Raw genomic sequence first — 288358 nt, 5'->3', positions numbered from 1 at the left:
GGGAGGTGGGTCTGCCCTCAGCTGTGTCCCACTTAGCTCACCTCCCCAGGTGGAGAAAATGAAGACTATCTCACAGCAGGCCGGTTAAGTGGCTAAAATCAGTCTTTCTGGGATATAGCTAAAACAGAAGCTGGTAGAGAGTCAAAGGGGACAGGGCAGACTCCATGTAGGAAGCCCTGGGATTTGCTGCTTGGTAGGGAGTAAAAAGATTCTAAGGGACAAGAGAGCTGAATGAGCTGCTCTACACAGGGGGGATCTCCCTAGTTCCCAGGCAGAGAGTCTGGGGATTGCAAACCTGCAGGGAGCAGGAGCCAGCTAGAAAGGCTGGAGAGAGAGAGGGAAGTCCAAGCAGGGATAGGACTAAGAGCCCTGCATGAAAGGTTAAGAGCCAGCTAGGAAGTCTGGGTGGGAGTTCTTGGTTCCCTTGGAACTTTGTTAATAAATCCAGACCCCATGGAGGGGTGTTACTTGTCCTACAAAAGCCCATGTTGAAGCTATTGGAGGGCCAAACAGAAGGAAACTGCTGCAGTGGCTAGCGAAAGCCAGAGAAGGTAGGTGGTGCTGTAACAGGTTTCAGTGCTGAGGATGCCAGCAAAGATGGTGATTTTGGTGACTTTTATGATCTAAACCTCTATCTTCTCTTATGTACTTCTGAGACACCTAATATTGTTGTATCTAAGCACCTCATAATCTTTACTGTATTTATCCTCCCGTCACACTTGTATAGTAGGGCAGTGTTGTTATCCCCATTTTACAGATGGGGGACTGAGGCAGAGAGAGACTAAGGGCTTGTCTATATGAATAATTAGTTCATGGCAAGTGGAGGGGTGAATCTACCACGGACTAACTGTCCACATGGACTCTTCTGAGGAACATTAGCCATTTAATTCACTTTGATCTAGACCTCTTTGAAAGGGGAGTAGATTGAACTTATACCGAACACATCACCGGACACCACCAATACCGCACTGAGTAATTGAGACAGCCGACCAGGGAAATAACCCACTTCCTTCCCTGAGGGACCAAGGGATGCACCCCATCCATGTACCTATCCGCTCCACCAATATTGACTTGGACTCCTTATACATTCCATGGGTGGTGAACCCGAGCCCACTTTTTCACTGACACTTTAAAAACCCTTGCACTTCAATCTGGGTCTATGCCAGTTATGCAATATGTATGTATCTTTTCATCCTTGCAAACAATATCTGTAACCCCCCATAACCCAAGCCTGACCTCAGATGTATAGTACCTTCCCTCTCAACCTGTGTATATTTCATTTCAAACATTTACTTTAATAAAATTTTTAAATATGAACTGCTAATGTGCCTCAGCAGAGTCCACACAAACAGTTTGGTCAGCATCAGGCCAGTATGGAGTAGATTAAAACCTCATCTTGCCACAAACTCACTGTTTGTGTAGACGGGCTTTGTGACCTGCCCACGGTAACACAGGAAGTCTGTGTTGCAGCAGAAAGTTGAACTTAGGAGACTTAAGTGCTGGATCAGCACCCTACCATTGGCTGTGTCTGCAATCTCTTCTCCTGGGAACTAAATTGGGACTGACTAACTGCTTTTGAAAGAAAATGAAAATGTGGCATTTTGTGAATTAGTGATACCTACCCCAAATATCTATCATCTTAATCCAACATTGTGTAAAATGCAGTTTGGTGGCTTGCAAGCGGAATTTAATCTTTAATGAGTTTCTTCTCTGTGTTCATGGAGCACAATGGAATGTAATTCTTTATCATTGCTTAAGACAGAATGAAATGTTAAAAAAAAAAGGGGGGGAGGGATCATTTGTGGTCAGGTAATTGAAAAGGAAAAATGAGGAATAATAAGATGCTCATCACATTAAATTCTTCTAGCTATAAAATAATCAAACGAACAAATCCACCAAAAATGGTAAAGGGGGAGAAGCAGTTAGTGAAGAATTAGTTTTACTGCATTCATCTCTGCCCATTTTCTCTCTGACCATCTAGTTGACTTTTTTAACATCTAAAATGCTTGTCATAGTTATAAATAATGTTAATAGCTGTAATAATGTATTATTGCAAGAAGTGTGAAGGTGTAATGAGCTATTGAATTTGGAAATGCACTTTGCTTCGACTAAAATTTCCCTCTGCTTTCCCCTAATGACACAGGCAGAGGCGGAGTAATCCATCCTTCAAGATGAGCATGATGTCTTTCATGGGTCACCTACAGATAAGAGATTTGCTAGAGGCATTTCCAATCCCTGCTTCTGGGATTGACCATGATTCCTGTGCATCACTCTAGTTACATTCTGTCCTGATGGACAGAGAATGGATCTTGCCACTAGAACTGGGCAAATATTACAAAAATGTATTACTGAGTCCTGTTTGTTTATGACCCCCTTATGATTTTGCCTCAGAACTTTCATTCACTTTTTGTGAATATTTGTGCCAGGGGAGATTTTGTTTGTAAGAAAGTTTGCAGGAAGCATGAGTGTGGCTCTCACTTGTGCAAAAATATATTCACAGGCAGATATTCATGCAAATAATTATTTTGAAGGGTATTCACACCAGAAGTGCTCGCTAAACCATTTGGAAAGCTCTGTGTGGATTTGGGAGCAGAAATAATGCCTAGTGACTTAGGCGAGCAGCTATACAGCACAAATTGTGAATGATACATAGAGATGACTCCGTACAAGCCTCATGGTGAATAGTTCATGAATCAGTCCATAGGCTGAAATGTTTGTCATTTTCTAAAGCTTTTGAATAGCAAATGTATTTGTAAAAGTCTAAGGCTGTTTTAGAATAACAGGAAAAAAGGCTAAATTTATTGAATTTCACTGCAATTTTCAGCTCTCCTGAGCACCCAAACTCTGCAGTTCCCACATAACAGCCCGTTGCTGTGCTGTTAAAGGGAATTGGGGACTGTGGGGAAGGATAAGCACATGCCCTTCCAATTTTGAAGTTCCAGTGGAATTTGGGTCAGATTTATAAAGGTATTTAGGCAGCTAAAGGTGCTGATAGGTGCTTTTGAAAATCATACTAGGCACTTCGATGCCGCATTGGATTTGAGTTAGGTGCCTAAATACCTTTACAAATCTGGCCCTGTGTTATGTTTCATAACCAAGCAATAAAGTGTAGTACACGATTTCCTTTTGGGCTCCAAGGACAAAAACCCAAGTTCAGAGCTGCTGTAAGCATGTGCAACTCACTTGAAGTCAGTGGTGGAGTAGCCTCTTATACCAGATCCATATATAGAGCTTGAGTCATTATGGGCTATCTATGCTATGCTTGATAGACTAACATGCAGCTTAATGGTGCAATTATATGTGGAAAGACTTCTTCATGACTGACAAGAAGATACAGAAAAAGTTGTTTGCAACATGGCCATGATTTATATTGTGCATCCAGCTGAAGAAAAGGAAGGCAGATAGAATCTGGTCCTCTCCACGACGATACCTGCTATAAGTTTGTTCTGTTACTAAAATCCTCAGTAGGGCAAAATGGGGTGGGGGGGAGATGGAGGGCGAGAGACTAACACACTTTCACTAATTAGTTTAACAATTAAATTTCCCTTTATTCCTGGCTCTGGGATTCAGGGATCTTGTTGAAATATTTTTTCATGCATTAAACATTACTAAAGCACTGAATATTCTTGAGAATTTTCTCTCCTTCCCTCTGCTTTCTGGATTACAGTATTGCTAAAAGAGGAAGGAAAAATTCAGTGTCTTTCTCTGCCTTTTGCATCTAATGGGTGTAGAATCCTTTCTTTTCTTTAACAGCTAATAGCAATTTGGCTGTTTTGTTGCTGATATGACAAGCAACATACCAGGGATTTGATTGTTGATGTCAAGTTAAGACCTTTTTACCACCCACACTTGACTGACTCCAGTCCAGATCGCCTGACACAATCTATCAGTCTGATGATAAATTGGATGCTAATGAAGAGGGTTGGTGTCAGTGCATAGTTTTCAGTCACTTTTAGCACTTACTAACCTGATGTTTACAGCTAGGTTTAAGAAAAAATGAAAAGAATGAGGAGCTAAAGGAATGTTGCTGAAGTGAAAGAAATACTTCAGAGAGTGAGAGAATGTGTTAAGAAAAAGAAAATTGATCTTATAGCTAAAGATTCTCCAATTCCCATTTCATCTTTATTAAAGCAGCTGGCATGTAGCAGGTTGTGCAGATGGATCAGCAATCTCTCTCTCTCATAAAAATGCTAATCCATCAGCATATATATGGTGTGTGACTGTTTGGGTGTCAGTCTATCAGATTAATTTCTTTGGTTTTGTAAGGGTAATCAGATGATCAACTCTTTCATTCGTATTTGTTCTGCTTTGCTCCCAGACACCAGGCTACAGTGTTCTGAGGCCTAAAGGCACTACCATCCATCCTCAGAACAGCACAGTATGTGTTTGAAATAGAGCCCCCAAGCGTGTGGATCACAGAACGGTCATGCTAGGCAAGTTACATGTTAAAATACAACAACTTGGCACTTAGATATCACTTTTTTCATCCAAGAACCTTGCAGTGCTTCACAAAGCCGGGTGAGTATCTTCAGCCCCCATTTGACATGCAGGGAGAAGTGCAGCACAGAAACAGACTTGCCCAAGGAGGTACAGTGAGTCCATGTCAGAGCTGGGAAAAGAGTCCAGTTTGCATCGTATGTCACTTATATTTCTAAAAGTGCATTTTCTAGCTGACGTGCTTGGTGTTATCAAAGTGGGTGCTGAGGGGCCTCTCTACCTCTCAAAAATGGCTGGTGTACAAATACAAGCATGTAGAGACATCTTTAAAAAGCCTCTGAGGGCAGTTTGGGATGTGTGAAACCTATGACTAAAACTGGAATGTTTCTGAACTTGTCTGAGGTACAACAGGAATACTTCTGATCACTCCTATTAGCTATTAGATTGTTAGAAGAAAGAGCCCTTATAAATTTCAGGATTCATGTTGTGTACATTTATATTTCAAATGTTCTACAAAGTTCATATTTTCTGGCTAAGATATGTAATCCCAACATGCATGGTACCATATGCTACCTGTAACGGCAAAAACACATTGTGTGTAACCTGCTAAACATTAGGCGCTCTGTGCTTTTATGAATTTACTGCCATGACTGGGTCCTGAGGATCCCCCTCACTGGTTTACTGCTATAGGTGGCCTGGGAGCCTTATTTAAAAACCCTGCACGCAGGTGCTATGCAGCACTCATACAGCCTAAGACACCTGAGAGGCACCCCCTTCTACATCTTGCCTGTATTGCATTAAAATCCATCCTGCAGTGTGCAGAACTTTCCTTCCCCTGCTGGCTTTGTCCATTAGAACCTTTGTACTTCGAGGCTTATAATGAGATTTAATAATAATTCAGTGTTAGCAGCCTGAGCCAGCCATTGGGTTTCCACTACATATTCATAGACTCTAATAGATGTTTCAAATGAACTGAACTAAAAAGTCACTAATAGCTTTAGATACACTTACCACTAGTGCTAATGACCATGTAAGTATTTAAAAAAACAAAAAACCCTCCTACACAATAGCCCTGCTGTTAATAAAGTGACAGCGCATATTTAAAAATGCTCAGCATTGCACTACAATGCAATCCAGCTCCTATTTAGTGGGCACAGAAAGAATAGTGCTGTTAAGTGTCTGCAGAACACATGATGAAGATGGATAGGACAGTATCACAGTGAAGATGCTGCTTTTAAGAACCATCTGTGTTTTTATTGATTAGAATGGAATTCAAGTAATGAAAATATTTCTGATAAATGTTGTGCATCAACGTGGGCAATTGCATGAAGTAATTAGATTTTTTAATATCATAACTCATGGGAATAGATAGAAAATCCTACAGTAAGCATCTGCCTCATTTTGATTACACAAATATTTTATTTTCACTTTTAAATTCATATTTGAGGGAAAGCTGCTGAAATGATGTTCTAACTTTGTCAATAAAAGGTAACAAATCTGATGAACTGTCCCTGATTGAGGTGTAATTAGAGGAACTTTTGGAATATATTGACAAACTGAACAGTAAGTCACCAGGACCAGATGGTATTCACCCAAGAGTTCTGAAGGAACTCAAATGTGAAATTGCAGAACTACTAACTGTAGTCTGTAACCCATCATTTTAAATCCGCTTCTGTGCCAAATGACTGGAGGATAGCTAATGTGATACCAATTCTTAGAAAGGGCTCCAAACATGATCATGGAAATTACAGGCAGGTAAGCCTGACTTTAGTACTGGGCAAACTGGTTGAAATGGTAGTAAAGAACAAAATTGTCACACATAGATGAACATAATTTGTTGGGGAAGAGTCAACATTTTTTTTGTAAATGGAAATCATCTCACCAGTCTACTAGAATACTTTGAGAGGTCAGCAAGCATGTGGACCGGGGGATCCAGTGGATATCATGTATTTAGATTTTCAGAAAACCTGTGACAAGGTCCCTCACGAAAAGGCTCTTAAGCAAAGTAAGCTGTCATGGGATAAAAGGGAAGGTCCTCTCATGGATTGGTAACTGGTTAAAAGATAGGAAATAAAGAGTAGGAATAAATGGTCAGTTTTCAGAATGGGAAGAAGTAAAATCATGACTGCTGTCGAGAAAGTAAATAAAGTGTTGTTTACTCCTTTGCATAACATAAGAACTAGGGGTCACCAAATGAAAATACTGAGCAGCAGGTTTAAAACAAACTGGTGTTTTTTTTCACACAGCTCACAATCAACCTGTGGAACTCCTTGCCAGATGATGTTGTGGAGGCCAAGACTATAATAAGATTAAAAAAAGAATGATAAGTTAATGAAAGATAGGCCCATCAATGGTTATTAGCCAGGTTGGACAGGGATAATGTTCCTATCCTCTGTTTGCCACAAGCTGGGTATGGGAGACGGGATGGATCACTGGATGATTACCTGTTCTGTTCATTCCCTCTGGGGCACCTGGCATTGGCCGCTATCATAAGACAGGATACTGTGCTAGATGGACTTTGGTCTGACCCAGTATGGCCATTCTTATGTTCTTATGAGGGAAAGCTGCTGAAATGATTTAACTTTTTACCATTTGCATATTGGGTGTGTGTGGATAGAAGGAAAGGAATAGCTCCTTACCTGAAGTCAATGGAGATATGCCAATTTAAACCAGTTAAAGTTCTCTTCCAAAAAATACATTAACTTGAACTTTTTACATTGCTGCTTATTAGAGCTGGTCAATTTTTTTTCCAACAGAGTGTGAGTGTGAGTGTGAGTGTGAGTGTGAGTGTGTGTGTGTGTGTGTGTGTGTGTGTGTGTGTGTGTGTGTGTGTGTGTGTGTTTTGTCAAAGATTTCAACAGGGCATCACTGAAACATTTTGTTTGGTTTTGACCTTGTAAAAACATTTTTACTTCAGTGTTATAATTTCAACCTTTACCTTAGCATAGCATACCATAGTTGAATATTCTACATAAAAGTTGAAGCGATAGTCAAAATCAGATGTTTTGATCTTTGTCAAAATGAAATATTTTGTTTTGCAAAAATTCTGACATTGACTTTGTGTTCCAATTTGGAACAAAACCAGATTTCCAAATGTTAGAATTTCCCATGGGACAAATTCCGTTTTTCAGCCAGTTATATTACTTAATATGTTTATAATGCTCTGGTCAAGATCTTTACACCACTTCTTGGTTTCCCCTTTGGGAGCATTTCCAGGTTTGTGGGTGGATGTTATAAATCAGAAATTGTTGTAATAAGTGACATAAATCCCAGGAAAGTGCTGTTTTACCTGACATACCAAGATGTTAAAAAAAAAACAAAACCAAAATCCCTATAATGTTCCTCTACTAAGATTATCAATAAATAATATTTTGAACTGTTCTAGCACATCTCACCTAAGGAGCTCAAAGTAACACTGGTCTACAATTTTTGAGAAGTCGTCTGCTTCAGAGATAAAATGTGATATTTATTATGTATTTTGATGTGCTGAATTCAAATATGACAATTAAAACAACTGATTGGCTACTGTTTCTAGGATATTTAAGTTTTTACATTTTATGTCTATGTATATTGTGTAGATAGTAGAGTTTTAATCATAAATTGTAAACCTAAGTCTTTTCATGTGTTTATGGTTGCTTTACATGATGATAATTCACCTATTTATGTAACACTTTAAAAATCAGCAAAAGGGTTATATAAATAAAATTTATTATGAAACAAAAGGCAAAAACTATTATGTACGTAGTTTAGTCCTATTCAGTGTCTACTCGGCGCTTCTTGGCTTGTCTCTTGTATTCATTAAATGGAGCATCTCTTGTCACTGTCCAGCAATAGTCTGCAAGCATTGATGGGCTCCATTTGCCCTGATAGCCTGCCAGGAGATTCCACTGCTATAGTCTGGAGCCCAACAGCTCTGCCTTACTCTTGGGTAGTTCCAAATCCCTGACAAGGTCATTCAGTTCACCTTGTATTATGAGGTGTGGTTCAGAGGAGGAGGATGGGAGAAAATGTGGGTCCTGTGACATTGATGGTTCAGGACCAGACATTTCATCCTCTTCCTCATCTGACTCAAGTGAGAATGATTCTGGTGCATCAGGAACTGGCAGTCCTTCTCCGTGGGGTACTGGGCGTATAGCTGATGGAATGTTTGGATAATGCACAGTCCACTTTTTCTTCTTTAACACACCTTTCCCAACTGGAGGCACTATGCAGAAGTAACAATTGCTGGGATGATCTGTTGGCTCTCTCCAAATCATTGGCACTGCAAAAGGCATAGATTTCCTTTTCCTGTTCAACCACTGGCGAAGATTTGTTGCACAAGTGTTGCAGCATATGTGTGGGGCCCACCTCTTGTCCTGATCTCCAATTTTGCAGCCAAAAGAAAGGTGACAGGCTTTCTTAACCATAGTGGTTATACTGCTCTTTTGTGATGCAAAAGTCACTTCACCACAAACATAGCAGAAGTTATCTGCACTGTTCACATAAGTACAAGGCATCTCTGCTCACTTTGGCTAAACAGAAATGTGTCCCTTTGCAAAATCAAACACTGACAAATTAAGAGAGCATGACACTGTATGATTTCTAGAGCTGATATAGGGCAATTTGTTCAGCAGAGTGATGTAAGCTTCGTTATGTAAGCTTCGTTATGATTGCATCATCCATGACTTCTAGGAATAACATGATGCAATTCATATCATGTATGACACAATACCAGCTTCAGATTGCATCATTCATTGTTTTGCCTCGAAAGCAAGTACTGTCCAAACCCAGTCATAGATTTATTCATAGATCCAGTCAAATATGTATTTTAGTCATTTCTGGTTTAAATTGAGATCCCTTCCCTTTATAACTCACTTATCCTCCGCCATTCCCAAGTCAAGGGTCGTATATACTGACCCAATAGCATATCTTGAAAACTAGAGCCAATTAACAATTTTAAGCATCATTTTCGTTCTCAGTGACCCAGAATTAGTAAAGTTGGACTACATTTATTTCAGAAGCATTTTGGCTGTAGAGCAGTGTGATTTGTATAGTTAATTAAACCTGAGAGCAATCCTATGAAGTTCAGCTGTGACCACTTCAGTAGCCACATTTTATTTTTCTTGATTAGACAAAACTTACCTAAATGACTGTGCAGGAGTCTTTTAGAATCTTTTTGTGAAAGATCAGTCATCTCATGATACTGCTACTTAGTGATCCTGTTGCAGTTATTGGACCAAATGACAATTTTTGAGGAATTGGAATTTATCTTAATGAGAGATCCGCACAATCTGAATATCATCACTGGGAGGTGAGGATGCATCTGCAGAGTAGAGAAAAAATCCTGAGTGTAGTTATGGCCCATTTGAGCTTCATGCTCTGACAGTCTTTCTTGCTATTAAAATTCACTTGTAGTAACTGTTACTAGTTTCTGCCATGCTGTGCTGACGTAGTCCATCACAGAAGACCTTTCCTGGAAGAAGGAGCCAGAGGGAGAAGAGTAATGGGAGCAGGGCATGTATGGTTTGTCGTCTTCCTTTATTCTCAGTAATGGGGGAATTGATGTGAAAACATATCGATGTTAACCCTTATGGTATTTTAATTTTTTTGGGGGTGGGGAACGTTCTGAAAGTGTACTGAAATAGGGACTTGACTACCTCATCTCTAAAATCCCGCAGTTCAGGGTAATACTTTACATAGCTATAGGTAAACAGTTATGTCATAAACAGATAGCTAAGGGTTAATGTTCTTTTACCTGTAAAGGGGTAACACCAGTAACCTGAAACACCTGACCAGAGGACCAATCAGGAAACAAGACTTTTTCAAATCTGGGTGGAGGGAAGTTTTGGGTGTGAGTTCTTTGTTCTTTGTCTTGTCTCTGACCCTCTCGGCTCTGAGAGTGATCTTTCTGTCTCCTGGCTTTCTAATCTTCTGTTTCCAAGTTTTAAGTACAAAGATAGTAAGACAATAAGGTTTATATTGTTTTCTTTTGTATTTACATGTGTGTAGTTGCTGGAATATTTAAATTGTATTCTTTTTTGGATAAGGCTGTTTATTCATTTTTTTTCTTTTAAGCCAATGACCCTGTATTTGTCACCTTAATACAGAGAGACCATTTTTATGTCCTTTTCTTTCTTTTTTTATATAAAGCCTTCTTTTTAAGACTTGTTGGAGTTTTTCTTTAGTGGGGACTCCAGGGAATTGAGTCTGCAGCTCACCAGAGAATTGGTGGGAGGAAGAAGTCAGGGGGAAAATCTCTTTGTGTTAGATTTACTAACCTGACTTTGCATACCCTCTGGGTGAGCGGGGAAGTACTTGTGTTTTCCAGGACTGGAAACAGGGAGGGTGGAGTCCCTTTGTTTAGATTCACGGAGCTTGCTTCTGTATATCTCTCCAGGAACCCAGGGAGGGAACACCTGGAGGGGAGGAAGGGAAATGGTTTATTCCCCTTTATTGTGAGACTCAAGGAATCTGAGTCTGGGGGTCCCCCAGGGAAGGTTTTGGGGAGACCACAGTGTGCCAGGCACTGTATAGATCCCTGGCTGGTGGCAGCTGTACCAGGTCCAAGCTGGTAACTAAGCTTGGAGATTTTCATGCTAACACCCATATTTTGGACGCTAAGGTCCAGATCTGGGAAAAATGTTATGACAAGTTACCTCAAAGGATTGATAAATTACAAATCATTTTGTAGTCTTGCAGCAAGATTAAAATGTATTAGTAAAGATGTAAGGTCATTCTTGTTGCAAAAGTTTTAAATTGCTGCTTTGCACATATGCCCTTGCAGAGTCCAAGAGTTATCTTGCTACTGAGTTACAGCCCAGACTGTATTTTCTGGGTGTGGCTGGAATGTGTCTCTGTAGGGATATTCCATGCAGAAGGTAGTCAAAGAGCAGTTTGGGATTTATCTTCAATTGTATAATTTCAGCACACTTATTAGCTGAATTATTCTACAAGAAAAATTAGACTATTGCCTATGATATGAAGTTCTATTTACAAATTGGATTTATGCACTTGCATCAATGCAGCTTATGTCAATTCAGCTAGTTATGTGCTAGACACCTGTAGAGCTAATTTTTTTACACAGAGCTCTCTCAGAACTTGATTGAATTAAAACAGCAAATACTGTTCTAGCATCAATTTTATTACTTTTCTCCCTACTAAGCATTCAGAACGGAGGCTGCCCACTCACAGGTTTTCACTATATTCTTTAGTCCTCCTTTCCCAAACACACACAATCTCTGTCTGTAACCTAGGCTTTTGTAACCAATACTCAGGCTTCCCATACTTTTACCCTATTGTTGAATCCCAGTATTAGGCCCCAGTGCATTGCTGGTGACTGCTTGCCAGTACTGTGAACATTATCAACTACCACAGAGCTAGGGCCGCTTCAGACCCTATATTGAAAGAGCAGCCTATGCTACTGGTGTGTGTTAGAATGTGTACAGCTGAATGGCAGGGAGCAAGTGATAACTGATGAGTAGTCAAGGATACAGGGCCCACTCCTATGAAGTGCTGTCTCCTGAGGATGATACAGAGCACTTTTGTTTGCCATTTACTCTAATAGGAACTGAGGGTGTTCAACATCTCATAGGCAATTAGGGTAGCTGACCAAAATGTGTACCCTAGGTGACCCAGTGATGATTCACTACATATCTGTCCAGTTCCTTAGGACTGGCTTTCTAATGAGTTTTGTCTTTGTTCACATAAATAATTGCATCATTGTTGGGGAAGGCCTGAATTTCAGTTAGAAATGTGGTGTTCTTGGTAATTCATTATCGTTTGTTGGTTTTTGCGCTCTAGTAATACTGTAGAGAAGGGTTTTATAGATTGATACATAGAAGCAGGGCTGCCTGGAGGGGGAGGCAAGTGGGGCAATTTGCCCCAGACCCCACAGGGGTCCCGCGAGCCTTGGCCTGGCGACAGTCCAGGTCTTCGGCGGTGGGGGGTCCTTCAGTGATGCTGAAGACACGGAGCAACTGAAGGGCCCCCTGCTGCCAAAATGCCACCAAAGACCCAAACTGCCGCTGGGTGAGCACAAGCGCTGCAGCTCCCCCGCTTTGCCCCAGGCCCCCTGAATCCTCTGGGTGGCCCTGCATAAAAGTTTTTTATAAAATGGCAAGGAAAGAGCAAATTACCTGTATAGCATTTTGTCATGCAAATATGTTTCATTAGGATGTAGACTTAATTACTAAACAATTACCAGTAACTTTTATGTCTTTATGAAGAGTTAAATTTTCTGCTTGTATTACTTGGCAAAGCTCTGTTGAAGTCAATGGAGCGTGGAAACATTGCACAGTAGAAACTGGCCCAAAGACACTAGATTTAAAGGAATAGAATGAAGAATAAGAGCGGGAAAATGTAGTGCTGTAATATGAGACCACAGCAACGTGTAATAGAGTTCTTTGTAAGTTTCTGCAATTTTAGAGATGAATTACCAAGCACAAAACCAATTGTATTTGCTCGTTATTGCTTTATTATGATACATTTAGAAAACATTACCTTTTTAAAAAAGGAGCTTGTGTTTACACTAGGTATAATGTGGGACAGATCTTCATCTAGTGTAAATTGTTAAACTTCACTGAAGTCAATGATAATGGAACTCTGACAATTTATGCCAGCTGAGGATCTGCTCCCAAGGTTTTAGGACAAACCCTTTACATTGTGGGCCACGTTGTGCTGAGACTCTTTGAAAATCTCTAAAATTGCACCTGTGAACTTTGCATGTTTTAGTAGTTGTTTAGTTTGACTGGTAGCTACACACTATTTGTAGAAAATAGCTATTTGTGGCAGGCACAAATTTAGATGTCCTTTGAAAAATGTCCTTTAATGTCAGAACACCACCACAAATTGCGCTGTTTTTTTAACAAACTCTGGGTTTCAGTCTAACTTGCTATGATGATCTTGTAGAGTTTTTTAGTACCTTTCTTCCCTAAGGATCCAAAAGATCCTAACAGCTGAACAAATTTCATAAAGATCTTTTCATGCACTATTGAACAGACATGATATGTGGCTGCTCTTGAGAAGCATAAGCAGCTATGCAACATAACATTTGGAACAGGGAGCAAAGCAGGGGGGTTGGGTAGGCAGAAGAGATGGGAACTATTCAAATTAGAATTTAGTCAGGATGCTGGGCACTGCTACCTTTACTACAATTCTCCTGGGATCTTTAATGATCACAAGTGGTCAGGATCTTGGTTTTGTCTCCTCTAAAAACCACACCTCTAGTACCAGTGCCCTTTAGCACCACAGAGATTATTTTCTTTATGACCATTGATCCAAGACCAGTTCTTGGAAATGTTGGCTGGTTTTGAAAGCATGTGTACTGGTCTGTCAACTCGAAGCAGCTTTGCATCAATCAAACATGTAGCCACCTGATTTTTTTTTTTTTAGCATTGACTGCTGGAGCTGGAGATTAATCCTGTACACGGCTTGAAAGCTGGCATTCCATTTGTTTTCACATGACATAAAGGCATTAATTTTCTAGGTTTAGGAATTCTCAAAACAGTGGCTGCTACAGTCATGTCAGATTTGAAAAGCAGATGAGGAAAAGCATGGTGGTGATCAGCATGACCACGTTGTTAAGGTCTAATACGTCTGTCTGACAGATATGAAAGAATTCTTTGTACCATTGGGGAAAGTTGGTGGTTCAATTCTGCAGTAAGCGTTTTCTTTCCCCAGTGCTGATGTTTCATCAAACATCAGACCTTAAAACTGTCACTGGTGGCTCAGTCTAATAGTGTTGTTCTTGACATTGATTTAGGACTGAATATACAATATCCTAGAATTTGGACAAGTCCACATTTCAGTCCCTTTACCGAGAGACGTGATTCATCGCTGACTCAAAGGGAAGAATATCACATGTTCATTAACACTAGAGTTGGGCAAAAATGTTGTGGTGTGTAGTTTTTTGCCCAAAAATGCAGTTTTGGCAAACCTTCATCTCAAAACTGTTTGCTAATTTGTGCTGAATAAATGACAGTGAATAGTCCCTGGGCTAGGGAAAGAGTGAGAATGACTTCACCTTGTACCTAGGGCACTCACATAGGATGTGAGACACCCAAGTTCATGTCCCTTTTCTAATGACTATTTAATTATTTATGCAAACTTGAACCGCTTCAGCAGAAGAGATTGAGAGCAACCCCTATCCTATTCTATTCCATAGCCTAATGGCTATGGCACTGGCCTGCTGTGTGAGACGCTAGTTCAAATCGCCGAGTGGGGAACTGAACCTGTCTCTCACCTGCCAGGTTAGTACCCTAACCCCTGGGCTAAAAGTTACAAGGGAGTTCCTGCCCTTCCCCTGGGTTCTGTGAATCTAGTCCTCCTTAGCTTTTGTTAAAATGCTTGAAATTGAAACAAAAATTCAAGTCTTGGCAAACAAAATGATTCACTTGACCCCACTAAAAAGGTTTTCCAGCTTTTCAATTTGCCAAAAACTTTCAAAAAATTCATTTTAGGTTCAGTCTGAAATAACTTTAATTCCAGTGAACTGAAAAGTCCATTGCTTGTCCAGCTGTAAATAACACCCCTATTTTTATAGCACCTGGGGATTCTTTGAAAGTCTCCCATCCAAGGGCCAACCATGTTTAGCTTGTGAAATTTTACAAGATCACAGCTAAAGACGATTTCTACTTACTGGCAGAAATCTGGTGTGCAGTAACTCATGCATCGAGTGAAACCATTTGTTAAAATATAGGTGTGAGAGAATATATTGCTTTTAAAGTCATCAGCTTTTAAATTCAATCACATTTAATGCATACAGCACTGCATGGAAGAGGAAACTATTCATTGCTGAACACTATGGGCCAAATGCTCAGCTGGTGTAGACTGGGCTGCTTCACATAAATTGCCAGCTGAGGATATGGCCCATAATATAGTTGCACAATAGACCTTCATACTGCTGCTTAAAAAGTCTGACCTCTATTCTTAAAATATGCCCTTTTTGATTCCAAGGCCTGTTCATGAAAATGGTAATTAAAAAAATATCAGGTAGAGACATTTTTTTTTTCTGTCAGCAGTACTGTCTTCCGCCAGATAACTGCACCATTTGTCTTCCCAATCATAGCTAGCACTTCTTCACGGGTGACGACTGCTATTGTCTCGGTGGAGTTGCATCCCTCAGTTTGACAGCGTCTATAGCAGCAGCAGCAGCAGCACTTCTTTTCTGCATTCTATTTTTGGTCCCAAGATGCAAAGTCATTTCACCCAAGTCATCTTCTGTCATAACTAGTTCACTAGAAAGTCATGCTCATAAATGTATTTGCCCCTCCAGAATGCCTCTGTCTTTAAGACTGTCATTCAAAGCCAACCTGGTGGTGGTGGTGTTTTTCAGCGTTTCCTTTAAAAATTTTACACCTGATACTAACCAACAGTGTAGTCACAGCCATAGACTCAGCTGAACTACCATATGAATGATGATGCATTCACACATGCTCATGGTGAACCATTTGCAGATATTTTTCCAAATGAACCTTAGCAGTATCACACTGCTTTTCCCTCTACAAAAAATAATGTAAGTTATGCTGGTGTGTTCTAAATCACTGAAGTAAAATCTATCCCTGTTTTGTTTCACCTTGACCATTGAACTGCTCTGTGCCTCAGTTTTCCCATCTGTAATATAGGGAAAGTCATACTTGCCTCTGTCCCTCATAAGACAGTTGTGAAACTTAATTAACATTTGTAAAGTGGTTGGACTCCCTTGTATGTTGTAGTCATTATCTATTCTTGCCACATTCATGCCTAGATGCCCTGCTCATACCCCATTGTGCTTTGCGCACACACATAAGAAGACGGTCCCTGTCACAAAGAGTTTGCAATCTGAGTATGAGATGGTATAAAACTGTGTTCTTGTTTTTCATATCCTCCTATCCTATCCACTTCTGCATCTGTAAATGTATTCATTTTAGCCAAATAAGTAAAGGAAAATAGTTCTGAAAAATGACCATGTTGCATATACTGTACCTGCTTGGATGATGCCAATAATGAAAACCCCAAGTATTAAAAAAATCATGAATCAGACTGCCAAAAAATCATATTAAAAATTATTTGAAGTTCTATTTGTTAAGCTGATTATTTTAACCTTTAGAGTGCACTTTGGGTCATAATCTCAAACTTTTCTCTGCAACCATGTGGGCTAGAAATGTACTTTAAAAACAAAAGTTGAGATTCTCACATGACTCCTGAAGCAGGGACTTTAAGAAATGCACCAAATGTCATGAAATGTATAGTTAAAATCATGAGTGGGCAGCACATATTAGAAATGCTGACAGACCAATCAATAGCATGGGCAGAGAGAAGCCCATGTGCTCTCCTTCCTTCCTCCCTCCCTCCTTCCCTCTTCTTTGACTCTTCTGGGAAACCTTTGGTTCACTTGTTATATTTAGCCATCTTGTTTTCCTTCCTTCTATATAGACTATCTCCAATCACATTTCTACTTAGTATTAGTCAGTTTTTGTTTTTTTAAATACATAGTATTCTTCCACAACTCCATTAGGAGATGGGGGAGGGGCACCTCTACCTAAGACATTCCTGGCCCTGGCTTGCCTTTCCCTATGGGGTTGGGAGGCCAGTGGGTCCTTGATGGTAGAGGTTCTTGTAGGTTTTGTGTGCGTTTTAAATATATTTTAATTACACGAGTGCCTAGAGGCCATAAGCAATACTGAGGAGACCCATTGTGCTGTACAGGCCTTTAGGGCAAGATTTTCAAAAGTGCTGAGCAGCTCCTCTTGTTCCCAGTGGGAGCTGGTGCATGAAAACCTGGCTACTTCACTTAGGCCCTGGATGGGTTTTAGAAACACTGTGCAGCTGGAGATCAAGGAAAGAGTTCAATTCGGGTCAAGAGGAGTCGGGAAATGAGCCAGCTGAGGCTAACTGTTGACCCCCTTATAAAGAGGCTTAGATTGCAGAGAGCACCCAGTCATAGACAGGAAAGAAGGGAATTCCTCCTGAGAGCCTCAGTGAAAGGCTGAAGGCTACCAAGCCACAGGATATGGAAAGAGGTAAAGCCTGAAGCTGGCAGGGCTAATTTAGCATAGTTTACAGGCAATTTGTTTGGTTTCTCAGCAGGGGGACTGGCTGGAGGATGCCACCCTCTTTCATTCTTTAGTTTGCTGTCTCTGGACTGGGCTGCAGAAAGCCCCAATGTTCTTTATTCCATGAGATTCTTGGAGGGGGAAAGAGTTTTCCAGTTTGACCAGAAGGTCACATTACCATATTTGCTGTGTCAGAGGAACATTGAGGCTGCACCTGACACAGAAGTAAAGAGCACTTACCCATGCGTGTTTACATGGGAGATGTTCTTGAAAATGTGACCACTTAGGTGCCTAAATGGGAGCTGTTGGGTTCTGATCTCTTTTGAAAATCTACCCTACAGTAGAAGGCAGGCTCTGCTCTATTGAGTCTATAGTCTTCCAAACCAGATAGGAGAGAGAGGGGTTTCCTACTTTCTGCTTGTCTTGAGAGAGAACATGAATCCTTGCAGGTGCAAGAAGCAAGGGAGTTCATTGATCAGTTATGAAGTATAGACTCTAACATCATTGTGGTCTAGGGATGTAGAGGTGCTGGCAGGATTTGTTTGTTACCTAACTTTCTGTTAAGTAATCCCCTCCCCTATAGCCCCCCAAAGGGACATTTGTCCCCACCCAGCAAAGTGCTGCTAATACTATTAGATAATAGTCCCAAGGGCAACATAACCAAGAATCTGCTGCCCTTCCTGGGCTCAGCTCTGTTCTTTCTCACTCTCTTGTGGAGCACTGCCTCTCAGGGCTTTTCCCCTTTGGGAGTCTTCCTTTCTTCAAAAGCCAATCATATGAGCCAGCCTTCTTCCTGCAGCCCTTCCCAAACCACCTGGCTGGGAATTACCCTCCTCCAGAGCCTACCAGAACAGCCAACTGCCCTTCTGCAGCTCCCATCCCTCAACTGCATTCTGAGTCATTTGCAGGCACTCCCTAACCCATTCCAAGCTGGGCCTAGTAGTTAAACAGGGACATCTGCTCCTTAGGTGATCTTGATCAGCTGGGGAGGAAGGTAGAGCTGATCTATTGCAGGAGATGCTGAGCCTGACTCCCCTTGATGGCACCACCAGCCTCTGACATGGCATCTGCTAACTCCTAAGTGCTTGACTTTGCAATCTTAATGTTTTAACACACTTTTTTAAATGTAATTATGTATGAAGTTTCTCCTGCTTTAAAACTGGCCATTGCTTTTGAATTCACTCACTGTTGTATCTGCTACAGCCAGTGCTGTACTGAAGAGGCACTCTGCTGACCTCTCACAGGGGATAGGACAAAATGATGACTAGAGGCTGGATCACATGATAAAATGCTCTGAGACTTGACAAGCAAAATCTGTAACTAAATAGCATTTTCATTGACATTTGTCCTAAATTTGCTGATGTACAGCGAGAATTTTTTTCATTTCACTAATATGGTATAGCTGTAGGACGGGGAGATGGAAAAGACCTCATCAAGTCATCCATTCCATCTCCATGCCAATGCGTGGCTCTGTTCCCTTCGGCACATTTTACTAGTGCTTTGTCCTCTGCACATCTGCCCGGTACTTGAACATCTGAAGTTATTTTACTAAAATTACTTGTATACATTGCATAAATGTGTGTGATTTTTGTACATGGCTATGTGATGTTAGTGTTTAGTTCTGTTTCCAGGAGCTATTTTACTCTTCCTCTTCCCTCCTCTTTCCCCAAGTGTCTGGGTCTAGTGCTTAGAAGGATCATTAGAATCCAGGAGACCTTACTCACAGCCTATTCAAGTTCTGCTGCTGTCATATTGTGTGACTGTAGGCATGATATTTACAGAGACTTTGAAAAGTGAATGTAACCACAGAACTGTGAAGGTTCCTTATAATTTCTGAGAGACTGAACTCCTTTGGAAAGATATGTCTTCGTTTTAGATACAGCCCAGCACTGAGGATGCAGTCAGTGACCAGCAACAACCAGACAATAATGATGATGTGCTCAAGTAAAAGGAGGATGTTTCTAATTGTGAGCCTTTCAAACTCCCCCTGAAAACTAAGCTGTTGATGCTCTGATTCAAAGCATCAGCAAGGTGTAATACAAATTCATCCTAGGCTACCTCTTGGTGTACACATTCTCTAGAAATTCTGCTGTTTTGTAGCACCTGTGTAGTCCTTTTCTAAAATGTCTAGAGATGGGCAGCACAACAGGGCCCTGCTTGCAACTTAGGCAGGTAAACATCTATCTTCCCTGGTTTGTGAATCACGGTGCAGCCAATATTCCAACTCCTTCCCAAAATCCCTGCTCCGGCCCCACCTCTTCCTTGCCACCTCCCCTGAGCGTGCCATTTTCCCGCTCCTCCCCCACCTCCTGGAGTGTGCTAATGCTGCCAAACAGCTGTTTGGTGGTGGCTGGGAGGTAGGCAGAGGAGCAGGGATGCTGCATGCTTGGAGGAGGAGGAGGAGGTAGGGCGGGGTGGGAGGTGAACTTGGCTGCCAATGGGTGCAAAGCACCCACTAATTTTTCCCTGTGGGTGCTCTAGCCCCAGAGTACCCATGGAGTCGGTGCCTACGGTTTATGCTGCTTATTTACTACATATGTTTCACATCTGGGGCAATGAAACTAAATTGTCTTTTTGTTCATAGTTGCTCTCTTTTTCTGATTCTCATGCAGAATGTTGCAATATTTGGGTTCCAAATACAGCGAGGAATAGTGAAATTACAAACCAAACCTTGTGTTTCTGGATTTTTTTGTTCAAACTTCATGAAAAATTTTTACTAACAGGTTTCTGCAACCATATTTTTTTTCTTAAGAGGAGACTTAATCCTGGCCATGAGCTATCTGACAGCATTGCTTTTAAATAACACTCATACAAACGTAAAGTCTTGTTCAGCCTAAATACAGCTGGATAGAAAATGGGGGTTTGGAAATCTTGGCAAAAACTTTCATCAGAATTTCTTCCCCCCTTTCCATTAAAATGTTTTGGCAGAAATTTTCCAAACAGCTCTAAATTCAGGATCTCTAATTTCTTTATAAACATTAATTAAACCTCAAAGCAGCCCTGTGGTTTAGAAACCAGGAGGGTCCCTATTACATGTGACTTTTTTTTTCATGTGTCCCAAAAGCTGGTTCTGATTGGTTAACCAAGGACACCCTGGGCCAGATCCTTAGCTGGTGTAAACCAGTTTAGCTCTATTTATTTCAATGAATTGACACCTCTTTACACCAGCTGAGGACCTGGCCCAGTATTTTGTTCAACTGTGCATTAGAATGCAAAAATATTCAACACTGCACAAATTCATCCTTTCCAAGCTGTCAGGTGAACCGTGCCTAGGGTATCCTGGCTGCAGAGCTTTGTGGCTTGATGCTTCTATTCAGTTTGTCTCAGCAGACATGGTCTCTGCATACAAACATAGTGGAGAAGATACTTGAGAGAAGAGTTCACTGATCAGACCATGCTGACAGGAGAATTATTGTAGTTAATGAAAGCACAAGCCTGCTGTGTTTTTCCTTGACCACAACTGATGGATAATTAGCAAATCCTCCTGCTGGTCCATCTGTTGACTGTGTTTCTTGCTACAGTCTTGATAATTTACTTCCAAAACACACCGCTCAAGCATTTTGCACTCCAGCCCTAAAATCAGCAGCAGTGGCAGAGAATATCTCCTCACCTCCCTTTATAAATTCTCTCTTCTGGGGACATGAACAGTGCGTGACAATATGAAATCTTGGTGCATTCCCATGCCCAGGAACAGACACTATTTGTAACAAATTGACAAGATCCCTTTCTGGTCTCTAGCATGCAGTTGCCACAGGTGTTTGGGCTTCTCCAGTCTGAAGAATCTGTTCCCTGAGGCTTCCCGGAATAACGGGTGTTTTTAAATAATATGTTGACTGACTCTTACCTTCCTAAAGCAGAAACTGGGTGAGGTAGGGGTGGGGTCCCTGCTCATTTTCTGAATCACTTGTTTCCCTAATTTTAACCTTTATTCCCTCCCTTTCTCTAGTTTGCTGTAGCTGTGCTCACAGTCACAGCATGCTCCTTAAAGTTGCTCTCCGTATTCCTTACTATACTTGCTTGGATGCTGAGTCACCTCTGTACTTCTGTCCTCAAGACCTTTAGGGTATGTCAGCCTTGCTTTTCTTATGTGGTAGAATGGATAGTTTTCTACACATGAGGCTCTATATGTGTGAGGAGTAGACTTGTCAAGGTACTATCAGAAGTCGTCCAGTTAGCTAAATATGGTGGAGCTGTTTCCTCTTAGAATTAAGATTGTGTTATGTTTGGTGCTTAAAGCAGCCTGACTGCTTTATAGCACAAACACACGGTACCTGTCCCAGGTTTTCAGCACATAATCTCTGAATAGAGCTTGAATTTTCTGGGGAGTTTGGAAAAAAAAATTAGTTTAACAAGTTCCAATCAATTAAAGATTGGGCCAAAAAAACCCTTATTCACCCAGACCTGAGTAAGCTTGGCTGTCCAGAACTATGCAAAATGGACTGTAGGAGGAATGTTTGGTCTGCTTATGGACGTGGGGAATTTGGGAAAGAGGGTGCTGGAAGGCTGGCATCCCTATGTGGTGGAGTTAAGATAGGGGTGTGGTGTGTGTGTTATACAATGGTTATTACAGTGATAAGGTGGGTGTGCATGTGTCTGTCTCTCACCGTCTATTCATCCAGTGAATGTATCATTAGATGCCTTAACTTTTCACTTCCTTAGTTTTGTTAAATATGTTATCTATGTAACCTTAACTCTCACAGCGTAGTTTGTATATTGATAAAGATAAAGCTGTCTGTGTCTATGAAGTACATATAACTTGTTCCTTAATCCAAGAACAGTATCCTTGAGTTGAAATATGTCATGTCCCTTTACCGATCTCTGATACAGGTAAAGGCTTCCAAGTTTAGCTTCACAATATTGAGAATATTGGAGAAAGACCAAAACCCTGGATGCAGGTGGCCTCAAACTAAGAGAGCTCAGATTTGATCTGAATGCTGCAGATGGCCCTTCTTTGTAATGGGCAAACCAAATCCCTGGCATGGAACATGCCCAGACTTTGTGGAAAATTCACATCTGGCTCTCTAGTTTGGGATATACACTCCTCTAGTTTTAGATTGTTTATCTTTAGATTTTAAAAACTTGAATTCCAGGTAACTGCATATAGTTGAAGGTGACTATTTATTTTTTGAACTGACTGTAGAATGGATTAATCACACAGAAATCCATTTATGAACTAGAAAATGGACATAAAAGGAACCCTCTAAAATAACCTCCAGACGAGGGTGACGTTCCCTGCTTTAGGATAGTCAGCAAGCTGAGTTAATGCAAGCCAGTATCTAGACTGATGCTGTGAGGTGAAGAGCTACAAGGCAGGATGTGTGTTTGAATGTGATCCTGATCAAAGAATCCCTCTGCTTTCAACACCTGAGCCCTCTCTCTTTTCTCTATGGTGAGGGACAGTTGATTTCCAGAAAGGGGCATATGGCTAGACTGAGTAACAGACTCCAGTGCAAAGAGGGGTTGTGGAAAGGACAAAGCACAGCTTCTCTGGAAGTCCAGCACATCAAGGGCGTAGTCTGGACTGTGACAGGATTTTCAAGCTGTTGCCAATATCCAGAACAATAGTAATTAGCTATTCACAGGGCCATCCTTAGGCATAGGCAACATAGGCAGCTGCATAGGGCACCTGAAAATTTGGGGCACCACTGGGTCTTAGTGTCCACCCTCTTGTTTTCCTATCCCTGTTCTGACCCTTCCTGCAGGCTCCCACAGATGGCTGCTCTAGCCTGGTGAGTCTTCCTTGGGAGGGAATCTAGTAGTTAAAAGTGAAAAAACCTCCAGCCTACCAGACCTATTAGCACAACATTGAAACTGTTAAAGAGACATTCAAGGGGTAATATAGCCATTTAACAGGCATTTGCCAACCCCAAGGTATACACTGACAGGTTTCAGAGTGGTAGTCCTGTTAGTCTGTATCAGCAAAAACAAGGACAAGTCCTTGTGTCACCTCAAAGACTAACAAATTATTTGGGCATAAGCTTTTGTGGACTAGAACCCATTTCATCAGATGTCCACGAAAGCTTATGCCCAAATACATTTTTATACTGTCAGTTTCTGACTTTACTGACAAAAACAGTTGTGCATTAATGTAATATTTACACAGAACATGTCAGTCTACAGGACCTTAGTTTAAAATTTGCTTTAAAAATATTTCATTAGTGAGCTGGTGAAGATTATAAAATCACATTTCTAAAAAATGCTTGCATAGGATTTTAGATGCACAATCATCTTTAGCCTTAAATGTGTGCATCTTCACACATAGTTTTTTAAATAAATCCTTCAAAAGACCTCCCTTATCTAAAATACACATATTTTAATTACTATAGTTAAAAAAAAAAGTGCTTCCAAGTCTTCCTGTCCTTTCTGTCCGTCCCTTCACCACCTCTCCTCCCATTCCCCACTGAAGAGAGCCCTTAAAGGGACAACAGTCCTTCCCTTCCAGATAGCTGGACAAAGAGTTCCCTTTCTTTACTTCTGACTATCCGACAAACTAGTTTTAAAAGAACCCTCCAGCAAAATCAGTACCATAGTAAGACAAAATCCTTGTTATACCTAAAATCTTTGGAAACATATTTTTTTAAAGCTGGTGAAATTTCATAACCATGTCTCTTGTTATGGAGATCACACAAAGTAAATTACTGTTCCCTTTTTCTAAAAGCAATGAACATTGTTATGAACACACTAAACCTCTCTGATTAATTTAAAAGAATGTCTTTGTTTCAGTGAGTTAAATATGTAGTAATCTGGAATGCTGGCTTAAGATTTGAGTACATTTAAAATATAAATTCAACTTAGAAATACTGATGAAGAAAATGTAAAACAGAGGAGAGCTGCATCATGTATTCCATTATATGTAATGTTGTATTCAGCAGGAGAGCTGACTCACCCTTACTATGAAGTTTTTGCAAATAAATCTCTGACAAACTTCAGGGCATATCAAAAAACCTGTGACTGACATTTTTTAATCCCAAATTTTAGTGCTTTTAATTAGGTACTTTCTTCATGTCCATTCTGCATGAGGGAGAGTGCATGGAAGTCTCTGCGGGGAAGTGTGACTCTCCGCCACCATGAGGCAGGCTGGGCATCTCATTATCCTTTGCTGTCAAGTCCCTCCTCCCCCTCCCCCACCAGGCTGTGAGCTTGGGCTGCCATCCGGCATAGGGGCACCAGTTTAATAATACTGCCTAGGGCCCCATAAATCCTAAGGACGGCCCTGGCTATTCATGACTTCTATATCTAGGGAGTAAAGAGGTGACTGTATTTTCTACACTCAGAAAAAGAAATTAGCTATGCCTCCCATGGGCATCACCATAAAGTTATCTGAATTTGGAAAGCTAATCCTGTAGTTCTAGTCAAGCTGTACAAATGCTTTGAGTGTTTTAATAAATGTAAATTAAATTAATGTTAAATCACCATCATGTGTCTTTGGCTGTGGAAAAATGTGCAGTAAATATAAATAATCAAACGGGAGCCAGGGCCGGCTTTAGGAAGTGCGGGGCCCAATTCGAACATTTTCGGCAGGGCCCTGGCAGGGATGACTTAAAAAAAAAAAAAGTGGAAAAAAAAGCCTTTCATTTTTTTCATATATTATTTACTTTCCATAACTATATAAATAATAAAATTATAAATTAAATACATTGCATCATATATGCTGTTGATTGTTTATTAATGACTGCTGTTTCACATGTGTGGGTCCCAGCTGCTCCCTGCTCATCTCATTGAAGCAGGTGTGCAGGGTTACTGTCCTGGAACTGCAGGGCAGCAGTGGACATGAGGCTGGCTGGAGGCAGGGCAAGGGGTGTGGGGTTGGTTGGAGATAGGGGGTGTGTGGGGCGGGCTGGCTTCAGACAGGGCCGCGGGAGAATGCAGCAGGGGTTGGCAGGGCTGGAGACAGAGGCAGAGAATGGCTGGCTTCAGGCAGGGGGGTGCAGCAGGAGTTGGCTGGAGACAGGGCAGGGTGTGCAGGGCTGGTGTGGGCAGCAGTGTTTGTGGGGCTGGCTGGCTTTGGACAGGGCCACGGGTGTGTGGCAGGGGTTGACTGGAGACAAGGCAGGGGGTTTGACAGGGACTGGCTGTGGGCACAGGGTGCAGAGCTGGCTGCAGGCAGGGGGAGCGGGGCTGGTGTGGGCAAGGCAGAGGGTGCAGCAGAGGCAGCTGGAGCCCCAGCACTTTAAATAGCCCCCAAGCTCCCTGCTATCGCAGGGCTTTGGGGGCTATTTAAAGGGCCCAGAGCTCCCCAGCTTCTACCCTGCCCTGGACCTTTTAAATAGCCGCGGGAGCCCTGGGGAATGCATGGGGGTGGCAGGGCTCTGGCGCCTATTTAAAGGACCGGGGTGGCAGAGGCAGGCAGCCAGAGCCCTGACCCTTTAAATAGCCCCCAGAGCCCCTCACTACCCCAGGGCTCTGGAGGCTATTTAAAGTCCCGGAGCTCCAGCCGGGAGACCATGGCCTCGGGGCTTGCCGTGCTCTGGCTGGAGCTCCAGCCAGGAGAGCGGGGCCTCGGGGCTTGCCGCGCTCCGGCCGGAGCTCCAGCCGGGAGAGCGGGGCTTGCCACGCTTCCGCCTGCGCTTCGCTCAAGGGAGTGGGACCACGGAAGACCCCTGAGCAGATTGCAGCCAGGGACCCTGGGTAAGTTTAAAAAAAAAATGTCTAAGGCGCGGGGCCCGATTCCTGGGAATCGGGCGAATTGGCCTAAAGCCGGCCCTGGACACAGCAACACTAAAGCAATTTATCTGTGGGACCATGTGTGTGAATCCCTCAACTCCTCTTGACATGGGAGCACTGCATTATCAGGCTTCTCTTTCTGCTTCGTCTCATAACAGTACCCTGCATTTTTCTCTGGACATACTGGGCCATGTAAATCTAGCCCAAAACTGCTAATGCTGTGAAAAGAAAATATTGTTCCTTCCTGTAGAGTGTGCATTATTAATAGGGGTTGGGGATTTTTTTAGTGCAGGAAGTTCTGATGAGTTCAGCTTTGCAACAAGGCTTTTAATCTCAGTCCCCCTCCCCAAGTTGTTAGTGCATGTAAGTAGACATACAACTGATGAATATGAATTGACTGTACTTATGCCTCCAAAGCCTGGGGGGACAGAAATGGTGGTGGTATTTAACGATATTTATCTTGATTCCCTAGAGCCTGGTGTCTGGGGGGAGGATGCTTTCTAGATACTGTTGATGATCTATGCTCTATCGAAGGCAGAATACTGTTAGCTTTTTGTCAGGCCTGGTCTTTGCTTTCAGGTCTCTTTACAAAGGTGACGCTTATTTCACACGGACATTTTCACAAACTTTTGAAGGGGGAGGAGAGGACAGAAGATGCATAAAATGATTCTTCTTTTTCTTTAGCGAAATGGCATCCAGATGCCCTAATCGGAATGACACTCATTTGCTTTGTTGAATGAGGTGCAAAATTTAAGACCAAACTTGCTAGAGGGAATTTTTCAAAGAAAGCACAGCATTCTTATCTTCTGCTTTTGTTAGGGGAGGGAATTACTGGGGTGTGTAAATGCTATTGCAGCTCAAGGGCAGCAGTAATTGAGGCAATGGCACTGAAAAACCGCTTCATTGAGGAGATTTATTGTAGGTAGGTTTTGCTCTGAGTTTTAAAGAGAAAAAAATTCTGAAAAGGACAAAGCCTAGAGTGGAGATTGCTTGAGTCACTACTCAGGATTTTTTTTTTTTTTTAGTGCAAAGTGGTAAAAGGCTACACCCTGTGAAGTGTCTATCCACATTACTCCAGGGGAGGAAGCATTGTCTAGAAACTGGAGAACAGAATTGGGAGCTGGTAGTCTTGGTTTGTATTCTTAGCTCTGCTGATGATTTGTGTAACCTTGAATCAAATTGTTTAGAGCTCAGTTTTACAATCAATAGAAACAGGATTGGGCCCTTGACCTGTGTACACTTCTGTTTTACTATCTACAGATTGGGGGTGATGCTCCTTCTTTTCTTCAGGGGGATGTTGTTGAGACCAAATTAACGAATGCTGCCAAAGCACTTTGAAATATTCACATGGAAGGAAGTACAGTAGAGGTTTTGACTGGCCTATATGGCTTCATGGAAACTTTTCAGGAGGCTCAGGATTTGGCAGCTTTACAACCCCTAACTTGACACTGGAAGATAAACCACAAGCTTCACTAACTCTTGATCTGGGTCCTAGACTAGCAAGAGGTTCCTGGCTACTGGAGACACTGGAGAAGAGTGTGGTCAGGAGGAAAAGCTTGTTGCTTTTTTAAATTGTTTGCTATGATATTATACATTACAAGGTGGAATTTCAGCTGGTGTACACTAGTGTCCCTTCTTAAAAATAACCCAGTTGGCATTCCATGTGGATTTCCCAAATTGTGCCAAATCTGCCAAAAGAATAACTGTCTAGTTAACTTCATGCTCCTTTTGAAAGGAGCTGGAAATATTCCTTCGGGATTGTCTAGGTACCTGTGAAAGTTACAAATCTATAGACCTATCATAGAACCTTTCTGAATCATTTCAATGGACGAGAGACAAAATGTAATTATGGGCTCTACTGTCTCTTTACATCTAGCCTCAGAGGCAGCCTAGGAGAGCACGTGCACTTCCCTGTTCCCCCTTTGCTCCTGGTGGGGGAAGTAATCTGCTACAAGTACTGACCAGGAGCAAATTCTCCCACACTGGTTCCGTGGTGCTGGCTGGGGACAGAGTCAAGTTCCTACCTCCTTCCTCTACAGGAGAAATATGAGCCACACAGCCCCTGTTTTCCTCCTCATGCCTGCAGTGGATACTAGGGGAATTGTGTGCAGAGGGTCTGTGGTACAAATATTAATGACTAGATACAAAAGAAGCAAGGAAAATGTATCATGAAATGCACTTTAGTCATGAATTTGGCAAGTACAATTCAATCTTCATTATTCAAATACCCAATTCGGCCACTGGCATGTGGAGTAAGGTAATATTGGGTGTTAAGTAAGGAATCTAGGACCGAGTTAGTGCTTTGTAGCACTGTGGTACAAATTATGGTCTGGTGGATACCTGCTCTTACAATGTGGTGGTGTTGTGTGGGTATGTGCTATGACACTGGTGTTAAATTTGTTACTGAAAAGTGTGAGTGGTAGCCATGTGAATTAGTGTGGGGTGTGCTAAGTAAAAATTTACTCGTTGTTATAAAACTGGGTAGCTACATAGGCCACTTTGTGTTAACAGTGAATAGAACACTGGAGTGGGACTCGGAAGACCTGGGTTCTATCCCTAGTTCTGCTACTAGCCTGCTGGGTGACCTTGGGAAGTAGTCACCTCTCTGCCTTAGTTTCCTTATCTGATGATGGGGAATAATGACCCTGACCTTCTTTGTATATCATTGTGAGATTTACTGATGAAATCGCTGTGTAAACCTAGGAGGAAGAGGAGTTGTTAATACAGAACAATGACCTCAGATTGAGGCCTGCAGGCAGTATTGCAATGGAAATAATTAAAAATATCCCATGTCATCAGGCAGTCAGGAGAGAAAACAATGATGATATCCTCTCAAATGTTAGCTCTGTAGACTTTGCCAGATGTTAGCAATTCTAGATGGGTCTGCCCCTGATTTCAATGGGGCTTCGGCTCAGGCCCTGTGTGACTAATACACAAACACTATTGGCGTGCTGTGCCAGTTTTCGCAGAACACTGTCTATAAAGGCACATGAATGAAATCATCGCCTCATTGGACAGTTCTCACCCGTCAGCTCTTAGGCACACAGCCTGAGAAAAGCTGGAATGGGCAAACCCACATTCACAGACAGCTGCTTTTGTCATAAACTCTTAAAATGCTTCCCAGCTAACTCTCACTCAGAAAACCTACTGCCAGCCAGCTGTCAAATCCAAAATAGACCCAGTTCAAATCCAAACAAACCCCCCTTTTTCCAAACTGCTGTCCTGACTGATGTTTCAGGATTATGAAAATTCTGCTCTCTTCTCTTCCTATTCTTTCACTGTTGCTACAAATATGCATAATTATTCTCCTGTATAGCAACATATGTCTGTGTGTTTCCCCCCTTGTACAGTAGCAGTAATGTGCCCATTTTTCAGGCCAGGCAGCCATTTATTGTTTTGTGTATTACTCATCAGTTGAACAATATTTGATTTGAAAAGCTTCATAGATTTTAAAATATTTTTCATTGAAAATATTTATTTGTATTACCGTAGCCCCTAGAATCCACAGCTGAGATCAGGGTCCCATTGTGCTAGGCCCCATACAAACACACATTAAGAGATGATGGTCCCAGCAGTGTAAAGGTTAGGAGAGGAGAGAGGCAAAGGGTATGTGCACTCTGCAAAGAAAACCCCATGGCACCAAGTCACAGGGGATGTCTACAGAGGGATTAAAAAAACCCTGGCTGGCCTGGATCAGCTGACTTTGGCTCACGGGGCTTGGACTCCAGGGCTGAAAAATTGTTGTGTAGACATTCGGGCTTGGGTTCTGGAAACCTGCAAGGGTGAAAAGTACCAGTGCTTGTTCAGCCTTGGACCGGAGACCATCTACAGTGCTATTTTTATCCCCACAGCCCAAGCCCCATGAGCCCGAGTCAGTTGGCCCAGGCTCTGAGACCTCGGTGCTGGAGGTTTTCCTGTGCAGTGTAGACCTACCCAAAGGGATTTGCTGAAAGTCATGCACTCATAGAACTGGTAGGAAAATTTCTGACTGAACAAGTTTGCCCTGAAAAAATTTAGTTGTTTAGACTAAATTGGAATATTTCACATGAATGCATTGATTTTGACACAACTTTCACAGGAAATGTACTGAAATGAATTGTTTTGACTATCATGTTTTGTTTTGTTTTGACTTGTATTATTATAATGTTTTGACATTATCAAAATGAAACCGTTTGTTTCCAAATCAAAATGTTTTGGGATTTCTGCTCTGAGAATTTTTTTTTTTTTGACTTTTTGTTCCCAATTGGAACATACAGAACTTCTGAAGTGTTGGAATTTCCCATGGGACGGAAATTCTGTTTTCCGACCAGCTCTACACACCAGTTCAGTGGTAGGCCTAGGAATATGAACCCATGTCTTTTGCATCACTGCCCTGTCTACTGGATCACACTGTCTTTAAGATTTAGATTTAAAACAATTCTGTTTTCTTACTAGCTCTGACTTGCTGCTTTGTCAGTTGCTGTATTTTGGGGACCAGACTATGATTATAGGTGTGCAAAAGGGGGCATAATAGTTCAAGGACCCACTGCCTTTCAGTCCTCAGTGCAGTGGATCAGCACAATGGAATCCCTTGTGCTTAGGGAGGGTAAAGATTCTGTATGGCTAGTGCTGCTGATAGAAGTTACTAAGAGGTGAGGCGAGTTGGGGCCAGGTTGCTAGTGCGGAGGAGAGAGGAGCACTTCATCTACCTCAGGGGTGTTGCAGCAGCCCTGTTCCAATAGCACTCTGTAGAGCTCCATGTGGCATGGTACCTGGAGCTCCTACTGTGGTGGTGCATCCTCTCATCTCCTCAAATGCCAGGCTGTGCCTTGGTCACAGTCAAGCCCTGAGTGTTTTATTTGTATAGCACTGTGATACACACAGAAGGTTTGGGATGGTTATTAATAATGGGAACTGCAGTTGAGATTTTTAAAATAACTAGAGGATTTAAACACATGATTCCCATTGAAATTAATGGTGGTAATGTGGCTAAATGCTAGCCAGCTTTGAAAATCTCAACCTATCTGCTACATTGTATATACCATGGCAGAGAAAACTGCATGGAGATTTTTCCAGGTTCCAAAGCTTATAGAATCCACTCCATGTGACTGGCAAAGTAACTTTTGTTCCTTGCAGAGCCAACACAGCTATGGCAGAGTGAACTGCCTCTTACGCTGCATCAGCAACAGCACTAGCAGCTATGATGTGACTGCAAATTCCCTACTGCTGTTGAGGAAAGGGTTGAGGCAAGCTTTATTTTTTTTTTTTTTTTTCAGATCCCAGGTTGTGTTTTTTGTACTGCTGACAACTAGAGAACCATCTCTTAACCTGAACACTGCAGTGGAAGCTAATGAGGCAGCACTGGTGCCATATGTTCAATGACATACTGGTCGCCTTTTGGCTCTTGGTTGGGGACCATCCCAGCTTACTGCTGCAGTTGTGTTCGTTGGAGGCATTCAAGCTTACTCTGTTTGTATGAGTGGGAGCTGCTGGGAGGGTTTTCTCCTTGAGGGCCTCATGCTTTTGGAATTCACTTTTCATCCCAGACTGAAATACTGCTGCAAAGCTCTTGGTTTTGGACAGACGTAGTGGGAGGGCTGAAGTAGTGGGGGCAGGGCTGGGTTTCTTTCTGGGGATCTGGAGTTTTGGAGGTCTCATTTTGTAATTCTTTGCTTGCTGATTGAGTGGTGAGGGAGTTGCTGCTGGGTTGGTGTATTATGAATTATGTACTGGGTGGATGGCAAGGGGCCTAGAGTCTGGAAGAGACCTCTTCTATGATGTTTAAATTGAATAAAATAAATACTGAGCCCCACTATGACACTTTTTTCAGCCTAAATATAACCACACTTTAAAGGATTGTGTGACATGAGGGCAAGTAGAAAATTTCCTCTTTCAGAAAAGGGGAAAGTACTTTTTTGTCTATTTATATTTTTTGTGCAGGTTGGGGCCAGATATGTTCCTTTGGTCAGGAATTGCAGCTTGTCTGTTACCAGCACTATTTCATACTTCATCTTTTCTCCTCTTTTTTCCTTTTGATCTTTCTCTGTTGTTCTTACAACTTGTGCTACATGAGGGGAATAAAATAAATTTGAGACCCGCATTGGCACTAGAAAGGTAGATCTCTCCAGTTAGTAAATTACTTTAGTTGGATATCTTAGAAGCTTGTCCAGGTCCCAGAGTTTAGTGGTTCTGCTGGATAGTAAAACTAAAAAGTTGGTCTGGCATGAATCTGACACCATCTGCATAGCATTTCTGTTGCACTTGGCTTGCCATGATTTGGTGCGTTATAGTGCAAGTCAGTCTCACTAACATTCAGTTGCTAGGCCTTCAGGAGTAAATGGTAGATATTATTGGAAAATTCAATGATTTTTCATTCTGATCTGCAGGACTCTAGTTTTGCAACTTAGAGTTGCTTATAGTCTAAATTTCAGCACATAAGGGCTAAATGTCCCTCCTAACCCCCATGGAAAAAACCCACAGGAGAGGGAAAATATATATGATAACCTAAATATATCACCTGTGCAGAGAAATCGACTAAATTTCTTCTGAAGGCAGAAGAGCTTGCAGCTGCCCAGAGGGGGAAGGAGTTCTGTCCTGGAAATCACACACAGCTTGCTGAGCCGTAGGCACATTGGGACCCAACATCATGGAACACAAGATACCTATGCAGTATCCCTGCCACATCAGATTTCTTTTTTTCTAGCCTTCCGCTCTTATTGGCAGCATGGCTTACTCAAGAGTAGAGCTGGTAAGGAATTCTCCAACAAAACCCTGTTTTATTGGAAAATGCAGATTTGTCAAACTGAAACATTTTGCGAAAATATATCTGGTTTGACGAGCTGCAGGCAGGGTTCCAATGGAAACCTGCCTGGTTTGCTCCTAGCTCAGCTGGTGGGCTGCTGGGGACCCCTGGGAGTCCCAGCTCTGACTGGGGCTCAGCTCTGCAGCAGGGAGTCTGGAAGCCTTGAGAACTCTAGGAGCAGGGAACCCTGGCTCCCAAGGTTCCTGGCTCAGCCGTGGCCCCCACAGCTTATAGGCTTCCAGCGTTACAATTTCTGGAGCTTGTTAGCAGTGCTGTCCTCTCCTCCACATCTCACAATTGGGGTATGGCAGGAATTTGGTGGGGGTGAGGGGAGAGGCATGATCAGATTCAGTAGGGATCTATAGGTCTATTTAGCTAAATCGAACTCAGCAAGCAAACAAACCATACATTTTAACAAGTCTGAGACCTTCACACATATAGATCAGCGTTGCCAACTCTTATGATTTTATCAGAAGTCTTGCAATATTTGGAATTTTTATTGAAGCTCCAATTCCTGAAATCATGTGAGAATCTCAGCTTTCATTTTTTAAAGAAGAAAACCGTCTAGCCCTCATAGTTACAGAGAAAAAGCTTGAAAATGTGACCCAAGTTCATGCCAAAGGCTCGAACTAGAAAGTATTATATATAAATACACACTCACAAATTTTAAGCCAATCTCCTAACTTTTTGGGGACTGATTTATTTTTGAGAATATGAGATTGGCAGTACTGAAATGATGTATCAGACTCTGCCCTGTCTTGACTTGGAAAAACCATCCCATTAGAAAATGTGTTAACTATCCTGTTGTAACTAGTGTCATGTTAAATACAATTTTGTTCTGAGTGCAGATGTGCTAGTTTGTGGTTAAACCCAACTGCAACCAGCTATCTTGCTATTAAGCTCCCTGTTAACCCTGAGTGCTAAATTGAATTTTGCATCGTAGGAGTTTGAAAATGTGTTAATTGACACATTGTCTAATATGATGTAGATGTGGCCCTGGATTAGAGCAGGATGACTGGATAGCTCAGGGAGTTAACAATGGGATGCTCAGCTTTTCATCTTTAAGACTCTGCATCACTTTGACCCAGGTGAGAAGTGAAAAGTCATTGCAATCTGTCATCTGTTTGCTGGCTAATATTAAACAAAATGGTGGTATATGGGTGCCATTTTTTGTTTTTGTCTTACTGATGAAACAAGTCAATGGCTGAGCCAGGGAGACCTCTTAGGTCTCCCAGCTCCCAGTCTTGCACTTTGGTCACAAGATTAAACTTTCCCTTGAATTCTCATCTATATTGTTTATTTCTAGAACTGTTTACAAATCACTCTTAAATCAAGGTTATGTGGACTATAAATTATGATTTTATATTAGCTTCAACATTGTACCATCTTTGATTGATTGATTGGAAGTACCTAGGTGGAGGGGTTTCTTACAACTCCATCTCTATCAATGGGGGTCAGGTCATTGTGCAAGCACTAAGGTACACTCCTGGCTTGAACTGGTTTAATCATATACAGGGTTTAAGAACATAAGAATGGCCCTACTGGGTCAGATAAAAAGGTCCATCTAGCCCAGTATCCTGTCTTCTGGTAGTGGCCAGTGCCCAATGCCTCAGAAGGAATGAACAGAACAGGTAATCATCAAGTGATGCATCCTGTGTTGCTCATTCCCAGCTTCTGGCAAACAGAGGCTACGGACACCATTCCTGCCCATCCTGGCTAATAGCCATTGATGGATCTATCCTCCATGAATTTATCTAGTTCTTTTTTGAACCTTGTTATGGTCCTGGCCTTCACAGCATCCTCTGGCAAGGAGTTCCACAGGTTGACTGTGCGTTGTGTGAAGAAATACTTTTATTTGTTTTAAATATGCTGCCTATTAATTTTAATTTGGTGAGCCCTAGTTCTTGTGTTATGAGAAGCAGTAAACAACACTTCCTTATCTGCTTTCTCTACACCAATCATGATTTTATAGACCTTAATCATATCTCCCCTTAGCCATCTCTTTTCCAATGATTCATTTTATGCCTCGCATAACCCAGTTTGGTTCAATGGCTCTGAGCACCCCCACTATAAAAATGTTGTTGTTCTTTGAGTGCTTGCTCATAGCTATTCCAGTTAGGTGTGTGCGCACTGTGTGCATGGCCGTCGGAAAGCTGTTCCCTAGCAGCATCTGCTGGACTGGCTGTGGAGCCCCCTGGAGTAGCGCCTGCATGGCGCTCAATATATACCCCTGCCAAGCTGGCGCCCCCTCAGTTCTTTCTTACTGCTGTGACAGTCATTGAAACTGTGGTGTCTTGCTCTGTAACCAGCATTTATATTAGACCAGTAAAAACCAGCAGGATCTTATTAAAGGGGACAAGGCAAAGATGCCACATTTATTATGATAACAATTTATGACTAATAACTAATATCTTAATTCTTATACACACACATTATACCTAATACCTATATACACACACACACACACACACACACACACACACACACACACACACACACACACACACACACACACACACACACACACACACACACACACACATCCATCAGACGTTCTGTAGCTGCTGCATAGTTACCAGTCCTGAAGATAGCTTAAGTTCATAACTTGATTTTGAGGCTTGGGTTCGTAGCTTGTGGCAGCTAACTGGCCAGGAAAGCTGGGCACAAGGCTGAGTTGGATCTCTGTTGGGCAGGCACCGATGTTCTTCCATGTTGGCAGCAGAATGTTACCCAGAGTCTCTCATCTCACCCTTCTTTTTTTATAGGCTTTTAGTTTGGATTCAAAGTCTATAGGTCTTGCTGTGTCACACTGCTTCTGGGTTTAGATTGATCACCCATCAATTGCAGGCATGACTTTCAGCCTTGGACCTGGCTTTGATCTTCCTTCTGTTGTTCTGTTGTCCTTTTCTTTTTAGGGTGGATGCTTCTTACTTTGTTTAGGGCTGTTGTCTAGGTCTTCAGCCGTTGGTATTTGAACTTTATTTCATCAGGACAGGCTGGAGCTGGAGGTTGATTCCATCATTGGTACATACCTCATTCACACATCTAAACTAAACTAATAGATTACAGCAGGGTTTGCAAAAATGAAGGTTGGAGGAAGCTTTTACAAAATGGAGTGAGTGTTTTAAAATGGGGTTTGAATTACAATATGGAACAGAAGTTACAGTATAGGCAAGTGTAGTGAATGGTGAACAGAAGTTACATTAATAAAGTGAACAATTGAAAACAATTTCATTTATCAGTTCTACATTGTCCCCCTTTTGACCCTTCAATCCAGGGGCATTGAATGGGTCACACTTTATGTAATTGTTTTAAAGCAGAACCAACATAACAGTTAGGATTACTAATAGGACAATGAGGGGATGAAAAATTACGTTTAGAACTGCTGACCAGGTGGGCTGCTTCTACAACACTTTGCCCCTTGATTTATGACCATTACAGTAGTTGTTGACATTGTAGGGCAAGGTGATCTGTTGCAAACAAACCAAATAATTATAACTAGGTGAATATAACTAAACCTATTACAATTGACTAAACACCAGATATAACTTACACATAAATGAAAACAATTATAGTTATAATAATTGGGAATACAATAAAACCATTACAATCATTGGGTACATTGACAAATAAAATGAGGACCAAGTTTGATGCAGCAATAGCCATCAAACAATAAAAGTTACTGAAGTCAGGACCTTTTTAAGCACACACAGCAAATAAGATTTTGTAGGAGGACCACAGTTGTTATGCAAAGTTAAGCTGATTTGGACTTAAACTAACATTTTGTTGCTAAAATGTTTTTAACAGTTGTTTTCAAGAGGTTTCTGGGGACCTGAAAGATGGGGCCCTACAATTATGGGCCAAGGTTTTACAAGTTATGAGGGCCCAAGAACTACCCTTTAGGGCTTGGAGGAGTAGAACCAGAGTGCATAGAGGAAAGTGTGGAATTAACAATATAAGCAAATGTAACTAACAATACAAATGTATCAATAACAAAAATTAACAACAAAATGATTATTAGATAACCTAACAAAAAATAAACCTGATGCACTGGGGACCAAAGTTTTTTGGACACAAGTGGTGATTGCTAAGTTGGATGAACTTGGGGGAAGTAGAGAAAGGAAAAGACATTTGTTCTGTCTAGTGTAGTATTTTTTTTTTCTGGACCCAATGCTAGCACAGGACACCACTAGAGATAGACACAGAACATGCAACACAGAACACTGAACACAGACTTTGTCGCGACACTATAACCATAGTATTTTATAACTCTTCAGCTGGTACCAGCTCTCCTGATGTTCTGGTTCAGAGCCTGAAAAATAGAAGCTTAGAAACAAATTAGCACAGTGCTCCCACATGGCAGACCCTGCTCAGTCTTTGTCACAGTGTGTTTGGTACTTGGGGCTGCACAAATGCTAATTAGGTGGTTCATTTCTTTGTGACTTTAGATTTTTTTATTTTAAAATCCCCAGCCACTTTGCCATGGCCTGGAGGTTTGAGGCAGAAGCAGGCACTGTTGTTACTGTTGCAATGGGATTTTGGCCCTGGGAGGAGGAATCTACCCAAATATCCCCCTTCCCACTCTCCAGAGAGGTCCCAAAAGTCTGCCTCTTCTGGGGTCTCAAATGTTCCTTTTTTTTTTTTTTCTTTTTACAGGCTGTTAGGTGGAGGTAGCTGTCATTACAAGCCTCCCACAGCAGCCAGATCCCTGCAGCGTCTCTTTTTGTTGCATTTGGGGGTTTACATATGAGGATATATTGAGCCAAGCTATCCTCTAGATCCAAAATGGTGCAGATATCTGCAAGGGCTTGTTCAGTCTAAGGACTGTGCCCATATCTCTGCAGGATTTGTTTAGAAGGCATTATCTCTTTAATAAAAGGTGAGGTAGAAGCTACTTTTGACTCCATTCCTTCCTCTGAGACTGTTTTCCCTTGCCTTTTCTTAAACATTTTTAATTTTGTTCAGCAAGCAGCACTGTCTGGTCCCTGAGACCCTCTTGTTGCCCCTGATTTTTCTTTTTCTTTCTGCTACCTCTTCGGAGGCCAGCAGGTTTTGTTAACAAAATATATATATATTTTTTTTCTACTACCTCTTCGGAGGCCAGCAGATTTTGTTAACAATTTTATGTTTTCTGCTACCTACGCGGAGGCCAGCAGGTTTTGTTAACAATTTTAAGAGCTCTTTATTTTCCTGCTACCCACACGGGGGCCAGCAGGTTTTGGTTAACCAAGAATAGAACCGTGCTCTGTAGAGCTGGTTGTGTGCACACAGATTGGTTTACAATAAGTGAGGCAAAAATACCAATAATCCCTCTTTCGCTATTCTCCACCAAAATGTAACCAGCATTTATATTAGACCAGTAAAAACCAGCAGGTTCTTATTAAAGGGGGCAAGGCAAAGATGCCACATTTATTATGATAACAATTTATGACTAATAACTAATATCTTAATTCTTATATACACAAACACACACACACACACACACACACACACACACATATATATATATATATATAATCCATCAGATGTTCTGCAGCTGCCGCATAGTTACCAGTCCTGAAGATAGCTTAAGTTCATAGCTTGATTTTGAGGCTTGGGTTCGTAGTTTGTGGCAGCTAACTGGCCAGGAAAGCCGGGCACAAGGCTGAGCTGGATCTCTGTTGGGCAGGCACCGATGTTCTTCCATGTTGGCAGCAGAATGTTACCCAAAGTCTCTCATCTCACCCTTCTTTTTTTATAGGCTTTTAGTTTGGATTCAAAGTCTATAGGTCTTGCTGTGTCACACTGCTTCTGGGTTTAGATTGATCACCCATCAATTGCAGGCGTGACTTTCAGCCTTGGACCTGGCTTTGATCTTCCTTCTGTTGTTCTGTTGTCCTTTTCATTTTAGGGTGGATGCTTCTTACTTTGTTTAGGGCTGTTGTCTAGGTCTTCAGCCGTTGGTATTTGAACTTTATTTCATCAGGACAGGCTGGGGCTGGAGGTTGATTCCATCATTCATACATACCTCATTCACACATCTAAACTAAACTAATAAGATTACAGCAGGGTTTGCAAAAAGGTTGCAGGTTGGAGGAAGCTTTTACAAAATGGAGTGAGTGTTTTAAAATGGGGTTTGAATTACAATATGGATCAGAAGTTACAGTATAGGCAAGTGTAGTGAATGGTGAACAGAAGTTACATTAATAAAGTGAACAACTGAAAACAGTTTCATTTATCAGTTCTACAGCTCTGCAAGGTCTCCATGTTTCCCTAGCTCTGTAGGTAGTTGTTAGTTTGGCTTGTAGTTCTTCTTTGGGTGTTAGTTAGTGTTAGTTGGGGTCGGGGGTTATCCTCCACCCTGACTTTTCTTCTTGCGGCTCCATGCCAGAGTCCCCGGGATTCAAGGCCTGCAGGTCCTACTTTAAGCCCATGCCAACTGGCGACCCCCATGACTCTTGCCTAAAGTGTCTAGGGGAGGCTCATCAAGCTGAAAAGTGCAGAACCTGCAAGGGGTTTAGTCCTCGGACTAAAAAGGAGCGGGTCTTTTGCTTGAAGCAGCTCCTTATGGAGGCAGCACTTAGTTCCCAGCCTCCTTCGGTGTGGCAGGACCCGGCACCGAGCTGTTCGTCAGCGGTGTTCCTGGCCCAGGTACCGATCCAAGAAATCTGAAGAGTGGTGACTTGGTCCTTGGTGCGTACCTTTGCCTTGCACTATGCCATCGTCCAGCATGCCAGGGACAACACGGCCTTCGGTAGAGTGGTACTACAGTCAGCACTTCTTCACTCCGAGCCCACTGCTTAGGTAAGGCTTTGGAATCTCCTAATTGGAATCTATATGAGGCCATGTCTACATCTAAAATTTTGCAGCGCTGGTTGTTACAGCTGTATTAGTACAGCTGTATAGGGCCAGCGCTGCAGAGTGGCCACACTTACAGCAACCAGCGCTGCAAGTGGTGTTAGATGTGGCCACACTGCAGCGCTGTTGGGTGGCTTCAAGGGGGGTTCCGGGAACGCGAGAGCAAACTGGGGAAGGAGACCAGCTTCGCCGCGGTTTGCTCTCGCGTTCCCGGAGCCACCCTGCAAACCGCAGGGAAGGAGACCTGCTTGCTCGGGGTTCCGGGAACGAGAGAGCAAACCGGGAAAGGAGACCAGCTTCGCCGCGGTTTGCTCTCGCGTTCCCGGAGCCACCCTGCAAACCGCAGGGAAGGAGACCTGCTTGCTCGGGGTTCCGGGAACGAGAGAGCAAGCCGGGGAAGGAGACCAGCTTCGCCGCGGTTTGCTCTCGCGTTCCCGGAGCCACCCTGCAAACCGCAGGGAAGGAGACCTGCTTGCTCGGGGCTCCGGGAACTGGAGAGCAAACCGGGAAAGGAGACCCGCTTCGCCGCGGTTTGCTCTCGCGTTCCCGGAGTCACCCAGCAAACCGCAGGGAAGGAGACCTGCTTACTCGGGGCTCCGGGAACTAGAGAGCAAACCGGGAAAGGAGACCCGCTTCGCCGCGGTTTGCTCTCGCGTTCCCGGAGCCACCCAGCAAACCGCAGGGAAGGAGACCAGCTTGATTACCAGAGGCTTCCTCCTTCCACGGAGGTCAAGAAAAGCGCTGGTAAGTGTTTACATTGGATTACCAGCGCTGGATCACCAGCGCTGGATCCTCTACACCCGAGACAAAACGGGAGTACGGCCAGCGCTGCAAATAGGGAGTTGCAGCGCTGGTGATGCCCTGCAGATGTGTACACCTTCAAAGTTGCAGCGCTGTAACTCCCTCACCAGCGCTGCAACTTTCTGATGTAGACAAGCCCTGAGTAAGTACTCGAAGAGAAAAATGGTTACTCACCTTTGCAACTGTTGTTCTTCGAGATGTGTTTAAACCCGCTGCTCTTCCCCTCTGTTAGAGTAGCTGGCAAGAAGGAACTGAGGGGGCGCCGGGTTAGCAGGGGTATATATTGAGCGCCATGCAGTTGCCAGTCCAGGGGGCTCCACAACTGACCCAATGGATGCCACTAGGGGTTAAACTTGCCATCCCTTTATCACCCATGCTTCTGCACTACACAGAATTGTGGGTTGCACCATTAGTCTATACTGTCTCAGTGGCATCCACTTGTCACAGGCTACCTCTGAGAGACTGTTCCATTTTCATCCAAACACTCCACAATCTGGACTGTATCTCCTGTTCAAGCTCACTGTCATAGAATCATAGACTTTAAGGTCAGAAGGGGCCATTATGATCGTCTAGTCTGACCTCCTGCACAACGCAGGCGACAGAATCTCACCCACCCACCCACTCCTGTATCAAGGGTCTGAGCCATTGAAGTCCTCAAATCATGGTTTAAAGACTTCAAGATGCAGAGTATCTTCCAGCAAGTGACCCATCCCCCATGCTGCAGAAGAAGGTGAAAAACCTCCAAGGCCTCTGCCAATCTGCCCTGGAGGAAAATTCCTTCCTGACTCCAAATATGGTGATCAGCTAAACCCTGAGCATGTGGGCAAGACTCACCAACCAGACACCCAGGAAAGAATTCTCTGTAGTAACTCAGATCCCACCCCATCTAACATCCCATCACAAGCTATTTGGTATATTTACCACTAATAGTCAAAGACCAATTAATTGCCAAAATTTAGGCTATCCCATCATACCATCCCCTCCATAAACTTATCAAGCTTAGTCTTGAAGCCAGCTATGTCTTTTGCCCCCCCTACTCCCTTGGAAGGCTGTTTCAGAACTTCACTCCTCTAATGGTTAGAAACCTTTGTCTAATTTCAAGTCTAAATTTCCTAATGTCCAGTTTATATCCATTTGTTCTTGTGTCCACATTGGTACTAAGCTTAAATAATTCCTCTCCCTCTGATATATTTATAAAGAGCAATCATATCTCCCCTCAGCCTTCTTTTGGTTAGGCTAAACAAGCCAAGTTCTTGGAGTCTCCTTTCATAAGACAGGTTTTCCATTCCTCAGATCATCCTAGTAGCCCTTCTCTGTACCTGTTCCAGTTAGAATTCATCTTAAACATGGGAGACCAGAACCGCACACAGTATCCCAGATGAGGTCTCACTCATGCCTTGTACAATGGTACTAACACCTCCTTTGCTGCTGACCAACCCCCAGACAGACTTTCAGAATATATTTTTATATATATAGAAGTTTTATATATAACTCTTTACACAACATCGATACATGCATTGCACAATGATATTGAACCGGCTTTCGTTTGAGACCTCATATGACATTCTTTGGTGAACCAGAATATACGTGCCAGACCCCAGAAATTTCTGTAACTGCTACGCACAGGGCAATGCTAGCATAATTTTTTTTCTTTTGGGACGGGGGGAAGAGGTGGTGTGACGAAGTGGGACCGTTTTTTTAATGTTTCCTCTGAATATTGTGTGGGTGCCTCAGTTATGGCTGACCCTCTGTCACTTGGCAACTAATGGCCTGGGCCCTTCTCCCTTGCCCCGCCCCTTGCCTGGGAAAGAGACAAAGCCCAGAGAGGAGGGGCTGGAGGGGGTTTGGCAGTTTTGGAAGCTGGCTGGAAAATGGAGGGGAGCCCTATTGGGGCTCGGGCCTCCCAACGGGGCTGTGGCCTCCCTGGGGCCCAGATGGACCTAACTGAGGGGGTCGTGTTGTCTGTACTGGCAAGACCTGTTTTGGACTGTTCCTGTCATCTAAATAAATCTGTTTTATTGGCTGGCTAAGAGTCACATCTGACTGTGAAGTGGGGGTGCAGGACCCAGTGGCTTCCCCAGGACCCTGCCTGGGCGGATTCACTGTGGGAAGCGCACGGAGGGGCATATGCTGAATGCTCCTAGGAAAGACCCAGGAAGTGAAGCTGTGTGAGCTTCTTCCCCTGAAGACAGTCTGCTCCGAGGGAGAGGAGACTCCCCAAAGTCCTGACTGGCTTTGTGGGGAGCAGTTCCAGAGCATTGCCCGGGGACTCCGTGACAGGTGGTAAAGACCATTATTGAGACAGCAAGGATTTGCAATGCATACTTTATAGAATGAGGATAAATAATGTTGGTAATAATTATTTACCTTCTTGAAACTGGCTACATCTGCTTTTGTGAGCAGCAGCAAATCTGTCATCAAGTGTCTTCAGATCAAGACTCTGACAACTTATTTTTTTTCCCAATAGCCATGCGAGCCAAGTCTCAAAGGGCTTGTCTACATCAGAAAGTTGCAGCGCTGGTGAGGGAGTTACAGCGCTGCAACTTTGAAGGTGTACACATCTGCAGGGCATCACCAGCGCTGCAACTCCCTGTTTGCAGCGCTGGCCGTACTCCCGTTTTGTCTCGGGTGTAGAGGATCCAGCGCTGGTGATCCAGCGCTGGTAATCCAATGTAAACACTTACCAGCGCTTTTCTTGACCTCCGTGGAAGGAGGAAGCCTCTGGTAATCAAGCTGGTCTCCTTCCCCAGCTTGCTCTCGCGTTCCCGGAACCCCGAGCAAGCAGGTCTCCTTCCCTGCGGTTTGCAGGGGGGTTCGGGAACGCGAGAGCAAACCGGGAAAGGAGACCAGCTTCGCCGCGGTTTGCTCTCGCGTTCCCCGAGCAAGCAGGTCTCCTTCCCTGCGGTTTGCAGGGTGGCTCCGGGAACGCGAGAGCAAACCGCGGCGAAGCTGGTCTCCTTCCCCGGCTTGCTCTCTCGTTCCCGGAACCCCCCTTGAAGCCGCCCAACAGCGCTGCAGTGTGGCCACATCTAACACCACTTGCAGCGCTGGTTGCTGTAAGTGTGGCCACTCTGCAGCGCTGGCCCTATACAGCTGTACTAATACAGCTGTAACAACCAGCGCTGCAAAATTTTAGATGTAGACATGGCCTTAGTTTGTCACTTGTCATATAGTTCTTCACTCAGGTAATCTTTCACCTATTAAAGGCATGAGGATGTTCTTTCACACATTGACAGCACTTCTTGGAGGAATACACACACCAATCACACAACTTATACAGTTTGTGGGAGGCAAGTTTGTATTTATCTGTCTCTCAAAAAAATAAATAAAATGGCAGGCAGCTGCAGCAAACTCTGTCTTGGACTTCGGCTCTTCTTCATACCATTCAATTACTTTTGACAAGTGTTTTACCTCAGTCTCCATCAGCATCGATAGTGTTCTGCAAATGGTTTTAATTTTAGAAAGTCATGGAAGTTCTCATACTTTGGGTTAAGGGAATTGACACCAACAAGAAGAGATTTATTTTCAGAAAATCTTTTTCAAAGTTCTCCAGTTATTTGATCAAGCACTAGCAAAAAGCGTGTTTCCTGAAGTCTCCTTTATCTCAAAGGGGCTGTTCTTCAATTGACACTTCAGTCAAAATGTATTCCTTTTTAGGAAACTTTTGTGTACACCACTGTGCGCTCAACAAATTTCAGTTGGCTTTGAATCTCTTTGGAAGCTATGGTAATGACTTTACTCCATATTTTATCAAACGCCTCTTCCAAATCATTCATGTTCAGAAATTCACTGATTAGGGCATACACAGATAAGCATGCCTGAGACAAGCTGCTTGTAAGCAGTCAGATATAACTTTTTAAGCAGTTCAAGAATTTTTGTGACTTATTCACATGCTCAAAGTCTAATACTCCACTAAGATCTCGTCCATCCATTGCCCTATCAACTCTTGACATATCTCAAGATGAAACAACGAGTGTCACAAGAATGGATGAAATTGTCTTTTTCACAAAATTTCAAGCAGAAACTTGGCATGGCCATCAAATATCAGAGCTGCTTCAACTTCAAGACTTTTTTTTTTAAATGACTATGAATTTAGAGTGTATAGCTGATCCAGAGGGAAGTGTACAATTTCTGCAGGATAGTGGGAAAAAATTCAGTGCACATTTCTTTCCTTTTGCATACATCAGTGATAACTTATGTTTGAGCCTGTGACTGAAACAATGAATGTACAATGCTTGAGGTACTTCTTTCAGTAAAGAGCTTGCATGCCATTATGATTTTCCTTCATAACATTGGTGCCATCATAGTTTTGGGCAATACAGTTCTGTATATCAGTAACACACTGTGACAAGGTGTTCTTTACATACTGAAGGGGAGAGTTTTTTGCATCAAGTGACTCGGTGGGATGGAAACCAAGAAATCTTTTTTGTATATAGTGCCATTCAAATATCGCAACACAAATGACACTTGTTCTACCTTGCTAATGTGCTTAGTTTTGTCAACCATTATAGAGAAAACATTAGCCTCTTTCACTTCTTAGCTTGTGCATTCAAGTGCCATTTCTGACTTAATGTGAATGATTTCATTTTGTACTGACAAATGGTTGTATAGTGTATTGCATGGTCCACATTCAGTTTTCTTTTACCATGTTGTTGTATTTGGCTCTTAGAGTCAGGAGTTCCAGGAGTTGCCCTTGTTGTCACTGCTTTCATTCTCATCTTTTTCATCTTTGAGCAATCCCACAAACTGCTGCTAGTTGCAGGACATCTGTCACAACTTCAATATACATGCGGTTCTCTTGCACTAAAGCAAAATATGTATCAGTAATTTGCCCCTGAACTGAAAGACTGTCCCCCTTTGAATATCCTTGAATGACACCCACACTACTTGACACCTCTTGTATGTGTTTTCATGCTGTCAGAATTCTGCATCCTTTGCCATAGCTTTTTCCCCCCAGTTTGCTGAAGCCATTATCAAATAGGCAGATTATTCTACAGCAATGGATGTGGAAAAAATCTGCATCGGAAGCTGTAAACTGCATTCATTATTTCACTGTATTCGACCCATTGATGTAAACCAAACCACTCTTTTTTGAAACTTTTCAGCACTTATTCTTGTGTTTTGTTTGAGGACAAGACCTTAGCTGTGGTGGTTTTGCGCCATCAGATACAATTTGCATAATATCATTTCGTCGCGGTGGAATCTTACTCCCTGGGCTTATTTTATTATACTGTATTGTCCAATCACTTCCTACCATCTCTTCTTCATCTGATGCTGAATGTTCCACTTCTGATTCTTCTATGATACAATCATCTTTGTCATTGTCTAAGGTGCAAAGCTCAGGTGAAGCCCCTCTTGCAGGCCACTGTTTTCAAGTAGTCTAGGCAAGACCTCCCAGGCTACCTTCCCCTTCCTGGCCAAGTTTATGCAACAGGAAAGAGTGTGTGTGTTGGTGCAGGAGAGTGCCGGCTCATAGTCAAAGCCTGCAGGGGAAATTGTCTGGAAAAGGAAAAGAGAGATGCACTATACCCCCCTGCATGTGAACTTGCCCAACCTCATCCCTGGCCAGGAAGTTAGGGGGTTTGGTCTGGCTGACAGCAGTCTACCTCCCAGCTACCTTTGCTGGGAGGGAGGCAGATAAGACTGAGGTGATGCTGTTGCACTGGGGATGTAGTGAAAAGATATGCCGCAAATTCAATCATGATGGAATGTGTCTGCCTTTTGTTTAGCATTCAGGCTGGGAGTCTTGTTAGATCCTGCTTTTCGTTGCTTTTAAATGATCAGTTAGCAGCTGTAAGCAAGGCCATTTTTCCCAGCTGCACTCAGTCAGAGGGCTGAGATCCATTCCTTTGAGTCCATTCATCAGAGTGCAGTTATAAATATACAGGCTAACCCAGGGATTCTCAAACTCTTTGAACTGTTTACCACGCTTCAGTACAGAGGTGGTTCTGTGTACTGGTTGCCTTCGGGTTTTCAGTCCTGCAGGCTACCTTCCCTTTCTTTTATGATAGCGTAACATCACTGTGGCATTGGTGGCAGCAGCAATTGCCTACCTATAAAAGTAATATTTAGGAAAGTGTTCGTTTAATGGATTTGGAGTTGCAATTTAAAAGTTTTATAAATGAGAGAGAAACCAGCAACCATGTGATCAGTCCACTCTGGACTGAAAGCAAGTGCACAGCAGATCACCTCTTGTCCTAAAACCACAGTCTGGGAAATTCTGTGCTACCCAGTTCGTTGCAATACTTAGTGCTTTAGATTCTATTTTCATCTTCCAAAGGCTGTGAATACATTAAATCATATCTTCCAGATTACTTATTCTAGACTTTCTGGGCCTTTAAAGAAGATGAGTCATAACTTGTCCTTTCTTCTATGTCTTTCCACTTCACAGCTTATATTGCTGTAATAATTTGCAAAAAAACATTTCTTGCCCTTTAATGATTATTGATATGTAGAATGCCAGGTCTCTGCAGTGTAATAAGGACATGACGAACAGATAGTTCACCAAAAGAGCAGGCGCTCAGGCCTAGCAGGATAGCAAAAAGAACACCTGCCATCTGTGAAGATAAATTGGATTTCTGAAAATAGTACAGCAGTTGAATTGAGCCTTGTCTAATGTGAATTTATATTTCTGGAAAAGCCACACAATATTACATTTGCTGGCTGTTCAATTGATTTAGCTGAACTTTTGCAAGTGTTATCAGTCTGGGCCTCTTAGAGGAAATTTTTTGTGCAGACTGAACTTTTCATTTATGTTTAGAGACAAGCTGATAAGCATCATCAGACAGTTTTTGTTCTGTTTGTGCAACCAGGGGGATTAAAGCAAATAAGTGGCTAAGAAAGATCATACTTGGCAGAATTTTACTTCCAGGAAGCAGACTTTTAGCTGGTGGATCTAAAAGTATATTTAAATTGCATTTAACAAAAACATGTAAAGAAACAAAACCAGTGTTTGAAGGGCATTCTTCCTAGTTAAGCTACTATATCATGATCTTGGGTAGAAGTGACACAACATGAGATCACAAAGCTGTAACGAGAGGCAAATTGGAAGACGGGAGTTGCATAGTTATAAGTGACGGAAGAATGAGGATAGTGGATGACAGTCATTATGCCTGATGGTAAAGCCTGACACAGAAAGAACCCAGCTTTCCTTTCAGTTTGCAGTCTAAGTTTTGTAGGGCCGGCAGGCTAAAAACAACTCCCCCCTCCCCCCAAATATTTTTTTATTGTAAACCTGAGCTCCGCAAATAGCGGCAATAAACAGCAAACCTTTTATTGCCCTTTTTAGTCACTTTTCAGAGCTGAACCACTCTTCCAAGTCCAACAATAAAACAAGGCAAATTATGAAACTTTCTGAAAGAAGCAGGTCCCTAAGTAATACTTGCCAGGTTGAATCAAAGACCAACTGCTCTTAGATTTATACCCTTACCCATTTGCAGTGGTGGATATCTTGTCCCTTCACCTGTAACAAACTATAGTATAAGCCTCCCAAAGCAATCACCTTCTGTTTAGTTTCAGAGCTTTTGTTTGTTTCATTCCAGGAGACGAGTTGATTTCATTTGCTTCCTGTTTTGTTTTAGATTGTATGTTGGGATTTAATATCCGATATCAAGAAAGCACTGATATAAGATAGAGGCTATAAAAGGAATAAGTGAAGAGCTATTTGGGAGGCATGCTCTTCTCAGCATATACCTTGTATTCATACTATGTACATCAAAAATCCTGAAAAATTCTTTTTCTTTTCTTTTCTTTCCTTTTATTTGTAATGAATGGCCCTTGGCTATCATTGAGCTTTAACATTAGAGAGGTTCATGATGATGTAGCTGGCATTCATATTAAGATAATCTACTCATGTACAACAGATGAAGCAGGAACTCCAGATAAGACTCCTGTGTGTTCTGATTTATTTGGATGCAAAGTTGTTAGTGTTTAATCATGTTACAATGCAAACTGAACTAGGGAAATAAGTCACCACAGGGAGCATGTAATTAGTGCCTACTGCTAATGGAGAACAAAACATTCTTTTTAGGTGAGCTTTTAGAAATGGGTGCTTGTACCTGTTTTGTGTGCACGCATTACCCTTCTGTAGTGATACTTAAGCAATGTATAATTAGCCTAATGCTTTGATTCCTCTTAAAAAATTTTAACTGACTTTTTAAAAAGTTGTGGGATATTGTGGGATGGAATTACAACCTAGTACTGTAACTGAGAGAGTCAGAACATACTCTGTTGCACTGGTCGTTTCCTCATACTTCCCTCTTAGCTTTATTTTATTTATGAATGTTTTGAAACCTCGTCTTAAAATCAACGGTGCTGAATATTCCCTGCAGTATGCTTTTTGGCATATGGGACATAATGTTAAATGTAGAAACCCACTAACCAAACAAAGAATCTGATGCAGACTTAAAAGTGAATAATGTGATGTATATTTTTACTAATATCTAATAAAATAAACTGTCAGGTTTTAAAAGTAAAATAGAATGGATGCCTGCTAACTGAGACTGATCAAAAAGAGGAAGATATTTCACAAGAGTATCCTCGAAAAATGTCTTCTGTGCACGTATTGTTTTGGTAGCTTCAACCACTCTAATGCTAACTTGGGTGCTAATCCTACAGGCTGATCCACACAAGTGGCTCCTTGCCCCCACACTCCCCACCCCCCCAGGGCTCCAGCTCCATGGATCAGCAGGACTGGGGCCTCGTATGTAAATATTGTGCAGGAGGTTTTTCAAAGGTGGGTCCATCAATTTAGGCATCTCATGTGGTTTGGCTTTTCAGAGGTGCTGAGCACCTTCAGGTCCTATTGACCTCAGTACAAATTGCAGATGCTTAGTGCCCAGGACCGGCGCTAGGGTTTTGAGCGCCCTCAGCGGACGGGAATTTCTCCGCCCCGCGCACTGGTCCCACGGCTCCGCTGGAGCTGCCGCAATCGTACCTGCGGGAGGTCCACCAGAGCAGCGCGAGCAGCCGACCATCTGCAGGCACCACTGCGGCAGCTCCACCCGAGCCACGGACCAGCAGACCCTCCGCAGGCACCACTGTGGCAACTCCACGGGAGCTACCTGCCGCCCCCTCCGGTGGCGCCCTGACCCAGGGGACACCCTGGACTGCCGGCTGCCGCCGGCAGCTCAGACTCCCTCTCTGTCCCAGCAGCAGCGGCTGCTCAACCATTTAAAAAAAAATTGGGGGGTGCTTTTTGGTGCCCCCAAATCTCGGCACCCTAGACAACCACCTAGTCCGCCTAAATGGTTGCACCAGCCCTGTTAGTGCCTGAAAATTGGGTCATTTTATTTAGATGCTTACATACATTTTGAGGTGCCTAACTTTAGTGAGGTACCTAACTTAAGTACATATAACCATAACTTCAAATATTTATAGTTAGTGCCTTTTCTCCAGGAAAAAAATGGACTGTCAGGTTGCATTGCACATTGCTCTTGAAGGCAGACACTGTTTTCCTTTGTGTTTTGTACAGTGGCTACACACTGGAGCCTTGTTCTTGAGTGAGGCTTTATTATTATTGATTTGGGGTCTTTAGGGGCTAACTCAATACAAACAGGAATCAGTGCTAACTCAGTCTAGATAGTCTGTATATATATGTACAGTCTGTATATATATATGTATGTATATATGCAGTCTGTATATATATGTAATGAAAAGATTGTCCTTTTCCCAAAGAGATTCCATCTAAGAGCCCAGTCCTGCAGAGATGTATGCATGTGCTTAACATCATACATGTGAAGAGCTTAACTGAAGTCAATGGGACTGTTCATCTGCATAATGTTTAGGCAGAAGCCTACGTTTCTGCAGTGCTGGGAGCTGTGTAAGCTTTTGAGTTCAACCACAATATAAACAAATAACCTGCATTTCCAACCACCACTGAACAATAGCTTCCTTTCTGGGGTAGACTGCAGAACAGTGATAGTGTGGAGAATGAAGCATTGTGGCTGGGGCTAAAGATGAGACAGATGCTCCTGCTTGCACTTGATGCTTGGTTAGATCACACAGATTGTCTTTGCATACAGTGTAAATTAGGAGTAATTTCATGAAAGTCACCAAAGTTACATAGCAGTAAAACTAATGTGAGAGGAGAATCAGGCCTATAGTCTTGCAATCAGACACCTTTGGTGGCCTGCTTTGTAGATGAAATACAAGGCATATTTGTGTTCCAACTACTATCTATTTGTATCTGCTGCCTAGTAACAGGTACAATCAATAATAGTTTATGGTTGCTCCTAAGCATATACAGTACTACTGCTACATACAAGCATCTTCTGAAGCCCTTTCTTTCCCATGACATTCAGAGAACTTCTAGTTTAAAAGCCAGGTCTGTACCTATGGTACAGTTTGAAAGCATGACCTGTTTGCTGTTTGTCTGAAGATTTTTGGTGTTATAATTGAGTTTTCTTTTTTAAATTTTAGAAATTGGCATTTTCAGAAAGTGAGGCTTAACATTTATTGTCTCTCATTAGTGCTATTATGTTAGTGCTGTTGCAGCCTCAAGTATCAAGAAAGCTGCCTTTGAATGACAGATTTTGGTTGACAATTAGTAGGGCCATCAGGAAAGGAGGAAGAGAATATTTGGAGGCTACCTTTCCTTTTACTCATTTCCTTCTCCTGCGTGGAAGCAAGAGACAGGGCTTAACACTTGGTCTGTAGAGAGGCAGGGGAGGGAATGTAGAAAGGGAGAAGCGGTGAGACACATCCTGAAGGAGTCTTCAGGAGATGGGTGAGTATTAACTGTTAGCCATGTAGACTGCTATATGTCACTGCTTCCCCAATAGGAGGTTGGAGGGAATTTATACTGTGCAAAACTCTATCTGCACAAACCTGGAGACTTCATCCTGCTCTGTCCCTGAGAGGGGTGGCTGGCACAGAGTGAATGGGGAAGATGAAGAAGCAACCAGTTGGTGAGCAAAGAGCAAGGTTGGGGAAGACCAGAGAATAAGTGAGGAAAATAGTATGGTAGGAGGAGAGTTTTATGTTTGGTGGAGAGAATGAGTGAATGAGAGGAAGCAGGTGAATGGGGAGGGAGGTAGGGGAACAGAATGCTATTGAGTGAGTGGGATTGAAGGGGGTGAAGAAGAAGAGGCAGTGGAGGAGGGAAAAATTAGGGGTTAGGGAATAAACCAGAGGGATCAGATTGAGAGGAGATCATGCAGCAGGAGGGTGTGAACACAGGTAAAGAAACTGAAGAAAGGGGGAGAGCAGGAAAGCTGGAAAGAAAATAATGAAGGGTGAAACAGAAGAAACGAGAAACTGAAGGGAGACCATGAGACAAGGATAAAAGGTAAAATTTTCAAAATCACCTAAATCCCTTTAGTGATGTAGGGGCATGAGGCCCATTTTCAAAAGTGATTTAGGCACTTGAGTCTGTTTTATTGACAGTCAATGGTGTTTAGGCTCCTAAGTGCCTGTGTTACTTTTGAAAATGGGGCTTGTTTTCAAAAGCTCCTAAGGGCTGGTCTATATTTTTCAGAGCTGCAGTGGCACAGCTGCATCGGTGCACTGCTCTAGCATTTAGTGAAGGCGCTACCTACGCTGAAGGGAGAAGCTTCTCCAGTCAGTATAGGCACTCTCCTCTCAGGGAGGCAAAATTCTGTCTATGCCAGGAGTTAGACTGGTATAACTGCACGGTGCGGGGTGGATTTTCCAGGGCTGAGTGACTTAGGAGTCTTTTATCTCAAGTGCCTTTAAGAAACAGGAGAATGATTTGATCCCAGATTAAGAAGTGGACATAAATATGGTAAAATATTAGAGAAAAATGAGACAAAGGGTTTGTCTTCACTGTGCCACAGTGTGAACTACAGGGATATGAATTGTTGCCCACTAACTGTCCTGTTTGGATGGTGCTGGTGGAAACATGAAGTACCTAATTCATGCTAACATAGTCCTGTTGGAAAGAGACTACTTCAGTGTGCTCAAAGTACCTTTTAGTTCATGCCAGCAGCATCCACACGGGCAGTTAGCATGCAGTACTTTGGTGTGCTCTGCAGTTTACAGCACTGTCACCACCCACTCCCCAAAACAACGTCACTACCCTCTATGGGCCACTCCTTCAACCTGGTTATTCACAAATATAGTAAGCTGAAGGTGTGACAATTTTAGGGGAATACCTATCAATTAATGGGAGTGCAGGACTGAACATCAGAGCATACCTGCTGGGCTAACTGTTTCATGAATATACAGGAGTGTGAAGTTGTTCATTCTTCAAGATAACAGGGTAAGACAGTCACAAAGTCTGGATTTTGAACCCAGGCACCCTGACTCTCATTTCCCTACTTCACAATACCGCTTTTCATAGATAATAGAATGTGGAAAAACAAAGTTTGGTGAATCCTGTACAAGACATCTGGGATTAGTAGGATTGCTGGGGTGAGACACTTTAGCATAGCCTGTACCATCTTAAGCTTGGTCTACATGATGAGTTTATATCGAATTTAGCAGCGTTAAACCGCATTAACGCTGCACCCTTCCACACAACAAAGCCCTGTATATCGATATAAAGGGCTCTTAATACCGGTATCTGTAATCCTCCCCGACTAGGGGAGTAGTGCTGAAATCGGTATTGCCATTTCAAATTATGGTTAGTGTGGCTGCAATTCGATGCTGTTGACCACCGGGCACTATCCCACAGTGCACCATTGTGACCATTCTGGACAGCAATATGAACTTGGATGCACTGTCCAGGTAGACAGGAAAAACCCCATGAACTTTTGAATTTAATTTCCTGTTTGCCCAGCATGGAGCTCTGATCAGCACGGGTGGCAATGCAGTCCCAAATCCAAAAAGAGCTCCAGCATGGACTGTACAGGAGATGCTGAATCTGATCTCTGTATGGGGAGATGAATCTGTTCTATCAGAACTCCGTTCCAATAGACAAAATGCCAAAACATTTGAAAAAATCTCCAGGCTATGATAGACAGAGGCCACAGCAGGGACTCAACACAGTGCTGCATGACAAGCTTAACGGAATGCCAAAGTATCAAATGGATGCTCATGGAGGGAGGGAGGGGGGACTGAGGACTCGAGCTATCCCACAGTCCCCAAAAACAATTTGCATTCTTAGCTGAGATCCCAGTGCCTGAAGGGTCAAAAACTTTGTCCCAGGTGGTTCAGGGTATATGTCGTCAATCTCTCCCCCTGCCCCATGAAAGAAAAGGGGAAAAAATCATTTCTCACCTTTTTTCAATGTCACCGTATGTCTGCTAGATGCTGCTGGTAGACGTGGTGCTGCAGCGCTGAACAGCAGCATCTCCTCCCCTTCCCTTCCTGATGGCAGATGGTGCAATAGGCTTGATAACCATCCTCATCATCCCGTGAGTGCTCCTGGCTGGCCTCGGTGAGGTCGGCCAGGGACGCCTGGGCAAAAATGGGAATGACTCCCGGTCATTCCCTTCTTTAAGCTTTGTCTCCTGGAGATTCAGTCCTGGCTGGAATATCATAGCAGTTGGAGGCTGCATCCCCCTTGTTTTATCTCAATAAAGTCAGTGTTTCTTATTCATGCATTCTATATTACTTCATCACACAAATGGGGGATAACTGCCACGGTAGCCCAGGAGGAGTGTCATAAACAGATAGCTAAGGGTTAATGTCTCTTTCACCTGAAACACCTGACCCAGAGAACCAATCAGGAAACCGGATTTTTTCAACTTTGGGTGGAGGGAATTGTGTGTCTGAGTCTTTTGTTTCTGTCTGCCTGCTGTCTCTGAGCTTTGGAGAAGTAGTTCTATTTTCTAATCTTCTGTTTCTAAGTGTAAGGACAAAGAGATCAGATAGTAAGTTATATGGTTTCTTTTCTTTGGTATTTGCATAAATATAAGTGCTGGAGTGCTTTGATTTGTATTCTTTTTGAATAAGGCTGTTTATTCAATATTCTTTTAAGAAATTGCCCTGTATTGTGTTATCGGAATACAGAGAGACTATTTGTATTTTTTTCTTTCTTTTTATATAAAGCTTTCTTTTAAGACCTGTTGGAGTTTTTCTTTACTTCAGGGAAATTGAGTCTATACTCACCAGGGAATTGGTGGGAGGAAGAAATCGGGGAGATCTGTGTGTTGGATTGCTAGCCTGATTTTGCATTCCCTCTGGGGGGAATAGGAAAGTACTTTTTGTTTCCAGGATTGGGAACAGAGAGGGGGGAGTCTCTGTGTAGTTTCACAGAGCTTGTGTCTGTGTATCTCTTCAGGAGCACCTGGAGGGGGAAAGGGGAAAAGGATTATTTCCCTTTGTTGTGAGACTCAAGGGATTTGGGTCTTGGGGTCCCCAGGGAAGGTTTTTCAGGGGGACCAGAGTGCCCCAAAACACTCTAATTTTTTGGGTGGTGGCAGCAAGTACCAGGTCCAAGCTGGTAACTAAGCTTGGAGGTTTTCATGCTAACCCCCATATTTCGGACGCTAAGGTCCAAATCTGGGAATAAGGTTATGTCATGGTGTAGCAGCGGGTGGGATCTAGACAGAATCCAGAAGCCAGTAGGAATATTATATTTTTCTTTTCTCTGCTAAGGGCTTTTTAGCAGAGAGAAACAGTTTGGTTTTAAAAGGGAACCAGAGAGAATTTTTTTTTTCTGCTGCAGTGTGTGCCTTGCATGTTAAGCAAGAAGTCGTTAAGGGCTATCACCAGTCTTTTGTCATGCAATAGCCCTCCCATTAGGAGGCAAGTACCAGCACTTATATGCATGCAAATAAAGTGGTTTTTCAGGTTTACTTAACATTGAAGATTAGCTAAAGGCACTGTTGCTAGGCAGACTTCAGGAGGCAACAGAGCCTGCAGTTCAAAAGAGAAACACCGGAGGGCACCCCAACACAAGAAAACAGGAACCATGTCTACCAGGACAAAAATGGAGGCCGAAGACCAATTCAAAGAAGCTGAACACAGGCGACAGATGGAGATAAAAGAAAAGGAAGAAAACATGAAACTGGCAGCCTTCCAAAGAGAACAGGCAGCCCAAGAGGCAGCACACAAAAGAAAACTAGAAGAAGAAGAGGTGGCCTACCGAAGGAAACAAGCAGAAGATGAGGCGGCCCACCGCCGAGACATGGAAAAACAACAAAAACAAATGGAAAAAGAAAATGAAGAGAAGGAAAAACAGAGAAAACATGAACTGGAGTTGGCAAAAGCTGGGCTGCATGTGCCAGCCAACCCTAACAACCCGGCGCCAATTATTGCTCCACAGCACAGGAAATTTCCCACCTACAAGGCAGGTGATGACACCGAGGCCTTCTTGGAAAATTTTGAAAGAGCCTGTCTTGGGTACAGCATCCCCGAAGACCAGTACATGGTAGAATTAAGGCCACACCTCAGTGGACCTTTAGCAGAGGTGGCAGCTGAAATGCCTAAGCTGCAAATGAATGACTATAAACTTTTTCAAACCAAGGCCAGATACAGGATGGGGATAACCCCAGATCATGCCCGTCGGCGTTTCAGAACCCAAAAGTGGAAACCAGAGGTGTCATTTCCCAAACACGCCTACTACATTGCAAAAAACTATGAGGCCTGGCTAACAGGAAACAACATTCAAACCTTGGAAGAACTGAACCTCCTCATACAAATGGAGCAGTTCTTGGATGGTGTTCCTGAAGACATCACACGGTACATACAAGATAGAAATCCCAAAGATATCGCTGAGGCAGGGGAGATTGGAGCCAAATGGATGGAACTGGCAGAAAGCAAGAAAGCTACTCTCAAGGGGAACGATTACCACAGGGGGCACACAGACCATAAACCCTACAACCGAGGACAGCCAAAGACCCCACATACCACCCAAGTAAAGCCACAGATACCCTACCCTTCAACCTCACCAGTCTCCAGTAACTCACCTCGGCCCAGTGACCCATCAGATGGAAGATGCTTTAAGTGTAATGAACTGGGACATATCAAGGCCAACTGTCCCAAGAACACCATGCGAGTGCAATTCATTACACCACCATCACCCCAAAGATCCCCAGGCCCAGATGCCTCTCAAATACCCTTGGAGCGAAGGGAAAATTTAAGAGTGGGCGGAAAGAAGGTTACTGCGTGGAGAGACACGGGGGCACAAGTGTCAGCTATCCACCAATCCTTCGTTGACCCCAAATTCATCAACCCAAAGGCCAAAGTTACAATTTACCCCTTCATGTCACAAGCTGTAGACTTGCCTACAGCTCAACTGCCTGTCCAGTACAAAGGCTGGTCAGGAATGTGGACTTTTGCAGTCTATGACAATTATCCTATCCCCATGCTACTGGGGGAAGACTTGGCCAACCAGGTGAGGCGGGCCAAGAGAGTGGGAATGGTTACCCGTAGCCAAACCAGGCAAGCTTCCAGACCCATTCCTGTTCCTGAGCCGTCCACAGAGGCCCCGTCTGTGTTACCAGAGACCCAGACAGAGGTAGTGGACCCGGATTCCATGCCTACCACTGAAACAGCCACAGCATCTCCAGTCCCAGGCCCGGAACTGGAACAGCAACCAGCACCAGCAAGTGCAACCACATCTTCAAACTCAACGCCAGAGGGCGCCAGCGAGCCAAAACTGGCAGAAGCAACAGACAGCCATACCCAAAAGGCTCAGCCAGAGCCTGAAATACCCTCAGGTGCACCAGCGGAGAGCAGTTCACCAGCAACGGAAACAACCCCATCACCTACATCGCTTCCAGAGGGACCAAGCCCAAGTCCACAGTCTGAGGAAGAACTGGTGACCCCAGCCTCAAGGGAACAGTTCCAGGCTGAGCAGGAAGCAGATGACAGCCTTCAGAAAGCGTGGGCGGCGGCACGGAGCACCCCACCGCCTCTCAGCTCTTCTAATCGATCCCGGTTTGTTATAGACCAAGGACTTTTATACAAGGAAATTCTTTCTGGTGGACACCGGGAGGAATGGCAGCCGCAAAAACAGTTGGTGGTTCCAACTAAGTACCGGGGGAAGCTCTTAAGCTTAGCCCATGATCATCCCAGTGGCCATGCTGGGGTGAACCGAACCAAGGACCGGTTGGGGAAGTCCTTCCACTGGGAGGGGATGGGCAAGGATGTTGCCAAGTATGTCCGGTCTTGTGAGGTATGCCAAGAGTGGGTAAGCCTCAAGATCAGGTCAAGGCCCCTCTCCAGCCACTCCCCATAATTGAGGTCCCCTTTCAGCGAGTAGCTGTGGATATTCTGGGCCCTTTTCCAAAAAGACGCCCAGAGGAAAACAGTACGTACTGACTTTAGTGGACTTTGCTACCCGATGGCCAGAAGCAGTAGCTCTAGGCAACACCAGGGCTAACACTGTGTGCCTGGCCCTAACAGACATCTTTGCCAGGGTAGGTTGGCCCTCCGACATCCTTACAGATTCAGGGTCTAATTTCCTGGCAGGGACCATGGAAAAACTGTGGGAAACTCATGGGGTGAATCACTTGGTTGCCACCCCGTACCACCATCAAACCAATGGCCTGGTGGAAAGGTTCAATGGAACTTTGGGGGCCATGATACGAAAATTCATCAACGAATTCTCCAATAATTGGGACCTAGTGTTGCAGCAGTTGCTGTTTGCCTACAGGGCTGTACCACATCCCAGTTTAGGGTTTTCACCATTTGAACTTGTGTATGGTCACGAGGTTAAGGGGCCATTACAGTTGGTGAAGCAGCAATGGGAGGGGTTTACGCCTTCTCCAGGAACTAACATTCTGGACTTTGTAAGCAACCTACAAAGCACCCTCCGACACTCTTTAGCCCTTGCTAGAGAGAACCTAAAGGATGCTCAAGAAGAGCAAAAGGCCTGGTATGACAGACATGCCAGAGAACGTTCCTTCAAGGTAGGAGACCAGGTTATGGTCTTGAAGGCGCAACAGGCCCATAAGATGGAAGCATCATGGGAAGGGCCATTCACGGTCCAAGAGCGCCTGGGAGCTGTGAACTACCTCATAGCATTTCCCAATTCCTCACTAAAGCCTAAAGTGTACCATGTTAATTCTCTCAAGCCTTTCTATTCCAGAGACTTACAGGTTTGTCAGTTTACAGTCCAGGGAGATGATGCTGAGTGGCCTGACGGTGTCTACTACGACGGGAAAAAAGACGGTGGCGTGGAAGAGGTGAACCTCTCAACCACCCTGGAACGTCTGCAGCGGCAACAAATCAAGGAGCTGTGCACTAGCTTCGCCCCATTGTTCTCAGCCACCCCAGGACGGACTGAACGGGCATACCACTCCATTGATACAGGTAATGCTCACCCAATCAGAACCCCACCCTACCGGGTGTCTCCTCATGCCCAAGCTGCTATAGAACGGGAGATCCAGAACATGATACAGATGGGTATAATCCGCCCATCTACCAGTGCATGGGCATCTCCAGTGGTTCTGGTACCCAAACCAGATGGGGAAATACGCTTTTGCGTGGACTACCGTAAGCTAAATGCGGTAACTCGTCCGGACAACTATCCAATGCCACGCACTGATGAGCTATTGGAGAAGTTGGGACGTGCCCAGTTCATCTCTACAATAGACTTAACCAAGGGGTACTGGCAAGTACCGCTAGATGAACCTGCCAAGGAGAGGTCAGCATTCGTCACCCATGCGGGGGTGTATGAATTCAATGTCCTTCCTTTCGGCCTTCGAAATGCACCCGCCACCTTCCAGAGGCTGGTAGATGGTCTACTAGCAGGACTGGGAGAATTTGCAGTTGCCTACCTCGATGATGTGGCCATTTTTTCAAACTCCTGGCCCGAACACCTACTACACCTGGAAAAGGTCTTTGAGCGCATCAGGCAGGCAGGACTAACTGTTAAGGCCAAAAAGTGTCAAATAGGCCAAAACAGAATGACTTACCTGGGGCACCAGGTGGGTCGAGGAACCATAAACCCCCTACAGGCCAAGGTGGATGCTATCCAAAAGTGGCCTGTCCCACGGTCCAAGAAGCAGGTCCAATCCTTCTTAGGCTTGGCCGGATACTACAGGCGATTTGTACCACACTACAGCCAAATCGCTGCCCCATTGACCGACCTAACCAAAAAGACCCAGCCAAATGCAGTTAAGTGGACTGATGAGTGTCAAAAGGCCTTTACCCAACTTAAGGCAACACTCATGTCTGACCCTGTACTCAGGGCCCCGGATTTTGACAAGCCATTCCTAGTAACCACAGATGCATCTGAGCGTGGTATAGGAGCAGTGCTCATGCAGGAAGCAACAGATCACAACTTCCATCCTGTCGTGTTTCTCAGCAAGAAACTGTCTGAGAGGGAAAGTCACTGGTCAGTCAGTGAAAAGGAATGCTATGCCATTGTGTACGCCCTGGAAAAGCTACGCCCATATGTTTGGGGACGGCGGTTCCAACTACAAACTGACCATGCTGCACTAAAGTGGCTTCATACTGCCAAGGGGAACAACAAAAAACTTCTTCGTTGGAGTTTAGCTCTCCAAGATTTTGATTTTGAAATTCAACACATCACAGGAGCTTCTAACAAAGTTGCTGATGCACTCTCCCGTGAGAGTTTCCCAGAATCCAGTAGTTAAAAAGTGTTCTTAAAATGTAAAAGTCTGTTAGTTATATACTTAGTAGTATATGTAAAGGTGCATGTGTTGTATTGATCTGTTTATTTTCAAGTTCTAGAAGGAAATTGCCGCCAGTGAGCTTCCCCACTGTCTGCAATTTGGGGGGCGTGTCATAAACAGATAGCTAAGGGTTAATGTCTCTTTCACCTGAAACACCTGACCCAGAGAACCAATCAGGAAACCGGATTTTTTCAACTTTGGGTGGAGGGAATTGTGTGTCTGAGTCTTTTGTTTCTGTCTGCCTGCTGTCTCTGAGCTTTGGAGAAGTAGTTCTATTTTCTAATCTTCTGTTTCTAAGTGTAAGGACAAAGAGATCAGATAGTAAGTTATATGGTTTCTTTTCTTTGGTATTTGCATAAATATAAGTGCTGGAGTGCTTTGATTTGTATTCTTTTTGAATAAGGCTGTTTATTCAATATTCTTTTAAGAAATTGCCCTGTATTGTGTTATCGGAATACAGAGAGACTATTTGTATTTTTTTCTTTCTTTTTATATAAAGCTTTCTTTTAAGACCTGTTGGAGTTTTTCTTTACTTCAGGGAAATTGAGTCTATACTCACCAGGGAATTGGTGGGAGGAAGAAATCGGGGAGATCTGTGTGCTGAAGTGGCTAGCCTGATTTTGCATTCCCTCTGGGGGAATAGGAAAGTACTTTTTGTTTCCAGGATTGGGAACAGAGAGGGGGGAGTCTCTGTGTAGTTTCACAGAGCTTGTGTCTGTGTATCTCTTCAGGAGCACCTGGAGGGGGAAAGGGGAAAAGGATTATTTCCCTTTGTTGTGAGACTCAAGGGATTTGGGTCTTGGGGTCCCCAGGGAAGGTTTTTCAGGGGGACCAGAGTGCCCCAAAACACTCTAATTTTTTGGGTGGTGGCAGCAAGTACCAGGTCCAAGCTGGTAACTAAGCTTGGAGGTTTTCATGCTAACCCCCATATTTCGGACGCTAAGGTCCAAATCTGGGAATAAGGTTATGTCAAGGAGTGTGGGAGGAGGGAAGCAATGGGTGGGGTTGTTGCAGGGGCACCCTAGAATGGCATGCAGCTCATCATTTCCGGGATGTCTGGGGCTTTGACCCAGAATGGCTGTCCTCTGTGATTCTTTAGTAGGCTTGCCCGATATTCTAGGCAGCACTGACTCTACCTTTAGACAAAATGTAAAGAAGGGAATGACCTGGGGAGTCATTCCCATTTTTGTCCATGCGCCCCCAGCTGACCTCACTGAGCCAACCAGGAGCACCCTTGACAGCAGCAGACGGTACAGTAGGACTGGTAACTGTCTCTGCTAACTTGCAAAGGCAAGCGAATGCTGCTGTATAGCACTGCAGTACCGTGTCTGTCAGCAGCATCCAGTAGACATACAGTGAGAAAAGGTTAAACGGGCTCCATGGTTGCTGTGCTATGGCGTCTGCCAGGGCAATCCAGGGAAAAGGGTGTGAAATGATTGTTTGCTGTTGCTTTTATGGAGGGAGGATTGACTGACAACATTTACCCAGAATCACCCGCGACACTGTTTTTGCCCCATCATGCATTATGATCTCAACCAAGAATACAAATGGGTGGGGGAGACTGCGGGAACTATGGGATAGCTACCCACAGTGCAATGCTTCGGAAATCGACGCTAGCCTCAGTACATGGACGCACACTGCCGAATTAATGTGCTTAGTGTGGCCGCATGAACTCGACTTTATACAATGTTTCCAAATACCAGTTTCTGTAAAATCGGAATAATCCTGTAGTGTAGACATACCCTTAGATTAAAGAAGTTTTGTCTCTGAAAGACATGAGACTGTTTAAAATGCTTCATGGGGACAAAATCTATTGTACTGTATAGGAGCTCTGAGAACTGTGTTGGTGGTTTATTAGTCTCTGAAGTTGGGAGCAATATTGTGAGGAAGGTTGAAAGAGTTGAATCTTTAATGCACCGAAGTGCTGGTATAGAGATCTATATGGGCTATTCTTTAGCTTTAATGAAAAGATGTCAAGGATTTGCCAATGTGAAAAGAACAGCTACACACCATGGAGATTGCTTTCTCTGTGTTGTATCCTCCTCTAAAATGTGTTTCTCTGGCCAAATGAACATTTTTTCCCCCCTCCTCCAGATGAGTGTGGCAGAGACTTTTACTGAGCAAAGAAAGCAGAAGGCATAAATGGAATCTGAGATTCATGAACTTAGGGATGATGTGATATTTATTCTGACATTTTTTCTTTAATAATCCACTGTAATCTCATTGTTTACCATTTCTAGCTTTGCTGTCTTGCCCTTCAGGCAGCCACTCTTTTTAATTAACAAGTGTCTCTCTCTCTCTCTCTCTCTGTAACCTTTTAAGGCGCCTGTGTTATCACTTAGGTATATTGTGGTTAATAGCTTGTTTCCAAATGAAGTGCATAAATACACTGATGTATGGGAAATACATTTCCTTCTGAAGCTTTTTAAAATCATTCCCCCTGCAGATGTTTGCTTGGATGGGGTTATAAGTGCACCCTGACTTCACCATTTAGGAACACACAATCAAATTGCCAAGTCTATTTAAGTTTTTAAAGGTCCTGATACTTTATTTTTTTAAGATATGATGGGGGAATTAATTCCATAGCTCCTGTGATATTTGAATTTCTCATCCCCTGTCACACTTCAACCTCTTAAAAATATTTTTTGACCATCCTGAAGATCTTTCTTGGGGATTTTGACATTTAAAATGATACTTTCCACCGTAATCTTCTATATGAATTAATATACACCCCCACCCCCACCCATCCACCATTGTGTGTGTGTGTGTGTGTGTGTGTGTGTGTCAGTTAAGGCTGGCCTATACACAGACCCATACAAGCAAGGAAATGAAAAGTTAGGGCATCCTAATGTGATTGCTTCCATCTTGACCAACACACTGGAAATTGAACTGGACACCTCCAAAACTACAAGCATAAGCTGCTTTAGCTTGAGCTGAAGAGCGAAGACTAGCTGGGGCTGCAACACTTATATCCTCTGTGGATTGACCAGAAAAAGAGACCTGTCACATCCACTCAACAGTGGGTTACATTAACAGTACATACCCTCTACCAGATACACACCGCGCTACTAGAACAACTACTACACATAGTCAAGGCACCAGTGCCTCAATGCTGCTCTGATAAACCAGCCAGCCTTCCAGTGCTCCCTTTCATAAACTCCCAACTATCACTACATAGAAAAGACTTTCCCCCATTATCTCTTCTGGAAAGCTGCTCTCACTCATGTTTGTATTTGCTTCCAAACAGTTGGGGAAAAGCTTCCATGTTATGCCAGATAAGAGAAGTAACTGATATAAAGTCTATTCTCTGCTGGCTAACCACAGTACCTAACTCTAGGTTATGATCAATCATGCCTTTCAATGGGGTTTCTTGTTTTGTTAATTACCAAAATATGCATGGAAAGGCCTCAGTGCTCTCCCTGAGCAAATATTTTTACTTTTTTAAAAGGGGGGAGGGGTGACATTTAGGATTACAAGTTTCTAAATTTAGAATCTTAAAATAAATTTGTGTTTCTTTTGGTTTCATTTCCCTTTCACTTTGCTTAGCTCAATAATACAAACCATATTAAGAAACTACTGTCATTTGATAACATCTAGCTTTGTTTATAAAGTGTCTAATTTTGTGATGTACAGCCTGTCTGCATTTGTTCATAAACAATTAACTTTTTGGGAAAAGTAAGATCTTTTAGCAGAAATGATGATAATCTCCAAGGAAGTGTGTGGGGAACTTGTGGAACAGATCCAAATATACCCAGTAGATTCTGGTCAGGGTTGTTTGTGGGTTTTTTTATTATTTTTTCAGCAGTCATCTTAAGTTTGTGTTTTTAATCCCCAAAATCTGTTTTTCTGTGTATCACCTAGAGTTTATCTGCCAAAAGTGAGCTGCTGCTACTCCGCCCCTTTCTTTATACAGCTTTGTTTTACCTTTTTATAAAGTTTTATTTTAATCTGAGTTTAAGGAAACTAAAATATGCTTCCTTTATGGTAGATCTCTCGCTTCTGGCAGGTCCAAGTGCAGATTCTTAGTTTCTGTTTTGTTTGTGGCTATCAGTCTGCCAACTGAATTTCCCCTTGCATCTTGCCCTCTCATTGGGATGTGATAGTTTTTTCTGCCACATGTAGCAGTTATGAGTGTTAAGGCACAGTTCTGTGCCTTAGGTGTTTTGAGTTCTTCTCCTGACTTTGCCACTGAGTTGCCATGTGAGTTTGGGCAAGTTTGTTCATTTCTCTCCTGTTGAATGACTGAATCCCGTTCTGTTTAGTAAGTAAAATATTATTATAGATGTAATGATTGCAAAGTACTTTGAGATCCTTGGATAGAAAACAGTATGGAAATGGAGAGTTGTTCTTGTTCTCCTTATGTTAATTTTTGATGTGAACAATAAAAAAAATTCAGTTGAAGTAATTGCACCAAGGCTGTGGGATTTGAGCTTCCCCTTTGTGTTACAAGAGGACTTCTAGTTTGCTAGGAACTTCTCCCACCTTTCAGGAATTGATTGGCTTATATAGAATAGTGTGAATTTTGAGGCCATACTTGGCAAGATGATGATAAGGTTTTGGAACTGAACTAATTGTTCTTTTATTTCCATTATCTAATCTAATAGGAAGGGGCTATATTCAGACCTGGTGTAGGCTGGTTCTGAAACCAGTGACATGCTTACATCAGATGTCAGTTTGGTCTGTTACCTCAGTCTCGCATTCCAGGATTTCTGTGGCTGCCTGTATTCTATTTTTTCATCTAAGTTCCTCCAGACTGACAGGTCTTTTCCCCCCTCCTCTCCTGAGACACTTTCTCCTCCTTGCATGTATGGTCTCCATTATGGCCTGCAGTCTGGGTGTGTCATAGGTCTGGATCAAAAATAAGGCTGTCCTTGTTTCTGCATGTTGGGCATTTTCAGATCCTTAGATACAATCCGGAATCTAGCACCCAGTATATTCTCCAACAGCTTTACTGTTCTTATGAGTGTAGCTGCTTCTCTCTGTCTCTCTTGATGGCAGAGCAGGGCTTCCTTGACACATGGTGCTGTGAGTCCTGTTTGGTACCAACCCACCATGCAAAGGGTATGTTGAAGAGCCAGTAGAGTTGTTGTGGGGGGAGGGGGTGTGGCGGGTGGCAGAACCCTAGAGGAAAAGGGAGAAGCACTAAGGTCTATTGGCCTAAAACCAACAGGGAATATTGAACTCTTTGGTTCTACTACAGACTCCTGTGGGCTTGCCAATATGGTGATATAGTGTGTGGCAAGCTGGGATGTAAATGTACAGCGTACTAGCCTGCTGTGCACTAAATGACTATGTGGGCCCTGTTAGCATTCCCTGAAATTCCTGTAGTGCATGGTAGCAGGTCCATAGAGCCATAGAGTAATACATGGCAGATTTAAACCCCAGCTTGCAGCACAATAAATCGCATCTAGAAAAGCCCAGGGTGTGGCCTTCAGCAGTCCATTTATTCAGCCGCCACGTTTCTTGCCCTGTAAGAGAGAGATAGTAATGCTTACCTTATAGCTTTAAAAATGGAGGCCAGGGCTACACTATAAACTCACATTGGTATAACTACATTGCTCAGGGGTGTGAAAAATCTGCTCTGCAGTTATACTGATCTAACCCTCTGTGTAGACAAAGCTATGTCGATGGAAGGGCTTCTCTTGTCCCTTGCAGAGGTGGATTAACTATTACACCGATGGAAGAAGCTTTCCTAATGGCATAGTAGCATCTTCACTGCAGCGCTACAGTGGGGCAGATGTGCTGCTGCAGCATTTTAGGTGTATTGCTGTCAATAGTTTGTTTGTAGAACACTTTGAAGATCTTAAATGCTCTCTAACATTTGTACTGTATTAACGCATAGAGGCTCCCCAGGTCAGAGCCACATTGTGCTAGATTTTGTACAAATATATAGCAAATGACAATCCCTGCCTCAGAGTTTACAGTTTAAGTGCTAAATATTAAAACCCTATTTTAATAAACCTAATTACATCCCTGGTAAAATAATAAATTTCAGGCAGGAAACAAAAATGTCCAAAGCTGTAGCTAGGGGAAGAGACTTACTCTGTAGCTATATCCTACAGAATAGAATAATTTCTAGCTATCTTAATCCTTTCAGAAGGAGGTGGATTTAAAAATGGTGATAAGATGCCCTTTCCAAGTGTCCCACATCTGTGGTTAAACTCAGACTTGCTAAGACAAATCTTCACATCCACAAGACATATGAATTACTTGAATGAAGATGAGCACATTTTGCAATTTTCTGGGCAGCATGTCAGTGTAAAGAACATTCTAAAATGAAAAAATGTCCTAAATTTCAATGATAATTCTTTCAACAAAAAGGTTAACACACATTTATTTATTTTTTTACTATCTCTTTATGGGAAGGACAGCTAGTTGGGAATGAGGGAAATTGTTTTAGAATTTAGCCAAATGAATAGGATATGGAACAACTTAGCCCTGGAGTGTTAGGGGGAAGGGAAGAGGAAAGAAAACACTTGTACAGAGCTGAGTAAATAATTCACTGTATGAACTAAGCGTCTCTCTCTTCACAAACTGTCTGTGGGAAGCTCATGCTTTTCTTAAATATACTGTTCTGAAATTTAATTTACCAGTTGTTCTTGGTTTGTAGAGTGTGTGTCAATTGAGCTGTGGCAGTTAGTTTTAACTGTTGGGCACTTGGTATTATCTCCATTCCCTGACTGGAGTCAGTGTCACTCTTAGAATCAGACTTGGCTGCTGAATACTTCCAGGGGTGCTGGAACAATTTTTAGAGTGAGATCCATCGAACCAAACTGTAAATCCTGTATATAATGGAAACTACTTCAAGTCAGGGGGTGCTGCAGCACCCTGAGTTCCAGCACCTCTGAGTACTTGCCAATACATGACCAAAAATTGCCTTCTACAACTATTTTCGATGTGGGAGCTCTCTTGGGCAGGACTTGTCTTCCTGTTTATGAATACAAAACTGAGACCCTAACTTTTGACTGGGATCCTTAAGTGCTACCACATTAGAAATAAGAAAAATAATTTTAACCTAAATTTTGCTCTTTTCATGACCATCCCTGCCATTAAACTTCTTCAGTAGGCTACTCATGGGAAGCCCACATAAAGGATTGAATGTGCCTATAAAAAATTGCAGAAATGTGCTTTTTTTAAAGGTACAGTACTAGTTTAAAGGTACAGTACTGGAGCATTTCTGTTAAGTTACCTTTGTACCCTTCCATCAGCCTTCCTTTTGGAGCACTGGAATAGGGAATTATTGTATACGTTTTGACATATATTAATTGAAATATTCATATTCCTGGGATACTTTCAGCTTTCTATCCTATGAGCTGTAGTAAAGATTTTGTAGTTTGTGTCCTTGCAGGATTATTTTAGGGAAGCTGAATGGATTCCAGATTCTACAGGGAGCTAGTAATATAAGGTTAATGAGGCACTTGATGCTTGTGGCACAACAGGCATAATACTAAGCATGGGGTGTCTGGATTTTGTTTGCTATAATGGGACATGCATGCTACACTGTTGTACTGCAGAACATGTTAATGGCACCACTGTTGCCACTGCTGTGAAAAAGGTTGGCCTGTTGGTTAAGACACTGAACTGGGATACGTGAGAATAGAGTCCTGGCTGTGCCACAGGTATCCTGTGAGACTTTGGGCAAATCAATTAATCTCTGTACCCTAGTTCTTCATCTGTAGAATGGGGGTAACGATCTTTCCTCAGTCTATTTAGACTGTAAAGTCGTTGGTGGAGGGACTGTTTCTTACTGTGTGTGTGTACAGCACCTAGCACGATAGGGTGATTTTTAGTTAGAGGCGTTTAGGTACTACTGTAATACAAATAATAAATTTATATTTACTACATCTGCCTCTCCTTCTGTAATTCTAGCATATCGTTAGACTTTTGGTACTCAATAAAATTCTGGTTTGACAATCTGATAGCTGACCTTTGCAAGCTGAGTCTGCTCTCTTTGCCTTTGATCTTTATCCTACCACATGTATTCCTGCAAGTACTATAGACTGTCAAAAACAACTTACTTTCATTTTGATTGTTTCCAGCTCCCTTTCACATCTAGTGACTTTTTTGTACTCTGGTTAACTTCCAAAAGAGATCATCCCAAAGGTGGCTGTAACTCAGAGCAATTCAATCTGTCTAGGGAAGGCAGTTTTCAAGTGTCCACTCATGCCACTGCATACTGTAACAGATAAAATGCAAACTAATCATGTCACATAGTGCTTTAATGATTCATTACCTTTGTAGTGTATTTTTGCAATGATTTTGATGAATGCAACACTTGAAATGTAAATGCTGCACTATGTCTTGAGGGAGCTCCAAAGTAGGAAGGAAACTGGCACTTGCAGAGGGCATATCATTTACAGAAAGGATGTAATCACTCAACTTTATAAAGTGCTGGGGGGACATATACAGTATTCTGTCTGTAAAAGAGGCCTGGATAAAATGCATTCAAATAGATGCCTAAAATGATGGCTATTTGAGGAGGACAATGCTCCCTTCACATGGACTCTATCTACTTCTATGGCCCCCATCATAATTGTGTCTGCTTGCCTCAAACATTTGTGAAGTTCCCTCAGAACACCCCTCTGAGGTAGGGAAGTGTTCTTATCCCCATTTTATAGATGGGGAACTGAGGCACAAAAACACCAAGTCACTTGCCCGAGGTCACACAGGAGTCTGTAGTACAAAAATAGATTTCCTGAATCTCATACAGTGTCTTAGCAGCAAAACATCCTTCCTCAAGACTGAAGAGGAATTTTGGAAAAATGGCACAGAAGAGGTTTGCACGATTTTGAGATGAATGCATTATCACAACCTATTTTACAGGAATACCTGTTAAAAATAATAAAATGCTACTGTGCTGTATTTTTACTCTTGCAGTAGTAAATTGTAAAAACAAACAGCAGATGAATATTGACCATTTCCTCCACTTCATTTTCTCTCTATTGTATAAAATCAACTCGCTGTGTTACAGGTTTTGATGAAAAAACAGTTCAACTTAATTTTAGTTGAATCTATTGTATTTTTGATCTTGCTAAATGCTGACAATTATTCCTCACCTCGTGGCTGAAGATGCATTTCTCCATCTCCTGTTACAAGCTGCTAAGATAATTATTGCTGTGGATTGGTGTGGGGGAGAATAGGGGGGAAATGTTCCTTCACTTGACAGATGGCTTATGAAATTCTGAGAGGTCTTAACCATGAAAAACATTTTGTGGTAAGACAGGTTGATGTGACAGATATCTGAACATATGGCTACATTTCATCACTTACAATGAAGCTAGAAGCTGGATTTGCAAGCCAGCACTCTTCAAGAACTTTTGTCCTTATCTTAGAACTCCCACTTGAATGGGGGAACTGTGTCTCAATGCTACTGCAAGGTAGCATTAGAGCATAAGCTCCTTCATACCAGGCTACTCTCTAATGCCTCATCCTGGCTCCTATCTCAGAACTTCTTGATGTGGCCTCTTCCTAATACTTCACAGACAAACTTCAGTCCCACAATCCTGCTGGGGCCAGATGTTCTTGAGCCCGTTAATTTTAGCTGCACTTTTTGAATTGGAAACAATCAATCACTAAGCAAAGGCACTGTAAACTTATTGAATTCTACGGCTGAAAAATGAGATGGTGACATCAAGTCTTACCCACTGGTTATTTATCATCATAATAAGAAAAGATTTGAGCTCCACATAGATTTTTTTTTAAGATAAGCTTCTTTCTGTTATAGCACAAGCTCATAATGAAATTTCAGCTTTAATTTCACAGTATGCCTTTATCTCTTGTTTGTGCATTTCAGTTTAGAGGAAAAAATCTTTCCAATAGGTTTTATTATTTCCAGAGGTTTAATGAAGAATGTTCTTCCCATTAATAATCACCAGAAAGAAAAGCAAGTCTTGTTATTAGCGAGTAATTTTGTCATTGTTGCTCTTGCATCTGATATTACTCTCTCTACTTGTAAGACGCCTTGATGGTTCTAACCAGATAGGTTTTTGTGATATCAGTAATTTTCCATTTTGCTTATTAAAACCAAAGCCCTCATAATTGAGTATTGCTTTGAGAATGAATTAATGTCCCGTTTATTGAGTTCTTGTGTTTTGGTAATAAAGGAGAACTTTTCACAGTGGACACTGAGATACATTAACAATAGTATTTCGTTGGGAGCTTTGCTGTGGGCCTTGACTCTGCAGTTCTGTTGCAGGCATAACTTGATTTGACATCAATGGGGAAGTTCCCTGTATAAAGACAGCAGAACTGAGGCCTAAGTAGGAATACAGCAGTTAGACCTGAAAGGTCAGGACAGAGTTCCCCATTAGAGGATGTACTGGATATTAATATGATGCTCTTAATCTCCACCCATGTACTTCCTCCCTCCTATAATTCATATTTGGAGCAGAGTAAGCCAAGCGTTGGTTTTTAAATTTATCATACAAATTGCAGCACTGTATTTTGATGTATTGAATCTAATTTTTGGAAACTATACTTTTTTGCAAATTTCAGCCATTTTCATTACATTTCCTCTGCTAAACTTCACTTTTTTTTTTCCAGCTCTTGTCATGGATCTTTAGAGCAGGATTCTTCTTTGAAATCTGAGATGTTGGGTTTTAAAATCAGTGACCCAGTAGAATACACAGGTACATTTTGCTGGTGAAAAATTTAGATATTTGCTTGAAACACAAATCCTAGAATTATTCAGGCAGGGAATTTGCCTTTGTTTTATGGTTTGCTTTTTTTTAAAAAAAGGAAAACACAAACCCCAAACCCTTTGCAACTCATCAATTTTTACTATATGTTCAGATGCTTGATATGTATTTGATTTTCATAAATCTCAGTTGCTAACCATTGCTAAAGCTCTCTTTTCCACATCAATTCTAAATATTTGCTATATAACCTACATACGTTTTGTCAGAAAACCAGACATGGCATATGAAATGGAGAAACCTAATTTGTTATACAGGCTCATTGAATTAAAGAGTTAATCACCATGATCTTGATTCAAAGCTACAGATACTGTCACTGACCTCAGGGAGCTTTGGATCCGCTCCCAAAGGCCCCAGTGCTGATTTCAGTGGTGGCAGAATGGCTCATCATAGGTGAAATCCTTACCATGTTCTTGCAGAATGCCTAACACGGGGGAACTGTAATCTTAGATGAGACGTCGACATGCAAATGTACTACAAATAAATAGAAGTAGTAGTAGTAACTGCAGTAAGGAGGTTGGGTTTCATGGCACTCTTGTCATAACTCTAGTCTCAGATTTGGACCTTAGCGTCCAAAATATGGGGGTTAGCATGAAAACCTCCAAGCTTAGCTACCAGCTTGGACCTGGTACTTGCTGCCACCACCCAAAAAATTAGAGTGTTTTGGGGCACTCTGGTCCCCCTGAAAAACCTTCCCTGGGGACCCCAAGACCCAAATCCCTTGAGTCTCACAACAAAGGGAAATAATCCTTTTTCCCTTCCCCCCTCCAGGTGCTCCTGGAGAGATACACAGACACAAGCTATGTGAATCCAAACAGAGTGACTCCCCCTCTCCGTTCCCAGTCCTGGAAACAAAAGCACTTTCCTCTTCACCCAGAGGGAATGCAAAATCAGGCTAGCAAATCCAACACACACAGATCTCCCCCTGATTTCTTCCTCCCACCAATTCCTTGGTGAGTACAGACTCAATTTCCCTGAAATTTCCCAGAAAAGAAAACTCCAACAGGTCTCAAAAAGAAAGCTTTATATAAAAAGGAAGAAAAAATACATACAAATGGTCTCTCTGTATTAAGGTGACAAAATACAGGGTCGATTGCTTAAAAGAATATTGAATAAACAGCCTTATTCAAAAAGAATACAAATCAAAGCACTCCAGCACTTATATTCATGCAAATACCAAAGAAAAGAAACCATATAACTTACTATCTGATCTCTTTGTCCTTACACTTAGAAACAGAAGATTAGAAAGCAGAAACTACTTCTCCAAAGCTCAGAGAAAGCAGGCAGCCAGAAAACAAAGACCTCAGACACAAACTTCCCTCCACCCAAAGTTGAAAAAATCTGGTTTCCTGATTGGTCCTCTGGTCAGGTGCTTCAGGTGAAAGAGACATTAACCCTTAGCTATCTGTTTATGACAACTCTAAAGGTGTCTCTTGGGTTTTGCAGTCCTGGGCACCCAACCAATTTTGGCCACATTTAAGGAGGGCTTTCCTCATTTTTCTCTGCTGTTCTCTGTAGTGTAGCTGCAATATGAAAATTATTTAGATTATTTAAAAAAATTATCCACCCATTTCTGTAATCACATGAAGTCAAAGAGGACCCCCTTGATGTGAATTGAATGGCAAGCAGTGAAGTCAGAGAGTCTGCTCTATTGCAGTGGTTCTCAAACTTTTGTACTGGTGATCTCTTTCACATAGCAAACTCTGAGTGCAACCCCCCTTATAAATTAAAAACACTTTTAAATATATTTAACACCATTATAAATGCTGGAGGCAAAACAGGGTTTGGGGTGGAGGTTAACAGCTCGCGACCTCCCCCATGTAATTACCTCTTGACCCCCTGAGGGGTCCCAACTCCCAGTTTGAGAACCCCTGCTCTATTGTTTAGCTTTGAAATGGGGACATGATGTGGCTTGGCTGACAGCAGATACTTTCTGTGCTAAGTGTCTGATTTTTTTTTTTAATAGTTACCTTGCATTAGTGCTTGGAGGCCTCAACCCGGTCAAGTTCATTATGCTAGGTGCTGTGCAAACACAAAGTCTGCAACACTGCTGAGCCCAAGCAGTCAAACACCAGGGTCCAAAAGATTATGATGTCTTTAAAATTATATATGTTGAGGTTTTCTTTAAGGATTTTTGTTTTCTGGATTTTGAGCCATTAGTGTTTACATTTCCAATCTTTTCTTCAAAATCATGAGGGCTAGAAACTTACTGTATCTTTAAAATGAAAATTGAGATTCTCGTGTATTCTCATTGTTTCAGGAGCTGGGGCTCAAAGAAAAAGCACCAAATAGTGGGAGACTCATGATTTAATCATAAGAGTTGCAATAATGGGTCTCTGATCTACAAATCTGTCTATAGAATCTAGCTCTAGGCCTGCATCAGAGAAGTGTCGGAGTTAAGGGAAAGTTGCTGTGTTTGGCTCATGGGGTTATTCTGACCTAATGTCATGAACCTGGTGCAGCTCATGCATTGGTGTCCCCCATTAAGGTACAGTCCATAATATTGGTCAGACTTGGGCTCTTTGTTGCCAGTGGTTAGAAATGCAGCATGGGTTAGAAACCTGTGCAGTGAGCATTTTATGTTGGTTAGAGAGAAGAGGTGAATAGCGAGGGGAGAGGGTGGGGGAATTGTTGATCCAGCCACATTGGTACCAGCTTTTGTTTGCCTTTTCTGTGCTATCCGTGCAGCCAGTTTTGTTTACATGAACATTTGGAGTGGAGGTTACTCTTATTCCTGCATGAATGCATACATTCATGTGTGATAGACTGTATTCATGCTGTAAGTTTTCATCCACCCAGCCTAAGTATTCTGGTTTTGTGTGTTTTGGGGCGAGGGTGTCTGGAAGCAGGAGGAGAATAGGAGGGTGAGGAATCCAATGACTCTCCAAGAAAGCAAATAAATGCATCAGAGAGATCACTTGGTGTGAGCAGCAGTAAAGAGAGGAGGGGGCGATGCTCAAGTAACACCCAAATGTTTCTTGTCTGGGGATATTTAGAACAAGTTTCAGCCCCACAAGATGGGGACAAAAGTGTCTCCACTGTTAGATATTGAGGCTGGATGTTTGGCTGGACTGCCTTATGGAATATCCATTACGCATGGCACGTGACCATACAGTCCTGTTAACATATTGGTGCCAACAAGCAGGAGGCTGAGGGCTGTAGAAAGGGAAAGGTTCCCAGGCTGGGAGAAATAGGGGACAAGCAAGCACAACTGCAAATGCAGGAGGAAGAGGGCTTGTGGCAGCAGCAAGGTGGCCGTGGACTGATCGTTGAGGATGTTCATGAATTTGACTGGTAGGTGATTAAAGGAAGGGATGTACTTGCCAGGAGCAGGCCACGAATGGGAGAAAGCAGAAACGTGTAGGGGGTGAGCAACTCCTGCAGAGGGGTGGAAAGGTGTTGGCAGTGGGTTTTAGGCAGCATATAGCTAAGTGCCAACAGCAGGTGGAGGAAAATAGACTATCTATAGGAATAGTGAATAAAGGCTCAAACTCAGCCCCAGAAAACCCAAAGTCCCTGGCCAGAGCCCTAGAACACAGGGAATTAAATGAGCCAGCTAAAGCCGTGGTTTACATTTAATATACTCAAGCAACATAATTATACCAACATAAGTTGGTAAAGTCCACACCCCTGAGCGACAGTAACACCAACCTAACCCCCCTGTGTAGACAGTGCTATGGGAAGGCTTCTCTTGTTGACTTAGCTGCTGCCTCTTGTGGATATGAAATACCTATGACGACTAGAGAAACAACCGGAGAAGCTCTCCTGTTGGGAGCCCAGCTGTTTTTAAATCTGAGGGTGTCCACATTGTTCTCCAAAAAAGGAAAGGAGAAGACTTAATTGTTCTTCATAATAGTCATGCTGTGCCTCTTCAGAGGAACTATTTTGTAACCCTTCTGCCAGGCCAAATTGATAGCAGCAGAGCCAGGTTCAAGCATAGGGGTCCCTTCCCTACAACATAATGCAAAACCAGCTTGAGCCCCCACCTGGTGACCTGGGAAAATCTTACACACACCCCTGGGGACCTCGAAGAGGCAATACTTCCCCTCTCACAAGCACAGAGTCTCAGTGTAGTGGAAAAGGTTTAATTACATGAGATAAACAACAAGCATTAAATTGGGAAAACACCTCAACTAGAGTTCATAGACCAACTGGTGAGCAAAGACCCACCCCAGGAAATTGGGCCGTGTCCTTTTCCCTGGGCTCTTGAGTCCAGCAACCCCCAAATTACCCTAAGACTCTGTAGCGAGGGGGCCTCACTCCCCGCTGTGCCTGAGAGGAACAGGCCAGAATAGGTGCAGCAATGGGCGGAGCCACCGCTGTCTGTCCCTGCCCCCTGGAAGTCAAGGAGCAGGACAGGAAGTCCAAGGCCACTGCCACCTCTCCCCGCCCCCCGGAAGTCAAGGGACGGGACAGGAAGTATAAAAGCCCGGCCTCAGCGCTCAGTTGAGAGGAGGCTGCTGGAGAAGGCAGACGCTGGGCCCCGAGCTCCCGCTGGGCCCAGCCTATCCCGTGCTCAGTACCCAGAGGAGTGTTGGCCTGACCTGCCCCGTGCTCGATACCTGGAGGAGTACTGGCCTGACCTACCCCGTGCCCGTTACCCAGAGGAGCTGCCTGAGCTTCCCGACGGCCGGCCTTCGGAGGAGCTGTCGGAACCTCCCGACGCTCAGTACCCAGAGGACTGGACTGGACCTCCCGATGCCCAATCCCCAGAGGAGTGGACCGGACCTCCCGACGCCCGGTATCCTGAGGAACTCATGGTCTGGGACCCACCGGACGACGGTGGCGGACGGCAGGTACCCAGTGAGGGGGAGGTTGGAAGTGGCCCGGGGGCACCCGACTCCAGTCAGGCTGCAGACTCACCTGAGCCGATGTCAGTGTGTTTCGGTCAGGATCCCCCACTGACCGCCAGCGGTGTTGACCGCTACTATGGCCCCGGGCTGGAATGCAGTGGAGTGGGAGGGCCTGCGTTCCCCTGCCACCCCTCCAAGGGTGGCAGACTCCCCCTCCTCCCTGGCCTGAACAGGCCATTCCTGGTGTTTGTTGGCTCAACCCCTCCTGAAGGGCCTGGGCCCTGAGTTGCTTGTTGCCCTGCCCTGGGCCAGGGCCCGGGCTTTCTGCACCTGAATTGCTTGTTTGCTCAGCCCTGCAGCAGAGCGTCTGAGCCCTAAGTGACAGCGGGCGGCCGCACAGCCCCGAAGCAAGGGGCGGGCCCCGGGCCAACAGAGTGTGGTACGCCGGTGTGGCTCCCCCCTGCCTTCAAGGAGGGTTGAGCCCTGGTCCCGCTCCGCTACAGACTCCAAAGTCCAATACCCCAAATGTCCCTAGAGTCCAGCAACTCAAAGATCACCCACAGTCCCAAAAGTCCCACAATCCAAAAGTCTCTGTCCCGAGTCAGTGCAGCCCCAGAGTTCGAGAGTCTATCTGGAGAGGTTCTTCCCCCGGCCACCCAAGCCTGGGTAGAAAGAGGCACCTTACGTGGTCCGGGGCCAACTGCCCTGCCTCTCCATGGGGTTCTGCTTCTGCCTTCTCCACAGACTGCTCTGCTCTACCAGCCACTCCACTCTGCTCCTCCAGCTGTCCCCGCAAACTGCTCGGCTCTGCTCACTCTGTGGGCCTCTCCACCTGTCCCACAGCTGCTTCGCTCTGCCAGCTGCTCTGCTCCATAGTATAGCTTCAGGCTCCCCCACTAGTTAACACAGTGCTCTCAGCTCAGCAATTCCAGCTCTTAGTGATTTCCGCTCACAGTAGGGGAGCCCCAATGCTAGTGCACCATTAGCCCATAGTGAGTTCAGCTCAGTAACCTGATTCTTAAGGGAATCAAAAATCAACTCTGATATTCCACAGTGGAGAGAGGAGTAGGTGGAACTGGTGCTTCTAGCTCACACAAGGAGCCTACACCACCAGGTACAGATACCTGTCCCCAGCTTCTCTCAATTCACTGGCTTTTTGGAACCCATGTCCCTTGTCTAACAAGTGCTATTCAATTGATAGTGAAACCCTTTATCATAAAACAGTTTTGTAGTTCCTCATTTACTTAATCAGGATGACAACACTTTATTCCTCCTGCTCCAATAACAAAGAAATTGGGGATCCCACAGCTGTGAAAGTAACCATTTAGGCTGCTGTGGGATATGCTAGGCGGAGGGGGTGTGCCTGTGCAAACACGATTAGCCTCTGAAATTCTTTTCCACACTGGCCATAATTCACCACAAGATGTCAGGGTAGAGCTCATCCTGACTCTGCTTACAATTTAAAAGATTATCCAATCAGGAAAGAGAAACCACACCATCTGACTCGAGAGACGCTCAATTACACAGCTCACATAGCAAATTCCAAGTGCTGAAGACTCAAAGCAGTGCTTGTTACCAAGGTTATGCAATAGGCAATTTGCAAAAAATGAGACATAGTTAGTTTGCCATAAGGAGTTTGAGGAGCTGTAAAGTTAATTATTAGTGACCACTGTGGCCAATTAATGAGCACCGTTGACAATCTCTGAAAGAAGTCTCTTCTAGTTTTCTCCTACCAAAGAGAGCTATTATAATGTACGCTTGAGGCCTTAAGAGACTAGGTGGACAGAAGCTGATAGGTACCATCTGGAGGATCAAACAAAACCCCCAACCTAGAAAGAAATACAGTTTTGAAGGTGTTTGTGCTATTTTTAGATTTTTACATGAAAAAGACATACTTTGCTTTATAGTTACTGTTCAAAAGAAATCTACAGCAAAGTATACAAAACAAAAGCTAATCAGAAAGAGCTGGATGAGGGGTTGCAGATTCAGTTGGGTAATAAGCAATATTCCTAGAAATTGCTCAGATCAGTTTTATTCCATTGTTCACAAAATCTGGAGTATAGACCTGAGCAATTTTTGGTGGTTCTCAGAGCTGCTGCTTCTCTCAGTGCTCAAACATTGTCACTGCCTGCTTGTGGATAACCCAGTCTGAGCCTCGTCACAGTCCTAGACACAAATGCCTCTGAGGACAGTGTGGCTGTTTTGTGTCTACATGTGTTGGGTGTTTCTTTAAACTGTGGACAAATTTGTGGAGGAATAGCAAACATGAGCATGACAGAATCAAACTGTAATGTGATGAGACTAGAGCAGTGCAGGCTGGAAAACTAAAATTCTATGCTTGGAGAATGAGAGAGAAATAAATTTGTAGTATGGGGGAGGTAACTAAACAGTCACACCTATCATATTAAGGTGAGTTTGTCATCTTAACAGAGCCCTCTTACATTTTTATGTAATCAAGCCACAGGGAAAGTATAGAATCCTCTCTGGGAAGCTGGGAGGACAAGTCCCTGAGAAGATCTATGCTTTGAAAAGTGTGCCACCATATTGCTATCTCTAATACAATGTAGTAATGAATCCTAGTGAGTTTCCAGTATTGCATCTTAGCTTGTTTTGAAAACAGTTTAAAAAAATTGACTCCATCTGTCTAATGGTAAAAGGTTATGGTAAGGGTCTTGAAAAATAGATTTTCCCTCTTAGTTTTATTTTTAAGTTGTTTTTTTTTTGCAGTTTACTGCCAAAACTACCTATAAATACTAACAATAATCATGTGCAATCTCTTCATGTTAAATTCTACCTTTGTTTCATATAGCATAAAACTGTTAAATTATCAAAACACAGAGTTAAAATTTTGGTCCTGAGACTTAAGAATGAGTGTTTTATTTTCTTGGAAGAGGATCTGAAAGCTGAAATTCCTTTATCTCTCTGTCCTGCAGTATTTGTGGCTGAATAAACCAATCAGAATAATCTTTCCTTTCTAGTGGAAATAAAAGGAACTCTCAGTTAAAAGGCCCAGCTTTGATGCTTTTGTTTATGATTTTAGGGATAATGACTTGTTAGAAGCAATTAGGTTTTGCCAGTATAATTAATTCGTAAATCAGTAGCACTGCACTATTTTCAGCAGGACACTTTAAGAAGCATTGTAAGACTTTCACTTGCTCTACATATACAGTATTTATTTAAAATCCCTAATGTTGATCACATCATATTGAATGTAAATATTCCTTGATTTTGCATTATCCTGAAAACACTGGGGTTTGGGAAATATTAAGGCCACAGCACACACACTGACTCTGAATTATCAGTAAAAGTGCTCGATCACTTGGCTTTTAAATTCTTCAGCTTTCATAAATGCAAATGCACTTGTACTACAAAATCTGAGATAAAAGGAATAGGGACTGCTTTGTCTTCCTAACACTTAGCACAGGGGTTGGCAACCTTTCAGAAGTGGTGTGCTGTCTTCATTTATTCACTCTAATTTAAGGTTTCGCGTGCCAGTAATACATTTTAACGTTTTTAGAAGGTCTCTTTCAATGTCTATAATATATACATACAACAATAGTTTAGTTAAAGTAAATAAGGCTTTTAAAATGTTTAAGAAACTTCATTTAAAATGTAATTAAAACGCAGAGCCTCCCGGACTAGTGGCCAGGACCCGGGCAGAGTGAGTGTCACTGAAAATCAGCTCATGTGCCATAGGGTTGCCTACCCCTGATAGCAGAATGGGATCTGGCTGGAGCATCTAGCTGCTACTGCAATACAAATAATAAACTAAGAAGTAAATATCAAATATTAACAAATTAAAATTGATCCTTTTATTTTTGAGATGCTGTATACAGGTATGAAAGCTATAGGAAAGATCAGTGTTATCAGAAGAAACATATGTAATTGCAATAACTCCTCCTATTCTCTTTAAAATATAGCTTTCAGCTTTTACTACAGCATGTTTTCTGGTAGGTCGTATTGCTGCAACATAGCATATAGCTCATTGTGTTAGTATTTATTTTATACTGTGTTCTACCTATTCTAAAGCATTGATATAGCATTGTAAACTTCTGGAGAGAAGGCACATTCCATACCTCCAGGAGTGTACAAGCTACGTTAGACAAGAGACACCAGGCAGGCCAATGGCGTGGGAGGGGTAGGAGAGAAAAAGGGAATAGGAACGGCTTCCATTTGGCAACACGTGGTGTTGAAAGGCATGAAACCCATGAAACTAACAAAGGCAGATCTCCCCATGTTAGAATCCAGTGTTACAGTCAAGTCTTAGTCAAGCATTTGATAAAGTAGTAAGTACACTTTGTTCGGAGCGGTCTTTTTGGGCTGAGGTGTTGGATTTGTTTTGGTGGGGCGGTGTGTGGGGGAGGTTGAGTTTTTTGGGGTGGAGGTTTGTTTTTGAAGCGATGTGTCTGTTTTCTTGCCACAGCTGCATGCCATGGGTCAGTTGCAGATGGTGAACATCCCCATTTTATGACAGCAGTCAGTGTCCACTGACTTTACTAAATATTGTTAAATCTTCCCTTTTTGGGGGGGAGAAGAAGAGGAAATTTAAATAAATCAAGCCTATTAGCTGAAAATAACAATCATTAACAAATTCAGCCAATTAACGAAACTTGCCCAGATACTTATTACTGACTATGTCTATATCTAGGGTGGAGGGATGTTGGACACGGTCCGTAATAAGTATCTCTGACCCTCGATGGCTTTCTGATCACATGGTTTTTCTTATCCTCAAAATGGTTCTGTCTGCAGTCTGCTGAGGTGGATCTGCCTGTGCTTGTTGCTCTTAGTAGCGTGTTTCATTATCAGGGACTGGATGCGTGGGCATGTGTTACCTTTATCTGCACAGGAACACTATCTATAACATTCTGGATGGTCCCCTGGTGGTTTAATTTCAGTGTCTTCCTCTTGTGATGCAGAGCTTATCCACATTCAGTCTGGTTGACTGAATGCTGATGTCCTTAGGCTTGGTTAGAGACTTTGAGTTGGTTCCCATGACCTTTTGTGGCCACTATTAAAAACACAGCACTGACGTGGAATGGTAACTGGAAACCCCAATATTTCTGTTCTCAGGGACAGATTGTCCTTTTATCCTTTCGTTGGCGCAGTTTGGGAGGGTGTGTGGAGAGCAGGCAGGGCACAGGTGGTCTCATTCTGATCCTATACATGCTATGTACAAGATCGAGACCACTCTAGTCACTGCCTTTCCAGGAGCACAGGGACTGCTCCTTCTCTTCATCCCTTGGAGTGCACATCACCCCCAAACTGGTGGGAAGGGCCTAAGTCCTTAGTACCTCCCTCATCCTTGGTGCAATGATGAATTTAAGGTTGTGTATATTTTCAGTGGCCCCTACTAAAGGCTCTGCTTGGTAGATGCCAGCTAATACATAATAACTATAATACTGTAAAAGCAGCAAAGAGTCCTGTGGCACCTTATAGACTAACCAGACGTATTGGAGCATGAGCTTTCCTGGGTGAATACCCACTTTGTGGGATGCATCCGACGAAGAGGGTATTCACCCATGAAAGCTCATGCTCCAATACGTCTGTTAGTGTATAAGATGCCACAGGACTCTCTTTGCTGCTTTTACAGATCCAGATTAACATGGCTACCCCTCTGATACTAGAATACTGTAGTGTGTGTTAGTCTAAGGAGGGTAAATGGTGAGCTTCAAATGGTGCCCACTACCTGAGATCTAGGGCTTTCCTATGAGCAAGTGTGGCTATGTGAGGGCATCTGTGAATTTTGTGAGTAGGTGAATGCCTGCTGAAGACTGGATTAGCTACAGTGTTATGGTGAAATCCTAAGTTTTTATATCTGAGGTGACTCCCGTGTTTTAAGGAGTTTGCATTGTGATGTGAAAATCTTTTCTCCTGTGAGACTGAGAGGATTTTTTCCCCTCAGTTTGGGAATGATGCTCCTAATTCCCTGGGGTAGGCTGAAACCCACCATTTCTGCAGAGCTCACATGGCTCATTCAAGCCCTGAGTGCCTGTTAGAGCAGTGTGGAGAATGGCAGTTTTGTTTTGTAGCAACTTTTCAAGGTTTTGAAATTTTGTTTTCATTCCAGTGCAGATGTTTTTGCAAAATGGAATTGTGTCAAATGTCTGTTTTCAGAACTAAACCTCATCCTTCCTGAGTTGAAACGCTTTTTTGGGTCATGTTCATGTGTCTGTCTCACTCTCATCGTGTGATCTGCTGAGTAGAGCACTGGGCAGGGATGTGGGAAACAAGCCAGGTTCCAATCCCTGCTCTGTCTGATCCAGAGCGATCTGAGATGAAAAACTGCTCTGGATCAGGCAGAGCAGAGACTGGAACATCGGTCGTTTCCCAACTCCCAGGAAGGACAAGTCTCTGCAAAATATTTAGCGTTTTGAGATTTCATCAAAAATGTTCATACTAGTTCTGTCTGCAGTGTACTTGTAGCTCTGTTCATCCCAGGATATTAGAGAGACAAGGTGGATGGTGATATCTTGGACCGACTTCTGTTGGTGAGAGAGACAAGATTTTGAGCCACATGCAGCTTTTCTTCCCCTAGGACCACCAGAAAGCTTTGTTGAAAAACTCAAATCAGCTCTAGTACTGTCTAGCTGGACCACTGGTCTGATCCAGTGTGGCAGTGCCCATGTCTCTGAGGGTGAAAGAGTGGCTTTAGAGCAGCCTTATGTTTGAATTTCCTTTTCGTTTCACTTATTTTCATACAAATTACAGATGAATGGTTTACATCAGATTTGACTACCCATGGGAAAGGAAGATAATTTTTTTTAATCTGCAGACTTGGATGAAAATAAAAACCTTCCAAGCTACTGTATACTGTTGGGAAACATTAAAGCAAATTTTATTACAGGGATTATTTTACATTACACTCACTTATTAAACCCTAAAGACATATTTTTTTTAAAAACTATTGTATATAAAGACAAAAGCAGTGCAACAGCAGTGTGAAATATTTTGGGGTTTCTTTGGTCTTCCTGGCTATCATTTCAGAAAGACCACATGGTTGATTATATGAAGTCAGAATATTTAGCAAACAATAAGACAGGAATAAATCCAAAACTAGATTAGTAAATTATAGGACAGTCGCACATATTGAATTTAAACTTCAGTTGGCATGTGATATCTTCAGTGTATTAACAAAAATGAAAAAAACACTGTAACCCTAGAATTGTAATTGAGAGTCTAAAATTTGACTGTAGACTATTCAAATATGCTATTGTAGTATCTATTTACTAGTGTTCATATTATACTATTTATTAATGAAAAGTATTGGAGATTTGTACAATAGTGTTTGCAAGGCTTATGAAGGAATTACTCCAGGTTAATTGTGTTTTGAGTTACTCTAACTTTCATGTACCAGCTTGGTGGTTCAACAGAATTGAATAACTAGCTTCAAAAGCTGTTTGAAGTGTACTTTAATATGCCACTTACTAACCTCACAATTTTCTTTATGTGGAGACGCCTCAAAAATTACAACCATAATAAAAACTTAATTATTTAGAACAGCCACTCCAATAAGCTTAAGTACACTTTGAGATCAACAGGCCAAACTGTTGGACTCTTGTTTCTTTAGTGCAATCAGTACCAAGTATAAAAGATGAATAACTGTGACACAAGGCCTGCACTTTTTACTAATTTCTTTTGTCCTATTTTATACAATAGTATTTAATTACTAGAATGTCAGACACACCATTTTAATGAAACATAAAATGATAGAGAATTTGTAAAATAAGTTAGAGACAAGGAATAAAGCCTTCAGAGTATGAACAACATAATGCACATTTAAGAAGGGCAGAAGTCCATTTTCAAAGGGATAGAATGGGATTAGTCACTTCCATACTAATGTTATTTTGTGCCCCAGGTTATTACATAGGAAAGGGCAAAAATAAAAGACCTTTCTTTTTTTGAACCAAAGCTGACATGTTGTGGACCTGATCCTTAGAAGTGCTTAGGGTTGCCAACTTTCTAATCACATGAAACTGAAGACCCTGGCCCTGCCCCCTGTTCACTACATTCTCCCTCCCTCAGTGGCTCACTCCCCTCACTTTCACTGGGCTGGGGCAAGGGGTTGGGGTGGGGTGAGGGCTCTAACTGGGGGGTGTGGGCTCTGGGGTAGGGCCAGAAATGAGGAGTTCAGGGTGCAGGATGGGGCTGGGGCAGGGGATTGGGGTGTTGGAAGGGGTGTGGGCTCTGAGGTGGGGCCAGGGATGGGGGTTTAGGGTTTAGGAGGGAGCTCCAGGCTGGGGGCAGAGGGGTTGAGGGTGTGGGCTCTGGGCTGGAGGGTGAGGAGGAAGGGTTGATGCTGTAGGACAGGTGAGGGATCCATTTGTGGGTGTGGGGTAGGGCTGAGGTTGAGGGGCTTAGGATGCAGAAGGGGGTTCAGGTTTGGGAGGGGGCTCAGGGACGGGGCAGAGGGTTGGGGCAGAGGGTTACCTCTGGTATCTCCTGGTCTGCGGTGCAGCGCGGGGGCGGGGTGTGTGTGGCTAAGGCAGGCTTCCTGCCTGTTCTGAGTCTGTGCTCCAGAAGTGGCCAGCACTGCAGATTCAGATCCTAAGTGGAGGCATGGCAGGTGGCTCTGTGCGCTGCTCTTTCCCGCAGGTGCTGCCTCCGCAGCTGCCATTAGCTGCAGTTCCTGGCCACTGGGAGTGTGGAGCTGGTGCTCAGGGTGCAGGTAGTGCATGGAACCCCTGTGGCCCCCTGCCTAGGAGCTGGACCTGCTGGCCACTTCTGGAGTGCAGCACAGAGCCAGGACAGGTAGAGAAAAGCCTGCCTTAGCTCCACAGAACTGTCGACCAGACTTTTAATGGCCCAGTCGGCAGTGCTGACCAGAGCTGCCAGGTTCCCTTTTTGACTGGGTGTTCTGGTCAAAAAACATACCTCTGGTCACCCTAGAAGAGCTGAGTGAATCAGGCTCTTAAGGTAAAAGTAAATGTAGAATTTGGTGTAATTTATTTAGTTTTTGCTGTAATCATTTTACACAAGCTAAACATAGAAAACTGTTAGAGCGCAGCCTTATTTGATGGCTGTATATTACAGATATTGCTTACCTAGTCATTGCTTTTTGAAAACTTCAGAATACAAAAGATGGGGACTGTGTGTGGTGGTGGTGGTGGTGGTGGTGGTGGTGGTGGGATTTACCTGCGTGTTTTTGTTTTTAAATGAAGGCTGAACTAATATTCGTTTTAGTCAAGATCCAATATTCAAGTACAATATATAGGCTATACGCTGTTTTTTACTGACGATAGATGAACTGTTGTTCCTCTGTTACGATACGGATTTATCCACATGTGTAAATTTGTAAGCAATATGAAAACTTCAGCCAGTGAGTATCTACCTAATATCAATCTGTTCTGTACAGAGATTAAAAAAAAAAGCACATCAATTACAATGTATACATATACCAGAAATAAAGCATAAAACTGCTCATTAATAACACAATTCCCAAAGGGAAAAAACCCTTACAAAATACAGTAAGTCACACAAACCAGTATCTAATACAAATTCCTTCATGAACGTAAGCTTTTTACAAAGATCTCTAGGATGGCAATAACCTCACAAAAAGAGTAGGTAGTTTTTTTTGTTTGTTTTTTTTTTAAAAACCACTTAGGAATAGCAGCAAAGAATCCTGTGGCACAGGATTCTTTGCTGCTTTTACAGATCCAGACTAACACGGCTACCCTCTGACACTTAGGAATAGTTTGCTTTTCTTCTTTTGAAGTCATTCAAACAATGTCCTATGTACAGGAAACAATTCTGTTGATTGTAATGTTGCTGAATTGCAGAAAATATTCATTTATTTTAATGGAGAATATTCTCTGTGGGCCTGATTCTCTGTGTTGTAAGTCCACAGTTACTCCATTGATGTTAATGGAGTTACACTGGTGTAAAATGGTGCTCAAGATCAGAATCTAGCCCAGAGAATCCATTTTATGTTATGCGAGGTTAAAATCAATCAGCTGAAGTTTGGAAACAGCTATTGGTATCTAACGCATTGTTTTAGGATTATGAAAGTTGAGACCTGAATGGACAAAACTTGAGACTTGTAAAGGAACACCAATGTGAAAACTACTAATGTAAGAAAAGTGAGTTCTAAGGCTCGCTCACTCCTGAGTCCCTTTGCCAGCTTTTGTGATTTTTATGATCATATTCTTCTGTTCTCTAACTGTCTCACTCTCATTGCTGCATGATAGATCCACACAAATGAAAGGGGAAATTGACTCTACAGGAGAAACAGAGAAACTGACTACATACAACGGCCTGGCCTACATTAAAAAAGTCAGGTCGACCTAGCTAAATCACTCAGGGGGCTGAAAAATCCGCATCCTTGAGCAATGTAGTTAAGCTGACCTAATCCACGAAGTAGACAGTGCCAGGTGGACGGAAGAGAATTCTTCCATCAACTTAGCTACTGCCTCTCAGGAAGGTGGATTAACTATTGCTAATTGGAGATCCCCTCTGTTGATGCAGGTAGCGTCTACTCTGAAGCACTACACACAGCACAGCAGTAGTATTTCAAGTTTAGAGAAGCCCAAAGGGCAGTCAACTCTGTAAAGCAAACAAAGTGGAAAAAATAGTGAAATAATTTTTCTCTAGTCCTTCACTGATAGTAAGCACAAATGCTTCTTGCAGTAATATAGTAGTTCAAATATTATGGAGAAGTTTGATTTCTAAAGTTTGACATTCCAACCTTAATTCAGCCTGTTGTGCTGAGGTAGGCATCACACAGTGAATGATGCACAGCAGAGTGTGCTGGTCTAAACCCTGCATTCTCAGAGGAGCAGCAGGCCTGATCCTTGGAAGTGCTAAGTGCCTCTATTACTATTCCTGTTTGTAACAAATGGTTCCCAAACTTCTGTAGACTTGATCCTGTGGTACCTTAAGTACGTGTGTCAGGTCTATGGACCTGGAATGCTATGATGGGGGGGCAAAGGAATAAGTAGCAAAAAACTTGTGCAAGGAGACTCTGCGTGTTGTAGATACAACCTTGGGTGGTGGTGGTTGGGGGTTGTCTTTGCAAGGGAAGGCATCTAGGGAAAAAAAGTATGCTGCCAACGGAGGCATGGCCAGAATCAGTGTTACTTTTGGCTACCTGATTTTTCTGACCCTTACTAGCAAGTTGGGAATGAGGCTTCCATCTCATAGCTCCACTGTCTGCGTTCCCCCTTCCGTGCAAGCTCAGCTCCTTTGCTCAGTACTTGCTAAGTACTATTTTTGCAAAAACCAATGCTGTATTTGTACCAGTATCTGAAAATGACCTCTAATACCTCTTTGATGTAGCTCTTATTGTCCCAACTTCAACTAAAGTGCTTTGAATGTTGCTGCTACAGTATAATGAAATGCTATTTTTAGAAAACTAAAAGCTCCCTGGTTTAAAGTGAATTGAGAATTTAAAAAATGACGCCCTTTACTTGGAGTGCTACATTTCCCACCATGTGCAATACCACCGTACAACTTTAAAGGCTCAAGTATGGCTCTACAAACTGAATCACGTGCAGGGAAAAGTGGGGCATCTGAATACTGTTCGCAGATGGGATACTGCAGGCATTCCGTGTGGAGCACGAGCAAGTCCAATGCCTGCAAGGGTGCTGAGGGGGAAGCATGCTTACCTGTGGAACTAGCTACACCTTTTCGTTAGGTATAGTATGCCCTTCCCCCAGTGATGTTTTGTATTGACTGGTTGGAGTGCAAGGAGGTGGGGCATGGAGATGTCTGTGTCCTACCCAGGCAGGCCTCCTCTGAGAACTGGACTGCTGCGGGCAAGATTGGCTGGCTTCCACTGCTTCTGCTCTCCAGCACTGATGCCTCTCTGTGCCTTTTCCCTATCTAATGCACTTCTGCAAGCCAGCCATAATTTGGCCTGAAGTGTCCAGTAGTAACGTATCTCTTAGCTGTTCAGTAGAAAAAAGAAAAATGCACTCAGTGCAAAGAAGTTTGAACAGAAGACTTCATGTCACTCAGTAGACATGGAAAGTGTTCCTGCTATTGATGATACTCTCAAATATGTGCGACTAAGTCATAGTCAGATCATTTTAGTGTTGGTCGAAATAATATTAGCTATGCTGAATTAATTAGGCACTAATGTTGGTGTGTTTAGTACTGTGATTCCAGAGGAATTCCTCTGTTTTGGTTGTAGTCACCAGGTACTCTGTATAAAATGAAGTCTTGCTGCATGACTTCATTTCACAGGAATGATTGATATAAAACAGATGTGGCCAAACTGTGGTTCGTGAGCCACATGTGGCTCTTTTACAGTTAAAATGCAGTTCACGGAGCCCTCCCTCCCCTGTTTTCCACCTACCAGACCAGGGTGTGGGGGTGTGTGACACAGGTGGAGCTCAGGGCTTCTGCCCTGCCCTGCGAGGGTGATAGGGCTAGGGGCTTCTGCCCTGTGGAGACGGGGATCTTGGGCTCCAGTCGTGTGGGAGGCATCTGCTGGGGTTCGGGGCTTCAGCCTTGCTCCTGCTGAAGCCCAAGCCCCAGTAGGTGTGCCCAGCTCTTGAACTTCTGAAGATTATTGTATGTGGCTCGGAGGGTCAGTAAATTTGGCCACCCCTGATATAAAATATACTGTATGTCTTCAAATTAAATCCCTACCATAAAATATAGTCAGGCTATTGCAACATGCAGTGACTCGATATCTCATTCCTGTTCTGCCTTGCAAAGCAATTCTCCCATTCCTGACGGGGATAAATTATGAGACCAATCAAGTGCTGAATAACTATCAGCCTGAGAGAATTGGATTATTGCCTTGTAAAACATAGGGGTAATGGTGTTATTGCTGTTGTAATCAGTGAGATATTCTTTTTTTTTTTCCGTTTCCAATCAGGTTCAGGAAGGGGAGAGGTTGTCCTTTTTTAAAATTGTTTTTAAATTTTTGTACACTCCTCTGGAGAGCAAGTACAGTTGAGGCAACTTGTGCTCAGGAATTTGTTTTGCCAGTCTCATTGCTGTGAATAAAATGACTAGAATCAGGGACTGAAATTACTATTACCCTTCACTCTGATTGGATGAGGGGTCCCTTTGTACTCTGAGGTGTGATGTAGAGGGAACAGTGACTGGGAATGTCAGCATCTACCCTATTGTGACATAATGTTCACCAGAGAACTTTGGAATAATTCACATTCATTATTCTAAAACAGATTAGGCTCAAATGGCAATTGATGGATGGAGAGGCAAAGAAAGTTGATCTGCCAAAGGTTTGTCTTGTTGTCCCTTGTCTACCTTGGCTTGGATCTTGCAAGAGCAACTTGCATTTCACTGTACTGAGCTTTCCATCAAATACGATGTTTCCTTTCAAAATAATAATCTTGACCTAGAATTAAAATATTGCTTACAGACAGTTTTCTGAACTCTTTCAACATTGTTTTTGTAAGTTGAGAGGTGATTCTTGTCAGATGTCTTGACCGAACTCCATCTTGTGGTGTCATCTTTATTTGTCTGTCATTCACTTGGATAGTTCGCTCTTGAAAGCTGCTCGCTGCATTCTAAACTAACCTCTCCCATCTTGAGGCACATCATTATAATTTTCTGAAAAAGATAAAAATGTTTGCCCGTAAGTGTCAAGAAGACAGTGTAATGGGAAATAGCATAACTGTAAACCCATATTGTTTCATTGTTTATTTTAAAACAATCCTTTCTACGTAGAGCTGAACAAATAATTGATATTTTTAGTTTGGTGGTTGAACTGAAAAATCTGGGGGTGGGGGAGTTTGTTTTGAACCGAAACTGAAATGAAAAACTGAAGGGGGTGGGGGTGGGAAACAAGTAGAGGTTGATTTCAAAATAACATTTTCAAAGCTATTTGATTAGTTCAGTTTACCCTAGAAATGAACTTTCAGTAAATTTACTATTTGCCCAATTTTTTTTTGCTCAGCTCTTCTAATAAGGACTCTGATCTTGCAAATACTTTAGCACGTGCTTAACTTATTCATTTAAGTAATCCTATTGACGAGTTTGACTAATCAGCTATGTTGGAGTCTAAAACAGATGCTAAAATTCGTGTCTTTCCCAAATTTCTCCTTCTCCACTGTGGATGCCAATTGTCAATACTGATTGTCTTGTTGCCCAAGAACATGGCAAGGGGGCACAGTAGCCTCTGTTGTTGTTGAGCATGACATATTTGTCTTGAAATGCGAAGGAAGAAACATGTGTAAAGTGAATTACTAGCAAGTTGAATTTTAAAAAATCACTTTTTAAATAAAAAAAGGATTTTCTTTACATATTACACTTTCTTAATTTTGTAGTAAGTTTAGACCGTAACACATGTCAATCTATGAAATAATTTTAAATTAAATACCCAAAATAATATTAAGTGGTAAAATTTGGTGGTAAATTTTAAGCAACATCAAATCACAGAACTGGAGGAAGCTATTCACTAAGCATCTGGAGCCAGAGTTTGACAGCTAAAGCAGCTTTTGATAGCAGTATCCTCTTCTGTAGATTCGGAGAGAATTACAGTTTATGAAACCAGTTCGGTTCAAAGACTACTTCATTCAAAATTAAAAAACCAGTTGGGAGTTGCAAAAGCAGGAAAGCTTGTTCTCTTCCTCCAGTGTATGCATAAAAGTTGAGGTGTGAAAGGATGAGATCTAAAATCTTGAAGGCGATAGTGACCATAAATAATTTACTAACTAAGAATAGTAAAGTATTGGTTTAATAAATCAGTTAATTTTAAATGCAAAACAAGTTGTGATAAACTTTTTTTTTATATCCAGAACACTTAAGGTAGCTTTATTGGATTTTAAAAAGTAAAATGCTGCTTTTTACATTTTTAATTGAACTTAAATGTCAATCCAAACACAGCTTGACACAAATCATAAGTAAAAGATTAGCCATCTAGTAAATAGAAAATGCTGAATGATGCATTTCTTACTATAATAAAAATGTAAATTAAGAATCTGAATGAATGTAAGTCAAGCTATATAATTGATTTAAATACATGTGTACAGATGCACTGTTTCCTGCCGGTTAGCAAAAAGAAGCACCAAACCAGTGTAAAGATTATATTTAATTGCAAGTCCGTGTTTTAATAGTTACTAACCAATGAGGATCAACTTTGTTTAGGAAAATAATTAAAGTACAAATGCAAAACATAATTAAAATGGCTTATTTAAATAACTCTTCCTGCTTGCTGATTTTTAAATCATGATGAAAATCAGTGATTGGAGCCACTGGGACTCTATAAGTGCTAAATAAATCTTATTTTTATTGATGTTAATACCTTATGCATAGGGCACTGAATAAGAAATTAGTGTCCAATCCAGATACTCACTCTGCCACTGACTCATTTTGTGGCCTTCAGGAATCACTTCATGTTTCTAAACAGCTATTAGGATAGTTTACATAAGCACTGAGAGGATTATTCAGTCTGACCATAACAAATGCTATAAATATGCTAGGTCAGTGGGTCTCAAACTTTTGTACTGGTGACCGCTTTCACATTGCAAGCCTCTGAGTGCGACCCTCCCACCACCAATAAATTAAACATCCTTTTAAATATCTTTAACACCATTATAAATGCTGGATACAATGCAGGGTTTGGGGTGGAGGTTGACAGCTCGCAACCCCTATGTAATGACCTCGCAACCCCCTGAGGGGTCCCAGCTCCAAGTTTGAGAACCCCTGTGCTAGGTATTATCAAGAATAAAGCCTTTGCAAATGAGTATGAGCCTGATCTGAGAGGTGCTGAGCACTTGAAAGTCAATGTTGTTGATTATTTACTACAGATATAAAGTAAGAGGAACAGTCTGCCCCAAAGAGCTAAATAGATAAAGAATACAAAAGGTAGAGGAGAAAGAGGTGAAGTGACTTGATCCAGGTTACACAATCATCATCAGAGCTCGGAGAAGAGCCTGGGAGGGCCTTATCTATTAGTCCATGCTGCCTAGAGGTTGTGTCATAAACAGATAGTTAAGGGTTAATGTCTCTTTTACATGTAAAGGGTTAACAAACAGGGAACCAAACACCTGACCAGGAGACCAATCAGGAGACAAGATACTTTCAAATCTCGGTGGAGGGAAGCCTTTGTTTGTGTTTTTTGGGTTTGGCTTTGTTCTCTCTGGGTTCTGAGAGTAACCACACGTACCTACAGGCTCTCTAATCTTCTGTTCAAATTTAGTAAGTACAAAGGTAGAAAGGCGGCTTAGTCTTTTTGATTTGTTTTTCTTTATTTGCAAATGTGTATCTGGCTGGTAGAGTTTTAATGTGTATTTGGCTGAAAGTATTTTAAATTGTATTTCTGTTGGAGGAGGCTTTTTCTCCAGTTTCTATAAGTTGACAGACCCTGTAACTTTCCATCTAAAGTACAGAGACACCTTTTTACTTTTTTCTTTCTTTTTATTAAAAGTTTTGCTTTTAAGACCTGTCTGATTTTCCCCCTTGTTGAGGCTCAAGGGAATTGAGTCTGTACTTAACAGGGAAGGAGAAGGGAGGGGAAGGGTGGAATCCCTTTGTTTTAGATTCACGAGCGTGAATCTGTCTATCTCTCCAGGAGACCTAATTTCTCTATGTTCTGATTCAAGGAGTTTGAATCACAATAATCTTCCAGGGTAACCCAGGGAGGGGAAGGCTGAGAAAGGCAACAGTGAGGAAAGGGGTTTACTTTCCTTGTGTTAAGATCCAGGGGGTCTGGGTCTTGGGGGTCCCCAGGGAAGGTTTTGGGGGGACCAGAGTGTATCAGGCACTGGAATTCCTGATTGGTGGCAGCTTATCAGATCTAAGCTGGTAATTAAGCTTAGAGGAATTCATGCTGGGACCCCAACTTTTGGACTCTAAGGTTCAGACTGGGGAAATATATCATGACATGTTGTGAGTGATCAGTTCCTCTCAGGATGTGGCCAGTGTCAAACATTGCTCAGAACAGTGATATGTAGTATAAATACCTAGTCTAGATCAATATGTAGGAAAATAATATAGGTTGCATTTTGGGATAGGCCAAGCTTAAAAATTGTCCAAGGAGCTAAATGCACTTTATGGTAGTTTGCCATAGTGTATGTAGGCTGAGGCACAATATATATTGTTCTAACCATAATAATACTAATTTACTTAACATAAGAATAGCCATACTGGGTCACACCAATGATCAATGTAGCCTAGGATCCTGTCTTCTGACAGTGGCCGGTGCTAGATGCTTTTGAGGGAATGAACAGAACAGGGCAATTATTGAATGGTCCTAGCTTCTGGCAGTCAGATGTTTAGGGACATCCAGAGCAAGTGGTTGCATCCCTGACCATTCCAGCAAATAGTCATTGATGAATCTATCTTCCATGGACTTATCTAATTCTTTTTATGAACCCAACTATACTTTTTGGCCTTCATAACATCTGGCAATGGGTTCCACGGGTTGACTGTGTGAAAAGTACTTCTTTATGGTGGTTTTAAACTTGCTGACAATTAAATTCTTTGAGTGACCCCTGGTTATTGTGGCATTCTCCACACCATTTATGATATTATAGACTTTTATCATATCCTCTCTCCTAAAATGAACAGTCCCAGTTGTCTTAATCTCTCCTCATATAGAAACTGTTCCATACCCCTAATAATTGCCCTTCTCTGTACTTTTTCTAATTCTAACATAGCCTCTTTGAGATGGGGGCAACTGGAACTGTGTGCAGTATCCAAGGTGTGGGTGCACCATGGATTTATATAGTGGCATTGTGATATTGTCTATCTGATTATCTATCCCTTTCCTAATGGTTCCTAATGTTCTTTAGCTTTTTGGACTGCTGCTGCACTTGGAGTGGATGCTTTCAGAGAACTAGCTATGATGACTCCAAGATCTTTCTTGAGTGGTAACAGCTAATTTAGACCCCTTATTTTGTATTGTGATAGACCAGGCCAGTTGGGAGCAGCAGAGTAGTAGAAGGGAAATAAACTGGCCACTGCAGTTTTCTGTTCCCTGAGTGACCAAGCAGGGGCTGCTCCAAGCTAATGAGAACACCTGACTCCAATTAACCTGCTAAGAGTCAGGTAAGGCTTTTAAGCACCTGACTCTAAGGCCCCTCTGATGCTATAAAAGAGCTCACTTCAGTCAGCCCAAAGGGAGCCAGAGGAGAGGAAGTGCATGCGAGGAACTGGGAGCAAGAGGTGTGCAAGAAGCTGAGAGTGAGTAGGCATACTGCTGGAGGACTGAGAAGTACAAGCGTTATCAGATATCATGAGGAAAGTCCGGTGGTGAGGACAAAGAAGGTGTTGAGAGGTGGCCATGGGGAAGTAGCCCAGGGAGTTGTAGCTGTCGCACAACTGTACCAGGAGACACTCTGGACAGCTGCAGTCCACAGGGTCCTGGGCTGGAACCCAGAGTAGAGGGTGGGCCCAGGTTCCCCCTAAACTTCCCAACTCCTGATCAGATACAGGAGGAATTGACCTGGAGTGTGGCTTCCCAGAGGGGAACGTCTCTGGGCTGTTTCCCGATCCACAGGGTGAATCTGTGAGGTGAGTAAATCTGCCAATAAGCGCAGGACCCACCAAGGTAGGGAGGAACTTTGTCACAGTACGTATAGTTGGGATTATGTCTTCTAATGTGCATCACTTCGCATTTATCAACATTGAATTTCATTGCCCCTTTTATTGCCCAGTCACCCAGTTTTCTGAAATCCCTTTGTAACTCATTGCAGTCTGCTTTGGATTTGCCTATCTTGAGTAGTTTTGTGTCCTCTGCAAACTTTTCCACCTCACTGTTTTCCCCTTTTCCTAGATGATTTATGAATATGTTGAACGGCACTGGTCCCCATACAGATCTTTGGGGACCCTGCTTTTTACCTCTCTCCACTGTGAAAACTGACCATTTATTTCTACCTTTTGTTTCCTATCTTTTAACCAGTCACTGATCTATGAAAAGACCTTTCCTCTTATCCCATGACTGCTTATTTTGTTTGAGCCTTCAGTGAGGCACCTTGTCAAAGGTTTTATGAAAGTCCATATACACTATACCCACAGGATCACCCTTCTCTACATGCTTGTTGACATGCAACCTCAAAAATTTGAATAGATCGGTGAAGCATGATTTCCTCTTACAAAATCTGCATTGATTCTTCTCCAACAAATCGTGTTCATCTATGTGTCTTATAATTCTGTTCTTTACTATGGTTTTAACCAATCTGCCTGGTACTGAAGTTAGGTTTACCAGCATGTAATTACCAGGATAGCCTCTAGAGTGTTTTTTTTTTTAATTGGCGTCACCTTAGCTATCCTCCAGTAATTTTGGTACAGAGGCTGACTTAAGTGATAGGTTGCATACCACAGTTAGTAGTGCTGTAATTTCATATTTGAGTTCCATCAGAGCTCTTGGGTGAATGCAATCTGGTCCTACTGATGTATTTCTGTTTAATTTATCAATTTGTTCCCAAATCTCCTCTATTGACACCTCATCTGGGACAGTTCCTCAGATTTGTCAGCTAGAAAGAATGGCACAGATGTGGGAATCTCCCTCCCATCTTCTGCAGTAAAGACTGATGAGGAGCTTAGCTTCTCCACAATAACCTTGTGTTCCTTGAATGCTCCTGTAGCACCTCGATCATCCAATGGCCACAGTTCACACAGTAAATAAGCACCTCAACTTTCACAAAAAGCTAAAAATCAAGCGAATCCCATTTTAAAACAAGACCAAAACCAAGCCAGTCCCTAAGAATCCTAACACATTATGTGACTAGATCCCCCTGGCGTGCCGTCTGGGACTGTGGTGGGCCCACTGTGCACCCCTGACTCTCTTTCTCCCCCACCTCTTGTCCCTTGCCCCAGCTTGCAGGGAGCCAATCAAAAAAAAGAAGCTACAAGCTCCAAAAGCTATAAGCCCAAAACTAGCCAACAAACGACTCACAAGCCAATTAAGCCCAAACCATCAATTTCTGCATTTTTTTCCCATGGGTTTGGCATGTCTGCCAATGGCCTCACTGATTGATTATTTGGCACGCTTCCTGCTTTTCATGTAATTGGAAAAAAAAAAGCTGTTAGTTTTAGTGTCTTTTTGCTGGTTGCTCTTTAAATTGTTTTGGCCTGCCTAATTATACTTTTACAGTTGACCTGCCAGAGTTTTGCTACTTTCTATTTTCCTCAGTTGGCTTTGACTTCCAATTTTTAAAGGATGTCTTTTTGATTCTAACTGCCTTTTACTCTGTTTAGCCATGGTTAGTCATCCTACTGTTTTTGGTTTTTTTTCTTGGTTTTGGGGGCTATACATTTAGTCTGAGCCTCTATTATGGTATTTTAAAATACCAGTAGTTACCCTGCAGCTTGCAGGCATTTCACTCTTGTTACTAAACCTTTTATTTCCATTGAACTAGCTTCCTCATCTTTGTGTAGTTCCCCTTTTTGAAGATAAATGCTACCCTGGTGGAATTCTCTGGTGTATTCCCCCTTACAAGGAGGTTAAATTTAATTGCATTGTGTTCACTATTACTGAGTGGTCAGATATATTCACCCCTTGGACCAGATCCTGTGCACCTCTTAGGACTAAATCAAGAATTGCCTTTTTCCTTATGGGTTCCAGGACTAGCTGCCCCAAGAAGCAGTCATTAATTGTGTCTAGAAATTTCATCTCTGCTTCCCCTCCTGAGGTGACATGTACCCATCAATATGGGGTTAGTTGAAATCCTCCATTATTATTGGGTTTTCTGTTTTTTTTAGCCTTTCTAATCTCCTTGAGCATTTCACAATCACTGTCACCATCCTGGTGAGGTGATAGATAGTAAATTCCTGCTGCTATATTTTTTCCATCAGAAATTGGTAGTTCTTTACCTTCTGGGTATTCACAGGTTTAGGTGCTACATTATACAGCTAACATTTCATTAATGCAGTGTAAAGAAATCTGTTTTTAGACCCAAAATATCTGTGGGAATCAGTGTTTGCTCCTATCTAGTAGACGGCAAACTGTCAAATTAACTTAGAACATAGGGCTTGATTCACCTTTTTGTTACTCCATTTTCATGCCAGTGCTAATGCTATTGAAATTGCAGTGATGATCAGTTAGGATGTTTGTTTGTTTTTGTTTGTTTTGCTGTATCATCTGGACCTTCTGCTCTCATGCATAATGAGCAAGGGTGTCTTAGAATCTTGTGCAAAGTAATCCCGTGTGATATGTGCTTCATCTACCACATGCCCTTTGAAGAGGTAAACTGTGGGTCCAGAACACCCACATGGCTGGGAGAGAATATAAACACAGCCTATGAGGGAGTCTGGGGTTCAGCACTGGTAACAAGGATAGGGAAGTTGGATGGCAAAGTCATAGCTCTTGGGGGTTGGGAATGGGGGTGTGCTAGATAGAGAATCAGTGCTCCAAGGGTGTATCTAAGGATCTCAAGCTAAGGGCAGTGCCTGGACCAATTTCAGACTCCCAAGGCACATAAGATCCAGTAGCTGAATCCACTCACAGGAGTCTGATGAGTGGTCAAGAGGGGGCACTTTCCTAGATCTGTGAAACCTCATAAGAACATAAGAATGACCACACTGGATCATACCAAAGGTCCAGCTAGCCCAGCATCCTGTCTTTTGACAGTGGCTAATGCCAGGTGACCCAGAGGGAATGAACAGAACAGGTAATCATCAAGTGATCCATCCCCTGTCATGCATTCCCAGCTTCTGGCAAAACAGTGATTTCTAAAGCACACTGTCATGTGGGGCACAACTAATGCAGACCAACAGGGTCTCTATGCACCTATAGGTTCCCTATCTCTGTTAAAGCACACGAGGAAACCTTTAGTGTGCACTGGGAGGGTCTACATGTACCAATTAATGTGCAACATATTAATACACTTAGGGTATGCCTACACTACCTGCCAGATTGGTGGGTAGTGATCGATCGATTGGGGATCGATTATCATGTCTAGTGTAGACACGATAAGATCGATCCCCGATCACTCTGCCTTTGACTCTGGAATACCACCGCACGCGTGAGGCGGAAGCGGAGTCAATGGGGGAGCGACAGCGGTCGACTGACAGCCAGGTAAATCAACCTAAGATATGCCGACTTCAGCTACACGAATAGCATAGCTGAAGTTGCGTACCTTAGGTCGACTCCCCCCCTCTCCCCAAGAGTAGGCCTAGCCTTAGAAATCACTCCTCCCACCCCATTGTGCACATTACCTACCATGCAGGCATGCCCTTGGGTGCACAAGTCTCAATTACTTTCAGTAGAACTTCTCCTAACCCACTTTGGAAAATTCTACCCTAGCTGGCCATCTCACTCCATCATGGCCCTTGTAGGACTCTTCAGTTGGTACCCATATGCAGGTTCTGAGGGGTCCAAGTTAGGAAAGCTCTGTATTTTTGGTACTTATATTACTGTAGTGCCTGAGCATCTTACAATCTTTAAAGTATTTATCCTCACAGCATCCTTGTGAGGTACGGCTGTACTATTATGTTAATTTAACATTTTGGGGAAGTAAGGCAAAGACACACTAAGGGTTTGTCTATACAGACATTTAGCTCATGGCAAGCTGGGGTGTGCGCCCACCCCTCAGTAGTAGTCTGCTGCAGATTTAGGGCAAGTCAACGCTACAAAATTAAGTCAACCCAAGTTACGTTGATGTACAGCCACCGTAGTAATTACGTTGCTTTTGTATATCCACACTACTCTCCTTGTACCAGCGGTGTGGGTCCTTACTGCCAGTGCTTGCATCAATACCATGGGTAGGTATCCCACTGTGAAACTTGCCACCATCTAGCAGAAGCTGATTTTTTTGGGAAGGGTTTACAATGCCTCATGGGAGCAAATGAGGCATGCAGGCATAGGCACCAACTCCATGGGTGCTCCAGCCCTGGAGCACCCATGGAAAAAAATTAGCAGGTGCTTAGCACCCACCAGCAGCCGAGCTCCCCTCCACTCCCGCCCGCCGGCGGCCCCACCAATCAACTCCTCCCCCTCCCTCCCAGTGCCTCTTGCACACTGTGTGGAACAGCTGTTTCGTGGCATGCAGGAGGCCCTGGGAGGGAGCGGAGGAGCAGGGATAGGGTAGAAAAAGGTAAATCTGGGAAAGGGTGGGGCCTTGGGGAAGGGTTGGGGTTGGGGCTGGGTGGATGTGGGGGCTTGGTGGAAGGGGTGGAGTTTGGGTGGGGCCTGAATTTGAGCACCCCTGGGAAAAATTAGAAGCTGGCACCTGTGCTTGCAGGGGTGACTGGGAACATGATTTCAGTGCCCCATGATGCAGTTTTCTCCATCTCATAATGTTATCTGCACCCCATAATGTTTCATGCCTCTTTTGAAAAGCCTCAGAAACCCGCACGTCCACTATCTCTGCAAGAAACATGGATCCTGCCCAACTTTGCGTTGTTGTGATGAGTGCTGAAAGCACAATGTGCCTGATCCTGCAGTATTTGCAGATCTGCCAAAGGAGCAGTGGAGAATGGTAGCTTGCTGTGGGATGTAGAAAGAAACTATTCTTTTCAAGGTGGTAGTTGGCATTAACGGAGCAGCTACTGACTGGTGGGATTGATAATTATGCAGATATGGAAAGACAAACTGTAGCTGCAGAATTTTTGGATGTGCAAAACTGCATTCCTGGAAGTGTGTGCTGAGTTCGCCCCAGCCTTCTGGCGCAGCCACATCAAAACGAGAGCTGCTCTGACAGTGGAGAAGCAATTGGCGATCGCTGTGTGGAAGTTTGCAACGCCAGATTGATACCAATCAGTCATGAATCAATTTGGAGCTGGGAAATCTACTGTGGGGGCTGCTGTGATGCAAGTGTGCAGGGCCATTAATTGTGTCCTGCTACAAAGGACTGTGATTCTGGGCAATGTGCAGGACATACTGCATGTGTTTTGGCAATGAGGTTCCTGAACTGCGATGGGGCGATAGCTGGCATGCACACCTCTATTTTGGCACCAGACCATCTTGCCAGACAGTACATTAACAGCAAGGGCTACTTTTCTGTGGTATTGCGAGCCCTAGTGGATCATCAGGATATTTTACTGACATCAATATGGTCTGGTCAGGGAAGGTGCATGGCGCACACATCTTTAAGAACAGAGGCCTGTTCAGAAATCTGTAAGCCGAGATTTTCGTTCCAGACCAGAGGATTACCATTGGGGATGATGAAATACCAATAGTGATTCTGGGAGACCCAGCCTACCCCTTACTCCCATGGCTGATGAAGCCGTACACTGGCCACCTCAATAGCAGGGAGTGCTACAACTGCAGGCTCAGCAGGGGCAGAATGAAAGTTGAATGTGTTTTTTAGGTGTTTGAAAGGCTGCTGGCCTATCTATGCACAGATTAGATCTCAGTGAAAAAAATATTCCAGTGATTATAGCTGCCTGCTGTGCACTTCATAATATGTGACACAAAGGGGGAAAAGTTTCCAGTGGACTGGAGGATGGAGGTGGAACAGTTGCCTTCTGATTCAAGCAGCCAGATACAAGGCTATAAGAAGAACTCAGTGGAGAGCTATGTGGCTCAGGGAGGCTTTGAAAGACTATTTTAATAGTGAGCCACAATAATGTGTGCACTGCCTGGCATTGGTGTGTGCGCTTTTTCTGTGGTTTTTTTTTTTTTGCACCCGAGTATCTTGGGGGGGAGAGGGTCAATATGCACCTCTTGCTATTAGCTATGAATGATGTCTGCCCCAGCCAGCATATAATGTGAACTAATAAAATGATTGTTTTCATAAATAGACTTTTATTCCAAACCACTGCAAACAGACATACAAGTAAGTGAATAAAACTTTATAAATACAGGGAAAAGAACCTTGGAAGAGGAAAGAACAGTCATTTTCCTTTCACAAACACACACTGACTTGTAAGAAACACAGTTGGTGTAAGTGCGGCTGTGATTCTGTCCACCTCTGGGATGGAGTGGTAGGGGTAATACCATGGTCTGGATGCCATGGGAATGTGGGGTGTGTGTAGGCAGGTCCCAAGATGTAGTTCTCTATGGGCTGCAGAGGGAGGTGAGCATGGGTCAGAGCCTGAAGGTCAGCAGGAGTCTCCAGCATGTCTGTTTGCTGCTTGAAAAGGGCTAGCATCTCCTGCTGCTTATGTGTCTCCTTTTCCTGTGCTTTTCTCCTCTCTGCTCTATCCCTGTCCATTCTGCCTGCCCTGTGCTTGGTATCTGAAGCACCAGAGGGTGGGAGGTAAACCCACATGAATACACCTCTGAACTTTGGGGCTTTGCTGACCTAGGACAGCCAACTGTGTAGGGGGTGCAGTGGAGGGAGAGGGGAGCAATGTGTTAAAAGGACATTCATTTGTTGGACCCCCACACACACACACAAAGTGGGAAACTGAGGCCAAGGACACTGCCCAACACACTGTGGAGTTGGCTTGGCTTATGATCACATATGTCTGAATATGGTTGTGATGTTTTTCCCAACTAATGTTTGGTTCCCTTTCCTTTTTAATAAAGTTATCTTCTGTTATACACAGACTCAGTGCTTGAAAGTGGGCAAGTATTGCCTCTTGGAGGCAGCTAGGATGCAGTTAAGTTTTTCCCCATTACAGGGTGGGGGCTCAAGCCAGTTCTGTGTTGTAATGTTAAGAGGAACCCCTAGATATTGAACTCAGCCCTTGTTGCTGCAGACTTCAGCTGACAGAAGGGTTACACCACTGTAAGGCTGAGTCTGACCCTGAGAACCAGTTAAATAATGAGGGCCAGGTCCTCAACTGCTGATAGTTGTTGATTTCACTCAGCTATGCTGATTTACACTGAGGATCTGGCCCTCTGTATAGTTTAAACACTTATGGTTGGCTCCTAATGGGTCTGGTCATGTTTGCTAATTCCTGGGGTTAAAAATAGCTTTTATATTTTATATCTGTATCAACAGCTTCTACTACTTATGAAATCAATTGTTACTTTGTCACAAGCCTGGTGTGGGGCAGTGCAGCCATAGAATAGGATAGGAAACAGATTATGACTTGGCCACAATTTGCCTGTCAGCTATCTCCTGCTTGGAAAGGGGATGGACCCTGTACCAACCCTGTAGCTAGCACAGCTTATTTCCCTGGTTGGCATATTTGGGAGTGCAGGGCAGGTGTGTGCAGGTAGGAACTCTGCAGGTTGGGTAGCTGGCAGAGGGAAGTAAAGTAATCCTCCACATAGGCATGCAGAGAGGTCACTGATTTGGTCCTATGTGGCTCATAATATTTGGCTCCTAATGTACCGAAATAAATTGAGTTTACTTAAAGCTCCCATTCTAATAGCTTGAGTAACACATTGACTTCTTCATTAGGAGGTAATTAGATTATGCTGGTACTTCCTTATGCTGCATAATCGAATCTACTGAGTCTACTGCAAGTGCTCTTTTAAGATGCAGAAGATTCACGGAATCCCAATGAACTGTGTAAAGCATTTGTTGACGGTAGGTAATACCTTTAAAGCTCTGGTCATCTCTGAACATGTGCATATATAACACCCTTTACTATTAATGGAAATTACAGATGCACATGAAGGGAGTGACTGAAATTTGACTGGGAGAATAGGTAGCTTTTTACATTGATTTTTAAATGTGGACAGCTGATCCTGCAGTCCTCTGTGCGCAGAAAACTCCTACTGCTAACAGCATGAGTTGCACAGCATAACTGGTACATTTTTAATATGGTAGACCACATTTTGTCCTGGCGTTAGCTAAAGATAAGTCAATTGTAAAAGAGAAAATAGGTTGCCTCTGTAGTTTTGGAAATGGCTATATCTGCACCAATTAAATACATCCCAGGTTTCTCTGATGGAAAAAAATGAAACCACACAGAATCCAGTTTTCTATATTTACTTAATGAAGGGGCAGGTTTTGCAGCCTTGTCATGCAATTAGTAGCAGTGAGAAGTCAATGGGACTACCAGCATGAATAAGTTACTCATTGTGAACGTGGGTTGCAGAATTGGGTCCTACATTTTTGAAAGGCAAGTAGCTGTAAATCAATTTTAACTGGTATTCATCTGATAGTCTCTCATCTGGTTTGCAGCTGAGAGTGTTTTAGAAAGGAAATGTATCCAAGTTCAAACTTCCCTTTCAGAACTTCTGAGACTTTTGAAGAAATGTGAAGTATGCAAACTTTAACAGAGATGTATTGAACAGGGAAACAGATGAATGAGACTTACGGACATGAAAGATAATGCTGGAGTATTTTGCTGAAAAACTTAAATTCTCTCCATGTTTCTTGGGTCGCTGAGTATATTATCAGTTTTTTAATGACAAGAAATTCTCCTCCTTCCCCCATTAAAGTATATTATCAAGGGAAAAAAGGTTTAAAATATTTCAGTTGAGATTTTTAAATCACATTTTTACATCTGGATTAGAAATTTAATAGGAACTGGGCACCCAAATCTCTTAGATGGCTTTGAAAATCACATCCTTAAAGTCCTGCCCATGCTGCCCAAAGCAAGGAAATTCATTTAGGCTGAAACATTTGTCCTTAACTCATCCAGCTGTGTACGTTGAGAAATCATCATGCATTTTAATGTTAGTGATCATAAAATAACTAACATGGCCATTTAATTCACAGGGGTCACAAGGAAAACTGGCTTGATCAGGTGGGTACATTTGAATGTATAGTTCTGACAGCCTTAATTTAATGTGGTTGGTTTGTCAAACCTTGACAGAATTAGTATGCTGAAATGAATAGAGATAATATGTAATGAAGCCAGACCTCTTACTCAGCTAAAGAAGGTTGTAGTTAATGTTTCATGTCTTCACCAAAAAAAGTCAAGATACAAGGGAATTATCAAAGTCAGAATTGGGCTATTTTAAATTATTCATATTTCTGAAATGTAGTGAGATGACTCTCTGTAGGGTAGTTGAGTGGATCATTGTAATATGTATGGGACCTAGAGCATTTTTTTTTCTTCTGAGTCTTTAGTGTCTAGATCAGACAAGTTGTTCTGGAGCTGAGCCACAGGTGGTCTGGAATTTAAACTGCACAGGGCACCAAAACTACTCACAAACTATCAAAGCGATCAGAATCTACAAGTGCCATAATAAGCAAGGAGGAGATGTTGTTGGAAGAATCAAGGAAAAGTTCTCTTCAGTAACTGAATGCCCTCGCCTGCACCTAGCAATAGAAAGAAGAGATTAAGGTGGTTGGATTGCATAGTTTCTAATGTCAGCTCCAAACAGTCACTGTTACTTGTGCAGTCCCAAAGGGGTACAGCTTTTCTGCCAAAATTGCTGAAGTTTAGTGGCACTAGAAGATGCCTCTCACAAGTATGAATATTGAGAGGCTGTTTCAAAGAACCAGTGTACCTGAGGCAGTGTGGTCCGCTAGGTAGGGCACTAGACTGAGACTTGGACTTGGTTTCCATTCTTGACTGTCACCAAATTTCTGTGTAAACTGAGTCAGGCCAGTTCACCTCTAGTTTCCCTCCCACTGTTTCTTAGCTATTTAGATTAAGCTTATCAGGTCAGGGATTGTAGCCCAGAGTCTCAAAACTATTTAGGTACCTAATGTCCCACTGGTTTCAAAAGATACCAATCTCATTACATGTAATAGAAAATTGCAATAATCTTTTAGCCCATTCTATACTGGGGGGAGGGATAGCTCAGTGGTTTGCGCATTGGTCTGCTGAACCTAGGGTTGAGAGTTCAGTCCTTGAGGGGGCCATCTAGGGATTTGGGGATTGGTCCTGCTTTGAGCAAGCAGTTGGACTAGACGACCTCATGAGGTCCCTTCCAACCCTGAGAGTCTATGAAGACTGGATTTTCTGAATGTCTCTAACTTCAGATCATCCCAAAGCCTATATCACATATTTTGTAAATGTATTTCCACAAAAGGACTTTAAAATATATACAGTATATATATATACAGTCACAGGTGTTCTTCATATTTGCAGAAATATTTTATACTGGACCCAGAGTGTATATCTAAAAACTAAATTAGAAAGCAGCACACTGAAGAGTAGGAAAGACTTTTTTTTTTTTTTTTAAAGAGCATGCTGTCCCAGGTAAAATTCAAATATGGGTGGGAGAAAAGGCCCTTTTTCATACTCTCAGCTTAAATGTAATGGAGCATTCATTGAGATGCTACTTTGCTGTTGACTCAAAGCCAAGTTCCAAAGTTAGCCAGTAAAATCTATCATGTGATGCAATCCTAGGTCAGCAAAGCACCAGAGTTCAGAGGTGTATTCATGTGGGTTCACCTCCCACTCTCTGGTGCTTCAGATACCAAGCACAGGGCAGGCAGAATTGACAAGGATAGAGGAGAAAAGCACAGGAAAAGGAGACACCTAAGCAGGGCCGGCTCTAGCCATTTCGCTGCTCCAAGCACGGCGGCACGCCGTGGGGGGCGCTCTGCCGCTCGCCGGTCCTGCAGCTCAGGTGGACTTCCCGCAGACATCCCTGCGGAGGATCTGCTGGTCCCGTGGCTCTGGTGGACCTTCTGCAGGCATGCCTGCGGATGCTCCACCGGAGCCGCGGGACCAGCGGACCCTCTGCAAACACGCCTGCGGGAGGTCCACCAGAGCCGCCTGCCACCCTCCTGATGACCGGCAGAGCGCCCCCCACGGCATGCCGCCCCAAGCACGTGCTTGGTGTGCTGGGGCTTGGCGGCGGCCCTGCACATAAGCAGCAGGAGATGCTAGCACTTTTCAAGCAGCAAATAGACATGCTGGAGACTCCTGGTAATACATCCTCTCAGCACTTTGTTCTTTGCAGAGTAGAATTTTTTAAAATGTAGATTTAAAAAAAATCTTCTGTTCAGTAACAGCTAATGCTTGATTCTTGAAAGGTATCTGTCTATCTAGTTCCTTCCTTTTCTCAGTTCATCCAGCCTTCATTGGCCAACATGGAATTGGAAGTACTGTAATTCATCTGTTTGTCAATGGAGTGCATAAAAATTCAAGTGAGTTCTGCAAATCCACTGATTGGAATATATAATCTACACATTATGTATTTTATTGATTCTAAGGTATCCTCAAGCATTAATTGACTCAGTCATGGTCTCTCCAAATTATAGGTATTATGAACCAAACACAGCCTTCATTCACTTCTTGAGCTGTGTACTCTGTGCACTGCAGTCAATAGAGTTGCACAGGGAAAACAGACACTCATTTCTCTCTCTCTCTCTCTCTCTCTCTCTCTCTCTCTCTCTCTCTCTCTCTAATTTTGAAACTGTGGGTAAGATCCTCTGTTGGTGTGAAGCTTTGCAGGTCCAGTGAAGTCAATGGAGTGTTATATCAATTTATACTGGCTCAGGATCTGGCCCTTTTGTAAATACAAGCAGATTCTAATTTGGCCCTTGAGTTTACATCTGTCTCTTCACTGCCACCTTTTGAACATTTTCATGAAAATGGAATTGTCAAAATGTCCATTTTTGGATCGCAACCTGCACTTTTTGAGTTAGGGAGGGGGAAAGAGACAGACTTTTGCACTCTGTAGCCTGGTGATTAGGACGCTGGCCTGAAAAGTGGAAGACCCAGGTTCAACTGTGTATGCTGCTGGATTCAGAGTGATCTGGGATGACAAACTTGGCTCTGAATTCAGATCCTAGAGCATTCTGACCCAGGCAGAGCAGGGGTATGAACCTGAGTTTTCTACCATCCAGGCCCAGTGCCCTAACCACCAGGCTCTAGAGTGAGAGTCTCTCTAGAAAGCCCTGGATCCAAAAATCCTTCCCACAAAGTTTTCATCAAAACTAATACATCTCAAGTCTGATGTTTAGGCTCTGGCAACATACCGTAACTATTGGGCTAAAAGTTATGAGGGTGGTCCCCCTCTGCCCTGGCTGCTTTGGGTGAGCTTGCATACGGGGACCTGCTCTGGGACGTGAGCTCTTGGCATGCTTACTGGATCAAGCCTCACAGGCGAGTTGGGCAAAGGAATGCCTCTCTTCCCCCAGTTCATGCATTGTGGTCTGGTGCTTGGGCATCCAGATGCATAGACTCAGGCTGCAGTGTACGTGCACAGAGGCAGAAATATAAGCACTTAGGGAACTTCTGCTGTAGATCTTACGAGAGTTTAGGTGCCTGCAGGTTTCAGCACAGAGTGAAGTTTTTGTGAATCCCAGGACGGCTGGTTGGTACAAAGAACCATTATTTGTGTTTACTCCATTTCTATTTTAGTATTAAGAGGAACATCATGTTACCCCTTTTGCTCAAGAGATTGAGAGAAAATGTGAAGTGCAGTAATTGTTCGGGTAAGTGTGAGATGCACGCTGAGACACTCGTTGTTTGTCCTGACCATTTTTAAAAATAATAATTAACTGTCACTTTTTAGCAGTAAGAAACCTAAAACTAATCCTTTTAAAATAAATAATTGCAGATCTTGTATTGGAGACTGCAAATCAGTTATATTTTTCAACATTGAAATTCATGTAACACTTAATTTTTTAAATCAAGACTACCGCTGATGCAGACTTATCTGACCTGTGCACCCATTTCTATATGATCACATATGTTCTATGTCTACTATAGTTTTGTTTGCATCTGGACTGCATGAAGGATCACGTAGTTTTGTTTTGGTTTTGCCTTAAAATGTAGTTAAGGTCAGAAAGCAACTCTCTGTACATCTTATTTCCCAATAGCTTTTATATCAACTTTGTAGTAGAGATGGATTTTAGAAGTGTGATGCGGGGCAACTACAAGAGATTTGGTGACAGCGTAGGTGCGAGGAGAGAGGAAAGCGAGGCCCTCAAAGTTGTGAGCTTGAGTGGCTAGAGGACAGTGGAGTTATGACTGGTGATAGGGGAAGGAAAAGTGGCAATGGAATAGGCGAGATGGAAGTTTAGTTTTAGCCCTGTATGGTTTCAGGAAGTGGTACCATACCCTGGGGAGATATTGTGAGTAGGAGAGGTGCACTTGGATCCATGGGGAGGGATAGATGAAATAGTCTAGGTGTTGAGGGTTAATGCAATAGGAGAAGGAAAGAAAGAAGAGGGGGAAGAAGGAAAACAAGGTTTTCTGAGGTGATCCCAGTTGAAGTTGCTCTCTTTACAAAGAGTGCTTTTTGACTCCAGCAATGGAGCTGTGTTTATTTTAAAAACTGTTTCAAGGCCACATCTTAGTATTTGTCTATGTGTAAAACTCCCTTTGGCTGGACTAGGATCTATGCATATGAATCGATGCATGGCATGGCCCAGCCCCTAGTGAGAAGCTCTTTTTGAGTCATAATAGAAGTAGACACAAAAGAAAAACAAGTTTTGTTGCAATATTTCACTGATTCAGCAGCATCTGGTTGAGGTGCCTTACTGAATCTGGCTTGGTGTGAATGAGGATTTATGAAGTATGGAGATTTTTGTTTTGAATGATTATAGCTGCCAGCTGGTGGTTGTTCCATGTTTGTTCTTGTTATTAGCAATTAACTTGTGTATCCGTTTTTCACATCAGGAGTATTTATTTGTTGCAACTACACTGGGATGGCTGCCTGTTTCAGGTGTTGGCTTAGTATATGAGATGAGTTACAGAAAGGAAGTAAATTCAGAATGAATAATTCAACACTCTACAAATATTACACACACACACGAGTGTGCGTGCACAGCCATATCCACTATGTTAGGAAGAATCCGTGTGTGTGTGTGTGTGTGTGAGAGAGAGAGAGAGAGAAACCCCATAACCCAGATTTCTGTGCATGCAGAATATTAGAGTTGGGATTTGGCAGGTGGTGCTGAGAGCAGAATTTTCCCCTCTGTTTTCAGATTGATACATTTTATAGTCTGACTATGTATGTAATCACTGCATACTCCCATTGACATCAGTTGCTATTATGCAGCAGCTGCAAAACCAGCAACTCGGTGGGATGAGGTGGCGGGGGGACATATGTTTGTCTTCATGTTAAAAACATATTGTGGGGAACAAAACAATCAAAAAGATTTTATAAGGTTTTGATGTGCAGCTGCTAATCCACATTCTCTCACAGGTCTGCAGACCTGATATGGATGCCATGTGGGCAGGGCCAGAAAAAACTGAAGTGGCTGGGAATCTGCTGGAAACTCTATTCCACAACCCCACAGATCTCTAGCTAAATTAATAGAGATCAATATGATCATCTATTCTGACCTCCTGCATAAGACAAACCGTAGAACTTCACCTAGTGATTTTTGCATCAGCCCCACAGCATCTAGTTGAGCTGTAGCATATCTGTGTGAGAACATCTTGATTTAAAGCTGAACATGCCAGAGAATCCACCATGCCCATAGGTAAATTGTTCCAATGGTTAATTTAATTACCTTGGTAAAAACAACCACCACCTCATTTCTAATCTGAAATTCTATAGTGTCAGCTTCCAACCATTGGGTCTTGTTATACAGTTGTCTGTTACTTTAAACAGGCCTAAAAACATCAAGAAACCTTCATCCCAAGTACACGCTCATACTGTGATGAAGTCATTGCTTAACCTTCTCTTGGATAAACTAAAGAGCTTAGATTTGAGTTCAAGACTCTCAATGTAAAGCAAATTTTCCAAAATTCATAACTTTTGTTGCTGTTTTCTGAACCATTTTCAATTTGACAGCATTCTGTTTGAAGTGTGGATATCAGAACTGGACATAGTAGTATTCCAATAATAGTCTCACTAATGTCATAAACAGTGGTAATAACACCTCCCTACAACTACTTGATATTCTCCTCCTTATGCTTCCCAGAATCACTTTTGCCCTCTTAGCCAACATGTTGCAATGGGTGCTCATGCTGAGTTAAGTAATGTCTCTTTAAATAGTTTGTGAGCCCTCTAGTGCCCTCGCTCTCTTTCATGTTCCAGAACTCTGCCAGAGCACTGTGTATGTACACATATGCAGCTAGCCCTTGCATATCGTATTAGTTAATGAGCATGGTTACAGTATTTGGATCACACTGTACCTCTGTGTCCCTTTGAATTATGTTTGTACATGATTGTTGTGTGCCTTTTGCTATTTATGCAATGATCATAATTACCCCCTGCATGTGTGTTTAGTAGAGTTTGACTGTTGGCTCCACAGCCCAGACCTCTACCACTTGAACTAAATGAATAGCTGTTAGCCAGTAGCAGTAGTAAGCTGTTTTTTTTTTTTTTGTGGACCAGCCACTTGAGGGCATGCAAAACACTGAATAATGGGGGTATGTATGTGTATGTGTTGGTGTGTGTTCCCAATTCCCACTGTTTAAATAGTGATTTTTTTCCATTGCTTATAATTTAGCAAAATCTGAGTGGCCTTTTACAGGGACAGCAAAAGGCAACCTCTGTTATCCTAGGACTATCAGCCTATCTGATAGAAATGAAAGTTTGCCAATGGTTAGTGTGTTACTGGGAAATTGGGAGACCTGCATGCAGTGTCTGCTCCACCACAGAGTTCCTGTGTGACCTTGGACAAGTCACTAAGCTTCTCTGGCCCAGATCCTCAATTGTATTTAGGCCCTAACTCATTGATTTCAGTGGGAATTAAGTGTTCAAATACCTTAGAGGATCTATTCGTCTGCTTCCATGGTCCATCTGTAAAGTGAAAATAAATAGCACTTTCCTACATCAAGAGAGTGTTGTGAGGTGCTCCAACAACAGTAATGTGGGGAGGGGGGGTCGGTATATGAGTACCTAATAGATAGCTTTAAAGTTCCTGCTCCAAACTCTGTTGGTGCTAAAGCTGGAATAAAAAAAGTAAGGACAATAATTTAACATTTGCAAAATCACTTGTTTCTCACTAACCTTGTTCTATAAAATGGCTGACCATTTTTGGTCAAACTTTCCCAAAAAATCCAACCTGAAGCAGTGACCAAACCTTCAAAATTTCAGTCCGATTGGATAAAAATTGCCCAAGTTACATAAAGAAATTTATAATAGAAAGGGGTTGGGAACAGGTGTCACTACTGCTCCAGCTATAACAACACATCATATAGCACTTTTCACCTACAAAAAACTACGGCTTGCATCATGTCTAAGTAAGAGTTTAGTATGATCAATGGACTCTGCCATAAACTGAGCAATACCTTACTCTAGAGTAGTCATCTTGAACCCAGACTAAGAGGTCCCACCACCCTTAGTGTGGTAGCAGAATTTGGCCCTAACTGATTTTATTTCAAACATCACCACAGTTAAGTTGTATTTTCAGCTGAAGACTTGTCAATGATTTTATCTTGGTTCACTTGTTCACAAAAAATAGTACGGTTCATTTAGTCACAACATATTACTGCTGCAGAGCTTGAGAGAGATTATTCAGCAGTCACATTTTCCCATGCAATTTATTTGAAATGATGCCTTGAAAATACCGATAGACAAGCATTGTTCTAGGTGGTTTCAGTCTTGTTGATCAGCGTTTTTGTTGATCTAATTCCAGCAGATGAAGATAAATCTAAGACATTTTCAGCGACACCAAAGGCCTGACAATTTCAAAACAAAATCCCCTCAAGATGGACTTATTTTCAGTTAAAATTGGGCTGAGATGTACTATTACAATTCAAAGTGGAAAAAATGGACCATATTCAACAAGTTACCTTGTGACTTGCAACATCTTTGCTGAGAGATGAAAAGCTGAAGAAACAACGAAAAATAACTCGCATGCTTGGAGTCTGCTCAACATAATTAAAACTGATGCGAGACCAGCTGGGTGAAGTAATATCTTTTATGGGACCGACGGCCAACTTCTGTTGGTGAAAGAGACAAGCTTTCAAGCTTCCACAGAGCTCTTCTTCAGAAGTTGGTCCCATAAAAGAGGATATCTAACCCACCTGGTGTTACGCAATCCTGGGACAAACACCAGCTCTGATGACATTGCATAAAGTTGATATTGCTAAGTCATGCTTAATAGAAGTGATTATTTAATTTGTTTAGTTTTTGATGAATCACAGATGTAATTACTGCTTTAAATTGCCCTACATTATAGTAATGAATTTAAACAGCGATACAGCATGACTGTATTTTGGGCTTGTTTCTGCTCTCTCTTGCAGCACCACTCTATAGAGCAAGGAGTCACTCTGTAATTACTCCAATGCAAGCAAGAATAGAATCTGGCCTAGTAGTGTGCTTGAATGTTCCATTAGTACACATCTCAAATTACTTGTGAACAACCTTGTGTGTCAACCCCTTGAGACCTTTGGTAAAGAAACATGGTTTCCATTTCTGCAGATGGACCAGGGTCCTTTTCAAGAGACTGCCCTAAGGGCTTGATCTTGTAGGGTGCTGAGCATAATAGACCAAAACCTTTAACCACATGAATAGTTGTATTGATTACTTAATTTCACATGCATAAAGGTAAGTGTGTGTTTAAGTTCTTTACTGGATCAAGGCCAAATGCACAGCACTTTGCAAGATCAAGCCCTAAAACATGACTGAAAAGGTGTTCTATTATAATATGACTCTTTTGTTTAAATATTGGTTTTAAATTTATTTTCCCAATTTATGCAATATATCTTTCTACTATGATACACAGTTAATTACAGAAAGCTATATCATCTTGTTGATAACTGTATTGCTCACTGCCTATTATTTTAAATGAACATTAACTTTGTTTTGTAAATATATTTAACTCTTCCCCCACCTCAACCTTAGTTGGCCTCAACTTTTTCTGCAATCCCACTGCAACATTCCATCTGCTTCTTTCAGACAGTAGCCTTGTTGGTGTGTGTTCCCAACTCAGGGCTAATTTCTACTTTTCATTCTCATTTAAAAGATCTCTTGGGTAGGGTGTTCAGACAGAAAGTGTGAAAAACAGGGACAAGGACATGGGGCATAATAGGCACCTGTATAAGACAACACCCTGAATATTGGGACTGTCCCTATAAAATTGGGCTATTTGGTGACCAGGAGCGGCGCCAGGGTTTTTGGCACCCTAGGGGCAGGGCCGGCTCGCCGGTCCCGCGGCTCCGGTGGGCACCTGCCTGCGGACGGTCCGCTGGTCCCGTGGCTCCGGTGGACCTGCCGCAGGTGTCCCTGCAGACGGTCCGCTGGTCCCGCGGCTTCGGTGGATCTGCCGCAGGCATGCCTGCGGATGCTCCACTGGAGCTGCGGGACCAGCGGACCATCTGCAGGCACGCCTGCGGGAGGCCCACCAGAGCAGTCTGCTGCCCTCCCAAATCCTGGTGCCCTAGGCGACCGCCTAGGTCACCTAAATGGAAGCGCCGGCCCTGCTGGTGACCCTAATCTCAGGAGTTGGGTCACACAATAACACACAGGGTTTAAGTTGTTTAATTGGAAATGGAAATCAAAAAGTGCTAGAAGAATTACTGCAGAAGTGGTTGCTGTGTTGGGCGAGCAGTCAGAATTAATTAATCAGCACTGGTGTATCCCCTTGAGTAACTTCTTTCTTCAATGGAGTTACTCAGGGTTTAACACTTAGGTTAGAAAAATGAGAATCTGTCCATAGGGATATAAGATCAATTAGTTTTCTTTAGTGATTTTTGAGCTGTGACAAAGTGGGTCAATGATGGTTTGGTTGGGCTTCAGTTGGGGATAGCTGATTTTTTTTTTTTAACAAACCCATGTTGAGCCCCCCTAACTTATGAGTCTTTCTGTGACTCTGATCTCTCCCTGCAAAGGCAGAAGAGCTAAGAAACTTTTCTGCCAAACTTTTTTTTGGGGAAAAAAAATGTCTTTGACACCAAAACATTTTGCGAATGTGTCAGTTTTGCTGAATAAAAATAAATCCAAGATTAAACATTTTCAAAATGTGACGTACATTGACTTTTTTCAGTGCCAAAGGATTTTTGTTTAGAAATTTCCTTCAATTTTTTAATTTTTAAAAATAAAAATAAAATAAAAATGCATTTTGTTCAACTCAAAACAAAGCACTTTGAATTTTTGATGTGCCAAAATTTTTTAAACAATTCTTCAGTGTTTTGGAATTCTCAGTGAACCAAAGAATCAGTTCTTCACACAGCTCTTTGTCATGCTCGCTTGTCTCTCTTTTTAGAGTGCAACCTCTTTAGGCGAGGGGCTATCACTTAAGTCTGCACTGTTACTGGGTGTGTGCTTCCCAATGCAGGAAGACAGAGCCAGAATGTGGCTGTTCAAACTAGCCCAATAACAGTGTGGTTGTGGTAGTACTGGTGGCAGCTCTCGTTAGTTGCCTGAGTATGTACCCAGGGAGTCCTGCGGGATTGTAATTGTGTAGCTACCCTGAGCTGGTACCTGTGTGCTGTGGCCACAGTGCTATTTATAGCATACTAGCTTGAGCAGAGCTAGCAGATATCTACCCATGCTGAGAAGCACCCTTCTAGCTGCAATATAGGGTGGGGCGTGTGTGTGTGTGTGTGTGTGTGTGTGTGTGTCACAATTGGCCCTTACTTTGGCTGGGTTATCCAAACATTGTCATTGTACTCGATAAGCTGTAAGTAGAACTGGTCAGGAATGAGGGGCTTTTTCCTGTGAAATACTTTCAATTTGTAGAAAAAAATGAAAAACTTTAACTTTAAGTCTTTGCCTGAAAATTTGTTTAGCTGTGAACACAATTTTACATCAAAAACAATTTTGATGGGGAAAAAGTTCAACTATCTCTAGTTCTGACTGCATCTCTTTCTTGTGTGAGTAGGGGTGCGCATGTGCACATTTTTAACAAGTTTATTTACTGCTTGTGAGCAGCTTAGAACTGACAGTCCTGGAGACGGAAGTGCTCCGTCCATAAAATGGGCACCCATTGGCAGCAGCAGTGCAAACATCTTCAGACAACAACATCAATGTCAGGAGGGGTCCCCTTTAGAGGTAAGAAGTAGGTACAGTCTCTGTATTCATTCAGTCCTTGGCTGCTTTTGAGAATGTGAGCAAGGGTGTCCCCTATAGAGGAATGAAGTTCTGGAACAGCCTTCCAAGGGGAGTAGTGGGGGCAAAAGACATATCCGGCTTTAAGACTAAGCTTGGTAAGTTTATGGAGGGGGAGGTACGATGGGATAGCCTAATTTTGGCAATTAATTTAGCAATTGATCATCGGTTATCAACAGGTAAGTATGCCCAGTGGTCTGTGATGGAATGTTAGATGGGTTGGGATCTGAGTTACTATAGAGAATTCTTGCCCACGTGCTCAGGGTTTAACTGATCACCATATTTGGGGTTAGGAAGGAATTTTCCTCCAGGGCAGATTGGCAGAGGCCCTGGAGGTTTTTTGCCTTCCTCTGCAGTATGTGGCACGAGTCACTTGCTGGAGGATTCTCTGCAGCTTGAAGTCTTCAAACCACAATTTGAGGACTTCCATAACAAACCCCTAACCTATGTCTGAAGTGGATGGGTGAGATTCTGTGGCCTGCATAGTGCAGGAGGTCAGACTAGATGATCATAATGGTCCCTTCTGACATTAAAGTCTATGAGTCTGTAACAGTGGACATAGCTAAGGTTGCCCACTGGTTTAGCACTGGCCATCTAATACTGTGCCAACAGTAAGTTTTTGGTCACTGCTAATTTAGGTTTGAGTTGATTCAGCAATTTGAGACTACACAATCCAATGTAAATTCTGGGAGCAATCCAGTGTCTTAGTATTTCTCTTTGATGCTCTCGATGCGCTCCAGCTCAATAGCACTTCAGAGGCAGCTACTCTGATTTCCAGTAGAGTCTGTATTTACAAATGCTAAATTGGGAGTGATTGTCAATGCCTGATTTTAGCTTTTTAAATGCAAAATAAAATTGAAATCAGCCAACCAGGACCTCTTTGAAGTGCTATTGAGATCAATGGCCAAACTGAATGAGGTATTTGGGTCTTTTCTTTGAAGTTCAGTTGTTGCACTCAGCTGTACTTGAAGTGGCTGGGCTTGATTTCAAGTTTTACTGTGACATTTAAGCAGCAAAATTTGGAGTTTCAAACAGCTTCCAATTTTGTTATTCTATGTGAAGTAGAACTTCAAAGAGACGTATGTGCCTCTAAAGAACTATTTAGTGTCTAGGTCCCAGCAAGATGCAAAAGGGTAGGAAAAAGTACTAGCAACCAAACCACACTGGCTGCAGCAAATCTTGATATGTTTCAAAGACAATAAGCAGAAGGTAAATGGCTTTTATCTAATGGAGATAGATAGTGATACATTTGGTGATGAGGTTAGTAATGACACACTCCTCGTTCCTGTGGGGGTAATTAAATATGGATACGACATTACAAAAAAGACCCAACTGCAATCCAGCTGTAGACTCAATTTGGACTTGACTCTGATTTCACATTAATCATAACTCCAGTTAATACAATAGCGACTTCTGATTCATACCAGTAGATCTAAGCTCACACTCAGGCCATAAGACACCTGCTGGGAATGCTATATAAAGTGCAAGTGTGGGTGGTGGTCAAACTTGATTTTCACTATATTTTCCCCCCAGTCTGCATAGGCAGGAACAGACTTTAATTATCCTTTTAAAATATTTTAGTTGCCATTTTTTGACAATACTTCGCAAGCAGATGGCCACATTGATATTTAGTTTAATCACAGAAGGCTTTTAATCCAAAGTAACAAATGGACCTGGCTGTGAGTGAAATGCTGCTGAATGCAGCAGTCCCAGTTTGATGGAGAGGCAAAGAGCGGGGTAAAATGAAATACCATGCAGTTCACAGAACAAACCCCTACAGCTATCTCCCATTAGCCTTATGCTTCACAAGGCACTCTGGTTTTTTTAATACTTTGTACAGGAAAAATATTATCCACAAATACGCTTGCATTATATATATTAAAGGAAAAAAAGTCTGCTGACCATGATGACAAAGAAGTCAAGATTTTAAATAAATAAAACCAATAACACTTCAGAAATACTGGCTTTGCTTTCTCTGACATTAGAAACTCCAGTTGCAAGAAAACAAGCTTATGTTACATTAAGGATGGTGAACATTCAGAGCTGAATTTGCACTGTTTTTTAAGAGACTTGAACTTGTAAAAAGGAATCCCAGGAGGCTGCAGCTTATTAGGTTTAGTGATTAAACATACCAAGTACACAAACCTTTTCCCATGCATTTCTATGCCCATGACAGTTTTACAAGTTTGTTTTTTATAAATTTCATCTTTAATATTTGCAGACTTCTTTAACATTACGAGCCTGATTTTTCACTTACTCTAATTTTATGCCTGTTAATACCAATGAGACAGGTCTGGTCCCTCCCTCTGATCCTTATCTTTCTTGTTTTTGAGATGTACTAGTGAATCTTAACTGTGCTCTGCCCTTGTTGTTGGCCTAGTGGGGTGCAAAGTTCAGGTCTTGTAACCAGTTAGGCACACAATTGTTTTTCTGTGGGCACTGGTCTTCCCCAGCATCAACCCTAATGCCCAAGTCTTCCCTCCCTGCTCTAAGTTTGTATGGGCATAGAATCACAGACTCTCAGGGTTGGAAGAGACCTCAGGAGGTCATTTAGGCCAAATCCCTGCTCAAAGCAGGGCCAATCCCCAAATGGCCCCCTCAAAGTTTGAGCTCACAATCCTGGATTTAGCAGGCCAGTGCTCAAACCACTGAGCTATCAGGGCAGTGCAGTTTCTCAAATAGTGGGCGAACCTGACCCAAGGGGCTCCAATCCCCTGTATGTCAGCTATCTCAAAGGGCTTACTGGGATAGGTCTCCTGGAAGCCATGGGCAGGTTGAATATGCCTATAACTTATTGTGCTAGGCATATTACTTACACCATTCTCTAGGTACACATTGCTGTCCAGATGCTTGCAATAATCTCCTGATCAAACTCATCTCTGCTAGATACCATACACCTGGTCTTAGTGGGAGATTGGATCCCTGCTGGGCAGCAGGAAAAACTCTAGACAGATCTGAATTCTGTCCAACAAAAACAGTCCATAAAGGTCCAGTAGAGTCAGATGAAAGACTCAAAGCAGCTGGCCACCAGTAGACAATGGGTTCTTAGTTCAAGGAACAGAACAGAGTTGTTACAGCCAGACCCACCTAAAAATCCACGAATCTTGTGGACAGCAAGAACGGTGTAAAAATCAAAACATTGCTTTATATGGCCTTTCTTTTTGCTTGTAAATGAAACAGGAGAATAAGTCACAAAATGAACAATTTACATGGAAGAACTTGTACATCAAGGAAGCAGCATCTGCTGTACACACGATAGGATTGGCTGGTTTTGCACCAGTGTGGGAGAACCTCAACATATTGCTTTAATCTCATGTGCTAATAGCAGCTACTGAATAGTTAAAATTCTTTTAATGATGTTAATACAAATGACAGTTTAAAATGCATTTCTTCTCAAATGTAGTATTGTGATTTCAGGCATTAGGGCGGCACCTTGCAGGATTGAACCGATAGACCCCAATCCTGCAATGTTTGTGCACAGTTAGTTAGAAACTCACATTCCTTTCTCCTCCTCCTCCTCCTCCCCCCCTTCCCTTTCTCCTCTCCTCTCTCCCTTTGACCTCAGTGGCACTTTCTGCAGGTAGAGGGGCTCTACCAATGTGCAACAAGTTTCAGGGTCAGGGCTTTGGAGCAGATGATAAGTTATTTCTTTAGGAACCATCTTAGAATAATTTTGTCTTAGTTTTTTTGCAGTGTGCAGTCTCTTGCAAAGATATTAGATTCCTTGTAAGACTAGCAGTTTGCATTCCAAATGCATTATTTTTGCATAATAGATTTTAAGAGACCAGGATGACCACACAGAGAAATGTGTTTGGTTTGCCTTGTCTGACATTTGTACTAGGCGTTGACTTTAATTCTTCAGCTTCTCTCGCATCAAACCCACCAAGCTTAGTTTTCTAATTTATTTTTACATTCAGCTATTCAGGTGGCTTTGGTTTACTTCAGTGTGTGTGTGTGTGTTTAAGTATGTGTAAATAGCGCAGCTAATTTATTACAAAGTAAATCACCTTCTGATCAATTATTTTACATCTTACAATTGCTTAGTTTAATTGCCCTTATTTAATGTGGAGATTCAGTGTATGCACAAGTTCAGGTTTTCTTGTCTCTTTTTATTCTGATTTAGAATAAAATGGCCCAAATTCTGCTCATTTGGGTAGGTTTCATGCATAGGATTACATTAATTTTTCTATGGACCGTCATGCAAACTGCTGATAGAGGTCCTCTCATTCCCTTGTGCCACTTCTCAACTATTTCCCTGCCCTCTCTTCTTCCATTCCTTAGCTTCTACATTAGCCATTCCCTCTGCACCTACCACCCCACACATGGCTGTCACCACTAGCACAAGGGGAGCCAGTGCCCTCATGTGAAACATGTTAGTCATGCACCTCACCCTCTGCATTTAATGCGGCCAGGGCACCTTGCTTACAATAGAGTAGGCCAAAGATGATACTCTGAGGACTACAGCCCGCCAGGACCTAGTGAAGTACCATAAATTTGAGTTCTGACAGGTCCACCTTCCTTACTGGAAGGAGTATAGTGGTGGCAACCAGCAGTCTAAACTGCTGTGAGCAGAAACAGCTGATACATTGTATGGAACCAGACTGAAGCTTAGGTACACCAAAATTTCAGAGGAGACCATTGAAAATTTACATTTTATCAAATCATATCTGTTTGAGCTCATTTTGGGCCAGATTGTATGTGCTCCTTGCTCTACCGGACACCAGCTGCGAGGCACTCAGGAGCCTTTATACAAGCAATCCCTGTGATCTGGTCACTACTGCTTCTTTGATGGAGGCGGGTGCTGGGAATGGAATGAAGGCACAGTGTTAGCCTCAGCCTCGTTCTGCACCATCCCACTGGGTAGAGCCAGCATGCTAATCTGGTCCATCTGGATCAGCTAATGCACAGCACAACCCAGATAGACCGCCAGCGTAGGAGCAAGGCAGTCTCTCTCATGTGCTTCTTGTGGGTTGGTGCACCCCTGCACCATCCCCTGTCCCCCATATAGGGGTGTGGCGTAAGTACCACATTCTGACCTAATCTTCAACAGATTTTTAATAAAGATTCACAGGGATGTGAGTACAGTTTGTCAATACTCATACATTTTTGATTCTGCCATTTAAATTACAGATCTCTCTGCATTACATGTGTGGCCTGTATGTTGCACAGTAGTCACGGTTTACCTGCTGCTGGTTGAAGTCTGATCTGTATATTTTCAAAGAGATTGCTTGCGTGGTAAATCCCTGACTCCCACAAAAAGCAGTAATAAGCAGCATAGGTAAGGTCTTGCTAATGTACATCAGTGCTGATCTGAAGGGATCACCCTGAGGTGTGAGAGTAGTTTAGTCTCAGTCAGTCGTTAACTTCTTTTCTGAGGCTGGTGCCACGTGTGATGGTGTTGGTTTGTGTTGTGGATGTACGTTGACCAGGCCCTGGATTCGGACCACACAGGCCACTGAATGCCCCTCAGATGGTTTCCATACTAAAGAAAAAATCTGTTAGTTGGCCTGTACAATCCACTCACTTTTTGAGTTAGAATAACGGTGCTGCATCAGAGTTACTGTTTCTGAGATTTATGGTTTTCTTTCCTCTCCCTGCACAAAACTGCAACCCAATTACAGAGCAGGCAGCAGAACATGTAATGGATTCCAGACTCCTTTGGTTATAATAATATTATGACTATACATGGCCCTCTTTGTCTCAAGCAAATACCTAAGTGGTCTGCTATGACAAACAGTTTAAACATTTCTGGCCACCTCTACCCTTTATAGAGTGCACCATGGTTTTGAGAAGGAAACTGGACAGACTTGTCCCTTTAAATACCTCTGTTTCTTAGTTGCAGGATATGAAAACCACTAACTGAAAAATTAAGAATAAGATTCACACAGTATTTGAATTGGGGCAGGAAATAAATGGTTCTGTGCAGAGAAAGTTGTAACTTGCACATCATGTGAAAGGATCCCAGTCCACTTTACAGGCTATGATTTTGGGACAATTTCTTAGACTCTAAGGTCTCTGGGACAGCTGCTGTCTCAAGGGAGCAGAGCGACTCTCTGAACTCCTGGAAATGCATAGATTTTAGAGCCAGACAGGGCCCACTAGGATCACTTCGTCTGACCTCCTCCATAACACAAACCATAGAATTTCACCCAGTGTTTGTGGTTTCAAGCCAATAACTGCTGGTCGAACTCTGGCAATCTTCTAGAAAGACCTCCAGTCTTGATTTAAAGCATACTTACTGCATTCTGTATGACCAGCCAGCTCAGTTGACCAGAACAAGTGGGGGAATGGCAATAGAAGGAGCAATCTATCTGCCTCCTTCCCACTGATCCCTGCCCACGGGGTGATGTGTACCTTAGAGAAGTAGGAAAGGAGAGACTAAGGCCATTAGGTAATTGTTTTCTCCTCTCACTTACTCTGGTGTACCCTGGTACCTAGCGAAGCACGGGGCCTGCAATTCTGCCTGGCCCTTATGTAAGCCATGCATGGAGAAGATGGCTCCTTGCATCCTCACATCCCCTCTCTCCTCACAACTGCATAATTACCAACCAGTAGCTGGCACAACCATATTGCAGCCATCTCTGAGATGAGCAGTCATTTAATTGCATCCATAACAATGTAGTCCAAGAGCTGAACAATACCATCCAATGGAAGCTGCAAGGGAAATCGAGGATACATAATAATTAAAGGGTGACATTTCAGAGCAACCACAGGAGACAGTTGTTTGCATCCAATTTTCCTTTCACATCAGTGTAACTCCCCTGGCTTCAATAGGGTTACTCCAGATTTACACCAATTAACAATATGAGAGGAAATTCAGAACCCCAATAACATCAGCCAGAGCGGCATGCCCAGATTTTTAGGCAGGGTTGGGAAATTTACAATAATTGTCGTCTTAGCTAGAGTAGAAAAACATTCCAAGTTCTCTTTTCATATAATGAATATTTCATGAGCCATTTCAACAAACAAAGTATCAACCAAGATAAATGGGCTTCATGGAGTAATTCCTCAGCAAATCAGTAAAGCTAACAGGCTCAATTGTGTAACTCCCTTGGACTTCAGTGGAGTTACGGCAGCAGACAATTTGCCGCAATGTTTCTTAATTTAGAGGTAATTTTTAATGTTTTTCTTATCTCTGTAATTATTCTTTTCAAAGATAAATGCACAATTCTAACCAAAAAAGCATCCCAAAACTGGCAAAAGGAGATGTTCAGGAACAGCTGGATTCTGCATTCCCTTGCCTATCCAAAATGCCTGTTTGGGTGCATGAAGAATGATGGAACAGACTCCAGGTGAGCTACCATAAGTTACCCTTCTTTTATTCACAGAAAAGAAATTGCACACTGATCTAATTATTGATGTAAAATGCAATACACATTGCATGCATGGCCCTTTGTCAGCCTCGTGATTATTCTTGGTGTACATGCATATTGTACACATTTTTGTGTTTCAAGACCCAAAACAGTTTGTATTTTAAAGTAATTGCAACACATTGAGGCTGTTGGGTCATGCACCATCAAAGCTCAGGAGCTGGACATCATATAGAAAGCAAGATAGATTAAACATTTTTGGGGATAATATGAAGTAAGAATTACTATACTCTGGGAAAATTTTCTTTTTACAATTTCAGCAACTCTTTAGTTTATATGTGTTACTTTGTATGGGTGTGTTTCTGTGCACACAAATTGGGCAATGTCACATATCAATAAATCTCTTAACATTTCAATATGCGGTTTTATTATTGAGTTGAAACAGAGCTTAATTATATACAGAAACTATGTTAACCAGTAAGACACTGCCAATTCTTAAAAAAACAAAAACAAAAACCCTCAGTTTGCTAAGTAGAGGGAGACCGATTCATTAACCAGCAAGGAAACTTGGATATGTTTGAGACACTTATGTCTATGTAAAATTAAAAGCTTTATGGCTAGAATCGTAGCATTGCTGAAATACTTCAAGGTCCTGGAATCTGCACTTGGAGCAATGGAAATTTAAATATAAAGTGGGAAATGTGTCAATAATTTGATAAAGGGCTATCTAAAAACATAATGCTATTGAACCTGCACCTTACTTTGTTAATTAATAGCATAATAATTAAATTGGAGAAGACTTAATATTGAAGTCATTCTCCAAATATGGGCTGTATCAGAGATAGGGTGACCAGACACTAAATGTGAAAAATCGGGACACGGTATGGGGGGTAATAGGTGCCTGTATAAGAAAAAGTCCCAAATATTGGGACTATCACTATAAAATTGGGACATCTGGTCACCCTATTCAGAGATGACACTTATACTATACTTGATCTGAGCTACTATTATATTATGCAGTGTCTTTCCTGCTGAAATAGGAGGGAAAAATAAGGATCAACTAAAGGAAGCAACTACTTATTTCTCCCAACTAAAGACATTAGAAGAAAAGGGAATAGCTTTGTGTGAGGTTGGAGGAAAACATAGAAAGACAAGGGGAACCCACTGAATGGGACCCTCCACTGCCTGTCTCCTGCAGTCACAGGAAACTGAGCATGTGGGATATGCTCACCTGATCCTAACGTATGATTCCTGTTTAATGCTTCAGGAAAAGAGGAGGAAAAAAGAAAAGATAAATCATTGAAAGTTATCTATAAAACTTGAACAAGTGAAGACAGGATTTCTTTTTTATTATTAATGTCACAGCAAAACTGCTAACCATGTTACTGAGCCCTATATATTTAAAAAAATGAACAGCTATGCAGTCACGGTATTAAGAGTTTTATATTTACATATTACTATAGTTGGCTAATTACTATGCAACTGAGTAATTACTGTGCACCTGAGGGCCCTAGTCTATATTGGGACTGCCACTGAAGTGAGAATTCAGTGTGCAGGAAGGTTGCCGAATTTGGAATATGACTCCTTATAAATGTAGTAAAAAGATTTGAGACCAAGATATATTTAAATTACAAAGAAAAAAACAACAACCCAAGATAGCTGGCATTGAGTCTCATATTTACTTTATATCCCCAGAGTATTTTCTTTTACTCAGTTGTCATGAAATCAAATATGGGAATTCAGTTGCAGAAAGTTAACATCTACACTGTGATGTTTACTGTTTGCTTCTCTGGGCATATACAAATCACAGCCATTTAAAGTATACACCTTCTCCTATGAAAAACAGACACATCCTGGAGCTTTTGTGGAAATCCTCACTAAGAATGGTTACAGCAACTACAGTATGTAAACTATTGCTTTTAAGTTTCAGCTTTCATAACAAAGAAATTGTAGCACTTGAAACATTCTCTTTTACGTTGTCCTGATTGATTTATTATCATCAAAGATTCCTAAACAACATTGGTTTGAGCTGTTTCTTTCTTTTTCTTTCTTTCTTCAAAAGTGTCACTCACTGTATCCCTTCCGTCCCCAAATTGAGATAGAAGGGGAAAAAGTGGCATATGCTGGAAATGCATGGGTGAAATAATCTGATGAAAATTAACTCTTACATTTATAGAGTTCTTTTCATACTAAAGCACCACAATTTCACAAAAGCAACAGCCCTTTACCCATTTCTGAGTTAGGAGAAACTGAAAAAATACAGAGATCTCATTGTAACTATACATTAATCAAACTTTTCTGAACTGGGTGAACAGCAAAAATGGAAACAATGAAGAGCAGGTAGTTTAATAAGAGGACGAAGAGATGAATTAAAAATGAGCAGAAGCTATGATTGGCTGAACGATACTTCTGTGCACGCTCTGTCGGTAAATGCCCTAAAACTTTCTATAAGATTTAAAGAAGCCCTTTCTGACATCATTGCACATTCTCTCTGCCCTGCCCACCCCAAACAGCACAAAGGCTGCTTCTGGGACAATGTGCAAGAGAGAGTTTGTGTCTTACGAAATACAGCACAATTCTCAAATATCCTAACTTCAGGTAAGGAGAAAATCACAGAAGGAACCCCTCTTCCCCCAGCCACATCTAATTTTAGGGTCTCTGCAATTTTTGCTGAACAACTTCTGCCTCCATTACACTTGCTGAACAATCATAGCTCCTTCCAAAGGAGGCAGTGAAGTCGCATGGCTTGCCCTGGAGGAAGAATGAGACTTCCCCTCCATTCCCCCCCGGGGCAGTGCTGTGCAGATTATTGCAGTCACACACCCGCTTACCATTCATGGAATTTGTCACAGCCTTCCCTCCTCCATTATTTGTCATCTAAAGTAATCCCTTGTGTCCGCATTGCTGCTGGCAACAGCACTGCCTGCAGAGGTGGTTGGCTGTAGAGTAGAGGCTGCTGGCCAGGGCTTCCATGTTTTTTGGAGCTCAGGAGGACTATTTTTTTAATCCCACTCCCATCCTGCCTCACAATACGCAGTCTGTTTTTACCCTGCTCCTGCTATTAATGGATCCTGTGAGATCCCAATTTCTTCATTGCCTCTCGCCGCCAACTTTGCACACCACTGCCCTAGGAGGTCAGACCCACGGAAGGTGTTCTCCCAGAGATTGTTCCAAAGCTGATGTCATAGCACCACTCCTGTGGATCTGTGACAGCTGCATAGTGAAAACAGGAGTAGAACGGTGTTTAAAAGCCCCTTTTTGCCATAAAGTCAACAAATCCAACACTAGATACATAAAGGACATAGATCTGCTGAGTAAGAAGGTGCCATATTTGTCTGGTTTTAGTTTTGGACAAAAGTTGAAATTTCTCTTCTCTACTGTTGCCAAGATACAGTTCCCCCATTATATCTGTGTGCTACAGCACTATTGACCCAACCTTGTAGAAGAGAGGTTAGGTGTGAGGATCTGATGCTATAGAATTTCTCTAGCCACACAATAGCAGCAGTAAGAGGAATGTATTTATCCCTCTTCACCCCATTCAGAAGAATGAATTTCAAAGTGCAAGTGGGACTAACTATAATTATTTATTTCCAGTATCATCTGTAATGCGGTAGGCACTTTCTTAACAAAAGAGAGGGCAGGAGTAATTATTATCTCATGGGAAACAAAGACAGAAGGAGTATATCATATCAATTGTTAGGATACTGAGATTTATTTTAACATGTGAACTGAATTTTAAAGTCTACTAATTAAGCACATAATCCACCCCACTTGCTTTGTTTCTTTTTTAAAAAAATCTCAGGAAAATACATTTAAAAGACTGTTAATCACTTTCATCGTTCTTTGTGATTTTAAGATGTTGCATTAAGTTTCCAACAGCAACTTCATTTCAGCCACTTTTTAATTTTTCTGGGTAATTGTGTAGGTAAATAATGTATTACTCCTTGTCATAAGCTAGATACCATAAAACAATCAACAGCACAGGAACCTTAACTTTAGCATTTCTCAAGTGGGATTTATACCGTGCAACCTGAATATTTAATTACTGGAGCATTTTGCACAGGCTTACACAGGAATCACTTTTCCCAGCACTGAAATAGAATGAGCAGCTGTTTAATTGCACACAACAATTTAGAACAGCAAGCTAAGAACACAATGATATCAAACTGAAACTGCAGGCGAAATATAAAACACTCAGCATAGGTGGAATAAAGTCTCAGATTGGCTGCTCTTAATTTTATTTTTTCTAGTAGTATACAAATGATGATGAAAGTCTGCTTGTTTACAAATATCAGGCTTCTAGTTCCCTGATTTTAAACCAAGCCTGCCTCTGTGAAAAGAGTGTATCTGACTTGCATTTTCAACCGTTCTTTCAAAGAAAGCATCACACATCAGTAATTAAAAACTGTTAAATGCTATGCTAGCCACAGCTCCTTTAGGTTACTGATAAAATTGTTGGAAGACAGAGTAGGCATAAAGGTTTTTGTGGTGGGTTGAAAGGGTCCAACCAATAAAGTTAGACACCAGATTTGGATTTTGGACACTTAAAACTTCAGGGATGTCTGGTGCTGGAGTTTTCATGCAGCCCATTATGAAGATAGAGGCCACTTATCAAATTCAGATGGGAGCTGGTTTGGGGCCACACACAGTTCTAGGATTTCAGAATTGAGAGTTTTATTTGGATCCATCTCTAGTGATAGGAGCAAGAAAAGTGAGTTGGCAGGGATGCATGTGAAACAAGTCATAATGAGATTCAATATTTATAGCCAAGCACAAATAAGCTTTTCTCAAGTAGTAGCATAAAGGCTCTTTAACTGAAAGAGTAAGGCCTTGTCTAAACTACAAAATTAAGTTGACCGATGTTAGATTGACCTAAAGCCACTGCAGTAACTACTGCGTTTTTTCATGTCCACACTATCCTTTCTCCTGTCGGTGGTGTGCGTCCTGACCAGGAACACTTGAACCGACATAAGTGTGGGGCCTGAGCGCCCAGGCTGTCAGTCTGGCATGGGGCTCACAGCTGGAGGCCCTGGGGCTGACAGCCAGAGCTCACAGCTGAACACCTCCCTCCACCCCGTGTGGGAGTCCAGCTGTGAGCCCTGCATGCACCAACAATCAATGTAAGTACTGTAATGCAGTATCTACACAGACACTGTTGCCCTAATTACATTGAGCTATGCACTATACCTCTCATGGAAGTGATATTATTAGGTCGGTGTAGTGGGCATCACTGGGAGCTACACGGTAGCGTGGATGCTTACAGAGTTAGGTCAACATAAGCTGTCTTACATCGACTTAACTCTATACTGTACTGAATGAATCCAGCTCTGACTACAGTTCCAAGTGTGCCTGCTTCCAAACTCCTGGTTAGAAATGAAGGTGAATGTGGATTATTAAAAAACTGTGCTCTAGGATTCCTTTTATTAAGTCAGTCAGGCAAAAGTAGTAATCATAGGACTAGTACTTCATTATTTGTATTGCGGTAGCACTGAAAGGCCTTACTCAGGGGCAAGGCCCCATTAGTTACTGTACAAACACTGTCCCTGTTTGAAAAAATTAGTGCTTATCCTTCTATTTTGAAACATTTGTGAAATACCTTAGTAGTTCATAGTCCCCACTGCCAAAACCTTCCACTGGGCCTTGATATACAACTCCCTGATCCACTAGGGAGAACCAACTTCCTTTTTTGCTGTTTCACCCACTCTACTCAGAGCTCTTAATTGGCCTTCTCGTTCTCCACATCAAGTTAAAATCCCACACGTGCACCATCGAGATCCACCCCCATTCTGCCTCTACAGCACATTCTTCAGTTTCTCCTGTTTGTGCCATATGCTGTGCCTGCTCCTGAGGTCTGTCTCCAACTTGTGCCACTCTGTCCTCTTCACTTAGAACAGCTTTCCTTTGCTATTGTATCAATAGCACTCTTCCCCTCCTCCTGCCCAACACTTGTTTTTAGAGCTGGCTGGAAAAGAAGTCCCTTCCCCTTCCCCACAATTAGCATTTTTGACTTTTCATCCCAATTTGGGACCATGTTTTCAAAAATATGAAGTTGTCCCTAATTGGGATGAAAAATCAAAAATGCCAAATTTATTTATTTGGAAGGGATTTCCAGAAAAATTCTGTTTTGAGAGCAGGGCTGCCCAGAGGATTAAGGGGCTGGGGCAAAACAATTTCAGGGGCCCCTTCCATAAAAAAAAGTTGCAATACTATAGAATACTATAGTCTCCTGGGGGAAATTGCCCCACTTGCCCCCCCCCTCCCCAACAGCCCTGCTTGAGAGAACTGAAATGGCTTTCACCCCTCCACAAACCCACCCCAGGGACTTCTACATGTTTCCCAAGATACACAAAGGACCCCAGGCTCAGCATTTATGGCAACAGCACTACTGAGGGAATATCATAGAGACCATCCTCAGACCACAACCTGCTTCCTCCAGAAACTCTGCAACATTAACAATGTGCCTCAAAATGCTATCCTTTTCACCAAGGATGTCATCTCCCTATACACCAACATCCTTTACCATGAAGGCATTTCACTCTGACACTGACAGCACTCAGATATTCACCTCAAACACATTCTCACCCATAACAACTTTACATTTAACAACAAACACTTTGTCTAAACCACAGGAATTAGAATGGCTGCCCAATATGCCAACCTCCTCATGGGCGACCCCAAGGAATAGTTGCTGGAAAACTATACCACTGCACAAAGCCATGGCCAAAGATACTGACCTGGAGGGTCCTCCCCCAGTTGTTTGCTTTTTATTAGTACATTAATTGCAGGGGATTGAAATCCACTGAGGTATCTGATGACTGAAATATGTGACCATGCTCTAGTGTGCTGTTTGAGCAGCATCGTAGCATCACAATAGTGTATCTTGCCACACTCCCAAGTCATCTTCTGGCTGCCCATTGTTTCACTATGTATGATCACACAGCATCACACATTTCCCTGGCCTGCTGGGAACCACAAGCTGTTTGCACATGGGTGGGGTCAGGTTTCCACTACAGGCTTTGGAAAGCAGTTCTGGACTGTGCCCACTTGCTGTGGAACTATTTCCCTTTAGCCTCATCTACGTTATGCAAAGCACCGCATGTCACAATAAGCCAAAGTGCTTTGGCCACGCTGGCATCCCGAGCATGGCGGCATGTAATGGAGGCTGGGGGAGGCTAAGCCTCCCCAAACCTCGTGCCATGGTGGGGGGAGGGGCAGTGGCAGATTACTACCCGGAAATGACATGACTAAATATGATGTTTCTGTGCCGGGGCCCATTCAGTAAAGTCCTTTATTTTGTCCTGCAGTACAGCCCTGAACACCTGGGTGTCATGGACCTTTCCCACATGTTCTGCATTCATGTTCATGAACTGACTGCTTATGGTCCACTGAGCTTGGAGAACCAGTGAATACTAAACTTCACAGTTTACTTATTCACTGGCCCCTTTCAGTAGGCAAAGTATAGGTACATGCGTTCTGTCAATGGCCCCCACAGAGTTTGCAAAACCCATCCTCTGAAATCTTACTATAATTTCAGGGAGTTGTGCAGGGAGGCAGAGAAAGAAATACTGGTTTGTCATAGGGGTTTCTTTAACTCTCTACTTCTGGGGGAATTTTTGTGTCTCTGCATTGTTACACACATACTTGCTGACAGGTATTTTGAAATAAATTACCAAAATAATTGAAACTAGTGTTTGTTATTTTGACAAATGTTGCAGAATTTTTATTTTTTTGGCCCAGAATTTTTATTTTTTGGTGCAGAATGCCCCCAAGAGTAATATATATTACATATATATATTAATATATATATGTCAAAATGAGACACCAGAAAGTGTTAAGCTTAGCTATGTGACATTTGAAGTTCAATATATGACCAGCGCATATTTTCACATATGTAATGTAAGATAACACAGAAACATACAATGTATATTTAAGTACTAAACAACATATTGAAACGGTAAGGTTGTTGGCATTGTTATGTGTTTCACTTAAAACTGGATATCAGGGCTTGTCAAATGGCACCCAGACACAGAAGCCAAAAACCAGACTGTTCAGGTAAAACCCAGATGAATGGCAACCCTAGGACTCTGGGCTACTGCCCTGACATGTTAGCACTAACAACGCACGCGGAAAGGGACAGTGTGGATGAAGGCGTGGCATATATCTCTGCCCAGCATAGGATAGGTGGATACTCAGTGTGGGTACCGGCAGGTTCTAGCAGTATGCTGACAAGTAACTGTGTCCACTTGCAAGTGTAGTTGTACTCCTAGTTGTCACCTACAACACTCACTCGAACCTATAAGGGAATCACCAAACAAATGCAACCCATTCTTGATGGAGACCACATTTTGAAAAAAATCTTTCCCCAATCCTCATCTTCTGGCCATCAAACAGCCTCCCTACCACACAAAGCTTACCATCAGAAACAAGCTCCCCAAAGACCACCACACACCAGCTCAAAGCATCTGCCAGAACAACAGATGCAAAGCCTGCAGGCATATCTCCATTGTTACGATAATCAATATCCTCACCCCTACAACACACCTTTCAAGATCTATGTTTCCTACATATCCCCATCACATGTGATATACCTCATCCAGTGCATCAAATGCCCCAACAACTACTATGTGGGTGAAATCAAACAATCACAGTACTCACGAATGAACCTACGCAGAAAAATGATAAAAGACAAAAATGCCCTGTCACCTGTGGGTGAACACTTTTTCACAAAGCAATCACTCCATATCTGATCAGTCCTCATCCTCAAAGGAAACTTGCATAATACCTTCAAAAGAAGAGCCTGGGAACTTAATTCATAACTCTGCTAGATACTAAAAATTATGGCTTCCACGGAGACACTGGTTTTATGGCTCTTTACAACAATTTGTAACCTACTTCTCCTCCTTTGTCTTATGATTGTAGTGGTGTTAATTGCCCACTTCATTTCAAGGAGTCTCTTGCAACATGTGTTAACGCCTTATGCTTAACAATCTGTTCCATCTTGTATTCAGCTGTGACTCTCTGGTTGCCTTTTCCAGACCTGACTCTGTAGGTATGTCTACACTATGGGATTATTCCGATTTTACATAAACCAGTTTTGTAAAATAGATGGTATAAAGTTGAGTGCACGCGGCCACACTAAGCACATTAATTCGGCGGTGTGCGTCCATGGTCCGAGGCTAGCATCGATTTCTGGAGTGTTGCACTGTGGGTAGCTATTCCGTAGCTATCCCATAGTTCCCGCAGTCTCCCCTGCCCCTTGGAATTCTGGTTGAGATCCCAGTGCCTGATGGGGCAAAAATCATTGTCGCGGGTGGTTCTGGGTAAATGTCATCAGTCATTCCTTCCTCTGGAAAAGCAACGGCAGACAATCATTTCGTGCCCTTTTTCCCTGGATTGCCCTGGCAGACGCTATAGCATGGCAACCATGGGGCCCGTTCAACTTTTTTTTTACTGTCACCATATGTGTACTGGATGCCGCTGACAGAGGCGGTACTGCAGTGCTACACAGCAGAATTCATTTGCCTTTGCATGACAGCAGAGACGGTTATCAGTTGTTCTGTACCACCTGCTACGCCATTGTAAATTGGCAATGAGATGACTGTTATCTGTCGTTCTGTACTGTCTGCTGCTGTCATGGGTGCCCCTGGCTAAGGTTGGCCAGGGGTGCAAAGACAAAAATGGGAATGACTCCCTGAGTCAATCCTTCCTTTATGGTATCTAAAAATATAGTCAGTCCTGCCTAGAATATGGGGCAAGTGTACTAGAGAACCAGTGTATCAGAGAACCAGAGAGCACAGCTGCTCCATGTCAGATCCTGCAGAAATGATGAGCTGCATGCTATTCTAGGGGGTGTCCCTGCAATAACCCCACCTGTTGCTTCCCTCCTCCCCAAACCTTCCTGGGCTACTGTGGCAGTGTGCCCCCATTTGTGTGATGAAGTAAAAAAGAATGCAGGAATAGGAAACACTGACTTGAGGGAGGCAGCCTCCAGCTGCTATGATAGTCCAGGCATGACATTAAGCGGTGTGGGGGAGAGAAGCCCAGCATCCCGCTGCTATGATAGTCCAGGCAGTACAGAATCTTTTCTTTACACAGGAAAGGGAGGGGGCTGATGGAGCTCAGCCCCCAGTTGTTATGATGAGGATGGTTACCAGCCATTCTGTACCATCTACTGGGAATGACTGGGAATCATTCCTATTTTTACCCAGGCGCCCGTGGCCGGCCTCACCTGAGGCTGGCCAGGGGCACTCACGGGCTCATGACGAGGACGGCTATCAGTCCTACTGCACTGTACAGTCTGCCACCAGGGAGGGGTGGAGAGAGGATGCTACTGTTTACTGCTGCAGCACCGTGTCTACCAGCAGCATGCAGTAGACATAGGGTGACATACAAAACGGTCAAGAAACGATTTTTCCCCTTTTCTATCATGGAGGGGGAGGGAGGTAAATTGACGAGATAGACTCTGAACCACCCTGGACAATGTGTTTGACCCTACAGGCATTGGGAGTTCAGCCAAGAATGCAAATACTTTTCGGAGACTGCGGGGACTGTGGGATAGCTGGAGTCCTTGGTACCCCCTCCCTCTGTCCATGAGCATCCATTTGATTCTTTGGCTTTCCGTTACGCATGTCATGCAGCATTGTGCTGTGGACTCTGTATCATAGCCTGGAGATTTTTTTAAAATGCTTTGTCATTTCGTCTTCTGTAATGGAGCTTTGATAGAACAGATTTGTCTCCCCGTACAGCAGTCAGATCCAGTATCTCCCGTACAGTCCATGCTGGAGCTCTTTTTGGATTTGGGACTGCATTGCCACCTGTGTTGATCAGAGCTCCACGCTGGGCAAACAGGAAATGCAATTCAAAAGTTCGTGGGGCTTTTCCTGTCTACCTGGCCACTGCATCCAAGTTCAGATTGTTGTCCAGAGCAGTCACAGCGAAGCACTGTGGGATACCGCCTGGAGGCCAATACTGTTGATTTGCAGCCACACTAACCTTAATCCGATATGGTAATACCGATTTTAGTGCTACTCCTCTTGTTGGGGAGGAGTACAGAAATCGATTTAAAGAGCCCTTTATATCGATATAAAGGGCCTCGTTGTGTGGACGGGCACAGCGTTAAATCAGTTTAATGCTGCTAAAATCGGTTTAAACGCGTAGTATAGACCAGAGTGAAGCATGAAAGCTTGTCTCTTCCACCAATTTCCCCCACAATTTTTATCTCATCCACCTTGTCTCTCTCATATTCTGAGACCAACACACAATAAAGAACCTTTGAGGCAGGCTGCTGAAGGCTAACTACCCTGGCTCCCAGCCTTAAAAGTTTTGATTTTTTTTGTGATAAGGGCATTTTCCATCAGAAAATTCTTGACCAGTTCTACACATGTCTTTCAGTTAACTGTTCGCACCAACCCTGTTCCAATGCCTGACCATACACTCTGCACAGGAAGCAAAACAAACCCCAAAATGATCATTAATTTTTGCAACCCTTGATTGTTAACTTTTGTAACTCTCCTCCACTGCCACTGTCGGAATGTTGTCTACATTCACAGTGCTATCCCTTTAGATTTTAAATTCTTTGAGTTGGGGCCCTTCCTTATATTTCTGTAGAGCACCATATACAAATAATAGATAAGTTAAAAACCTGAAGTGCTATAGAACCTGTTGGTATTAAAACACATTTTGACATACATGTATAGAATATGGCAGAAATAAATCTGTAGAAACATTTTTCCCCACTGTAACATACAGTTATATTTCTGTGGCTAAGCAGATAAGACATTAAGCTAGTTTTCACATTGTTTCTGTGTCTCAGTGGATAGTATGGATTTCTCACATCTCTAGTTAAAACTGTTTTCCATTTCTTAGTGTTTACATTGAACACTTGGAGTTAATGTGGTGGTGTTGTTTTTTAAACCGAAAACAGATTAATTGCTATACATGGCAAAACCTTTGGTACATTTAGAATTTTATTAGCATGCTAGATTAATAATTAACTCTTCAGTGGACACTGTAGAAGCAAAGATTGTAATCTTGTTTTATATTTAGTTTCTCAGAATTCATTTTTTTATAATATTGATAGATAATATCAATGTTTATTAAGTTTTTTTATTTTTATTGATTTAAATTGTAACAGTATGCAGAAATTATGGGAAGGTCAGACAATGCAGGGTATCAGACAATAATGATTTAATGACAGTAGATATTGAGATTCAAAAAGTTAAAGTTTTATCACTGTTAAAACACAAATTGTCAACATCACATGTCAAAATATACAAAGTAAATAATCTTAAATCAAACTCTAAGTTCTCAAGCAGCATTTTTCTTACTTGGCTGATCTGTATATTTTGATTATCAGTGGAAATATATTTTTGTTGGTTTGTTGTGTGTGTGTGTACAGTGAAATTGACATTTAATGACATTTACCATTAAAAATCTAATCCTTCCAAACCTATTTATATTCACACAGTACTGTATATTTACTTACCTCCATTACCTCCAGCACACGCTTCTCTAGAGACAATCATATTTTTATCATAATTTTCAATGAAGCTTATTCATTTCTTCTGAGGGGTAATTCTATAATGCAGTTCATACTGTAAAATTTATATGGTATGGATCCTCTGCTGATGACTTCAGTGGAGCTATGCCAATATATACCAGCTGAGGATCTGGTGCATAACTGATAATGATGTTCCAAAAAGATAGCTGACTGTTCATACCACAAAAGAATATGGTACAAAAGTATCTTAACTTACCAGGCAGATGAACTCTGAAAAGACGTCAATGGTGGGTTTAAAGCATCTCCTTTTAAAGTATGTACTGCCTGTGACATTTGAGGCTGAGACTGAGACTGAGTCTGTACTTGGCTTGGATTCTGAGCAGGGTTAATCCATCGGCTCTGTGCCTGTGTCATCCACTTTCCCTGGATTCCCCACCTTGCCAGGTAAAATTTGCAAATATCGTAGTTCATTGATGAGTAATATAAAAGGTCCAGTACCAGCAGGATAACAACAAAGAAGCCATAAATCCACACTCCTAACAACGCACTGTAATTGCTGGGGAGGAGGAGGAAAAAAGAAAACAACAAAGGAAATGATTTAACAGATCATTCACTGTCATCACTCTATTTATTGGGGGGGGCATTGTTTGCTGGTTTGTTTGTTTGAAAAATAATCAGGATTTTCATCTAAAAGGAGCAGGTATTTTTGGTAGAGTAGGGTTAAGACAGTAGTTACCCAAAATGCTGCAATTCACTAGTATAAAGTACATCAAAACTCAACATTACAAAGACCAGTGATTTTATAATAGAATTAATTCAACGAGTATAGAGGTGAAAACACATAGTAGGCTTACATGTAAATGTTGACATAGCTATAACATATATATATATTTATATATATATAAAAAGTAAGGATCAGGTAGTTACCACCCTGCCATTGGCTTATAACAAAAGTGTCACAAAAAGCTTAATTGAATAAAGACAGAACAGAATGAGTAAAGATATCAAATAAAGTGAGAGAGAATAGTAGGGAGATAAAAGCAAAGGAGAGTGGAAAACGCTGTTGAGACAGCAAGTTTAGGGGGTTGTTTTTTTAAAAATCTGATTGTTAGGTCTATTGGCATTTGGTATGGAAGACTAGGGATTGGGAAAGAATTAGACTAGAACAAACATGCAGGTTTTGAGGAAGAATTTAAAGTGGGAGAATGGAGGCTGCTAGGTGTATGGGGGAGGAAGGTTGTTCCAGACAAAAGGGCTGATGCAGGACAGAGAGTGGGAAAAGAAAATGAAACAAAAGAGGAAGTAGATAGAGTTGCAGAATCTTGAAAACCACCTAAAGAATTGCAATATGGTCCCCAAGTAATGCTGTAGGAATACATCATTTACAGGAATTCCAAATTATCTAAACCTGCCATTCATCCACCAGCACCCTGTTGAAAGCAGCGAAAGCAATGAATGTATTTAGTTACAGCTGCTGAAAGAAACTTTGACAGAACCACATTCCAACAGAATGTGCCGTTCTGCTAAAATCTAAGTGTTCTGTCAAATTGGGTTGATTTCCCCCAAATGTTGTGATGGAAGAAAAACCAGGAAAAATGCTAACAATGTTGACATGTCCCATTCTGACAGTTTCAGAAGAAACTATTTGGAATTTGTGTTTTGAAATGACTGTTTTGAATGGTTAAATACTTGGTATTAATGACATATAATGCAAAACAAGAAAGTTGAAGTTGAAACAAAATGTTTTGTTTCCAGAATTTTTCCTTCCTTGAGAATTTTGAAATGTTTGGTTTTCAATCTGATTTGGGACGAAACCAAATTTCAAAAAAATCTCAAAAATCCTTCACAGAAATGGTATGCCATCCTTAACGCAGCTCTGTATTCAGTGACTTACTTCATTAAGCTATTCTGTGTTGAAGGGGGCGGAGTCTTTGTAAGCAGTTCAAGGCAGGGTCCGACTTCTTTTTATATATTTGTAAAGACAGGGAGGTGGGAGGGGGGAAATCTATTGCACTATGGGCCTGACCCATCTCCCACTGAAGTCAGTGGGAATCTCTCAAGGGGAATTTTGCCTCTGTTAGGATTCAGGTTCAGGATCTTAAATGAAATAAATATCTAAAGACTAAGTAGTGGTATAATTCAAAGTCCAAAAACATGTGCTTGTGAACCAATGTAGCATGTTATAGCTACCTGAGATTTACTGTGCTCGCCTGCAAACGCAATGCTTGCTTCCTGTGTTTCTGTCAACACTTCCAGCAAAGTTATCACATAAAGAAACTGCATCATCAGTTGTGTACATTTCTCTGTTATTCTAAACACACATACACACTGCTGTCTAGTGTGTCACGCAGATTATGGCTGGACACCACAATTTGCCTTAAAAGGCAATCAAAAAATGAAAGCATTTTGAAGGCAGAGTTTGTTATCCAGGAAATAGGAGACAAAAGATTCAAGAACATGTTCATATAACTTTTAAATTTTGTTTTAAATAAAAATTTCAGGTACAATTCTGAATTCCTATCACATCAAGATTTAAAGGGCCCAATTCACCTCTCATTTATCATGGATTTGCATTAGTGTAAACTTTAGTGACTTCAGTGAAGTAACACTGGAATAAAGCAGGTGCTAAAGAGAGGAGGAACAGGCCCTTTAATGGGTTCTATGAGCATATAGTTTTAACATTACAAATAAACACTAGGTGTTTAAGGCTGGGATTTCCAGTAGTGTTTAGTATTAAATCTTCAGTGGGAATAGAGGTAGACCAGTGCTGAGTGTTTTTGAAAATCCCATCTGATCCTCTAAAAGGCCTATTCCTATGAAGACTTGTGCATGTGCTTAACTTTATGAACTACGAGTAGTCCCTGGTAATTTTTGTAAGTCTTTGCAGGACTGGAGCTTAAAATATAACCCGAGAGGTTTGAGCAAAGATTTTCAATGCTCCTGATTTTTCAGTGGATATACTCTTGTTTACACTGGTAAAACTCCGGAGTCACTCCATTAGAAAATGAAAGGGGAGTCAGGTGTGAAGGATTTAGGATGAGCTCCTGTTCATTGTAATCACTGAATCTCACTGAAGTCACCAGAAGCCACTTCTGGGAACAGAATTTGGCCCACAGTGGGAAGGAAAATGTATTTTTGTTTCCCATAAAGTTAGAAATCGTGTCATTTATATGCTAGCAAGAATTTGGAGGCAGGAACATTACCTTTTCTTCTAGTTGTTTCATATGGACGTTTTTATGGTTGTGTTTTGGCATTTGTTTTGTCCATTAAAAATCGCTTAGTGAAAAATTAGGTCTATTTTGAGCACTTCAATTTAAAGCAACAATTTATTAATCATGCTGTATGTGGGTTCTCCATCTGTTCCTTGTAAATAACAGCTGTTTCTGACAAGTACAAAAATGAAACTGCATTATTTTAATTAAGATATAGTGGGACAACACCATTGTTGAAGAAACCTTGTGCAAATCACAAGCAATTATTAAATTATATGGGTTGTTCACAGGGAGAAACTCCATACGTTGGTATGGTTTATTACACATTATGATGGTGCAAAATATTAACTTTAATACACATAATATTGAAATTAAAGCTTTCACATGCATCAAGAAAAAACAATACTATGAAAAAATGTGCAAGATTATGTACTGTACATAGGTGGGAGACAATGAGGCGTACCAGACAGCCCAGTGAACTGGGAGTCAGAACAGCTCAGTTTCATTCTCAGTTCAGGGGATTGGTTTTTCCTTGGAGGGTTTGTCTACCTGCCCCCGTAGTGCACACTGCAGACATGTGAATTGCAGCATGCACCAAAAGGTTCAGGTTAATACAATCCTATTTGAAACAGAACTACATTAATGCGAAGAAGGTACCTTCTAGTTTGTGCTAGCAGGGTCTGCACCAGGCAGCTAGAGTATAACATTCAGCGTGCACTGCAGCTCCCATCCCTGTAGTGTGCACTGTGAAGCCAAGTAGACAAGCTCTAAGTTTCACATTTCTGGTTTGTTTCACTACTCTCTTGTTCTCCTGTGCTTTCACGTGGATAAATTATCTGGGTTGCAAGGAAATATTTTAATTTCCATTAACATTTACACCAATATTCACATCCAGGTTTACGGTGGATTTCAAATCTCAGTAAGATTCAGGGCTATTTCGATTCAGTCCATTACATAAATTCCCTAGTCAAGCAATTCTGATGAGTGTTATTGTTCAGATTTGAAATCATGTTCTCTACCCTCATTCCCCTGTGTCTTCCTAAGAAGTGCAAAGGTTTTCATTTTGAAGGTTCCTATTCAGGCCCATCACTAATTTTAAAAATACAATACCTAAATCTGGAGCATAAATTATCTGACAGTGTTCTTTTAACTTACTAACTAGAAGCAGGTTAACTCATTGGCCTTTTAGGAAAGCTCAGTGACCCAATACTTTGGCTTTCATTCTAATACAGTATAGGCTTGATTCACAGTCCATTTGAAGTCAGTGAAAAGACCAAGCCTATCGCTACACTAGAGAGATTACAGCTGCACTGATGCAGCTGCGCTGCTGTAAGCTCTCTAGTGTAGCGTCTCTAAGCCAGTGGGAGAGAGCTCTCCGTTGACTTAGCTACCACCACTCATTGAGGGCGGATTAATTATGTCAGCAGGAGAATCTGTCCATGCTGGTGCTTAGGTCGATGTAACTTCTGTCACTCAGAGGAGTGGCTTACTCACACCCCTCAGTGACATAAACTATACTGACATATAGCCTCAGAGAGTATGTCTACATTGCAATTAAACACCCAGGACTGGCCTGTGCCAGTTGACTTGGTCTCGCAGGGCTCGGGCTAAGGGACTGTTAAACTGTGGTATAGATATTCAGGTGGGAGAGTCCCAGAGTGTCTACACTATAGTTAATTAGCCTGAGCCCTGTGAACCTGAGTCAGCTGGCAGGGAGGTGTCTAACTAATTGCTGTGTAGACTTATCATGAGTAACTTCAGTGGACTTTGAATCAGGACCTGTGAGAGCGGGAAATACTTTTCTCACTCATCTCCACCCATTCCAGTTGCAGAAGCCTACTGAGATTTTTACATTGGACGCTAGATACAAAAGGGACAGTCACTTTTGTTGTTCCTCCTTCCAAGATAATTTTGCACTAGATCCCTAGACTCTTCAGTCACCTAGCAAGTAGGACTGGACCAGAGCATTTTTTAAATAATCAGAATCAGTAGCTTCTACTTGGCGTACATAAGCCTATGTGAAAAAATCAGGGAATCTACAATTCTGTCTTTTTAAAAAACACTTGCAAACAGCTTGATGCAGCTGTATAATTTATGCGTAGGCAAACAGCCAGGGAGAGACTTGTTTTCTGGACAGGGCTGATAATTACAGTAGTAATGCATTTCAGATTCTTTCAACCATACACAGATGGCTGATGATGGTTAGATACCTGTATAACTGAGGACGAGTGACTCTTTTGGCATGTGTACTTCTTATGTGTGACCTTTCCTAATTATATTTATCATATATGTTACAGAAAGAAAGGTCCCCAGAGCTACCTTTAGGTTTTCTAGAGAGCCCATCAGCGTGGTATCCAAAGGCTAAATCCATAAAGTGACTTAGGCACCTAACTGCCACTGTAGGCTCCTCAGTCCAACATCCCCTCTTCTGCTGGTGGGAATGATCAAAACTGCCTAAGTTCTAATGGTGTTGACTGCTTGGCACCCCAGCTCACACCTAAGCCCTGGCAGGATTCTCACTCTAGGTGTTCCCCCACCCATCTCACCTATGGGGACAGGCCTGCTCAGAGCCGCGCACAAATGACAGCTGGGGTGACCAGCTCAGGAATTTTGTGTGTGTGCATGCATCCCGGAATATCCAGTAGCCCAGTGATTAGGATCACCTGGACTGTGGGAGAGCTGTTTTCAAATCCCCACTCTGCCTGATTTGGAGAAGTGTCTTGGAAACCAGGTCTCCCTCTCCACACCCCACTTCAGGAGAGTGCTCTAACCCCCAGGGTATTAATCGGCCCAAAGAGAGATTGACACTATAGACTGGAGAGATACCATCAAAAGTGTCAGTCACTTGGGATATGGGAGATCCTAAGCCCCTGCTCCAAATTCAGCAGAGTGGAAATTTAGAAACAGGTCTCCCGTCAGGGCCGCCCAGAGGATTCAGGGGGCCTGGGGCAAAGCGGGGGAGCTGCGGCATATGTACTCACCCGGCGGCAGTCCGGGTCTTTGGCGGCATTTTGGCAGCATGGGGCCCTTCAGTCGCTCCACATCTTTGGCAGCACTGAAGGTCCCCCCCACCGACATGCTGGCTGAAGACCCGGACCGCTGCCGGACTAGGGCTCGAGGGGCCCCCTGTGGGGCCCAGGGTCTGGGGCAAATTGCCTCACATGCCCCTCACTCTGGGTGGCCATGTCTCCCACATCCCAGGTGAGTGCCTCACCACTGGGCTATTGGCTACGAAGGGTAGATGGTCTCTCTCACTCTCTGTCTCTATTGTCTCCTCACCACTCGTTTTTCATGAGAAAGGGCTGACCTGGCTTAGGTGTCTAACTCCAGGAGATGGTTAATTGTTGTGAATCCCAAATGGAGGTAGCTGCCTAACTATCTTTGGGGCCAGGGTGTAAACTCAGTCAATATGTATACAGTCTCTATTAGCTAGAGATCTTGAGGGACATCTAACAGCTTTAAATAAATAAATATAGGATGATCACAGGGGACATTTACTAAAACTTGTTGAACTATGAGTTTTGGTTAATCAGAGCTGTATGAAATTATAGGGTACAGGCATGCCCATAGGTAAAAATCACTCAAACATTTCCACTTTAAAGTGCTAGTTTCAGATGTCCATAGCTTTGTCAATCTCTCATATCTTTCCAAAGAAATTATGCATTCTATATGTTCAGCCCACGAACACAATTTTTTTTAAAGAACAAAGACAGTGGGAATAATCTTTTGGAAACTTCACATATGTGATGTATTTTAGAAAACCACATAACCAAACAAAGTCAATAATTTAATTGTCAAGAGTGTGTCCCTTTTGGCTGCTGCTGACACAGCACCCCAAATGTATCCCTCTTCACTTGAACAGAAACTTTTGGGAAAAAGAATTCAGCTGATCTTTTGAAAACCTCACAGAATCTTGCAATATATTAAAAGAGAAGTAAAACTTTTCATAAACGTCTGGAGCATAATTAAGTACATTTTCAGCACTACAGGGGCAAACTAATTTAGAACCTCTACATTCTCCAATTGAAGTTAACGAGCGCTTTGCTAGACATTTTGCTACTTTAGCCTGTTTTCTCAATTCTGCTGGGTTCAAATACTATCATACAGCTTTGTAACAGTTATAACTCTCATATGAGTATGTGGGTTATAGTCGACTACAAACTAACATCACCTCAAAAGTTCTCTGTATTGAAAGAATCACAGAGCACCGATTGGATGTCCTTAGCAAAAGCCTTAACTTTTTTTTTAAACACATGGAAAAGAGATCCAATGGTGTGAGTGATCTAAACTGTAATGTAACCAGGTTAGAGACCAGCATTCATCTGTCTAACAATTCTCAAGTTGCTCTTCTGCAGACTAATTTAAAACAGATGCAAGCTAGAACATTAGGTGAAACAGTGTGTAACCTGTAGTCATCATGCCCTTCTAGTCCACAGGAACAGAAGACACATTCAGGTCTCATGTAAACACGTGTACAGCTCATTACATCGAGTTTTAATCTAGCATATGTAGTCTACCTTAAGGGTCATGTACATACTGTACATTTTGAAACTAATTCACCATTTAAATGGTTGAGTTAATGAATAATGCAAAATTGCTCTTTCAAGGACCTGAACCAAAGTTCACTGAAGTCAAAAGGATTTTTTCCATTGTCTTCAAGAGGCTTTGGATGAAGCCTCAAGAGAGCAGAGATATTTATTAGGGCCAGATTCTGCCACTTACTCATGTTGGGTAATACCTTACTCCATGAACAGTGCCACATCCAAAACATGTTGGATGAGGTACTATGTCTAGTATTGTATCCTCTCAAGATAATCTACTCCTACCTGAGAAAATTAAGTTCAGGATCATTTATATTGATCACAGGGGTTTCCCCCCAGTCAGTTTGAGAAAGGAATTCTTGTATTACTTTTTAGACTCTGGATGCAAGTTTTAAGGTCACTGCTTTACAGAACTCTCACTCTAGTTTTCCCATTCATTCCAATAGAATATAGAGATAAAAGAACTAGATTCAGACCAAACCCTCTCGAAGCTCTGAAATAGTAGAATACGAAGGCTGGGATTTGTAAAAGAGCCTAAGATGCCCAGCTCCCAGTAAAATTCATACCTCATTCTCTTAGGATCTTTTGAAAATCACAACCTGGGCCTACTTTCCCAACAAAGCCTCCATTGTTTGTTACTTTTACTGCATTTTTCTTATTATCCTCAAGGTACTGTATGCAAAAGCAAGAAAGCAAAACATGACAGGGTGGGGAGGAGGAATTAGATCCATCTTCCCACGTGGTTTTATGGCTGCTATCACTGTAGTATCTGAGCACATCACATACATTAATGTTATTTATCCTCACTAAATCCTATCTGAAGTAGCAAAGTGCTATAATACTCATATTACAAGTGGGGAAACTGAGGCACAGATAAACCAAATGACTTGCCCAAGGAAGTCACAAACAAAGTTTGCTGAATTGAAACCCACTGTCCTGGGTCCAAGTCGAGTCTCTTAACTAGCCCCCCCCCCCCCACCGCCCTGCTGCACATTTCGTAAGTGGAGTCCCAAAACTTTGGACTAAAGCATGCTCCTTTTTAGCTACAGCCCTGTGGCATTATTGTAACTGAACCATTGTCACTGTTTTTAACCAATAATTGGGTTTATCTGCATACAATATAGCTGAATAAAGTTACTAAAATATAATTAGGTATCATTTTCTCTGGTATCTTGTACTCACAATTAATTACATGGGGCCATTTGCAGTAACATCAATCTAAATCGGACCACATATATAACGCTGCTGATGTTAGCATTGAAGCCAACGGGGCTATTTTGTGGTGTAAATGATTACTCAGGATGAAAAAGGCTCGCAGAATCTGGCTGCAAGTAAGAACCCACAAGCTAGGAAGCTTTAAACAATAGGCTCTGAAGGAGATGCTGGATATATACTGTGTGTGCCCTTTGTATGGGTATATGTACATGCACACATTTATATTTTATGATTATGATCTCTGATCTTACAGTGAGACCAGAGGAAATGTATGTATTGAACACCGTACTATACATAGCAAGAATCACTAATCTTAGCTCTCATTAATCCCTTGCAGTAAGCGTACACTCTACTTAACATCTAATCTTACAGACCCTATGTGGGCAATACTTCCATTCCCTTCTGTTTGCAGAAAGGTTGCAGGATCCTACAAACGGTTATGGCTGCTTTATCAGGACACCTCCCAGGGAGCTGATTTAGCCTAATGACAGTAGCCTAGATTATCCCCTTGATTGCGTAAAGTGGTGGGAACGAATTCTGGGCAATTCTGTTATAATGCCTCAAAACTGTCAGAGGAAAGAGAGCTGAGCCAGACTGGCATCATTACCTCTTTCACTGAACCTCTATGCTGCAAAGCCCCTCTGTGCTGCAAAAAAACCCACACAGTCAGAGTTTGTGGCTAGGAGCAGTTAAAAGAGGAACTGCCCAGTCAGAGGCATGAAGCCAGGGAACAGACATGTTACAAGTACTGAACTCTGACAAACCTGTGGAATTTCATATTAAATTCCCAGAAGACAAAGGTCCAAATTCCCTCCTGGGTATAAACTGGCACAGCATCACTGATTTAACTGGAGCTGTACCAATTTACAACAAGCACAGAATTTGGCCCTTAATGTTTTAACATTAGAGCTGGGTGACATTTTTTCAGCAAATAGATTTTTTTTTGTATCAAAAATGCATTTTCCGATACTGCAAAACTATTCATGTATTTGAGCTAATAGTATCAGCTAGGGAAAAAAAAGTCAAAGTCAAAAAATTTTGTTTCAAAACATTTTATTTTGTTTCAAATTCAAATTTGGCCAATTTTTTAAAAAGGGTAAAAACACCTGAAAGAGGCTGAATTGAAATAAAAAACTGAAAAAAAGTTTGTTTAGAGTTGACTGAGGCATTTTGATCAACTTCAAGCAAATCGAAAAACTGAAAAATTTCACTTTGAGTCAACCTGAATGTTTCTTTTTTGATCTTTTGATTTGATTAAAATGTTTGAAAACATTGGTTTTGGTTCAGATCAAACCAGATTTTTTTTCTGTTCCACCCCTGAACTGAAAAAAATCCATTATTATTCTCTAATTAACACTTTGGGACTTTCTGCTCAGCACTGGGGAGAGCATTAATTGGTGACTAGGGAGGAGTATAAAGATATTGCTTGACCATGCAGGGATGTAATCAGGAAAGCCAAAGCACAAATGGAGTTGCAGCTAGTAAGGGATGTGAAGGGTAACAAAAAGGTTTTCTACAGGTATGTTAGCAAGAAGAAGGTGGTCAGGGAAAGTGTGGAACCTTTACTGAAAGGGGGAGGCAACCTAGTGACAGATGATGTGAAAAAAGCTGAAGTACTCAATGCTTTTTTTGCCTTGGTCTTCACAGAGAAGGTCAGCTCCCAGACTGCTGCACTGGGCAGCACAGTATGGGGAGGAGGTGAGCAGACCTTAGTAGTGAAAGAACAGATTAAGGATTATTTAGAAAAGCTGGACATGCACGTGGGCCAGATGCAATGCTGAGAGAGTTGGCTGATGTAATTGCAGAGCCATTCCCCATTATCTTTGAAAACTCCTGGTGATCGAGGGAGGTCCTGGACGATTGGAAAAAGGCAAATAGAGTGCCCGTCTTTTAGAAAGGGAAGAAGGAGAATCCGGGGAACTACAGACCAGTCAGCCTCACCTCAGGCCCCTGAAAAATCATGGAGCAAGTCCTCAAGGAAACCATTTTGAAGTACTTGGAGGAGAGGTAGGTGATCAGAAACAGTTAACATGGATTCACCAAGGTCAAGTCATGCCTGACCAACCTGATTGCCTTCTATGATGAGATAACTGGCTCTGTGGATATGGGGAAAGCAGTGGACATGATATACCTTGACTTTAGCAAAGCTGTTGATACGGTCTCCCACAGTATTCTTGCCAGCAAGTTCAAAAATATGGATTGGATGAATGGACCATAAGGTGGATAGAAAGCTTTCTAGATCATCGGCTAAACAGGTAGTGATCAATGACTCGATGTCTAGTTGGCAGCCAGTATCAAGCAGAGTACCTCAGGGGTTGGTCTTGGGGCTGGTTTTGTTCAACCTCTTCATTAATGATCTGGATGATGGGATGGACTGCACCCTCAGCAAGTTTGCGGATGACACTAAGCTGGGGAGAGAGGTAGATGCATCGGAGGGCAGGGATAGGGTCCAGAGTGACTTAGACAAATTGGAGGATTGGGCCAAAAGAAATCTGATGAGGTTCAACAAGGACAAGTGCAGAGTCATGCATTTAAGATTGAAGAATCCCATGCATGCTACAAGTCGGGGACCAACTGGCTAAGCAGCTGTTTTGCAGAAAAGGACCTGGGGATTACAGTGGATGAGAAGCTGGATATGAGTCAACAGTATGCCCTTGTTGCCAAGAAGGCTAATGGCAAATTGGGCTGCATTAGTAGGAGCACTGCCAGCAGATCAAGGGAAGTGATTATTCACAGCAATGGTGAGGCCACATCTGGAGTACTGCGTCCAGTTTTGGGCCCCTTGCTACAGAAAGGATGTGAACAAATTGGAGAGGGTCCAGTGGCGGGCAACGAAAATGATTAGGGGGCTGGGGCACATGACTTCTGAGGGATCTGAGCTTATTTAGTCTGCAGAAGAGAAAAGTGAGGTGGGGATTTGATAGCAGCCTTCAACTACCTGAAGGGGGGTTCCAAAGATGGAGCTCGGCTTTCTCAGTGGTGGCAGATGACAGAACAAGGAGAAATGGTCTCAAGTTGCAGTGGGGGAGGTTTAGGTTGAATATTAGGGAAAACTTTTTCACTAGTAGGGTGGTGAAGCACTGGAATGGGTTACCTAGGGAGGTGGTGGAATCTTCTTTCTTAGAGGTTTTTAAGGTCAGGCTTGACAAAGCCGTGGCTGGGATGATTTAGCTGAGGTTGGTCCTGCGAGCAGGGGGTTGGACTAGATGACCTCCTGAGGTCTCTTCCAACCCTAATCTTATATGATTCTATGGTAAGAATGTTAGAGAGCCAATGACAGCACAGCTCCTGTGTAAGCCATGTTGCTAGGAGAAGGGTGACCCGGAAATAATATGGGAGTGAGGGGTCTGGCTCTCCATGCTGATACCCAGAGGTCTCTGGGATTTCCCTATAGATCTTGTGATATCTTCATGGTCAGAGCACAGAAACTCCCTTCCCCTTCCATAGGCTTGCAAACTCCTTCCCCCTGAGAGGGTGATGTGCAGAAAACTCCTTGGAATGCCATACAATGACATTTACTGATTTTTCCAGATCAGATTTTCCCTCCTAAAGATTTCTCCATGGGAGAGAATGGTAATAACTTCCTCTGTTTAGCTGGGACAGTATGAGTAGTGCCATGAGTTTAAAAACTGTTTTCTGAGCTCTGATTCTTTTAATAGCAAAGCTGCTGAAATGATATGAAAAGAAGAAGAAATAAGGAGCAAATAAAGATGAAATACAGTGGGTATTGATTTTTTCAAAACTGTACAGTATTTTATCTGAAGCCTTTTCAAATGGGATCTTCTCTTAACTGGGATAATGAATACTCCATAGGGATGTCTCAGTTATGAGACTCTCTCGTATATGCTGTACATCTTAATTTCTGCAGATGGGAATCTTGACCAGGTAAATAAAGGTGGCCAGATACTCACAGCTAGTGCAAATCATAGTTGAGGATCTGATTTAAAAGCAGAATTTTCCAAATGCAGAAACTATTTAAATGATGAAATAAACTGCTGCCACATCTCGCAATTCTTTTCTTACCAGTTTATATTAATGGATATTACAAACTATAAGTCTGTGCCATCAAAAGTTTTAACCAGATATAGACCAATATTCTGCACCTACCATAATGTATTAATCTTTATGGTAACAAAACAAATGTAAATGAACCTGGCTGAGATTATATGAAGCAACATTAGAAGAGTGATATAAGCTTCTGGAATGCCATGAGAAGAGCTCCAATTCATTTGTTTGTATTAGTTTGTTCCACAATTGTTCTATAAAACAAGATGTGCCTTTAGATGCTACTAAGAATGGAGAAGGGGGAAAATAAAGCAAAAAAGATTTCTCCAATGTTATCTTTTAAAGCCACAATCCTCAGCTGTAAATCCATTGCTCTTTATGCCCTCATTCTTCATAGTTACTGAGGACACAATGTTTTATGAAAGCCTTCTTTCAATGATGTGTGAAATTATGTCTACACAAGCAATCCTTTTCATAGCTGGCTTTCATTTAATAGAGGACACTGGTGACAAGGTAGTTTAATTGTAAATTGGGCTCTGTCTATATTAGAGTCCAAAAAAATGTTAACCAGAACAATGTTTAATCTTACTAGCAGAGTCCTAACACAGTTCCCTATGGGTATGTTTACCCTACAGCTGAGAGCAATCCTCTCAGGGCTTGTCTGTATTCAAAACGCTACAGCGGCACAGCTGCACCTATAGCGCTTCAGTGTAGACACTACCTATCCCGATGGGAGAACCATTCTCCTAAAGAGGTGGCAGCTAGGTTAACTGAAGAATTCTTCCATCGACCTAGTGCTGTTTACACTGGGGGTTTGGTTGTTATACTATGTCTCCCAGGGGTGTGGATTTTTCACACCCCTGAGCAATGTAGTTATACCGATGTAAAACCCTGATGTAGACCAGGCCTCAGTCTAGGTAGACAGACAGCAGTGTGGATGTTGTGGCTCAGGCTGTCAAGCCCACCTGACCGCCTTGACTGCTACTATTAGCTTACTAGCTGCTAGTCTGTCTACCTGGGCTGGGAGGGTCACTCTCAGCTCGGTGTAGACATATCCTATGCTACTCTCCCTCCCCCTTCACATGGGCCTGTTCAAAAGCTCATTTAAGTTATAAGAAAGACTCCTACTGAAGTTAATGGGCTTTGGGTCAGGCTGTCTATATAGACTGGAGGGCAAAGCGGCAGGGAAAAGTACTGAAGTTTTACATGGATGGAGGAAGCAGCAATGCGGGATTCTCCTTCCCCTTCTACATAGCGGTCAGTATTCTTTCCACAAAAAATGTACATGGCTGAAGCAGGAGTGGCAGGGATTGGGAGGAAGAGCTGGAGAATTACTGCTATATAGCAAGATGTATCCTTTTTTTCCTGCTAGGATTAATGCCACATAAAAGAGAAAAAGGTGGGAGGGGCAGGAGAAGATTTATTAATGCAGTTTAACTACCCCTCCATGATCTGACCGCATGGGTGAGCATTGAGTTTATTTTTGCCTGGGAGAACTCGTCTGAGTTCCTGACCAGGAAGTCTCAAGACTGTGGCCAGAGTTGCTCATAGATCTCTAGCGTTCACTCCTTTTCCTGACCCTAACCAATCCCTTCACATTCCTGATAGTTCAGTAGGTTTCAAGGAGGGGAAGACTGGCTCAGCTGCAGCACTGTTAAAGTCATGGCCCTGGGACTTGTATCTTTTTAATTCTTCTTCTACTGTGCATGACTTTACACACGTAGGGTACAATTCACCCCGTGCAGATGGGCAGCACAAAACTTATGCACCACTGAGTCCCAGTCCAAACCTGAAAATAGGACTTCAGTGGTACATGGCCCTTTTGCCGGTTCTTGGCACTGGAGTGAATTTCACCCATAAGGAATATGGAAGTAACACGTTCCCTGGCAAAGCTGAATGATTTGTTAATTATTATTGTTAGATATATAAATAGTGGTGCTTATCAAAGGCTCTAGGCTTCTATAAGTAACAAAAACAAAATTAGATTGCCAACAGGGACCCCAAATTACCCTCTCTCCCATATGCTACCAATTTCTCTCTTTAGAGCACTGTTCATAAATAACAGGCTAAAGAACATTTCAGCTAAATTGCTAAATTGCCTAAGTAATCCAAAATAAACTAAACAAATTTGAAGTTGGCCACAAGAATAAACAACTCATGAATGAACCTCACACAATGCTTTTTCTCTAAAGGTGTAACAAACTTGGTAGTAGTGAACAGTTTCTGGTGTACTGTTTTTGTAAAAATATAAGGCTACATTCTGTCATGCATCCAGGGCCTGGTCTGTGGACAGTTTTTATACTGGTATCGTTGTTTTGGTCAGAGATTTGATTTATTTTTTTTTTTAACTGAGACATCTAGTGTGGATGCTCTTATGCCAGTGTCTTATACTGACATAGCTTATTCCTCTTCTCATTTGGGAATAAGCTATACTGAGCTAAAGCATCAATATTTAAGGTATAACTGAGACCACACTAGAGGTATTGTACTGTTTTAATTAGACAGGCATAGTCAGTGGTACAACTTTTGTGTGTAGACAAGACCCTCTCAGTACAGTAGTGTGAGGGGGTTATTAAGGAGACATAACTAGCTCTTTGACTCTGCTGGCCCAGGCACCATTGAGACTTAAAATAGTCTAATTTATGACAGAAGAACATAATCTCAAAAGGACCTACAGCACTGCCCCTGCTCCCATTGAAGTCAATGGCAAAACTCCCATTGACTTCAATGGTGCATGATTAAGACCTAAGAATCATACACTAGCTGAAAACTGGTGCAATGACGCTCCCTACCACTCCTTCTGAAACTGAAACCTTCCCTCCCCTGACATTGCCCCTATGCCAGGATGAGGGGGGCAGTTGTCCCAGGAGCTGGCTCTGCTGGGTTTACCTCAGTTGAGAGCTCCATCCTTCATCAGGAGAATTCAGTCATGGCAAGAATGCTTGAGTAGTGCAAAGGAGCTAGTCTGGACCTGAGAATCTTGCTCCCACAGCATAAGCAGTCCATAATTCAAGATCTACTTACTATCTTGTCGGTTTTTCTGCAAAAGTTCTTATTTTTTATTTTTAACAGTAGGTGACAGAGCTGCTTTTAAAAAGAGAATGTGGAAAAGGATCTCAAGCAGCAGACAAGGTGATAAACAACCAAGTGCATTTTGCTGATCAAGCTCAGTGATTGCAAGTCATTAATATGTAAAACATGCACAAATTCAAAATAGCAATTATCCATGCAAAACATTTGGGATGATCTGAAAAATGTCAACTTGCCTTTCTCTTGCTATCACTTGTTGGGGTTTTCAGATACACATTGGTTTTGTCCAATTTTGGGGGGAGAAACAGCCTATATGCTTATAAAAATTACATACGTGCTCTTAGGAATTTATATAATGGGCATCAAAGCTATAGAAGCAAAGGTAAACATCCCTTTCATGAGAAGTAGACTTGTACAAAAGAGCTTCTAGGAACGAAATGTGTATGTACAATTATTCTAATTGCTTCCATCATTAAATATATCTTACATTATGTGATTAGACTAGGAATAATTTGGTAAAGAGTACTTTATAACTCATTTACTTACTTATGCATATATCCATCTGCATTCCCCGTTAGGTTCATCTGCATAACAGTCTGAAATTCTGTCTCATTGCAGCAGTATTTAAATACCGTGTTGTTATGGTGACAGCAGAAGATGTAAGATTTATTGTCAGAAAGACGTGGACAGTGAAAACCAAAGTGGTAGCGGCCTTTGTAGTCTGTATATGGCTCACAGACACGAAAATGTGCAGACAATGCTGTAAAACAAAGATTGATATTGTCTTTGTGAGTCGTATGTTTTAGTTGCATGTCACATCCATTTTCATTTTTTTGTTAATCTTAAACAATATTTCCCCTGGCTTCTGAGAAACAGTAATCATGTATTTCAGGAGTTTCAACCTCATAATATATGATATGACTACTGACAGCATGAAAAGCATTTTTGTGATATTTTTAATTTTGAGTTACTATGTTTCTGACTTTTTTTTATTTTAATTCATTTATTTTTTAAATAGAAGAGAAGAAATGATGTCCAGAACTACCACAATCTTGGACAGCAGGGAACACTAAAATATTTAAATACATATCTTCAATTATGAAGTTTTAAAACTATGGGATATCAACAAAGATCTAGAAAGGCTAGTTTAAAGATTTTTCTGGGATTATTTTATTATCAGCAAAGAAAAAAACATACATGCAAACTGAAATTAGAGTCCAAAGGCACATGATTTACAGTGGCTGTTATTAATGTGTCAGAAACATCTGCTCTACTGTAAAGGTCATTATTTTGATAGGCATTGATCTGCCAAAAATAATAATTAAAAGATATTACCATGCTAACAGCGCTAAACAATTGTGAATATACAAATATCTAGAATAAGAGCAATAGAAATACAATTACTATTCAGATCTTAATTTTTTTTTTTAAATTAAATCCTCACGTAAAGCATGTATTATGTCTCTTAAACCATTTTCCAGGTTTTTGTTACACTGGTTTTGCTGGCCAATTCTCCTGAAAGAAAGAAATCATCTCTGTATATTTCCCTAGAATGTGGGCTCTAGGCTAATTGTTATGTGGCAGTTAGTATGCCTTGCAGGAGTTTGAGGGCTGTAGCTAACCCCCAGCTCTCACACACTGGCACTACTTTAATTTATTTAGGGTTTATATTATGGTAGTGCCTTGAAGCTACATCTCAGACTACACACACAGTCTCTGCCCTTGAAGACCTTACAGTCTAAATATAGACCACAGACAAAATGTGGGAGAAACAATGTATTTTGATTTTGATTTTACAGAACGGAGACAGACATACTACGGACTGCTGTACACACAAAGTTGCACCAATCAATTAAGGTGTTATTTTAAACTGATTTAGTTAACTGGTGCAATGTAGTGCATGGACACTCATTTTTATGGTTTGTTTGAAAATTGGGATAACGATTCTGACCTTCTTTGTTAAATCGATTTGATATCTTCTGTTGAAAAGCTCTATATAAGAGGTAGGTGGCGGTCTCATTTTTACTTATTATTATTATTATTATTATTGTGTCAGTTTACCAATATAGAGTGTACACACAAAGGTCTGCACCAGTATAACTAAACTGGTGTATATTTTGCTGTAGACAACACCTGAGTAAATTAGGTGCCTATAGAAATTTAAGAGAAATGAGTGCATTTCAATCCTGGCATTACTCTTTTGCTATGATCTACTGCAAGGAAGAATGTGTCATTTTGTGATTAAGGTCACAGCTGTGGAACTCAGAGGTTCTGAGGAGAGCTGGTCGAAAACCAGAATTCCATCCTGAGGAAAATTCTGATATTTGACATCTATTTTTATCCTGAATCAGGGTGAATATTTGAAATATCAAAACTTTTCATGGAATTGAAAGTTCAGGAAAATTTCAATCAAAAAATGTAATTTAGACATTTCTAATCTAAGTGAAATGTTTTGACATTAGCTAACCAAAATGTTTCTTTTGGTTTATTGAACTGAATTGAAACATTTAATTGCAATTTACTTCAACATTAATCTGTGTCCAACTGAGCAGCCATGTTGCTTCATAGGAACTGTAGTTTGAGTGTCTCGTGCTCCCATTCTATACGGAATGGGCTCCCCAGCTGGACTACTTCTCCTGTGATGCATCCCTTTGATTCAGCCAGAGAGACGATTGCAGTACATCATGGGGCAATTTAGGGAGCTGAGGCAAAAATCTGTCAGGGACAGTACTTGGTCCTACTGTGAAGGCAGGGGACTGGACTCAATGACCTTTCAAGATCCCTTCCAGTTCTATGAGATTGGTGTATTCACTATCCATATACATATGTCTGCTCTTTTTTCATTCAGCCTACTGAGATCTTACCCTGAATAATATCTCATGATAATGAGTTCCACAAAATAATTTATATGTAATTGTGTATGTGTAAAAAAAATTGTTCCCATCAATTTTACATTTATCACTTTTCAGTTTTAGTGATCTTCTCCTTGTTCATGTATTATAGGAGAGGTCCCATAGAAGGACCCAATTTACCTTCTCTATACCAATCGTTTTACTGAAATGTTTAAGTTACCTCCTACAGAGGTGAAAGGTATAACATGCTTTTTCTGAAGTGGAGTAACATATGTAAATCTCCACCATATTACTACTAATAATGTGAGGCGGCTATATCCTCCTATCTCTGTGCATGCACATTTCTAGGGCAGAATAGACTGTCAGGCATTGAATGACTGATTTATGCTGGTCTTTCAGGGTTTATTTGCAATATGTTCAGAAAAATAAGCAGCCAATGTAAATAAAATGTCTGAATATGTAGACCAATGTAATGCTGTTTTCATAGATTTTGTTAGCTAGCTCTGGAGAATATTGCTATAAGTTTAGTACCAAGTTGGTGTAAAGTATTTTATTTTATTTGTTTTGAACACTGATGCTTTCGATCAGAGGCAGGCGCTCGTTGTAACAAAATATATACCATTCACTTGCTATCCTGTGATTGTTTAAAGATAGACATGACCCCTTTCAAGCATAAAAGAAAATGATTGTGAAGTGCAAAAAATTTGCCAAGTTTTGTATGTTAGAGGGGTCAGAGCTGGAATCAAGAATCAGAGCAGGGTTGGAGCAAGAGTGAGGCTGGAGCAGGCTAAGGCTTGTGGAGTCTGTTAAAACTATCAGGTAGGGAAGAGTCCCTAGTCATGAAGTGACATTGAGCAAACTGATCTGCTGTTTCTCCTTTGAGAGTTATACCTGCCCTGAGAGGCACCAGACTGGCTCTGGACTTGTGGATTGGCTGGAGCCTAACACAGGAATTATTCTTCATCCTGTGCGGCTTAATCGGGCACTAGTTCAGGGATGACTCATCACCTCCCATTAGGGCACTCATCTAGGATACAGAAAAACCAGGTTCAAGGCCCTGATCTGCCCAGGCTAACCACTAGGCCAAATCAGGCAGAGCAGAGCCTTCAACCTGGGCCCTAGGAGAGTGCTCCAAGCAGTGGGTTACTGGCTATTCTATGGTGGGTCACTCTCTTCCATCCTGGAGCTGAGGAACCTTTTGTTTCACCAAAACCATTGTGTTTCAGCAAAAAAGTTTCAATTTTGATGAACTGGCATTTTCTGACCAAAAAATATATGTTAAAAAATTCCTGACCAGCCCTAGCTGCAATTTTCCTACTTTGCTAGCACCTTTTCTAGCAGAGGTCAAGCCTGCCTGTCCTTACCATAGGGCCTCCTTGTCATTCCTACTTCCACCTATTCAGACACCTTTCTGCCTGCTGGAAGGGAGCTGCATCTCTTTTCCTAGGCCAGCCAATACAGCTGAAGCTGCTCAGTCTAGGTCTATACTATTCTGGTTCTTCTACCAACCCCATCATCTTGTTATCTGAACTTTCCAGTTGTTTCTCTACCCCTACTGCTGCTGCTTCCCTGTCTGCCTGGCTCTCTAAAACAATGTCCCCAAAACTGCTGTCAGTTCATTGTCATCCCAGTCTTTGTTATCTATGCCTTGTGGTTGTGATCAGAAACTATGCCCTTAATTATCAGAGGGGTAGCTGTATTAGTCTAGATCTGTAAAAAGCTACAAAGAATCCTGTGGCATCTTATAGACGAACAGAAGAATTGGAGCATAAGCTTTCGTGGGTGAATACCCACTTCGTCAGATGCATGTGTCAGACATGCGTCTGATGAAGTGGGTATTCACCCATGGAAGCTTATGCTCCAATACTTCTGTTAGTCTATAAGGTGCCAAAGGACTCTTTGTCCCTATGCCCATAATGATTATTAGATATGATCTTCAAATATACTTGTTTTTCTATATTCTACTTATTAATAGATCATGGTGCTTGAAATAAGGCACTATCTTACATAGAAATCTTTCTATTAGGTCTTCATTCCTCTTCAAGTATGAAATTAATATAATTGCAGTAAAAAGCAGCATCCTGTAGTTCTTTCATTCAAATTATGTAAAGCTAGTAGTCTCCCTTTACAGAATCGGAGGCATAGGGGCCATATATTGTATATATATCTGAGTTGATTACATAGATAAACACAAGTTGCCGTGTAATTACTATGCTTATCAACAAAGTTACTATGGACCTTTGTTACTGTGATGCTGCTACAAAATTAACATGTTTCCATTGCTTTAGGCAACTTACCATTTATGTGAAAGGAGGCCAAGAAAACACTCTCAATTGTGTTAATGCTTTGTAAAGGCTGGGGATAGAATTTTAAAAGGCACTTGGCACTGGTTAACACCCTTCCCAATGGTTAAAACTCTCACTGACTTCAGTAGACACAGACTTAGGCCAGCACCGAATGCTTTTGACAATCCTACCTGGGGTACATAAATTAAAGCTGCCATTATCATTTTAAAAAGAACAAGAGTACTTGTGGCACCTTAGAGACTAACAAATTTATTAGTCTCTAAGGTGCCACAAGTATTCTTGTTCTTTTTGCAGATCTAGACTAACACGGCTGCTACTCTCAAACCTGTCATTATCATTTTAAACACCCATCCGCAGCATAGCACCATGCACCCTATGTGCTAATGAGAAATGTCAAAAAATAATAAAGGAACTATGAGAGGATAAGGTACTCATGAATAAACAAATAAAAGAAAATGCTAGAATAGTATCTAGTATTTATCAATGATTTATATAATATGCAGAAATCCTATGTAAACAGGATCAAATCAAAGACATATTTCTTTACAGTCAGCATGTCCCCTCCCTCCAAAGAGACAGTGTCAGGACTGAAAAAGGCTAAACATATTAAATTCAGACCTAACAGGTTTGTTTTAGTTTGAGGCTAGATGTTGGTGTGACACATATAAAATCTATCCTCAAAGCAAAACAAAGCTGAACCATTTTTATGAACAGTCAAGGTATAACATTAACATTGCAAAGTAAAATTCTCAAAAGCCAGTAAATATGAACATTATGGCAGAGGTACAAACTTTACGCTATCCCCTCTGCATATGCATATGAAATAGTCTTTATTAATATGACATGCTGTTTCTGAGATAGATGATAATATATTTTTTCCTACAATGTAAGTCAACATGTGTATTTGGGATAACTTATGATCATGTAATTAAAGGTTATCAGGGTGCCAGAACAATGCGCAGAGTAAAGGTTCTAAATTCAACCCTATTTTGTCCACATTTCCTGCCTTTAGATTATTTATTTGACTCTGCCGCTATCTGTGTATACTTGAGTAAGTCACTCAACCTCTTTGTGCCTCAGTTTCTCCATCTCTAAAATAGGGATAATGCTCATCTAACTACATAAACCACATTAAGAAATGTGAATGAAAATCATTATATAAGAGCTAGTTGTTATTATTCATCCTCAATCAATCCATTCCAAGTTTCAAATGTATTTGCTGTATTCCTCATGACAGAAGTGCAGTTAGAGTATTTTAAAATGGGATGGATGTCGTTTTACTCCCTCATGGAACTAGGAAAAAAATTGATGGAATTCTGCTTAAACTTCCCCAAAGTAAATCACTTTCAGAAAGAATTACAAACATGGAAAATTTCAGAAAACTGGTGAGTTTCTGAAAGTTATGAGCCTGTGAAAAGTACTTCTTCTAATTGGAACTCCTTTGTAAACTTAACTATAGCAGCGGAAGAATATGAACAGGCAGAGTGCGAGGATAATCTGATCCGTACACATAGACACACATCCTCTTTTGTGCAATGTGAAAATACACATGATACAACCTTGCTTTCTAGGTCTGTAGTAGGTGGATCATTTGGCTGAATTGTTTGATTTCTATGATGTGGAATCCCTCATTTTAAGGAGCTGATAGCCTATGCAGAATTAACATAGTAAAGAAAATGATTATTGAAGTTGAGTGTCAAATGTTGAGTCTGCTTATCTAGTCTGTGTCCCATTAGTGTTAGTATTGCTCTTCTTCTTTTAGCTTCCTGTCACCAAATGCACAGCTATGTTTAAGTTGCACAGTGCTTTTGTTTCAACTCTTAGTGTTACTCATGGTACCGTTAGTTTTATAGGCACTTGGGTTTAATGAAGTTTTAACCCATTCATCCCCTTGCCCAGATCACATAAAAAATAAATTTCTGGAAGAAACATTACCTGCCGACAAGAGCAATAAGAACACAACCATCAGCACATTCAAGGACTGTTGACCACAACTTGTCATCGTTTTGTTTTCATTGATCCATTAGAGAATTACCTGTTTAATAAGATGCAATATCATAGTTAGCTGTCAATATCATCTCACCTTTATCTGCTGAAATCTGTACTTGCAACAAGGCTTTGCAACAGAGAAAATGGTTTAGAGCAGTGGTCTCCAACCTTTTTATGCCCAAGAACATTTTTTGAATCTAAGGGCAACCTAGGATCTAACCCCTCCCTTCCCTGAGGTTCCGCCCGTTCCCCAAAGCCCTGCTTCACTCACTCCATACCCCCCTCTCTCCGTCACTTGCTCTCCCCCACCGTCACTCACACTCACTTGGGCTGGGGTAGGGGGTTGGCATTCAGGAGGGGATGTGGGCTCTGGGCTGGGACCGAGGGGTTTTCAGTGTGGGAAGGGGCTCTGGACTGAGCCTGGGGCAGGGAGTTTGGGAGCAGGAGGGGGCTCTGGGCTGGGTACAGGGGTGCTGGCTCTGGAAGGGGGATCAGGGCTTGGGGTGCAGGAGGGGGCTTGGGGTGCTGACTCAGGGAGGGGGCACAGGGTGGGCCTTGGGGTGTGGAAGGGCGTTCAGGGTGCAGGAGGAGGTATGGGGTGCTGGCTCTGGGAGGGGGCTCAGGGATGGGGTGTGGCCTCACACTGAGCAGCACTTACCTCCAGAGGCTCCCAGTCGGTGGCAGGTTCAGCGAGGCCAAGGCAGGCTCCCTGCCGACCCCAGCCCCACATCGCTCCCGAAAGGGTCCAATGCACCCCTGCGGCCCTGGAGGAAGGGGAGCAGGTGTCATGTGGCTCCATTCACTGCCCCTCTCTGCAAGCACCGCCCCCACAGCTCTCCTAGCCAATGGGAGCTGCGGGAGCGGTGCTTGCAGGCAGGAGCAACATGCAGAGGGAGACCCCGGCTCCCCCACCCCCGGGGCCATGGGGCTGCGCTGGATACTTCCAGGAGTAGCATGGGGCTGGGATAGGCAGGGGGTCTGCCTTAGCAGCAGCCATACTACACTGCTGGAGATCGCGATTGACTGGGAGATCCTCAGAATCAAGCAGTCAATCATGACTGACCGGTTGGTGACCATTGGTTTAGAGTAATACAGTGTGAAAACAAAACTGTCTTATTCCCACTACAATTGTTGCATGGAAAAACACATTTCCCATAAGAAATTTTAAAATATGCTATCCTTTTATTTAGCTATGTGTACATTAAACAGTATGAGTTATGTATACCCTTTATATTCTACAGCACTAAGTAGAGGTGAGCCAAAGGGTGTGCTTGGTTGGGCTATTCACACCAAACTTTGTAATGTAAGAGACCATGCCTCAGGCAATGGAATACTGTCAGCAAATTGGACTGTTTCAGTATGTCTGGAAGAACTAGGGGAGTTAAAATGAGTTAAAATAAATAGGGTTGTTGATTAGTCACAGTTAACTCATGCGATTAACTCAAAAATTTAATTGTGATTAATCACACTGTTAAACAATAGAATACAAATTGAAATGTATTAAATATTTTTGGATGTTTTTCTACACTTTCAAATATATTGATTTCGATTACAACATAGAATACAAAGTGTACGGTGCTCACTTTATATTATTTTTTATTACAAATTTTTGTGGGCTAAAAGCTTATGCTCAAATAAAATTGTTAGTCTCTAAGGTGCCACAAATACTCCTGTTCTTTTTGCGGATACAGACTAACGCGGCTGCTACTCTGAAACCTCAGCATTCTTTGACCGTCATTGAGGATTTGCCTCAAAGTGAATTTTGCCATTTATGTCAATGGGTGTAGACCCTATATCTGGTACCTAGAGTGCTGCAGTACACCCTGTCCTGTCTTCTGTGGCAGTATATCTAAAGCTAGTACTACATTAGCTGTGACATCAAAGGGCATGAAGAGAAGAAATTCTTTTATTGCTTATCCACCAATGTTAGTAGTCTGGATAATAAACAAGAGGAACTGGAATTGCTCAGTTGTGAGCATAAATTTTATCTAGCTAATATTACTGGACCATAATGGATGATTGGCATGACTAGAATGTTAAAAATCAATGGGTTAGATCTATTTTGGAAGGATGGAGTGGAGAAACAGAGAGAGGGGAGTGCCATACTATGTAAAAAAAAATTACTACTTATCATTGACAACTCAGAAGCAAATGTTCTTGAATGCGGATAGATACATGTTCTAATAGGTAAAGCACAAGATGGGGAACGAGTTGGTGTCTTCCACAGACCACCAAATCTCTCTCACGCACACTCAGATGCAAAAGGGGACTTCAATTTGAGTGACCTAAGGTGGAGGTCTCATGTTGCCAGTATTAAAAAAACAACTTTGGAATTTCGAACACTTATATATGACAATTTCCTAACACAAAAAGGGTTACATCTAACATTATGGAATTTTATGTTAGACCTCATCTTGACAATAAAGAGGAACTGGTTACAGAACTAAAATTACAGGTAGCTAGACACAAATGATTTATGATTTGATTATGTTTGTTATGTGCAAACAGAATAAAATCCAAATCAATTTTATATATAAGTTAGGAAATTGTCATATATAATTGTTTAAAATTGCTTTCAAAGGTCCAATTTTACTAACTTGAAATCAATTATAAGTCAAATCTGTTGGGAGAAAGAATTTAAACAGAAAAATGCAAACAATAATTGGGTACATATTAAGAACATTTTACTATGTACCCCAAAAGCCACAAATGAGAAAGAAGGCCCGACTGGTTAATAAACCAGCCTGGCTTAGAGAGGAAGTGAAAGCAACTATAAAAATGCAAAAATATTAGAAGAAAGGGGAAGTTGATAGTAACAAATATAACACAGAAATTGTAGAAAATTGACTAAGGAAGTAAAAAGATTTAAGGAGAATTAAGGAAATGGGAGTTTTTAAAGTATATCAGGAACAAAAGGAATCCTAACAAATGGATCTGATCCATTACAAGATGGAAATGGTAGAACTGTCAATAATAATTCAAACAAGGCAGAAGTGTTCAATAAATATTTCTCTTCTGTATTTGGGAAAAAGCCAGATGATGTAGCCAAATCATTCTTATCCACTCCAACAGTAACTAAGGATGATGTTCAACACCAGTTAAAAAAGCTAGACATTTTTAAAATTAGGAAGTCCAGATAACTTGTAGCCAAGAGTTTTAAAAGAGCTAATCAAGAGTTCTGTGGAATATTAACGTTGATTTTCAGTAAGTGTTGGAACACTGGGAAAGTTCCAGAGGACTGGAAAAAGGCTAATGTGCCAAGGGTAAGCAGAACAACCTGGGTAATTATAGGCCTTTCTGATATCGATCCCAGGCAAGATAGCAGAGTGGCTGATTCGGGACTCTATTAACAAAGAAAAAGGAGGGTAATAAAACTAAAGTCAATCAACATGGGTTTATGGAAAATAAACCCTGTCAAACTAACTTGATTTTATCATGAGAGTACAAATTTGGTTGATAAAGGTAATAGTCATAATGTGATATACTTACAGCTCTGTACGGCATTTGACCTGCTAACTCATGATATTTTGATTAAGAAACTAAAATGATACAAAATCAACTTATGGCACACATTAAATGTTTTTCTACACTTTCAAATATATTAATTTCTATTACAACATAGGATACAAAGTGTACGGTGCTCACTTTATATTATTTTTTATTACAAAATTACATCTCCAGATGTAACTAAACAAGGCATTATCATTGAGCAGGTGTGTTTTTAGAGGGGTCCAAAGGGGACCTGTTTTTGTTGCTATTTGATTTAACATTTTTATCAATGACCTGGAAGAAATAAAATCACAACTGATAAATTTTATGGATGACATAAAGATTGAGGGAGTGATAAATAATAAAGAGGACAGGTCACTGCTACAGAGGAATTTGGATTGCTTGGTAAACTGGGCACAAGCAAACAATATGCATTTCAACATGATCAAATGTAAAGTCATAAATCTAGGAAAAAAGAAGGTAGGCCATACTTACAGGATGGGAGACTCTATGCTAGGAAGCAGCAACTCAAAGAGATTTGCAGGTATGGGTGGATAATCAGCTGAACATGAGCTCTAGTGCAATGTGTCCAAAATGGCTAATGCAATCCTTGGATGTATGAACAGGGGAATATCAAGCAGGTATGTGGTACTGGTGTGACTGCTACTGGAATAGTATGTCCATTTCTTGTGCCCACAATTCAAGAAAAATGTTGATAGATTGCAGAGAAGAGAAGAGCCATGACAATGATTAAAAGATTGGGAAACATGGCTGTTGTATTAGTTTAGAACAGTGATCACCAACCTGTAGATTGCGATCGACTGGTTGATCCTAGAGCCCCTGCCTGTCGATCGCAATCTCCAGCAGCTAAAAGTCCATTGGTGCAGTTGGACTAAGTGCGGCCTGCCTGCCCCAGCCCCATGCCACTCCCAGAAGCGGCTGGCACGCCTCCACGGTCCCTTGGGGGGGGGCAGGGGTATCAGCATGCTGCCTCTACCTGCAAGCACCACCCCTGCAGCTTCCACTGGCTGCAGTTCCCGGCCAATGGGAGCTGTGGGGGCAGTGTCTGTAGGCAGGAGCAGCACACAGAGCCACGGGCGTGTGTTGGCTGTTTCCGGGAGTGGCATGGGGCCATGGCAGGCAGGGAGCCTACCTTAGCCCCGCTGTGCTGCTGCCCGCCTGAAGTAAGTGCTGCATAGCAGGAGCCTGCACCACGACCCCTAGCCCTGAGTCCCCTCCCGGACCCAGCACCACTTACCCACTCCTGCACCCCAACACTGAGCCTTAGCCCAGAGCCCCCTCCTGCACCCAAACTCCCTCCCAGAGCTTGCATCCCTCACCCCCTCCTTCACTCTAACCCCCTGCTTGAGGCTCAGCCCAGAGCCCTTCCAACACTCCAAACCCCTCAGCCCAAACCCAGAGCCAACACCCCTTCCCCAACCCACTGCCCCAACCTGGTGGAAGTGAGTGAGGGTGGGGGAGACTGAGCAACAGAGGGAGGGGGGATGGAGTGAGTGGGGCAGGGCTTCGGGGAAGGGGCAGGGTAGATCCTGGGTTGTACTTAAATTCAAGAAGTGATGTCATGTGTAAAAAGGTTGGAGACCTCTGGATTAGATGGAATATATGGGTCTAAGATTTTAATATAATCCAGTCACAGTCTGACATTTAACAGTGTATACTAAACCCCAGACCTTAAGAGAGCTCAGCATGCTTAGTACAATGGCACACGCCTCATTAAACATCCTTTTCACTTTTTATTAAAAATAAAGAAAAGAAAGAAAAACAGATTTGAAATGTATAATATTACATAAGTCTTTTGTTTTAACAACATCCCTTGATCCCTTTCCTTTTAGCTGGAGAGAGTTTTCAGAAAGCTCCCTCCCCCACCCTTTTTTTTGACAGTTTCTTAGACTGCAATATCAAAGACAGCAATAACTGTCCTTTTGGGGAAAAGAGAAGTTAGGCATGATGAACTGGAGCCATTATTGTTAAAGTCTGATCCCATTTCATCTCAGGTGGTGTTTGCGTAGGAGTGGTGGTGTCTCTGGCCTGTTCTGATCAGGACATCCCTCAGGAGCAGGAGGACTAAAGCTTGGGGTCCCAAGAAATGGTGGGGTGGTAGCGATGATGGTGAAGCTAGCTCCAGTAGCCTCCATCCTGTTCTTTTTTCTGCCCCTCCTCTGAAGTCTCTTTCTTTAAGGACCCACAAAAAGCACGAGGGGGTGGGGAATAGCCCATCCCCTCATTATTTTGCCCATCTATTAGGCCTAGTTACCAACACACCTATTTTGGTTCACTGATTTCCGGACCCATATTTTGTGTTCACCAAGCATGATCTTAACACATTCCTTGAGTTATGTCCGTAGCCTTTGTGTTTAGACTAATTCAGTCTTTGTCTCCTTTTTATGCCTTTTCCTATCAACATGTGTTATTATAGTTATTGTGACATTTTATGAACTTTCACATACTTTTTACAGCTGAGCTCACAATTAAAGTAAATTGAAAGGCCTAATTATTAGTCGTCTTATCTTAAGAAAGCTTAAGAAAGAGAAGGTTAAAGGGTGCCTTGATCAAAGGAGCTGCAAAGGAAACAGAAATTTGAGACTAGAGAGCTTTTCAGACTAGCCGAGAAAGGTAGAACAAGACCCAGTGGCTTGAAGTTGAAATTAAACCAATTCAGACTAGAAACATTTTTAACAGTGAGGGTAATTAATCACTGGAATAATTTACCAAATGTTTTAATGGATTCTCCATCACTGAGAATTATTAAATCAAAACTGTACGGTTTTTTCCTAAAAGAGATGCTCTAGTTCAAACAGTAATCAATTCAGGGGAGTCCTATTGCCTTTGTTATACAAGTCAAGCAAGATGATTACAGTAGTCTCTTCTAGGTTTATATTCTATCAATCTATGAATCAATATTGCCAACTCTTGCAATTGTGTCATTGTGACACTCTATACCTCAAAGTAGCACCCTGGAACACCACTTTCACCACTGTTATATAATTATGATATGGTTTGTACAAAGTATACCTTGTGAGGTATCATTTTAAAAGTCTTGATCAGTTGAGAATTAATATCCTGTTGGATTGTATGTGCTATCATTATGTGTGAAGTTATGAAGTATTGCTATATGTGTGTAGCAGGGTGGTTATGCGTTCCTGCCCTGAGGGGTTTAAAAAGCAGCCCTGGAGAGGGCTGCAGCTCTAAAAGCTGGGCTGATTGGGGAACCCAACCTTGCCAGTGATGAGTAGGCTGATACTGCAGCCTGCCTCAGGGCGTGAGGGCTAGACAATGACTGGGAGTAGCCATATACTGAGGCAAGGTGGGGATAGTGGGTGGGAGTTCCCCGGGAAGGGGAGACCCTGAGAGAAAGTGGTTACTGTCAGGGGGCAGCACCTCAGCTAACAGGGCACCGGAGTCCAGAGAGGGACATGGGGGCCAACTGGTAGTGGATCACCGGCCTGCAGAGGGTGCTCCAGGCTGGAAATCGAGCTAATTCCCTGAGAGACCAGCAGGAGGTGTCGCAGGGGAAAGTCCGCACGCTTACAGTGTGTTACTGAAATATGTTGTGAGTTTGGGAAACACCCACAGCTATCCTTTCAGTTGCAACAAAGGAGATCCAGACAGGCGTTGATGGCCCATCAAAAAGAATCCACTCTCCCAGACAGTGCACATGAGCAATGGAGACTGTCTGGCCCCCAGGTCACAGCGGGGATCTTTCTAGCAGCTGGAAGAAAGTATAAAAAGAGAGACAGTTTCATTATCAATTGATCTTGCGCCCCCCTCCCTCCATCTCAATACCTGAAAGATCATTTGGACTACAAAGATTTGGAACGAGGGAGATTGGTCCCAGGCTGGAAAGGTGTTCAGTCTGAGCACTGAGAACTGTAAGCTGCCTATAACATCCAGCGGGGTCAGAGACTATTTGATTCAAATCTTGCTTAGTCTGTTAAAGTTATAATTTAGACTGCAAATTTATTTTTGTTTCTTAGGTAATCAACTTTAATCTCTGCTACTTATAATCACTTAAAATCTATCTTTCTGAAGTTAATACATTTGTTTTATATTTTACCTAAAACAGTGTGGTTTTGGTTGAAGTGCTTGGGGAAATCTCAGCTACAGTTAACAAGGGCACATCTACTACCCTATTGTCAGAATGGTGAACTTATTAATGTGCTTACACGGTCTAAGGGAACTTTGAGCAGTATGAGATGGTGTATTTCTGGTGTCCAAGGCTGGGGATTGGTGCCTCTCTGTATGATTCATATGTGGTTCAAGGAGCAGCTGTGTAATACAGCTGGTGTGGGGCTCCACACGTTGATGGCTGAGTGATCACAGTGCCTGGAGGGGTGTTGCTGCTTGTCACTGGCATAGCTTTGTGAGAGACAACCCAGGCAGGAGAGGTAGGATGCACAGTGGTCCCACAGTTTCAGGTTGTACCTGGAGATCCCCAGCACAATCATAAGTCTTAATTTTTCTCTTAAGCCCCTGCTCCTCAAATCAGAAACCAGAAGACAAGTAAAAAAGAAACCTAAATGTATCACTTTTCAAAAATTTCATAATTTTTAGGCCAAGAGAATGATATTTTTAAGTCTGATTCATGATTTTTGGACACTTGGGGCTGACAGTACTGCATTAGTACTAGATACTGGTGTCTGGATACCACAGTGATAGGTGTGTGAAAAATGCCAAAGATAGATAAACATATGCTAGTAGTATAGACTAGTACTACATACATTGACGGCCAAGCATAGAAAGGAATCAGTTCTTTTTTGCCTAGAAAAATAGGGAACTGCACCTATAATATAACCTCTGATTGCAAAATAAAAGGAACATTCCTGACCTCTTCTTGCTTCTCCCTTTGTGCCTGCTGTTCTCTAGTACTGGGTGAAACAGTCAGATTCAGTTCTATGCAGCTCAGGATGCTCCCTGAGCTATTTGGACAGAGCAGCAGGTAGAATAAGTGAAACGCGAAGAGCTGAAATGTTTCCTAAGCTTTGGCCACAAATGTGAAGTTGGAGATAGGAATGTTATAACTTGCAAGGCGGTAGCTGGAGAATTTTTTTATTATTAATAGTCAGACTAGACAGGAGGATTTAAAATGAGTTTAGAGTATTAAGCTTGGAGGGATGAGGAAAGCATTGTTTTATCAGTGTCAGTAGCATGTGGCAAGTCCAGTGGGTGGGGCACAGGACTGGGTGGGAGCCAAGAGACTGTGGGTTCTCTTCCAAGCCCAGCCAATCAATGACCTTCTGCATGGCCTTGGGCAAGATGTTTCTCCCCTCTGTGGTTCAGTTATGGAAATAATGGTACTCGCTCATCTCTGTAAAGTGGTTGAGAACCTTTGATGAAAAAGTATTATATTATTTTCATTAATGAAAATGCGACCCAGAGAGATTGGAGGGAAAAAAGAGAATTCCAGAGAAGGGTCCTGTGATGATGTTGCTAATGAGCAGAGCAGCTATATAAGTGAGAAATAATGAGAAGACAGCTTTTCATTTTCACTGGCTGAGAGCTCTGGTTGCACTGTAACCTGAACTCATTGGCCTATAGCCTCTCTGGACCCTGGATGCCATAGTGTTTGATATTGTCAGATCACTGTTCAGTATTTTATTGTTTAATTGATGGAATATGTTAGCAGGCTTTAGTCAAATGAGTTGGTACATTTTGGCTCTCACTATGCTATTATGTACACAACTTTGGTTGCCTATGCACCCTGTCTGCCTGCTTATCTAGGAATCTTTCCTTGTGAGTCATTGGAAAGAAAGAGATCGCCAAAAAAAAGAACTGCTTCACGTGACAAGCAGTCGTGATGTAAAAAACACATAAGCATCTCAGAGTACAGGAAGGAAAGATACTGCATCTTTAAATATAGTTAGGTAAATATAAGTTATAATTATATTTTGCACTTTAAAAAAAAACCAAAAACCTAAGAGCAAGACAAACCTGAAGATCGAGTTGAAGAATTTACAAAATAAAACAGTGTCAAACAAGCTCAAGTCATCGCCACGACTGGATATTTTATTCATCTTAAAAGCATATTAGATGATAGTGTATGGATAGCACCTTAACATTGATTTGCACTTTACTGTTGGCTATTATTTGTACTGTTACTATCCAGTGGCCCTATTAGGGACGAGGGTCTTATTGTGCCTGGTCTGCTCATGTGGTAGTGGGAGTAGGAGTAATAATAAATAAAATATAATATAATAAATAACAACAACAATAATAATAATAATAATAATTAATAATAAAGATAGTCCCTGCTCCAAAGAGATTAGTTTTAGGCCTTATTTGCAGAGAGATGCTCTAGTGTTATAATTGATATAAAAGTGCTTAGATTTGCATAGCTTATGCTGGTTCTCCTGACCACTGTAAGTATAGCTACACCTACAGTAGAGTTTTTACAAGCATAAGTGGTGCCAGTAAAAAATATCCCACACCTCTAACTGACATAGCTATGCTGGTAATACTAGTGATATACTAAGGTCTTGGCTACACTACAGAGTTGCAGGGCTGGTGAGGGGGTTACAGCGCTGCAACTTAGGATGTGGCCACACTTGCAAAGCACGGCCAGCGGTGCAACTCCCTGGTTGCAGCGCTGGCTGTACACCCGGTTGAGCCTCGGGTGTAGGGGATCCAGCGCTGGTCAGCAAGTGTGGACACCCACCAGCGCTTTTATTGACCTCCGTGGCATAAGGAGGTATCCCAGCATACCTTAGAAGCCTCTCTGGTAATCATGCACACTCCACTGCCCTGGGCTCAGCTGACCCCTCCTTTAAATGCCCCGGGAATTTTAAAAATCCCCTTCCTGTTTGCTCAGCCAGGTGTGGAGTGCAATCAATCATTCAATCAATCAGCGACCATGCCTCCACGCCCCAAACGAGCCCCAGCATGGAACAATTCAGAGCTGCAGGACCTCATCAGTGTTTGGGGTGAGGAGGCTGTGCAGGCACAGCTGCGCTCCAGAAAGAGAAATTATGATACCTATGGGCAGATATCGCAGTCCTTGCTGACAAGGGGCCATGAACGGGATGCGTTGCAGTGCAGGGTCAAAATTAAAGAGCTGAGGAGTGCTTACTGCAAAGCCCGTGAGGGAAATCGCCGCTCAGGAGCTGCCCCCACAACCTGCCGTTTTTACAAGGAGCTGGATGCCATACTTGGGTGTGACCCCACTGCCAATCCAAGGACCACGATGGAGAGTTCAGAGCAGGGAGAAGTGGGGGAGGGTGTAGAGAAAGCCGACAGTGAGGCTACTGGCGTGGAGGGAGACACCCCGGAGTCCCAGGAGGCATGCAGCCAAGAGCTCTTCTCAAGCCAGGAGGAGGCTAGCCAGTCGCAGCAGCAGGAAGTTGATGGTGAGGAAGAGACTGAGGAGTGTGCTCGGGGTAAGTAGATTTTTATGTTTTGGGAGAGGAGGGTTTGGGTTATGGCTGCCTGCATGCATGCCTAAACGTGGAATAGCCCATTGATTTGCTCTATCACGTCTCTGTAATCTGCCTCGGTAATCTCTTGAAAAGTTTCAGCCAGAGCGTTTGCAATTTGCTTTCTCAAGTTGATCGGGAGAGCCACCGTGGTCCTTGTCCCGGCCAGGCTAACTCGTCCAATCCACTGTGCAGCGAGGGGTGGGGGACCATGGCTGCACACAGGCAAGCTGCATAGGGGCCAGGGCGGAATCCACATTGCTGTAGAAGACCCTCCCTCTCTTCCCAGGTAACACGCAGCAGTGATATATCTGGCAGTAGGAAACCCTGTTGAGAATTTAGGGATACTTGAGTGCAGGGCGCCAGGTTCGCGGTCCCACCCCGCAGCCCCGCAGTGCGCTCCGGTCACCCCCCCCCTTTCCCAGCACGTAGCTATCCCCGCAGTGCGCTCCGGTCTCCCCTCCCCCTTCCCAGCAGGCATCCAGCCCCGTGGTGCACTCGGGTGTTTCCCCCCCCCCAGCACGTAGCTATCCCTGCAGTGCGCTCCGGTCACCCCCCCCCTTTCCCAGCACGTAGCTATCCCCGCGGTGCGCTCCGGTCTCCCCTCCCCCTTCCCAGCAGGCATCCAGCCCCGCGGTGCGCTCGGGTGTTCACCCCCCCCTCCCAGCAGGCATCCAGCCCCGCGGTGCGCTCGGGTGTTCACCCCCCCCCAGCAGGCATGCAGCCCAGCAGTGCGCTCCGGTGTTCCAAGCACGTTGGTAGCCCCGCGGTGCGATCCGGTGTTCCAAGCACGTTGGTAGCCCCGCGGTGCGCTCTGGTGTTCCCCCCACCCCTCCCAGCAGGCAGCCAGCACAGCTGTGCTTTCCCCCCCTCACCAGCAGGACGGCATTAACGCGCCCCCCCCGGCAGCAGCTCGCCACCTTCCTGTTCACTACTGTCCCCTGTGCAGGACACCAGCTACGTCCTGTACCCAGTGCAGATAAACCCCAGTGACCCATCAGTCAATTCCCCCTCCCAAGGGGAACTCGGGGGAAAAACACTCACCTCATTGCTCACCATGACTTAGCTTCCCTGGCCTCTCTGTGTTATGTGAGGTATCTGCGAAGGATGCTACCAAAAGTCTAAAAACTCCTTCACTGTGTGATAATAAACAATGTAGCCTCTGTGTATTACATGGTTCTATCTTTCTTTTTTCTAGTGACCTTGACTAATGCAGCCGGATCACCTGTCTCACGTCGATTGCAGAACTTGAGAAGAAATCCCAGAAAATCAAAAGAAGAATTGATCAAATCAGTTATGAATCACTACAACAGAGAAAGTAGGAAGACACAGGAATGGAGAGAGAAAATGTATGAATGGAGAGAGAAAATGCATGAGTGGAGGCAAACAGAAAGCAGGAGAAAGGAATTGTCTAGCAAAAAAACCTCAGAGCAGATGATAAGCCTCCTGGATCGCCAAACTGAGTCTTTCGAGTCTCTCGTAGCCATGCATGCAGATATGTACCGTGGTAACCCAAAGCCCTCCCAAAGCTCTCTTTCTTGTTCCCCAGTATTTGCACAAAACACCTTTCTCCAGCAGCCAGTTTCTTATTACCCCCATCTGCCCCCAACACCTGTACGATCACCTACCAGCCCTGATAACTATAATTCTTACCCTGTGCACTCCACCCCCATTACCCTGCAGCATAGTAATCCTGAAGTGCAGCAGACATTGAACAGTAATCCAAATAGGACATATTCAAACCTCTGAATGTACAATCCACCACCCTAACCCCCCTTGCCTTTTATGTACTGTATGTTGAATAAAGGATTTTATGTCTTTTTCAATACGTTTTATTATTGCAGGAAGTGGTAAATTTTGTACCCCAAGGTAGAACAAAGCACAGCAAAGGCACCAAACATTACTGTTGGCTCTCAGCATCAAATTGCTCCCTTAAAGCATCCCTAATCCTTGAAGCCCTTTCCTGGGCCTCCCTATTAGCCCTGCTCTCTGGCTGTGCAAATTCATCCTCTAGGCGTCGAACCTCGGAGGTCCATTCCTCACTGAATCTTTCACCCTTCCCTTCACAAATATTATGGAGGGTACAGCACGCGGATATAACAGCGGAGATGCTGCTTTCCCCCAAATCTAGCTTCCCATAAAGACAATGCCAGCGGGCTTTCAAACGGCCAAAAGCACACTCCACAGTCATTCTGCACCGGCTCAGCCTGTAGTTGAACCGGTCCTTGCTCCTGTCAAGCTTCACTGTATACGGTTTCATAAGCCATGGCATTAAGGGGTAAGCGGGGTCTCCAAGGATCACAGTGGGCATTTCGACGTCCCCTACTGTGATCTTGCGGTCTGGGAAAAAAGTTCCGGTCCTCAGCCTCCTGAACAGGGAGCTGTTCTGAAAGATGCGTGCATCGTGCACCTTTCCAGGCCATCCTGAGTAAATGTCAGTGAAAAGCCCACGGTGATCCACAAGCGCTTGCAGAACCACGGAGAAATACCCCTTGCGGTTAACGTACTCTGATGCCAGGTGCGGTGGTGACAGAATAGGAATATGCGTCCCATCTATTGCCCCTCCACAGTTAGGGAAACGCATTTGTGCAAAGCCATCCACAATGTCCTGCACGTTCCCAAGAGTCACAGTTCTTCTTAGCAGGGTGTGATTAATGGCTGTGCAAACTTGCGTCAGCACCATTCCAACAGTGGACTTTCCCACTCCAAACTGGTTCGCCACCGATCGGAAGCTGTCTGGAGTTGCTAGTTTCCAGACTGCAATAGCCACCCGCTTCTCCACTGGCAGGGCAGCTCTCAATCTCGTGTCCCTGCGCCGCAGGGTAGGGGCGAGCTCAGCACACAGTGACATGAAAGTGGCTTTTCTCATCCGAAAGTTCTGCAGCCACTGCTCGTCATCCCAGGCTTGCAGGACGATGTGATCCCACCACTGAGTGCTGGTTTCCCGAGCCCAAAGGCGCCGTTCCACGGTGCTGAGCACGTCTGTTACTGCCACAAGCAATTGAGTGTCTTCAGCATCAGGCGTTTCAATATCATCGTCTGACTCCTCACTGTCACTTTGCAGCTGAAGGAATAGCTCCACTGCCATGCGTGATGTGCTGGCAACATTCATCAGCAAGGTCCTCAGCAGCTCAGGCTTCATTTATAACAAAAATCTCAGAAATCGTGCTGCAGAATCACAATGCCGCCAAACTGCTCGGAATGTGTAGCAAAGCACCACGGGGCGTTGGAACAGGAAGCGGAAAGACCCGCACACTTCCTTCCCCTTCCCACAAGCCACAGCGTCAAAATGGGACGAGGTGCTCTGTGGGATAGCTGCCCACAATGCACCACTCCCAACAGCACTGCAAGTGCTGTAAATGTGGCCACACTGCAGCGCTGGTAGCTGTCAGTGTAGCCACACTGCAGCGCTGGCCCTACACAGCTGTACGAACACAGCTGTAACTACCAGCGCTGCAAAACTGTAAGTGTAGCCATACCCTTACTCTGGTGGCTTAATACTAACATAACTTGCATCGACCAATATTTGTAGTGCAGACATGGCCTTAATCTTATAAATAACTCTCTTGTTTCCTTTTGCTATTTAATAAATCTTCATATAGTTTATTATAGAATCTGCTACAACATTGTCCTTGGTGTGCGATATAAGGTGTAATTGACCTGGAGTGAGTGACAGGTCCTTTGGGACTAGGAGTAACCTGAATATTGCTATGATTCTTGGTCATAAGGGCCATCAGTCACAGAGATACACTCATCTGGGCGGCAAGACAACCTGGAGTTCCAAAGGAACTGGCTGGGATTCCATTTAAGGGTGTTGAGGTGCCTTAGGAGTTTGTACTTGGTGCAGTTGGTTGGTGAAATCTGCATTTAGAACTCATGACCAATTTGGGGTTTGTGCCCTGTTTTTTTAACAATCTGCCCTGAGTTTGGTACTTGCGCTCTTGTGCCACCATTGGGAATGTCACAGTCACATCAATAAGTTACAAGTTGTTGTTGTCAATAATAATGGCTAGAGACAACTGTTAAATTAGACTGCCACAGGAAGGGAGCACTGCAAGCTCATGCCAGGGACAGGAAAGGCAGATTCCCTCAGCATATAGCAGAAGTGGGGAAGCTACATTTCCTCTCAGACCCCCCTTTTGTGCTAGCCCCCATTATTGATCAATGTGTCAGATCTCTAAAGAAGGTAACCTGGCTTTTGAATGGCTAAGCAGCTGCAATATTCTTAAGGAATATAAAAAGCTGATTTTAAGAACATGACCAGCTGGAGTTCTAGAGTCCGCTTCCCTGCAGCCACACCAGCTTATAGGTTTTTAAATTGAAAAGCTAAATTTGGAACACAGTGAACTCTCTCAACATCAACTTCTTATTAAAAATTAAGAGTTACAACTCTGCATGGCCGAGGGAAGTGCTACTGAAAACTTTGTCCACCAGTCTTGAGCTGAAAACCTCAGGGGGAGGGAGGGAGCAAGGTGAGGAGTTAGAGGAGTCAGAGAACAGCAGGTGTGGAGGATGCAGAACAGCAGGACATAAGGGAGGGAGAGCAGCTTAGCTCCAATCTATATGTCTGTGTTTTAGGAAATAAAGGACTATGTAAAACAAAGCTATGCTGCTGATGGCATCACAGGCCTTAGGCTTTGTTCCTGAGCCTTTCAATGAAGTCATTTATAGAGTCACTTCTTTTAACATGCCCTGTGTTACACATGGTAGAATGTAAACAAGAACCATAATCCATCCTAAAATGCAGAATTATGACCAGAAAGCAACTGACTGATGAGTTGCAAATCTAGGAGTCTGAGCGCCCTTGAACTGACAATAGTGTTTTATGCTGGGAAAGAAAATATTATTTCTAAAAACACTGGTGTGCTTTTCTCCAAGCCAATATTTTGTTTCTAGTTATAAATTGACATCCTCCTACACCGAACTCACATTAGTATGCACTGACTGTAAGCACCTTATGGCTTGCAGATGGAAAATGCACTATGAGTCATACATAAAATAAACATGACCCAACCATGTATTTTATTCAGCTCCATTGGTTTATGCTATAGAAGTTTCCTCTCCATGGAGAAGTGCACCAATTTCCATATATTTTATAAAGGACCTTAAATTCTGTGTTTTGATTATCACTTTAGATGACAAATAATAAAGATGGAGGGTGAAATCCTGGCTAAGTTGAAGTCAATGGGAGTTTTGCCATTGTAGTCAATGGGGTCAGGATTTTACACTAAGTGTTCATATCTGTAGTAATAAACCACAACTACTATTCCTTGGCTTGCTATAGGTGATATATCCACTAATACAACCTTTGTTATAATATTTAGCACATATGTAGCACTTGAGATCTTCAAATAATTGTACAAACACAAATTCACAGCGTGTGAAGTAGAGTAGTATTGTACCCCTTATATATATGTGGGGAAACAGAAATATTACTAATAATTTGTATTGCAGTAGGGCCTAGAGGTCCCAAGTGAGATCAGGGCGTCACTGTATATATATATATATATATATATATATATATATGAGAGAGAGAGAGACAGAGAAACGCACAGTCTCTGCCCTGAGCAATTTACAATCTAAATAGACAAGGTAAACAAAGAGTAGCAAAGATTAAGTATTACCCCCATTTTACAGATTGGGAACTGAGGTCCAGAGAGATTAAGACAGTTGTCCATGATTACACAGGAAGTCTGTGACAGACCTGGGAGTTGGACCAAGCTCTGTCAAGCCAAGTCCAGAGTCTTAAGTACAATACTGTCCTTCTGTTTAAAAGAAACATTCTACTCTGAAAAGTGACTATATAAAAATTAACAACCAACCTGCTTCCTGTGTGTATACAGTTATATAGACGTACGTTAGTGCTTAAAATAATATTATTATATATCTGCAGAACCAAAACACGAGAGAGAGCACATCTAGGTAACTTAGGATATGTCTACACTGCGATTAGACACCCATCTGTCCCAGGCCAGCTGACTTGGGCTCATGGGGCTCAGGCCCAGGGACTTGCTGTGTAGACATTCGGGCTTGAGCTCTGGGACCCTATCACCTTGCAGGGTCCTCGAGCACAGGCTCCATCCCGAGCCTGGATGACTACACTGAAGTTAAACAGCCCCTTAGCCTGACTCTGATGAGCCTGAGTAGCTGGCATGGGTCAGCCGCAGGTTTTTAATTGCAGTGTAGACTACCCATAGTGGGGGACAGTACCCTGTCTGCACTATACGTAAAATCTCAAATTAAAGGTGACTATTCATTTATCATAACTAGATTGTATAGTGCTTTCCAAGCAAGTAAAATGTCAAAGAGGGAGATTTAAAAAGGGTGCCTAACGTCATTAAGTTTTGGTGGGAGTTAGGTAACTGATTGCAATTTGGGTCTTTGAAAATATTCACCAAGGTCCTTGCCCCAAAGAGCTTAAATGTAAATGGGGAAAAATAGCCTAGGCTGGTTCTAAATCAATACATCTGTTTCTTGCTTCATTACACAGTTTTGATGAGCGATGCTAGCCACACTTTAACTTTAACACAGAAGCACAGATACTTCCATTTACGAATAGATATTTCTAAAAGGATCCTCATTTGGCTTTAAAAGCAGCAAAGAATCCTGTGGCACCTTATAGACTAACAGACGTTTTGGAGCATGAGCTTTCGTGGGTGAATACCCACGAAAGCTCATGCTCCAAAACGTCTGTTAGTCTATAAGGTGCCACAGGATTCTTTGCTGCTTTTACAGATCCAGACTAACACGGCTACCCTCTGATCATTTGGCTTTGAAGCACAAAGACAACAATGAACAAGGACATCACGCTTGTTGGTGGCCTGCGGTGTGGTGTGAGGCGTGGATTGCCAGGCACAGAGTTGGAGCGCTACCATGGAGGCGGAGGTAGCAGGTGCAGGCACACTGAGGATGACTGGATGCGGTAGCTGCGGCATGTACATGGTCCTAGAGGGAGCACCTGAAAGGAGATTCATCTGCATGAAGTGCCGCCTGATAGAGCTGCTGGAGGAAAAGGTAAGGGGACTGGAGATGCAAGTGGAGACTCTGGCTGAGTTTAGAAGGGGATTCGAGCAGATGATGGAACACAGACATGATGAGGCACAGGGGACAAGCTCAGACGAGCAGATAGAAGCAGGACCAAAGGACTCTGAGGAGGGGCTGCTGGGTGAGGAAAGTGGACGGTGGAAGCATGTGACTAGGAGAACCAGGCAGAGGAAAAGACGGGCCAGCGATGGAGAAATAGAACTCAGGAACAGGTTTGCTGAGTTGGGAAATGAAGATGGAGCACAGCAGGCTGCTGAAGGACAAAGGGCGAGGAAGAAGAGGCGAGCAGCTAGTCCTGCAGAAGGAGGGGAGGAGTCAATGGAGGCGACACCAAGTATGAGCCCTAGGAGGACTGTAAGGGCGAATACAAATCGAAAGGAATTGCGACCACCTGCTGTGGGGGATAGACCGCAGAATCGCACCGTCGCCAGGAAAAGGCAAGTCTACGTGATTGGAGACTCTTTACTGAGAAGAGTAGACAGGCCTGTAACTAGACCTGATCGGGAGAACAGAAGGGTGTGCTGTCTGCCAGGGGCTAAGATACAGGATGTGGACCTGAGGCTGAATACGATCTTAGCGGGAGCGGGAAAGAATCCGTTGATTATCCTTCATGTGGGAACGAATGATACGGCTAGTTACTCGCTGGACTGTATCAAGGAGGACTATGCCAGACTGGGGAAGAGGCTCAAAGACATCGAGGCTCAGGTGATCTTCAGTGGGATTCTGCCGGTTCCTAGAACGGGGCGACGAAGGAGTGACAAGATTATGGCGATCAACAGATGGCTTAGGGAGTGGTGTTATAAGGAGGGCTTTGGGATGTACGGTCACTGGGAAGCGTTTACGGATAGACGACTGTTCGCTCAGGATGGACTCCATCTAAGCAAGGAGGGAAATAGAATTCTAGGATGGAGGCTCGCCGACCTCATCAAGAGAGCTTTAAACTAGGAAGTTGGGGGAGATGGTTGGGAGATGTTCGGGAGATCTCCACGCCGGAATATAACCTGGAGAGGAAAGTAAACAAAGTGAGAGGGGATACCCTTGCGGTCCCAAGATTTGATCCAAGGAGGAACAGTGGAGTAGAAACCAGAGTAACGGGTGATGCTGGTGGTAAAAGGTCTCTGCACGACGGGGGAAAGAATGTCACTGATGCCAAATGCTGAAAATTAAAAGGTCTGTACACTAATGCGAGGAGCCTAGGTAACAAGATGGAGGAACTGGAGTTACTGGTGCAGGAAGTGAAACCGGATATTATAGGGATAACTGAAACCTAGTGGAATAGTACTCATGACTGGAGCACGGGTATTGAAGGCTATGTGCTGTTTAGAAAAGACAGGAAGAAAGGCAAAGGTGGTGAAGTAGCCTTGTACATCAATGATGAAATTAACTGTAGCGAAATAAGAAGCGATGGAATGGATAAGACAGAGTCTGTCTGGGCAAAAATCACACTGGGTAAAAAAGCAACTAGAGCTTCCCCTGAGATAGTGCTTGGCGTGTGCTACAGACCGCCGGGATCTGATTGGGATATGGATAGAGACCTCTTTAATGTCTTTAATGAAGTAAACACAAAGGGGAAATGTGTGATTATGGGGGACTTCAACTTCCCGGATATAGACTGGAGGACGAGTGCTTGCAAGAATAATAGGGGTCAGATTTTTCTGGATGTGATAGCGGATGGATTTCTTCATCAAGTAGTTGAAGTACCAACGAGAGGAGATGCCATTTTAGATTTGGTGTTGGTGAGCAGTGAGGACCTCGTAGAAGAAATGGTGGTAGGGGACAACCTTGGTTCGAGTGATCATGAGCTGATTCAGTTCAAACTAGATGGAAGGATAAACAAATGTAGATCTGGGATTAGGGTTTTTGACTTCTCGAGGGCTAATTTTAAAGAGTTAAGGAAATTAGTTAGGAAAGTGGATTGGACGGAGGAATTAGTGGATTTAAATGCGGAGGAGGCCTGGAATTACTTTAAGTCGCAGCTGCGGAGACTGTCGGAAGCCTGCATCCCGAGAAAGGGGGAAAAAACCATGGGCAGGAGTTGTAGGCCAAACTGGATGAGCAAACAACTCAGAGAGGGGATTAGACAAAAGCAGAAAGCTTACAGGGAGTGGAAGAAAGGCAGGATCAGTAAGGAAAGCTACCTTGGTGAGGTCAGAACATGTAGGGATAAAGTGAGGAAGGCCAAAAGCCGCATTGAACTGGACCTTGCAAAGGGAATCAAAACCAATAGTAAAAGGTTCTACAGCCACATAAATAAGAAGAAAACAAAGAAAGAAGAAGTGGGGCCGCTATACACTGAGGATGGAATGGAGGTTAAGGATAACCTAGGCATGGCCCAACATCTAAACAAGTACTTTGCTTCAGTTTTTAATAAGACTAGTGAGGAACCTTGCGATGATGGAGGGATGATAAACGGGAATGTGGATATGGAAGTGGATATTACCGCAACTGAGGTAGAGGCCGTACTTGAACAGCTCGATGGGACGAAGTCGGAGGGCCCGGACAATCTCCATCCGAGGATATTAAAGGAACTGGCGCGTGAAATTGCGAGCCCGTTAGCGAGAATTTTTAAGCAATCGATAAACTCGGGGGTTGTGCCGTATGACTGGAGGATTGCTAATGTAGTTCCTATTTTTAAGAAAGGGAATAAAAGTGATCCGGGTAATTATAGGCCTGTTAGCTTGACGTCTGTAGTATGCAAGGTCTTGGAAAAATTTTAAGGGAGAAAGTAGTTAAGGACATAGAGGTCAATGGTAATTGGGACGAATTGCAACACGGATTTAGTAAAGGTAGATCGTGTCAAACCAATCTGATCTCCTTCTTTGAGAAGGTGACGGATTACTTAGATAAAGGAAATGCGGTGGATATAATTTACCTAGATTTCAGTAAGGCGTTCGACACGGTTCCGCACGGGGAACTGTTAGTCAGATTGGAAAAGATGGGAATGAATATGAAAGTTGTAAGGTGGATAAGGAACTGGTTAAAGGGGAGACTCCAGAGGGTCGTATTGAAAGGTGAATTGTCAGGCTGGAAGGAGGTCACTAGTGGAATCCCTCAAGGATCGGTTTTGGGACCGATCTTATTTAACCTTTTTATTACTGACCTTGGCACAAAGAGCGGGAATGTGCTAATAAAGTTTGCGGATGACACGAAGCTGGGGAGTATTGCTAACACGGAGAAGGACAGGGATACTATTCAGGAAGATCTGAACCACCTTGTAAACTGGAGTAATAGAAATAGGATGAAATACAATAGTGAAAAGTGCAAGGTTATGCACTTAGGAATTAATAATAAGAATTTTAGATATACGTTGGGGGCGCATCAGTTGGAAGCGACGGAGGAGGAGAAGGACCTTGGGGTACTGGTTGATAGCAGGATGACTACGAGTCGCCAATGTGATACGGCTGTTAAAAAAGCAAATGCGATTTTGGGATGCATCAGGCGGGGTATTTCCTGCAAGGATAAGGAGGTGTTAGTACCGTTATACAAGGCGTTGGTGAGACCACATCTGGAATACTGTGTGCAGTTCTGGTGTCCCATGTTCAAGAAGGATGAATTCAAACTGGAACAGGTTCAGAGACGGGCTACAAGGATGATCCGAGGAATGGAAAAACTGCCTTATGAAAGGAGACTCAAAGAGCTTGGCTTGTTTAGCCTGGCCAAAAGAAGGCTGCGGGGGGATATGCTTGCTCTATATAAATATATCAGGGGGGTTAACGTTAGGGAGGGAGAGGAATTATTTAAGTTTAGTACTAATGTAGGCACGAGGACGAATGGGTATAAACTGGATATTAGGAAGTTTAGACTTGAAATTAGACGAAGGTTTCTAACCATTAGGGGAGTGAAGTTCTGGAACAGCCTTCCGAGGGAAGTAGTGGGGGCAAAAGACTTTTCTGGCTTTAAGACAAAGCTTGATAAGTATATGGAGGGGATGTTATGATAGGATTGTTAATTTGGGCAATTGATCTTGGATTACCACCAGATAGGTCTGCTCAATGGTCTGTGGGGAGATGTTGGATGGAATGGGAACTGAGTTACTGCAGAGAATTCCTTCTTGGGTGCTGGCTGGTGACTCTTGCCCACATGCTCAGGGTTTAGCTGATCGCCATATTTGGGGTCGGGAAGGAATTTTCCTCCAGGGCGGATTGGCAGGGACCCTGGAGGTTTTTCGCCTTCCCCTGCAGCGTGGGGCACGTGTCGCTTGCTGGTGATTTCTCTGCAGCTTGAGGTCTTCAAACCAATTTTGAGGATTTCAATAACTCGGTCCTGGGATAGGGGTTGTTATAAAATTGGATGGGTGGGGTTCTGTGGCCTGCCTTGTGCAGGAGGTCAGACTAGATGATCAGATTGGTCCCTTCTGACCTATGAGTCTATGAGTCTATATGTTAAAGAAATTAAACAAGGCTAACAGTGCTTTAAGTAATGCTTTGATTTTAAAAAATAATGCTTTGTTTTTTTAAACTTTAATTGAGTAAGAATACTTCCTACTCTTTGTTGTTAATACCACACAATATATATTACTTAACTGAGGGCCTCTTACTGAACCTCTTACTCTCAGTGAACAGTTACTCTCAACATGCCCTTAACTATCCAAATCCTTTTATTTTTTAAACAGCTCTAACTTGTTTTATTTTTATGTCAATTTTATGAAGAAAAAACATTAAGCAAAAGAGAAAGCTAAAATTAACTGGTGAAGACAGAGAAAGAACAAACAGTAAAGCTAACAAATGACAATAAATTTGTTTTCACTAATCCTGTCAGTATCACCTCTTGCCCCAAGGGGCCACATCTGTGTGCAGATTATAGGTTTTAAGTACAAGCTTATTTCAAACCTAATATCTCAGTGGATTTTCAAACTCTGTTATCATCTACAGTATCTGCTGTCATGACCTTATATCAAATAAAAATTTAATTCTTTTGGCAGCTATCACAGATGCCCATTCTCTGATGATTCTCTTTTAATTAACCATAAGGTTTCTCATGCCCACTATATAATAGATCAATAGTAGCCCCAGAGTTCCATACTCCAGACACTAAACTGTGTTTTAGTGAAGTAAATTACAAATTGTACTGAATTATGAGTTCAAAGTTGGTTGGACTGTATCTAGTGATGTGTGAGACTTTTTTAATTAAGACTAGATCAAAGAGCATTCATGAAATGTTAGTGCAGGTCAGCAGGGTCCCCACAGACAGTCAGTCCAAACAGGCAGGCTACTGTGGGGTAAATTCACACCCCAGCTTGTTACAAACTAAATGCTCATGTAGACAAGCCCTTAGTCTGCCAAATCTAACCCTTGACCTGCATGTGCCTCTTCAATTTCTCTCCTTTTCCTTTTCATCTCTAAGTTCACTGACTGTGTTGTCTGGTGGTCCTCTCCTCCAATTTCATTCAAGACCTTCTCCAATCCAGTTTCTGCCTCTTGTGTTCCATGAAAGGGTTCTCACCAAAATGACCTCTTCCAGCCACAGCTCAGAACCAGTACTCCATCCTCACTGACCTGTCAACTACCCCTGATACAGCCAACCAAGTTTTTCTTGTTCCTGTTGATGCCTTGTCCTTCCTTGGTTTCTGTGACTCAGTCCTCTCCTGGTTCTCCTCCCTCTCTGATTGTTCCTTACTTGTTTCTTAGGGTGACCAGCTAGCAAGTGTGAAAAATTGGGATGGGGGTGCGGGGTGATAGGTGCCCTATATAAGACAAAGCCCTGAATATCAAGACTGTCCCTATAAAATCGGGACATCTGGCCAACCTAGTTTGCATGCTCTTTTCTGTTTTTCACAGCTGTCATTGGATTTTTCACATGCTTTAATATGTGTTTTTGCAGTTATGATAGTGGCAGAGGTAGTAGAGTGTAGGGTGTAGCACGCTCATATTTATATGTCGCATCATTGTGAAAAAGTATCATCTCATGCTGATGAAACATCACAAGGTAGAGCAGGAAAAGTAAGCTTTGCAGACTTTCAGTGTATTAGCAGTCAAGAGCTTGTAGAACAGCTGAACATTTTTATTATTGAAGCCCTGATCATTCTGATGATCTTTAGGTTATTTTTCATAATGAGATCACTTATGTTTGAGGTCTCTGTCTGGTAAGATTGTATAGTTGCCTGAAAGGATGAGGAAGAGAACTCCAAGTGTAGGCTGAATAGCATTTTCATTATGAATTAGGTATAATGAGAGCAGCACAGTGAGATCTGTTCCTTTTCCATTTTTGTCCTCATAGTTTTCTGCTAGCAATTTAGCTCCAAGGGTCACATCCTTCTCAGCCTGCCTAATGGGGTTTGAGAAGTCAATACATCCTTAGTATTGTAGCTACTATGGATTTAATTTACGCAGTAGCTGAAATACAACCTTTTAACGGGATGTCAAAGAACCTTTGTAACTACAAAAATATGTTGTTGTTTTAAACTCAAAGCAAAACAATGGTTTTAGAGTTGCTTAAGGGGCCAGGTTTACAGCTAGTGTAGATCAACATAGCTCCATGGACATTAATAGAGCAACACCAATTTACATCAGCTGACGATCTGGCCCAAGAAATCCTTATACCACCACAGGTTTAAAGTAATGTGTTCTTGATTAATAATCGTATCCAGTTCTCATTTAAATCAATGAAAAAACTTCCAGTGATTTTAATGAAACTTTGATCAGGCCCTATGCATTTTTATAGGCCAGGTAGATACTCCCTGTATCCCTATATTAATTCTGAATTTTCAGACTCTTCTTTGTACTAGGTCACTGTGACCAAGAGTGTTATACTTGCCTCAGATCCTAAGATATGGAAAAGACCTCTTTGTTTGTTTTGTGGCAGTTTGTTATTCTTGATTATTTACATAAATCTACCATGCCATGATTTTGCTCTAATTTTCAGAAAAAAAATTCTCTTCCAGTCTGAGACCACGGGACAAATCTGATCTTGTTCACACTGTTCATCAGGAGTAATTCTGATCAAGTAAATGAAGTAACACAGATGTAAGACCAGTGTGAATGAGATCAGAATGAGACTCCAAGAATTGAATTTGTCACTAAAAATGGTGAAATTTAAAGAAAGTTTTGAATAATGTGTTCTGATTAATTGGGAACAGAAAGTAACAATGCAACTCCGGACAGGAACTGCCATACATCAGATCCACCTAGTTCAGTGCCCGGAGCAACTGCTTTAGAGGAAGATCCAAGAAATCCTAAAGTGAACATCCATGGAATAAACTTTCTATAGGAGAAATTCCTTCCTAGTCCTGTCAGGTAGAGGATAGCTTATGCTCCAAAGCAGGAAGATTTTTATTCCTTAAAAGCTTTTCAGTTATTGTAACTAGATGTTCTCATTATCCATATAAATGACTGATCCTTTTTTGAATCCTACTAATCTCTAGTCCTCATTGGTAGACTGTGGAACTCACTGCCACAATTTCATCATGCATAATGTAAAAAGTATTTCCTTTTATCAGTTTTAAATTTGCTGCCTTTGATTGAATGTTCCCTTGCTCTTGTATTATGAGAGAAGGCAAACAAAAGTGCCTGATCTACCTTCTTCAGACCATTCATTATTTGTATGCCACTATCGTGTCTCCTCTTATTTGTCTCATCTGTAAACTAACAGTCATGGTCTTTTCAATGTTTTTTCTTATGGAAATTTTCCTGTCTAATCATTTTTGTCACCTGTCTCTGAATCTCTTCTATTTCTGACATGATCTTAACTACAGGCAGCTGCAATGATCAGTTTTGCAAATATTTATTTCAAGGGACTATCTTGTGAAAGATAGTCTATGTGTGAAAGATGACAGCTCAGGGAAACAAACATTTGAAGAGGCAAGAAAATGTTTGGAAAACTGTTTTGATTAGACTGATAAAATAACATTTAAAAAATAGCACTCTCCCTTCAAAGACATAAGGTCACAAAGTCAGAGAAAGTTTAGAAGCATCCCAATGAAAAGACAGAATCCTGTACTAAAAGCCCCTCGATAATTGTAAGGAAATTAACAGGAGTTGTTGTTCTTAATATTATGTATTTTATGAAAAATCTCAGACTGGCAGCTATACCTCTACCCCGATATAACGCTGTCCTCAGGAGCCAAAAAATCTTACCGTGTTATAGGTGAAACCATGTTATAGCGAACTTGCTTTGATCCACCAGAGTGCACAGCCCTGCACCCCCAGAGTACTGCTTTACCGCATTACAGGTCTGTCGCATCTTAGGCAGGGGTTCCATTCCGCGGTTATCGAGTAAAGCGAAAACCGCATATAGTCAAAACCCCAAGTCCTTTAAATCCCGCCCGCAGCTCCAGTGGCGGGACGGAAGGGAGCATTTAAAGGGCTCCTCCGGGCTTCCCGCTGCGGCGGGGAGCCCGGTGGAGACCCTTTAAATGCCCCCCCCGGTCCCGCCGCCGGAGCTGCGGGCGGGATTTAAACGGCTCGAAGCTCCACGGTGGCTGAAGCCTCGGTCCCTTTAGTTCGCCCCGGGGACTACCAGCCACCTCTGCAGCTGAGAACCCCTTGGGTGATTTAAAGGCCCTGGGACTCCCAGCCCCAGCTGGTGCCCCAGGACCTTTAAATCGTGAGGCCACGCCTTTTCTACTTGAGGCCACACCCCCTCCCAGACTCCAGGCTTTTCAGCGTAAAGCTGAAATCGCGCATGTTAAATGCGTATATGTTGCAAGAGACCTGTATATCTGAATTCGTGTTGTATTGGGTCACGTTATATTGGGGCAGAGGTGTATTTGCTCTTCTAGATAATTTTGGCTTTATGCCTTTTTTGCTACTGCTGTCCATACATCAACTGTGTAATGAAAATGCTAAGACAAATAACAAAGGTTAAGTATCAGAGGGGTAGCCGTGTTAGTCTGGATCTGTAAAAGCAGCAAAGAGTCCTGTGGCACCTTATAGACCAACAGACGTATTGGAGCATGAGCTTTCATGGGTGAATACTACGACGTGCATCCGATGAAGTGGGTATTCACCCACGAAAGCTCGTGCTGCAATACTTCTGTTAGTCTATAAGGTGCCACAGGACTCTTTGCAACAAAGGTTAGTTTTGCAATTTCATCCTGTGTGTTAATGCAAATACACTATGAAACGATTATATTTTCTAGAGGTGTTTTTAAATAGTTGTATTTTCAAAGCAAGTGATGCAATTCCTAATACCTCTTCCATTAGAAGGTATTTAATAACAATTGTGAATGGCTTTCTAACTTATGCAACACCACAAATTTCTTACCCATTCCAAAAGGAAAAGCCACATTAAATGCAGATCTGGTTAAGACATAGCTTATTTTAAGCATATCATTCTGAGGAAAACGTTTCTCAATTCAATCAGGGACTACAGCTTGAAATTGCAATACTACACCAAGTTCCACTTAATCCTTCACAGAAAGGTTAGTAATCAGATTCGGCATCTGCACTACCATTGCCTTCCAATCTCATAAACCTTGTCACAAAGGACCTATTCAAATGAAAACTATTATGAAGTGTGCTGAGACAAACTAATAATCTCTTTTTCAAGGAAAGTAAGAGTTAATCAGAACTTGAACTCAAACCTGGTACATGGGAGGGCATTGGGGGTCACATGTCCTGTCAGATTTCTGCCAGGTTGTTTGGGTTTTTTTGCGGGAAGAGGGTTCAAAATACATGCCACTAACTATCAGTTATGCCTCACCTCTGATCGTGTGCAATGTGCTTTTTTTCAGAGGGCATATCTGCTTGATAATTACAAATGCAAAAGATAAAACTTGCAAAAGGTATGAAGGTAAGAATTATTGTTGCACGGTAAAGAACTATCCTACTCAGAACGGGTCACGTGAAAAGCCAGAAGGCATTTCTCATGCAAGCAATGCAAAGATATGGGCTGAAAGAGACTGGCTAGGAGTGAAGAAGGATGTAGCCATTCATATTCATAAACCAAGTGGTGATCAGAAATATACAAAAGAAGAACTGATGCCAAAGTGGCAATCTCTTTTGACTCTTCTTTAACTGGCTGCTAAATATCTGCTCTTCAAAACTAATAGGAGTGCTTAACAAGAGACCTGTGGGAGTGTCAGCTCAATGATCTGCAACAAAACAGTTAATAAGGCAGTTTCTGTGGGCTGGTCTACACCAGAAAATTCCATGAAGCTAGCTACTGCCACACAGGTAGGTGAATTACGTACACCCTGGGGAGAACGCCTCCTGTTAGCATAGTTAGGCTATGTACACACTACAGCTTAGGTCAGTGTAACTTATGTCACTCAAGAGTGTGAAAAAACCATCCCCCAGGAACGACATAAAAGTTTCACAACATAAGCACTGGTGTGGACAGCACTATGTTTTACTTACAACACTCCTGCTAATACATCCCAGAATGATGTTTGCTTTTTTTGCAAAAGCGTCACACTGATGTTGACTCATATTTAGCTTGTGATCCACTATGAACCCCAGATCCCTTTCCGCAGTACTCCTTCCTAGGCAGTCATTTCCCATTTTGTATGTGTGCAACTGATTGTTCCTTCCTAAGTGGAGTACTTTGCATTTGCCCTTATTGAATTTCATACTATTTACTTCATACCATTTCTCCAGTTTATCCAGAACATTTTGAATTTTAATCATATCCTTGAAAGCACTTGCAACCCCTCCCAGCTTGGTGTCATCCACAAACTTTATAAGTGTACTCTCTATGCCATTATCTAGATCATTGATGAAGATATTGAACAGAACCGGACCCAGAACTGATCCCTGCAGGACCCCACTCGTTATGCCCTTCCAGCATGACTGTGAACCACTTATAACTACTCTCTGAGAATGGTTTTCCACCAGTTATGCACCCACCTTATAGTAGTTCCATCTAGGTGGCATTTCCCTAGTTTGTTTAAGAGAAAGTAATGTGAGACAGTATCAAAAGCTTTACTAAAGTCAAGATATATCACATCTACCACTTCCCCCTATCCACAAAGCTATGAGGTTGGTTTGACACGATTTGTTCTTGACAAATCCATGCTGTTACTTATCACCTTATTATCTTCTAGATGTTTGCAAATTGATTGCTTAATTATTTGCTCCATTATCTTTCCACGGACAGAAGTTAAGCTGACTGGTCTATAATTCCCCGGGTTGTCCTTATTTCCCTTTTTTATAGATTGGCACTATATTTGCCCCTTTCCAGTAATTTGGAATCTCTCCCATCTTCCATGACTTTTCAAAGATAATCGCTAATGGTTCAGATATTGCCTTAGTCAGCTCCTTGAGTATTCTAGGATGCATTTCATCAGGCCCTGGTGACTTGAAGACATCTAACTTGTCTAAGTAATTTTTAACTTGTTCTTTTCCTATTTTAGCCTCTGATCCTACTTCATTTTCACTGACATTCACTATGTTAGACACAGGGTCGGCTTTAGGAAGTGAGGGGCCCAATTCGAACAGTTTCGACAGAGCCCTGGCAGGGATGACTAAAAAAAAAAAAAAAAAACCCACACAAATACACACACACGTAAAAAAACACATGGGGCGTGTACTCACTGGGCTTGCTCCGCGTCTTCGGCAGCACTTCAGCGGCGCATCCTTCAGTGCTGTCGAAGTCCCGGAGCAAGCGAAGGACCCGCCGCCAAAGTCTGAGAGCGCCGCCAGGTGAGTAAAAATGCAAAAGGCGCCTCTAGCCAGGGAAGGGATTCTCACTGGGCGCGGGGCCTGATTCAGGGGAATTGGTGGAATAGGCCTAAAGCCAGCCCTGGTTAGACATCCAATCACATAAGAACATAAGAATGGCCGTACCAGGTCAGACCAAAGGTCCATCTAGCCCAGTATCTGTCTACCGACAGTGGCCAATGCCAGGTGCCCCAGAGGGAGTGAACCTAACAGGCAATGATCAAGTGATCACTCTCCTGCCATCCATCTCCATCCTGTGACAGACAGAGGATAGGGACACCATTCCTTACCCATCCTGGCTAATAGCCATTTATGGACTTAATCACCATGAATTTATCCAGTTCTCTTTTAATAATAATAATTGGAGATATACCTGTCTCTAGAACCGGAAGGGATCTTGAAAGGTCATTGAGTCCAGCCCACTGCCTTCACTAGCAGGACCAAGTACTGATTTTTGCCCCAGATCTCTAAGTGGCCTCCTCAGGGATTGAACTCACAACGCTGGGTTTAGCAGGCCAATGCTCAAACCACTGAGCTATCCCTCACCACCAACCTTCTTGGTGAAAACCAAAACAAGGAAGTCATTAAGCACCACTGCCATTTCCACGTTTTCTGTTATTATATTTCCCCCCTCACTGAGTACCAGCCTACCCTGTCCTTGGTCTTCCTCTTGCTTCTAATGTTTTTGTAGAATGTTTTCTTGTTACCTTCTATGCCTCTAGCTAGTTTGATCTTGTTTTGAGCCTTGGCCTTTCCAATTTTGTCCTACATACTTGTGTTATTTGTTTATATTCATCTTTTGTAATTTGACCTAGTTTCCACTTTTTGTAGGATTCTTTTTTGATTTTTAGATCATTGAAGATCTTGAATTTAGTCATATTCAATATGTTAATGTATGAATGGGTATCAGAGTGACTGGCAGAGATGAGCACCACCAGGGGTGGGAGTACTATGAGAAGATAAGCACAATAGAACACCCCCTACAAGATCTGGGACAACAGTTGGTCTGGATTAGGGAGGCAACTTGCCCAGTTTACTGTGAGTTGGAATGAATTCTCAGAACCTCCATTTCAGCATTCTCCACTCAGCCTGCTGAACTACTAGTAGCCAGGAAGTGCCTAGCAGTCTAGTCACTAGGAAGAAGCAGGAAAACAATGACTAGATGAACCAAAGAGAACAGGGGGATGGGGAACTAGACTGGGACATGTATCTGAATTCCCACATAATCCCCATAACATGGAATCTCACCTCCATCCCTTCGACTACATGGGCGGCTGTTCCTGTTTAGGGAGGAAGTGGCCAGTTCAGCAGGAATAGATGTCCAGACCAAAAATGGTGCACAAGTGGAGATTTTGTTTGTTTTTGGTTTTTGCATTGAAAATGCAATGTAAAATTTCTAAAGTCATAGAGTGTTTTTACAAAAAATTACACAATTATGTCAAAAAGCATTTCCATTACATTGTATCTATCAGCCTTTCAACACCAGACCACAGCACCTAATTAGCATGCTGCTTTTATCTACCTTAAGTCACATTTCAGGCTGCCGTTCTAGTCAGAGCATGGAAAACATTCCTAGGCAGGTTCATTGTATCTCACTGAGAAACACTTGATGCACTTTAAAAGAAAATATTTATATTGTTCCTCAGAGCTGTCCCTAGCCATTTGGGTGCCATAATCGGCCCCCTCATGGGGGGGGAGCTGTGTGGGGCCCCTGACCTCCCCCCCAGGGCCTGGGAGGCAGGAGCTGTGGAGTCCCCTTTTGGGGGCCCCACAGGCCCAGAGGATTAGCGGGAGGACAGGAACAGCCCGCTCTGCTTCCCTCGCCCCAGGCCCAGCCGTGTCGCTCACGGGAGGAGGTTTGGGGGAAGGGATCCCCCACTCACTGGCAGCGGCAGGAAGTGGAGCAGCCTGGCCCCAGTCTGCTGGTAAGAGCCGCGGCCGGTTCTTTCCCCAACCCGAGTGACATGGCTGGGGCCAGGGCAAGGGAAGTGGAGTGGGCTGGGGCTGCGTCTCTCCGCTTCCCGCTGCTGGTGAGTGCGGGGGGAGATCCTTTCTCCACACTCACTGGTGGCGGGAAGCGGAGTGCCATGGCTGGGAGCTGACAGAATAGGGCAGGCTGGGGCCGGGTTGCTCTGCTTCCTGCCAGTGCGTGCGGGGTCACTGGAGGAAGAGGTGGAATGGGGGTGGGCGGGGGACGGAGGAGGGGGGAATGGTAAGAGGCAGGGCTGAGGGAGTTGCCCAGGGCTCCACACCCCCCTAGGGATGGCCCTGCCCCTTGCAGGGTGGGGCGGCCGAGGGATAGGGCTGGTCGCTGAGGCTGCCGCATATGCAGCATGCAGCTGCCTAGGGCACCATGAAATTTGGGGCAACTTGGTGCCCAAAATTTCATGGTACCCTACGCAGCTGCATATGCCTAAGGATGGCCCTGTTGTTCCTCATCTTGTATATATGCTACATATTTTTATTATTCAAAGCTGACCTGCAAGCTTGTTTGTGTGCAATGAAGTTTAATTCTTGTAAACAAAGGCTCTGGTATTTTGCACATCAGCCATACGGTTCTATCATAGCAATAAAATATCAGTTCATTCTTCACTCGCCCACACGAACATAAAACCATTCAGACTAAAACGCAGAATAATTCACTCTTTGTAAACTTCCTCACTATACAAAAGATAATTGAATAATTAATGAAGGTTGTGTTTCATGATACCCTTCCTCCCCACCCCCAAGAGCATTAAAAAAAATTGACTTCTGCTACAAACACATTATCTACTCTACTGCTCCACACCTGGTTCCCGCCTCCGTTTGAAAGTGAGAGTTTGAAAGCATGTGCACAGAGCAGTTCTGGATTGTTAAGCCTGCCCCCTTGCAGACAGTGCTAACAGCCTCAGGCGCAGCTGCTTGTTTGTCTAGCTATGCATAGGTTGATGTTAGCTCAGTTGCTTCAACATTCCACTCTTAGGCCTTGGCTACACTGGCACTTTACAGCGCTGCAACTTTCTCGCTCAGGGGTGTGAAAAAACACACCCCTGAGCGCAGCAAATTACAGTGCTGCAAAGCACCAGTGTGAGTGCGGCTCCCAGCACTGTAAGCTAATCCCCATGAGGAGGTGGAGTACGTGCAGTGCTGGGAGAGCTCTCTCCCAGTGCTGGTGCCACGACCACACACACACTTCAAAACACTGCCACGAGAGCGCTCCCGCGGCAGCACTGTATGGCTGCAAGTGTAGCCATACCCTTAATCAAAAATGTCTCCTTTCTTTTCAAGCATTGTTCACAAAATACAATCACAAAATATGATAATCATGACATTAGTGATGAAAGTCATTGTGGGTAAACAGATGTCTTCATTTTGCTTTCAGCAGCAAAGAGTCTTGTGGCACCTTATAGACTAACAGACGTATTGGAGCATGAGCTTTCGTGGGTGAATACTCACTTTGTCGGATGCATGTTTTCAGTTTTCAGAAATCACAGTCCTTTCACCATCCTGCACTGGCTGTCTGTACAGCTAAATCTGCATCCTGCAGATCCAGTAGACTAAGGAAGAGTGAGAGTGGGATTTTCTAAAGGAAATGAGTCAAGAAAGAGCACAAGTCTCATTTAAAGTCAAAATTATGTCTTGCATGTAGGCCCCTTTGAAAAATCTCACTGTTTAAGCCAAGTATGAAAAAAATAGGGGATTTTACAGATGTAGTAATCAAACAACTAAACAGATTTTGCTGAAAGGTGGCATGAAAATGATTTTTTTTAAAGGGGCCGTTTGTTTGTTTGTTTGTTTTATTAAATAGAAGTATCAGGAGTGGCAAGTCGTGGCTTTCCTGGAGGAGTACTGGCGTATTTCATAGCAAGTGTATTTTCAACACTCACTTTCTAGGCCCTTCACAGACAATCCCCATTCCTTCTATCTTTCATTCACCACCAAGTTGTTGGTGCTCATCTCCAACTGACCATGGCGCCTGCCAGCATTGCCCATTCATTAAATTTTCAAGCAAGCACCTTTGTGCTTTCTCCCATGATTCCCCAGCGGCCTGGGAGATAATCCCGTAAATATCTCATGATCCACCTTCAAATTCCTCCTCAGAACTCTCATTTGCAGGGATGCCTACAAAAACTTGACAACAGTTAGGTTACTGGTATGCAGAGTCCACTGTCTATCATGCTGACCAGTATTGTCTCATCATTTCCCTGAACTTCCCCATCTGTCTGTGTCAATTTGTTCTCTCTCATCTGCCAATTAGATTGCAAACTCTTTTTGTGCTGTGTCTGTATGGTGCCTAGTATATGGCATACTGGTCCATAACTAGGGTTCCTTGGGCGCTATGATAATACAACAAATAATAATTGATTGAATGGGGATGGTCTTGAAGCATTAAAAAAACCTTTTTGTCCAAAACATTCATTAGACATTACATTAAGGTGTTAACAAAAAGCAAACAAAAAGACCAAAAAAAAAAAAAAAGAATTTTATAGTCTGACTTAAAATCTCTTCTCCTCTCCTTTGTTCAGCTTTCACTCTCTGGACTGTTGCAATATTGTTGATTCACTAGTTCTTTGTCATCTTGGAATATTTTAAACTAGACAAGACCTGAATTTGTAATGTAAACAAGCAGAAAATAACTTTTTTTTTTAAAGGGGGCACAAGATCAGCTTTAAGTTAAAAAAATGCTTCTAAGCTAAAGCTAAGAGGGGAAAGTATCCTCCCAAAATAATGTGTGTGTCAAAATGATTAGCCACATAAAAAGAGTTTATAATGGAAATTGTATTTTAGGTTTAAATATAGAGTTTAGTCCACTCCTTTTAGTCCCATTGACTTCAGTGGATTTTGAATTTGGCCCTATACTATAAACATATGTAAATACAGCTATGTTTTTATATCTCTAAAGCACCAAATGAACACTTCAGTGATGTGATACTTCAAATGTTACCAAACACTATCTGAAATTAATATTTGTAGGCCAAATTTTCAAACCTGAGAGTCTAAAGATAGGCACTTAAATACATATTTAGGAACTTTAATAATTGTTTTCAATAGCCTAGATGAAAATTATTCTAAATAATTCAGTTTTGTCACAGCTTATATTCTCTGCATATTTCTGATTTGGGGCTGAAGACTGGAAGAGGGGTTAAAGCAGGAAGCATCAGGTTAGTAAAACCATGGAGCGCTCCACAGGAGTAATCTTCCTTTCAATCAAGATTCCTCAGACATATATGAGAGATGTTAGGAATCATTAAAAAGGAGATAGAGAAGACTGAGAATATATTATTGCCCTTATAGAAATCCATGGTACGCCCACATCTTGAATACTGTGTACAGATGTGGTCTCCTCATCTCAAAAAAGATATACTGGCACTAGAAAAGGTTCAGAAAAGGGCAATTAAAATGAGTAGAGGTTTGGAGAGGGTTCCATATGAGGAGAGATTAAAGAGGCTAGGACTTTTCAGCTTGGAAAAGAGGAGACTAAGGGGGGATATGAGAGAAGTATATAAAATCATGAGTGATGTTGAGAAAGTGGATAAGGAAAAGTTATTTACTTATTCTCATAATACAAGAACTAGGGGTCACCAAATGAAATTAATAGGCAGCAGGTTTAAAACAAATAAAAGGAAGTTCTTCATGCAGCGCAGTTAACTTGTGGAACTCCTTACCTGAGGAGGTTGTGAAGGCTAGGACTATAACAGTGTTTAAAAGAGAACTGGATAAATTCATGGTGGTTAAGTCCATAAATGGCTATTAGCCAGGATGGGTAAGGAATGGTGTCCCTACCCTCTGTTCGTCAGGATGGAGATGGATGGCAGGAGAGAGATCACTTGATCATTGCCTGTTAGGTTCACTCCCTCTGGGGCACCTGGCATTGACCACTGTCGGTAGACAGATACTGGGCTAGATGGACCTTTGGTCTGACCCGGTACGACCGTTCTTATGTTCTTATGTACTATGCATCCTTAGCAAAATAAGAGGCATTCAGAACTTTGGGGACTCCTGAACCTTGGCTGACCACAGGGCAATTAGGGCCCAATCAAATTCATGGTCCGTTCTGAACAATTTCACTGTCATAGAATTTTTTAAATGGTAAATTTCATGATTTCAACTATTTAACTCTGAAATTTCATGGAGCGTAATTTTAGGGGATCTGACCCATAAAGGAGTTGTGAGGTGATTGCAAGGTTATTGTAGGGGGGGTTGCGGTACTGCTATCCTTACTTCTGTGCTGCTGCTGGCAGCAGTGCTGCCTTAGAGCTGGGTAGCTGGAGAACGGTAGCTGCTGGCTGGGAGCCCAGCTCTGAAGGCAGTGCCGCCTCCAGCAGCAGTGCAGAAGTAAGGAATGCATGGTATGGTATTGCCACCCTTACTTCTGCGCTGCTGCTGGCAGGGCACTGCCTTCAGAGCTGGGTGCCTGCTAACAGTTGATGTTCTCCAGCCACTCAGAGCTGAAAGCAGCTCAGAAGTAAGGGTGGCAATACTGTGACCCTCCCTACAACTCCCTTTTGGGTCAGGACCCCCAGTTTGAGAGATGCTGGTCTCCCCTGTGAAATCTGTATACTATAGGGTAAAAGCACATTAAAGACAGGATTTCATGGTCCATGATGCATTTTTCATGGCCGTGAATTTGATAGGGTCCTATTTATAATGTACATGTTACTTCAGTGCAATACAATCTAAAATATTATGTGAGTTTGTGTAGAAATTCCACTAATTTTGATGTCTGAATTAAACTAGAAGGTATGCCACATTGTCTCAAGCTTTTGTATGTTAGAAACCAGCATTAAGTTCCTTTAGAAAGTTTGACAATCCACTTAAAAATCCTTGCAATAGTCTTTCATTAGCATCACCTATGGTGTATGTTTAAGCAGAGTAACACAATATAAATGGAAAAAATAAATAGTACAAATCATGTCATGAGAGAGGTTATTCAGAAAAATGACACAGAGAGGGAAACACTCAGCCCAACTGCTGAGAAATCCTTTCAGCAATGAAATGCAGAAGTGAAAAAGATGTTGAATACAAAAAACAAGTGTATATAAATATACTCAGGTTAGAATCGAACTGAGGGAACGACTATTTTAGCATAATGAAAGCACTTTTAGATTTAGTATGTAGGAAAATGTTTATAGTTAATTAAACTTTGCATCTGTCAGAGCTCATGCATTACTGATGACTTAATAGCCAGGTTAGTGTAAACTATAGTCAATAAGTTGATCATCTGTGAACGGAAAACTGAGTGTACTACCTAGTTTGAACAATCATTTTTTTCTTTCCTTTTTTAAATTAATTTTTTTTTAAATAAGAGCCAGTATGCAAAATGAAAATTCAGGCCTGATCCAACTCCTGTTGAAGTCAATGGATCAGGACTTAAATACATAAGCATAAATACATAAAGATTAGCAGTATCATACCTTTGCATGGCACTTTTCATCTTAAAACATTCCTCAGCAATAATGTCTTTTATAAACTTAGTCTGTTATACAAACTACACCAGAGGATCAATTCATTCACCGCTGAAACACAGCCAATTAAGAGTAAAACATGGCAGCAGTTTACCAGTACACAGCGACACTACACAAAAGTTTAGGACAGTAGCTGAAAGACAACAACCAGTTCAAGCTTAAAGGGGAATTTACACGAGCATAATGTAATTAATTGTTTTAAAATTTGGGCACAGCACTGGGATTAGAACCAGAGTTTTACAAACATGCCCTGAGATCTTTAGTGACTTCAAGTGATCAAGATTTTCGTTTTACTTCTCGTCTGAAAGACAGCACTGTAACTTGAAGTTAGATGCTAGGATGTTGCATAGAAAGAAAGAGTATTTCTGGTGTAAAGGGCTAGAACCTTGCTTTGAGATTTAGAACTGCTCTGTGAGTCACATTGACTGGCACATCAGGCTGGTCCTATTTGTTCCAGCTGAAGAGCACAAAAGGAACACTGCTTGAGAACAAGGTTTCACTGCAGGGACAGGAATGGCAGTGAAGTGGGGAAGGACAGAGCTCAGTAGAAAGAACTGTTTGAATAGCTGATATAATTAATGGCTGCCAGAATACCTGCTTCCAAACTGCTTCTGAGCTGCATCACAGGGTACTGCAGAGGGGACTCAGGCCTACTACTTTACCTGGACCATGGCCTGAGTCCCCTCTGCAGTACCCTGTGATGCAGCTCAGAAGCAGTTTGGAAGACTCCTGGCCCATTCAATCGGGCTCCATGAGCAACTATGTCCCATGCAGGCCTCCATATTGCCCCCCTCACCTGTGGATTCCTCCATCCCCTCCCACAGGGGCAAGTGTGCAGCAAATGGGGAAGGAAGGTAAAGGAGAATGGGGGACCAGGGGACATGCAATACTGGGGAATTTCTGTCTTGGACATGGTTTCACTGTTTGCACTTGTTCAGGCACTTTGTTTATTGTTGTTACTAGTGTATAGGTGATGTAATGGCAGCTGGCCTGCGTGGCAATGGGTGAACGTTGTACTTTTTCTAATAGATGTTTACACACAAAGCTTTTCATTTCATCAAGACAGTTTATTACTATCACTGCATCACATCATACAATGTGTATCTGAGATAATAAAGGTAAATATATGCTCAGGGACAATTAGGAATTAGCATGCAAATACTGTGATTCACTGTCCCATACCATTTCATAAGTGGCCATATCATTCATAAGTATGTTGCATGGCAATCAACTCCCCTGTCCTGCCCAAGCACTGAAACTCCCACAATAACTGAGCTCCACCCCCACCAGCACATTCATAAAGGCATTATTCCCCTCTCCCGCACCTTCCATTGGGCCATGCAAGTCCATAGCAGGAGAGCACAAAGCATCCCTGACTTTTGTTGCCAAGATGTATCCAGCTCCAGCAGTAGTAGGTGCACTTTCCGGCTGAGTGTACCGGTTCACTGGCCGCTTGCTGCCATTCAGGAGGAAATGGCTCACCTCTGGTTTCACAGAGATTGTGAAGAGCACAGCAAGCCACATAATGTGCACAGCGTTGATGACACTGGGATCCAAATGGGTCTGTAGATCCAAATGAGCCTGTTCATGAATGTAGATGCCCAAACAGCAAAAAATGCTGGCATCATGAACTTCTCCAGTGCAGTCCATGCTGACATTCGTAAGTTGACGTCTGTGGTCCATGAGGGTCTGCATAACAATGGAGTAGTTCCCTTTGGGGTTCGTGTACTTATGTGCTCCTTGGGGAGGGCAAACTATTGGCACCTGAGTCCCATCAATCGCCCCATTGCAGTTTGGAAACCACATTCCCTCTAAAACAGCAATTACCTCAGGAATATCATTTATCATTGGCCACCTTGGGGTAAAGCACATGCCTGATTACCTCAGAAACCTCTGCCTCCACTTTACCCACAGTTGATTTTCCACCTGCAAGTTGGCTGACAACAGACCTAGAGTAATCTGGGGTGGCCAGCTTGCAGATGGTTATAGCAACCCGCTTCTGGACTGGCAAGGCTGCCCCATGTCTGTGTCTTTACATTGGAGGGTCAGGGCAAGCTGCCCACCAAGCTCCTGAAATGTAGCTTTCTTCAAATGAAAGAGCTGAACCCATTAATAGTTGTTCCAGGCCAGCATGACAATGTGGTCCCACCAGTCTGTGCTCCAGAAGCACTAGTCAATGTAGGGGGCATCAGCAGCTGTACCGAGTGTCATGAGCAGCATTGGCCAGTTCAGCGGTGCCATGTCTGTGTCCTTTTCCTCCTCCATCATTAGCTCTGTCAAGTGCCTTTGTTGGGTCAGAAAATGCTACCGAAATGTCCACCAGCATCTCATGGAATCTCTGCCCATTTCCTGGCATAGGAGTGAAAGCACAAGCAAGAGTTGTTCTTCAAATGGTGCCTCTTCCATGTTTCTGGCTGAGTTTGCTGGGAGCACCCAGACCCAAATGACTATTTGACAGGCTTTTCAAACTTTCTGCAACATGCAGGGTGAACAGTAAAGTGCACCACAGAGCACCATGGCCAAAGGGCTAGAGCCACCATGTTTCAGGAGGGAACTAGGGAGTCTGGGATATGGTTGGTTTGACTCAGATCTGAGTGCGGCAGTGTGGACCCCAGAGCCCCAAGTTCAAGTCCAGGTTAGAAAATTCTTAATGTAGGGTAGATAAGCAGTATAGATGCTCAAACCCTGGGTTCTCTAACCCAAGGTCAGCTGATTCAAATCCCACTAATCCTGGGCTTACATTGCAGTGTAGACATACCCACAGAGGCTGTTTCTGAAAATCAGGCCCTGGTTTGCTAGAGTATTCTTTGGATGGCTCAAATGTGGATTATGAATAAACACTATTTTCATTTAATGTAACTGTGAAATGTATTTCATTGTATTTAGAATTTAAGTTTACAGAAAAAGATACTGCGTAGATACACAAAGGAAAGAAATAAAACCATAATCCATTAGATGAGGTGGACCTGCAGAATGACACTGATGACTAGAAGTTAAGAAATCCCACAAGAAGCAGTATTTATTCCAGTCTCATGTCAGTGACTGGTTACCTAGTGACTAAAGCAATATATTATGTTTGCCCTATGGACTATTCTAAATTGATTACATTTTGTGTACTTCTGTTACTTCCAGTCTTCCACTGCATCCTACAGAGATATAATTTAGGAAGAGGATGATTATAACTGTCATAAAACCCAAACAAACTTCTTCTTTGATTAGATACAGAGGCCAGTGTCACATATGAAAAGTTTTGGATCAAAAATTTTCAGACTAAGATAAACAGTTGGGTTTTTGATGTTATCACTGAAAGGCAGTTATAAAACTATAAAATGAGCACACCTTGTTAGCTTAGCTGCAAATTTCTTTTGATTTTCAAAGAAATACACAAGTGTTTTCAGAAGGTAACATTTATGGCCTAATCTTGCAAGATGCTGGACACACTGAGCTCACTGCCATGGGAGTTGATAGCATTGAATGACTTACAGGTAGAGAAGGGGCGCGTGGAGATGTGTGTGTGTTTCTGTTATGTATAATAGATTTAGAAAACAAAAAACTGGAAGCAGGCTATAGTCTCTGTAGCTTCTGGGTTTCTAGTGGTACTACTAATGTTAGATGGAAATTTCCTTCCTGTGGCTATGTTACTATGAGAAAGAAAAGACCAAGAGAGACAGTACAACAAAGATAATGAATGGACTAAGGAGCATTCTGCCAAGAATAGTTCAGAAGCGTGGGAAGCCAACGATAAAGACTGAAGAGTCAGGTGAAGAGTTATTACTACCAGTCCTCTTCCTCATACATTTCTCATTGTTATATTTAGATGACTGGGCAACAGAGCATCTTCCTGACTCCTGCACAATTTTCATGCAGGAAAGACCCAACAAGGGATTTCTTCACAGCAGCACTTCTCTTTCAGAAAGTAGGGGCACAATCCTGCTTCCATTCAAATCAATGGCAATTGTTCCACTGTCTTTAAAGAAGCAGGATCCAGTTCTTAGATGGTGCTTGACAACAAAAGTTTCCCAGACACACTATTCAGTGCCATCTCTTAATCTACCCACTTTCACTCACAATTAAACTGCATTTATTTCTTTGCCGTAAAATGGATTGTTTTTAATATAGCTCACTATGTGATGCTCATGAAATGTAAATATCATTAATAAAATATAGTAGGGGCCTGATTTTCCTGTCTCTTACTCCATTGACTACAATGCAAGGTGAGAATCAAACCCCACATATATGCAAAAAGGGGAAGGGGATGGGGGGGTGAGTTAGACCAATAGGCTTAGATTCTTGGCTGCTGATGAGGTGCTCACAGCACAAATGATGCTTGGATGACTGTGTGCCAGGCTATTATGCTAGCATTAGAGCAGCCTGAAGGCTGTTCTAAATTGCACAAGTTGTTAATGGTATCAAGGGGCTGTTATAACATCAGGAGAGCACTGGGACATAGGGAAGACTCAACCATGGTGCCTGTCCTCCAGCCATATCTCCTATACAAGGTTAAAGGAGGGATGGAAGCATAGGAACCACTGCACTGGCATTACACTACCAGGGAATGTACCTACATTGTACTGATCTTTCCACAGTTGGCTACACTGGCTTTTGGACCATGTTGTACCAGCAGTGTAACACAAATCAGCCTGGCATAGTGGAGAATCTGGGATACGGAGTCATAACTTTACAATTTCTGACTTTTGTGCATGTAAAATCTCCCCACATAGTTGGTTTCAAAGTTATTGTTTATTTTCTGGCTGGAATCCAAACTTCTAAATTGCTGCCAACTTACAACATTTTTAAATATGAAATATCACCAATGGCTTAATCAAGGAAATGCAGAAGTACAGCCATGCTTTAAAGAAGGATCACAATGAGTTATTCTTGAGCTCCACGTAATCACAGTGGATAATGAGTATGATTAAACTGAACTTACCCAATAAATATGACTCCATCCTTGGGATCAGCTGCAGATGATTTTCTCTCAAGTCTATTCAATTCTAGCCAAGTCTGTCAATGAGCTGAACCCTCTGAGAGGCCATATTGTCCTCTCTGTTACACCCCTGGAGTCCTGCTGACTAGTGCTGCACTAGCCTGACTGAGAAGGGAATTTTGCTCAAGATGTTGGTGACAACCTTACATTATATTTAAAGGGGGAAGGTTTCACTATTTTCACAAGTATGGATTATCACTGAAGATGGCTCAGTACTCTCACAATACAGATACAATAGTCCCAGTTCTACTCTCAGATGCATGGTTTGTCCATGAATTTGGAGAATGCAGTTTACCCATCTCTCTAAAATTCTGATGTTGTACCCATAAGCAGTACAAACAGTATGACAGGGTCTTTCATTTTTATTAGTGTGCTGGATAGCTACATCTGGTTATCTCATGAATTTTTTTTTATTAATTTCTGAAAATAAGTGAATTGTTGGTCTTGGGGGCAAACCATTCATAATGTTTTATCTGGCTGACATGCCCAGGTTTCTCTTCTGAGGCTGGTATTTAAAACAACTAATCATATTAGGTTGGAAGTGAATATTTAAAGATATTGGGCCCGAATGTCAGAGGTGCAGACCGTGCTAAATTCCAGTCAAAGTCAATGTTTGCTATGGGTATTTGGCACCTCGGACCCTTTTGTTTATTGTCTATAGCTGTTGCAGGACTGGGATGAAGGAAGAATTGTCTGACTCTGAAAGATGACATAATGGCTACATATCATATGGCTACGAGAGGGAATGACAAAGTAACTGGTTTTACTGTAAAGTGTAAAGATCCACTTGGTACCAAACCATTTTGCTAAGACAGTGCCCACAGCCACTTTCTGGGCCTTGAGACATCCATTCTGATCAGAGGGAGCCAGTGACAAACTGCCTGATAGAGATACAAAGAACTTTCCAATATGCAAACTGTTCAACTTGGTTAACCTGTGTGTGTAGATAAACTTTGCCATCTCCTTAGTGCTATTTCTTGTAACAACATGCTGAGTTAGTATTATTCCAACTACCCTTTCAAAATGACAGTTTGGGCCTGATTCTAATGCCCACTGACGTTCAACGGAAAGCCTCCCTGTGACAGTCTGTACTCTTATGTTCACCTCTTTTACAAAATCATGATAAACTTTGTACAAAGTATGCCTTGTGAGGTATCATTTGAAAACTCATAGTTTGCTAATCATTATTGTCCTGGTAAAATATGTGGGGCAACATTGTATGCAAAATTATAAGACTCTACATTACTGAGACATGTTCCAAATTTAGAAAAGCAGACACAAACCAGTTTCTCAAAGATAAAAGGCAAACTGATGCCTCAGCCAGGGGTCAACAAAAACAAATGAACTATCATCTGGTTAAGTGGCCAGGAAAAAAAGAGTGTGAGTGAGAAATCTACATTTTGGCAAAGAAACAGCTGGAGGATCCCATTGGCCCAAACCTTCTGTCTTCTGAACTTCAGCTAGAGGTGATTTTCAAAGAAAAAGAGAACTACAAGAAAGGGGAGCAGATGCTTCCAAAAGATCTCTTCCTTCATCTCTACTCCCGGCACAACAACACTTGAAGGAAAAAGGAAACATAATTGGGCTGGGGCGGGATCCTGGCAGAAAGGAATTCAGCCAGTAAGGCTGCTAGAACATGTGGTGAGAGAGATCTTTGCTTTGAATTCACTCTAGCTTGTTAAGTTAGGTATTAGCTGCATTTTACCTTTTATTTACTTGTAACCAATTATGATTTTTATGCCTTATTACTTGTAATCACTTAAAATCTTTCTGTAGTTAAATAAACTTGTTTTATTGTTTTATCTCAGCCAGTGTGCTTGGATTGAAATGTTTGGACAACTCCATTTGTGCTAAGGTTTGTGCATAACATTTTCTATTAATAAAACAATGGACTTTCCATAAGTTTGTATTGTCCAGGAGAGGGCTGGGCAGTACAAGATACATGTTTCTCGGAAAGTCTGGGACTGGGAATTTCCTGGTGTTGCTCTGCAGTGTAATTCAAGGATAGCTGATTGTAGCACTCTTGCAAAATAGCTGGAAGCAATTTACATGCTGAAGGCTGTGTGTGAGCAGGCCAGGTGGTTGCTCTCACAGTGAAGGAGCGTAAAAGGCACCCCAGGTTGGAGAACTGAGGGAACACAGCTGTTCAAAAGTCCAGCTTGTACCCTGGGGAATGTCACACTCCCATTGTCTTAAACAGGCTATCAGAGACTGGCCTGGTTCCATGCTGAACAGGCACCATTCTGTTGCAAAGGGCAGTGTGTCTTGGAGACTGGTGACTAGACACTTCCAAACCCAGAGGTCCTATAAGCACCACTAGTTTGCAATGCCAGACAACCTACCCCTCCAGCAGTGAAAGCAGGTCACTGTGAAAAGCTCTGCTAAGTTTCGCCAATCTAAGAAGGTCAGCATACAAACCAAGAGAATCACTGTACAGGCAGTCTGAGCCACAACCTGTGCAGTTAAGCATGGTGATGATGGGCGTCTCCCTTTCTTCTTACTCAAGGGAATATTGATACAGTTTTGAGTACAATAACTCAAATCATTGGCTGCTATTCGATTAAGGGGAAAAGGAGTGTATGCTGAGCAGCTTGTATCTACTGCCTCCTGTAGCTAAAAAAAAGCATAAGAATCAGTTTGACCATCAGAATTGACAATGAGGGAGAAGATAGGATAGTTAGAAGAAAGGAAAAAAAGACATAGAGTACTTCTTCTTTCACTGTTTTGGCTCTTTATGGGTATTTCCAAAAAACTGAGAGAACAGACATTAGCTCAATCATGTCTTCACAAAAACCTTGCCTTAGAATTTGGTATTTGCTGGACAAAATAAGTGATTCTTGAGGAGTCTTTGGTGGCTGTGCATGACCTCTTGACACATCTGTTTCTCTGACAGCTCCTAATCTTGTCTAGAATTATACATGTAATAATTCAAGAGAAGATTCTACTATGCTACGTATAGATATTGGGCAGCTTAGATACTACATAAGCAGAGAATGGCATAAATCTATCTTCTGAATTCATTTGAACTGGCCAAAGGCTTTTTCCACAGGCACATGTATTGTTCAAGAAAGGCTGTGCTATTTACACTGGGCTATTGTACCTTAGTTCTTGTTAACTTTTGTCCTTTTCTTCTTGTGTGTAGTTAAGAATGTTGGCTCTTTAGGGAACATAATGTACCATGCTATGTTAATGCTAGTTAATACTAATAGTTTGCTTACATTTATTTTGGTCATTATCAGTAAACAAATCCAACCATTTCCCCTAATTTTTTTCTGCCACTTTGAATCATATTCATCTTCTTGTGTGTTGCTTTTTTCCTTTTTGTTTTTCATTAAAATTTTAAAGGAACTCCTGAGAATAGTCGCTTCTAAAGTCTGACAGGTATTTTCCAGATGCTGAAGTAAAGGCTATAGGGTAAGGATAACTGCTTGCCACATTTCTGAATTTCTGTCTCTGTCTGACAGATCAGTTAACTTGTTAGAATCACAGATACTTGTTTTGTTTAATTATGTAACTGTCACACATCCACACCTCAGCTGGGATGTGCCCCTCCAACCAGGAGCAAATGAATTCTGTACAATTGTTGAGATAGTGCAAGGCATAGCAATCTTGATGACTTCATTCTGCTGAGTCTGCAAAGGCCAAATATGTAGTCCTGACTTTGTTTTCAGGGTTTTTGAAGATGTGAACTTTTGTTCAGTGTCTCTGAAGCAGTGAGATCTTCTGATTTGCTCTCTCTGTCTCAGATCTGATCCACTTTGACATATAAGATTTGGCTTTTGTTTTTTCAGGCTTTTGGAAATCTGTTGAATATTAGTTGGCTAATCCATTTCTGTATAACTTTTCTTTTTTAATTCCTGTTTTCTGTGTGTGCTATTTATATTTTTGTCTGTATTTTTAAAAAAATCTTTCTTGTCATAAATTTATGTCATTTATTTAGGGTGAAACTGTGATCACCTTAGTCATGCAAGCAGTCCTGTTCAGTGCAGTGGGACTACTCTTGTGAGTAAGGCAATCACAACTGGTATTCAATAAACATTCATTTTGCTTTTGGCAAGTGTCAACGATTTCCTTCTACATTATTCTTTGCTTTTCATTGAGCCCTCAACCACTGAACTACCCCTTCAGTTTTTGGCTTGAACAATAACAATGTTCTGAAGAGATATATTTAAGCAGAGTTTTTTTTTTTAATAATTCTGTAAACCATCAAGATTTTCAGTGTGACTGGTGGGTTTGGAGGGAGTACAACCTGAGACATTTTAAAGAGCTCTGATTTTCAGAGTGCACTATCCAGAAATCAGAAACTTGTGGGGGGAGGGGGTTCTCGAGTTTGGTATCCACAATCACTAGATATTTAGAAAATCTTGGTACTTAGTTCCTTAAAGAAAGAAGAATCTAGCATGAGGGAGAACTGATCAAGATCTCCATACACAAAAGTTCAGGCTCTTAGGAGGAATGAAATGAGAGAGCCAGGGGCAGAGCTTTGTTTTACTTTGCCTTGTACCAATATGAGAAAATATGTTCTTTGTTTTACATTACCTTATTTTGGCAGCTGCACAGTGACGAAAGGCAGAAATAAAACTTGCAACAGATGAGAGATCATTTTCAAAGTCAATTTTTCAGCAGTAAACCTTTCATAGGAAACAACCCTGTTTCAAGCTAAAAGACTTAACAATGTACCAGAGGGCATTTGTACCCTCTACAGGGGTTCTATTGTATATGAAAGCCAAAAGAACATAGCTGGACTTATCACCAAATAGCTCACATTTGAAGTATAAATGTTGTTCCAGGGGGTCTATCAAGAGCTTAATTAGCTCTGAAGTGCAGTAGTTTATAAAGCACAGACATTACGTCCCTAGTTTCTTAATGACATTTCTCACTCTGACTAAATCAAATGGGATGTGTTGTGGGCAGGGAAAAAAGATATACTTGGAAATGCCTCCTCCCCACCTCACCCCTCCAGTCCAAAACCACAGAAAATTAAGATTCTGCTGTGGATAGGTGGTCTGTGTTGATTTACTGAACACTTTGCCATTAATGTGCATATTATAAAGTCATAAATATTGTCTTTTGACATTCAGAGAGCATATAATACAGACATATTCTACCCCCAATGAGAATCTTGAGTGCACAGGAAATGCAGGATTACGTCCATAATATAAACTAATGCAATTAGACCTCTGGAGAGCAAGCAGATTAATATTTATGGGTGTTATTTTATCCTTTGAGAATGTCTGTGTTTTTTGCGTAAAAGAGAAAGTTCAGTAAATGTTAGTGCTCATAAAAGTGCTATTTTTTTGTTTCTTTACAAAAAACCCCTCTTCCATTGCACTTCAGCCCCGAACTGCAACAAGCCTGCTATTCACAGCATGGCATGTCTCAAACAGTGACTAGCAATCATGCCAAATCATTGTGGTTTTGGGGATACAGAAAAAACCTATTATTCCTTATTATTAGTATTACAGCATTGTCTAGATGCCATAGCAGATATTGGGGCCAGATTCTGCTATGCAAGGTCTTGATATACAGTAAGAGTCTCTACCCTGAAGAGCTTTATATTCTAAACCGACAAAGAGAGAAAATGGTTGAACAGGGAAAAAGAGGTAAAAGTGGTAAAGTGACATGCCAAAGGTCACATAGCAGGTCAGTAACTGAGCTGTGAATAAAACTCAGGTCTATTAACTCTCAGCCCGGTGTCTTAATCACTGGACCACACTACCTCTCCAGCACTGAGAAACAAGTTGATACCAGCAGACTTATTTTTCACTTGCGACTGAGATTCAAGGAGTATTTAGCTAATGTATAAACACACAGCCTTCTAATGGAAGTTTGTATTCCAGTGTTCAGGAAAAAGTAGTACATCATATCTAACCTACTTGGGTATAATGGATACTTTTTAAATGAATAAAATGTATTTTAAAACAATATAAAACTATTATGATCCTGGGGATTTAGCCTTTACAAAAAATTATATATGCAGATATTTATGTACCTGAATTCCAACAACTTCAGCGATAATTAATATTTTAAAGTGATTATGTACTGGAAAATAACTGTAAAATAATATAGATTTTATATATATTCTCTCACTGACTTCTTTAGCAAAGGTGATTGTTTTACAAGTCAAAAAAAATGTTTTGGTGCAAACTCTACCAGGGCTGTGAAAATTAAGATGAAATATAGTTCCTCATCATCAGTACTAAAAAAGATTATGTAGTTAGAATTTAACTATGTTTTGCTAAGCATGTGCTACTTTGAATAGAATCCAGCTCATTTTTCTCTACTTGTATTAGCTCTGTAGCGCTAAATTGTAAGAACTTGAGTGAAAGGGGATAAGTAGCTAAGGGCTTGTCTACATCAGAAAGTTGCAGCGCTGGTGAGGGAGTTACAGCGCTGCAACTTTGAAGGTGTACACATCTGCAGGGCACCACCAGCGCTGCAACTCCCTGTTTGCAGCGCTGGCCGTACTCCCGTTTTGTCTCGGGTGTAGAGGATCCAGCGCTGGTGATCCAGCGCTGGTATTCCAATGTAGACAGTTACCAGCGCTTTTCTTGACCTCCGTGGAAGGAGGAAGCCTCTGGTAATCAAGCTGGTTTCCTTTCCCGGTTTGCTCTCTCGGTCCCGGAGCCACCCAGCAAACCGCAGGGAAGGAGACCTGCTTGCTCGGGGTTCCGGGACCGAGAGAGCAAACCGGGAACGCCGCGGTTTGCTCTCTCGGTCCCGGAGCCACCCAGCAAACCGCAGGGAAGGAGACCTGCTTGCTCGGGGTTCCGGGACCGAGAGAGCAAACCGCGGCGAAGCTGGTTTCCTTTCCCGGTTTGCTCTCTCGGTCCCGGAACCCCGAGCAAGCAGGTCTCCTTCCCTGCGGTTTGCTAGGTGGCTCCGGGACCGAGAGAGCAAACCGCGGCGTTCCCGGTTTGCTCTCTCGGTCCCGGAACCCCGAGCAAGCAGGTCTCCTTCCCTGCGGTTTGCTGGGTGGCTCCGGGACCGAGAGAGCAAACCGCGGCGTTCCCGGTTTGCTCTCTCGGTCCCGGAACCCCGAGCAAGCAGGTCTCCTTCCCTGCGGTTTGCTGGGTGGCTCCGGGACCGAGAGAGCAAACCGCGGCGAAGCTGGTTTCCTTTCCCGGTTTGCTCTCTCGTCCCGGAACCCCCCTTGAAGCCGCCCAACAGCGCTGCAGTGTGGCCACATCTAACACCACTTGCAGCGCTGGTTGCTGTAAGTGTGGCCACTCTGCAGCGCTGGCCCTATACAGCTGTACTAATACTGCTGTAACAACCAGCGCTGCAAAATTTTAGATGTAGACATGGCCTAAGTAAAGAGCTATGACTCAGTAATACACAGGGAGCAGATATGCTGAGTAAGAAGGTGCCATGTGTATTATGTTCTTTCTCTTTTTCTACAAAATGATTCAGGGCATTGCTATAAGATAATTTCACTAGGGCCAGTAATGCTGATATAGTCATAACGTCTCAAGAAACGATCAAGTCAGGTGCCTTGTTGCTAAATTGTTGGAGATAATAAAATTCAAAATCAAGGTAATGGGCCTTGATTCAGCAAAACACTTAAGCACATGCTTTAAGCCAGTAGACTACTCATATGCTTAAAGTTAAACATGTGCTTACGTACATCCAGGAATCAATGCCATAGTCCAGCTTTCCAGGGTATCATCAGCATTTGAAAGGCAGAAGGAGTTTATTTTATTCCTGCTGTAGGTTACTGATTTAAAAGAAAAAGTGTCAGTAGAAAAGAAAAGAAAGAAAAGAAAAGAATTATACTTCTGACTGAACATTGTTTTCCTGTTATTGTTACCAGTTGCATCTAAAATGACTAATTGAAGTAGATTAGAGACAAAACAATATTTTGTTGTTTGTTGTCCCCCCCCCCGCCATTTTAACTGGGCATTTTACAATACTTTCTATATGCTCAGTTCCACTGTTTCCCCTGTACAAGCAGTTATTTTCTCTTCTTGATCCTGCAATTCTTTCACAAAGCAACCAGGGAGGGCGAAAAAAACCCTTTTAAAAATAATTGAAATTGATTGTTGGGGGAGGGAACCCCACAAAAATTGGCAGGAGGCATGTGGCAATATAATACCTGAAACTACTTGTAACTTTTTTTAAATTGACTATATTTCAAGTTGATTTACAGATTCCAGGACCAGAAAGGACCACTGTGATCATCCAGTCTCATTTTCTGAAAAACACAGGCCATTGAATTTCCCCCAAAATAATTTCTAGCGCAAATATTTTAGAAAACTATCTTGATTTAAAAATTTAATATAATCTTGATTTTAAAATGGCCAGTGATGAAGAATCTACCATGACCCTTGTTCCAATGGTTAATTACCCTCACTGTTAAACAGTTACACTTATTTCCAGTCTGAATTTGTCTGCCAGCTATTGGACAGTGTTTTATCTTTCTTTGCTAGCTTGAAGAGCCCATTATCAAATATTTATTCCCCATGTAGGTACTTATAGATTGTAATCAAGTTACCACTTAACCATCTCTTTGTAAGATAAACAGTGTCCCTTTAATTTTTTTCAAGTAACCTGCTTGAGTCTTTCCTACATTATTCATGACAGTACAGCAGACAATCCAAAGTATTGTTCTAGTTTATAACATTGTGTCTGTCTTACTATTGTGTTTTTGGCCAATTGCCTATTATTTCGTATACTCTAGAATATAAAAAATGTTCCTATAAACAAAAGAACAACTACTGAAGAGTCTACATTTTTAATTTAATTTGATTTCATAGAAAACCAACCATAAGTAATTAGAGACACAGTGTAATTGTTTACAAGTTTAAAATGTATTGAACTAGAGCCTCAGCTGATGTACATCACTGGAGTTCCATTGACTTCCTTGACGAGACACCAATTTAACTAGTTGACATCTGGTGCAGTTGTGATTTATTTTTAAAAAAAATAAATGAAGGTTAGGAAGAGATTAGTTTAGATTATCTCTATGTCTGCTCGTTTTCTGTGATCATATATGCTATCTTTACCAATTGTACAAAAGAGATGTAATGTACTGAAGTTTTCTAAAATAAATATTAATTAATATTTTACATTTCAACAGTCTTTTGACCAATTATATCAAATCACTTAACAAAGATTAGCATCATTGTCCTCCATTTTATAGTTGGGGATACTGATGCAGAAGAGGTTCAGTGACTTGTCCAAGGTCATACAGTGAGTGGTGCCTGATTCCCAGCTTTCTGCTCTAACAACTGAACTACAGGATTTATAAGATGAAAACACTGAAAGGACAGGTCATGGGATCATAGCACTCCTAAATACATGGCAAAACAAAATGACAAACGTATGAAGTATGAACAGTCCTCAAAAGTATTTTGAACAAGTAACCATATTTTAATTTGAACCAATACATTTTTTTAAACATCAGGACACCTTGCAGTATGTTTGCTTCTTACGCATCTCTCTCCCCTCCCAAAATATACCATTCACTGTGAAGCAGAGGGGAAGGGGACAGCTGGGGGGGGGGCAAAGAAGGGGTACTTTTTGTTTTTTTTCTAACTGGGATAACAGTTGGATCCCCACAGCCTTCCACTTCTCTTCGGAAACACAGGAACCCAAATTGGACAGAAAGATAGCCTGAAGAATCTTACTGTCATGGAAACAAGTCACCATGAATGAGCTTTAATAAGTGATTAACACCTGAATGCCATACATAATTGTTGATTGGGAATCCAAACGTACACACAGCAACCGCAGTGCCAGGAGTCAGGATAACGAGCAAACAAACAAGTTACCTCACAGTTTCTTCTTTCCATCACTTTACTGAGCAGTGCTATTTACATACAATACGGGCTTCCTTTCACATCAGAAGCCACAGAAAGTTTCCTGAGTCGGAGCTGACAAACTGCTATGTGGAAAAAGAGCTTCCCACATCATGCTGAATTGCTCCTCTCTTCCCCCATCGACCTTACTCCACGCAATAGTTACACTTCCCAGGAGTCAAGATGACTCTCTCACCTACCTCAGAGGTTTGCGGTGAGGCTGCCATGAATCAGGCCAGGGAGCTTGCTTCTTGTTAGCAGGGAGTTAGAAGACATTAACCAACTCCAGCCCCCCATGTAACTAACCTAACACGTTTTCACGCCAGAGCCACTTTTCGCAACAGTTGTTTGCTGAGCCAAAGGAGAAAACAAGCCAGTGGCGGCCAGAAAGCCCAAGCCTGTCCCAGTGCGAAGCAGCTCCGTGCCACTGGCACTGCCAAGGTAAAACTCGCACTGGAAGAGGCGGCCAGAGGTGCTGCAGGGAGATGCCTGACAGCCACATGACTCCTCCGGAGGGAGGGGAGGGGACGGTACCTTTCAGCGCAAGAGAGAAACGCTGGTGCGCAGGAGCTATCGCCACCCAACTCAGTCTCCCTCCCTCGCTGTCCTCTGCCCTCTCCGACTCCCCCAGCCCCTTCTGCCCTCGCTGGCTCGGCTCCTCCCGATTGCTTCGCCTCCCCTACTTGTTTCCTCTTCATTCCCCCCTCCTCTTACGCCTTCTTCCCTCTGCCCTCCCCAGCGTCCCTTTCCCCACTCCCCCTTCCTCTTCCCAGGCCTTTTCTCCCTACTCCCCTCCCCACCCCCAAGACAGATTTAGTGCGGGGCCCTGGCTTCCCGGGTCCCAAGCGCCCAGACGCTGCCTGCAAACTTCACTGGCGCTACAGCGGGCTCCAAACACACCCCTACGAGCCCCCGAGCAAAGCCCTGCGCCGCCGGCCCGGGGAGCCTCGCCTCCTGCTGCGCCTCCAGCCGCTGTGATCCCCGGCTCGCCGCTGACCCTGGCCCGTCCCCAGGTGGCCAACCTGATCTCGTCGGTGCCCAGCCGGAGCCATAGGAGGGTTTGCGCTGGCTGGAGGACCGGCCTTTTGGGGAGTTATTCCGCAGGGCTGTGCTCAGAGGGGCGGGAGTGTTTAATCCACCAGGCTGAGTTTTAGGGAGCAGCCCACGGGGAGCGGGTTAGCGCCGGAGGGCAGGGTGCACGCTGCACTGGATTGCTCTGAGGAGTCAGTGCAGGGATGGGGCTAGATCGGGGCGAGGGGGGGGGGCTGAGCGAATGGAGTTAGTTTTGGGGGGTCCCTGCTGGGACGGGGCATAGGGGAATACTGCACACAGGGATGGGGGCCATTAGGGAGTACTGAACACATGGGGTACTGGGGGCCCTGCGGGGATGGGGAAGAGGAGAGAACTGCACACAGGAGGGGGCACTGGGGAGAACTGCACACAGGGGTGGGGGCCATTAGGGAGTACTGAACACATGGGGTACTGGGGGCCCTGCGGGGATGGGGAAGAGGAGAGAACTGCACACAGGAGGGGGCACTGGGGAGAACTGCACACAGGGGTGGGGGCCATTAGGGAGTACTGAACACATGGGGTACTGAGGGCCCTGCGGGGATAGGGAAGAGAACTGCACACAGGAGGGGGCACTGGGGAGAACTGCACACAGGGGTGGGGGCCATTAGGGAGTACTGAACACATGGGGTACTGAGGGCCCTGCGGGGATGGGGAAGAGAAAAGAACTGCACACAGAGAGGAGGCACTAGGGGAGAACTGCACACAGGGATGGGGCATTGGGGAGAACTGCGCATAGGGAAGAACTGCACAAGGGATGGGGCATAGGGGAGTACTGCACAAAGGGGAGAACTGCACAGAGAGATGGGGCATAGGGGAGTACTGCGCACAGGGGAGAACTGCACAAGTGATGGGGCAGAAGGGAGTACTGCACAAAGGGGAGAACTGCACAAGGGATGGGGCACTGGGGAGAACTGCACAAGGGATGGAGCAGAAGGGAGAACTGCACAAAGGGGAGAACTGCACAGAGGGATGGGGCATTGGGGAGAACTGCACACATGGGGCACCGGGCAGGGCCCAGCTGGGGCGAGGTTTGGAGCCCAGCGCCCGGCTGGGGTTGGAGGTGAGAGCCCCGCCTGGCTAGGCGAGCCCTGCCGCGCGGCACCGACGCGGGCACTCACCTAAGCCGAGCCGGGCAGATCCCTCCGGGGAAGAGCCAGGCAGCCGGCGGCGCTGGGATCCTCTCGAGCCCGGCGGCGGCTCCCCGAAGCCCGATAGAAACTGGGGCTCCAGCCGGGCGGCTCACAGCGCGGATCCCATCTCCTGCTCCCGCCTTGGGACCCACCGGCAGGCGGGGAAAGGCAGCTGCGGCCGGGCGGGCTGGGGGGAGGCAGGGAGGAGAGTGCCGCCTGGCCGGGCTGCCTCTCTCCTCCGACCCGGCCTCGCTGCCCTGCCCAGGCGCTCCGCAGACTTCACCAGCCCCTCCGGGTAATTCCGCCGCCGCCGCCAGTGGCTCCCGGCGCAGGGGGGCGGGCCAGGGGCGCCGCAGGGCAGAGGCAGGAGCCTGCCACCAGCCAGGTTTCCCAGGCGCTTCCCCCGGTTGGCTCAAGGCAGCAGCGCTCCCCGGCGCCTGGGGCGGGTTCCGCTGGGACCTGCAGCCAGGAGCCCCAGGTCACTCGCTGCTGCCCGTGCACACCAAGGCGAGAGCTTGGGTCACTCCACATTTACCGCTCGGTTCCCTGGCCAGCCAGTCCTAGGCTGCAGGGAGACACCCCCCACCAGGCTGTTCTTCGGTGCAACTGCATCTGCTGCTTTACAAAAAAGAAATGCCCCATAGAGTCTGATACTTACTTTAAACAATTCCTATACGATGTGGCGATTTGCTCGTCATTCTTCATCATAAAGGCTCTGTGTTAAAGGCTGTGTCATAACAGTTAATTACACTGAGGAGGGAAACAATAGGAAACATGCCAAAATAAAAGGAGGCGGGGAGGAAAGAGTTCAGTTCAGCGTCTATAATGTAAACTTTTGATCCGGATTTAACAGAGTAATATACTGCACTTTTAGTATAACAACTATTATGCAAATAATGATCAGTTGACAATGCGGAATAATCTTGTCACAACATCGCTTAGAACGCGTGTCATTTCGATAGTCGCGCTCCCTATTTGTTACGATGGTTTTCAGTGTACTTCCAGTTTAAGAGCGTTATTTGATCAATGGTATTTTGAGGGTTATACACACTCTAAAGCATTTAGTCTCCCTGTAAGAAGCAATCTTCTTTTGAGGATGTTTTAAGACTTGCTAAATCTCCAGGATAACTAGAGAATGGGTTTACATTTTTGAACATCGTTACTGATTTAAGGACATTTATCACATACATTTTTATTTTCAAGATTAAGGTTTTAAGGTTTAATACATCTATTGGCATGAGCAAGGAATTTATTTACTTCAGATTTTTTAAAAAATAACTAGCTGACAGCTCTAAGGAAAATGTTTCTTTATTAAGATAAAGCCACAAATGATCTAGTATAGTTTGAATGAATTGTACATTGAGCTAGATCCTAGCGAGTTGCTCGTCAATAAAGCGATTCAGTTAAACATAAATACTATCTGTGAGAGATGTGCCCTATCTATCTTCATGCATGTATCTTCATGCCTTGGTTGGAACAAAATTAATTGCTAATGAAGACATGGTTACTATGGTAAGCGGGTGTTTGTGTATGGTACAACCAAGCCTCAATTACTGTTGAAACTGAACACAGCAAGTGCAAATACTATTTGCTACGAGGATGTGTTAAGACACTTGAATAGCATCTCCTAGGAACAGTGACGCAAGTAGTAGTGTCTGGTACCACTGCTGGCAATCAGTAGCTTTTGCTTAGTAACAATACAATAGTTTGATTCCTGCATCTTACTACAAATTAAAATAGCTAAGGTTAGACAGGTCTAAAGTACTCTGAGTTCATTTGCCAGAGTTTAAATAGGCTCTGGGACAAAAAAGCATCTTGCAAGAGGTATAAGTCTGATTTTTAATGATGTGTTTCCACAGACATATACACACAAAACCATTGAAATTTCATCCTTCCTAATTTAAATGTGTATTTAAGCAGAACTACATAGGTAATCTCGGTATCTAGTCTGAAATAGGATACTCCTATTTCTCTGAAAGAGAAAAGCACATGCTTTGTAAAAGCAACATCATCATGGGGTGATTCTCTCTCTCTCTCTCACACACACACAAAAGAATAGGGCAGTATTAATAGGGAAGAAGCAGTACAGTGATTTATGAGCTGTTTTCAAAATTGCTCTTGCTCCCTTCTTCAAGCACTCCCACCCCAATCACATTGTGATCTGAAAAGCGTTCAGAAGAGACTGACCTCAGTGCAAGGCAGCCTTAAATCTACCAAAGGTCTCTGCATGTAATTTAAATTCTTAATAATTCCTCTATCTCTTCTACCTTTTACTATGTAAACTGTGCTCCTGCAAAACAGGAATAGACACTGTTGCAAAAGTGATGACTCATGCTAGCCAGATGTAAATTATTTATTGTTTGGGAATGGAGCTACATTTAAATTAGGCTGCTTAATAATACACTTTGGTATGTTCAAAACTGCTTCAGTTCAATTATAATATAGAGGAAATTAAGTACCATTTCTTAATCTCAATGTCTCTCTTTGCAATATTTTACTTAACTCTCATGTGTGACAGTATGGCTTCCTAGCTTTCAACTCCACTATTTGAATATAGCACATTCCAGCTGGTGAAATACACTTCATTTATAATATGCATATGCATTGGACATGGAAAGGAGTAATTACAAATGTATTTAGCAAATCAGATAAAAATACAAAGAGTGAGTTCTATATTTTAGATCAGCAAGTCTTTTCAGAAATTTAAAAGCTACAGCACACAATTTGAATTACTAATATTTTAGGATTTTAAAAAGAGATCAAGGTGTTGTGCCCTCCTGCCCCTATTTTACCTAACAGGGTCTTTCATTACATGATCACATGCAATGAGACAATATTGTATTCTTGGGAACAATTCTTTTACGAACATGAGTTAAAACTGCAAGCTGGTGGGTGGGTAAATGTTAATATTCCATACACTTACTGTAGCAGATTTTCAGATTACATATACAAAAATTGGCATATTAGACCAGTCTATCAATTTAGTATTACATAATGATTCTGTACTTTCACTGTTTCCCCAAACTTCTAAACCCAAAGAACAAAATACTGACTTAAAAAACCCTAATAGCTGGAGAGAAAGCAGCAATGAGCTATTCCATTCCGTATTTTGTCCATTTTGTTTTGTCAGTAGGCATATACAGGCATCCTTAATGTAGGTTCTCCCTTGACAACCCCTTGACAACCTCTATCCAATGTGTCAAGGAAACTCTCACCAGCCCAAGTCAAAGTTTCAGGAGTAATGCCAGGTGTCTTGTAGTGAGGCAATAAGGCTTAAACCACTAATTTATTCTGTTACAGTTCTTTCAGTTAAGACAAGACTCCACACTCATCCATTGGGTTGTTGCAACTGACCAATATGGATCAGACGGGGAGCTAGAGCAGCTAGTTTCCTCCAGGCAGTACAAGATGGCTGAGGCCTGAATCCACAAAGAGACACAGATAACTTGAAAATCACAGGAACACCACTATGATTCACAAAGTCTGAGTTAGGTGCCCAGGCATTGTGGGAGAGAAGCACCTAAGAATTCAATCCACAAAAGCCAGAATGCTAGGAAGGGGGCCGCCTAAACTAGCCAATAGGAGATACTGATGGGAGGGGTATGTCCTAAGTCATGCCCTTCTCAGAGCATGGGAACTTAACTCCGGGCAGCTGGAAGGCTCCTGTCTCTGCTAGTAATCCACAGCCAGGAACCCCTCTCCTGGGGTCAGATGGCTAAGTCATTTCTGGTGAGAATAAGTTCAGCATCTGCCTCATAAAATGGGGGGGAGGAGTGCCCCACCTTATAACATTTAGCCCAGTTATTAGGCCTGGGTTAAATTCCCCTTCTGTCTGATAGGGAGAAAGGATTTGAACAGGGATCTACCACTTCTCAGGGAGTGCTCTAACCACTGGGCTATGGGATATTCTGATATGATCAGGCTTTTAGTATATCCAACACCAAGATATATTTGTTGCAAATAGACTTGTTCCAATTGCTACAGCTGTTTTACTTATATCACAAGGCCCAGATAAGTCTTATGCATGAAGTATGCATAAAGTTAAACTTGTGTGCAAGTCTTCTTAGAGTTGGGTCCAAATCTCTGAGATTTTCATTACTAAAGATTTTAGTTTACCAATGTCAACAATTTGATGAAGTTTCTTCTTTGGAAATTTTGTAGTTTATATAATGCGTAATTGTATTAACACTATTAATTAATTCTTAGTGTTACAATGTATCATGGATAATATTAATAATGTATTATTAGTATTTGCATTCCTATTATCATTCAGGTACAGAATGCCAGATTCTTTTTTTGATTGGTAGATCTCTCTCTCCTAAATATTTTAAATAGTTTTTGTTGGACTAATATAGTATCTTGTTGCAGTCAAAGTACACACAGTACATGGAAAAGGGATACTATTGCAATAGCATTTTGTTGGACTAATATAGTATCTTGTTGCAGTCAAAGTACACACAGTACATGGAAAAGGGATACTATTGCAATAGCATTTCAGCCATCTGTCGTAAGTCATCTTTAATTATTATCAAGGGGATCTTTGTAGACTTTTTTTGGTAGGGAATTTGTATTCTGACCAGATACATGCAAGACACCAGACCCTACAGACGAGAAGCATTGATATCTGCAGTGAATTAAAAGTCAGACAGCTGACTCTGGGGCTGGTCTACACAGGGAACTTACATCAGCATAGCTACTTCTCTCAGGGGGTTGGATTTTTCAAAAAATTTACACTTCCAAGAGAGGTTGCTATGCCGACCTAATCCCTGGGATAGACAGCGCTAGGTCAACAGAAAAAAATCTTCCATTGATTTAGCTACCACCTCTCGGGGAGATGGATTACATCACTGGAGGTAGTGTCTACACAAGTGCTACAGCTGTGCCACTATAGCGTTTTAAGTGTAGACATGGAGAGGTACAAGCTCAGGTGGTTTGGACGCAGTTACCACAAGGCTCAGAAAGATTGCCTAAGAAGGTTTTCAAAACCAAATGTCGAGGAAATGGCTCAGGGACAGGCCTTACAGTTGTTGGCCAGGCTACATATATCATTTGTAAGAATAAATGGAAATAATATCTAAACGGTGGCCCAGAACCAGCAGCACTGGCACACACTTCTGCAGGCATTGGTGGAGCCATCACTCCACTACTCTGCTACAGTGAAACTATTCTGTTGATTGAATTAATTTGTGTTTCCATCCCGGGGGGGGGGGGAAATGAAAATGTAATAAGTTTGAAAACTCTTAATGTAAGCACATATGTATTTTCACAAACATATCTATATACACACACACAAGCACCCCTTCCATTTTCAAGAATGTTTGAGCTATTTAATTATCAAGTCATTAAGGGCGAAACCATTAGACTGGTTTACACAGTAGCCCCTTACAACAGTATAATATGGTGGAGCACCAAGGAGAACTAAACTCACAATGTTATTAGGACGAAGGGATCACCATTTGCTCAGCTATTGAGGAGTGGAGCTCATTTACACCTGGACCCACTGAGCATCCTAGCATGGTTTCAGGATGCTCTTTCTTTCCATGCTGTGCCCATGCATGTCAGATTGGAGCACCCCCATGGTACTCACAAACTCTATCCAGCTGCCATTCAGAAGATGGGAAAGGCAGAAGGGTAACCATTTTTAAGCAAGCAAACAAAATATACTGGTTATTCCTTTGTAGGAAAGAGTGGGCTCGGCTAGAACACCTAACATTTACAACCTGTTAAAATTTGTCATACAAATATCATATGATAGGCTATCACTTAGTGACTAAATAAAATCAATACTCAGCCACTCTCTGGCCTTTCACCCTTTCACTAAGCCACCCTCCTCCCCAGATGCCTGGTAGAAAAGAAGGGCCCCTCTGTTGTGTGGGTAAAGTTAATCTATCTGGGCTGTGATGGACCCATGTGAGCAGGACCGGCGCTAGGGTTTTGAGCGCCCTAGGCGGATGGGAATTTCTCCACCCCGCGCACTGGTCCCGCGGCTCCGCTGGAGCTGCCGCAGTCGTACCTGTGGGAGGTCCACCGGAGCAGCGCGAGCAGCCGACTGTCCGCAGGCACCACTGCGGTAGCTCCTCCTGAGCCGCGGACCAGCGGACCGTCCGCAGGCACCACTGCGGCAGCTCCACGGGAGCTGCCTGCCGCCCCCTCCAATGGTGCCCTGACCCAGGGGACACGCTGGACTGCCGGCTGCTGCGGCGGGGCACCTACCCAGGGGACACCCTGGGCTGCCGGCTGCTGCCGGCAGCTCAGACTCCCTCTCTGTCCCAGCAGCAGCGGCTGCTCAACCATTTAAAAAAAATTGGGGGGTGCTTTTTGGCACCCCCAAATCTCGGCGCCCTAGGCAACCGCCTAGTCCGCCTAAATGGTTGCACCGGCCCTGCATGTGAGGGAAGAGAGTCAGAGTCAAGGGTCATGTCACAGGCCTCAGAACCATGACAGCTGAAATGGAGCTGCCACAAAGAGTCAACTAAAATCTCTGTTTGGGCTACATTAGGAGTAAAGATGACCTGAAATGGTTCCCCATGACAGTCTGTCAAACACCCAGGGAGAACCCAGCCTTTGGAACCACATGCTCTGTGTCTCCTCAGCCTCTCCTCCAGCTCAACAGAGGGCACCTGCTCCTACATGGGGAGAAGTCACAAACTCTCCTGGCCTCATCAATACCAAGTAATCTTGCCTGAGGAGAGGCTGGCTCTACAGAATCCAGGCAGACCTCTGCGGCCAGAGACCCTAACCAGATCACACAGCTGTGACAGGATCTGTGCCAGATGCAGCAAGAGCCAAAATTTGGCCCTAAATGTAAAATGCTTAACAACAAAAATATAATTAAAATGAGATGCAGAAGATATTACATGTGTAAGGAATGGGAGAAAGACTTTAATGTGAAGCAAGAAAAGATGAGCAAATACAGTGAAGATCCAATACACTGAAAAATTAAATAGAGTAGTCTGTATGTCCTAAGTGTCAATTTATGTAATTAGATAATGAGGAAACTAAAAATTTACCCTGTAGTTTCAATTAGTTAAGGTATTCTTCACTTTCTGTTCTAAACTGTTGTGAGGAGTCCTTCTGCATTGTTAAACAGTTGCTACATTTCACTTCAGAAGTGGCTGTACTTCAGTGATGGGTCAAGTCATTACAGATGATGTATCTTGTAAAATGTATAAGGTTTTCAGATCCTTATGGATGGAAAGAGCTAGATATATGTAAAATTACTATATTTTACTGGGAAATAATAAACTGGAATGGGGAGGATACCTAACTGGGACTATTTTCTTGTGGTTAGACCCTGAATATAGGAATTAGTTCTTTTTCCAGATCTTCCCTAAACTTGTTCGTTTCAGTTCACCTATCTGTAACATGGGTATAATAATATGTCTCCCAGATGTGCTGTGAGACATATTATTTGAAAAGCATTCTGAGATCTCCAAATGCAAGGTACTATAGAAATGCAAAGTATTTTAATTACATTATTGTATCTTTTATATTACAGGCCAGATCCTGGCTCACACTACATTCCCATTGTGCTGCTCCAGAGGTGCAAAGAGAACAGAAAGCTGCCCTGATGAGGCATAAAGGGCGTCCCTGGAATGGAGATTCCTGGCTGCTGTATATGTCTTCTTCCACAGGGAGGGGGTAGAAGGTATTCAAGAGTTCATTTGGGAGTGTGAAGGGCCATGGGTGGAAGAAGTGCACTCTGGTGATTCCCAGCTGGTGCAATGACCCCTAACGGGTCACTACAAGCCAGTGGAATTTAAAGAATCCCTGCTCGGTGCTGAACCTTACAACTGTCGTTGGGCTCCCCTATCCCATTCAGAGCTCCACCACGGCTGAGAATCTTGGCAATATTCTCAGGGGGAGAATATGGTCTTCTGTTAGCAAATAAAGGTTTTATTTTGATGGATGCTCCAAATGAGATTTTCCTTAATCTGCTGTGCAATTCATTCAAATAATCTCTTGGTAGGCACATCACATTAATCCCTGCTATTGTGTGCATGGGGGATGGGGAGATCGGGGAGAGAGAGAGAAAACTGAAAAAGCAAAAGTGCCAAATACATTGATCCATGGAAAAAGTTAGAAGTACTGACTCTTTCTGCAATAATAAAGATTTATGTTTAATTCTTAACATTTCGTTGGAAATTCCCTGCAGTTGATTTAAATGAAAAACATGCAGCATAACAAACTGGAGTGCTGTGTCAGCTAAGGGATTTCTCTGATGTATGGTAATAAACTGAAAAAAGCTAGGTCAAGGGATTTTTAAACATCATCTGAACCCATAGATTGAAGCATATTCTGTAGTCACATGTTTTCCTTTATATTCAGTCTCCATGGAATCTGTCAGCACAGAGCAGATACACAAAATAAATTATAAAATCATGTAAATAGATTTTTTCTATAATATTCTACAGTCAAAGGTTTTCTCCTGCCATCCTTGTGCTAGGGATTTGCATACAATAACTAACTCCCATTACTATTAGTGGGAGTACTTGTATAAATCCCCTGTGCCTTAATGAGAGATTAGACCCAGAGCAGTGTGCCATCCTCTTGCTTAATTTTTTATTGGTGAACTGGAGGAGACTCTTGCCAACTTGCTAAAGTTCTAAACCAGATAGAAAGGGAAATCACAGATGGGAATTAAAGAGAGGAAAGTGTTTGAATTGTAGATATGGAAAGAAAACCCAATGAGGAGGTAACTGGGGGTGATAGCTTAGTTGTTTAAGCATATTTGAAGTACGTGGTCTTTCTGAATCCATAGGATCAAACTCAACCACTTCTTCTCTTTGGGCTAGATAGTTCTGTAGGTTTTGCTGTATGAGGGTGTTATGGATGAGATCTTTATAAATTTAGATCCCTGTCTGTTCAGCTTGGACATAGTAATATCTCATGGTGCCCTTTGCTAGAAGGATGGTTGTATTTCACTGATGCTTTATGAATGGGGTGGGTTCCTTTGGGATGAAACGTATTAAAAGAATATGATATGTAATAACTAATATTATTTAAATTTCTCCCACTTCACCATGAAAATAGAGAGCCAATCTGCATGCTATTTCATTGAGAAGGTCTAGATCTGAATGCTGCATTCTGTTTCCTTCATGGAGTAAGATCTCCACATTATCCTTGAATTAACGGAGCTAAGATTAAAGTGTAGTGTCTGTTCTTGACTATGTAATATAAGATTGTCTAACACAGCAAGGGCTGACTTGTTCACCATATCCAATATTTCCCCAATAAAGACCATCCCCACCTTACTGTGGTAATGGAATTTTCCCAGAGGAAATCTCTGGCTAACAGGGCTCTGAGAACCACATTCCCACCATGAAGCTGTGGAAGAGAGTTTGGAAAGACCTTACTGCATATGGGGAAATCAACTTGTCACCTCTTGTGCTTCCTGGGGAGGTGTTGACAAATATGCTGCAGAAACCTTTAATGCCATGTATCTGAATGCAATGGGCATCTGGAACCATACTGGGGAAACTGGAAACATTCTTTATAAGCAAAATATTCATATTGCTGCTAAACAATAAACAGTTTTCTGACAAAGTTTATCCATTACAGGTATTGACTGCTTGAGAAAGGAATGAAGTGGAAGAGCTGGTGATGGTCTGATGTTTATTGTCAGGGAGACACTCAGATATAAAAAAAATATGGAAATGTATGAAATGAAGAAGCATACTGAATTAGACTGTATCACTGTCAAGTTCAGGGGTGAGGAGTTAAGAGCTGTCAATCTCTATCATCCTGATGAGAGCCCAACTGATAAAGAGAATCTTGTGATAGCATTTGGAAACTGCAGCCGAATCTATGGAGATTTTAATGCTTAAAGTTAGGTTTGATGGAACAGAACAATCAATGTGAAAGAAACATTGTTAGGAACCATCCCTGACAATGATTTAGTTGTCCTGAATGCTGGCACACAGTCAACATTAGATGCAACTTTGGTGAACAGTAGCATGTCCATGAGCCGCACGTGGAATGTATTGGAGGTGTTGGAATTGATCTTTGACCTGTACTCACCTGTTGAATAGGAAAATAATGAGCTCTCAACTGATAAACAGGAAGTGGAACTTTCATAAGGTTGACTGGTTCTATTGCACAGACACACTTGAGAATATTATTTCTTAAACACCTATGAAACATAACATAGAGGAATATCTCAAGGTTTTTGAATCTTCTGTGCAGAAATCGGGAAAAAAAGAGCATCCTAAAGGCAAGAGGAAGAAATGGGTTGCACTTTGGAAGGATACCAGCATAAAAAGTCTTATTAAGGAATGAAATCTAGTTTGATTGGAGGCTGAACAGAACTCTGGAGATGAATAGGCCAGCCAACAATGCGGCAGTCTCAAAGGAGGTCACTGTGAAAAATAACAAAGTAGATGAAGTTACTGGGAAGAGAATTATGAAAGGCTGGATCCTCAGAGAGGAAAAGATTTATGGATGATACTAAAGTGATTTGAAAATAAACTAAGACTTACATTTTTTTAAAGAAATATATCAATCTCCTGAAAAGTGGAGGTGTAGAGGCATTAGATGACAAAAAAATCTGTGAATATTCTGGTTGAACTTTATGCCAAGACTATCAGGCTCATGTATAATGATGAGAAGAAAGCCGTTGAAAAAATGTGCATGATGGAGAATTAAGGAGGAAAGACAAAGAGAATTTTAAAATCTGCATACAGCTCTAAAGGAGTACTTTGGCTTTATGCAGTGTTTTTGTAGCCATATTGGTCCAGGATATTAGAGACAAGGAAATACTGAAATATGTGTTAATGACTTATGCTAAACAACCTGCTCTACCTTGTATTTAACTGTTACTTTCTGAGTACGTTTCCCAGATCTGAAAAAGAGTTCTGTGTAAGCTTGAAAGATTGTCTCTTTCACAAACAGAAGTTGGCCCAATAAAAGATATCACCTCATCCACCGTGTCTACCTACTTTGGATACGGAAAGATCTTTGTCATACATCAATTAGAAGATGCAATAGAGAAGCTCAAAACAAGCAGATCCCCTAGACTGAACCTCATCTCTAGCTGTATAATAAAGCACTTTGGGAAGAAGGCTAAAGCCAGATTACTGAGCATCATAAACAAATTGTGGATAAAAGGGAAGGTACTTAATAGGTGGAAGTTAGAAGTTATGGTTCCTCTTCTTAAGACTAGCAAAAACCTCTCTTTTCTGGGTAGCTATCAGCCCACCAGTTACCTTTGTACAGTAATGGAAAGAATGATACAAGCAAGCCTTCTACAGTAGCTTTTAAAAGAAATGAAAATAGAACCTACCCAAAATGGCACACAAGTCCTCGCACTCCATTATGGACCTATTGGTGTCCTTCTGTCAGCCCATTCTCCACAACTTCCAACAAAAGCTATCACAGTCATCAATAAGAATCTTTTTTTGGATCTCAGTGTGGCATTTGATTGAGGTTGGCATGATAAGCTCTTAGTGAAATGCAGTGAGATGAGAATCTGTGTAAGATGTATCTGAAGATAAAAGACTCCATATGATACAGGACAATAACACTAAGACTAAATGGTACATTTTCCAAAAACAAGGCCACTTAGGGCGGGAGTTCCTGAGGGTTCAATTTTAAGTCCTCTTCGTTTCCTGCTGTACTTCTTTGGGTTGCCGGGTGGCTTTAAATCATCAGTATACATGTATGCAGACAATACTGCACTTCACATCACAGGTTGTGAAATAGCTTTATTGGTGAATGAATTGAATGAGTACTTGGAAATTGTAACTATATGGGCAAATGAACAAATTCCAGCTGAATCCAGCAAAAATAAAGTCCATCTATTTTGCCATAAATCAAAGGCATTTCAACTACAGTTCGAAACTGACACTGGATCGAGAAGATATTGTTGTTGAGAGGAACACAGTATCTTCTGGAATGACCTTGGAAACAGAACTCAGAAAGATGGCAGCCAACATAAAGAAGAAATTGAATCTTCTGTGATGTTTTGCCAGTACCAAAGGGGATTCACATGTTAGGACACAATCTGAAAACAACATACTGCTTGACAGCTTGTCCAATATTTGAATATGCCTTACTTGTCTGGTCACATACTCTTTTTCCTTCCCTCTTCCTAGGGTTGGCACCTTTTATAACCTTCTTCCAAAACTAAAGACCATACACCTGGATGTTATGTAAATTGATCTCTCTAAGCTCCACTGATATCCAGTCCATATACTGAGTCTTTGGCCTCCTCCTTGGTTGTGCTCAAAACCGTGTTGCCACTGTTCAAAGTTGGTTTGCAGAGTCTCACAATCTTCTGCACATATCACTAAGTCATCATCAAACAGCCAACTCCAAGGTGGCTCCTTTTGTGTAACCTCAATCATCACATCCATGACAATCACAAACCAAAAAAGTCTCAGTGCTGACCCCTGATGCAGGCCAACATCTAGTGGAAATTCTCTGCTGTAGTCCAACTGGTTTTGATTATGGTAGCGTTTCCGTCTCACATATCCTAGATAAGAGAGACATAAGCTTCTGGAACACCTCTCTGTCACAAACCCCACCAACTAAATCTCTTGGTACACAATCGTAAGCCTTTTCCAAGTCCATAAAGACCGTACTGAGTTGCCATCCCTTTTCTCTGAACTTCTCCATGAGGATTCCTAGGACAAATATGGCATCAGTTGTGCTTGCTTCCAGCATAAATTCATACCAACCTGTCCAAATTTCAGCTGTTCCACACAGATGCTTTTCAAGAATCTTCTCCCATATTTTCAAAGCATGTGTCATTGAGCAATAATTAGCACACGGTGTAATATCTCCTTTAGGTTTAAAAATAGACACTACAAAGCTTTTACACCATTCATCCTGCATTCTGTCTTTCTTAATAATATCATTGAACAGGCTCATAAAATACTTAAATGCTTACATTGCCCTTCCTTCTCAATTTACTTCAGCACATCCATTGGTGTTTCGTCAGTCCCAGGTGCTTTCTTCCTCTTCATTTTCTTAAGTGCCTCTGCAACCTCTTCCTCCTATATGAAATCTATCACACCCAGGTTCAGCTTCTGTGTTCTTAGCTCCTCCTTTGGGTTCTCCTCATTCATCACACCTTCGAAAAGATCACTCCAGACTGTTGGTTTATTTACCATTCATTTGCATTATACCATGTTCATTTCTAATATAAGCAAACTTGTTCATATCTCTTGATTTAGTGAGTCTGCAGATGGTCTTTTCTCCCTCGTATCCACCTAGTTTGTTATATAGCTCATCACAGGCCAGTTTTTTAGCTGTTGAAATACTTTTTTTTGTCCTCTGTATATGCCATCTTATCACTGCTCACTGGCCTGTCATTTTTTAAAGGTTATCTTTTTCTTTAACATTCTTTAACTTGAGTATTCTACCACCAAGTCTCCTTTTGTATCCTTTTTGGCACTGGTTTCAGCATTCCTATGACTTTATGTGCTGTTTCCAGCAATGTTAACTATAGTTTGTACCAGTTATCCTCCACTCATCCCTGTGTGTAGTCAGGAAGTTTATGCATTACATCTTGTTTAAACATCTTTCCATTCACATCTTTACATTTCCACCACTTAGATGTTTCCAGTGCCTACGGGTTCAGATGTTTGAGGTCTCTGCATTTCTGAAGTCCATAAGAAATAGTCTGTGCTGGTTCACAGTGCACCTGTCATGCATTACCTACAATTGATTATTTGTGACCTATTGCTTTGTATTATTAACAAGAAATCAATTTTGGACTCATTTTCTTCACTGGCATAAATTATGAGGTGGCTTTCCCTCTTCTGAAAGTGTGTGTTTGCAAGCACTATATTCAGTGCCAAACAGATCTGTAGGATAGTATTCAATCAGAATTTCTGATTCCAATACTGTGCCTTCCATGTACTGTTTCATATTCAGTCTTTGCAGTTCCAACGTGTGCATTTAGATCTTCACCGATAATTATTTTCTTAACATAAGAATGGCTAGACCAATGGTCCATCTAGTCTAGTATACTGTCTTCTGACAGTGGCCAGTGCCGGACGCTTCAGAGGGAATGAACAGAATAGAACAATTATCGAGTGATCATATATCATTGAGCAGTATGTTTCCAATAAGGCACAGCAATTAACTGAAAAACTCCTCTTTTACCTTTCAACCCACTCCTTACTGTGTCTGGTCACATAGTGCTCCTAGTAATCTTGCTAGGATCATCACTGTGTAGTCATCTGCAGTTCACCTGATAACTGGAGCTATAAGATCCTCTCCAATAGCAATTTGGGAACACAAGTCTGATGTTCAACCTCTTGAGAATCATAGAAGAGAACAGCTAATTCATTTTGGAAATTGTCTTTGTTCCCTACACGAATGTCATCACTGCTCAGTAACTGGAAAACAAAATCAAGGCTGAAATGATCATCTTGTGTTGGAAGGTGTATAAAGGCTACTGAATAAACTCAAGAACTTGATGTTAGGTGGTAGTGCATCTCAAGATGTTTTTATGTCCAATACTTCATCCATGTTAACCTATTTGTGTTAGTGTCTCCCCCTTTAGCAACTTTGCTCAAAGGAACACACAGACTTGGCCACAGTAAGGAAAATTGTAGAAAAGCCCACCCAACACAACAGTATCAGTCACAAGGCAAGCAGATTCTTGTGTACACTGAGGATGCGTCAGACAAATCCTTCAAGAATGGTGGTGGTGGAGTAGTATCTCCATTAGGTCACTGGATGAAGACAAGAAAGAGCACTAGTTCAGAAGATACCAACTCAAACTTTTTGGCCAAACTGAAAGCTGTTCTCACTGCACTGCAAGAAATAAACAGACCAGGAACAGAAGCAGATATTTGTTGACTCACAGGTGGTGATCCTCAGTTGTTTTTGAAAAAAACAGAACTCTATTAACAATTCATAAGGAGGCTCAGAGGATTAGGAAAAGAGGGAATAAATTGACTTTTCAATGGATTCCATCATATGTTGTATACAGGAGTGAGATCAGGGCCGTCCTTAGGCATAGGCAACATAGGCAGCTGCCTAGGGCACCTGAAAATTTGGGGCACCACTGAGTCTTAGTGTCCATCCTCTTGTTTTCCTATCCCTGTTTTGACCCTTCCTGCAGGCTCCCACAGATGGCTGCTCTAGCCTGGTGAGTCTTCCTTGGGAGGGAATCTAGTAGTTAAAAGTGAAAAAACCTCCAGCCTGCCAGACCTATTAGCACAACATTGAAACTGTTAAAGAGACATTCAAGGGGTAATAAAGCCATTTAACAGGCATTTGCCAACCCCAAGATATATACTGACAGGTTTCAGAGTGGTAGTCCTGTTAGGCCATGTCTACATCTAAAATTTTGCAGCGCTGGTTGTTACAGCTGTATTAGTACAGCTGTATAGGGCCAGCGCTGCAGAGTGGCCACACTTACAGCAACCAGCGCTGCAAGTGGTGTTAGATGTGGCCACACTGCAGCGCTGTTGGGCGGCTTCAAGGGGGGTTCGGGGAACGCGAGAGCAAACCGGGAAAGGAGACCAGCTTCGCCGCGGTTTGCTCTGGCGTTCCCCAAACCACCCTGTAAACCGCAGGGAAGGAGACCTGCTTGCTCGGCGGTTCGGGGAACGAGAGAGCAAACCGGGAAAGGAGACCAGCTTGATTACCAGAGGCTTCCTCAGGTATGCTGGGATGCCTGCTTATTCCACCGAGGTCAAGAAAAGCGCTGGTAAGTGTCTATACTTGATTACCAGCGCTGGATCACCAGCGCTGGATCCTCTACACCCGAGACAAAACGGGAGTACGGCCAGCGCTGCAAACAGGGAGTTGCAGCGCTGGTGGTGCCCTGCAGATGTGTACACCTCCTAAGTTGCAGCGCTGTAACTCCCTCACCAGCGCTGCAACTTTCTGATGTAGACAAGCCCTTAGTCTGTATCAGCAAAAACAAGGACGAGTCCTTGTGTCACCTCAATGACTAACAAATTATTTGGGCATAAGCTTTTGTGGACTAGAAACCATTTCATCAGATGTCCACGAAAGCTTATGCCCAAATAAAATTTTATACTGTCAGTTTCTGACTTTACTGACAAAAACAGTTGTGCATTAATGTAATATTTACACAGAACATGTCAGTCTACAGGACCTTAGTTTAAAATTTGCTTTAAAAATATTTCATTAGTGAGCTGGTGAAGATTATAAAATCACATTTCTAAAAAATGCTTGCATAGAGTTTTAGATGCACAATCATCTTTAGCCTTAAATGCGTGGAGCTTCACACAGTTTTTTAAATAAATCCTTCAAAAGACCTCCCTTATCTAAAATACACATATTTTAATTACTATAGTTAAAAAAAAAAGTGCTTCCAAGTATTCCTGTCCTTTCTGTCCATCCCTTCACCACCTCTCCCCCCACTCCCCACTGAAGAGAGCCCTTAAAGGGACAACAGTCCTTCCCTTCCAGATAGCTGGACAAAGAGTTCCCTTTCTTTACTTCTGACTATCCGACAAACTAGTTTTAAAAGAACCCTCCAGCAAAATCAGTACCTTAGTAAGACAAAATCCTTGTTATACCTAAAATCTTTGGAAACATATTTTTTTAAAGTTGGTGAAATTTCATAACCATGTCTCTTGTTATGGAGATCACACAAAGTAAATTACTATTCCCTTTTTCTAAAAGCAATGAACATTGTTATGAACACACTAAACCTCTCTGATTAATTTAAAAGAATGTCTTTGTTTCAGTGAGTTAAATATGTAGTAATCTGGAATGCTGGCTTAAGATTTGAGTACATTTAAAATATAAATTCAACTTAGAAATACTGATGAAGAAAATGTAAAACAGAGAAGAGCTGCATCATGTATTCCATAATATGTAATGTTGTATTCAGCAGGACAGCTGACTCACCCTTACTATGAAGTTTTTGCAAATAAATCTCTGACAAACTTCAGGGCATATCAAAAAACCTGTGACTGACATTTTTTATTCCCAAATTTTAGTGCTTTTAATTAGGTACTTTCTTCATGTCCATTCTGCATGAGGGAGAGTGCATGGAAGTCTCTGCGGGGAACTGTGACTTTCCGCCACCATGAGGCAGGCTGGGCATCTCATTATCCTTTGCTGTCAAGTCCCTCCTCCCCCTCCCCCACCAGGCTGTGAGCTTGGGCTGCCATCCGGCATAGGGGCACCAGTTTAATAATATTGCCTAGGTTCCCATAAATCCTAAGGACGGCCCTGAGTGAGATAGCTGATGACCTGGCCAAAATTGGAAGATTGAAACTCAGATTGGAACGACAACAGTTGAAGATACTGATGCCTTATCAGGGGAAATATTAGTTGATATAAATAGTCAATAGATGAAAGATCCTCTGATTGATGTCAAAGCAGCTTGAAAAATAATACCCACTATTATAAGATTGCACATGGGACACACTGCAGGACTGAAAATCAACAGAGACAGGACCAAGATATATTCACTTTGCGAGATGTGTCAGGGTTTAACACCTGCCCATGCTTTTGAATACAATATTGTAAGAAAAGGAAAGTTTTTTGGACTGAATGCTTTGGATCAAACCCTTATAAAGAATCCTATATAAGTTGCAAAATTCATTCTCTAAACTTCATGACCTGATACGACTATCTCACGACAAGACAACAATCCCCCCTCCCCACCCCATTCTCCATTCTAAGAACACATCAGATTTTTCTGAAAAGTGGGTTAGATGAAGAGATATAAGAATTGGAAATGGGGAAGAAGACAGAAGTAGTATGGACCAGAATCAGTAGATACGCAGGCTTCAGGGTTGGCGCAGAATAGAAGAAAGAAAGGGATGTTTCAGAACCTTGGAAAGAGTAGCGCAAGAAGGAAAAAAGGGAATTTGCAGAGGTATAGAGAGAATGAAGGAGTGAGGAAGAAAAATGTCTGGGGTGTTGTTCAGGAAAAAACGTCAGAACCAAAGTGGCAAGAGGAGAGGAGAAGTTTAAAGCCAGGGACTGAAGGAATCTGCACAAAGAGTGGGAAGATTTAGGGATCTACTGGAACCAAAAATCACAGCGGGAGACTGTGAACTCTTTGGGAGAAAGAGCATACAGCATGTAGCACAGTGAGACCTGGATCACTGCTTTATGTCTCCAGATGCAACTTGACCATGAATAAAGAATAAATTGCAGAAACTGAAAAATAACAGAGATGGATTTGCACAGGAAGAGAGTGAAATTGAGGCTGGAATTGGCCAGGGAGAGACGTAGAATAGAGCTGTGGGAACAATTTATTCAATATAACCTTTTTTTTGTACTGGTAAATTAGCCATGATGAGATATGGATTATTCAAAATTATTAAAGGCTTATTAATAAAGGGTTTATTAGTGACCAGCCACTCATGGTGACTATTGATATCACTACTTGCTATTTATGCAGCCTGGGGATTTCTGATAAACTGCTCGTGGTGACCGTTACTAGGAGTATGTGGTATTCATGTAGTAATATTGGCCACTCAAGTCACATGATTATGGTTTTGTCCCTTATGCTACAGAGCTTTCAAGATGGCCATGCAAACACATCCTGAGTGCTCATGCAAACACAAATTCATGATGCTCTCTTATGTAAATATAAATAAAAAAGAGTCACAAACATTATCAGAACTAAGCCATATTTTTAAGACAAATTATCACAAATACTCCCCACCCATCCATCCAAAATACTTGTCCAACGTTAGTAAGGACCAGAATCGGGCAGGAAAGGCATTGCAGAGCATTAGACAATATCATATAATATCCTTTCAATTTCTCATACCGTGTTTTAAACAAATCCAATTTTTGCAGCCTTTTTACAAATGTATTTTCAGACTACTACTGTAGACATTCACAAGAATAACATTTAATCACTTATTGTTACTGCTTTAATTGTAATAGCAATAGTCTCCTAAATGAGTTGTGTATATCAGGCACTATCTATATCCCTTTCATAAGATTTCCACCTCCTATTTATCTGCAATACTTTTAAGAATCTCGTAAACACAATTTCTACTGAGCTGTCCTCCTCTGCTAAGGAAACATTATGCTGTATTTCTATGGCATCCAAAGCCAGCATGACTTCCTTCAGAGCATTTATTTGTCTGTCTACCAGCCCAGTCAGAGAAGCGAGCAGGAACATGCAGTGCTCTGGGAATAGTGTTTATGTGTTAACTTCTGCGGCAGAACAGTAGGAGATCACACACATTATTTTGTGGTCATTCTGTGTTGCTGAAACTTGCCCAGAGTATGAGCAGATTTGGTGGAGCTGCTGTAGACTATTATAATTTGCATCAGCCAATGGGGATTTAGGAAGATTTTTTATGAGTACATTCGAATAGTGAGCAAGATGTGCTACATGGGTACCGACACTCTTTACAGAAACCATCAGAAACCATATCCAACTGCCAGAGTCCTTGGAGCATGTGCATTTACTTACAGCCTTACTTAGGCAAAAGTTCCACTAAAATCAATGGGAATTTGCCTGAGTTCAGACTTCATGACCAAGCCCTTAGACCTGGAGACAGAGTCTGTTGAAAACCCTCGCTCTTGTGAGTATCGCATTGAAATTAATGAAGTGTATTGTTTAGGGTCACACAAGAAGTCTAGGGCAGAGCCAGGAAATTAACTGAAACCACAGTCATAGTCCAATTCTTTAACCAAAAGACCATTCCCTTCTGTCTCCTTGTTACATAGTTCAGAAATACTTAGAAAAACACCACTATGCTGAGAAGTAGTGAGAAAATTATATCCATGGGAAAAATAACTCCCAGGAAATCTGTTGTTCAGGAATTTGTCCATACACCACTACTGAGATGTAAAGTTCTGCTCTTGGACAATAACACTTACCTGTCTCAATATGAGGTATTATTAAAGGGAGACAGATTATAAATAAATAAACAAACAAATAAAATAATGACTTAGATTGTCAGGAGTGCAGAACCTCTGCTTACTGTACCTCAGAGTCGTGAGAAATAAAAGTGGTGTTGCGTTACCTTTTCACCTCTCCTGATACATAGTTTAGATCAGCCTAGGGACTGCTCTAAACTACATGCAGCTGCCTAGTTCTAACAATGTCCCAAGGTGCTGTCTATCAGCCAGGGATCCTGTAGTGTACTATGCTCTGGCCATGCCCAAGTCCCCTTTTCAACCTTCAGCACATCCCCTAATTTGGGGGTAGCGAGGGGCAGGTGATGCTCCTTTGCAAGGGGAATCAGGTAGCTGTTTAAGTCAGTTTTCCACATATTTTTATGTTGCCAGACTAGCACAAAGGAAAATGAGGAAAGGGTCAGGATCTGGCCCCATGTATTTATAAAATAAATGAGTTTCCTTACACATGTAGCAAACACCACCTTAGTTCATTAAACTAGAACACATTTTAGAAATCTAATTTACTTTTCCCTGTGTATGTTCTTCTATTACCTTGTGTGCTTCTCTCCATTTGGAATAAAAATAGAATACTTAGTTTCCAATCACTTTCAATTTTAGGTTCTCCTGCACTTGCATACCTATGCAATGCTTGACTTGCAAATACTGGAGGGAAATGTTTGTTAAAATATCTGTTTCCACTGGATTTTTTTTTAAATCAGAAATATTTCTGTTGGTTTTAGATGATGTGAAAGCTTATTTTTATAAAACCTTAAAGTGGGCTAGATTTGATGGGACATTGCTCCTTTAATACTTATAAAGTGCTTTGAGATCCTCAGATGAAAGGCACTATGTAAATGCAGAAGATTGTTATTAATTTATAATACTCCTCACTTTATTTTTAAGATCATACATATTTGATATAGTTAGAGTGGGAAAATGTCTGTAATGGAATGCAATAACATTACTTCACACACTTGCGCATGCTATGAAAGCCTTATTTTTCTTCAGTGAAAAATATTGTCTTTCAATTCTGCTAATAGGCTCATTTTCCAGCTCTCCTAATATGCTGCTTTAGCTGTTTAGCCTCTTGTGTGTGTGTGTGTTTGTGCGCGCACACGCATGGCATGGGAATGGATACAGTAAATTTACTTTCTCTGTAAAGTGCCTTCTTAAAGATTGAGTCCTTTGCTATTAGAGGTTGACAGTTTGATTTTTTTTACAATAATAAAGAATATAAATGACATTTCTATAGTGAATTTCATCTAAAGACTTCAAAGTATTTACATTCATTACATTCTACCCTACCCTTCTGAGGTAGTTAACTATTCATTGTTCAGTTTTACAGATGGACGTTACTGGTTTTATCACCATAGTATGGATGGTACGAGCTGGAAACCCCAATCAAGATCAGGGACCCTGAGTGCTACACACAGTGTAAACAAAAGACAATCCCGTCCCAAAGAATTTACAAACTAATTTAAGACAAGACACAATGAGCAGGTGTAGTAAACATTCAGAAGGAATGGGGAAGGAAGATGAAGGAAACAATAATAAAAACGTGAATATACAAAAGTTAATATGTGATTAACTAGATGGTTTTAGAGTGATTCTATTCAACTCCAAAATAAAAAACAAATAAAATAACCCACCAACAATCTACCTGGCCTAGGTGTAAACTTAGGCAAAGTGACTTATTGAAAACTACACAGCAAATCAATGGTAGAACTGGCGAAAGAACCCAATCATAAGAAGAGCTGGTCAAAAATGTTCAAATTTCTGATTTGTTTGGCTCTTTTTTGACCACCTTATAGGAGTGATTGAAATGTTTTGAATGTTTCTGCATTTTCCAAACAGCTCTAGTTCTAAACTAACTATTACCCACCATCTTACCATATCTTGAATTATGAGACAAGGCTGGTAGAATTAGAGAGAAGATAAAGTATATCCGCATTAGCCAGGACACTGCTAACTTTTTTTGAAAATGAGTAAAGGCCAGATTCTGTCCTCATTACTCCTGTACAGCCTCACAGAAGTTGCTGAAGCCTATGGGGTTACTGAGGTGTGAATGAGGGCAGAATGCAGGGATGTGATCATAATGGCACATGAAAATTACAGATGTCCCACCAGGATCAGCTTTCCACTCAATGCTGTGAACAGCACCTCGATACAGCCAAGGGCATGTCTATCACAGGGTGTGACTGGAGCTCATTTAGATGTACCCAAGATGGCTATAATCTAGCTAGAGTCCCAGAGCACAGAAGCTATAGCAGTGCAGGCTTGAGCACAAGCTGTACAAGCCCTCCTGGAACTGTGGGTAATTACTCTGGTGACTGGCTTGTGCTGAAGCCCATGTCACCATGACTTCACTGCTCCAGGACCTGAGCTAGCTAGATTAAAGCTAGCTTGGATGTGTCTACACACACTCCGATCACACCCCATGATTGCAGTATAGACATACCCCCAGATTCATACCTCAGTAACTATTTCTTCTGGAGTCTGAATATGCTATGGACCACATTGTAGGGAAACACATCATGAGGTGTCACAAGAGGTTAGTGATGCACTTCAGTCATTAGGGTCTGACTCTGATCTCATGCTGGCTAAGACACTAAAGTTACACTTCGGGTAAGCAAGATTTATATCTTGCCCTTCGTCATTCTGCTGAGGGCTTGGCTACATTCGCTAGTTACCGAGCAATAAAGGAGCCCCGGGTGCATGAGCTCACTCCTCGTCCACCCTGGCAAGGCAGGTTGAGCACTCTGTCTCCGCAGCTACAGCACTGCTGGTACTGCATCTCGACGAGTGGAATAACATTTGCTGCGCCCCCACTGGAGCGCCGCAGTGCCAGTGTGGACGAGGTGTTGCATTATTGTTTTCCGATCAGCCTCCAGAAACAACCCATAATCCTCTTAAGTCAAGTGGCCACTTTTCTCATTATTTTGAACTCCTGTAGGAATGTAGATATGCTGTTTGAAAGCTCTGTTTCTGACTTCCGGCTGCTTATCTGCTCTGTGACAAAGTAACTGTTAGTGTGGAATGCTGTGTGAGAAAGAGAGAGGTGAGGGGGAGGGGAAAGGAGGCCTGCTGCTGTCTGAACTTATAAGACAGCATGCTGACATGCTCTCAGCCCCCCCAAAACCCACTCTCTCTCCCCCCACATACACATAACACATTCCCTGTCACACTCCACCCCACCTCCCTCCATTTGAAAAGCACGTTGCATTCCCTTGCATGTTGGGATTGCTTCCCATAATGCACCGTTCCCAATGCTGCTGCAAGTGCCGCAAATGTGGCCACACCAGTGCGCTTGAAGCTGTCAGTGTGGACAGACTGCAGCGCTTTCCCTACTGCGTTCTACGAAGGCTAGTTTAACTCAAAGCGCTCTACATCTGGAAGTGTAGCCATGCCCTTAGATTACTAATTATAGTGGTAGTTTCTGTGACAGACGCATTGTGAAATGGACTTTAACCACCAACTCATTTCATATTGACTGCCAAACTAGAGACGTGCCAGCACCTCAGAAGTGGGAGTATGCAAAGACCATTCATAGCTCTCCTGAGCAGGGTGCTAGAACAATTTTTATAGTGGGGGGTGCTAATGATGGAAACCATGTATTTCAGGTGTTATTACTACTTCAAGCCAGTGGATGCAGCAGCACTCCCACCATCCCTAGTTCCAGTACCACTGTCCCTGAGCCATCCAGTCCCCTCAGCTTCAGGAGCTGTATTTCCTCTCACTTATACCAGTGTAGCACCACTGCTTTCTATGGAGTTAATTGTGATTTACACTGTGTAAATGAGATCAAAACTAGGCCCACTGTCTTGATTTCTGTCACCACATGATGGCTCTATTCTTTTGGTAACTTAATACTCTCCTATCTTATAAATGGCTATGCAAATTGTACCTGTAGTATAATTGATATAAAATCCTATCAAATCAGGGTATTGGTGTGTTACACTCACTCCACATAGTACAAGGTGAAAGTGAGTGGAGAATCTAAGCTTAAGTATTTTTGAATGATGTCTTAGGGCCAACTCCTTAGGCAGCGTAAAACAGTGTTGTTCTGTTGACTTCAGTGGAGTTAAACTGATTTATACCACCTGAGGATCCGGTCTTTTGTATTTGGGGAAATACTATGCACCTCAAATCCTTGCTTAAAAAATTGCCCTTGCTTCCACTGAAGTCAATGAGAAAATTGCCAATGATGTCAATGGGAGCAGGATAAGGCCCTAGGCTAGGGATCTGAGTTTCAGAGGTTCTGAGTGAAGGATGCTTTGAAAATTAGGTTTTAAGTACCTAGGTCACTATTGTCTTGCATCTTGTATAATCATTTGCTCCCATGTGATGTGGATCTACAAAGCAGAATGGTAGCATTTCACACCCCTTTGAAAAAAGTGAAAAAGCTACACACAGTGCAGGGCAAGGGTGAATGAGGCCCTAAAGGTTTTAAGAGCAATATTAACAGACACTTAATACTGCTGTTAGCTGAGCTCACCCATGGCCTCTTTTAAAGAACACAGCCTTGTAGATAAGATGTTTCATTAATTAGACAGCATGTTATTATGGTCAAAAGCAGCAAAATAGTAAATGACTGAGTTAAGTTAGCTGTTCTTTGACAATAACTCACACAGTAAGCAAGATAAGGAATAAGGCTATGGAGATAAAGTGAAAAGAATATGCTGCTTGCCACAAATTCAAAATACTGAATGTGTTGTGATAAATTATAATTAAACCTGCTTGGACATATTTAAACCATATGGTGTGACAGTACGTAGATTATGAAGCAAAAGGAAACTCCAAGCCCTCTATTTCCTGAGAATTGTTATTTTCCCAGCAGGGTACATCCTCCTCCTCCTATCTTACTGCATTTGTAATTAGAACCACTATTTTTAAATGCTCTTTTCATACTAAATAATGATGGATGCTTTAATTTTGGGAAAAGTTGCTGCAGTATATTATATAATGAATTACTAGTATTTTTTCTCTCTCCTAAACTATGTCCCCCTTTTTTCCTCAAGATGATTGCATTTCTGCAGCTACCAGTCCGCCGTAAGCTTTTACTATTTATTAGAAAATACATTCTTAAGGTTTTATACATTTAACCCATTATAAATGCCAATTTTTAAGGCTAGACACACAAATGGAAAGCTATCATGGAGCAATATCAACTGAAACATTATTTTAAGGTGCAAACACGCTTACAGTTTTTGCTCTGTAACCATCATGGAAACCTGTGGGATGAACATGAAAAATACTCGGCTAGAACAGACCAATAGTCCATCTAGTCTGATGTTTTATCTCTGACAGTGGTTCACCCAAGATGCTTCAAATACAGGCAGACCAAGTTCCTGATCTTGGTCTTTTGCTAAGTAGTTGGAATTGGGATCACAGTGGAGATGAACTTCTGAACTCCAGGAGCAATCATGGTCTATCTGTATATCTAAGGCATATATATGTTGCTAATCATCATAGGATCTAGGGCAGGGGTTTTCAAACTGGGGCTTGGGACACCTCAGGGGGTCGCAAGGTTATTACACGGGGGGCTGCAAGCTGTCAACCTCCACCTCAAACCCTGCTTTTCTTCCAGCATTTATAATGGGTTAAATATATAAAAAAGTGTTCTTAATTTATAAGGAGGGAGGGTTGTACTCAGAGGCTTGCTATGTGAAAGGGGTCACCAGTAAAAAAGTTTGAGAGCCACTGATCTAGGGGCTTTGGTAGCAGCTAATGGCTGATTTATGTGGAAGCAAAACTGCCCAGGTGTTTGATTCCTTCCTTTCTTACAATGAAAAAATGTCGCTAACAAAACTGATTTGCCAGTATGACATCCCAGGATGCTCTGAAAGGAGTTTAAATGTTGTGTGTGCTGGCAAGGAGAAACAATTTCCTTGACAGAGAAAGAATAATATGGGTTTTGTCCTGAAGCTACACAAAGGTCAAAGTCTTGGATTTCAGAAACTCTAGATTCTCATCCCTGGAAGGGTTCTTGTGTTGAATGTGAGCAAGAGGTATAAAATCAGGGTATGTCTACACTGCAATTAGACACCTGAGGCAGGCCAGTGCCAGCTAACTCAGGCTCCTGAGGATCAGGCTAAGGGGCTGCTTAATTTAGGTGTAGATGTTCGGGTTTGGGCTTCAGCCCATGCTCTGGGACCCTCCTGCAGTAAAACAGCCCCTTAACCCAGGGGTGGACATACTACGGCCTGTGGGCCTCATCCGGCCCACCAGCCATTTTAAGCCGGCCCTCGAGGTCCCATTGGGGAGAGGGGTCTGGGGCTTTCCCCTGCTGTGGTGTTCCAGCCAGGGAGCAGGGTTGGAGGCCGCTCCAGGAATCAGTGGCATGTCCCCCTTCTGGCTATTACACATAGAGGCAGCCAGGGTACTCTGCTCTGCATGCTGCCCTAGGCCCCAAGTGCCACTCCTGCAGCTCCCATTGGCCAGGAACTGCAACCAATGGGAGCTTCAGGGTGGTGCCTGCAGATGGGACAGCATGCCGAGCCTCCTAGCTGTACCTCTGCATAGGAGCTGGAGAAGGGACATGCTGCTGCTTCCGGGAGCCACTTGAGGTAAGCGCTGCCTGGACCCTGCACCCCTGAGCCTCTCCCTGTACCCCAACCCCCTGCCCTAGCCCTGATCCCCCTCCCACCCTCCGAACCGCTATGTCCCAGCCCAGAGCACCCTCTTGCACCCCAAACCTCTCATCCCCAGCCCCAGCCCCACCTCAGAGGCTGCACCTCCAGCCAGAGCCCCCACCCATGCCCCGCCTCCCCTCCCCTACCCCATCACAGGGCCCCCTTGTGCACCCTGAACTCCTTATTTCTGGCCCCACCCTAGAGTCTGCACCCTCAACAAGAGCTCTCACCCTCTCTCACATCCCAACTCCAATTTTGTGAGCATTCATGGCCCACCATATAATTTCTATTCCCAGATGTGGCCCTTGAGCAAAAAAGTTTGCCCACCCCTGCCTTAACCCGAGCCCGAATCAACTGGCACTGGCCAGCCACAGGTATCTAATTGGAGTGTAGACAGACTCTTAGAGACTTGTGCTGAACAGGTGAGACTTCACACTGGATGAACTGTGTGCTCCCTTCTAATCAAGAGAGATAAAGCAACACAAATGGCTGGACTTACTCTGGCTGGTGTGGGGAGGGTATACACAATTCACCCACCTGCCACCAAAGAAGGCTACTGCATGTGGCAAGAGTGCCAGTAGAATTTGTACTAGTGCCCTTCCCAGGGGTCTGGCTGGAGGAGGGCATGGGGATACGTTGAACTTATGCATCCCGCAGGCATACTGGTCATGCCTCCTTTCTGACCAATATGCATTGTTGTGGCCCATTATTCCGGATGAACGTCCCCAATGCTTTTGTTGGCTTATGTTCTATAACTTCAACTCCTTGTAAGATCATTGGGCCTAATATAAGTAGAAATGTTTTGGAGTGGAAGATGTTTGTTAGTTGGGCCAATTTAATCATTTGCGTCATTTCTGAGTAAAGGGCAGGTACTGATGGATGCACTAGGAACTGTCAGATAGAAAGACATAGTGAGTCAAACACAGATATTCTAACATTCTGGAACTGAACACTGAACTACAATTTACATGTTTTTGCCATCTTAAATTTATTGTAGGCCATAATACTGCATTAAAACTCCTAACATTAAATGAGATTCCGGTTCACCCCGATATTAAATATTTTCATTCTACGTGACAGATTTGTTGAATACTGAAAAAGAGTATAGGATTATAAATTTTGACAATACTGTGATTCTTTATATGTTTTGATAGACTTTCCTATTTATTGGGAAATGTAGGATCAGATTGTTGACTCTATTGTTGACATTTTCTTTTCTATCAGTGTCAATAAAGCTCTGAAAATATATAGAGGCAACACATAATAAAAAGGTGTTCACTTCCTGATAGCATAGTTTAAAAAAACCCAAATAAGACACTCAGTTAGACAGCCCTACCAGACAAGCTCTGCAAAACAAAGTACATCATCTCTATTGCCACTTTGCTGGAGTAAATCAGACCAGCTGGAGATCTGACCCATTAACTCTAATTGCATAAATGAAGTGTCACTATACAAAACCACTTTCTAGAATCATTTAAAGGATACACATATGCCTCATTTTGTCCTAAGGATATCTCCATGGGATGCTGAGTGCATATTTTATCCAGAATTATACCATTATAATTATGCAATGGTGAGTCCCTTCCATAGGTTTGCATTCCCTCACATTTTACTGCATAGTCAGTCAGTATTATAACCATATACATTTTAAGACTTTTTCAAATAAAATATGCTACTATTTGAATTACAGTAGCTCAGTGGGTCTCAACCAAGGGTATGTGTACCCCTGGGGGTACGCAGAGGTCTTCCAGGGGGTACGTCAATTCATCTAGATATTTGCCTAGCTTTACAACAGGCTACATAAAAAGCACTAGTGAAGTCAGTACAAACTAAAATTTCATACAGACAATGACTTGTTTATACTGCTCTATATACTGAAATGTAGATACAATATATTCCAATTGATTTATTTTATAATTATGTGGTAAAAAGGAGAAAATAAGCAATTTTTCAGTAACAGTGTGCTGTGACACTTTTGTATTTTTGTGTCTGATTTTGTAAGCAAGAAGTTTGTAAGTGAAGTGAAACTTGGGGGTAAGCAAGACAAATCAGATTCCTGAAAGGGGTACATTGGCCTGGAAAGGTTGAGAGCCACTGCAGTAGCTTCTAAAGGCCCCACTGGATTAAGCTCTGTACATGTACATTTTAAGGGCTTGTCTACACTACTGGGGTTACAGTGGTATAGCAATGGTGCCACAACTTTGTTGCTGTAACCCTGTAGCATAGTCACAGAGTATAACCATGGCAGAGATTTCCCCCCTCCCTATAGGAACTCCACCTCTCCACGCAGCAGGAGCTAGGCTGACAGAAACATTATTACACTGATGTAGCTCTGTCTACACCAGAGGTTAGGTTGGCTTAGCAACAGTGCTTGAAAGTGTGAATTTTGCATGCCCCTGAGTGATGTAGTTATGTCAATCTAGATGTTTAGCATAGACGAGGCTTAAGACACTATCCCTGCCCTGAAGCACTTACAGGACATGTAGACAGGTAGGCAAGGGGTGTGTTTTCATCTTCATTTTACAGATAGGGCCAAAGTCACAAAGGAAATCCATAGCAGAGTTGGGAACTGAACCTACATCTCTTGAATCCTATTCTAGTGCCTGAACCACAAGGCCAACCTCCCTGAATAAGAAGTTCTACTCTCAGTATTCTCCCAGCTCTAGTCATGGCAAAGTTACTAAGCCAAGGAAGGCTCTTCTCCTGTGCCTATCAGTACAATACTCTCTGCTTGGCCATTACTGCAGAACAGAGTGAGATTCTCCCTTCCCATAGGAGCAAAGTGAGCTGCTTCATTACTATTTATTATTGGTATGATGGTAGCACTTAGGAGCCCCATTCCTAGCCCAGGACCCCATTGTGTTAGGTGCTGAACAAATGTAGAACAAGCCAGTCCATACTCCAAAGAGCTCACTGTCTAAGCTTCACTGGCATTGCCAGTAGCTGAAGGGCTCCTCATTGTTAACAAAACCAGCTGTGATTAGTGTAAGACTTTGTGCACACACTATACGTATATATTTATTGTAAACTAACTATGAGGAGCTTTCCTGTCTGAATAGACTGGTGAAATCACCTGGGTTCCTGTGCTCAGAAAATGAAACGTCTTTGTTTGGAAGCAATTTATTACACCGGAAAAAGACAGCTTTTTTGCTTTTAGGAATCCTGTGCTCTCTGAGAGATTTTGAATGTTTCTTTGTAATTAAATTTCCTTTTCTTTTCCTTCGGTCTCAAAGATGATTATTGGGGGGGGGGAATAAAGAGTATTGTTGAGATCTTTGCCACCCCTCAGATAAACAGATATTCAAGTAAAATACAATATATTTGACATTTTGATTGAGGACTTACTAAAACTTACTAATAATAACCCATCTGTATTATGGACAAAGGAGAAATATTTTTGAAGGATCAAAACAGCTGACAACCATTTTAAATATTTGTATTGTAATTTTGACAGAAACAGTAAGAAGTTATGGTCTTACACCCTTCCTCTCTTTAAGGTATCTTGAAGAACAGAGGGAGGGTGAGGGAAAAGATTTTGAATCAAGAGCAGAAGATTTACTGGAATATTTACATTCCATTTTAATTACAAAAATGATCTGGCTATAGGTCATCCCATTGGGATTCTAAATCCAAGAAACCAATGAGACAAAACCAGACATTTTGCTGTGCACAGGGATTGTGTGTAAATAATATTGTCTGATCCTTTTAAAAAATGCGTGCAAAGCCCCTATTCTTCAATCACACACAGAAGGTCAGAGTCTGCTGCCCTTATTCATACCAAGTAGTACCTTCCCTACAAAATACTCCTATCAAAATCAATGGGCAAGATTGCCACCCTTACTCATGTTAACTAGCTTCTTCCTTTGTAGGTAATCCTGCTTACTTAAATGGAGTAAAGCTGGCAGAACCTGGCCTTGAGGCATGAGACAGAATGGTAGCTATGACAAAGCAAATCTGAGTTACTGCAATAGGAGACACAATTCAGTACAGCAAGGCTCATTCCAGTGCTCTGTTGGGGAGAGAAGGAGATTTGTCTCTTTAAAATGATTAATAAGCAAGTGACACACATCAGTTTTATTGTAATTTTTTTCTGACAACCACACCCTAGGAAGTCTGTTACCCACAGAGAATTAAAAGCTCGTAGACTTAAAGGCTAGAAGGGATCACCAGATCATCTAGTCTGACCTCCTGTATGTCACAGGCCACCTAAGCCACCCGCACACTATACCACCTAACAGAAATGAGACCAGAGTTAATAATACTAGATTAGACTATTATGTGCCACAGGCAGAGAACAAGAGGGACTGAGGTGCATCATGGTCTGATCGCTCCCCCCACCACACACACAATGGCAGGGAAATGATTGAGATGCACCCAGATAATCCTGGCAGGTGCCCCATTCAACACACACTGCAGAGGAAGCTGAACCCCCCCCCCCCAAGGTCACTGCCAATCAGACCTGGGGGAAAATTCCTTCCTGACCCCATACATGGCAATCAATTAGACCCTGAGCATGTCAGCAAGAACCAGACAGTCAACCACCTGAGACAGAGAATGCTTGGTGCTACCTCAAAGTTCTGGCCCACCTCATCCAGTGTCCCATCTCCAGCTGTGGCCATTCCTGATGCTTCAGAGGAAGGAGACAAAAAACTCTCCCAGAATTCAACGGTCAACAGCATCAAAAGCAGTGGAACCAGCAAAACCTTTCCAGGTCCCAGCTACAGCAAAGACTGGCGATCCAGGCTAACTCCCTTAGGAGTTTGAAAAGCTAGGCATACTGGAGAACAGAGAAAAGAGAATAGGCCAGCTAGTCACCTCCAAATAGCAATGAGGTAAGAGCTGGTTGTTTTCTGACAACACAGAAGGGGATATATAAGGCTGTGGGGTCTCTGGGATTACTGGTGGGAACTGTATTTTTCTTACGTGGCCTATTGTTTTTATGGTGAAACTTGCAACTTCTGTTAAAATCTCATTATTTGCTCACTTCAGAAAATAAAGTTATTTGACAATCGTATATCACATTTCAATCTGTTGTTTTAGATGAATATGGCCCTGTCTACACAGTGCAACTGAAAACCCAGTGGCCCACTACACTCAGCTCACACCACTGCTGAGCGCAATGGGGGTTGAATTCACGTTAGCAATGGCAAGAGGTTTTTAGACGATTCCAGTAACATAGGTAGGGCCTTACAGACAGGCTGGGTGCTGGAGTCTTATCCTTTTTCTAAAAAATGCTCATTCCAGGAGCTGAACAAGAATATTTTCATCATGATGTGCATGCGTAATTCCAATAAATGCTAAGAGAGATTAGCTAGCAGCCATATTATCTCAGACTGAGCTGTTCTCAGATCTTGTAAGCAAATCAGGGTCAGACTTAGTCAGTGCTTGGATGGGAGATCTCTAGGGAATACCCAGCTACTGTGGAAAATGTGTTAATGATTCAGCAGGTGACAGTTTTCCCTTTGCATCAGTTTTAAACAATGACTCAGCAGCCTATTAAGGGACACTGGGCAACAAGAAGTGTTGTCTTTTGCATGAGATAGAAAATCAAGGCCCTAGTCACTTGTGGTCACCATTAAGAATATCCTTGGCTTTTTTTTTTTTTTTTGGCAGCCTAATCAATTTTGGTACCCTCACCAAATCTCATGTCCACCTAAGCTCCACATGACCAGTTGTGGTTTAACTGGATAACCGTCCCCTCAGCCTGTTATAATCTGTTGTCCAATACATGGGTTCTCAACACCCAAGGTGGTTATGGGGGATCATGGTTACCCTCCCTTTTTATGGCTAGATGTGAAAAGGGGTCTTGAATTAATTTTTGTTGTAAGGTGAGGTCATATTACAGAGAAGGTTGAGATCCATTGGTCTTGTGCTGCAGTGTGCTGTTAAACAATTGCTTTACTCCATTCCTAGTGGTGAGTGAGTTAATTCCTACACAGAATCACTTGCAATGTGCTTTAGGATCCTTTAGGATCAAAATCACAAATGTATGTTAAAATTGTTTACTTTAAGTCTTTTTTCTTAAATTACTTTTGGACAAACCATCTATAACAGTGGAAGATTCAATATATATGAACCATGCCCTCAAAAATAATTAGGTAAAATTTTGAGCATTGACCCTTTTACTATTTGCATGGACATAGCACAGTGAGTCCTAAAAACCTGCTCTTTTCTCATCCAGCAGTACTCCTGAATTCGGAATAATAATCAATCCAAGAGTTTTCTTGCTTGAAATAGAATAATGTTCTAAATCACTTGCCAAAAGAAGAATATAGAAACTGTGTATCTGCATGTGCATGACAAGTAAAGGCTGTTAATTGTTATTCATTTTAAGAACTTCATTCTCAAATATTCCATTAAATCCCTCACAGAAAACCTCATTTATGCATCTGGTTCCTCTCTTTTAAGCAAGTGCAAAATTCTATCATCGTGATCCCATTTTATTGTATACAAAACAACATGATTACTAACTTACACAGGAAATCTAACAGAATTAGAGAATATAACATAAGAGAAAATGACAACAATGGGTCCTGTGGCGCCTTAAAAACTAACAGATGTATTGGAGCATAAGCTTTTGTGGGTATTTAAGGTGTCACAAGACTCATTGTTCTTTTTACATATCCAGGCTAACACGGCTACCCCTCTGATACTTGACACCATGCAAGGCACTGCATTTAGCCGTATGGAAGAGTAAATGAGTTTCTCATGGTTCCATTTGCTACTCTCCAAAGGAACAAAAAATTATTAGCCACTTATTGTAGTGTTCCTGTTTTGCTGAGGGTGTCTTCTAAATATTAATACCTCACTTGGTATTAATTGCGTTATACCGATCCTATTAAATTTATTTGGTATTACTGTGTGGATGCCTTTTCTGTCTTTGTGAAAATTCTGTGTGAGTGGAGAGTTCCAAAGATCTGTTCTGAATTAGTTTTTCTTTAATGTACATTTTGCTTTCACATTCCTGCAGTGACAACTGAGACACAATTTCCTATGGATTAAATGACTGTCTGAAAGAACCAAGGTTTCAGGAGTAGCAGCCGTGTTAGTCTGTATCCGCAAAAAGAACAGGAGTACTTGTGGCACCTTAGAGACTAACAAATTTATTTCAGCATGAGCTTTCGTGAGCTACAGCTCACTTCTTCGGATGCATAGAATGGAATGCTGTAGCTCACGAAAGCTCATGCTGAAATAAATCTGATAGTCTCTAAGGTGCCACAAGTACTCCTGTTCTTTTTTTGAAAGAACCAAATCATTCTTCATTAGACTTGCATAAAGTAAGTCTCTTTAAACATGCAGATACCATGATGATAAGTGCTGTAGAGAGAGAGATTAGATTAGATACAAGCAGAGATGGGAGAACATGTGGAAATGAAAAAACCCAAACCCATTTTTGTTTTTGAAATTTAAGGCACAGAACCACACCTTAAATAAAAGAAAATTTCTCATCCAGCTCCCCCGAAAACAACAAAATATAAGCGCAATCAAAATGTTTTGGGACACATGTTCTCCAAGATAATGTGAAGAACCCTATATGCCATCACAAAGCTTAATCTTTCTTTTCTTACTCATGAGCTGAGCAGTGTTGTATATTGAGTAGCAGCAGCAAGAAGCAACATGGCAAATGTTGTAATGAACAAAGGGCAGGACTGAAACCACAGGAGAAGTGTTAGGGGCACAAGGTAGGGCTCATGTGTGAGGAAGAAAATGAGGAGAAAGGGAAGATGTTAAAAAGCAAAAGAAAAGGGCAGGGAGTAGATATATGTGCCCCGAAGCAGCTGGATATGTGCCACATAGAGGCTTGAGTGTAAAGAAAATGGCTTTGGAGTGAGAAGCAACTGAGGAGAGAAAGAACTGGAGGCTGACAGAATGAAAACAAAATTACAGGGGGACAGGCTTTTCTGAAACAGAGAGACCATTCTGGAAGGCAATGGTGCTTGAGTGAGTGAGAGAGAGAGACAGACATACACCCACTGGCAAAGTGTCCTTTATTCTTTACAAACTATTGTCACCTCACTCCTGCCAAACTGACTACACCAAACACAGGGCTTACAGGAGATTTATCCATAAGGAGTAACATGTAAGAACACAAAAATGGCCACACTGGGTCAAACCAAAGGTCCATCTAGCCCAATATCCTGTCTTCTGACAGTGGCCAGTGCCAAGTGCCCCAGAGGAAATGAACAGAACAGGTAATCATGAAGTGATCCATCCCCTGATGCCTATTCCCAGCATGTCGAAAACAGAGGCTAGGGATACCATCCCTGCCCATCTTGGCTAATAGCCATTGATGGACCTAGCCTCCATGAATTTATTTAGTTATTTTTTGAACTCTGTTATAGTCTCAGCCTTCACAACATCCTCTGGCAGGAAGTTCCACAGGTTGACTGTGCATTGTGTGAAAAAATACTCCCTTTTGTTTGATTTAAACCTGCTACCTTTTAATTTCATTTGGTGACCCTTACTTCTCGCGTTATGAGAAGGAGTAAATAACACCTCATTATTTACTTTCTCCACACCAGTCATGATTTTATAGACTTCTGTCATATCCCCCCCAAGCTGAAAAGTCCCAGTCTTATTAATCTCTCCTCATATGGCAGCCGTTCCATACCCCTAATCATTTTTGTTGCCCTTTTCCAATTCCAATATATCTTTTTGGAGACGGGGCAACCACATCGGTATGCAGTATTCAAGATGTGGGCATACCATGGATTTATACAGAGGCAATACGATATTTCCTGTCTTATTATCTATCCCTTTCTTAATGATTTCCAACATTCTGTTTGCTTTTTTGACTGCCATTGCACATTGAGTGGATGTTTTCAGAGAACTATCCACAATGACACCAAGATCTTTCTTGAGTGGTAACAGCTAATTTAAATCCCATCATTTTATACGTATAGTTGGGATTATGTTTTCCAATGTGCACTACTTTTAGTTTATTGAAGTTGAATTTTATCTGCCATTTTGTTGCCCAGTCACCCAGTTTTGAGAGATCCTTTTGTAGCTCTTCGCAGTCTGCCTGGGACTTAACTATCTTGAGTAATTTTGTATCATCTGCAAATTTTGCCACTTCACTGTTTACCCCTTTTTTCCAGATAGTTCTGAATAGACACTTATGAATATATTGAATAGGACTGGGCTCAGTACAGACCTCTAGGGGACACCACTATTTACCTCTCTCCATTCTGGAAACTGATAATTTATTGCTACCCTTTGTTTCCTATTTTTTAACCAGTTATCACTCCAGGAGAGGACCTTCCCTCTTATCTCATGACAGCTTACTTTGCTTAAGAGCCTTTGGTGAAGGACCTTGTCAAAGGCTTTCTGAAAATCTAAATACACTATATCCACTGGATTTCCCCTGTCCTCATGCTTGTTGACCGCTCTCAAAGAATTCTAGTAGATTGGTGAAGCATAATTTTCCTTTACAAAAACCATGTTGACTATTCCCCAACAAATTATGGTCATCTATGTGTCTGACAATTTTGTTCTTTACTATCATTTTAACCAGTTTGCCTGGTACTGAAGTCAGGCTTACCAGTCTGTAATTGTCGGGGTCACCTCAAGCCCTTTTTAAAAATTGGCATCATATTAGCTATCCTCCAGTCATTTGGTACAGAAGCTGATTTAAATGATAGGTTACAAACTACAGTTCGTAGTTCTGCAATTTCACATTAGAGTTCCTTCAGAACTCTTGGGTGAATATCATCTGGTCCTGGTGACTTATTACTGTTTAGTTTATCAACTTGTCCCAAAATTTCCTCTAATGACACCTCAATCTGGGACAGTTCCTCAGATTTGTCACCTAAAAAGAATGGCTCAGGTTTTGGAATCTCCCTCACATCCTCAACCATAAAGACCAATGCAAAGAATTCATTTAGTTTCTCTGCAATGGCCTTATTGTCCAAAGACCACTGAGTGCTCTTTTAGCATCTAGATTGTCTGGTGGCCCACTGGTTGTTTAGAGGGCTTCCTGCTTCGGAGGTACTTAGTTTTTTTTTTTGTTTTTTGTTTTATTTTTTTGCTATTACTTTTTGAGTCTTTGGATAGCTGTTCTTCAAATTCTTTTTTGATCTTTCTAATTATACAGGAACCTAGAGAAAGCTTGTAACTTGTCAAGATTCAATCATTGTGAGATGTATGTGTGGGTAATATTTAAGGAATAATGTCTTTATATTGAAAGTTTGCTTCATGGACTTGGAGTAGAAATCAGTCACTGGGAGGATAAGATGTCTCAGTGATGATCTACTCAAGCAAGAGGGACTTGACATGCACCCCTCCTGTGTCAGCTGGAAAGGTAATGCAAGATTCCACTGTCTCTACTCTTGCCACACCTCAGAACAGTTAATGGAAAACCATCAAGGACAATTGCAAATGATTGAAATCACTTGGAGGTGAAAAGGAACATTATAGCAGGCAGGAGATCCTTCTGGCTATGACAGACTGTCTCAAAAGACTGTCTCAGTGTAACAAACTGTAGGAAAAGGCACTCTGTAGCCATTTTCTGAGGAAACCACTTAACAAGAGGGGGTGGGCTCTCATGAACATTTGGATCCTAGTTCTTGTGAAAGAAGACAGCTCTACAACAGACTGAGGGTTTGGCTACACTTGCAGGTGTGCAGCACTGGGAGTTAAAGCTGTCTTTGTACAGCTGCGTAGGAAAAGCGCTGCAGTGTGGCCACGCTGACAGCCACCAGCACTGCAATGTGGCCACATTGGCAGCAGTGTTGGGAGTGGTGCATTATGGGCAGCTATCCCACAGAGCACCTCTTCCCATTCTGGCACCGTGGGTTGTGGGAAGGGGACGGAGGGTGCAGGTCATTCTGCTTCCTGTCCCATGGCCCCGTGATGCATTGCTTCACATCCCAACAATCCCTGTTTTTCCATCCACGCTTGGCGCCATCTTGCCTCTTTCAACGGTTTCTGTGCAGCGCTATTTCTGTGGGAAATGGAGCCCGAACTGCTGAGGAGTATGCTGACGAGTCTCGCCAGCACATCACGTTTGGCAGTTGAGCTATTCCTTAAGATCCAAAGTGACAGTGAGGAGTCCGATGATGATAGCGAGTTGCGTAAGGCAAATGCCACAAGCAATTTTGTGTCGTTCACAGACATGTTCAGCACAGTGAAACGCCGCTTTGGGGCTCGGGAAACAAGCACTGAGTGGTGGGATCACATCGTCATGGAAGTCTGGGTTGACGAGCAGTGTTTGCAGAACTTTCAGATGAGAAAAGCCACTTTCATGGGACTGTGTGCTGAGCTCGCCCCCACCCTGCGGCGTAAGGACACAAGATTGAGAGCTGCCCTGCCGATGAAGAAGCAGGTAGCTATTGCAATCTGGAAGCTGGCAACTCCAGACAGCTACAGATCAGTCGGGAACCAGTTTGGAGTGGGAAAGTCAACCATTGGAATCATGTTGATGCAAATTTGCAAGGCCATTAATTTCATCCTGCTAAGAAGAACCGTGACTCTGGGGAACATGTGGGACATTGTGGATGGCTTTGCCCAAACGGGTTTCCCTAACTGTGGAGGGGCGATAGATGAGACGCATATTCCTATTCCTGCACCACCCTGCCTAGCATCTGAGTACGTTAATCGGAAGGGGTATTTCTCCATGATTCTCCAGGCACTTGTGGGTCACCGTGGGCATTTCATTGACATTGACACAGGCTGGCCCGGAAAGGTGCATGATGCAACACTGGTGTGTTCAGGAAGCTGCAAGCCGGGACTTTTTTCCCAGACCGGAAGATCACAGCAGAGGACGTCGAAATGCCCATTGTGATCCTGCTTACCCATTAATGCCGTGGCTCATGAAACTGTACACAGGGAGCCTTGACAGCAGCAAGGAAGGGTTCAACTAGTGGCTGAGCCAGTGCTGAATGACTGTGGAGTGTGCGTTTGGCCTTCTAAAGGAGCGCTGGCGATCTCTGTATGGGAAGCTGGACTTGGGGGAAAGCAGCATCCCCGCGGTTATATCCATGTGCTGTACCCTCCACAATATTTGTGAAGGGAAGGGTGAAAGACTCAGTTGAACCTCTGAGGTTCAACGCCTGGGTGCTGAATTTGCACGAGCAGGACTACTAGAGAGGCCCAGCACAGGGCTGCAAGGATTAGGGATGCCTTGAGGGAGGAATTTGAGGCTGAAAACAAACAGTAATGTTTGGTGCCTTGCACGGGAGTGAAGTGCAGTGGTTACAATGTTAGTAGGAATCTGTTTGCTAAGCTGATTTGCAGTGCCTGTTTCTTTCCTGGGCTAAGGTATCTTTGACTTTCTGCAATAATAAAGACTCTTTTCAAAGCCAAGAATTCATTTATTGAAAAGAAAATAACTTTATTTACAGACACACAAGTTTTTGGGAACCTAAAAGGGCAGGGAGGTGGGGTGGGGAACTGTACAGTCACAGGTTTGACTATGTCCTGTCTGAAGTGTTGTGCAATGACTGCTGCACTTCAGGATGGCTATACTGCATGGTGAGGGGGGTTGAGTGCAGAGGGTAAAAGTTGTAGTTCTCAGGGCTGCTTAGTAAACGTACAGGTGTTGGAGGCAGCTGATGGTGGGGGTAAGAACCTGGATACTGGGGAAAGGGTTTTGAGCTGACATGGGTTCACAAGGGAAGGAGCTTTGGGACAAGGGGTGCGGGGGGGGGGGGTGGGCACGGTAGTGCTCCGCCTGCATGGCTATGAGCGCCTGGACAGAGTCTGCTTGGCGCTTCAGGATGCTTATCAGCTGCTTTGTGCTTTTTTTCCTGTCCGCTGCATTTCTCTGGTGGATCCTGCTTTCCCTTTCCCTCCAGTCCTGCACTTTTTGATTCTCTGTGACAGAGTGCTGCATAACTGCTTGCAGCATGTCTTCTTTGCTTTTTCGCGGCTTTTTCGGGAGGTTTTGTAGTCTCTCAGCCATTGATAACATGGGCAGCCAAGATCTCAAGGTTGCATCTGTAAAGGCAAAAATGCAACACTTAACAGAGGCAGCATTGTTTATACCAGACAGTTATTCTCCCACAGTTAAGGAGGGTAACAGTCTTCATAATAGCATAATTTTCCCATCCCAAAGAGAGCGCACATAATCCACGCGAGCCCCGAAATGGTGAGTAAGGGGGACTGATTATTTCAGGGTTGTACTGTCCTTGGGGTTTCTGTGAGTTGGGGAAAGCAAACAGCTGCAGGGGGCACCTACACTGAACACTATCCCAACATTTTCCACAGGAGTTTATCCTGGAAGATATCTCGGTGCTGTGGGTCACCTGGGAAGCACGGGAGGGTCTTCTACTGCAATGCAGATTCACCCTGACCCCTATGCAGCTTGCCTGTGTCTTGCAATGGTCCGCCCACCCCTCACGACACAGTGGTGCGGATGTGTTAGCCTGACCGGGACAAGGACCACAGTGGCTCTTCAAAGAAACCTGCACAAGCGCATTGCCCACGCTCTAGCTGAAACTTTTGAAGAGATTACCGAGGCCGATTACCGCGACTCGATAGACCACATCAATGCGCTGTTCCGCATCTATGCATGCATGCATGCAGCCCTAACCCTCCCCCCCCCTCCCAAAAAATTTCCATCCTGAAAATAAAAGCCGCTTACCAGGAACCCACTCCTCTGTTTGTCCTCCACCAAGCACCGGCTGCTGTGACTGGCTACCTTCCTCCTGGCTTGACAAGAGCTCCTGGCTGCACATCTCCTGGGACTCCTAGATGTCTCCCCCCACCCCAGTACCCTCACTCTCGCTTTTCTCCTCCTTCTCCCCCCAGCTCTTAAGTGTCCATTGTGGTCCTCGGAGTGGAGGTGGGGTCACCCTCAAGTATCCCGTCCAGCTCTTTTTAAAAACGGCAGGTAGTGGGGACAGCGCCGGAGCGGCGGTTTCCCTCGCAGGCTTTGCAGTAGGCACTCCGCAGCTCCTTCACTTTAACCCTGCACTGCAGCGTGTCCCGGTCATGGTCCCTTTCCAGCATGGCCCTTGATATCTGCCCATAGGTATCGTAATTCCTATGGCTGGAGCGCAGCTGGGACTGCACAGCTTCCTCCCCCAACACTGATGAGATCCAGCAACTCGCCATTGCTCCATGCTGGGGCTCATTTGCCACGTGGAGCCATGGTCACCTGGAAAGAGTCACTGATTGCACTCTACACCTGGCTGAGCGAACAGGAAGGGGATTTTTAAAATTCCCGGGGCATTTAAAGGGCGGGTCTGATGCTTGGTCACCTGAGGCCAGGGCAGTAGAGTTCGAACTGATGAGCAGAGTGGCTGAACAGGCATTCTGGGATACCTCCAAATACCTCTGGAGGTCAATAACAGCGCTTTTGGTGACCACACTGGCGGTGCAGTGCTGCATCAGTAGCGCTATAGTCGTTATTCCCCAGGTCGAGGTGGAATACAACCAGCGATGTAGCCAGGGAGATACAGCGCTGTATGTGCCTTGCCAGTGTGGACAGTGAGTGAATTGCAGCACTGTAAAGCCAACACCAGCATTGCAACTCTCCAGTGTAGCCAAGCCCTGAACTTGGTGGTGGGATGGGAGGGGAGCCTACTTTATTAGATGGGAAAGGTAAATATTGATAAGTGTAGACCTAGGTTCACATTTTATGATTTTGTCGTGTGTTGTAAGCAATTGTTTCCATCACTTTCTCTCACTTCTACTTACTCTTTATTCTTTCTTAAATAAACCTGCTTTCATTTTATTAAAGTGCTCACAAGTGGTGCATGGTTTACAGGAGGTATGGTTTAAGGCAAAACTGGTAAAGTGAGGTACATGCAGGGCCGGTGCAACCATTTAGACAAACTAGGTGGCCACCTAAGGCGCCTAGTGGTTGGGGGCGCCTAAAAGTCCCCTCAGGCGAGATGGAGTGGAGGTGAGCTGGGTGGGGTTGCGCACGGGAAGGGCAGTAACAGGGGCAAGGGGGGCGCACAGGGGAACAGCTCCCTGCCCCAGCTTACCTCCACTCTGAGTCCTCCGCTGAGCACACAGCCCAGCTTTAAGTCTCCTCCAATAAGCGCTGCAAGCCTGGGCGGGGAGGAAAATTAGAGCAGAGCCAGTGTGCTCAGTGGAGGAGGCAGAGCTGAGGTGAGCTGGGGCGGGCTACCAAGGCAGGGTTAGCTGCAGTGGCAGGGAGGGAGAATTGGAGAAGTGTCCCCAGGCGGGGTTAGCTGCCGTGGGGGGACAGGGGAGAGAGGGGTTAGCTGTCACCGTGGGGGGGTAGTTGCTGCGGGGGGGAGGGGACTCTCCAGGTCGGATGCTGAGTTAGCTGCCGTGGGGGTGGGCGAGGTTAGCTGGGTAGGGGGTGCAAGGTGGAAGTTTTGCGCTTGCACCGGCCCTGGGTACACTGCAGATTTGGGGGCAGAGGATCTGAAATTTCTGAGTAGCTAGTGGCAGGGACTGGATATCTCAGGGGAACGATTCAAAGGGACTCAGACTAGGATGCACCTATTGATAACCTGCCAGGCGAAGTTAGGGCTGACACAACTTGAGTGTCTGAAAGATTGGTGATGCTAGGGAGCTGATACCCAGCTACCACAAGACTCTCTCTGGCTGGAGGCAGTGGGTAACAAGGTTCCTTACAATCCTGGAGCCTCGCTGGGGAATTCAGGGTCAATATTATCCACTCAAAGTGGCTATAAAGCTAAGATTTAAATAAAAATCCTTGCCACAAGTTTAAGGTCACACACTTCATTAGAAAAAATGCATATTGTTGACTTGACTGAGGAAGCAAAGACCATTTTAGAATATCATGAATCTCTATTGAACAGTTCATTTTCAGTCACTATGAATATTGTGAATTAATTTATATTTTTGCTTTGTAATGTTCTTTTTCCAGCAGAAAATCTTCAGGAATCTTTTTTTTTTAAAGATGTAAAAGACTTAAGTAAGTTGTCTGAAAGGGAGATAGTATGTTTTATTATAATATGCAGAGCTGGTAGCTCTGCCTATTACTAGAATTCTCCGACTTCCCATTTTAAGAGCCTGTTTTCAGTTGCTTATAACTTTGCCAAATTTTAACCATTGGTGCTGCAATTTTCTACAAGGGAGGTCTGCCTTAGCCTGCAATTTTGTTTTTTAAAGTGTCAGCCAAAACAGTCCAACCATTTCTGAAAATGAGATTAGGGAAAAATATATTGTTTTGCCAAGTTAAAAAAAATTCTTACAGCTGGTGCTTTGAGAAGTTCTAGCACCTCTTTGCCTTGGACTAGGGATTTGAAATTGTCAGGGATATGTTCTTTGTTGGTCCCCTGAATATTTGCCCATGTTTTGCCACATTATAAACTTTGGGGGGGGAAAAAAACTTAGTTTACCTGCACGCTCAAGAGAGTCTTGTTACAACTTCACAGTTAAAATCTCGAAAGACTCCTTCTGTACTGAGCATGGTTCAGCCCAGAGCTGCAGGGGCTAAGCAGAACTTTCCCTGTGATAGATGTGCTTGGCAGAACAGTGATCCTGTCTCTCCTGTTCTCTGAATGACCCCCCTTGCAGGGGTATAGGCAGCGTGGAAGAGAAAATGGCCTGATTGAATGCAGAAGGCACAAGAGCCAGGGGAATGGAGATGAGGAGGAGAACATGGAGACAAAGTGCCTGGGGAAGGATGGAGACTGGGACTGGATGCTGTTGGAGGGGGAAGGAGAAAGAGAGTCTGGGAATGGCTTGGCAAAGAGCCAGGATGAGAGTGGGGAAGGAGCCTGAGATTGGATAAGGAGTGTGGTGAGGGAGACTGGGACTGGGAGCCAGAGAAGTGGAGACTGGGACTAGTATGAGGAGTCAGGCGTGAAGTGGAGACAGGTCTAGGACAGGGACAAGTTATTAGGGACAGCAGAAGGGGTCAAATTTAGACCTCAGCAGAAGCCAGACTCTTCTTTAGAGCCTGGAGTGGAAGTTAGGATTCCCAAGTCTCATCATTGACAGCAAACATCCATGAAACTGGCACCGTGTATCTCTCAGTCCCCTCTATTGCTGGTCCCCAGAGAGGATGACAAACTTCTTTTGCTAGCTGTTACTCCCGTAGCTCCAGTGACAGAGGTCTGGGTTATGGATCAAAAAATTCCATCCCCGCTGATGACCATCTGAGTATCAATATGATGCCACGTGATAGAATTCCTGTTTTTTTCATTTGCTTTTTTTTTTTAAAGGCATTTATACCCAATAAAACCACATTATAAAGGTTATAAAATAAAGCACTCAAAAGTTAGGAAACACCAAAAATTAAAATTATCTGACTCCATCCTTCCTTGCAGGAATATGGACTTCATTTTCGAGATGAGTCTTTTCCCCCTCTAAATGCTATGAGCCTGTATTTCTTTAGCTTTATCTATTCTGTTTGTCACGCACCCTTGTATCCATTTGAATATTTTACTGGGGCCATATCTATGAAAGAGATTTTGAAGAAAGCACTCACCATGATCCTCAGGCCCTGTCAAAGTTTTCATTCTATGATCTTGTCAAAGAACTCTGAGGTGCATACATTCACATTATACTGCAAATACATATACTGAGCCAGATTTTAGTAGGTGTAAACTGGCATGCCTCCAGGGTATTCAATGGAGCTATGGCAGATTTACACTAGTTAAAGATCCGGACCTTCCCTTGCCCATATGTTAGACCTTTTTTTCCCCTTCAAAAAGTTATTGTTGTTTTTGAGTTTCAGCTACAATAAAACAGATATTTACAAAAGAAGGCAAATTGCCAGAAAGGGTAAAAAATGCAAGCATACCAGTGAGAAGGCATGTGATCAAGTTTAGTGGACATTAGTAAGTAATATAATAAGCCATATATTATTAAAAAGTGTTTTCATACCTTATTAAATGTTCACCAGCCTGTAGCATTATGAAGTAAGGAATGCAATTCTTATTTGCTCTTCTTTAATACACTGGTTAGCATGTATGTGTGTCACTGCTCTCTACTGGTTAGAATCAGAATGGGATCAACTGTGTGAGTTATAGGCCTTAGTATGAACAGCTAATAGACATTCTTCTCTAGCTTCAATATTAGAAGCATCTGCATATAGAACAAGAAGAATCTGAGTTCATAGAGTCTAAAGCCAGAAGGGATGACTAGATATTCTAGTCTGACTTGCTGCATAACACAAGCCATAGAACTTCCCCAGAATGATTCCTGTTTGAACTACTAACGCGTATCTTTTAGAAAAACATCCAATCTTTATTTTAAAATTCCCCACGATGCAAAACCCATAGTAAGTTTTGTCAATGCTCAATTACCCTCACTGTTAAATATGTGCACTTCATTTCCAGTTTAAATTTGTTTAGCTTCAATTTCCAGTGTTAGATCTTGTTATATTTTTCTTTGCCATTGAGTAGAGAACTTTTTCAAAATTTCTCTTCCTCATGTAGGTACTTATAGACTGTGATCAAGTCACCCCAATACCTTCTCTTTGTTAAGCTAAATAGAATGAGATCTCGGAGTCTATCGCTATAAAGCAGGTTGACTAGTTCTTTAATTATTCTTATGACTCCTCTCTGAACCCTCTCCAATTTACCGCGTTCCTTCTTGAACTGCGGACACCAGGGCTGGCTCCAGGTACCAGCAGAGCAAGCTTGTGCTTAGGGCAGCAGATTCTAAGGGGAGGCATTCCGTCCAATCTTAGGGTGGCACAGCTGCCTTTTTTTTTTTTTGGCTTGGGGCGGCAAAAAAGTTAGAGCTAGCCCTCGCGGACAAAGTATTCCAGCAGCAGTTCCACCAGTGCCAAGAACACAGGTCATAGCCTCCTTAGTTTTAGTCAAGATCTGTTAACAAGCTCCCTTCTCTGTCTTCTAGACCACCACAAACAGGCCGGATGCCTATGAGTTTCTAAGCATCCATGTGCTATTTATTGGGTGACCTCCACCAATTCACAAAGTACAGCTTTGTGCAACAGGATACAGTTGGAAGTAAATTCTCCCCTTAATCCACCCTCCCGGGAGGGAGAGGGCAAGATCTCACCATCCTGAGATCCTATATCCCCCTGATCGCTGCCAACCTCCCCACTTTTGCACTTCCTTCCTGTTCTTTATCTGTTCCCAGTTGATTGCTTTCATAAGCTCATCAGCCTCCTGTCTAATTAAGCCACTGAACATCTATCCCTGCCCCCAATTAAATCCATTCCAGGGGGGTAATAGCTGGTAACATAGTGATCAGAGTGCTGGGTCAGCTCTGCATTCCCAACACGCTGTCACAACATTCAAGAATCACATTAGCCCTTTTGGCCACAGCATCACACTGGGAGCTCATGTTCAGTTGATTATCCACCATGACCCCTAAATCTTTTTAAAAGTCACTGCTTCTCAGGATAGTCCCCCTTTCTGTAAGTATAGTCTGGATTCTTTATTCCTAGATGCCTAATCTTTGTGTCATCTGCAACCTTGCTCAGCAATCACTTTATGTTCCCTTCTTGGTCACCATAAAAATAATTAACAGCGTCGAGCTAAGAACTGATCATGGCTAGATCCCACATTCTCTTGATGATTCCCCAATTACAATTAAATTTTTATATCTGTCAGCCAGCATATATTTAATTCATTTAATGTTAATTTTGCCTTATTCCAGTTTTTTAATTAAAATGTCATGCAGCACCAAATCAAATGCCTTACAGAAGTCTAAGTATATTACATCAACACTGTTACATTTACCAACCAAATTTATCATAAAAAAATGATATTAAGCTAATTTGACAGGATCTATTTTCCATAAATCCATGTTGATTGGATTTTATTACCCTCCTGTAATTCTTTTATTAATTGAGTCCAATATCAGCCACTTCGTTATTTTACCCAGGAACAATATCAGTTCTATCCCTCATACCAGTGAAGTTCTGAGTGGCCATGGTATGCAGCAATAATATCAATGAGGAATTTATAGGTAGCTACAGGTTTAAATCCCTCATATTTTTGAAGGCTGAAATTTTCAGACGTGCCTGGGGGAGATAGGTACTCAAATTCCAATGGATTTCACTGGGTATCTAATTCTCTTAGGCCCTTTGACAATCCCAGCCAAAATGAGTATGACCCTTAAAAAATTGTATACATACTGAATTCCTGGCAAGAAAACAAACTCAACTCACTGACGTACAAACATATGCCACAGAATTAATTTTTGGGATTAGGATTTCCAAGAGGACAAACATTTGGGTCTACAATCCTAGAACTAATCTTATTGTTTAATCAGGACAAACTCCTGGACAGCCTAAACCATAAATTCCTAGATGGACAAATATTCTATACATGATGGAATTCCTAACAGAACTGCTTGGCTATACAGTACATGGCCATTTGTCCTGATGGAATTCAATATTTCTTGCTAGTGTGTCCATAAATCATGTACTATACTGCCAGACACATCTGTTAGGAATATAATTACTGACGAGAGGAACCCATACAATGTTTTGCAGGACAAAATTTAGGGTGATATCCTGTTTGGGATAAATTAATAAGCGACAAATATGTGGGTTAAATCCCACTGCAAGGAAAATGGGTAGGCTATTCCAAAAATTTTTCCAGTCAAATTCAAAACAATACCAAAAATTCACACTGATGCTTAACATTGCAATTGTACAGTTATGCTGGATATTCAGCAGATTATGCCAGAAGAGTTTCAGATCAAAATAAATCAAATATAATATAGATCTTGTCTGCACGCACAAGGTTTCACAATTATTTTTTTATTTTACATGGACTTAGGATATATCTACATAGCAGGTGAGGGGGCGAATGGCAGCTTGAGTAGACATTACCCATGATAGCTGTACTCTAGGTAGCTTGCTAAAAACAGAAGTGAGGACATGGGCAGTGGGTGAAGCTTCCCCTGGGGGAGGCTAGCTTCTTATCCCAACTCTTCCGCCCACAGCCCCGCCCACACTTCACCCCTGCACTGCCCCAGGCCCTGCTCCCGCCTACTGCTGACTCGCCACTCACCTCTTCACCCCCCACCGTGAGTTTCCCCCCTTTTCTCACCTTCTCCCCCACCTGCCTGCTGCTCACTCACCTGCTGCTCGCCTCCCCTGCCAGACCTCCCCACCCACCCAACCCTATTACAGCCACCCCATGCTTATTATACCCATCTCCCATGAGTGAGGACACCACGACGTGGGCTTCAGCACTTCTGCACAAGTGACCACGGACTCAGGGGGGTCAGACTGACTTGTACAGCCAGTGCGGAAGCCCATACCTCAGTGTCTTCACGTTTATTTTTAGCGAGCTACCTACTGTACAGCTAGCAGGGCCTGTCTACACAAGCCACAGTGCAGACGAACCCTTAGTTCAACTGAGGCAAATCCCTGTGTCAACATATTTGAATAGATTTACAGCTGGTTTATACTGAGTTAGCTTAATTTGAAATCTCAATCAATGTGTCTCCATTATAAGTCAATTTAAGCATGTACGCGCAGCTGTTTGCAACAGCTTAACTAAATATATTTAAACACTGATTTTAGTAAAACCAGTACAACCTGTGTGCATAGACGATGACTTAAAAAGGAAATATACATATAGGACATAGATGAGTGCTACTTCTTGGAAGGCACAGTTCAGTTTCATGTGACAGAGCTGAATTCGTCTCATTGTGCAAATCTATGAAGGCATGAGTGACAGGCGTACTGGAGTCTCTCTCTTATTACCCTAGTAGTGATCATTCATCCTTTAACTATCTTAATTTATCCAACTGGTTCTTCTTTTTCTCTGTCTTTCTGATTTACAATAGAAGTGTGCTGTATTCACCGATTCCTACAATGATCCTTTTACTTACACCCCTATAGAAAAGTAGCATTCCAGTATACTACCTTGTGTGAATTATCTTAACCTATCAGACACTTGCAAACCACCAGTTTTTATTGTCACGTTTCCTGGAGAAATCCTAATGCATTAAAGAGAAAAAAAGGTAATAAAAAGAACAGAGGTTTGTAGTGTGCTTGAATACCTTATCTGCATGTTCAAGTCATTCTCAGGGAGTGGTTTTGTTGTCCTATTCCCAGCTGAAGATTTAGGCCATGCAATGGGAAACAGGTTGCTGATTCTGATCTGCTTTTAATTCTGCACCCAAGCTGCTCATCTTCATTTTCTTTCACATCTGAACAGATAGAGAGGAAAATATCAGACAGAAAAGGTGAATCTTACAGCTCTAATACTGTAGAGGGGTGATTCTTAGTATATACTTCCATGCATTATTTATTATATATTGTATACAATTGTATATTTTATTTTAGTTCAAATGCTTGAGTGCAGATGCAAAAAAATGGCACAAGCACAAAAGATGTTCAAAATACAGAACTTTTATCTGGGTTAAATATTCATTTGCGTGAGTGCATTTCAATGAGTTGCAATAATTATTAATTGGAATGAATGGGAAGCAATGGGAGCTGCTGGATGCTCAGCACCTCTGGAAATTAGACCATTTATTCAAATGCCTATTTATGGTCTTAGGCATGTAACTTTAAGCATTCCTTTCTTAAAATCTAAGGGCATGTCAACATTTGCCATTTAAAACGGAAAAAGTCTCTCCTTTGAGCAAAAACCGAGGGAGCGTCTACACTTGTCAATGACTTTTTGTGCAAGAAGAAAACCACCTCCACAAGAGGAGTACAGCTCTTACTGGTGATACTTCTGTGGTGATATGCTCATTTATCATGTGGCCAGGTGACAGTGCCTGCATCATGGAGCAAATGCTCCTCTGCTTGGAGCAATGCTGAGCTACTGGAACTGATCAGTGTTTGTGGAGAGGAGGCTGTACAGGGACCCAGGATGCCCTGCGATCACCGCCCCCCTTCCCACATAGGGTGATCCGATGTCCTGACTTTATAGGGACAGTCCTGATTTTTGGGTCTTTTTCTGATATAGGCTCCTATTACCCTTCACCCCCGTCCCGATTTTTCACATTTGCTATCTGATCACCCCATTCCCACAAGACCCATTGTCAAACTGGAGAGAGCTGCAAGGTGGGATAGCTGCCCTAGAGCGCTGCTCTCATCGGTGATGGAAGTGCTGCAAATTTAAACACTCTCTGACATCTGTGGAAGTGAGTACACAAACCAGCGCTTTTCTTTCACTGATTCACTATCACTGCTGAAACTGATAGTGCAAAATCTCTGCAAGTGTAGACATACCCTCAGCTGCTAGACTGTAAGTGTCTTGGGCAGGGACCATGGGTGAAATACTAAATGCTGGCCCCACTGAAGTCAATGGAAGTTGTGCCACTGACTTCAATGGAACAAGGATTTCACCTTCTATCACCTCTATATTTCCACAGCGCTTGGCATGCCATCAGCAAATCATAATCACACATCTATATATGAGGGATTATTCACTTGCTGAGAGCAGGGCTGGAGGATGAGGTAATGTATTTATTTATTTCTCATTGTAAAAGAAATGCTATGTCATCATCATAACATGGCCAACGATGGAAACACCATCAGCTGGCAAATGCATTTATATTAAGTGCCCTTTGCTGGAAATATTAAGTGCTTAAAAATACCCTAGCTATATTGGTGGTGCACTGCACCATCCAATTTGCATAATTAGAAATGGAGCAGGAGATTGTGTCTAGGGAGCTTCTGATGTATATTCCCCTAGAAAATTTTCCACTGGGTTCCTTCCCTTGGGATTTCTTTAACATCAAATTACCTGACACTTTGCACAATCTAGTGCATTTCACAGACATAACATTTGCTTTTCAGATATATTTTTATGAGCCCAGAGATCAATCATCCTTGGGAAGAATGATTAAATAATCTCTAGAAAAGGGGTTGCTCTCCAGCCAAGGTATAGAAATCTTCCCTATCCCCCAACCTCACCTCCCTTCAAATTACAGTGGAATTTTAACAAGATACTCTAAGGAGCCCCCTTCCAGCATATCCGCTGCAAAAGGCATCTCATTACCAATCCCCTGTGCTAACCAGTTCTACGCCAAAGGGGGGTGTTCTAATAAAAGGTGATTAAAACGGTGTATAGCTGCAAGCCAAGGCACAGTGCTCTACTGCTGCACATTAATGGATCCATACTGGATGACCTAAAGGCATTAGTCAAGGACTTATATTTTGACAAGGTGGGAACAATTTAATTATTGTACATGTGTTACAAAAACTGTAATTTTCTTGCGCACAATAACAGCACATTGAGTTTGTCTTTAAAACTAAATAATGAGATAAAGGCCAGTCTCTGGTGCAAAAATTAGTATAGTCACTTTCAAAACACTCAGAGAAAGAGATGCAGACAGAACAGCAGTACCAAAAAAAGAGAGGCGAGGATTGGGAATTTGTATGAACATTTTACAAGGACTAGCAGCAGAAATATAAGAACAAATGATTCGGAGAGACAGAAATACTAACCCCGTTGAAGTCAATGGCAAAACTCCAATTGATTTTGATGGGGCCCAGATTTCACGTAGAGGCATTAGCAGCAGTCCAGTGTCTTGTCACCATACACTGTACCAACCAGTTTTGTTCTCTACCTTAATCATCATAAAAAGATGCTTAGTCCTGGAAATCTATTTCTCTTCCTTCCCATCTTCTGGCATATTGAAGGGACTTTGCTGAAAGGGTTACTCTGCACACTGAAGTTCTACTCAGTAGCTGTACCATACATGTATTATTGGATACTAACTAGAGATGAGTGAAGATCTACAGATATACCATCAAGTTTTCAGAAGTGTTCTAAGGCCCTAGTCTAGCAGAGCAATTTTAAGATCACATTAAAGCCAATGGAGCTACACAAGTGCTTAAAGTTAAGCACGTAATTAAATATTTTGCTGGGTTGAAGCCTAAATTTGGAGACCCAAATTGACACCCTTGGGTCTGATTTCCAGAGATTCTCAGGACCCGCTTCTCCTAAAAGCATGTCTGCTTATCCCAGGCAGACTCAGGATGTGCCGAGTTGTATGAAAACATGTGACGTGTAAAAATGAAACAAAGATGGTATCAAAATATTTTGAACTTAGACATCAGTTCAGGTTTTATTTGCGGGTACTTAGTCTTTAAAACATGGCTGAATATACATATAATATAGCAAAATAAACATAAAGGGACATTCAATATCTCTGCTTTTAAATGGGGAGGCCAGTAGTCCTAGGGCTAACTGTGGTTAATAACTTCTACAAACTCAAACTCTTATAACAACTGGACTTATCTAATCAGAGAGCCTGAGCAACATGGCATATTTATGGAAGTTAGCCAGAAAAGACTATGCAAGAAAACACTTTAAGAAGGGGACTATTTTACAGGCTTAAATTTGAATCTGATTCTGCAGTCTATGGAGCATGTACCTCTCATTGAAATTAGTGGAAGTGTTGCATGTAGCAAGGCTGCAGGAATGGGTTTTGTGATGCTCATTGAAGTTTTTTCAGAAGAATATAAGAATTAGTTACTAACGGTGAAATCCTTGCCCCATTGAAGACAAAAGGCTTAGGATTTTACCCTGTTTCTTTTCTGCTACACGAAAGGCAAGACCTTCAGCAGGGTTGGTTCTAGACCAAATGGTGCCCCAGGCAAAGAGTGTCTTCAGAGCCCTCCTCCCTCCATTTGTTAAACTTTTGAATATTTTATTTTTATTGGATTTGTAGCCCATATCACAACTTTCATGCACAATTTGCATGCATGATTTATCCTTGTCATACAAGACAAAAATTTTGCACACTAGGATCTGTAAATCTGTATTTATTCATGCCATATATAAGCAAATAAAAATGGTTTCCTCTAGGCTTATAGAAACTTTTTAATTTTAAGGATAACTGAAATGTCACTAACAACAAACACAGCACCCCAAACCCAGCACCCCAGAGTCACCTGCCCCTAAATCCAGCCCTGGCCTTCAACTGGCATAATGTGGTGTAATGCCTGACTTCAGCAAAGAGTGTGGCCCACATTTCGTAATCTTGAACCTAATTCAATAGCCATTAAGTGAAAAGAAACAATCTCATTTTTAATGAAATCACTACTAATTGCTTAACTACATTCTTTGATTGAGGGAGTCAGTTAAGCACCCAAATTATACCTATGTGAATCAGGATATTCTATATAACTAAATTCTAAAATACTATGCAATTCATTAAAACTAGTCAATTATTTTAAAATGTTGGGCCTGATCTGGAAAACCTTACTCATAAGACTAAATTACTGGACTGCTTACCTTCCCCATTTCTTCACCCCCTTCAGTTCCAGAAAGCACACGGTGTACAATAGTAATGTGCATTTATTATAATTTACCCTTTAAGATAATAAAAACTAATTGCCTCATCTCCAGCAAGAATTATGGATCCAAAAATCGGAAAAATCAGCTATTTTTGATTGACTCTTGCTAGTTAGTGTCTTTGTTATATTGGAATAATTGTTATTAAGGGACTGGACCATAATTAGAAAAACAATTGCTTTTATTAGGAGGGATTAATTAAAACTACAGGAGCAGAAGAAACCAGTTCAGATAAGTTTTCACAGAACTCCACCCACATAATTCTCTAGAAAGAATATTAACTTACATACATTATATCAGCAGAACAAACCACCATTGGTTGATCATTGATCCTGAGGGCAGAACATTGTTGCTTAGCAACATCTCAGAGCTGACTTTTACAATTAACCCTTTTGGGAATATCACATACAGCAACATCTGATTTTTTGTTTTAAATAAGCAAGGCAACAACAACAAAAGTACACAACCCTTCCCCCTCCTTGCCCTCACCTCAGAAAATAGAAGGATACAATTATATTCCTACCTATCATCCACTAGGGTGACCAGATGTCCCGATTTTAGAGGGACAGTCCTGATTTTTGGGTCTTTTTCTTATATAGGCTCGTATTACCCCGCATCCATTGTCCTGATTTTTCACACTTGCTGTCTGGTCACCCTATCATCCACACACAGAGAAATTAACTGGAGTAGCGATTCTGGGATAACTCCCCAAGTGGATGCTTGATTTTGTCCGATTTACCTTAATCTGTTTTGGAAGTAGATTAAGCCAAACTGAAAAAAATTCTCTCCGATTCCAAAATAAGAGTATCCATATGGGGACCTATTCCAAAATAGTTATTGTGCTTTAAAGTCATGCCCTCCCTTAATCCAAATCAATTTTCAAATGTAGACAAGCCCCCAGTTCATCTGGGTTCCTGCGCAGAACACCTGTCCAAGACAGCATGAGTGGTCTTTCTTAAGCACTTTAAATTGAGCTAATTTCTGCACTACTTGGAGGAGCAGGTGTACAAGGATTGTGGGGTCAGGGTGAAAATGGGTTAAAGTTCACAGAGAAAGGCTATATTGTAAATGTAGAACGCACTCTTACAGGTGGTGTGAAACTACACTGTCACAAGAGCAGCCCAGGGAGTTACAGTTCCCCGCCCCCCGCCCCCAATTCCTGTCCTCTTGCTTCACAGGGGAAGTAATCTGCTGTTGGGATATACCAGCAGCAGATTAATTCTTCTCCTCTATGCCAGCTCAACTCTGCTGGGACCAGAGCCAATGCTCCACCTATTTGTGCACCTTCCCATTTGTCTGTGACTCACATGTGGATAGTCCTCCCAGGGGAACGAGAGGTGCAAGGCAACCCATTACTCCCGTAGGTGGTGTTTTAAGGCAGGTCACAATCCGTTAATGTCCAATTTTCCAATTCATAAATTCTTATATAAAAATTCAGGTTCAAACTGTTCTTCTCCTTGAGCAGCACCTGCAGATTTTGACCCAAAGGCTCTTTCCGCATAAAGTGTGTAGGTGGGAGCAATCTTGGAAATGTTTGGATACATTTGGAGTTCTGATTCACTTCTCTTAATGTTTTGCATAAACATGAACTGAATTATTCAGCAGTTTCCACCCTCCCCCCTTTCAATAAAAAAAAAAAAAGAAAAAAAAAGTGAAACCAAAAATCAGTCGGCTGCTCTTTTATAATAAAAGAGAAATAACTTCCTCTTTCAGTGTATTTGCAATATTGCCACTTACGAACTATAAAAACCAAATGTTCACATAAAGTAAAACTTACATATTGAGATGTTAATATGCTGTATTCTCCATATGGATTCTGAAACGAAACTGGTAATGACATCTCTAAAGAACAGCTTGCTTGTTTTTTGAGCAATCAAGAAAAACTACACTGTTCTTTGCCATCCAAAAATCAGTGAGACAAAGTCAATGAGGTTATATCTTTATTAAACCACCTTTTGTTGATGGAAGGGACAAGCTTTCAGACTTAAACAGAGCTCTTCTTCCAAGATTCATTGATAAAGATATTTATTTTGGTGACTTCTGTAAGACTTTTAATTATAGCATCACGCAGCACCAAGTCAAAGAGCTAGAATGATATTAAACTAACATGAAACATATTAAATGGATCCTACACTGGCTAACTGATAGGTCTCAAAATATAACTGTCAAGGAATTGTCATTGAACAGTTCTGTTTCCTGTGGGGTCCCACAGGGATTGGTTCTCGACCCTTATTTAAGATTGTTATCAATGACCTGAAAGAAAACATTAAATCACAACTGATAAAGTTTGCAGATGACACAAAAATTGACTGAGTGGTAAATAACAAAGAGGACAGTACACTGATTAAGAGGGATCTAAATCGCTTGGTAAACTGGGCACAAGCAAACAATATGTATTTGTTTATGGCTAAATGTAAATGTATACCTCTGGAAACAAAGAATCTAGGCCATACTTATCAGACGGATGACTCTAGAGTCAAGCATCAGAGGGGTAGCCGTGTTACTCTGGATCTGTAAAAGAGGCAAAAAGTTCTGTGGCACCTTATAGACTAACAAATGTATTGGAACATGAGCTTTCATGAGTGAATACCCACTTCGTTGGCTGCACATCCGACGAAGTGGGTATTCACCCATGAAAGCTCATGTTCCAATATGTTTGTTAGTCTATAAGGTGCCACAGAACTCTTTTCTGCTTTCAGAGTCAAGTAGTAACTCTGAAAAAGATTTGGGGGTTGTGATGGACAATCAGCTGAACATGAGCTCACAGTGTGATTGATGCTCTGGCCAAACAAGCTCATGAAATCCTGAGATGCATAAAAAGGGAATTTTTAATTAAATTTAATTTTAATTTAAAACAAAATGATCACAATTATGGCATTGAGGCTATTAATGCTATACTAAACTTGCCTTTTAATTAGCATACAGCCATTCTGTGGTTATATTTCAGTCTTAAAATATGTAGAATATAGTTAATTCAAGATAGCCTACTTCTTACCTTAGAACAGCTATTATATTAATTTCTTTCTGGGAGGTAGTTTGGGTGTAGGAAGGGGCTCCAGGCTGGGGCAGAGTGTTGGGGTGCAGGGCAGAGTGTTGGGGTGCAGGCTCTGGGAGGGAGTTTGGTGCAGGAGGGGATTCTGATCTGGGGCAGGGGGTTGCGGGTGCAGGAGGGGGTGGCCAATGGGAGCTGTGGGGACAGTGCTAGGGGCAGGGACAGCGCACAGAGCCACCCCCACTCACTGGGGCTGCAGAGATGTGCCAGCAGCTAGTCGCTTCTGGGAGCAGCATGGGGCCATGACATGCAGGCAGCCTGCCTGAGCCCTGCTGCGCCCAGGGCCGGCTCCAGGCCCCAGCGCACCAAGCACGTGCTTGGGGCGGCACGCCACAGGGGGCGCTCTGCCGGTTGCTGGGAGGGCGGCAGGCAGCTCTGGTGGACCTCCTGCAGGCGTCCCTGCCGAGGGTTCGCTGGTCCTGCAGCTCCGGTGGAGCATCCGCAGGCACACCTGCAGGAGGTCCACCGGAGCCGCGGGACCGGCGAGCGGCAGAGCGCCCCCCACGGCGTGCTGCCGTGCTTCGGGCAGCGAAATGGCTAGAGCCAGCCCTGGCTGTGCCGCCAGCGGAGCTGCCTGTGGTAAGCGCCTCCTGGCTGGAGCCTACACCTTGCACCCCCTCCTCCACCCCAATCTCCTGCCCCAGGTCAGAATCCCCTCCTACACCAAACTCCCTCCCAGAGTCCACACTCCTTACCTCACCCCAACATTCTGCCACAGTCTACGGCCCCTTCCTGCATCCAAACTCCCTCCAGAAAGAAACTAATATAACAGCTGTTCTAAGGTAAGAAGTAAGCTATTTTGAATTAACTTAACTATATTCTACACATTTTAAGACTGAAATGTAACCACAGAATGGCTTTATGTTAATAAAAAGGCAAGTTTAGTATAGCGTTAATAGTCTCAATACCGTAATTGTGATCATTTTGTTTTAAATTAGGAAAAAGACTTGTATACAGGGGCCACACAAAATCTAATAGCCCTGGGTCCAGAGGAGACTTAGTTGAGCGCTGGGAACAAATATTTAATAATGGGCTATTCAGTCTAGCAGAGAAAGGTGTAAGTTATAACACCATCCAATGGCTAGTAGCTGATGCTAAACAAATTTGGATTGGAAATAAGGCGTACATTTTTAACAGGAGGACCAATTAACCATTGGAACAATTTATCAAGGGTGGCAGTGGATTCTCTATCACGGACAATTTTAAAATCAAAAGTGAATGCTTTTCTAAAAGGATAGGAATTATTTGGGAGAATTTCTATGGCCTGTATGATACAGGAGGTCAGACTGAATGATCCCAATGGTCCCTTCTGGTCTTGGAATCCAAGAATCTATGAAACCTACCTTGTCTCTGTCATATCCTGGGACCAACATGACTACAACAACAAAACTAAAGCATTCTATAAGGTTTGAGCCCATAAAGGCTGGGTATTCAAGTTTGATCAATACATTCTAGGTTGCACTTGCGGAAAATATATTAGTGTCAATACAACATTCCACACAGCTGCTCTTAGGGAAGGATGGGGGGACAAATTCACTCAAGGTGCAACTCCTTTGGCTTCAAGAATTTGGTCCACTCTGCTTGTTTGATTATGAGAACACTACAAATGTCCTAGTGGATAAAATTACGATAAATATAATGAAAAACAATTTTGAAAACACTTTCCATAAAGGAGCTATAGAAATGGAAGGGATTTCAATATACTTGACAAACATCAACTTACAATACTCCTGTAACTTAGCTCCCAGGAGAAACAATGTAAGAATGCTATAGGAGTAGTGTGCATTTATACATTGGATTTATATTTCATTTAGTACATGAATTTATACTACAATAGGTCACACAAAATGTGTTAAATATATAAAAATACAGCAAATCTGAATGTTCTTAGAGATCATCGTACAAACACTCCACACACACATTAGCTTGTTAAGATTACATAGTGCTCATTGCACAACCATGGAAATGCAGCAGCTGTTTAACAATACACAGCAACATTACCCAACAACAATTTAGGGCCTCAACAGAATAAGACATCCATTCAAAACTGCCTGGAGAATGTAAGTGAGAGGAATTCCACATTGGGATGTGGCCAGAGCATTAGGAAAAAGATATGGGTTCTCAAATGACTCTGACAGTCTTGGTTTTACACGTTAGCAGAAAAAAAAGAAATTCACAATATAGATCAACTGCACATAATGAGTACGCTATAGACTAGAAGTATGAGGCCAGCCTTGCATTGACCCCTAATGATGCCAAGGGGAACATCTTTAACAATCTTAAATTCCTCACCTACATACTTTATATTTCCTCAGTAAATCTATTTGGGTTTTTCAGGCACCTTCCATGGTGAGATTTTATTATCAATCAAAAATAAATTGACCAGGAAGGTGCAATTTCTATGTGTGGGAGTTAGAGTTATTTCTATCTTTCATTGCCCCTCAGTGCGAAAATGAGTGGGTGGAAGATGTGGGAATCTGAGGCAGCACAGTGCTGTATTATGTATTCAGAATACTTGCTTTTAGTTTCTAGTCAGTGTAGTGAAGAGAGGAATCCCCATAAGGTTTTGGGTGACAAATGCTAGCCTCAAACCATGTTGAAAGGAATGAATCTATGTTTAATTTTCCAACAATTATTAGTTTTGCTGTCTTATAAATATACTGCAAATAGCAATGAAAACCCAGTCACTTACACACTTCTATGTAGCTACTTATATGATCTCCCCTCAGCATAGTATCCATACTATTGGAGCCGTGCGAAACTTTACAAAAGAACCTGGAAGAAGTTATTTTGAATTTTGTTATATACCAGAAAATTGAGTTAGAGTCAAGGTTCAATGAGGTTTGTGAAACTTCAGCCAAAATGAGCTGAATTTCATGTGATCCTGGGATCATGCTCTGGCTTTGGGTGGAAACCAGGTGAAACTCACATGCGATTCCTATGTTTTACTAGAAACCAGGCAAAGTTTGGCAGTTTCAGCTGAGTTTTTGTTTTGAATTTCTGAGTTTGTTCAATCTCAAAATGAAATAAGGAGCATGAAAGTGCATGGACTGAAAAAGGAAACAATGTTTGTATTAATGACTCCTGGATGCTGCACTGCTCAATGTATATGTGCTAGTATTTAAGATTGGAATATGCCTACAACAAAGAACATCAGGTTTTTGCAACAGTAACCACTAAAATTGTGGAAGATTTTGCCATATTTAAAGTAGGTTCCTAGGCACGAGGAATCCTCTGAAGCCCAGTCTTCAGATAGGATGTACTGTGTTCTGAATGATGTGGAGGGAAGCAGAATTGATGAAGTATGGGAGCCATAAGCCCAATACTGCTTAGAGATCCTCCTTTAGCTCAAGTGGTCGGCATCTCTGCTTTCATAAAGGGGAGGACCCAAGTTCTGTACCTGCTGTCACCATGATTTTATTGTCAAGTGGGAGATTTCTACATGTCCACAAATGTGTTATATCAAAGCTCACGAGACATGTTGAGGACATGCCTTGGGCCACCCTGGCCTTGATTCTTGGTAGAGCGCTGATGGAATTACAAATACAGAACAAAGGCAATATGTGGCTCTACAGAACATCTATTTCCTGAAAAATGAAAAGCTCTTTCCCTATAAGATAGTTTGGTATTTGTGAAGTATGACTTCTCAAGAAACATTTGTGTAGTAAGGCACAAAAATTTGAAGTGTGTATTTGCTACTGAGCTTTCTTCAAGCTAACTGGAGTGATGGATAGCTGACAGGAATCCATTCATATGTTGGAGAATACCTCATTGTTTGCCAGCACAGGAAGCATGTGTTGTACCTTTAAGCATCACTTGTAGTTTTCTACTGCACAGTGGCCTGCAATCTCATCCAATTGATTTTAATCAAAAATACTCAAAACTTCTCTAAAGGAGTTCTCTTCACCCAGGCTAATCAGATTAGGCAGCGTGTAATTAACTATCAACTCCTACTAAACCAGAAGATTGAAAGGCATCTCTCAAGCATTAAGCCTTTGGAGATGAAGAATTATTTGTTTACATTTTTAGTGAGTGGGAGGCAAAGAGAAGTAGATTCAGGGAGACGTAATATCCTATTGAGTAGAAAAATGAAAACCGAAACATATACTGTTAAAATTCAAACCAAAGGGTCTGGACTGCTTTGGGAAGAGGTTTGTGGACTGAGAGCCTTTCATCTCTAAGCTGCTTAAACTAATTGGCTCTCTTTTCCTTCATTCTGACCAGACACACCAAGCATTTAATTGTATATGGAGACCAAAGTACCCCTCTCACTAGAGATGGTCCTTTGGGGTCAGGTTTGAAGTACGTTGGCGGGGAAGCATGGGAGAAGCTCATTCTGCTAGTACCTGTGCTTTATGTAACTATTTTATGAATTACACACTTCAATCTGCAGGGCTGTCAATTTGTCACTTTTCTTAAGCAATTATGTCCTGATCCAGTGTCCACTGAAGTCAATGAGAGTCTTTCCATTGATATTGATGGTTGTTAGGACAGACCCAGTCCATGCAAATTAACAAAGCGAGGAATGAGTAGAATCCAGGAAATGTAGAGTTTAGGCTTTCCCCTCCGTCCTTCGCTTACTCTATGTTACTCACCACAACAGCTGCAATACTGAGGCACAAGAGGACAAGTAAAAAAATGGACTGAGAGCCTTAATGCATTTCTTCACTCTTAGCAGTTTGTCTCTCATATTTCATGCTTTAATGCAGTGTTTAAAATTTAATTTTTTAAAAATCAGTAACAGAAAAATTAAATGATGTATTATTAATAATATCATACAGTGATATAGTACCTTTCAACCCAAAGGACCCCAAAACACCTTCTAACATAAATCTCAGATCTCCCTATTCATTGCACGCAGGGGAATTTAGGTTGTTGTAAGATCCATGCTTAGTGCTGTAGATTACTGCCTTTCAGCTACAGGAGATGGGGACAGACAGAGGTTCTACCACCAAGATAAGCATTTCAAGGTTAGAGAGCAGAGGCCTTGCCAAGTGGCTCAACAAGAAGATGGAGCTTGCTTAGAAGATAGCAAATGGGGACCCAAAAATGGTTCCTGAAGTACGTAAGCATTTTGAGTGGGTGTGGTTGTGGAGTATATACAGGGGAATTCACCAGCATTACTATACTGCTATAATTAGGTCACTGTGGACATTCTTACAGTGGCCTTTTTCGGGTGGAGGAGGAGGGTTAGATTATACTGATAGTAATGCTGGCAAATTTCCCTATGTAGACAAGACCTAAGATTCAAAGACAAATCACAGACTTTAAAGCTGAGGGGTGTGCTGGAACTCAAGGGACTGCTTCTATTACCATGTCTCTGGCTGACGTGCTGTGTCACTGTGGTCAGGTCACTGCACTTGTGCCTCTGCTTCCCATCCCATCTGCCTTGTGTATTTAGAGTTTGATTTTCATTTGACAAAAAGGCCCTTTAACGCCACCCTGTAACGGTGCCCTAAAATGGGTGTCAACTACTTTTTGCGCTCACTTTAGGACCTTGTCTACTGACAAATGTACTGCTTTAACTATACCAATACAGTTAACGCAACACAACTCTCTGAGTGCTGATGCAGTTATACCGATAGAAAGTTGCTTTATACCAGTAAATCTGTTCCAATACAGGAAGGGGATTGATCTCTACCAGAATAAAGTCACCTTTATACAGATTTAACTAAGTAAATGTTGTACCACTATAACAATTTCAATTAAAAGAAAATTACACTCCTTTCTGAAATAGATATACCAGTCCCCAAGCTGTGTGTTGACCAGCCCAACGGCACTTTACATTGCCAGAATGGTGTGCGAGGGCCTCAGTGTAAATGAGAATAAAGCCTCATCCCCTTTGTAAACTCTTTGAGGCAGGAACTCTTTGTTACCAACCTAAATTTCCCTTGCATGGCTTTCTTCTTTGTTTCTGATCCTAAAATGTTGAGTAGTGTCGCTTTTCTGTTATGCCATGCCATACGCCAGGGGTGGCCAAACTAATTGGCCCTCTGAGCTGCATATGACAAGCTTCAGAAGTTCGAGAGCTGAGGCACATCTGCCAGGGGCTGGGACTTCAGCCCTACAGGAGGTGCCTGACGGGGCTCGGGGCTTCAGCCATGCTCCTGCTGAAGCCAGGAGCCCTGGCAGGTGCCCCCAGCAGGACTGAAGTCCCAAGACTCCCTCCCCACTGGGAAGAAGCCTCTACCCCACCACCCTGCTGCAAGGCAGAGGTCCCACGCTCTCCCTCCCATGCAGTCTGGTAGGTGGAGAATGGGGGAAATGGAAGGAGCTCTGTGAGCCACATTTTAATGGCAAAAGAGTCACACGTGGAGTGCGAGCCACAGTTTGGCCACCCCTGGCATATGCTCTCCCCCCTGCCCCAAAAACTGTTTGCATTTTGGTGGTGAGAAGAAACAATTCTAATTAGTGTACATACAGTTTATACAGGTTGGGATTCATGAGCTGAAGGCATTATATGAATGTTATGCATACTGTTAGCTGGAAAAGCAACCCAATCACTCTCTCATACTTGAAAATTACATCCTTATTAAATAAGTACAGTGGATGAGATGCGAGCATAAGAATAGAAAGGCCACAAAATTCATAGCAGGCTAGATTTTTTTTTAGAGTATTCCCCAATTTGGCTATTGCTTCGGCTGGGAAATGAAGTGTTAAATAGAGAGGTATGATCATCTTTTCTTTTAAAGCCAGCTTATTGATTCATTCTACAGAGAGAATTCAACACTATACTGTCCACTTACCCAAAGGACCCTTAGCAGAGCAATAACTGATCTCTTGTGTTATTTAAACCTTTTCATTTTATCTGTTTTTGCATTGCACACTACAACTTTTTCTAAACGCAAAACTTAAAAGAAAATGTAAGAATTTATTTCTAGCTTCTGGCCTTTTTCTACAGTTGAAAAGTATCCTTTTCTAAAATAAACAAACAAAAAGTAATGGAAGATAGGAGACGTTCCAGAAGACTGGAAAAGGGAAAAATATAGTGCCCATCTATAAAAAGGGAAATAAGGACAATCTGGGGAATTACAGACCAGTCGGCTTAACTTTTGTACCCAGAAAGATAATGGACCAAATAATTATGTAATCAATTTGCAAATACCTAGAAGATAATAAAGTGATAAATAAGAGTCAGCATGGATTTGTCAAGAACAAATCATGTCAAACCAACCTGATGACTTTCTTTGACAGGGTAACAAGTCTTGTGGATAGGGGGGAAGTGGTAGATGTGATATATCTTGACTTTAGTAAGACTTTTGATACTGTATTGCATGGCCTTCTCATAAACAAACTGGGGAAATACAACCTAGATGGAGCTACTATAAAGGTGCATAACTGGTTGGAAATTATGGGTGGGTGCATAACTGGTTGGAAAAACGTTCTCAGAGAGTAGATATCAGTGGTTCACAGTCATACTGGAAGGGCATAATAAGTGGGGTCCCACAGGGATCAGTTCTGGTTCCGGTTCTGTTCAATATCTTCATCAATGATTTAGATAATGGCATAGAGAGTACACTTATAAAGTTTGCGGACAATATCAAGCTGGGAGGGGTTGCAAGTGCTTTGGAGGATAGGATTAAAATTCAAAATTATCTGGATAAACTGGAGAAATGGTATGAAGTAAATAGGATGGCATTCAATAAGGACAAATGCAAATACTCCACTTAGGAAGGAACAATCAGTTGCACACATACAAAATGGGAAATGACTGCCTGGGAAGGAGTACTGCGGAAAGGGATCTGGGGTTCATAGTGGACCACAAGCTAAATATGAGTCAACATCAGTGTGACACTTTTGCAAAAAAAGCAAACATCATTCTGGGATATATTAGCAGGAGTATTGTAAGCAAGATGCGAGAAGTAATTCTGCTCTACTCCACATTGATTAGACTCAACTGGAGTATTGTGTCTAGTTCTGGGTACCACATTTTAGGAAAGATGTTGACAAATTGGAGACAATTCAGAGAAAAACAACAAAAATGATTAAAGGTCTAGAAAACATGACCTATGAGGGAAGATTGAAAAAATTGGATTTGTTTAGTCTGGAGAAGAGAAGACTGAGAGGGGAAATGATAAGAGTTTTCACGTACATGAAAGGTTGCTACAAGAAGGAGGAAGAAAAATTGTTCTTCTTAACCTCTGAAGACAGGAGAAGCAGCAATGGGCTTACATAGCAGCAAGGGAAGTTTAGGCTGGACATTAGGAAAAACTTCCTAACTGTCAGAGTGGTTAAGCAGGAGAATAAATTGCGTAGGAAAGTTGTCATCATTGGGGATTTTTAAGAGCAGGTTGGACAAACACCTGTCAGGGATGGTCTAGATAATACATAGCCCTGCCTTCAGTGCAGGGGACTGGACTAGATGACCTCTCAAGATCCCTTCCAGTTCTATGATTCTATGAAACAACAGCCTTGTCATCAAAATTAGTTGTCACTGGAGCAGTTGCCATTGGAGTATTTTAGATCAGAGGATTTGTAAAGATAATATCTAAGAAAATATAGACTGTATGCAGCATTTCACGTGTTCAAAGCGCATAGACACTGATCCATACCACACTCCTAGTAGGTAGATGATTCAGTATTATTTCCATTTTACAGATGGGGAAACTGACCCAGAAAGATTAAATTACTTGCCCCAAACCACACATCAAATCAATGGCAGAGCTAGGACCAGAATTTAGGTCTGCTCAATTACAACACTGCCTTTATCATCTGCCAAAATTATATTTAAACTGAAGCACATAATACCTCTGGATTAAGTATATGAATGCAGGACAAGCTAGCAGATGGCTGTTCCATGGCTTATGTGAAATTGATTGGGCAGGAGTTCAGAGGAGGGAGAGAAGTCAGGGGAAAATAAGAATGCAGATGAGAGGGGATAGGGACAGGAGATGGGAAGAAGGCATTGAAGCAGAAGGGGACAGGGAGAGGCTGGGGTGAGGAAAAGCAAGAAGGGTCTGTAACCACTAGGAACATTGCCCTGCAGAATCTGGAACTGAGTTTCCATATTCCTTTGCTGTCTTATAAATAGCTGTGAAATCCACTGGCAAAATGTGTGTTTCTATCCCCACATTAGCTCAAGTGGTAGAGGACTCTGCTGTTGATCTAAAGATCCAAACCCTGATGATGACCCATCTGGGGGTCAACATGAAGAAATGCATGAGAGTCCCTTCCTGCCCCCCTTCCCCCGATTTTTAAGTTTAAAAAAAATTAAATGATATAAAACAGCCACATTAAAAGAAGGTGGAAGTGTAAAGTCAGCACTTTAAGTTAGGGAATGCTAGAATACAAGTTGCCTGTTTTTTCTAGGTCACCTGCCTCATTAGTTGTGGAAGCTGAATGGAGTATGGTGAATGAGGCAGAAAAGAAAGGATAATCTTGTGATTCCTACCACTGAATACCATCCTTGAGAACTGGATTCAATCCCTGCCTCTGCCACAGAATTGCTAAGTGATGCTGGGCAAGTCACTTCAACCAAACCTTTCCCAGGTGGCCACTGCGTGTCCCTCATTTTCTGGGTACCCAACTTGAGCCATGTGAGGTGCGTTTGCAGAAGTGCTCAGCACTCACAGCTGCAACTGCAAAAGCACAGGCGGAAATGAATTTTGTATTCATGCAGAGTTTGGATGGTGTGCAGTCAATAATGCAGATAGCCATACGTTGAATGAAGAGGCTAAGAAGAACTGAATACCTACACATTCAGTGAGCACTGTCCAGCCTGTGCACTGAATGCGGCAGGGATCCTGTGGAAAAATACTATATGATCATGTGATTAAAGACTGTATCATAATATATACACACTAGAGGGGCAAATTAAGGTGACACATTGTATCTACTAACTTTCAAGTACTTGACTTTCCAACGGTAACATTCTTTTAACATAATATACAACATTAATAATGATGTAAAATATAACACACACACAGAGCTGGTCAGTAGCTTTCATCATATGAATTATGATCCAAATGTGAATCACAAGTGGGTAGATGTTGGGTCACAATTAACTAGTTGAAAAATTAACAAAAGAAAAAGAAAATTCCACAAAAGCCCCTTGGTACAATTCTTCCCTGCCATCCTCCTCTATCTCTATGCTATACTTTGCTCTGAGCAAAGACACAATTTCAAGCAACTGTGAAGCTGGACGCCTTTGACTCTGCAGCCCAGAGGTTGTGCACTCAGTTAAAGCAATACCTTCCCTTGGGCAGAAAGCAATGTGAGGCAAGGGTTGTGAGAGGAGAGAGAAACATCTAGCATTCCCTCCGCAGCTCATATGCAACACCCTCAGACACGCAGGTTTGGAAAGGCCCTTGAGAAGTCATTGTGTCATTCCCCAGGGTACAGCCTGGATTGCTGAACTGCCATGTCCCCTTAGCTCTCCAGCCTGAGGTGCCCTATACGGCTATGCCTAATGAACAGCAAACCTTTCCAGGTTCTGATCACTCACAGCTACCAGCATACAAAGTCATTCTCGGCTGAATGCATGAATGCTATGCCCAGCCATCCTTGAGTAGACACAGGGCGACACCAACATATTCCCTCAGTCCCAGTTTTGCTCCCCAGAAATGTGCATCATGAACTGTTCAGTAGTCCATTGAATGGTACAAGCTCATGATTTTAGTCTGTCATTCCAACAAAGGGTAATGAACATGCACCAGCCCTGTTGACCTGAGTAGAGATTTCCCAAACGCTTCAATCAAACTTACTCATTTAGATAAAACAGTAAAACAAATTTATTAACTAGCAAAAGATAGATTTTAAGAGGTGTACAAGTGATAAGGCATAAAAGTCAGAGTTGTTTACAAAAGAAGTAAAAAGGTAAACACACAAGCTAATTCTTAAACTTTACCAAGGCTAATAAGTTTAAAAGCAAAAAAGTTTCTCTCTTAAAACCTTTCAGCAGTTTGTACTGGCTGGAAAACCTCCAGGTCAGGTCCTCTGCCCCCCCAGTTCAATGATGCACCTTTGTCCTTCAAGCAATCTTGCTACCATGAGTAGAGATGATGGAGGAGAGGTGATGAAGAGATCACTCTTTCTCCTTTTTATATTCTCCCACAAGAACTACCTCCCACCAGTTTGTAGACAAAACAGTCCCCTGTGTATGAGAGATTCAAAATGTCTGTCTGATTAATTGTAAATTTCTTTATTTACAGTTTCCCCTACTGGCGAATGATTGCTTCAGCAGTTAGTAGTTTTGTAACATCAGTGGTCAGTTCTTTGTTATCTCTGAGGAGCTAGTCTGTTGGCATTACCCAGAACCACAACATATTTCAGTAACAAAAGCAGAGGAAAAATCTCATTGCTCCATATACATTGATAAATACATTTGAATAGGACAATGATGTTCAGTAGATTACGTAAGGTATCATTTGAAAACTCATGACATACTTCGTACAAAATATATCATAACCATATAAAAGTGGTAAACATGGGGTACAGGGTGTCACAGTGATCTATGTCCAGACCCCAGCATTGAGGCAGGAGCGAGTGTACCCTGACCATCCCTGACAGGTGTATGTCTAACCTGTTCTTAGAAACCTCCAATGATGGAGATTCCACAACCTCCCTTGGAAACCTATTCCAGTCCTTAACTGTTCTTAGAATTAGAAAGATTTTCCTATCTAACCTAAATCTCCCTTGCTGCAGATTAAACCGATTACTTCTTATCCTACCATCAGTGGACCTGGAGAACACTGTCTTTTTTTTATAACAGCCCATCACATATTTGAAGGATGTCCTCAAGTTCCCCCTCAGTTTTCTTTTCTTAAAACTAAACATGCCCAATTTTTTTTGACATTTCCTCTTATGTCAGTTTTCCCAAACTTTTTATCATTTTTCTTGCTCTCCTCTGGACTCTCCCATTTGTTCACACTTTTTCTGAACTGTGGCACCCCAAACCGGACACAGTACTCTACTTGAGGTCTAGGTGGTGAGAAGATGTTTTCTGACCTTAATCCCAATTTTACAATCCTTTGAGGTTGTTAAGGATTATGGGATTGAGGTCATGGCAAGAAACTGCAGCTAATCATTAAACTGGAGTATAAAAAATGATTTAGTAGGTAGTGATTGAGAACCACACAAAGAGCCAAATTCTGCCTTCCCTTATACATATGGTTCTAATGGTGGCAAAACAAAAATCAGTCTTAAATGTTTATTTTAATATTAAATTACTCTAAAATGTAGAAAATAATATAAATATAACAAAAAATTGAAGAGGTTGGGTACACACCATAAGCTGCCCCAAAGGCAGTCCTGAATAAGTTATTTACTTCTTTTACGAGCATCCAGTATTCAGCTCAATTTCCTTAACTATGCACTATAAAACTCTCCCAAATCAAGCTGATTTCTAGAAGGTATATTTTTGCTGTACATTTTTATTGGTTTTTTTACAATACTTTTTAAACTCACATCCTGTGTCTCAAAATGCTATGTGTTAAACTACAGTGATGCAAATAATAAATAAAATAATAATGATAAATGCACACTCAAAGCCAGAGTTTGAAAAGGCTCCCTGTGGACATATTTTGACTACATGCACAATCTTCAAAACACAAGGCTATCGGATTAACAATGACTAGGTCTATTGACCTAACAGATGACACCATATTCCATTGCTTCACTTTATGCTTATTTCTGGATGGAGTATCTCACTGGGAATTCAGTAATACTTGATCTTTTGGCACTGGAACATCATATAGACATCACTGCCAGAAAAGCTATTCCAAAAAAGTGGCAATTGAAAATAATTTCAGTATAAGTGGTTGCATTGCCCACCAAGCTCAGGTCTTATGGGAGAACTAGATAGACACAGGTTCTATAGCAGATGTTTCATTACCAGCATCTCTCTAGTTAAATTTTAGTAGCTGTCAAAAATTTTATTGCATCATAGACTCAGTTCCAAGTCACTGAACATTGCTGTTCATTACTTTCTTCCGTCTCAGTCTCTCACAGAATACCACCTCTAATGAGGGAATTAATTTTAATCCACACCCATTATAAATGGCTGTCTTCATTGTTAGTATTTTGGATTCGTACTCTGTATTCGACAAGCACATATTGACATACATGTCTCAGAAGAAAGAAAAAGACACAGATCAGATATAGTATATGGAGTAGCAGAGAAAGGATTGGACAATGTTTTGGATGGGATATTGATGATCTTACCAATAGGTTAATGACCAAGATTCATAGTAACCTGAACAAGAACCACATGTCTTTTCTATTTTCATTTTTATTGATCATGAAACCTGCCAGATTGACAGTTCTGGAAACAAAAGCCCTCTTTTATCAATAGGACAGGTACAGTATAGACAGTAGCAGTCTATGTGCTCCCACACTGCCCTGTGAATATGCCAAACCTAGTAAGATCACTTCCAATGGTGAAAGAATAGTTCATTTGCCATGCCCAGTTTGTCCGTGGCCAACGCTAAGTAGGGTGCCAATAAATGCTACTCACATTGATTGGTTTTGTGACAGACACACGATATAGAATCACATTTTCATATGCTGCCAATCAGTGCTTAAAGTGGTCTGAAAAAAGGGGTGTCTAATCACCCCACATCTGCCCCCAGCCCAGCAATTCTCTCCCCCACCCCCTCAGCCTCTTCTCTGTTCTTCCTGCAGTTCCTGGTGCTTTTTACTGCCCTCATGTTTTCCCAGGCCTGGGGTGGGCCCTGCAGCAGGGTCACTTTCTCCCCCTCCAGGGCTGGGAGAGGCAGCTCCAGGAGTTCTATGCCATATCCCCCTCTGCTCTCTCCCTGCGCAGATGTTACAGTGAGGGTGGGGGAAGGAGCAGAGGAACCAGCCATGCAAGCTCCCTTTGCCCCCTCCCCTGCTCTGAGAATAGTGTTGGCTGCTGAGGGAAGGCCAAGACAGCTCAACCTGCTTAAGATAAACATACCTGATTGGCTGCCCTACCCCAGTAAGCAGATGTGTGGGGTTTCTCCTAGTTTTTATTAAAAATATGTTGGTTTTCTGTTTTTGTTTTGGTTTTTTTCGTGGTGGAGGTGAAGGGGAGAGTTGTTTTGGGTTTATTTGTTCTTTAGAGATAACACTTCCTGTGTCACTGAGGGTAGTTTAAGTACTGCTGCCAATTAGTTCTTTCAACCCTATAACATTTGTTGCTCATTGCTTAGCCAAAACCAACCGCTTTCCTAAATTCATCTTTTCCTTCTCTCCTTTTCTCTTGCTCATGCAATACCATACATTTTGGGCAATGATTTTATTATTATAAGCATTTATACAGCCCCATTCACTTGTAGGCTGTGAGGCCCTCACCCAAAGCCTACAGAAAATAATAGGAAGATTCCCTTTGACAACAAGGGGATTTGGATCAGGTCCCATTTTACAGGAGACAGCAGTAGAGCAGTTCAAATGCACAGAGAATGATATGAAATTCTCTTTTGTAAAGAGAAAAACTAAATTGTGAGGGGGAAATCATTTCCATGATTCAGCCTTTGGTGGCCCTGTAGAAATACAGTCTGGGGAACCATGCTGTTTTATTGACTAAGTAAATCAATAAGAATACCTGCATTGATTAAGAATTCTGACCTTTGGCTGCAGTTGCCAATGCTGAAATAGGGATATGGGAAACAGAAGGGCATTGGCAAGCATCTGCTGAGTCTGAGAGTAAAATACCACAGGCAGTTTTAAATAATGCTAGATTTACACTTTGGTAAATATTCTGTTCCAACGTGGAGTTCATCTGTCACCTTCTGAGAACTAGTTTGGCAGTTTGAAAACAAACAAAAATTGTCACGGGGAATGGCATTTTGTATTGATTTCAAAGCTTGCTCATAGGAGAACAGGCACTTATGGAAACATTCATATGACTTTAAAATCCCCATGCTAACTAGTGGTAGATAATATAATCCATTTTAAATTAATTCTGGAGAGTATATGCAAAGCTGTTTGTAGTGCTGGTGTCTATATAAAAATCCTGTTACCTGTTTATAGGGTTTGTTATGTGTGTATATCTCAATGTGCCTCCTAAGATTAGAATATGGTGTGGACACTTTGGGGAAGATTCTCTGCCCCACGCCACTACCCTGGGGAATGGAGCCCCAGCCAGCACTACTCTGCATCACTACCTTCCATCACATGGGGCAGGAAGCAATGGGGAAGAAGAGTCACCAAAGTGCGGTCCCTCACTCTGACTACACTCGCTGGCTGGTGGTCTCTTGGGACCACTGACACCTAGCAGAGGTTAAAGCAGCCTTGAGGCTGCTCTAAGCCACAGCAGGGATGAGGAACTGGGCATGAGAAACAGGGATTTGAAACTAGCTCATCTATAGCTAGCTCCCAGAGAGTCCTCACACTCTGGTTTGTTCAGCATAAACTTGGGGAAGCACAGAATCTGGATCCAATTGCCTGAAACTATATCCATTGGTTCTTTTGGGAATGTCATAGATGAATAGCAGCTCCCAGTGGTGCTCTACTGGGACCTTATCGCCAAAAAGAAAAATCTCTATACCAATTGGGCCAAATTCTTTCCAGTTGGAGCTTCATTGAAGTTGATAGACCTGAAACAAGAATAAATTTGACCCATTATTGCCTAGATCCTGGTGCCCTATTAAGTCTGCTTTGCTCTGCACTAGCAGCACAAAGCAGACAGATGCCCTAAATGGCCAGGTGAGGATGTGTAGATGAGTCCCCCAGTGGCACAGAGCTGGCTATGCCTAAATTTAGTCACTCAAGTCCATATTTAGGCACTTAACTAAGTGACCTGATTTTTCAGAGGTGCTGACCATTTGCAGGACCCAGTAAATGCTAAATATTAAGGCAGTTCAGTGGTAGGAGCAAGAATAGAGATCAGAAGTGTTAGACTCCTCTCATTCCTCTAGTCCAGTGGTTCCCAAACTTGTTCTGCTGCTTGTGCAGGGAAAGACCCAGGCAGGCCGAGCCAGTGTCTTTACTTGCCATGTCTGCAGGTTCGGCCGATTGTGGCTCCCAGTGGCTGCGGTTCGCTGCTCCAGGCCAATGGGAGCTGCTGGAAGTGGCACGGGCCAAGGGATGTACTGGCTGCTGCTTCCCACAGGCCCCATTGGCCTGAAGCAGTGAACCGCAGCCACTAGAAGCCGCAATCAGCCAAACCGCCGGACATGGCAGGTAAAGAAACTGGCCCGGCCTGCCAGGGGCTTTCCCTGCACAAGTGATGGATCAAATTTGGGAACCGCTGTTCTAGTCCATGTGGTTTTTAGGCAGATATCACTGACTATAACTTCTTCCCTTTATGGGATTTAAGAAATCTGTAACCTGCAGTTACTATCTTAGGTACTCATTTTTACCATATGTGCCTTTGGAACTTTGCTACATGCAGCTGCTCTAAAGCGTAGCTTAAGGAAGCATAGATGGGAGCTGATGTTACCATGTGAAATTCCTAAATTTGCATAGATCAAGATACTCATTTACATAAGATGCTGCCTTCCTAAATTCTTTAAAGGCTGCTCAGGGTTTGAAATTCCCTGATGCTATAAAGTGCCCATTAACACTGTTTATAAGTAATAATTCCACCAATAAACCCCACAAAGCTAGTCCAAATTAGTACTCCAAGTTAATAATCTTCAAAAAGATGAATAAGATAACACAAATTTGGACATTCTGAGCTATTTAGGAATTATGAGTCAAAAGTTAAAATATTCAAGAGGTGAGCAAATATTTTATGAGCTCTAATCTCTCCCAAATTCTTTGAGCAATGTGCCTCATACTTTCCAGAAGAAAAAATGTGCCCTGGCATAAGACCACATATGAAATTTCATGTTTACTAGTTAAAGTTTTGGAAAACATACAGAGAGGAGTGTGGGTGCATTTGCAAATATGTTCAAAATTAGACTAATAATAGAAGCCTATCTTCTATGTGGAAATGTGTGTATTGCCCATTCAAAACAGGCAATACAGTTTTCACCATTTCAAATATCTGAATCCTTTAATTGAGGTAAAGTAGCTATTTTAGCAACTATTGGCAACAATTCTTCAAAAAGCCTTTTTTTTAGCTCTTAGAAAAGTATTTGAGAGGAAAAGACCTCTTTAGTTCTAAGAGCAAAAAACTAAAAGCTCTTCTAAGTTCGGGAAGATAAAAAGTGGATAATACCATTGTCTATGCAAGGAAAATTGGTTTCAGGTGAAAGTAAATGGACTATCTTATGGTAAAAGTTTTCCAATACAGCATGCAAATTTGTCCATGGGGTGACCTATTAGAATTCCCCCTTTTTATTTTATTCATAGAATCATAGAATATTAGGGATGGAAGAGACCTCAGGAGGTCATCTAGTCCAACCCCCTGCTCAAAGCAGGACCAATCCTCAATTAAATCATCCCAGTCAGGGCTTTGTCAAGCCTGACCTTAAAAACCTCTAAGGAAGGAGATTCCACCAGCTCCCTAGGTAACCCATTCCAGTGCTTCACCACCCTACTAGTGAAAAAGTTTTCCCTAATATCCAACCTAAACCTCCCCCACTGCAACTTGAGACCATTACTCCTTGTTCTGTTATCTGCTACCACTGAGAACAGTCTAGATCCATCCTCTTTGGAACCCCTTTTCAGGTAGTTGAAAGCAGCTATCAAATCCCCTTTCATTCTTCTCTTCTGCAGACTAAATAAACCCAGTTCCCTTAGCCTCTCCTCATAAGTTATGTGCTCCAGCCCCCTAATCATTTTTGTTGCCCTCCGTTGGGCTCTTCACAATTTTTCCACATCCTTCTTGTAGTGTGGGGCCCAAAACTGGACACAGTACTCCAGATGAGGCCTCACCAATGCCAAATAGAGGGGAATGATCACATCCCTCGATCTGCTGGCAACGCTCCTACTTATACAGCCCAAAATGCTGTTAGTCTTCTTGGCAACAAGGGCACACTGTTGACTCATATCCAGCTTCTTGTCCACTGTAACCCCTAGGTCCTTTTCTGCAGAATTGCTTCCTAGCCATTTGGTCCCTAGTTTGTAGCAGTGCATGGGATTCTTCTGTACTAAGTGCAGGACTCTGCTCTTGTCCTTGCTGAACCTCATCAGATTTCTTTTGGCCCAATCCTCTAATTTGTCTAGGTCCCTCTGTATCCTATCCCTACCCTCCAGCATATCTACCACTCCTCCTACTTTAGAGTCATCTGCAAACTTGCTGAGGGTGCAATCCACACCATCCTCCAGATCATTAATGAAGATATTGAACAAAACTGGCCCCAGGACTGACCCTTGGGGCACTCCGCTTGATATCAGCTGCCAGCTAGATATGGAGCCATTGATCGCTACCCATTGAGCCCGAAGATCTAGTCAGATTTCTATCTACCTTATGGTCCATTTATCTAGCCCACTTTAACTTACTGGCAAGAATACTGTGGGAGATCGTATCAAAAGCTTTGTTAAAGTCAAGGAATAACACATCCACTACTTTTCCCTCATCCATAGAGTCAGTTATCTCATCACAGAAGACAATTAGTTTAGTCAGGCATGACTTGCCCTTGGTGAATCCATGATGACTGTTCCTGATCACTTTCCTCTCCTCAAAGTGCTTCAAAATTGATTCCTTGAGGACTTGCTTCATGAGGACCTTCATTTCATATTAGAAATCATTTCCACTTTTCATATGCAGCCCAAATAATTTGATCCAGGATGAATCCATGAAGAATCTAGTATTGGGATTCTATATTTCACCCAAGCTAGAGCTGCAACACATTCTTCTTTGTAACTACAAAATTGCTGCCTGGGATTCAAAGATTAAGACGCATGATGTTTTCATGGCATGATCCTCAAGCCAACAGGTTCTTAAATCACTAACTATCCAAACTGTTTTCTTTGTACTCACATACATCCCCTGTAAAGTAAGATCAGCCAGGGAAAAACTACCTCCAGATGTGAAACAAGAATAGTGCAACTCCAGCTAGGCCTGAGAATTTATTCACTAGGTATGTAAATTAAATGACATAGATGCAGGATGTATCACATCCTACAGCACTTATGCTGCCAGGGCCTATGCAACCATGATAAAATGTGTTAGGCCCATGAAATAAGACTTGGCTCTTAGGAGGCACACAGCCTGTACTGTTTGGAAAGCCTGCAGCAAGCACATCCCTATAGTGCAAGAACAAGTACCAGGAAACTAGTCTCAACACTGGGAGGCGTGAGGGGTGGGGGGGAGCACATAAAAAAAAGCAATGATAGAATTTCAGAAAAAGTCCAAAGTTCCTTTTGTACTTATTAAAAAAGTCCAAACCTATGGCAGTCTCCACTAAGATTGTGGCTCTCAGTTGCCTCATAATACTCGGTCCAGTATTAGGCCCAGTAACAGACTTTTACATGTTCAACACCCAGGGCCACTATTGGTTTTTTTTATAGGGAGAGACATGGGTTTGAAAACCTGGTTCAGCATCTTTGGTGGATGTCAGGCCCATGCCCGCCCTTCCTCTAGCACCTTTTGGGGATCTCTTTTTTTCCCATCCACCAGCCTCAGGAAAAAAATCAGAATGGCTTCTGCTGGCCATCTTCAGAACAGAGAAGGCTCAGCTGAGCAGGAAAGCTGAAGAAATACTATGTGAAGACAACTAAGTGATGAAACCCAACTCATCTCAAAGTTCAGAAGTGCACTGTGAAAAGCAGCAGTGACTATAGTTAAACTGCTAGTGAAAAAACTGTGCCCAACCTCAGCTAGGTTTTCATGGACATGAACGTACGTGTTCATTTTCACAGAAAATGTGCAAGATGAAAAATGGTCAAATTTAGTGCAATAATGTTGTAGTAGGAATAGGGCCTGAAATACAAGCCCTTGTATCAGAGGCCTAAGGCCTGGGCTAAAGTAGAGGTCAAAGCTTCGCTAATATAAAGCAAAATCAGGCTGTGAGCTAGAGGCAAGTCCGGCTCACAGAATCTGGAAAGAACAGGGCTGATATTGTAAAAAACCATACATTCCTAAGAGGTGCTAGGCATAGAGCACTCATGCAACCACATTTCTGAAAGGTGGTACCAGAACACCTCGATACCAGCACATTCCCTAAAGATAACAGGAACCCAATGGCCCATCCTAAAGATAAGGCCAGGATAACAGTGTGATGGATAGAGATGTACAAGATGATTGGTGGTAACTGGCTACGTCAGAGGGTGACAACCAACTGCATCAGAGGGGCAGTACGTAACTTGTTTGTATTGTTGTATAAAAATGTATCTCAGAGGTAGTGTCTTTGGCTGTCCTAGGGGATAATGGAAAGTCCTGTCATTAACTGAGCTAGTCCATTGCAACAGGCATACATGTGTTAGTGTACCTGTAACCATTGAACCAGGACATTAGGAGCGTGCTTTGTTGACAATAAACATGACCAACTGCCTTCGCTACCAACCAAGTCTGTGGATTTATTGGGCAGTTTGATGGGACCCTGCTGTAAGGCTATCTAGCCAGAGAGTCAGTACAGCATGCAGAAAGAACACACTCACACACACGCTGCCAAACATCTGTGAACCCTCTACTCATGCTGTTATTTCCATGAGTAGTTCTACTGGTACCAATGGGAATAGTCGAATGAGTAAATGCTCAGCAGTGGGAGCAAAAAGAGTCACAGTCAGGCTCAGGTTATTTTTAATTTCACAATGAATACTTCACCACAGCTCTAATTATGGACCATTTAATTGACTAGGATTGTGCTACATTTAAACAAGAAGCTAGAGACTCTTTATTGGGTTTACAAGCAGGCTGGGACAGTTTATAGTGCAGCTCTCACTTCATTTTCTCTTTTCTTTTTTAAATTTTGTATGCTTATGAATCAGTGTTATGATAAAACTTTCCATAAGTCCCTTTCCAAGGCATGCTTCAATTTGATCAAAATGAAACCATGAAATTCCCAGCTAGATACAACAGAGTACTTCAATAATACTCTGCCAGCTGTTAACTACTAATGAACATTCAAGGGACTGGGACTCTTATTGATGAGCCACTAAACACTTTTACATCACTTCTGTGCAGTCTTCATCAGGGTATGCCAACACTACAGCAACTATAGTGGCACAGCTAGGACACTGCAGCTATACCACTGTAGCACCATAGTGTAGACACTGCCTACGTCAATAGGAAGGATTTTTCAATTGATGTATTTAATTCACCTCTCCAAGAAGCAGTAGCTAGATCAATGGAAGAATTCTTCCATCGACCTAGCTGCGTGTACAGAGGGGGTTAGGTTGACCTAACAATGTTGCACAGGGGTATGACACTTTTCACAGCCCTGAGCGACGTAGCTAGATCAATCTAATTTTCAGGTGCAGACCAGGCATCAGTGAAGAGGGCCTAAGTCAGTCTGCCTGGGTTGACTGATGGAAGCTGAAATAGACCATGAGCTTGTCTATATTAGAGAAGTTGCACCAGTTTAACTAAAACAATTAAAATTTATCTAAAAAATGCGAACCCTTAATGCAGCCACACTTAAAGTACTTTAACCCTTGCCTAAATTGGTTTATTTTATGTTGATAAGTTACTGAATTAAGTTAAAACTTGTTTAGCAATTGTTATAATGCAAGATATTAATGGCTTGCCATTATAAGACACTGATGTATAAATGCCCAAAGTGAAAAGAGTTAAGATGCCAGGTATTAACTGCACCCTGAGAGTTGAGGTAGAGAATGAGTAGGTAATTCACTACACTAGATCCTAGTTAAAAGAACTGAGGACTTTTCTACAGTTGTGCTGGGGTGTGTGTGTTCGGGTTCCAGAGTAAGAGCCCT

At 42.4% G+C, this 288358-nt stretch overlaps 1 protein-coding gene across 6 annotated transcripts; it reads right to left on the bottom strand.

Annotated features, from left to right (window-relative positions):
* Positions 1 to 85196: 85196 nt before the first annotated feature.
* SHISAL1 (shisa like 1) lies at positions 85197 to 259501 on the bottom strand. Of its 6 annotated transcripts, none has more exons than XM_030539915.1 (5): positions 209022 to 209379; positions 156979 to 157078; positions 150432 to 150645; positions 134139 to 134438; positions 85197 to 89031 (listed from the first exon to the last, which is right to left on the bottom strand). In XM_030539915.1, coding segments are annotated over exons 2-5 (582 nt in total). In that variant the 5' UTR covers positions 157046 to 157078; positions 209022 to 209379; the 3' UTR covers positions 85197 to 89030. The 6 variants fall into 6 exon arrangements, with proteins under 6 accessions (XP_030395775.1, XP_030395769.1, XP_030395758.1 ...); XM_030539909.1 differs by lacking the exons at positions 85197 to 89031; positions 209022 to 209379 and adding exons at positions 102743 to 103475; positions 259358 to 259501; XM_030539898.1 differs by lacking the exons at positions 85197 to 89031; positions 209022 to 209379 and adding exons at positions 102743 to 103475; positions 211681 to 211739.
* Positions 259502 to 288358: the final 28857 nt, after the last annotated feature.

The sequence above is a fragment of the Gopherus evgoodei genome, chromosome 1, assembly GCF_007399415.2.
Source record: "Gopherus evgoodei ecotype Sinaloan lineage chromosome 1, rGopEvg1_v1.p, whole genome shotgun sequence".
Lineage (NCBI taxonomy): Eukaryota > Metazoa > Chordata > Testudines > Testudinidae > Gopherus > Gopherus evgoodei.
Note: the sequence above shows the minus strand (reverse complement) of the source record. Positions and strands in the feature narration are given on the sequence as shown.

Bases quoted from the DNA above. Each gene is read 5' to 3' on its own strand.
- SHISAL1 (XM_030539909.1), bottom strand. From the start codon at position 157,045: ATGACAAGTTGTGGTCAACAGTCCTTGAATGTGCTGATGGTTGTGTTC. The intron at 150,646-156,978 runs GTAATGTTTCTT...TTTGTTTTACAG, and splicing joins CTTATTGCTCTTGTCGGCAG to CATTGTCTGCACATTTTCGT. The intron at 103,476-134,138 runs GTAAGTTAAGAT...TTCTATTGCTAG, and splicing joins TTTCAGAGTTCATCTGCCTG to GTGCAGGCGAGGGCATTCAG.